Genomic DNA, 246692 nt, shown 5'->3' on the forward strand with positions numbered 1-246692 from the left:
TGAGTTGAACTGAATATCGTAAGCTTTTTTATATATATTTGGGGATGGTTGTCCATGGTAGACGGGTAAGGGCGCATCATATGTTTGTCGGGATTTATTGATTATGTCTTAGAATGATAGGGGCGGAATTAATATTTCATATGAAAATATACAATATTCAAACGTTTCTTATTTATACTGTTGAATAATTAAACTTATTCCTATATGAACTGAGAAAATATGATCGCGATCTAAAATACTTTGCCCTTGCGCGCACTCTGTTGTAACATTTTAGCGTGAGGATGATTGTAGTACGGTGAGTAGTGTGCCGTCGGCGGTAGTGTCGTGTTCGTTACAACCTATTAAATATGTATGCAGTTATTCCCTAAAAATAAGCAAAATATGCCCTTTGCCTAGAAAAAAAAAAGATATTTATATTTTTTTTTTTAATTAAATAGTTATTTTTATATATTATATACAGAAAATGATTTAAATAATTGATAAAAAAATGTGTGGTATTTCAGTATTTGAATTTATTTTCATCTGAAAACTAAACAAAAATATTTATTTTACAGACTGCTAATGCTGATATTCATAAATCTTGAATAATTATTTTGTGATTAATTCGTTGAGTTGAAACTTGAAAATGTCTTTAAAATCTACAAAATCTTAAATAAACTCTAAAATTGTACAAAATCCTAATGCATGCCCTAAAATTGCAAAAATATGCTATATAAAATGACGTACCTATATATAATCGTTGGGTTATGAAACAAATTTTGATATAGACCAGCTAATTTTTTTACCAACCAATAAAAATATGAAAATGCATGCAAATTTCAACAGTTCAGATATAGAATTTCGTTTATTCGTCATCATACTATAGCGCCTTTATCATGTCTGAAATGTAATGGTCCAATGAAAACAACTCCTCACTTTCAGGTTAATATTTAATTTAATATCGCTTGACCATTCGGTGATTTGCCAAAAGGGCAACTCTAGATCGAAGATCATGTAGTCGGCTGTCATTTTGGGCAAGGTCGTAAACCATTAGCCGAGACCTGAAACCAGAGTAGCCAGGAGCACTATGGATCTTAGAATACAATTAGGAACGTATGAAGATAAATAGCAGCAATAAAAATCAAATAATCGAATAACAGAATATTGTATTAGTATTAGAATAAAATTAAGTTGCTGCTGAGAATGCCAAACGGACGTTAAACTCGTACAGAAAAAATAAAAACTGTTGTGATTATTATTAATAATAATAATAATAATAGCAGTAGTATTTAGGGCGAGACGAAAAAAAACCACCCGTGACATTTACAATAATTTCATTATTATAAATTATAAAATTATAATTATATAATAATATATTAGGTATGCTAATATTCATAAAAAAAAAACAGCAATGGCTCCTCTAGAATCCGTCTGGTAAACATAATAATAATAATAATAATAATAATAATATATGTGTCGTTTACCAGCCCAATACTTAAAAATTATAATAGTTAAATAAAAACAGATATACAATGACACATAAATTATAAATTATAATATTTCAAGGGAGCAGATTCTAATCGATATTTGATAGTCTCCAAGCCATAATTTTTCCCCCACACATCGCCTGGTAAGACTTTAGCCGGTAGCTACTCCATGGTGATGATAAACAAAATAATATTAGTATGACAAATGTGTAGTATGTGTGGACGGTAGAATAAGACAAGACTAGACGAGATAAATAATTATTAAAACATTGAAGTGTTGGCAAAGGTGGTGACACTCTAAGTGTGAGGGTGGTGCCGTGAGACTTTCGCATTGTTTGATCATACGAAAAAATATATAATAGTACAAACAAATGAGCCCAACTTACACTGAACATTATAAAATATTATGTTGGCTTTTTTATAAGCATACGTAAATACTTTTTTCTTTTAAGCTTCACTAAATAAACCTGTGAATATAACTCATGAATAGATAAATAAATCAGTGACTTAAAATAAAGTGAACCGTTATTCAGCAATGTTTTAATAATCTCTACATGATTATTATTTTCGCTCTAAATTTCACTTACTTTAAATACTTATTCGACTTGAGTTTGGTGGCTGAATTATGTTTTGGTATTTCGTTGTTGAATTCTATAAATAAACGTCCATACCTATACAATTAAATAAATTCATAAAGTGAAAGAATGGATATTTTTTTAAATTAACAGTAAATAATAATAATTTAGTTTTTAGTAATAATTTAATAATAATGATGAATATATTATTATACATTACAACTTTGTGTTATAATAAATTTATTGATGTACATAAATTATTCAAACGGCGCATTGGGTATGCAATTTAGGTACATTATATAATCATACATTATAATACACGGTATTATTACTCCATCACATAATATAATATTATTTTGTACGTAATTATAAATAATTATTGTGAATGATATATATTACGTTCTTACGTTGATATGAGGTCATCACGATCTTTCCAATAGTTAAAGGGTATTTCAAATTTCACTGATTCAGGTTTTCGGACGATTAAAGGCTCCATCAAATTTTGGACTACAGCTATTTCAATGTCATCTGTATCACTGTCGTCACTGTCACAGCCAGCATATTTATCTGAACCTAAATTTTCAAATAAATTCTTACCGGATGAGTAAACAAATATTAACTAAACAACATACAATTATGTTGTTGACAACAATTTATAATAATAACTTATATAATTTAAAATTTAAAATCAATTATATTAGTTGGTAACAAATACAATCATCAACCATATAAATAATAGGTATGAATACTACGTAAGTAGAAAACTCTAATAAGATTTACATATTAAAACAAATAACAATTTATTTATAAATCTCAAAAGTTAGAACTCAAAACGTTAAGTGGCAATAATAACTAAATAGTTTTTTCTTATTGTCAGCTTTAAATATGTAAGTGGTTTTGCAAATATAATAAGCGTATGAAATAATATTGTTGCCAAATCTAGTGTGGTGAACACACTTCTAAAATAAATTGGACAGCAAACAATGTTTAACTAATCAAATGTTATCCATACATCACTAGGCACTAGAAATGTATTAAGTATTATGTTCATTAAGTAAATATATTATATATAATATACTTTTTTGTATATGTCTTTGAAGTAAAGAAGTCTAAGTGAAATTAATAATTTAGCAAAAACAATTTAAAATCTATTTATTGTGCATTTAATATTTTGGTTAACTTACTACTATCGTTGAGGTTTATATCTCCTAAACCAAAGGCGAGTGCTGATTGTGTTGTACTTAAAGGTAAAAGTAATAATTTTTCTTGACATACATTTATAACTGTACACAATTTTGACATAGTAGAATTATAAACCTGATCTTCCGGGCAGCGAACGCTAAATTGGTACAACACATTGAATTTGTTAGACTTTCTCAGTGCGGTTCGTCCATTATCTACAAACCCATTGACAAAATAAAAATTTACACCATTGAAAAATAAGTCAAAACTGTACATTGTAAACGTCTAAGTCTTAAACGTACTAGTGTTTGAGATATGAACGAGCACATCTAATGCGGATGAAAATATTTTAGGATGAGCTTTATTGGCAGTGTAAAGTTTTATATTGAACACGTCCAAGACGTATTGCATGAGGCCAGCACGTATAACTCTATCGCAATTCTCTTCTGTAACTAAAAACACATTATTAAATTAAATAAAAAATAATAATTATTTAATTATAATCTGGATACGGGCACAAATCAACTAACCTTTTTTTGTTATGTTTGCTAGAATTACAAGAATCACGTATTGTTTGTTTTTAATTAAATACTTATTATTTTCTCTTAGTAGTTTTTCGAGAGTTAACAAAAAACTATCCCTAAGAAGCACGCCAACAATGGCTTCTAAAAATCCGATGTGAATAAATATTATTTCAATAATACATGATTTTAAATAATTAAAAAATTAACGTACCGTTTTTCGTAATTGTTTTGAAACATTTCAATAACGGAGAGATAAATTTAACATTTTTAATGTTGTTTTTTAAATTTTGATGAAACATTTTTGCGGCATTCAACATTTCGGCGTGTTTTGAAAATTTACTATCTTAAAACAAATCAAATTTTAAGAAAATATATAATTTAACTTCATTTTTTTTAAATTACCTTTTTGTGAGAGTTGTCCAAGAATAAACACTAATTCATTAAGAAGTACATCAGGCGATCCTACAGACTTTGATTGCAAATCCATTATTGACTTAATAAATATTTTTGTTGCTTCTAATTCTACCAGTTGTTTCAAAAATGATTTTCTAGTTTGACCTGTATACATTTCATTACATTATACATTTTTCGTACAACTTTACTAAATGTATTCTTAGTTGTTATTTGTGTTTACCGGATTTTGGTGCAATGCAAGCATGTATTACAGCTGCTAAATTCGTACATGTAGATTTATCTCTAGTTTTCTGGAATATCAAAGTAAGTAAGTATTAAATAAAATAACAATAACATTTTAAAATAGCACATTATTTCAGTATCAATACTTCAAAAAAATGTAAATCAATATAAATGTCGTATTTAGAATCTATGGAGATCAGAGAAACTATACTAACTTATTCCAGTAACATATTTTATTAAATAAATATATAAATTAAAAATTGATATATTCTAAGCACAGAATCCCATTAAAGTCCCGAAAAATTTTAATTAGCTGAAAGCTGAACAGTACCTCCACACACCATTACAATATATTCTTCCCTTGAAAACATTTTTTTATAGCTAATGTCGAATTATTCAATATCATAATTCCTCAGAGAAAACTTTTTTTCGAAGTTCATTCAAAAGAACAATTTAAGACTTTCTCTCTATCTGAAGATATTTTTAAATATAAAAACAACTGATACATTGATAATAAAAATGGTTCCTTTTGTGTATTTTTGAAAAATCTGTGTTTTTAATTTTCTTGAAATATTATTAGACTGATATTGGTATTAAGAACTCCCGGAATTTATTCCTATAAAATACTAAAATAAATAAAAACAAAATATATTTATATTTTTTTAAACACAACTGTAAAAATGTAAAATTAGATTCAAATTATTTGTCTTATCAGTGTTATAATAACTGTTTAAGAATAATAAAATTAGTACATTTAACAATAATCTTGTAATATTATTTGAATATTTTAAACCAAATAACCAAAATTTGACATTTTTCCAAATGCTATAATTCAGATTCAAGTTTTAACCTACTGGAGTAGAGCCAAAGCTTACTAGTCAAAGAAAACCAATTGAATCTTATGGTTATTATTTATCCATGTTTTTCGTCACAGAAAAACTATTAATTATGAAGTCTTAGCTGTTAAAAATTACGTAAGACACTAATGCGTATGTGAGATGTATCTACTTAAACTTAATATGTACGTGTTTGGTATTAAATTAACCAGAACATATTTTGTAATAATTTTGATTTTAATTTTGTATCAGACTATTTTTAATAAAAACAAAATTAATTAATAAAACATTATTATTACTTTAAATTATTACTGGCGAATATAATAAATTTAACTATAGATTTATTTTCCATAAACAGTTTTTTTCGTTTGAAGTGACGCAAATGATAAATACAAAATGTAGAATTATATTACAAGATGCCAAAAACTCTCGTTACCCTATATTATTTCACTAGAAGTTCATTAAAAATAGAAACAGTGTAACCGTATATACAATTTCCTGGTTTTGTTGTTCAGACCTACTCTGATACAGAAACTTTTCATTTTAGGTATAGCTTACGCATGTATAAGGTCATTTGTCGTTATGTTTCAAAAATGATTGGTCGATATTTTAGTTATTGTATCGTGTGAATTGTGAAATATATTACAGTCATTGATAAAACACAAAAATATATGAACCTATCATTGAATGTTATTTATTAAATAGGCTCATTTCGAAACGTATACACAACATTAGGTTCTCAAAATGTATGATATTATATAGTACGTAAGTACCTACTTAATAAGTTATAAGTTATAACTAATAAGAAATATTATGTTCAAACTCCCTCGTCTACATCCGAGTTGAATACCTACACTCTTGTAATGAGCGCGCACCTATTGTAATTATAAACACTTTTTTCAATTTAATAAAACAGCCATAACGTGATAATGACGTGACAATGTTATTATTTTGTTTGTTTACTAAATGTCATTCTGCAAAGCGCTCACGGCACACGGTATAGTATAATTCGCATCATACTTAATGTAAACATCACATGTAACAGGTTCACTTAACGTCAACGTATCATAACATGTCTTATGTAAAATATGTACTATGAAGATAGGTATATAATATATATGCAGTATACACATATACATACCTATATATATTATATTTATGTATTATGATATGCGTGTTTGTGTGAGTGTTAAATTAACCTATACACGCACAAATTATACGTCTCCATGTACGAACCTCGGCATGACGTGATTCCGTCCCATTATGGGCGTTATTGATTTGGAAAACCAAATGTAATTTTGTTCATTAAGAACGGTGAAACATTTTCTTCAACCTATAACTGAATGCCGTCAAAAGGCCCATTTGGCCACTGACACGAAAATCGATTCCTATATAATATATACAATATACCTACCTAGTACCTACCTACCCCGTATACAGAACGCACATCAAATTGAATAGAACGTTAACAGCGCAAGTTGTAACTTTTATAGGATTTACCAGTAAATATATTACCTAGGTATAATATTATTACATCGGTAGGTAGTAAAACGAAATTAAATCAACTCCATAGTGTTATATAGGTTTATTCGATAGTTTACAATGTTTAATTCAGTAAACCAGTCAGTTTATAATAATTACACTGTGTCCTAGTGAATCACGATTAAAATAATTTTCCTTATAGAATAAGTTAATAAGTCGGGTTTTCCTTGATAAGTTTTTAAACTTATATTCATTAAGCTCGACGAAATAAGACTACAAGAATAATTAATTTTTATCTTATATCAACTCGACAATAAATTAGGTATCATACAATTATATGATATATATGAAACATGTATGAAATGTGTATCAAAATGTAAATAATCATACTTACCTAGATACATTTAAAATAAGTTTTCAAGCGATTTCAGTCAAATGTTACATAATTTACTTTGTATTCATATTAAAGATTTTCAACAAATAATAAAATATATAGGTTTGCCTGTTTATTTTATACAACCTGTACAACTAAAAAAGTTTTAATATTGAAATAAATGACTTAATAGTACCTATATATATTATGTTATTTTCAAACACATTTTCATATTTATTGCATGTATGATGTAGGCAAAGTAGACAATAATTAATAATTATAATTACAAATATACTGACTTTAGAGCCTAAAACTTCTGTAATATATTTTTTGACTAAAAGTTTATTTTGAAAAAGTAAAAAAAAATTAAACAAGTTTCATTCACATAAACAGTAAATTAAACATAAAATTCAATCACTTTTTCGATTATTTTCAAGTACGAGTACTTCTTAAGACACTGACTCCAGTCATGGCCTGGTGAACCATATCAGTAACTTCATCCTTTTTTAAGTTCTAAGTATCAAAACTCACAAGTCGCAATTACAGAAAGAGTGTTTCAAAACTTTTATTTATAATAAAAGTTAAAAGTACGCTACGTAACGTATCCAAAGAATAGGGGACTCTCCCAATGCTCTTTGTCATGCGAACCAGTACTGGCATTACTGCCAACCTTATGATATTATATATTTTATTTTAACCTTAGTGATACGTAGTACCAGTACAATATAAGTTCAAATTAAATTTTCACCAGATATCTGGATGAAACATTTTCATATTTTTTTCTAGGTGCGCGGAGCCCTCCCCACCAACACAGGCAGTTGCCCACACTGCTTTATAGATAATTCGGCCCTGGCTCCAGTGCCTATCATCGGTACATATATGCTATGTCAAACTCACAGATTTCAATACACCTATTACTAAATAGCGAACACGCGCCATTAGTTGAAACCTAGTTGTCTGATTGGCATTTTATAGTATTGTTTTGTATTGTATTTTTAGTATTGTATTTTGTTATTTCAATACCTGTCTTACATAAATTATTTCATTTTACCATTGAAAACAATGTTATTTCTAATACATTTTGTTTAGTTAACCGAAATGTTTTGCAAACTAGCAATATGGTGGACATGTGATAAGCGCTTGAAATCTGGCTTCACTATTTCCTATTTGTGCAACACCGTGAGTACTTTAACTAGTATAATATAGACATCTGTGATCAAACTATAACTTTTATATTCTTAGATCATTGTATATGATGTATATGATTAAGATTATATTAAATGAAATACAGGTTACAGAGAGGTACTTTAATGAAATATATTTTATTCATTATTACATACTATAATTTCAATTCAAAAACTTTTGGAAATGTTTTACAGTGTATTATATTTGTGTGCTACTAAAAAATACCATAGATCCACAAAAACAAGGGGCACTCTATAACTCAGTTACTTGTATTATTTAGAACCCTATACCATCTAGTTAGTAATTTAATGGTCTTACAAAATAGGTGGACTAGATAATAGATAGAAATATATGATATACATCGGAACTGATAATATACTTATGTAAAATCGCAAAATATTCCGATGAATAAATAGATACCGAAACGTTTGTTTGTTATCATAATTTGTTGTTTATGCATAATATCAACATTAATATAGAACACCCTTAACCTTTGCATGCTGAAAATAACGCAGACCGTGCTAAATCGAACTACAGTTAATTTATAATGCAACTGTTTAAAAGTACATGCAAAATATATGACCGAGACGCGTGCCAGGCAATATAGTTTTTTTTCCTCAAGCTTTTTACGCACGTACTTTTATAACACGACCGTCAAAAATCCCAAACGTTATCAAAATAGAATATTATTATTTTCTTTCTTTATCATTAATATTATTATTATTGCCACCCTAGGTGAAAAAAATCTCACACGGTCTGTGCACCACCAAGGCGTGCCTAACTGTTTGTTTTTATGCTAAATTTTCTTTTTTTTTATGATTCTTTTTCGTGCCCAGCCAATCACGCAGTAATTTACCATACGAAAAGCGTTTTAAATCTGGCCAAGGCTGTTCCGTTTTGGCGGATTCAGTGAGATTTCCTGTGTGATGGCTGTTCCGCGTAATATGTAATGAGAATGGACTGCAATTTATAAGTTTAATTTTAATGGTATACGTCCTTCTGCCTATATCACTGCAGAGACACCACTAAAAATACACAGTTATTATTTACTTGTATCGTCGTCCACTCACTTCCTTACCCTCGGGGCTCGGACGTTGCAAAACACGCGCACGTTATTATAGTGGTCAACACCAAAAGCCTCGGGCCATCGAACACGGACGCGCTCGAGTGTTTGTGTGGTCCCGAGCCAATAGCCGTGTCATTTAATTAGCGCGTTTAAAAAAATAAAATAAAAAACGTATCCGATGAACGTTTGCTCGGTCTGTATATATAACCGGGAATAAGCACCTGGTAAACTGACGTTTATCGTAATGGCCAACATTGGCAAACAGTATATATTACACAATAATATTAAAGGAACGAAACCGAAATCCCTCACTATATCATAATATTATTATGTTTTTCGAATAGTGCAACGTCCTGTACTAAATAAACATTTAACATGATCTACGCCAGCGGTTCTAAAACAGTAGTTGTTGAGCGTACCACTGGTGGTACGCATTAAATTACACGGTGGTACGCTATAAGCCTAAAATTTAATACTGTAAAATAATGTCTGTAACGGATCAAATATTTTTATTTGATTGTGTAAATAGACACTAAACACCTAAACATACTGTTAAATGTACCTTAATCATTACATTCATATACATGATTATTGATTATTATTAAAATAAAACTGTATTACAATTTTGAATAGTTCTATTCTTAGTCATTAATGGTACATGACCTATTCAAAATATAGATGAGTGGTAGGTAGGAACTTGAAAAAAATACTTTGAGAATTTCAGATCTACATTTTATTGGAGAAGTATATTGTTATGATTTATGACATTGCTCTCGTCTGCACCACTACTGTTGTAATCTATTAACCTGAATTGTTTTTACTATTCGATCGATGTTCGACACATTGTTTTTACTGGTTTTTTTTAGGAAGATTGATAAATTATGTTAAAACGAGAATCATCGTTTAATAACCTAACCAAAATATTTTAAACGTTCAAACTATATTTTGAATTGTATGCTGATAATAGTTTCCCCGGTACTTTATTAGTGATATAAAAATATTGTTGTTTGTCGCATAATATTTTGAATCAGTGGCGTAGTCAAGAGTTTTTTTCGAGGGGGGGCTGATCAATTTTTTACACAGCGGTGGTTTAGTTTTTGATCGAATACCATAGAACATTAAAACAATTTTTTAATTTTATTAACATTTAGGGGGGGCTGTTTGAATAGATAGTTAGAACAGAAGAAAAAATAAAGAATCAAGAAGTAAATAATAACTGAATCATAAGTCATAAATATATTTTGGTACCTATAATAAATAATGTTACAAAGTAATGTTGTACATTCATTATTTTTTGTTTTTGCTTAACTCTAGAAAGACTAAAATTTATAAATAAATTAAAAATCTACCTGAAATAATTATGTTTTAAATATTACAATGTTTTTATATTTACCGTATGATTGCCTTCTGGGATGAAATCATAAAAACATTTCAAGTGTAAAATTAACTAATTAAATTTTTTTTAAAAGATCACAACAATTTTTTATTAAATACTGGATATTTCGTTTCACTGATTCAATGAAGCTCGCAGCAGGACAATATATCCGTCTAAAATGTATACTTCCAACCTCTTCCTACTTATCAATACTTCAAACTAAGTTACTAACTATTTTAACACTAGGTAAATGAAAATACGTGTTTCAATTTTTTAAACACTCGTATTTACATATATGAGATGGGGATTGATTAAATAAGATTTTAAAGAAACATATAAATAAATATTTTAACATTTTAATGCTCAAATAATGTTTTTATTTTTCTATTAATATTGCACTACATTTTTGAAAATGTTTTTATTTAGAAATAAATAGCCTTAGGTATACAATTGATGCCTACGTTATCTTCTAGAAGTGATTAGTGTTAATGGATTAAATGTCATAATAATACAATAATTGTAAACACGACGGTTTTAATAGAGAACTAAGTCTTTTATAATGACAATTTTAAAAATAAAACATTTAATTGGTCATTTACCATAATTATACTGACACTTCAGAAATACAATTTATCACTTTGTTGGTTAAAAATATACAGGAAGAGTAATTTTTAAAAGCCCGAGCTCTATGATTCATTGATAAAATATTAAATTCACATACTAATTTATCAACAATTTAACTACATTACACTCATAACAAAATGTAATTTTGTCAAGATGATATAAAAAAGTTACTACTAAATTTTACTAGATTTAACTGGATATTAATGTTTAAGTATTTTCATGTACTTAAAAATTATAACTAATTAAACACTTAATTTACCAAACAAAGAAATTTATGTGCCAAGTATTAATACTGAAAGACTGCTACTATTGGATATTTTTCAAAAAGTAGAAAATACAAGTGTTTTTTCTAATAAAATGTTATATTATTACACAACGTACTAGTAAATACAAAATATAAATACATTTTATGGACTTTTATCATTTACAAAATTAAAATTATCAAATGGTTTTACATAAAGTAATGTCTAAACTGTTTAAAATACTTCAAACAAAAAAAATGACTTGTATTTTAAATTATTTTTCTCAGAAATCAAGTTAATACTTACTTCAAATAATTTCACGATATCCACCATTCGCTCTGATTTAGTTTTTCGAAGGATATTCAATGATTTAGCTTTGACATTTTTATCTAAAATGAAAAACATATTTATTCTTTCGATCAAAATTGTAATTCAATGTGTAACATAGAAAAAAATGTCAGATTATTTAAAAGTAAAATATATTGAAAGGCACCAACAAGTAAGTGTTTTCAATATATTATAGAGGGTGACTTTAAAGCAATGTATGAAATTCCTAATAATTTTCTAAATTATTGGAAAAATAAAATAAGAACTGCGAGAAAACAGAAATACTTAGACAACACCGATTTTGACAAAATCGATTTGTTTTTTGTTTTACCTAATTTGTCAAGAAAGAATAATCGTAGACAAAAAATGTCATGAAATTAATAAATACCTACTATGTATTAGCAAATTCCGAACATGATATAGTTTTTGAAATATAATTATTTTAGTACTTTTTGGTTGAAATTATCGTCTTAGGGATATGTATTTTTTTTTAATTTATAAAACCTACACATTTTTTTTCATGATCAAAAAGATTGATAGGTGCAAAGATCTTCATAGATTGTTTTTTAAATTTTGAAATATAATAGCACCATTTTTATATAAGCATTTTTTAAATGTTTGCATGGTTCTACGAAATCCCAAAAATGTTTTGTAGTCAAAGATCCATAATCATTTTCAACTGTAATGCTTAAGAATTGAACATTTATATAATATTTCTTTTAAGTTCTCACGGAAATTTAAAAATATTGAAAAACATAGGTACAAAAAATGTTTTTAAGCATTCTAAGTTCAAATTTTAGACAACATTTATAATTAAACAATAGATAACGAGTTAATTTGTTTCGATTAGAAAAAAAAACAGACTTAGTACCTTTCACCGTTTATTTTATAGTTAATTTTTGTATACAGTCTAATGATAATATGTTTAGACTAATCGTGTGGTATTTATACCATGAAACTATTCACACCCTTATACGATGAATAGTTAACAACAAATTATTTAGAAATATTTTTGACAACAATTAGTACTACTTAAATACTAATAATACAAAAATATATTCATACAAGATATACTACTCTTTTAAATGGATACTAATGCAACCGTTTAATTCACTCAGAATAATTTTTCGTTTACAGTGATTTTCCCATCTCAGAAACCTATACTACATAGCAAAAGTGGGTTTTCTTGTTAATTTAAACGAAATTGCATATACATTAAAATAAATTTATTATTAAATTATTAAAATAAATTTGTTATTAAATTATTAAATATATATTTATAATTATGGAAAGTTTTTATTTTTTTAGAAAGAAGATATAAACGATTATTCTTTATCAAATGTTAACTTTCAAGTAAACATTTAGGTATACTTTCAACAAAACTATGACATGAAAACTGGTGACATTTTTGTTATCGTCATTCCTCGTAGTATATTATAGTTATATAAAATAAGATTGAAATTAATTAATCTAGTTTTTTAATAATACGACCTACGTATTTATTTTAACTGTAACATCAAATTACGGGTACAAACAAAATATTTATTATATTCTACAATGATATTTAGTAGACATTCAAAAGCAATTGTAAACAAATAGTCGAATTATTAAATTAAATTAAAATCGTTCTTATCGCTTTATGAAAGTAAATTAAGTAAATAAAAATATAAATTTAAAATGATACCCACGAGTCCAAATAATATGGAATCCTGAATCTAATTTATACTGATTAACGTTGGTAAATAATAATTAGTATGTATATTAGATTATAGGTACGATACACATATGTTATGATTTATAAAACAACTATTTTTACATTGAGTTCGTTAAACTTTTGGACCACGTTGTTCATTATGATTAAGTATTCGTATTTAACGACGATCAAAATTAAATAAAAACTGTTTACTGAAAATTTCAGCAAAATGCATATTACGTTATAAACAATACTACTGATAATTAAAATTATAATTATTTATAACAATTATACCATCGTTTATTGAATATATACTTGTATTGTTTACATAGAGAGTGGTCAGACTTATAGCGGTGGACGGCCGCCAAAGGTGAAGGCATTTAAAATTTTGATTCATAAAATAAGACCTATTAAAAATTAATGATGGATAGGGAGTAAAATAACTAAGGGCGGAAAAGTTAACGTTTACACACAGTGCGTCTACTGATTTGAGACGTTCAAACGGTCTAGTCGGATTCGTGACTTGCAGTATGCACAGTGCATTATAATATTGTGATGCACCAGCTATATATGTTATACGTGAGAGTACAGATAAAAGAAAAAAAGTTTACCGGAATTGTTGACCCGGCCGTTTATCTTGTGTGCTATCCTCCGTATCTTCTCCAAGTTTTCGGTGGTGTGGGCCGTGAGAGGCGCCAGCCGGTCTAGTAGCACGTCCAACACGTGATCGTCGCCGGAGATGACCATGGTCTTGGAGTTCTTCGGTACGTCGAAGAAAAGAAAAACAAATCGTATAAACAATATACCTATATAATAATAATGCTGTGGATGCACCAACAACCGTCTAATACTGTTTCGGGAACGGCCGACGTGCAGACGACGGTGTTGTCGACAAGTCGCGACGACGAAAACGAAATATCGGCGGCGGCGGTGGGTGGTTGGTGGTGTGAGGAAAATTCGGAAAACCAAAATCGCCGATATGGAAAAGGGCGACGGACGAACAATTATAATAATAACGTCACTCGTCGAACGTGAAAATCGTGAATGACACGGACGCAGACGGCGACGATGACGGCCGCGACACGACGGTTTGGCAAACGGCACGACCGATTCGGCCAGACTGCCAAAATAACGAGGCAGCGTTTGTTCGTAGGTATATAGGTACTATATACGATGTCGTTGCGCGCGCGCGCCCGCGTGTATACAGGGTGATAAACGCCAAACACGATGCTCATTCCCTTTTCGTCGTTTGATAAGAGCTACCGTAGCTATGATGTCGCGCCACTTGTTCGAATTCTGATTTATAAAATTACTACTTACACTTTATTTTGAAATTCTTAGATTTTTTTTACTTAATGCTACTAATAAGAGAAGTATAGGCTTTGGCGATACCGATTTCTTGTGGTTTTTTTTCAAACGACAACCTCATTTTTTACGGTTATTGTCAATCAGAATATGCAGAAAGGGTTTATATATTGAACCATAATCGAAAAATCAAAATTACCAACTGAGAATAAAATTTATATAATTAATATTTATATAAAACACCTGATAAACTGCACCTGACCATATTATTATAAAACACTCGATTCGTGATAATTATCGAGACAAAACGAGGGTTGAGCACGATGGTCGGTGAATCACGCTGTATACTATCATATTATTACGTCGTATGCGCTGTACCCGTGACTTCTCACGACGAGTCACGTGTGCTTCTCACAGGGTCTGCTGCTGTTCCCGTCGGCGGTTGTGCATAATAATAATAATCACGATAATAATAATATTGTTATTATTACGCGATTACAATACGACTAATATAATACTAGACTGACTAGACCGGGGCCAAGTCCGTCCGGATAAGTTCATCACCGCGCGGCTTTAGAGCTATAAATCGACGACTGCAGCAACGACGATGACGGACGTTGGTCGGATTTTTTTTTTATTATTATCATTACTATTACTATTATTACTATATTGTTGTCGTTGTGCGAGTTGTTTTTTTTCTCATTTACAAATTATGTACAGCTGCAGTAAATAATATAACTGCCGCTTGTCAACAAGTACGTATATATAATATTAGAAGCTCGTCTAAGTTTTATCGACCGGCGCCGGCACCAGAGATTGAAATAACGTTTTAGAAAATTAATTCAGCGTGTGAATGCGCACTCGTAATATACTATACTATAATGTTTAATTTTTCTTTTTTACTCCCACAACAACAAAAACAATGTTAACACGTGGTGAATCGTCGTTTTCCCAATAATAATATCGATAGATTTGAACAACATGTTTTAACGACAAAACGATTTAAAAATAAAAAAAAACATAATATAAAGGCGATAAAGCTATCTCAAACATTTTCAATGAAAGTGAGATAAAGACGATAAAGCACCTATATCATTATGTTAGGTATTTATTGTGTGGAATCATTTAAGCTTCGGGTTTAAAATTATTACATATTTATGGTGTCCACACAAATACATAATATACCGTGACAACGCAAAAACAGAGTAAACAAAATTAAGCTGTTGTGCATACGTAAAATACAAAAGTAAAAAATTTGAAGTTATAGGAATTTATGATCCAACTGTTTAGTCTCATATCTCGCAAAAACAATTCAAAAATATGTATAGAGTACTGAGTAATATAAGTAACTTATTTATAGAGTGTACCCTATTTTTTGGGTTGTGTACATAGTTATTACCCGAAGTATATTCTATTTACGTATTTAAATGGGTTTTGTTACGGTATAGACTTTTTGATTGATAACTCATTCAATGAAAATTAGCTATATAATATGTATTATGTAACTATACAATACACTTATGTTAACTTTTAACAAAATACAAATACATTATCATAATTTTAAGTATCTTACAAATCGAGTAAAATAGTTTAAATATTCCTTTTAAAACACAGTCAATAGCATACAAAGAAGTAGGTATACACTATACATACGTCACAAATGTTGTACAAGATAGTATTAATCTGATTTGGCCACATGATGAACTATTGCTGGCCGTCATATTATGACTTCACATATTTTAATATATACTTATATCATTAGATTTTGTGTAAGTATAAAACAGAAGACACAAAACTAAAAATAAGAGTATACATGTCGTAAAAATTATAACATTTTATAGTACTCGAATCATTTCGTTTTTTCAGTCTCCAACAGCGTAACAAATCTTGGGACGAAATAAAGTTAAACACTATATATAAAACACTGTACGTAAAAATATCTTTGTACAACAAAAGTCACATTCAATTTTAATCTCACTACATTATGTTATATAATATACATTTGGTTCCTTATGGAATTTGAATTCATGTTTAAATACAATTTATTTAAATTAAATATAATATTTGTTCATAATCACTAAAAATAATTATAAACATAGTAATTAACCATAAAATATATAAATTAATAATTTTCTCTCTGGATTTTTTGTTTTTTTAGTTTTACTCGAATTACCGGTCGATTTCAAAGATTACAATTCTATTGAAATGCCTCTTATTATGAATTTTATCGCTTTAGATTGATATAATTAACCGATTTCTAGTTTGCATCCCAAACATTGATTTTTATTTTAATTAAAAAAAAATATGATTGGTTATTATAATTATTTTTTCGTAAATTTTAATGTACCTAAACCTAATTCAAAAATCAAACAAGTTGTTGATGGGTTCCTTAATTATCAAAATGCTGTTCCAAGGGTAATGGTCCTTAAAAATTAATTTAGACATATGTATAAACTAGATGTAGTAATAGATATAGTATTTTAATACTTGAACTATTTTTACAAATTATAAATGTCAATTCGTTGAAATATTAAAATTAATTACTAAAGTTCCACCAGAATCCACCCAAATTCCACCTAAAATCACCATATGTGTACAATATCCATTATTGTTGACCCAAAATAATATTACCCTCTACACAAAGTTATATAACTCAAATACTACTCGGTCAAATTTTGATTTTGATTCGTCAACATTTTCAAAAATATATATAATTTACACATGAAAAACAGAAATTTGTATCAACTACTCAATTAGTACAAAATTATCTCAAAAAATTGAAATATGGCCTTTAAGTTATTAAATCATTTAAAAATTCCAAAAACCAGAGTTTGAATAATTGCATTATTGAAAAAAAAATGGATGAGCACGAATTGGTAAATTACTCAGTACATACAAAAAAGAATAATGATTTAGTTCATTATTCGTAATCACTTTTTTTATTATTCAACGAAATAAAATAATATGAAATACAATTATGTATCATTATGCATTTGTGCTTACATAATGTACATCACATCATTGATTTTAATACCTATAAAAAACACTAAAACACTATAATTCAAAAATGAAACTAATGATATTTCTTAATTTCATAATCCAAAAAAACTACAACTATTTACAGTTTGAAGTAGGTACCTATAATAATTGATAGCACTCTAATCTTAAACCTTATTATCAAGAAATTGACGAATACAATATTTTTCTTTACTAATATTTAGGTTTATTACTAATTTCTTAAATTAAGAACTACACTTCAGTATTAATTAATTATTTAAAAAATGTTACACTGGCTCAAATTTACAAACATATATATTGGAAATAACCTAATAAAAAATAACTATGATAATCTTGACAAAAAAAAACAACAACAATGAAGTTAATCCGACAGCAAATAAAACTAAAAAGGTATTAATTTTGTCACTTACTTCTTTAGATTTAATTGGCTGTTGGAATTTCTCCATCTTTGCGACCACCCTATTACCAGATGCTACGGTTGAAGTTAAACGAAATTTTTTGTACGTTACGGACACTCTTGGCTGTTCGTTAACTCGTTTGCTTGTTGTCAATTTTTTCTTGTTTTTCCTACCTATGGTTTTCTTCTTGATGGCCATGACGTAAATGTCCGACCCTTATATTTCCGTACTTAGAATACCATTAATTTACTAATAACATAGATAATAAAATACTATAAATTACTTAACAGTGGTCTTGTAAACAACGTGCCTCGTTACTATGGTTGAAAAATACTGTAAAAAATAATGACTCGTGTGTATGTTATAGTTCTTGCATGATCCCCATCAAACATAAGACTACAATGACGACGCGTTTCCATAGTGAACAAACGTATGGAACACTTTCACACGAATGCACTGTGTAGCACAGTGTTGTGAGTATAATATTTCGATTTATTCAACACTTGCACGATTAACAAAGGTACCAATATATTATAATCTACTTCGATTGTTTTAAATAAATTATAAATTAGTTGGTAAATTCGTTGAAAAGGCAAGTCTTACATTTTTAATCAACGTCATATTTCATTATTTTCTAATCAGTTTACAGTTATATGGACTGATCATATAGATGGCATTGAAACCCTATGTTAATATATTATAATGATAATATAGTATTAAATTATCAATACAACGTGTATCAATTTTATTACAAAAAAAAACTCGCAAGTCGCAAGTAACTGGTTGGATGGCTGGTAGTTTGGATGATGATAAAATGTAATAAACATCGATTTGAAGTAAAATAAAAATGGTTATATACCACCGTAAAGATACCTACAACGAAATGGTCTGTATTATACATTTAAAAACGAGATAATTTCAAAATTGTTTATTATTCAACTAAAATAAACATTATTTGAAGGTCATGATATTAAATATTATTGAGATTAATAAGTTATAACTTATTACTAAATACTCATAGTTTTATAGTCGTGTTATACAACTTTAAACTTGTACTAACTATTTCTTCAAGCCATTAAATTTCAAATCATAACAATATATTGATAATATGTACAGTGTTAATCAATCCTAAACAAGTTAATGATAATTTTTTATTAAGTTAAGTTAAGTTGATAGAAATCATTTCAAAAAATTTAAAGTTTTGGTTGCTCTAATTTTTTTGTAAACTCAGTTAGGTTCAAAGTTGAATTGAAACTTACAATTAACTATTAAATTATTTACTATTTATTTTTATATACATAAATAGCCAGTAATTTATGGTTTACTGGTAAATGTGTAGCATCATCAATAATAACCGTATTATATTTATTATTTAAACACTTATTTAAACTAATGTAAATCGGATTTGGTTAAAATGGTTATGTATTAACCATTAAGTTAATTTCAATAAAATTAAGTTAAGTTAAAAATTAAGTTAAAGTAAATTAAAATAAACTTAACTTTAACTTTTATCTCGTCTTTAACCACTTCCCATGCTAAGTGTAGGTATATGGTATATGAAATATGCATAGATATTAAAATAAAATTTGGTATACAAATCTTTTTTTGGCTTTTTATTATTTATTATTACTATTTAATACTATTTAAATTAATATCAACGTAATACAACTATTATTAGGTAATAATTACCAATACGTAATGATAAAAAATCTAAAAAATAAAATATAATGTACAACGATCATTAAAGAATATACATAATATACAATTTTAATATAATTACAGTTATAATTAAATAATGAAATATATCGATATTAATAAAGTTACCAGTTGACATAATACATATTATTAGCTGATGAATGCAGAATCCAATTTATTATTATAATTGTTTAAATAAATTAAAACTATATAAGTGTCTTTATTTTTTGGATTTTTTTTTTATTAATTATAAATTAGGTTTTACTTTTATTTCTGAATAGTATTTTATAGTTTATTAATTTATGTAAAAAGGAGAGGTTTAGATAGTTTCTTCAATTTTTGAATGAATTTCCAAAAAAACTTTTAATGTCATTATAATTATGGATATCTGATTCTTTGGAATCTATACATATTGATGTATATAAGACAATGACAAAAAAAAGATTGGTTCTACCTATTCTAATTTAATGTAAAAAATAGTTGTCCTAAATAATACAGTATAATGTTTATGTTTTGTATTTAATTCTATAATAAAAGAAGAAATATTAGTCCAAGGACACAGCGAATGCGTGTTTATGATGTGCAGTACCAGTATCGAACTTGTATTATATCTCGTATGAATAATTTTATGTTGGATTCGGAACGTAAATAATTTCAAAAATATGTAGGTATACTGCAGTCATGCAAAATATTATGATATTGATGCTATATATTTATTTAAGTCCCCAGGTGAAATATATAGGCAGAAAAAACCGTTAACAAATGTCAAATACGTAGGTATAACTAACATTCTACTGTTTTTATAGTATAAACTTTATTTATGTGCATTCTATGTTGACGAATTCGTAAAAATTTAAAAGCTCCGTTAAGTCCTAACTCGAAAAATTACAAGTAAGACCACTCAAAATTCTGACTTAACTTATGAGTAGGCAATGGTAACTTATGAATAATTAGGCAAAAGAAAAATAAACCAGTTAACAGTATACTCCTAAACAATAATTGGAAATGAGTCATGGTGTCAGGATGGCAAAGTGCTCTGACGTTCGTAAAACCGGTGTATACAGAATTTTCTCAAGCCAAGGATAAAATGGCGTACGATATGTACCTACCTAATTTAACAATAAATTTCTCTGCGTCGGACGAAGCCGAAAAAAATATCGTATACACGAAAACCGGATTTTAATGAAACGTTAATGCAGTACGACATTTTCCAGTTCTCGTGAAAACGAAGACGACTTAGCAGTTGTCCTTACATAATGTTAATGCATCGCGTTTAAAAGTAAAATCTCAAAACAGCGAGACCACGAAATTACGAAATACTGATTGAATATAATATTATACTTTTTTTCGATGAAAAATTATATTTTCGGTGTACCTATTTTAAGTTTCGTGACGTCATGACCTTAACTTTTAGTTTAATGTATAACTATTAAATTGTATGCGTTCCGTAGCTATTGATGCTGCAATAGTGCAATTATTTGCTAATAAGCTAATATGTATGATCATTAATCATCAATCAGTGGTTTGGTTAAATTGCCAATTAATATCAAATAATAATTATTAGTATAGGTATCTACTTTAATAATATGATTTAAATAAAACTAAACATGATTCAATTTTTTAGTGTAATAATAATATAATAGTGAAATAAAATAAATAATTTAAATGAGCACTCAAATATAAAAAATTGGATTATTAATTTAGTACTTACGCTTAATTAATTATGTACGTATGCACGCAATCCATAAATCGAATCTCATGCAAAAATATAATAAACCTAATAACATTTTATTATAACAACAGATTCAGTTATTGGTGCATATTATCATTGTAATTCGTATTTTCAAATTGTGCTGAGGTATTATTCAAGTATAACGTTACAATTAAAATCTATTATAAAAGAATTGTTAAAGTGGCAAGTGTAAGTTGAGTTGCATACATTTTTGCGCCTTATTAATAGCCATATTGAATAGAAATAAATTACAGCTAGACAAGCAATATACTGAAGTAGGTAGTGAAATGTGTGTGCATTTGTCGTAAGCCATTTTTCTAAGGTTAGCCTAAAAGAAAATTACGATAAGATCGACAAAAAAAGGAATTGCCGACAGTCGTAAGTATGGATAATTATTTACTGCAGATTTAATTACATATTATTCCGATAATCTTTCGTAATACAACCCAATAACACGAATAAGTGCATTTATAACTGCATTAAAAAAAAAACGATCAAAAAATGTTTGATGCTGCAATTGCATAATAATTATTGTATGTAGCGTCACGCATTATACTCAATATTCATGTCGAAACGAATTAAAGTAACTCAATTTCACACACTCAGCTAGGTGAATATAATCGGGATAATGTATTATCGGGTTCGTGAAAGTACCTATTAAACAAATTTTCACTCACAAATAATGACATCTAGAGTAAAGTCAACCCCATGAACGATGATAATAAATTTAGCTCATAGGTTGGCGACTTAAAAACACTTGATTATAGTAACACACTATTTCATCGACGATAGTTGTAGACTTTAATATTATTACGTGCTCACCATGCTATAATTTTTCTAAATTTTTAACTTAAGTCACCAAGCTAAGTTCAATAATTATGATCAGACCATTTTAACATCAATTGTACAAAATAGGGTTATAATATCAACGATATCATGATATCAAAGATATTTTCACTTCACAAAAATAATACCTAGACTCTAAGGTATAAAATGTACCCCAACGATAAAAATGAAATCATCAGCCCACAACGCGTACTATTGCAACAGGCCTTTTATCATTGCACAAACCTTTACTAGTCACGAGATTGTGCTTACATGAACGAGTAACGACAAATGACAATACCATGATTTCGGTACATTTGTTTTCCATCTGTACGATAATATATCCTTTGGTAAGTTATTATTTCACAATTTTTGTGTCTGTCATTTAATAGTATAGTATTACATACCCCCACAGTCATTATTATATCAAACTTAGTAACTGTTGTTGCGCACTAAGCAGTGGGGTGCTCAGCTTTTTTGGAAAGGGGGGTATGCACTTTTTACTGTTCTCAGACCACGTCATGTAGAGGTAAATATATTTTTATTGCATTTTTCTCGGGTATATTATTTTATATGACAAATATAGTATAACCCAATGGGTGATGATATGAGTATGACACTCATCACCTCATATCCACCTCATGAGCACGCCCCTGCGTACCTACTAGTAATAATACAGTGCCTTTGTTGAGTAAAAAACCTCTCCGAACCGTAATGACTGTGATGAATGATGATTACTTACTATTGCAGACTGAAACTAAACAGTAATAATTATTATTCATTTAATATTCACGTCAACACTAAATGTCATGAAATATTGTTAAAATCACAATTGATTACACACATTCAGCTAGGCGAACAGGTTCGTGAAAGTGCCGACTAAAGATATTTTTGCTCAGAAATAATAATATCTCGAGTAAAATCAACCCCAACGTTAATATAATAAATTCGTCTGTACACAATATTATTGTGTGCGCCTCTGAGCTAGCCTTTTACCTTTACTGGTCGCAAGGTTGTATCTATAATATATTCCATTATTTTACTATTTCTTAAACTTTTTTATCTGTGGAACCCTTTTTATGAGAACTTTCATCATGGGACCCTAACTTTTTTTTAGCTTTTTAGCATTTTTTTTATTTAGCAATCAACGATAAGTTATTATTGCTCGAAAATTAGAATCACTAATTTGTTTCAATACATTTTTAATGCATCATTTTATGTAAGGATTATTTATTTGCAATAAAAGTAATAGTGTGTAAATGTGTAATATGTGTTAAAATTTAAAATTTAAAATTTTGAAAAAAGCACAAGTTCTGCGGAACCCTGCTTAAAAAACTCTGATATATTCTAATGACAATATACATTGATTTTTGAACATATTTTGTTTTCCGTCGGTGTAATAATAATATCCTTCAGTAAGTCATTATTTCACAATATTTTGCGTCTGTCATTTAATTGTATAGTGTTGTGTGACTCCCACCGTCATTATTTTAATATACTTAATAAGTATTACTTATAAAGGTACCTGAAAGCAAACGGTGAGTACCCGCACTCTTTGACACCATTGCTGCGGTCTCGAGTAATGTAGTTACCACTGCTGTTCAGTAAAAAAGCTCTCCAAATAATGATTGCTACGGACTGACACTAAACAGTAATAATTATTATTGCCGTTTAAAGTTAATATTAAGCCATTAAAAAAATATGTATTACACGCTCATTTATGCCCTCTATGATGTTATTTTATACAGGTTACAACCAACGTCTATAACATTATAGGTACCTATATTATTTCTCAAATCGATTAGGTACCTACAATACAACTTAAACCTATCAGCTGCAACAAATTCACTACGGATGATTTTTAATAATATATCTTAAGGATTTATAATAGTTTATCACATAAACGTCATCATGTTCTACACGAAATAAAAAAATAAAAAATCGACGCCTACCCGATTTATGACGGTGTTATTATTTTTTCTGTTCGATTTGTACTCGACTAAATATACGAAATATACGGACTTGTGTTTTTTAATCTTCATCATTTATTGTATGTATCGTATATCGGTTTTATGTTTACATTACTGATACATTACTAATCCACTAACAACACTTACTTACTCAGTACAACTTCATAATAATATGTGTTATTGTGTTATATTATGTATAATGTACTGGTAAATATTAAATCATGGCTTTTGTGGCCAATTACTTCATCATCATAATATTTCTTTTATACTAAACCACTACTAATATCTCTTAGAAGTTACTGTTATAGCTTTTTTGTATAGTTAGTAATTTTTATCAAGAGTTAAAAATTTAAAAATAGTTAAAATAAATTAAATAACTGAATATTATGAAAACAATAATGAATAATTTGAATACATTTAAAAGAAAAATAGTATAAGTAATTATCTCTATAGTTTAATTTTGCATTACATTGGGCTGTAGTCAATTTTTACCTCACGCTAAGGCCTAAGATTTTAGATTAATTTAATTTATACATTACTATAATTATTTATCATTTTTTTTTCTCAATGGAAAAATTAAAACCGACCCATAGGATTAAGTGATACTGCAAATCAGAAGCCAACTGAAATAATTTATTCTCACGAGCACTGAGACCTTAAATTAATACTTGTGTCATCCAAAACCGTAAATTTTACATGGTTCGATAACACACACTTTTCTTTTCTTTACCTATGATAAAAATATAACGATAAAATATGAAAAAACTACACATATTTAAATGTTTCTTTACAACAACAAAATGTTAGTTTAATTTATTTTAAAACAAATCAATTCCTCTTTATACCTATCAAACAGAAAATTAAATAATATTTCAGCACCATTTGACTGTAATATGAACAAAATATGTGAGTAAGTACAAATTTTGAAAATTATTTATGACAAAGAAATAAATTTACCATCTAAACAAATTTAAAATTTGCATTCTTTTTTTAAATTTCCCAATTTCACGGTACAAATAAAGAATTAAGTTATACTTGATTGTACGATTAAAATAATTAGTACATGAGCTCATATTATATAATATGTTTTAAGTCAATTGGATTTATACCAACTCTTAGATGATAGAGCGGTATTGACGTACTGTTTTCAATACTTGGTAGTTCGTATTTACTACATATGCCATATAGTAACCATTAAAGGGGGGTTCATACTACACCATGTCGTGTAGTATCGTGAAAATAATTTTCTCTTATTGGCTGAGCCACGTGATTCCATTATGGTATACCAAACGCTATATAGCATAGTTCAAATGTATTCAACTTTTGACCACGTGATTACTATTATGTGCCAAAAGTAAAAAATAATAATAAATTATAGCATCAGGTACAACATTCATATAATCGATGAGGATTTTGATATCGTACGTCAGTAAAGTATCTAGAATTTTGAACGGGGGGGGGGGGGTATAAAGATTTTAATATATATATATATTCAGTATACACATNTCCATTATGGTATACCAAACGCTATATAGCATAGTTCAAATGTATTCAACTTTTGACCACGTGATTACTATTATGTGCCAAAAGTAAAAAATAATTATAAATAAAAGCATCAGGTACATCAAAATTATAATGGAAAAGGATTTTAATATCGTGCGTAATGAAAGTATCTAGAATTTTGAGGGGGGGGGGGGGGGTATAAAGATTTTAATATATATATATATTCAGTATACACATAATACATTCATATTATTTTATACACATGACATGTTGTATTGTTGCATATCCTTCCTCCCTCTGTAGATAGATATGCCACTGCCATCAGTGCTTTTTCTATGAAAACGTACGAAACGAAGGCACACCGTCATTAAAAACATGACACGACGCGACAAGATGTGAACACCTAAAGTCTAACAAAAAAAATGTAAACAAAAACAGTATTAAGTATACTGCAAGATGAAAAATGAAAATGTGTCTATTTATATAATGTGTATAACTGTACAACTATAATATAAAATAAACATGAGGTTGTACTAAATGTTAAAGTAGTATATGGTCTCTATAGCACACTCGACAAATATGAATCATGGGTATTAATCTGAAACTACAATAGTGGTTTCCGGAGTAGTGATTTCAGATTTGACCTTAACGTCGAAAATAAGTAAACATACTGTTGGTACATGCTACCTAGGTACCTAATATTACAGTAAATATTTGAGTTCTGGAAAAATATGTAATTTGATTTAATTATTCATAATTTATTATATAGGTACGCATGAGAATAATAATTGTAACATCAAAACCGGTCTCTGCTGCCACCATAGATATTATTGAACATTAATTAAATAAACACATTCGTATTGAAATATTACAAAATATATAAGCTATTATAATTCGAGATAATTAATTGAAATCAAATGCCAGTTAAACTTAAAATTAAGACGACTTTCTGCTGTAAATAGATTATATTAGTTGGGTTAAATTAATATAAATTTATTGTCATTTTAGGAATAAGTTTGAGATTTTTCATGGGCTTAAAAAAAACATTTTTAGCGATCACCTAAAAAAATACAATTAGAAAATAACCAATGTGTGTAGATGGGTACGTTAATTAAAGTATTGAATGAAATACTGCAAATAACAATGACAACCAATGGAAATCAATTTCCTTTCTATGAGCTACCTACTGTAGATTCGTAGGTACGACTCTTATGAGTTATTACAGTGATTTTAGTTAGAACATACCATTAACAACCTTGAACTTGCATTGGGATTTTTAAACATGAATTATATATTTCATTTTGTATGTAAGTCTTACCAAATCGTGTGTAACATTATAATATATCTAAGGAAAATAATGTAAATATAATATGTAATATCGAGCAAGAAAATATTATATTAAATTACGAATTAATTAAAAAACTTGTTATTTTTCATCCAAAAAAAAAAATACTGGTTACAATAAATGTAATTATTTTTACCATCAACTTCAACTGCATTAGGTATTCGACGTGTTTTTTTAAAGAGCAAATTTGCAACATATATCTGGACTGCGGATGAAACATTTTCATTTGACTTCTTTTTTTAAAGTCGGTTATACCTCAGTGTTATAAATTATATAGGTAGTAGGTATTAATGGCAATAATAATATTTTTTTTTATAAACTAATTAATACTTAAGTTATTTTAAAACAGCCTAAAATACCAAAATACAATTTTAAATTATTTTTGTAACTTATACTAACACAATATTCACTAAAATATATAGCATTCTATATTATACTATAGTGATAAAATGTTAAATTATAATGTGTAAAGTATTTATTCATTAAGAATTATAGTAAGATATCATAAACCAATATAACCAATATTTTTTTATCCTCACAAAATTAAATTATAGATTATAATTAAAAAATAGTGATCATTTATGAATTATATGATGATAATGTATTTTTATTTTTCAGTAAGTCTGTTGAGTGTATTAATAAATCATAGCATAGGTATTCGTATTTTTAAAACATATTACAATTTTAATAATTTATTGATTTTATTGTATACTATAATAGTTGCAAGTTCGGGTATTAACGTTTCTTATTAACACCGGATAAAAACTAATATTTAGGTGTTGTGCAATTTATTTTTCTTAATTTGGGTGTTTAAGTTTATAACTAAAAAAAATAATAAAATGTTGGTGAATATTATTACAGGGAATGACGATAACATCTTTGGGTAAAACTGGTTTTTAAACATATATATATATATATATGTTCAAAATTTAAATCTATATGAGTTATTGTATGTAACAGCGTGTTCAACATAATATATATAATATGAATATGATCATCAATATTATTTTGTTTTCGTCGTAAGTACCTATACGAAATTAAGATAATAATATAATATATTATACTAAATTAAAATTACACGTATCCCATAAAAAGTACAAACTTGCACAAATTTGCCCGTGAAAGATGTTTATTGATCACTTCCAATGATAGAACACGCAATCCAAAAGTGTTGGCCATATCCGTCATTAGACAATTATTATTATTACTGTGTATGTTCGGAAAAATATAAATTTTATAAACCCATATGTGGTATAATAAATTAAAAACATATTTGATTTAAATCACTTTTGACATTTTCAAAAAAAAAAAATATTATAAATTGTATTGTATCGTAAAAATAGTTATAGATAAGTTGTCAAGGATTTACAGACAATATAATATATTTAAATGAAAAGGTTGACGACTATTTTAAATTATTACTAAAACTTTTATTTAGACATCCCTGTAAATACGAGTATATTGCTTTTAATTGTTCAAGTCCTTCGAATAAATTACAATACACATTATTGTTCTAAATATTTTTTAGAAATTTATATAACATACTGGAATAAACTTGAATAAACAATATTTGTATTCATATTACTCTCATTGAATCATTCATCAAAAATTAAATACATTTCTCCAGATATTATGATCAAACATCAATCAGATTTTAAAAAATACAAAGCAGGGACCGGAGTATAAAATTATTCCAATAATTATTGTTCGTCATTGTAATTTATTGTCAATCAACATCTATTGTTTTTGTAAAATAAAATTGAAAACTATAATAGCCTAGGTATGTAGGATTATCTTACTATTTCATTTAAATCTATAACTTCCTTCTATGCCACTATTAGTTCTATAAAATATATTATCAGTTTTGACCATGAAATTAAATTATCATTAAGTTCATATTAGAGAGTTAGAATATTTTCCATGAGTCAACTTGTTTCCACCTTTAGGGTATATGATTTCAATATTTTTATTTGATATACTTCAAGACATTGAATCGTTTATAACTTAAATGTTACAAATTGAACACTCATTGTTTTTCTTATAACCACACACAAATAACAATTTCAATGTCAACCAAATATTTAAAATATTTTTATATTTTAAATTTATTTTTATTTTTCTTGATTTATTAGTCTAAACACTCTAGACACAACAAATCTGATCCATCAAGAATGTGAAGGTTTTGTTTAGATGACACTACCTGCAAAAAAAAAAAAAATGGAAAAAGTAAATTCAATATTTACATACTTTAGTCGAATAATATTTGAACAATAATTTCATTGGGAAATATACCTCTACGCATTGCGATAATGGCTATGACGTATTATACTTTTCGAAAACTTAAAATATAATAGTGTGTTTAGTTTTTAAATGCGTTTGTGAGGCAAAATAAAATAAAATACTGACGATGATAGGCTACGGCTGGGGAACTTGTGAGATTTCGTACTTTTCTCCGACGGTGGACTTTATGGTAAAATTAAAAATAATATATAGGTAAGTATACGACGCAGGACGCGATTAAAGAACAATGATGACATGCAGCAGCGATCTCAATGGTCGGGTGAAAAAAGGCCAATCGCCTACGTCATAGGCACGAAATACCTAGGTAATAATTAATTAATTATCGATGCATAGAACAAATCGTACAGGTGTCGACTGGTATACAATACTACCGATATGCCTATAATGCTGCAGTCGTCGTTGCATATTGTCATCGTCGTCGATCGTCTTTTTCCTTCGCAGACATGATAATAATAATTATCATTATACCTGCTACTACTACTAATAGTATTGTAAAATAATGTACGATAATATGCCATATAAGTGTCCTTGTCTCGTCGAGACCGTTGCTGAGGAATAATATACATAATAGCTAGAACGCCACCACGATACACACACACACACACACACACACACACACACACACACACACAGCATCGCACAAAATCTCCCTACCGGTACGCCATCTCACTCTCGTCTGCACGAGTGCGCGTGTGCGTGTGTGCGTGTGTGTGTGTGTGTGTGTGTGTGTGTGTGCGTTGTGTATTTGCGTGAGCGAGTGTGTGAGTGAGTGAGCGAACGCGAGTTTTTTTACGATAACATTATATATATATGTTATTGTTTCCTTACCTGTTTACAGCCGTGCCTATATAAACAAAAACCGGTATTAAATAATTTTCAATTCCTATCCGGAGACAATTGCGTGTGGTGCTGAACGTGGACCGCGTTCGCATTTGTTTTTATTTATTTTCCGTCAAAGTCTCCAGTGGACTTCTTCGCGATGGCAGTAAGTATTTTCCTTTAACCGTCACCTGAATTATATATTAATAATAATAATATAATACTTATTATAATAAACATGACATTAAATAGGTGATACGAGTAGTACGTCTAAAATTATATAATATTATACTCAGACGATATTTTACTATTTTACTATGGATATACGAAACCGAAATAATGACAAAAAAAGAAAACTATTCTATTATTTTACCGAATCAATACATAGTTGATAGTATACACTACACTACTATACATAATATAATGTAAATTCGAATCGGAGTCTTTGAAAATGTATTGCAAAAAAAAAAAATATTATGTCTGAAAGTATTATATTATTATTATATTATATTATTACGTCTATTTGGACGAGATTAAAAAAAAAATTACTAAAACAATAATAATATAATACTCTACTTTGACATAATATTTTTTTCATTGCAATACATTTTCGAAGACTCCCATTCGAATTTACATTATATTATGTACAGTACTGTAATGTATACTATCAACCATGTATTGATTCGGTGTACATCAACACAATTTTAGACGGTACAGATTTTAACTTTACATTTGACAATGCACTTACCTATAATATAGGTACCTTCTACCATACAAAAATGCGGATAATAACCATAACATTTAATTGCGATTTCTTTTACTTAAAAATCGATGTCCTTAAGCAGTTGTCTTGAAAAATTGTGGATACTCATTGCGTAAAGTTCAGCTTTGACCGATTTCTTAGAGCTTACACAGCTATAATAACTTTAGAACGAGTTATTCATTTTAATCGCGATTATTTTTAATCTATTTACATGTATTTGCATAAAGTAAAAGGTAGTACATATCTAAACAATAAATCACCAAAGCCAATGTTATGTGGGTTATGGGTTAACTGTTGTTTATTTTTTTAAAAGTTTTTTGCAATATACATTACACCTTATGCTTACGGTTAAGGGCTAGAGAGAATGTATACATATGAAAAACATATTGCCATGGTTATCTATATATGTTTAATCTTTGAACAAAATGTCTACTTATAAATACAATATACATTGTAATACCCATAATATTTTTTCTACCACCACTAATAACACATAAATATCTACTAAAATAGGATAAAATAATAAGATTTGTGTTGGACAAAGGCGTAGTAAATCGATAGAACTCTGATTTCAAATACATCAATAACTATAACTTGACATTACGAATGTTTGAAATACTATATTTTTTCTTTATTTATTGTTTCTAAAGAAAATAGATAGGTACCACTTAAAATGAAATATAAATTTAAATTTAATATTTAATATAATATAAATATTAGCCAAAACTGATGTCTTAATAAATTGATTAAAAAATTAAGTCTTCCATGTTTTAATTAAACACTTTGATATTAATATTTATAATACGCATTTGTTAATATGTTTCGTAATGTTGAAAAAAAACTTAATTAACGAGTGTAACAATTATAAGTACATAACTTGTTATAATTGTATGATATTAAACTATTGTTTATTATTAGAAAAAAAAATAGGCATTGAAATGTGCTAGTTAGTGTTTAGAAAGTTCATAATTCAATATAATGAGTGCAATTCACCGATTATAATTATTTTAAGAATAATAAGTAATGCGCGACGAGTTTATATGTTTGATACGAACATATAATTTATAAAATAGGTATTACTATCAAACCTTACTAAATACATTTTGTTTTTATAAAAGTTTGGCAATATTATAGTTATAAATAGGTAGGCAATTCACACAATATTTTTTATTTTCTACTGTGTTATTTTTTAAACTAAACGTTATAGGTACTCAGATCTCCGTTTCGAAATAATGATTAAGTATTTTGTAAGTTAAGAACAATTTCAAACAACTAAAAAAGAATTTTAATTTGTTGATGTGTTATTAGATTATTATGAAAACCGTTCTATGGTAATCCAATAAATTTTCGATGGATGTTTTTTAATGCATATATTAAAATATTGGGAATTTGCCACATTTAATAATGTAAAAATTTAACATTTCGTATTATTATGTAAAATATTTTTAATTCATTAAATGTTTGGAACATATATGACCCACATAGTCGATATCATCAACTTTAGCAACGCACCTCATTATATATCTTGTATGGTCATCACGAAAGCGTTGGTGGATAATATTCATATAACTAAATATAATATCTTGTTATGAAACGATCATTCTCAGTTCAGCGAACCTCACAACGAGTAACAATAATGATAGTCAGACCTCTGAATGTAAGGTCAACAATATAAAAGAATCGAAAAAAGTCAAAATCTCAATCATTAGACTGCGCCCTGCGGTCTGCAGGAAAATAATTTCTCAAAGTAGGTCTCTGTCATTTTGAAATCCAACGTCCTTTGAATCAACATAATATTATAAGATCTTCAGAATCACTTTGAAAAAGATTATTTATTATTCTTACTAACTAGTCACAATCGATCAAGTCTAGTACCTGTATATTTAATAGATAATAACACGCTTAGTATTCAATGAGCAATTCGTATGTGGTTGGTTATCTAAATAAAACTGAATTCATTGTATGATCGACCATTATAATATGAACTAAATCGATGTGTTTTCAACAAGTATTTCTTGTTGGGCAACGCCTTATACATGTTAAGGCGTCACGGCAATGAATTATGATTACTCCTACGTGTATATAGTATAATATACATATTATTAGGTTCACGGTAAATGTGTGGGGAAGATCTAGGAAGTCCGACTAGAAAGATTATCATTTTCGTGGTTGTGTGCTATTTTACAGCTTCTAAAAAATAAAATAAATAAAATATATAAACAGCAGGTAGGTAGTTAGGTATCACCGAAATAATTTCAAATTTAAAAAATCTTTTAAAATAATCCTTGAAATTAACGATAAAACCAACTTAAAAAAAAATTATTATCAGCGAGTTATTTATATTTATATTTAAATATTTGTATACATTTCATAAAGATGCAATGAGCATGGCTACATATAACGGTCATATAATCCAGTGTAGAAATAGTTTATTATTAATTGTAAACTAAATAGTACATTATATCCAAACACTATAGATTTAAAAATCTATATTTATTTTATTTTCAAATTTGTATAAATATAAATAATTTTAAACTACCTAAGTGAAATAAGCCATTTAAGGTGACGCTTAATGGATTTAACGACCGATATAGTCAATTGTTTATTTGAATGAAAACATACATCAATCATACGAATCATAATATTAATCCTATGATATAGGTAACTCACTACATTGTTAAAAATTAAAATTTCTTAATACTGGATAGTTATAGATTTCAAAATAATTTAAACACAATATTCTTTTAATTATAATCATAAAATATGGTAATTACTCATTATGTAAGTTACCTATATGTATAATTATATATGAAATAGACACTTATTAAAACGGATAAAATGTTAGGTAACATAGTCTGCAATGTAGACTCGTTGTAATTAACAATATGGTTTTATTTATTGATCAATAACAATTGAATTTTTCAAAAGAAGAATGGAAGTGAAATGTAACCGAATGAAATGCGTCTAAAATGCGTGTATTAGTTACATTCCTACTTTTAACGTAATTCTATCCGCAAGGGGGAAATAAAGCAAATTTGTTACCTTTCTATCGTCAGAAGGTGAACATTTATTCGCAATAATTCTAAGACGATGAATGTGATGGATGAAAAGCTATGCCAAAAAAAAATCAGCGTACACGTCTATATAGTACTCTTCAACTCTTTGGACTTGATAGTCGATAAACGTTTTTGTTTGACATCGATGGACGATGACAGACAGTTTGAAAATAAAACGTTCGACAGTGTTGGCAAAACACCTGCCTCGACACTGGCAAAAAAGCGTGTCAAAAGCACCTTTGTGTATTATTATGTAGACGCGTCTCGTATGGTGGTCAGTGACGTGACATTTTTTAAACATTTAAAAAATATTGGCTCGCTGCATAAGAAGTATGTTAAAACACTTCGGTACTTAATTGTTTCCTATACACGAATGAAGGGACAAATGATAACATGTCTATTCTTATTGACATTATTATTTTTGGGGAGCTTAATACAATTATTATTCTGCACGTAAAACGGAATAATATCATGACTTCTTCGATGGTTGTTAGCGCATGTTTCAAATGAAATAGTATATCAAGCACTGTAATATGGAATTTTTATTCGGATTCATCCTAATTGTGTGAACAAAGTACCAATTAATTAATTCTGGTCGATGTATAAAATATGTTCAAACGCTCAACGTAAAATTGTTTTTTTTTCGCCTTTCTATCAACTGTGCTATATTGTAAAAACACTTTGGCACGCCGACAACGTTGTAGCGATTCAGTTGATTGAATAGAGTTTATGTATTTTTTTTCTATCTATTCACTTCCTAAACCAATTTGCTTTCGTTTAATTGCGATTTTAGGTTTACCCACACCAAGGACAAGGTTCTGTCTGATAACATTAAATTTAAAATATCATAATCACGCGACACCAACCCAGAAAAATACTACGAGAAAAACAGGCAGACTTCGTGTGTTTCCATAAAACGTGTCTGGACGGCCATTGTATTTATCCTTGTCCGAATTACATTTAACATAGTAACCTATGGACATAATGGATATTCTTCGCATAAAAATGTTGACATGATCTAAATTTACATACTAGTCGCGTAGAACTCGCGTAACATCTTCATTTTTTTTTTTGCTATCGATTTTTTATGTAATTTATATGAATACATTTTAATAATAAAAAAATATTAAAATAATATGTTCACTCCTTCTAAAACACACACTGTATACCTACTTTAAAATGTGTTTAGGTTACATCCAGTATCACGAGGAAACAAGGTATTATAATATTATGGTATTGATGTGAACAAATAATTTATGGAACAATTAATAATATATGCAAAAATAATGTTATGATGTAATAAGATACATATTATTGTGACGTCAATTTATAGAAAAAATGACTATAACATCGCAACGAGTTAACACCCTATGTGGGATCAAAATAATAAGATTGCCTTCAATTATACTTTACGTAATTGATACACATTTATATTGTTACTGTGATACAGCAGATATTCGAAATAATAATACATTTATAACTTACAAGTTCATATACATACTTACTATATTTTATGTAGATTGCACTTGAGAAATTAAGTTATAATAATCACTATTCCAATCGGCAATTATTGCTATTATGAAGTATACCTCATACATAATAATAACATACACCATGTTTGTATCCTGAATTATTTTAAACGAAATTACCTTGATAAAAATTAAAAATATATGAAGTTGATCAAATCTAGTTGCGTGTATCAATATATCAATATCATATTACTGTTCTAGACTTTTATTAGACTATCACAGGTCCATTGTTTGTATGGTAATTTGTTCACAACTCTCGCTTTGTTGTCCAATAACAAAAAATCTAATTAAATTATTTAATGACTTTGAAATTACCTGGGTAGGTACATATTATGTAAAACTAATCGAAAAATGATAACTAGGTAAATTATGTTGAAACTATGATATGTTTTTTATGACCTTTGCAATTAATATTTTTTAACGTTATAAAAGATACATTTACTACTTATTAAGTACATTGTTGATGAAATCGTGTAAATTGTGTAATATAGGTGTTATATGGTTTAGTGTGTCTATGAATTTATTTATGACCATCAATCGTTGTATTAAAAGTATATAATTAGTTACTTACTTATTTCAATAGTGTAACAAATTTAACATTTATCTTAAACATATTACAGAGTATACACTGTACTTGAGCCTCCACGGACGTTTATATTTTATAAATAATTATAAAAAAGTAACAGTTTTCTACGTATAAATGAATTTTATTTTCATGATTTGATTTAAGAGCAAATTATGCATATTTTTTTTTGAACAATTAAATTTGTATTTTTGTTTTAACTTTTGTAAAATTGGCTAAACCATCTGGCAGAATATCAAAATATTAGTCAGACCAGTTTCCGGTAAAACCGCTTATGCTCTTGTATAGTGCAGTAGGTACTGTCACTATTATCCTGGAATTATCCATACAGGTTATAAAAAAATGTTATTGTATCTGTACAAAAGATAATGTTTTCACCTTGAACATTCGAATTATTTAATATTATCTTCTTGGAACGCACCACTATTATAGGTGGTCAATTAAATTGAGTTTATGTATGCATGCATGTATGACGTAGGTACATAGCTAATAATTAAATAAAATTTAAATAAATATGTTAATTTATTTATTTTTAGACATACTGGTTGGCACTAGGTGGGGAGGTACATATTAAATTATTTAATTAAATATAACAGTATGCATATTTTAGTATTGAATTGATTAGAAGAACAAAAAATTCAATTTTTTCAAATTTCAAAAGTTATGATATAAAAAAAAAATACGTATTCAGTTATTTATAATATTCTGCATACTTCGTAATGTATAATATTTATGTTCGATTAATGAGTTCTATACATTTTACTTTCAACTTGCAACTTCCGTTTTTTTCCATTGTAGGTATCTAAATTCTAAAATAATATTTGGTTAAAAAATCTATTACTTGTATATTATAATAGGTAGATACTACCTAGTAACTATATCTATACTTAGTAAATCGAAAACATATGTACATTTGACGTATTATGTGTCTACTAAATAATTTAGTTTTTAAAATGAAACAAATATTAACACAATATATTAATGATTGTTATATTATATTTTTCAGTTGACCATTGTGTTGGGGTTAACTGTCTTAAGTGTAGCCAACTATGGTAGTACTTATGAGTTAGCTGGACAAATAAAGCCAACCATAAAACCATTTTCTACACTGACTAACCAAGTAAATTAAATGCTAATTATTTTATGTAAAAAAAATACTTACGTTTGTAATTGTAAATAGCATTATCAAGGAGACCAATTCAAGTCAGCGTTCGGATACAATAGTGTACCTCCAAAGCCCTTCGGAGCACCATTCGAACACTTTAAACAACCTTATCAGCCGTACCAACCATTTAGGGCCAATTATCAACCATTTGGACCTTATCCTGGTTACCCAGGGCCTGTTGTATACCCCGGTCACGGTGGTTATCAAGGACCAGAAGCTTACCGTTTTGATGAACCCCACCACAAGCCATTTGGATTCCAACCATTCCCAGCACCGGCACAGCCAGCCTTCAATCAATACAAATTTGGACCCGCGAAAAAATTCAACAAAAATTTCCCAGGACTCGCCGATTTCAACCAACCCGGCAAATACTTCCAAGAACACCAATTTGGAGCATACCACGGACCTGAATTCTCTTCTGCCATTGTGCCTGCAGAACACAACATTAAACAATCAAGACCTAAGGATACATTATTAGGCAAGCCATTTGAATTCGGATTACCTAAACAAACCAGCTTTGGATTCCCTTCTCCGCCATCATTCGGATACCCAGTACCAAACTTCCCACCAGTCCAGGTATGGCTAAAATAAATTATTAAAAATAAAATATAGAATATTACAGTGAGTAAATCCAAATATACAGGAGAGGACCCTCGAGTGTGCCTATTAACTCATAGTATAGGTACCTCTAGACCCATTGGGACTCTTAGGGGTTATGTAACTTAAAGGGTACAATTTTGCTTATACAAGCTTGCTCGTTATTATTACTTGCTTATATGGTGTAACACTGATAATATAACTGCCAAACAAGGCCGTTTTTTTCATTTATTCGACTTCGTTTTGGTTTTGTTTCTTCTTAGTTTCAACCATTAAATTATACGATTCAAATAAATGTTACGCCGTAGTGGGAGTACCTCGTTTTGAGTAGGTATAAATTTGTCTTTGTTCATATGAATTTCAATTCTCTATTACGATTCACATCCATAATGGATGCATAATGTTATTATGGTAGGATTATTAAGAAGTATGTCACACGAAAAACAAGTTTTTGTTGCAATTCACGTGATGTATCAGCTTGATATTTTTTTACTCGCCGAGGATAAACTGTGGTTTCAATTTTAATTTTCACATCACATTACATAGGAATCTTCCATGTCGACCTATACCGCCTCCTCACTGTCATGACTATGCCGATCCATTATAAATGATTTTTTTTACAATGCGTAATAGGTATAATGAGATTAATAACATTTAGCTGCAATGCTTATAAGTTATAACTATATAATATGTTTGTTTAGTACACTAGGACTGTAGCAGGACTATTTAACAAATGCAGAAACATTTGTAATGAAAATTTGATAAATAATCCTGTTATACGCCCTTGAACTATTTTGAGAAATGTAATTAACTTTTAACTTTTAATTTTTATTATTATTGATCTTAAACTTCAGCAGCTAAAGCTATTAGTTTTTCCAAATTTGTATACAGAATTTAAAACATAGGTATAAAATTAGATTACATTTATTTTTTTTTTTTTTATATATATATTTACGTATATGTATAATTTACATTGGAAAATGTAATTTATAAATTTGCTTGCTCAGCCCGGTTCTTAAGAAGAAAGGGATCAGATCACTTGATATGTCTGGTGCTAAAATAACTATTAGTTATTAGTGTATTATTAAGTATAAAGGTAGATTTTTTTGTTAAATAACTATAAAATATAAAAAGGTATTTTTATTATCATATAAAAATTAAAAATTTATTTATATTTATCAGTATAGGTATTTGAAAAGTTTAATACATTTATGAATGTTTAGAATGTCTCGATCGAAGTATTTTAAAAGGTTTTAAATCGTCACTGTGCTCTTTAATGTAGTTCAATTCAATTTTTATAATTTGATATCAACATTTAGGTATAAGTATACGGTATACTAGCTAGGTAGTATAAATAAAATAAAAATACAATTTTCATCATGGTGCTTATATTTAAATTATTACCTGTTTAAAATATAGTTCAATGACATTTTCAGTTGAATCATGTTACCTAACCCGCTGCTAGCTGCTTCATATCACCACATGTTATATCGCCCAATTAACAAAATATAAAAATAAGAAGGACATTGACGTAACTAAGGGAGGGGGGGGGGGGGTGCTCAAAATCTCCGAAGTTAAAAATTGACTATTCCCAATATTTAAATATCCGTAGACCGTTTGATTTATACATTTTAGCCTCCTTGGAAAATATTTTATTACAATAGTGTGAATGATTAAAAACAAAAGTATAAAGTCATCCAATAAGATATATACTTTAGATGAGACTTACGACACCCCCCCCCCCCTCCTCCTGCCGATTGGAAGGCTTAGTTACGGCTGTGGAGATAAACATGGGGCCTACATAGGTAGTTACAAGGGTCTGCATTTTTCGTTTTAAATAAACCACAAATACGCTTTTTAGTGGAATTGATTACTGACCGATGAAGTATTGTTTCTCATAATGCTTTAATATGTCTTCTACGGTTTGATTATTTAGCCTTTCGTCAGCACAGTGCCGTCGGTAAAAAGCGTACCCGCTACACTCATCCCTGTGAACGCCGTTAAGGTCGAACAAAAATTTGGAGGAGCTGAAGTCACTACCGCGGTCATCCCGTCGTCATCGGCTCAAGACGATTCGGCAACGGTGGAACAGCAATCCGTGGAAGTCACAGGCGAACCATTGGCAGTGACGCCCGCTGCTGCGGACGCCCAGCCCAGTCCCGCTCAGGAAGAAATCACTTCCGGTGGCTCCTCAGACGCCCAAGTGCCGAGTGCTGAAGTATCGATCAACAATGAAGTGCCCGCCGGCGAATTATCGTACAACTATGAAGTGCCCTCTGGCACAGTACCGGTCGACGATAGATTGGTCTCATCTTCTGAAGCACCGATCAACAATGAAGCACCCGCCGTCACAGTACAGGTTGACGATGGATTGGTCTCATCCTCTGAAGCACCGACCGACAATGAAGCACCCGCCGTCTCAATACCGATCGACGGTGAAGTGAACGCTGTTCAGGACTCCGCCGCCGTCGCCCCGGCCCAAGAACAAAGCGCCGCACCTTCGTCGGAGGGTAACGAACCTAGCAACGTCGGAAGCGAGCAGACCGGATCCGTCCCGGAAACACAAGACTCCGCAGTCGTCCAGGAACCCAGCCCAGTCGTCGTATCCGAGGAAGTCAAGGATACCTCCAGCGCCGCACCTGTCCAGGCTTCAAACGAACCCAGCGAATCGTCCACCGTCAGCGGACCGGCGAAATCCGAGGGAGTGGCGGCTGAGAACAAACCCGAGACTGGGTCTGCAGCTGGTAAGTCGGTTTTTTTTCATTCTACTCCACAATAACAACGTTTTGGCGACTTTGAACATTTTTCGAATAACTTAAAGATGAGACATAAAAACCAACCATACTATACGTAACTATACTATACTATAACAGACTGAGGTATTTTTAAGTATTCGAATACGTCTTGTATTTAAATATACTATTTTGGTATTTCAAATTAAATTTCTTAAATAAGTTTTGACAAATAACAAGTCTATTTTAAACATGTGTCTTTTCCTTTGTATTTATATTTTTCTAGAATACTAAATACCATTTTTCTTTTTACCGTTGAATTTCGCTGTGTTTACTATTTTAAAAATTACTCTTTAAAAAAAATTGTATAATGCTTCTAAAAATGTATGAGATTTCATCAAATGCACAGATGACACGGTAACTAAAATTTATATCCACCTACCTAGCTAATGTTTAACTTGACACAATACTATAGGTATATGTGAGATCTGACATTTTTTAACCAATTTAAAGAGTGTAAAGAATTAATTATTACATTTAAATATACATTCGTGATGAACGTACACGTCAACACTTTTGAAAGACAACATTCGTATTTTAAATACCTATGATACTAAGTACTTTTAAATACGTATTCTAAATGCATTTGAAAAGTATTCCTCAACAAGACTGAAGTAAAAGACTTACAGTTATGGAAAAGTGCATTTTATATAAAACTGAAATTTTCATTTTGAGTCATATGACGACAACCACTAGTCGCGTTACGCAAGACGTAGACTACATGATTAGATTACATTAAAAAGTTTAATTTAAAATAGTAATTTTATTATTTCACGGCCGTTGAAATGCCTCGTCATTTCGGAGCAATTCTCCACTGCAGTTGTCTCCGAATATTAAACATTTCATACGGTAATTTCAAATTCAATTAAAACCCAATCCCGTTCAGCATAATATATAATAATATATAAGACTCCTCGCATGTCTGTTTCATTATTATATTTTACTATAAAGTCAATTGAAACAGCGAGTTGACCGCTAGCGTTCAATGACTTACGAAATGCATTCGCAAATAATTAATACAAAGATGATCACCTCCAGTGCGTAATATTATTATCTAATGAGGCCAATGTACCGTTTTGGAATTATTGTTTATATTTTCTTATTAAATAATTGAATATTACTATATTGTTCAAATACAAACAAAAACAAAAAACTGGTAAGTTCGACATGCCAGTTCGTAAATACGCCGCGGTGAATTTGATTAATATTTGTTGGCACGGTTTTATGAGTCATAATAATATTTGTGCATAAGTTCATTAAAAATGTGATGAGTTGCAGCGATTGTTATCTTATTTACAATAGGTATCGATCATGAAAACTATACCGATGTTATGTCTAGTGGGAATTGTCGTAAAAAATATAATCCTTAATATATAATATTGAAAATGATTACATAAATAAATTAAGATTTCGTACGATAATAATTAGTCACTTTAGCTCCCAGCGGTATATTTTATTCATGTCCGCACTTTTTGTAAATTCGTATAAATTAATAATAAACCATCACGTCAGAACCCTCTAATCATGATGATTAACGAACAATCTATTCAGTATATTCACCAACAGATATATTATTAATATTATGGTTAAAATATATTATGTTCAAAGATCGTTGCCCAAAAATATTATTTTTATGACTATCGTTGTTAATTTCACATGATATTTTATAACTATCAAAACTATAAAAATAATGTTTACCTTGATCTTGTACAGTGAACTTGCCGGGTCTACCCGTCGAACTGCAGAACACTCAATTCGGGCCCGTTCCCATTTCGGACACGTCGTCTCTTGGTCAGTTCGGCTCTTCCGGATTCCCATACTTCGGACAGTCCGCCGGTGCCCAACAGCCGTCGTACTACCCCTACTTCGATGCTCCCGGTTTCTCGGAGGAAGAACTCAAGGCATTCGCGGCTAACTTCGCAACAAGCGTCCCATCACAGTCCGGACAGGTCTTAGGAACCAGTGCAACCCCGGCGGCAAACATCCCCCAGGGTATTTCCATCAGCAATCCTTCGGCTGAAATCGCCACCCTTATCGAAAGTGGAAACAACGCCAAAAGTCAAGACAAAGCCACCGCTAGCGACGAGAAACAAATAACTTCCGGTTCACCATCACCTGCAACGCCTTTGTCCGACGCCCCAAAAACACAGTCGAAATTCAACTCCGTCCAGATAGTCCAGAACGACCCGTTCAACGGACAGTTGCCTTTGTTGTAAGTATACTTACACATTTATGTATAATAAAAGGTGTCTACAGTGATGTAATTCGTGAGGTACTCCACCAGGTATTTATAATACCTATATCTATACGTTTTAGTTCGAGTCGAAACGTACACAGCGGTATTTAGGCCTCTGAACTGAACGCACATTGTATAAAATGCATGCAGTTATATCATCTTAAAGCATACAAAACTGGACGAATTTTATCAACCCTCATTGTTATTATGAAACTATTTTTCTCATAACATTAAAATTAAAAAAAAATTGTACATACACATCATTTAAAACTTTTTAATTTCGGTGTTCTGAATAGTTTCCAACACAGGAAATAGACGCGGGTTTCTATAAATAAAAAGACGTTGGTCTTGTTTTTATACATTCTGCGCACGGTACGAAAAAATAAAAACTTTTTTTTCAAATGTATTAAGTTGCTGTGAGTAATTATTAAATATGCATAAAAAAATCGTAAAACTAGAAAATATTATGCACTTTCGACAAACAATGAAATCACCTAATTTTAGTACAGTAAATGTTGTGACCTGAACGCTGTAATAGATTTATATAATTATATACATACATATTATTATTCAGCAATACATATTTTAATGATCCCATATAAAAAATATAAACAAATGCAATAACTTCCGAGCCATGTAAGTACAGTGGTATGATTATAATATTATAATTTATAATACCATTGAGTTTATTACATTGTACAATATATACATATACTAAAGTGATCGTGTAAGTCAGGGGTCACCAATATTAATATTTTTTAAAAGTCACATTAGAAATCTGGAAATTGTTCGAGAGCTATTAAGACTGATGACGTCGGTAAAAACCAACGAACAAAAACGATAATATCTACAACACTTTAAAAAGTAAAATGTTGTTGGTCTTTACCACATATAATATATAAAAATACTAGATTGCTGACTTCAATGGTCAGATACGTATAAAATAATGTCTCCAATAAAAGGGCTACTTACCAATCTTTATTGTAAGAGGTCACTGTTTACAAATTAAACTGATACGTTAGGTGATAAGATACGTATACATATCACGATTAAATATATATATGACCCCCAGACTTTCATACTATATAGAAGTATCAATATCATGCCTACAACATATAAATATTCACCTCATAAACAAGGATGGTAGCCATTTCAATGACAATGCTGAAGCATATCTAGTATTTTTATATATTAGCTGTGGTCATTACTTTTTGTTTTCGTCTGAGGGCCGGATCAAATTTGACCGCCGTTTTGCGACCCCTGGTTCACGTTTTCACGTTGTTGTGAATTATTTTCTTATTGTGCCTCCTCTGACGTCTGCAAATCGCACCTAACTTTTTCAGATATGACCCGTCCAGCGCCGCCGCGCCATTGGACACTTACAAGTTCTACAGCCACCCGTCCGTTTCCAAGTGGGCATCTCAAGCCTCACTGGCCTCGTACTCGCCCGAGTCCGCGTTCAGCAACTTCGGATCCCAATTCCAACAAGGCTACTTGGTCGAAGGGTCACCCACACTGACGCCGCTCACCAAGACGGTCGTGCAATCCAGCCAGATACCGCTTTCCATCTCGTCCCTAGACCATCCGCTCCACAGCCAGGTGTTCAAGTACTCGCAATCGTTCGTGCCATACCCAGGATTGGTGGCCGGCAACAACGCCGCCGCTTACCAACCCTTCGACGTGTCGTCATCCACTGCCACGCCAGCCGCTGCATCTGTCACCACAGCCGAAGCCGCCGCCGCCGACGTTTCCGTCCAGTCTACTTCCACCCCGGAAGTGGCAGTTGAGAGCAGCAGCAGCACCAGCGCTCCGGCCGAAGAGTCAGCTTAATGCGTCCGTGATATTCTTCCCGCCATTTCCTTACTCCCGGAAATGGTCACTTTACTTATTTTCCTCGTTCTTCCATTAACAATCCATCCAACGTTGCCTTTGTATAATCTATATTTGTGCCATGATGTTCGACGACGGCTGAACACCGCGGCGATCCGTTCGCAGTACCGATGATCGACAGGGTTGTCAGTCAATTTCAGAAAACTATAAATACATATACATATTGTAATTAATTATTGAACCATGATTGTTTTATTTGATTGTTTTTACACGAACGTATTGAATAAAAATTACTGCGTAAAGTAATAACAAGAAATAGTTTTCATATACCTACCTACGATTTCGGACAAATGCCTACGTGAAGACTTTTTGTTCTCGTGTTACCAGCACGTCTTGGAATCTAAGACTTAGACCATCGCCGACACCTGTTCTGACCTCTGTGTAGACGAACAAGTTCAAACCTATTGTCCCCCTATCCCAGTTAGCAATAATTTATTCTTGATATATTCCAAGAATATAGTTGTAGGATGGACAGCATATTCTGGGATTATCCGATTTCATACTATATATCACCAAAGGTGATTAAAAGAATAAATAAATGTTCCACCTATAAACATCCATTGTATATGTTTTCAGAAGTTTCATTATGCAATAAATGAATATTCATTGAATATATTTGCCGAATAAATGTATAATATTCAAAAATTATCCATAGTTAATACTTGTACATATTTAATTAGTACCTATACAATTGTATGTATATATATATTTCAGAATTTTCCATATTAACTTTGAGAATGATGTCTGAAAATTTCAAAAATTGTAAACCTTGCACAACATAACAATCTTGTACAATGTATATTTATTTTTGTGATTAATTTAAATTTAAATTAGATAGGTATAACAAAAATTGACCAAGTGCATAAAATAAGTTTGAATTATCCTTACGGATATGCATATATCCTTCTTGATATGCATATAATATATTACAATTAATAACAATTGCAAACTTGAAACTCATTTATTAAGTTTAACAACATAAATGTAATCAACTTAATGATAATTATAAATGTAATGTAATACAAACAGTGAAATAAAAAATAAAAAATGAATTAATATTATTAAACGAAAACTGTTTATAACTTATAAATTGAATGTAACCAACTTTGGAATAAAAATTATATAATATATATAAAGATGAATAATTAACAGTGTTCTTTACAAACTTATACAAATTAAAATATAAATTTAATATTATTAAACGAAAACTATTTATAACTTATAAATTTAATATAACCAACTTTGGAATAAAAATTATATAATATACATAAAGATGAATTAATAGTTTTCTCTACAAAGTTATAAAAATTGAAATATAAATTTAATGTAACCAGAAAATATAATATTTTACATATAATATAATAAAAAATTAAGTAGTACAGTCGTTATTAGCTTTAGCTGTGTTTTCTAGCATAAATTTCAACCTTTCTTTAGCTTTAGCTAACCAAACTCCTTGAATTCCTTCAATATTTTTGTCAGCTAAGTCGGGATACTTTAATCGTATAGCACCTTCAAAAAAAAAATAGTAGGTACTTCTAGGATTTAAGGTTTTTTAATTTTGTATGTTAATTGGTATTTGTTTAAATGTATCTATTTTATTTTAGTGTACCTATTCAATAATCAGTTATTAACTTGTTAAGTAGGTACATAATATGTAGATACAGCATAACGAAAACAACACTAATTATAATGAAATTAAAACTGAGTAATGACCAATAATGTTTTTAAAGGGTTCATAGTACCTTGTACCTATAAATATATTATACAAAATATTGAAATTAAATTTGTTCATAAATATAAGTTGTTCATAAATATAAGCAAATATACCTAATAAAAATTAATTAATAAATTCAATAAATATACAATCATAAACTTGTGTTGCCTAAGAATTAGATTATTATGTACCTCTGCTTACACCATAATTTCTAATTAAATTGCAAACATATTTTGGATTTTTGAAAGTTCCTCACAAGTTACACAAGTAAAATACTATCTGTATCTAATTATAAATTAATAGGACTAAATTTGCTGATGCACTTCTTTTAAAATATGCTTAATTAAAAAAATAGTTAATATAGTAGTTACTCACACCATTCATATTTTCCTAAGAGTATAATAGGTAGGTACATTAACAGAATCTTAGACAAATAAAAAAAACTAAGTTACTTGTCAACACTAATAATTATGCGTAATATGTATGAATACTTTTTTTTTTACATATGTGTGTATATTAACTTTATATTAGCTGCATAACAACTCTCACTTTCACAAAAGTGACCAACTACCTATTTAAATTATATTTTATAAATTGTAATCTATTTAAAAAAAAATAAAATAAAAAGATACATTGTCAGACAAGGGAACCCATCAATCAAAACCTAGGGATCTAACAATATCATTAAAAAAAGCTAGGAACTAACAAAATTGCTCTTATTAAATAACAGAAAATAAATATACAAGTATACAGCAAAGATAAACGATTTAGGTATCTATGTGAAAAGTCATGAAGTATAATACTTTCACATTTTTGTCTACGGGGTGACATGTGACCCTTGCACTCCTTAATAGGTGCCCTTGTTGTCAGACAAAAAAATTAAAAATTATTTAGATTGAGTACCCACATCAAAGTAAAATAAATAAAATAGATGCAATAAAATACTTACTATATAGGAAAGCTGTAATACGAACACCCGGCGCAGATGGCACTATAATACAGGAGATGCACTCGCAAGCTTGAATAAATAAATAATATCGAACACGTTACGAAACAAAAAAAAGTAGATTTTAGTATTTTACCCGCGCGTACTATAAAGAGTAATGACATAACCTAAAACAGGAATGACATTAACTTTAAATCATAACTAAGTATACAACTATTAATTAAATTAAATCGTTCATCAAACATTCTACATTCATTTAAACACGTTAAACGTACTGTAACACTGTAACAGTCAAAACTCATAAGTCTAAACACGACCTTATCACGTACTAATTGCTTAATCAACCTAACATAACCATGGTATGGGTAAGTATATTATTACAATAATTATGAATTATATATTCTTCTATTATTCCATGATTATTACAATTAAATATAAATGAGCATAAACTACGCATATATATAGAATAATTATATTATTGTACATATATATACTATTCATTAATATCTAAACTACTAGTGAGATAATTTTATAATATATTAAGAATATTTAATGAATTCGTTAAATAGATTAATTCGATTCTAATGTTCAATGGATATTCATATATACATCTGGATATCTAGAATGTATTTAGTATAAAAAAAGAATATCTAAATAATATATGGTGCTGACTGGGATAGTCTCATATTATCACTGCGTGTGGTGGAAGAGATAGATCTATAGGTATGGATGTGAGTCCGGCCACAGCTACTGAAAGAAACGTGCAAACAAAAATAATTATAATATTATATCATCGAGATGATGGACGAATACAATGTTATAATATAACTTCATATGTAAATGTATTTACTATTTAGGTGCAACGTGCAGCTGGTGAATTTTAGTGTGTCGTAATAGCACTAGTAAACAGTCTTGTAAAGTACGCCGTTGAGTAAAAGTATTCAAATACTCTATAGGTGCCACCTACTCAAATACGTATTTTAAATACTTTTGAAAATGGTACTTGGACTTTTCTGTTTCTATTTTTTGATTAACTAAACAATTTATTATAATATTGGTGCGTAATTATTAGTCTGAACCGATTTTCGAAGTATTCATTTTTAAGGAGTTAAATATAGGCAAAAAGAAGAGGCAATACGTCTGATTGTGTGCGTATAACCATAGAAAACAGGATGTTACAATATTTATAGGAACACCGTACATATAATAGGTATAATATTATAATTTACAATGCCTATCAGTTATCTTGGTCATCATACCATTATTAATACCAATTGATCGTTGACCTGTTCAGCTGATCAGCTGATAAGACTTTACACCACCCCCCAACCCAACCATTACCAAAATATTTTAATATTTTATTATTCCATCCTCCTCTATGTACCCTATGTCCCTATCTGTACGAATTTATACAAAGTGGTACTAGTACAGAATTCGTACGACTGAAGGCGCTCAGATATATCAAAAACCGTGACTCAACGCCAGCCCTTCGATGTGTTCCTTCGATGTATCCCTGAGAAACGAAAGACCTGTGAATGATAATATTGTGCATACAAATTGATCGCAAAAGGATAGGTAAACTTTGTTTTTAGACTTTGTAGTCAGGAGCTCAAGTAACCGCAATCGTTAGTGCCATATCCGGGACTTGTGGCCACGGACGCTTCCGTCCAGTACTAAAGTCTACTTCCGGAAGTTGCAGTCCAGAGCAGCAGCAACAACGCTCCAGACGGAGTCAGCAGCTTAAGGCGTCTGCGATATTTTTCCCGACATTCCAGGGCTTCCAAAAATGGACACTTTATACTAATTTTCCTCGTTCTCCAATTGAAAATTTATCCAACATTGCCTTTGTATAATATATAATATGTATTAAATGTGTTCGAATTAAATGTTCTAAGACAACCAGAGCCCTATTCATGTAGGTGCTAGAAGGACTGCAGCCCCGAGCCCTGACAGAATTAGGGGCTCTCATATAATGCTGTTATACAGTCATATACGGTTTATTTATACCAATCAACATTGAATAATTACTTATAGACTTATGGTATAATTTATTTACAATCTTAAAAATATATTGAATATAGAAAAAACGATACAGCAAAAACTAATAAATTCATAGTCTAGGTAGTTCATGGAGGGGCATCACCAAATAACTATCCTCGGGGCCCCAAAATTCCTAAGTAGGGCTCTGACGACAACTAAAGCGGCGATGGTCAGCCAATTTCATACACCTATTGTAATTAATTGTTAAACCATGATTGTTTTATTTTCTTACACACGGACGTATTTAAATAAAAATGACTGCGTATAATAACAACATAAAAGAATACGTTTTTTTTATGCAATTAACGTACCAGCCGGTTTTATCCGAAATAATTATTTCATAAGCACGTCATGAAACGCTCGTAACATGTAAGTAAGTATGTAATAAAATATATTATACTAGCCGTCTATTGGTTCTTGTTACAAAAATACAATATATATTAAATATATAACAAAATACAATATACTGCACTCGAATATCAAATATATATGTATAGTGAAAATGTGCGCACGATGTGCAGGTATATTATTATATTGTGATGAAGTCAAAGAAATAAATCATACCGAAGTATAATAGCTATATATAACTATAGATACTTGTTTGTCTGCATAATAGATAGACGCCATTTCGAGTAATTATACTATTAAGAGACTACACGTTAAATTTTGAAGGTCGTCGTGTCACGGTGGATGATGGAGTACTACTTATATTATATATAATATATATAAATTACGTATTGTGTCAAATTTATATCCCACTAGACGTTGGTGGTTCCAGAGTGTGTGATGTAACCCCATAATATTCTGGTTTGCAATGGTTATTATTTTTTTATCGAGAACAAAGTATAGGTACTTAAACAAGATACAGATTTTAACTGGACCATAATAATTATTGATATAAAGACATGAATTGGAAATTGTGAATAAATTCAATTAATCATGATACACTTATTATATTGAAACTTTAATATACAAAGCCCAAGTTTTATTATCAATTTATGATTGTACTTTTGCTTGCCAGCAGAAATAAAGGTTGATTTATCGTGATTATTCAAACGATTATCTAAGGTACATCGGTATTGATTTACAAGTTATAATAAGCGATGTTTTTTTGCAAAAATTTGTTCAACTAATCAAATTAAGATAATTACATAATATTTTTATTAACAAATATTTGTTTTATTTTTTTGTATTTTCAATATTTTTTCTTTTCTGCGGGCTGGGTAAAATTTGTCCGAGGGCCGCCATTTGGTGACTCCTGAGTGGAGAAAGTATAGACCTTTAGTATAACCATAACATAAACCATCCTTGGAAATAGATGATGATCGACTTGTCCCTTCGCTCAGTATCGTTTTTTCGTATACCTACTGTGCCTGAAAAACCGGGTGTGCACAGTGTGCGCTGCACACAGGAAAAAATCCTCATACTATATTGCAGGGCCTCAAAAGATCTAATGGCTTATATTAAGTAGTATTAAAATATCAAATATTTAGACGAGTTAATAGTGTTAGTGGAAGACGTGCCGGCCGAAGCCGAAGCAAAAGTGGATGAGTCGGGCGAACTGGAGCTTCCGCCATCAGACAAGAGATTGCTGCAAACCTCCTGGCGGGCGATCACGGAGGATCGTCGCCACCGACTGAAGGGGAGTGAGACGGGTAACCCATCTTCTGATGTGCGGTTGCCTCCGAGGGGAGTAACCCGGAGTTCACGGCTCCCTCCTCCCCGGCCGAGGAGTGCCACGCAAGACGGCGGCACACGTAGGGGATTGACGGGGGAAAGAGCGCGCGGTGAATGGCGGTATGTCGCCCGAACACGTGGCCCGGCCACTTGTGGCGCGAAGAGTTAGCCGTTGTTGTTGTCGGCGGGACCATCTGGCGACTCGGCGCGGGCCCGGCTGTCTCGGCCGCCCTTGCAGTGACGCACGACGACACGGCTCGGCGCCTAGTTGTACCGGCGTGGGCACCGATTCCGCCCCGACGGTACTTCGACGATGGCAGTGCGTGTACGAAGGCGAGTTGTGCAGTCGGCGGTGGAGACTTTAAAGCACGACAGGTGAGTGATAGAGCTCTGCAGCTAGGAATTGGAAGTCGCTCCGGACCCGCGGAAATTCGATTATGAATTCCGGGGTAAGGCGGCGCGAGACTTCCGGACGGCTACCGGCTTCCTGTGGCCGTCGATCCCGCAGCAATCACAGGTGTATTCGCTCGCCCAGTGCTTTTGTCTCCGTTGTCGACGCTGCGACAGTCGTCCAGTCGCTTGAGCGGCCGCTGTGGTCGAGCCCAAACCAGTCGTCTAGATGATCGTCTCTGCGAATTGCGATTGCGCTCGTCCACCCGCGGAAGACCGGTCGTATAGACGTATGGAAGTGACCAGTGGCCACTGAGTACAAACTCACCTCGCCATTTCGTGTCGATCCCATATAAAGCTTTTGGTGCCTTGCCTGATGTTTTTTTTTTTTTGTCGTTTAAGTTATTTATTACCTGCCGACTTTAGACATTTTGGCATTTTTTCACGGTTATAGATTATAATTTATTTTTTCTAAATAAATTTGAAAAAGACATTTTTTTGGTTGAATACTAACAATTTTTGTTTTTCAAAACAACCACATTGTGTCAAAAATTATTATACTAAATTATATAAAAAATGTTTTTTCAAAATGTACACTTTTATTGTGTTATTCATAACATTGTCAACACTCACGTTGTATATTTTTGGCTGTAAAATAAAAATACTGTTACTAAACAAGATATTGATTCTTTTTTTCGTGCTAAGAGTGGAAGTATTTGTATTTATTTTAACAAAATAATGGGCTTCGACGAATGTATCATGCTTGCCAGCTCGTGTGAAGATGTGTGATGAAAATTGTAATTCATATATGTACTTGCAAGTACCCAAGGATAATATTTTTAAATTACAATAAAATAACTAAAATTGTTATTTTTCATTCAAATGTATTAAATTTCGTTCAAATATGAATTTGAAATATCAGCAGTCAATATTTTTAAGCCCATGTATTGTAAACAATTTGCAAAAATATTGAACACAATAGTCAAAAGTACCGTACATGTACATTGTAATTATTAACGAACTTAAGAATTTGATATTTTCATCACACGAAAACATCGCAAAGCCATTTAATGGGTCATTTACCATTAAAAAGTTTTCATCTATAATTTTTTTAATCTCAATGGACCATAAAATTGTACAGATTTCATTCACGTGGCAATGTTGGATACCTATATAGAATTCTTTGCATGGTTCATATTATTTTTTATGTACCTAAGTTACGTCTGAGCGTGTTAATGTACTTACATTACAATTTTTCATCTCGTCAAGAAATAATTTTGCAGGTCGTTCAGATAGCTGTTCTAAAACTTTTCTTTTTAAATTGTTGCTGAGAATTTGTCTATTGTTTTTTTCCTCCGAGTCTTTCACACAATCGTGAATAAGTTTACTATTTTAGAACTGGATTTTGTTATTTTTATTAGTTTTTAAATAAGCTGAACATTTTTTTTTTTTACACGTCCATCACTTAACGCCATTGGCTAAATTTTTGTGGAATCCAAACTTAAAACCATCACAAATTTAAATTGTTTTGCCGTTTTCACTAATAACACTAATAATGTTCATTTTGATAAAACTGTAATACTGCAGTTGTTTACGAAACTGACTGTGTTGAACGGTGATGACGGACTAATCTTTAACAAATAATCACTGATCGACAAGATTGTTGCATTTGACAAATTAATCTGTCTGGGAAATACTGTATGTCTTAAAATAATATAATAACATAAAGGAAATTGATATTGAATTCGATAGTATTGGTACGTAAAACTATCGATAATCTTAGTATGCTTTGGGAGGCAATTCGAGTAGACTGTTTGGGTATACTCGAATTGCCTTCGAAAACACCTGGAGGAAATTCAAGTGAAAAAAGGTTACCTACCTAAATTTGGGAGGCAATTCGAGTGTCGCCATACTATTACTCCAATTTAGTAGGTGGAACACTTATTTGGAACATTTATTTGGGTGGAACATAAAGGGCGACACTCGAATGACGACACTCGAATTGCCTCCCAAATATAGGTAGGTAACCTTTTTCACTCGAATTGCCTCCGGGTGTTTTCGGAGGCAATTCGAGTATACCCACATAAAGACCTAATGACCTGCAGGTCCAAATGACATAAATGTTTACTATATAGACAATATGTGGTAAATTAAATCAATATTGTAATATGGCATGTATTTTGTAACATATCCATATTTAATATACTTGTAACTTTAGGATGAACTGACAACTGTAATAGGTACATATCATTTAATTTTGAAATAAAAAAAAGCATTGCAATGAGCCTGAAGTCATGTTTTTGGACGGTGGTCGGATTGAGTCCACCAGAATAGAGTGAATTCCCCACCGTGAAAAAGTGAGAATTTTTTTACTATACAGTGTTATTTATTATTATTAATACCATTTATATAATATAATAATAATTTATGTTTCATACTTAACTCATACAGCAATGCACACTATATGTCTATATGTAATAATTACATATTAACAGTTATGTACATAATATTATACGTATTATATAGATATTATGTCTGTGGTTGGGAAAACATTATATTTTCACACGCACCGGAAAGCCCTTCAACAGACTCTGCATAATGAGACACTGCCTATACGTAGTTTTAATCACCAAACAGTTGATAATTTATTCAGAGTTTGTATAAGAAATTAAAGTATATAATATATATCTAGTTCTTATTAATTTACTTAGTACCTATATAGGTACAAAATCGATAGTTGGATAGATAGATCATAGTTTGGTGTTTGGACGGATATATTAATTATTAAATAGTTATACTATAGAGTCGTTACTAGATATTTAAAGATATTTATAACCATAAAAATACCAAAAAATACCTTAAAACAATTAAATATTATACTATAAAACGGGTTAAAAGCCATAAACTTATTCGTTTAATAGTATACATAATTGTAATGGTTAAAATTGTACTAATCTCGAAACAATAATGACGAAGTACCTCCACTGGGAGACTGTCCACTCAGTTATTTCACGTCATATTTTATTTTTTTATTACTTTACCACCTAACTAGCATATTGTCCATCTATATAATACATGGTCAATACCTATAAGAATTTTGAGAACAAAAATATTTTTAAGCTTAACAGGTATAGCAGATAAAGTGAAAACCAAATTGTAATTATTTAATTTATAAAATAATATAATTTTTTTGTAGCACTATATACTTGAATTATCATTTGAGGATTGAAGTGAATATAATATTAATACTTCGATGTATACTTATAACCTCTTAAAGGATTGAAAATTAGTAAATAGTGAACATTTTTACAGCTATATTTTTGAACTCGAAAGTGCAAACTACAAAGTTGTTGAAGAAATATTTGTTGATTATACATCATAGCTGAATTGTAACCTACCTAACCATAAACAATAATTTGTTCTCTAATATTGGAGTATATATTATATTTTCATTATGTATAATATTATGGTAATCGTCTATAATTGATTCTATAACTATAATATAGATTGTTACGTTGTAAACACCTGAGGTGATCTGGTAAAAATCGTGTGTATTATTTTGTTTCATAAGGCTCAAAAATAGCACTGATTAATGATTTATCCTTTTGTAGTACCTAATATAGGCGCTAACAACTTAAAAATATTATGCTATAATTGTATAACCACTAAATCATAAAAGTTAGGTAAGCATAATCTATCGTATTTTACAAGTTAAAAAAATATTGAATAAAAATAATTTTTAATCAACTCGATAAATATGAATTTAACCACGTATCACAAATATAAAAAAAAATGCAACAAGATGATGGCGGAATACTCGGCAGGCAAAATGAGTCGATAAACAATCGATCGTAAACGTCAAACAATAGAAATTATTAACAGTATAGTAGGTAGGTATAATTTTATGAGAATCACTTACATTTATTGAGCAAAAACATTTATTTATATATATTTATGATATTATTTTGTAACCTGGTACCTAAGTATAATTAAGTAAATATGTACCTAATTCGAAAATATGAATTATACTAAATAATAATTGCAGTTATTAAATAAAAATTAAGATAGTTACTATACATTTATTGTTGAAAACATTAAATGTAAATGTTATAATTGTATCATTTGTATTACTGGATAAATACTTAATTAATGCCTAATGGTCTTAAAACTTAACACAGTCACGTAGTACTGAATACTGATGTCTGATATTATCCAGAATTAAAAATATTAACAATGATATTTTATGTATTACATGTACGTGTAATGTTACTGAATAAATTAAATAGGTATTACTAACCTATAAAATATTATAATGCATTATTATAATTAATTTTAAATATTAATTTTAATGTATACATTTTACACAATACCATGGTTTTGCAAGGTTACAGTATTAAATCTAAATAAGATGATTTCACAGTGTGTAAGACCGATCACAAAAATAACATACAGACCAGGTAAAAGTGACTAAAATAATTTTGATTATATTTTCCGACCACGCAAGTGAAAACATCAAAATAATAATTTTATTTTAAAATAATATTATGAGTTAAAAACTGTCGAATAACGTCGAATAACGACATAGGTATATAGGTACTATATGTACATATTATTATTACATAAATAGTTAAAACGAATTCGTAAAAATTGTAGACGCACTAAAACGATTAAAATTGGTGAAAGTTCGGGGGTGAGAGACGGTGAGTCATAACATCCCCGAACGGTATTATAACAATATTCAACCAAACCGAACGGAAAACCTAACGCAATAATAAATATTTTTAAAATATATCATCACACGGTTGTACAGCTATGATAGAAAATCGTTTGACGGGCGAGAGGGGCTGTGTCTCGTCTCGTCGACCTAAACCCTTTTATGGTGGTTGATTGGGGCGATTGTAGGAGTGAAGCGTTGGTGGTGTTCAAATGGCGAAACCACCCGGCATGGGCGGATACTCATCCGGTCTCTTCTTGACGGCGCCATTCTGGCCGCGCGTGACCGGAAGCGGCGGCGGCGGTACGTCCGGTACCGAAGATCCTGCCGGCCTGTTGTTCTTGACGACCTCACCGTCCACGGGCCTGTTGTTCTTGACGACCGCAGCGACGGGCCGCGACTCGTCGTGTCCCAACGATCCGTCGTCGGTACCAGCAGAAGCCTCCACATCCGACATCGGCGACGGGTACGACGGAGCGGCCGCGTACTTCACTTGGGGCCATTCGTAGAGGAACTGGAGCGGACGGAACACGGGCGTGACGATCGGTTCCGCTTGGCTGGGCAACAGACGCTGATCGGTGGTGATCAGGGCGTTGTAGACGCGTGGCAAGCGGCCCGTCTTCAACGCCACTTGTTGAGCTGCCGCAAGTTGAGCCGCAAACATAACTGCTGCGACGATGACCACGGCCCGCACGTTTCCGCAACCGCCCACGGTTGTGTGGCGGGATCCGGCCGACTCGACCACCTGTTTAACGGTAATCAAGATATTAGTATGAAGTTTATAGCTATTATGATTTTGTGGTCGTGCTTATAAAATAATCGGTGACGTTCCTCATCCATTTTTCCACAAGGGTGCGTTTTCGATATTATAACATGATTTAGGCATAGTTTAAAAATCATGCTTCGAGATCAATTTTCTGCTTTTAGATTTTAACCCTTCTGGAGTGATGAGAGTGAATACTTAATAATTGCGTGCAGTAAGTGATAAAACGTAATCGCCTTTCCGGATAAAAAAGTGTCTAAAGGATTATATAATTAATGTAAAAAAAAAAGGTAGGGAAGAGGAAAACCATTTCCCGTTTCCCAATCCCAGAGAAAGCCCTCTCTTTATACTACGTAAAGCTTACGTCTTGAACAAATGTAAGCAATTTATAATTTTTCTCTATAAATAGATTAGATCTCTACAATCTAAAAATCAACTTAATACAGAGTATTATATGGATTCTACGAGTATGTGCAGCATAGTTATGTACTTATGTGTATACATATTATACGTATATTAAAGTGATAAATGCGTTACCATAAAGCTAACCCTCATAAGGTAACATCTGTGTCCAATGTGAATGTGTAATGATCTATTACATATATCTATTTTTAAAGGATGAAATTATTTATATTGTAATAGTTTTAAAATGAGTTAATTTTTAACACAACAATAAGGGTTACGTTGTGTAATTATATAATAATGATTGACTATTGTTTCTGAATTCAGCTGAAAAATGTCATATACCTAACCCATATTATGGAAAACGGACGTCATGTTACGAGTTTTCTTGGTAGTCACCCCTGATCGTTATGAAGATTTGGGTTCATCGAGATAATGGATTCATTTGTGAAACTCGTTAATGACCTACTAATATTAATATTTGTATTGTTATTATTATGAGGCTGAATTTCGTACCATACTTGCAATAGATATAATTCGCAAACGGTATACCTTGCGGGCTGACGTTTCTCGCATACTACGAGGGCAGCACAACAATAACACACCACTCCTCATCAATGGTCATATTAAACATTCGAGGGTATTATAGTCACGTACAAGATTTAGTGATGACAAACACCCATTATATTATTATAATAACATATTTTTTCAAGTTTGCAACATTATATGTTCACTTTATCCTTTCTGATCAAACAACGCCGAACTTTATGGAAACGTATTTAGCTATTTTCATGGATATTGAGTGTATTAGTGTATAACGTAACAATTTAAAATAAATCCATACCAAAAAACGTATTTTATAGCACAATATTTACAGAACATATGTCTTATATAATGCTTGACAACATGTTTTTATTTTTATAATCCTGTTTTATCTATAATTAATATAATACACCTATACATACATTTTAAAAATATTTCCTGTTTAATCGTTATAGGTATTTGGGTGGATTATACAATGTACTATATTCGCATTTCACTTTTTACGAATATTTTTCCTACTCATCTAATATTTTATATTCAATAAATGCAATGTTTTTATCTTTTTTCACATAAAAAATAGGTGACAGTAGTAAGATAAAAAAAGTAGGGACCTACATGAACTTTACGCTTACAGAAGTTGATATATATATCGTTGGGTATGATAAAAATGATGTAAATAAGTGATAACTGATGAACTATACAAATTTAGTATTTTGTTTCATAAATTATTTCTTATTATAATATTTTTAATAATTTAAAAATAATCATAACTTAGTAAAAGAATTTTCAAAATAACATTTTTTAATTTATGCATTGTTGAATATTTGAGTGTTATAATTTTGGAGGAGGCAACTTTAACATTTTAATCAGTCTCAGATATTCAGCTTATTAATATTTGAAAATCAAAATTTTAAATATTTTCAAATTAAAAAATGCCCGACCCAACAGTAGGCAAATCGGAACATTTTCCAAATTCTTTGACTAAAAATTACTGAATTACAGCACTCGAAGTATTCTAATAAAATAAATATTAATTCGGTCTCATTCATAGTATTAAGCAACAAAATTATTGAACAATTATTTAATAGTCATCAAAGTATAGGTAAGTATTTATACATTTTTAAATTAAAACAGGTAAAATGAACTTTATGTTTTGAATTCCGACTTTGGACATAAATGTGACCTTAAGAATTAATATTAGTTTAAGAAATGTGCCGGAATCAATGCTAAAAATTTAATTACCTATTATTTAGATTGCATAATCAACTTGTGCTAATAAAATGTATGTATTTCAAATATTATTTAGGTTAACGCCAATTACTGTTAAATTTGCAGTGAATGTAAGACAGTATGTTGTTAAAACCCAATTTCATCACCAATACGATTTAAAAAACGGTTTGACATAGATTATTATTTTAAGCATGTCCGGCTTAGCCTTATTGATAACAGAGGTTATATTTTTAAATTAATATGTAACTACAAAATTATCATATGATTTGTGATTTTATGTGTTTTCCTTTAATCTGTTTTGGATAATCGTAACAACTCCATGAGAAATTTCGCTTATCTATACATCAACAATTAGATTACGCATTTCATTTAAGCAGCTTTTACTTTAAAACCATTAAGCCAAATCAATAACATATGTCAAAAGCAAGTAGCTATATAATACATATATATTGCAGTTTATATTATTCTACAATCAATTATTATAAAATAGTTAACTTAAATTAAAATGTACTCTATAGTTTAGCTAATGTCCATAAAAACAGATTTTTTTTTAATAAATGTATTATTTATTTGTACATATACCATTTAGAGTATTATTTAGATATTACATTAATTGCTAGTTATATTGGATTGTCTGGATGTTGATTAAATTGTCTAGATGCAATTCATTGAGAATCATCTCATAAATTAACAATTCAATTATAGATAAAAACTATTAAGTTACAAATATATCTTTTATTATGTTTATAAAATATTATATATAGCATGAACAATATTGCGTTAGAAGTTGTCTAACTAGTTTATTTAATTAATTCAAATTTGCCTTGAAGTTTTATTATACTGATGAAATAAAAATGTATCTGCAGAGAATTATTATATAAATGAATGTGTTTTATGGACTACAACAATACTTTATTTTAGCCAAACAGATTAATACCTACATCTTGTATAAATGTATAACATATAAGTAAAGGTAAGAACAAGTAAGATTAAAATAAAATGTAATCTTAAAATATATGTAATTTGTTCTACAACTAAAGTTAAACGAGTTAAAGCAGTTTAATTATTAATTAAACTAATAATTTTAAATATCATTGTTATATTATAGAAATTATAATTTAGTAATTGATAATCGCCCTCAAGAAATAATGACATAACAAGTGAACCATAGATACTGTTTAGTTTTAATTTTTAGAGGTCATGATAAAATTAAAATACTATAAATTATAAAAATGGACAAAATATATATATTTATTTAAATAGTCATAATTATATTATAAAGAAATTTGAATAAGTAATTTACAATCTCTAATTGTTTCAATTATAATTGTTTTTCTTTTCAAAGAAACAATTAGTTGAAAATGTATTTGCTTTTTATGTTCAATGTTTCATATTTTATCAAAGTTTATTGTCCAACTGCTCAAGAAAAAAATAAATTTTTCAAGTAATACCTTTAAAAAAAATCGTCACTGTCTCTAACAGTAACACGGACACTGTACTAATACTTAAGTATTGACATTTACTTAAATAACATTTAAGTATTTGAAAAGAAAATTTAATAACCTACCTACATAAATATCATAAAAATAGGTAATATATTAAACAGTGGGGACTGTTTTATTAAAGCTTTAATACATTTTTGATAAATCTCATGAATTTCTTTATGATATTTAATGACACAAGTAAAAGTACATAACTTTAAATTTACTTAAACAATAAAAAAATTAAGTACCTATACCTAGAAATTAGATAAAAAAATACTTCGTATTTGTTGTGCTCAGCTTCTAAATAATAAAGAATTATTAAAATTATTAGAGCTCGAGTTTTAATTTTTATAATAATAGGTGCATTCGTTGTTATTTTAAAATATACGAGTATATATGTAAAAGTACCTACAACGAAATTATTTTATTAAAACATAATAAAAATAACTTTTTACTTTATATTCAAATGGATTATACAAGATGTACATTTCGTGCTATAATTAGGTACTAATGTAATTTTGAACATTTAGATTAAAAATATAATCATAAAGAATACAAAAATAACCTTGTCATTCCGTTAAAACTATTCATTTAATTAATAACTACCTATATAATTTGTTGTATCTGTTGGGAAAATGTAATACTCACTATATATTATATATTATACTGCAACTACAAAACACTTTTGGACTGTCAAAATATAATATTTTACTCTAATTTAGCGTATAAAATAATAAAATTACTTGCAATTAAAATATTTGGCTGCGAATAAAACTCGGTGTAACTCAATGTGATTTTAAACAACACAAATATTCCAAAACTCAGTTATGTACGTCTACACTTGGTCAACAAAACTCGTGATATGGAACTACAATAAAAATTTAACACTATAACAAGAATGTTCTTATCGTAGTATTGCACTTCGGTCAATTTATGTAGAACGATTAAAGATTTTGTGTATAGGTAATAGACACAAGACAACCATAGATTACAGACGACTTAGAAACGACTGAATAATGTTCTATAATACAGATCAAAACAAACAAAGTGGTTCTTAACCTTCAGTTCTTATTTACTTACAATACCATATAAATAAATTATTTTCTTCGATAACCTGGTCTTTGTTGTTTATTTTCTCATGAAAACTTTTTTCTACCTTAAAGTTATATATATTTATGCATATATGGATATGTTAGTTAAAACTTGCATGACTGTATATTAAATTAGACTATTGTGTAAGTACTATGATTTATGACTATTCATGCACAAATATTTACATAAAATATTTAACTCACGAAAACAACCTATTTGTAATGCATTTTTTTTTAATGTGTAATATTAAACTATTTATCAACAAAAATTACAACTAAAGAAAAAAAATTAAAAATAAAGGAAAACTTAACGTTGCAACTTAAGTTTCATTCATTTAAATAATTTTTACAACCGACTAATTAAATTATAGGACTGTAAATTTCAATTATTTACGATTATTTTTAAATGTTCTGAGTTTGTTATTCGTGCATGTAATTATCAATGTGTATTAAGAAAAATATATTTTAAGTACATTTCCAAAGTATTCAAACAATGGTTTAAGATTAATATTAGACCACGAAATAATTCCATGTTTTCTTAGTGTATTATTGATATTTGTAATACTTAACATATTTATTATACCACAGGTTTCTTAAAAAAAAATGTAAATATAAATTCAATAACATACCGTTTTATACCGTGGATTAGCTGTACTTAAAGACGTAGTGAGACGTTCAATAGTCGGTCGGCAGTTTTGTACAAATGTACAATCCAATACCGTATTTGAGCATTCATTTATGAACACAAGAATAAGTATAGCATTTTACATTTTTACAATAACAGAAACATGAAATGCAAATTCATTAAGTTACTAGGTGTATAATATTACCTTCACATCGAAATGACAAAATGTCCGACAATGTAATAGCATTACCTACTAATAGGCTATAATAATAAATAGGCGTTCTTCGTATTTAATTTCCATTAATCATTATTATTTATCATTTATTTTGACACATGTGCAATGTGTGAATTAATTCCAAACTAGAAACAATTATAGGAACATATTTTTCGAATTAAAATGTTATGAAAATATAAATATAAATACATACAATATTTTAACGTCTACTAGACATATAAATATAAAACATTTAAGTTACCTATAAGTGTATTTACCTATATGCACGTATTTTTTTTTTTGAAAAAAGCCAATTGTTATTAAAACAAATAAATAAGTTATTATTTTGTATATTGTTTAAATTTAAATTAATTTAAATTTTACTTAAATTACTATCACTACCTAACTTATCACTTCATATTTAATTTTGTATTTGGATATGTACTTCATATTTATATCTTATAGCCGTTATAAATTATGTCTTTTACCACGGAAGTAAATTTAAATATTATGGATCCTTGAAATGTGTTCCCGCACATTGGTAATAGTGTAATACCTAATCGCTATAGAAGGTATACGTGCTCTATTTACCCTAAGTATGTAAGAATTAAGAAAACATAATATCTCCATCACAACATGCTATAGTGACTGTACACTGTACAGATTTTAAGTCCTTGAAGACAGACCATAAAGTCGTTTGTATTATCTTCACACTTAATAAATCTCACAATCCAGGAAGTTATTGGAAATATAATTGTCACTCCTGTAAATATTTTAATGCATTTGCAAATACTCACCATGATCAAGTGGTTTTATTTATTTTTAAATATGAACACAGTAGGTTATTGTTATACCACATATGTTATTCCCTTTTTATATTTAATATTTAAGTATTATTTGTCCTAAAATGTTTATGTTTACATTTTATTTCATGCATCTTCAATGGATTCTTAATGAGATCTTAAATTTACTGAAAAATACCTAAGAACCAATGTTTTTTTATTTGTTAGAGTTTGCATGACATTAAATTTAATTAAATATAAAATACCCCGAATAGTTTTCTATGAATTTTAGTACCTAGTATGTATGAGTAATATGGCTATTAACTAATTATACAAATAATTTAAACTTAAATCATTTTCTAAATAATACTGATTCTTTAACGTGTCATAAGCATATTTACTATTTAAAATTGTATTGTTGACATAGATCTATTGGTACATACTGGCTACTATTATATTTTATTAAATTTCAATCATAATTTAACTATAGGTATATAAATTTAGCAACTACCTATTATCATGATTATTAAAATAATAAAAAAATATTTGTGAAATAGGAACTTTCTTAATACAAATATTTTATTATTTATTAAAAATTATAAAGTATAAAAAAATTTGTAAGCACATTTTGTTTTTATCAATAATATGAATAATAAAAGGGCAATATTATGTAATATTACATGTGCACTATAATACTATATAATATGTACAATCTTATACTCGTAAGAGTTGTTACCAGTAAGAATATTAATAGGTATTGATATATTTTAATTTTATATAAACAAACAATATACATAGGTACACAATGTTCATCTATATTAGATAAATCAATTTTATGAGAATGTATGTGCACTTTTTATTTTCTCTATCTGACCAACTATCAACTTAGACAAATTGCATTCAGCATAACCCATATTTTGAGTTGTAGGTACCTATGGCTTTATTTTTAGTCTTTAAATTTTAAATATTTTTACATACCCACCAGCTACTCATATATACTTCAGAAAATTGTAAATATCATTAAAAATCAAACCTAAAAACACAGATATTGTTCTAAACTTTAAGTTTGATAATGAGTCAATGCACTTTAACATTATTTAACTAATACATAAAACTAATGACACATAATTGGTTCTACTGATCACAATTTTTCTGCTGCGCGTCGCCGGGTGCGACGATCAAAGAAAAATAAGAGCAGATATGATTTTATAAAATATAGAAGTTTATTTCTAGTAAATGTAAATATAATAGTGTGATATTTTTAAATTTTTTTTTTAAGAAAATTATGCTGTTATAATTTAACTAAACTTTTAACAGTTTTTTTTCGCAGTTATAAATAATAAAACGATTATGATAGTAGAATACTGAATAGTACCAATATACTTGTGCATAATACATTTCAAAGTAAAATAGACTATTGGAATTATGTGAACATTAAAATTGTACTTATTTCGTTGTGTGCTCTTATATGTTTTGGAAGGTAAAATATGTTAAGCTAACAAATATTTTTTTTTTTTAATTTTTTATTATAATAGGTATTATTAACACGATTGGGAATTCCTTTCTTGTAACAATGTAAAAGTAAATTAAACAACTGTCGAACAAAAGATATCACGTATACTAAAAAAATGATAAATAAATAAAAACCGGGTAAATTATACTTATAATAGTAGGTATTTAAATTGTATACTTTAGCATACCTGAATATTCATAATTGTATTCGGGCTGTGTTGGACGTCGATCGGACACTGTTCGGTTGGACTGTACTTCTCAACGGCACTGTCCGTACAGATGTAAACTAGTTAGAAGGCCGCCGGGTCAACTTCCAGCTGTCTCCGTTTATTTGTGCTGAACTCATGATTTCGGCGGAACTCCAAACAGGTGATTTGAGTTCCGTTAAATAGATTCATTAGGAATGGTACCTAAACGACGAATGATGAGCAATGGCAACTTGGGCAAAACCTCAAAGATTAAAGTTGGCATCAGAGGATTTGCTAGAACCATAATAACAGTGTACCACATTGCCGACCGCAATAGCCACCAGTAAGCCATCTTCCAGGACGAGTCTATAAAAAAAAAGGATACATAATAAAATAGTAATGTATAAATAATTGTAAATGGTAACATAGTAAGATTAATATAACAAAATCTGAAGAATAAACTTTACAGCGTATGTATGCACTAGACTAGGTAGGTACATACAAAAACTGTAAAAACTTCACATCACATTAGTAATAACAATTATCATCCATTCAAAAATATATACACAAATAATTCTTATTGTTATATTATTACACAAAATACATTTTCAGCACGATTGGTGGATTAAACCAACAATATGTTATGTGCGTGCTGGCTAATATAGACACTGTAATTTAAGTTGCATACATTATACTGTATATACATTCTTGTTTGGTCACATAACAATTTTAGCACACACAGAGCATTCGTAAGATAAAAACGAACATTTTACTTAATATTTGTCTAAAAAAAATAGAATATGATAAAAGATAAAGACAAGTAAATTATTTTACCTGTTTGATTTCATTTATACCATTATTTAGGTTTGTCTTTACGGCAAATTCACTCATAATAACTCACAAATCTAATAGGTACACAAAATTAAAAGTTAATCACGAGTTCAAATTTCAATCGTTACGCATTACATAAAATAATTCAAAGATAAGTAGATACTGCCATACTGGATAATATAGGTTTAGGTACTGTTTGGATATAGAAATACTTAAATGCGATTCAAAATTTTAAAAATATTTTATCAATTTGGAATACCTATATAACAAAATATAATTCATAACTAATTATAAGCATTAGCAATACATTATTATATAATATTTCCTAATTCCTATGCCATTTCAGTGGTTTTACGCTTATAACTAAGCAAATACATTTTTTTATTAAACACAGTGAATTCTGTACATAACGATATCGGACAGTCACGCGATCATCAAAAGTGTCCGGGATATTATCATATTGTTGTCTGTTAGAGAGAAATGTCCTCTACATATAGCCATACAGGCGTCCGTTATGACAGATTTCATTGAAGTTATTTAGTTATTTGTTTTCAATTTAAAATCAAAAATAATTATTTGATCTAATCGAAGTTTATGATAAGCATAATATGACCAGAGCGATTATCGCATTATGCCAATACCTGGACGTCCGGACAAAACCGAACCGTTGGTAATACTGTGTATGATGCTATGTATAAGTATGTTTTTTCAACCTTATGATGATGCGTCCTTAACCCGTTGAATATCATTATTCATTACAGATTCATTTCACGATGTATCATCATCATAGTGTATGATGTGTGTATAAGTAGTAGCCAGTAGGCACGTCTATTTGTCTAAATATTAAATGATTTCAACATATTATATGATGTGCAGGTAAGTTTAAAATACAGCCCTGTATAGCCTGTACAGCTATATATACTCCACAGTTTTAGCACATATAATAAATATAGCCCCTCTATCAATACTGGGCATTATATAGACTCGAAATACTGACATCAGTAATTATAAAGTAAACTCAACTTAAGAGATTTAAACGAAAACCGACTTCGATTACTCACAAAGTACGAGCAGCCGAGTAAGTACATATTTCAAGTAGTTTAGCATCGAAACTTTGTATGCATTCTAAAAGTCCAGGATTCACGATCGAACGTACACGTCACAATTTATTGAAATACTTGCTGTAGTGTGCAGTCATAGTATGATTCGCTCAAGCTAAATACAGCCAAGAAGTCGACAACCAAATAATGGTGATGAGCTGTCTGCGTAGTAATTTTCATCTTCATTCAGTTTGGGTAAGTATATTTATTCAGGGTCAAATTCGAAGGATTCAACAATCTCATGTTTCCATAGAGGTGATTTAAAAGGGATGACAAATTTTATAAGTAGTCGGGTATATTTCATTACCTATTTCAACTCACTAAGCTAAATTTCGAATTTTTGTCAGTATTGAAATAAAATAAATTATATGTACCTAGAGTTTTTTAAATTTATATTTTTAGCATATTACATAAAAAAAAATGTTTTGATAAGTTGGGTGACTCAATATTCTGCTTTGCCCGGCGGGTTGCAAAAGTCTAAATACAGGCCACTATATGCAGTATGCGTGGCCCAAGTGCATGGTCTAAAAACGACTAAAAGTTATGTCATCCACGTGCGTGTCGGTGACCTGGATTACACCAGACTGACGAGGTGTTAAGCAATGCAAGTGGTATACTATTATTATCAATCCGGTGGGACGTCGGCGGTCGTAAGTTAGTCGTGGCAAAAGTGAAAGACTGCGGCTCGGGCGGTCGGGTGCTTGTAATAATATAATACTATTATGCTATAATATAATAGCTACCTACAGCAGTTCAAGGACACACAAAACCAGTCCTTGCCACGGGAGGATTGCCTGCCTGTATGGACGTCATCGCGTTATCAGAAAAAATCCCCTCTATATTCGCGAAAGTCAAAAATTATAACGGACCTATAATACAAGGGGAGGCACAAGTTTCATTGTGTCGGTATACTCGTAAAACGCGGAAAATGTACTTTTTCTAAAATTAAATCTTGTGTGTGTGAATTTTCAATATGTACTTACGGTATACAGTAGGTTTAAGGTGTGATCGAACGTCGTGTAGTTAAGACGACGACGGCTGCGGCGATGGCGGCGGCGGCGGCGGCGACGGGAGAGCGCGCCCGGTGCGTTTGGGCCGAAGTCTGCGAAGAGACTGCGCGGGCCGCATGTACCACGCGATGTTACCTGCTATCCGACAAGTCTCGCCGGCTCCGACAGCGATGCGTGATGTTGCAATCGTTGAATAATATACCTAGGTACATATTTGTATTAGTGTTATATTAATATTATAATATAATAATAATCGTCATTACAGTCGCCGGAGACAAGCAGGCACATCGTCATATTTTTTAGCAATAATATAATAAATATGTGGATGCTAACCATGATGACATGTTACAAATTGTAACTCAAAGTTTAAGGTATTCGTTGTCACGGTACGCATATCGTCGAGAATAACGAAATTGTGTATTCACAATACATTTGCGAAATATTAGAATTAAAAATAAACATAAATAAATACATTTTGAGTAGGTTGTGTAAAGTGATGTTATAATTCTTTAAATCCTAAATAATTCGTGAAAAACACAATTGTTGTCTGTTGATTTCTAAATTCTAGATAATACATAATAGGTTACATAAGCAGTGCGATTTCCGAAATAGTTTAAGCTCGATATTAATTCGTTTGTGATTTGTTATTAAATATTTATCATATTTTATGCACAAATGATTGCTATATTAAAACTTTAAAAAATGAATGTGTCAAAGGTCATAGATTAGCAGATATTATGACTAATTATCTAAGACATAATGATGAATCGAAAATATTGTATTGAATTTGAATAATTGTGTAGAAAGCAGAGTGATTAGCTTTTGTTCTTTATTTGTCTGTTATATATAACCGACTTACATACAGAGTGATTTTTTTAAACAAGCTCACCTTATTTATATGATTAAATTATAATTATAATACGCAGTAAAAAGAAGTTTGTATCATCACAGGATACTTCTTAAGTATATAGTACAAAAGATATCGGGAATTTTAAAATATGGTCTTTAGCTATACTTACAAAATTCTAAAATTCAGAATTTGAATAGATGTACTATTAAAGGGAAACTGGGGGTGAGCATATTTGAAAAAATCCCCTTTCATTATAATACAAAGTGCATTTAGATGTATAATAATAAATAATAAAATACATAGTATATAAAACTATCGTAAGCTGAATAAATAGGTTAATATAATTATGTTCAGCTTAGAATCATTATAATTTAAAATTAACATTGACAAACACAAATTTGTTTAAGTTAAATGATTTAAATGTTATTTTAAATACAAAAGACTATAACAGTAAATGTTTAAGCAATTTTATATCTTTGAAGATTGAAGAACCGTAATAATAGAACTGAGTTACTTACCTATGTATGTCTTAGGTATCTAGTGTTGGATTCACGTGAACAGTAGGTAAGACAGGATCGTGCTGTATTAAGCAATAAAACCTCCGGTCTAAGTTTTATAATTTATATTACCTATTAAATAGAAAATAAAAAAATATGCATTTAAATTTGTACATTTGTTAAAGTATACTATAAAGTAAGTATGGAAGTATTTTAATAAACACAAATTAAAAATATTTTTATTTAACATTGTATTCATTTGGATTTTCTATTAGTATTTAATATTTATTAAGAAAATCGTATGTAACAACAATTTAACAATATGTAGATACCAGCATTCGAATAATTTTTGATTAATTCGTTACTTCGATCGTAAGTCGCAAATCGGAAATCGTAAGTAGTCATGTAGGAATCCATACTACTGTAAGTTATAACTTATAATTCTATAATTTAATTCAACACCATTAAAATATGATAAGATGAATGATAATTTCCAGTAGCGAGAAGCATGTCATCTCATGAAAGACAATGAGACCCACTTACTATACGAACAAAAAATATGATTTTATTATTCTGTAAAATATTTGTTTTTACAAATTTGAATGAAATAAATAATAATATATATTTGTCAAAAAATTATTTTCTTTTTCCTTTAAAGTGTTTTTCAGCGGTATAACTAGGACCTTTTTGGGGGGAGGAATGATATGGGTACCTATTTGTAAATAACAGCAAAAAAAACATATACAAATTTAATATAACCGAAATAACTAAGCATTAGTAAAAATATATCAAGTTTCCTTATTTTTTGGATATTAAGAACAAATGGTATCGTGCATGACTAAATCAAAAAAAAAAAAAAATACTAAAAAATGAAGAAGATTTCAAATATCTATAAATATTACAAAATGAGCAAAACTATTTTGAAAATTACCCCATATCTAGAAAATGCTGGTGTTTTTAATGAAAATTTCAAGTCGTAGCAGTTATTAGTTTTTGAATTACCTACAGGCTACAACAAAAAACAAATTCAATTTTACATAAAATTGTTAAATCGATATTCGTTGCTCCGTTCAGAATTTAAATCTGTAACTGAAAATCCATTACCTCGTTAAATAATAATAAGTCATACAAATGCGACATTGTACAAGACATAAGACAGTACAACCTACATATTATTTTATACAAAATTGCAAGTATAGTACCTATTACGATGCTGAGCAGCGAGCACTGGAGCAAGCCATAACATTGGCGCAACCAAGGGCAATAGCGTATCTGAAAATCGGCCTCGATAGAATGGGGCCATGGGGGAGGGGGGTGATTAAAATGTAATAATAAATAATTAATTGTCGTGCTATAATCGGCAAACGGCTAGCCTACATCCTTTTATCTTAAACGTTTATTTGAAATATACACTCTATGACAATTATATTCAATATAATTTTTATTTGAATTCGTAACTAAAATTTTATACTACGTACCAATATACCATTTATTCATTAATTTAAGAAAACACTAACATACTCTATACTCATCATATCAGTATTTATGTATCACCAATAGTTTTTTTTTTTTTTAATCTATAGTCCATAATTATTTGAAACGATCAATGATCATGACTGTATTATTACAATCTACACATATTTCCACACATTCTACAGGGGTTGCTGTAAATGCTGCATTAGAGGTGTACGGCGTTTACTCATTTGTATTGTTTATTTTTTATATTTTTATATTAAACTACTGTTTATGGGTAGGTTCTTTAAAATATGCACCAAGATACGAGGGTATACAGTCGTATGACCCCGTTTACCTATTAGAATTTTCAGTGACGAGAGCAAAATATTCTATAATTATTTCTAATTGTCATTTCTCAGATAGTATTTAGTAAAATATATCGAGTAATTATTATCAAAAATTAAGATTAAATATTGAGAACCTTTTATTTACCTATTGACTATTGTGTACATACCGTTTATCTTTTACGGGGATGAGGATACCTACATTACATTTGTGTCATTTTTTTTTTGAATTAAAGTTTCAAAAATATAAAATGTCATCATTTCATCAATATGTATGGATTCTTTTCTTTCACGTTTTTCATTGGGTTCTCGTGATTATTGTTTGGAAATGTACTATAGACTATAGTCAAATATATCCACAAGTCTCGTCTAAATCTGGCCCTGTTGGTGGAATATTTATTTTGGGGAGTGAAGGAGTGTCGTGTAAATTTCAAAACGCGGTTCGCAAATTCATGCGAATGACGTGCTTAATATTGACAAAAAAATTTCGAAAATGTTATTTTTTTTCTCTCGAGAAGGCTGGTTGCTGGCTATACGTGTGAACCATTCGTGTGTATAACATTCGACTTGCGGTTTAATATGGACGAGACGTCGAGAAATTCGTCGACCCCTTCGGGATACGATTTTAAACGGAAAACTTTAAAATACATTTTGAGATCGGAAAATTAGAACGAAAGACGAAATCGGCACTGTTTGTTTTCCATGAAAAGTGCACAATAGAATGTAGTATTGTAGTCGGTCTCCGACACCGTGGCACCTCCGAGTACGCTCACATTTTTGGTCTGATTACGACCCACGAGTCACGGCTGTCGTGTTCTCGTACTACTCGACGTGTATTTTAGTCGTGTGATGCGTGGCGGTGCAGATAGTGATAGACCGCGTTATCTGTGTTTTCTGTGAATATAATAACAATAATAATACGAGTATAGATAACAGAGAACTGATTTAATACACACATTATTATTATTCATAATATTAGATTGTTTTTAAAGTGCCGGAGTGGAAATTCGTTATTTCGTGGGACGTTCAGTCACCGAATAAGTTTCATTAACGGTAAACACTTGTCTACGTTGCACCTGGACTCGAGTGTCGAATGTCGACTACCTACTTGAGCGATGCGAGTCGTCATTGGACGAAGAATCACACTTAGACATAGTTTTCTACCATGTCAAAGTGCAACGTGACCACCAATGCGATTTAGTTGACAAATATTTTCACAATTATTACGATATTAAACATAATATATTCTTAAGACGCACGAAATGACCAGTTAACATTTGCTCGATTCCTTCTGGCTTCCACCATGTATTTGACCAATGTGAGAATACTGAAAGTATTCTCTTCGTATAAGTTTCGCTTTTGTATTGCATTTATTGTTGTACTCAGTTTTTGGCAGATATTCAGAGCCATAACAAACAGTAATAAACAGGTAAAATTAATAAATATGAATAAATATTATTTTAATAATTTTCTTTTTATATGCACATACGCAGTCAGTGTTTAATTTTTTTCTGCTGTTAGCACAACCAATTCTTCACGTTCTCTAACGGTTTAAATTGCAACTTTGCTACTATTATAGTTGCATTTAACTTAAAACAATGTTGGACCTTTTAATATTTTAATAACTATCTAAGTATTTGTTATTATATGATAATATTAAACCTACCTGTGTAATTTTCAGAAACTAATTCATTCTCCACGTGTTCTGAACCATGACAACTCTTTAATGGCTAACAGTGTAAAAGATATGACATATCTTCCAGTTGGTGTATACTATGAAGCATTGTGTCCAGATTCAAGAAATTTTATTCTTCAGCATTTAGTTCCGTCTTTTAATAAAGCACCAAATAGTTTTGATATTGAATTTGTTCCTTATGGAAAAGCCAAGGTAATCATTGAATAGTAATTCATTAATAGAGTTTGTATTTAGTGACAATATAAATTGTTAAAAACACTTAAAATGTGAAAAACCAACAAAGATACAGTATTTTTTTGTTAAGTGTTGTTGTTTATTACATAAAATAATATTCAACAAAATATGAATGATGACCTACAATGTACTGATGTAAAATCAACCTATCTCGAACACAGTTGTTTCTATAGATAGTATAGGCACTTTGATAAACTTTTAATTAATAAATTAATTCTGACAAGTACTTCATCGATACCATTTTCCACCAGCAATAATAAAGCATACTTCTCAGTTTTTAGTCATTATCGGTTATTTTAAACATGTTCAACAATCTTTACGAATTGTTATTTATTTGCACTGTGCTTAAGTACAAAATAATTGTGTTAAATTGATAATTTAACACAAAATATCAAAAAAAAAAAAAATTGTAAAAATTATGTTTATCCATTCGCATTTATATACTAAATAAAACATATTTGCTTTCAAGAGCCTAAACCCTATACATTAATAATAAAAATATAATACTGTGGTGTAAAATAGCTTAATATAAATTAATTGTGTTATAATAATATAATAGAGTTTGATTGTATATTTATTATTTAGACACATGAAAATGCTGATGGCTCAATAACATTTGCTTGTCAACACGGACCAATAGAATGCCAGGCAAATAAAATTCATTCGTGTGCTACTCAACATATAAAAGATAAAAATGTTTTGGTCAAATATGTATCATGCATGATTGATAATAACTATGATCCAGAAATGATTGGAATGTTTGTAAGTAAAAGTTATACTAAACTTAACTAAATGTAAATGTTTGATAAAAAAATAAAAATAAAATGTAAAAAAATGTCTTTTTTAGTGTGCCAAAAAATACAATGTTAACTGGAATAAAATTTATGCTTGTTCAGAAGGGAAAGAAGGTGAACTATTATTAAAAAAAAACGGTGAAGCAACAGACAAACTATGGCCCCAAGTTTCTTTTATCCCAACTATTTTGATTAACCATGTAATTATATTATTATTTTCTTAAGCAATTTTGTTAGCTGACAATAAAGATTTTTGTTATTTACCATTAGGAACAACCCAGACAAGCTTCTGTCTTGAAAGATTTTTGGGGTGTCGCTTGCAGTTATTTTCCTCCTGTAAGTTCTTTAAAATATATAATATTCACCTAATTATAATCGTAATTTTTATCATTTTTAAAATAAAATATTTAGATGATAACTTAGGTATTGTAGTTTAGCTCTATAAATTATAATATAACTATTTCTTTTTAGGAATCAAAACCTGCTGCTTGTTAAATATCGAAAACCATCACTTTTTTTTATTTACAATGAAGGTAAACAATATTTTATTAAAAGTTATGAACTTATTTTAAGAGAATTTTGTGATATTTAAATTAAACTTTATACTTTTTTATTGTTAATTTGTATTTGTTGTGACCTTAATGGAAAAATTCTATATAACATGTGTATAATATAATATAATAATTATAAACTAAGTATACTATACAAATTACAAATAAAACTACATTGTGTTGAACATTACAATTATAATTTGCTATTACTTTTTCACTACTTATTAACCATGGTAAATGGACATTTTCCCCCATACCTATTTTTAAAAGGTTATTATTAAAAATATGCAATGATTTTTATTGTCTTATGTAAATTTTATTTAAAGACAGAAATCCAAATATTTTTATTAATTTTTAGTTATATTTTATTTAGAAAATCTTTTAGCTATTATATCTATTTAAAATTATATATTTACTTAATATTTTTTTAAACATTACTTTTTACTGTGCCAAATAGATATTATGTATTATAATACATACCATTACTTGTTATTATTATTTTTTTTTTTAATAGCTATTCGTATTGTTAAAGTATATAGACAATGATCTAAAATATTTATCTATATTTTATTATATTTGTGAAAATATTTAGAAATTTATCCAGTACTTTGGCAAAATTAGACAATAGGCAAAAAACAATTATTTCATATTAAATATTATATAATATATTATGTGTAATGTGATTAAATCATAAATAGCACACTTTTTAAAAAAGTGAAGGGAAAATGTCCACATCAAAAAATGCATCGGGGAAAGATGTCCTACTACACCAAAAACAGCCCCGTGGGGAGAGGGGTGTTTGCAATTCATTAATTATATTATAACTTGTATTGTTTGTGTTACACTAATTTTCCGTGTAGTTTATTAAATAATATATTTGTTGTTTTCTTCTAATTCTACTATTTTTTTTTATTATAATTTTAAATAATTATATAAATAACATTATAAAACTTAACATAACAATATGTGTATAAAAAATTATAATTTCTAATTTTTTTAGATCTTATATTGTTTATACTGTATATCCCTATCCAAAAAAAATGATTTATAAATACAACATTTAGGATAAATGGTTAACTAGCTTATATGATTCAATTTTAAATATAAGTTTGTATTGAATTAAAAATATAAAACAAATTCACTGAAGAGTTTATTAGGTTAGATTATTTCTTATGGTCTTAGTACTTTTCATTAGTATTTTGTCAAAACTGGATAAAAGTGTATTTTTGAAATTAAGTATTTTTTTTTCCGCGTACATCCATTTGAAGCCTTAAAAGTTATAGGTTACTGTAATTGTGCTATACAACGAGATACATGTAGTTCATTCTCTATATAGGTTTTTTCAAAATGTTGAGCTTTATAATAATTTTTTTTTTTTGCTATAATGGTTGTGATATAATAATTTTTGATGATTTTTATAAGTTTTTATTTCAAACATTTTAATTCTTCTTGATTAAATGTCCATACTCACATAACAATAACATTCTTGAATACATATTTTACTGAGGTATAAAAATTTCAATACACTGATTACGAAATAAAATTATATAATTTTTGCTTAAATGAAAATTTTTATTAATTATAACCTTATTAATCTAAAAGCTTATTAGTCAAACATTTGACATAAACTGTCAATGCAAATTTCACTATTCCAGTGCATTTTATAAGTGCGACAGATATTTACACATAGTTTTTACTAGGTATATGATTTGCATATGAATAATAAATACTTATATTGGTACTTAATTGGATATTGGCCAATATTGTGTATTTTTATTATGGTGCTTTTGTGACTTATACACAAAAAATAAATAATAAATATTAACTGCAGATAATATTTTAAATGTATGTAATATATTATTATGATAGTTCCGAATCAAAGTTAATAATATACTTAAGTGCTGTGCTTGTATAGTGTGTACAATGTTGTGACTTTCGATGTACTTGAACAGGGTATTTAATACTTTTGTTATCATATTTTAATTTTAATATTTTATACTTAACTAATCATTATAATCGTTAAGTGCAATTTGAAGTATTAAATAAAAAAATATTATTGAACAATTAATTTTATGTGGTCAGCAAATATTTTATTATTTAAATTAAGATGCTTCTCTGTTAAATTAAGCAAACATGAATTTTCTAAACAATTTGATTATTATTTTTTTTGTCCGGCTTGTGAATATGTACCATTATTCTATAAGCACACATCCTGACTTGTATGTTTTCCTAATTTATTTGTAAATGGGATATGCATAAGCAATCAATTTAAATATAAACTAGCAATTTTAATTAATAATTATTCTCCCACAAATATGTTTATTATATGATACCTATACCATGGAATGGAATATTCTGTACTGATACTTTGTATTTCAATTAAAATTTTTTTTAGTTGGATAAAAATACCACTTCACTGTTAATTCTTGAAAGTCTGATTAAATTTAAATTCAAATTATTCACAGATTTAAATATTTTAATAACAATACATTGTATTATAATAATAATATAAACTGATTAAATGTTGACATTAAGTAGGTGGATGGTACTTAATAAGATTAGTATTATTAATATTTATTTTAATTCTAATCTATAGAAATATAAGTATAGTACAGTATAATAACTTTGTTCTTATGTAGATATATTCATCTATGTTGATACTAAAGTAGTTAAGTATAATTTTAATGATATAAGAAGAAAAATGAATAACATGTTTTTATGATACTTGTGCAACAGAAGCCACCCTATGTTTGGCAAACCCTTAAGCTGGGTGCAATACATATAATAACTTATTATAATTAACATAAAATTTTTTAATTCTTTTGAAAATAAACATATATAAACTAGGAAACAATGCAATAAAATAATAGTTAGCTCTGTTGTAATATATGTATGTATAGCACCCCTTATTTTAAATATTATTAACTATACATTTTTCAATAGAAAATATGTGTTTAAAAGTAATAAATAATATTTTTTGTGAAAACTTAAATAATAATACAATACAATTTCTAGTTTAGGTACTTATTTAAAATTTTTGGCAAGAACATATTATGAATATAATCAGAAACAAAAATAGTTGGTAATATGTTTATATATAATATTAGTATTTAAGTCTTGAAGTCTATAATTTGTGTACCATATAATTATATGATAATTGCAATTATATGAAATTAAATAATAAGTATTTACTATTTTCTAAAATATTTTTACATAGTATTATAGGTCCTCTACTTTGCACTCTGTTGCTATTATTTTTTTAAAGTATGAATTATGATAAATATTTAGTTATAGTAAATTGTTGTATGATTACATAAATCATACTAACATCGGTAAGATGAGGATTAGATATTAAAGTTATTTATGTATCAAGTTAATATATAGCTACCCTTAAAATTTTATTTTGATTAGATAACTTAAGTATAAATTGTACAATATTGTGATCAAGGGGTGTGCTTGAAATGCGACCACATAGGGTTTTTCACTTTTTTATTGGGATTGGGGGCAAGGGCTCCCTGAATCATAATGTCGGCACTGATTATAATACTATATTTAAAATAATATTATTACATGGGTAAGTAGTTTAATATTTATTATATTATAATCCTTTTAAATTTTAACATACTAATCCAGTGGCGCACCCAAGGGGGAAGGGGGCTTTGGGGCTTAATCCCTCCCCCCCCCAAAAAAAAAAAATTTTCATTAAATTACACATTATTATAGAAAATATAGTATAACAATGATAAATGATAATGTTTTATTTTAATTTCACAAAACAACAAACTAAGCGATGTAATACACCATCTGAAAATATTGAAGAATACTATAAACGTTCAATTTTATATTCCATGGGTCGATTCATTTCTTAATAGGTAGTCCTTCTGATCGATTTTTAAAACATAAAAATCTCCTAATAAGTTATAAATGTATTTTACCAACCGGACGTAATCCAACAGATGAACAAATTTCAAGCTTTAAAAATCTTTTTGACTTATAGGCTGAATTCGAATTGTGGTATGAAAAATTAAAAAACTGTGGTTATACTTTACCGCTAAACGCAATTGATGGTTTAAATTTATGTGATATTAAAATATTTGAATCAGTATTTATACTTTTGAAAATATTTGCAATGTTACCAGTAAGTACAAGTATGGCTAGGAGGTCGTGTTCCACACTACGGCAAATTAAAACCTATCTCCGGAACACAATAGGACAGTCACGTTTAAATGGTCTGGCAAATCTCTACATACATCGAGAAATACAAATTAAAGAATCCAAAGTATTAACAATTCTTTCTGAAAAGGGACCCAGGAAACTTAAATTTTAAATTCATTTGTCATAATATTTAGTTATAAATATAATTATATAAATATTAAATACATAATAATATAACATATGATAATAATAAACAAAAGTGGTTATTTAAAAATGAGTTTTAATTGTTCACTTGTGTGTAAGGGAAAAAGAAAAATTATTAAGCCCCCCCCCCTCCCAAGCAAAAATTCTGGGTGCGCGCCTGTACTAATCAATAAATAATTATTACATTTTTTAATTAAAAATAAATTTCTAATTTAAAACAATGTGGTTATAACTTATAACACTTTTTAGAAGTTAAACTTAACCACTGTGTGACAAGAAAGATTTGATACACAATATGTAGACACATAGCGATACATTAACTTTTTTAATAAGTAATTATTTACTATACTATGACAATTTATTAAATTAAACCACAATATTGTTGAGAATAAAAATCAGTTGAAATATTACTAATAGATAAATAGGTATATAAAACCATTTAGGTATGTACTATTTTTATAGGTAAGTATATTATTCTATGATATAATTTAAAATAATAAGTTTTAGATTTGTTATTTATTATTTAATTATTCAGATAAATATTTATAATGTTCTAGTTTTTATTTTTATTATTTATTATTATTAATAATAATTTGATAATAATAATAATAATAATAATAATATGTATGTAAAGGAACATTGAAATAGTTATAATAAAAAAATATTTTGTTTTACCTAACTCTAATATTGTTGAAGTTATTATTATTTTTATTTTTGTAAAATTAATAATTGATTACTTACAGTGTCAGTCCATTGCAACCCTTACGTTATAATCATTCATCACATTCCAAATATTTATAAACTATTAAGTGCAAATAAAAGTAAGTTTTAGATAGATACATAATTAAAAATTGGGCTGGTCGAATAGTAGAATGAGTAGCTTCAGTAAATTTAATTTTTACTTAATTTGATTCATTTAGGTTTTATTAACTTAACAAGCAAATACTTGAATAAAAAAACCTTTACTCCATGTGAACCTATCCCTAAACAGTTTTACTAAAAAATAAAACTGAATACAAAATTGGTTTTTGTTTATCAGATCCTAAATATTCTTCAGAAATGTATAGGTAATTATTGTATGATTTTTTATATGCATATTTTAAGGTTAGAATTTATGAACTCATTAAATAATGCATATTTTATACTTGTCCATCTTCAATAGGTTTAGTAAACAAGCATAGGGATAGAGTATTAGTCGTTCTGTTTTATGAATAAACTATTTGTAATTTTAATATAATTTATTTATTTAAAATCTTTTTTAAAAAACATTCTGAATAGGTTATGAAAATTAATTTTTTAGTTAAGTGGACGGAGAAACGTCTACGTAGATATTTTTGATTAATAGTACCTATTGAGTTGATACGTTTTGAACTCAAGTTTTGTATATTGTGTAAAATAAAACATAATATTATGATTGATTTTAAAATTAGGTATCATTCGCTTTAGTGTAATTCGTGTATGTTTAATCTTTATAGTAAAGGTACTTCATTTATCTGTATAATAATAAAATACTAAAATAATTTAATTAAACTTAAAAAATTGACTGGATAAAATTAGAGTGTTTTAATAATAAACATTAAGCAGTAGATATACTCAATAGCATGGTCAATATTCATAATTATTTATTCAAGACACCCTTTGTGCCATAGGTACTGCGGCACCACAATTAATATTCAAAACATTAATACTGATTATCCCATCTTTGGTCGATACTGTATATAATTTAATATATAATATTATAATATAATAGGTAACTCAATCGTAAAATAATAATAATAATTATGACAAACAACAATAAATTATTTAAAAAAAAAAAAGGAATATTGGTATTATCATTGTCATTAAGGACATGTAGGTATGTCGAATGGAGGGGGGAGGGTTAGATACTCATAAAATATAGAATACTACGAGACGTCTGACAACCAAAAAAAAAAAAAATAGAATCAATAATACACACAAACATTTTGTTCACTAGTGTCTTTTGTTTTTTTTTCATTTATAAGATCGACGCTTCTTCATCCGGTATGTTCGTCAGATACGGATCCGTGTCCCAATAATACCGTGGAGGTCCTTCCGACACGCAGAGCTGTTGTTCCAGAGGTTCGGTCCCCTCCACCCAGTACATCACGTAAAAATTGCACATTTCGTCGTCGCTCGTCGCGCTGTGAACGAATTAAATGCAAAACCACCATCGGAGGAAGATTAACCACAGTGACTTGGATAATATTATATTATTTAATGAGTCGTGTCGATCGTCTTACCCGATTCTTGTAACGGTGTTTCGCCTGCTCTCCATTGTGCACCTGGCAGCCTATAGACAATACAATATTATATGATGTACCGAAGTTTAAACTGTTTAAAGCATTTATATATATTATATATATATAATAGAGTAGGACTGTGTAGTGCTATTATAGCGCTTAGCGGTAATTGGTATCAAACGGTTCTTGCGCTGTGGTAATGTGGTGTGATATTATAAAATTTAAATCCTCTGACGATACGAAATTCTAGGTAAAACATTTACAAAACTAATATACGATTACCTATATAGGTCAGGTTTATATACACCTATATAAGTAATCGTTTATTCTTTTTCAGATTTTTAATAAAACAAAGAGTATGCGTAAACTAATATGTTTTATGCTACTAAAAAATGACAATACTTTTGCCGGGTTGAAAGAAAAATCGATTGATTGAATGAATAAATCACGTCTATGGGACCATTAATAGCTCACTATTGATTGGTAAGACATAGTAATTGTACATGCAGCCCGGTGTAAGTTTGTAAAATTATTCGAAATTGTATTATTTGATCGTATCAATTATATAGACACCCCATGGCGGTTAGGCATAACAAATCGTAAACTACATAGATAGGAAATCGACACTAGAAGATTACTAACCAGTATATCACCAGACTCGACGGTAATATTGTTCTCTATTGGGTAAAACATTTGTGGAGTCATAGGATCTCTTTTTCCAAGCAGATCCCATTTTTGTACTTCTTTGTTAATATTCTTTACTCTGTAACCGCTTACAACTTTACCTATTGAAAGCAAAAAGTCGACAATTATTGTTGTGATGTAAACATATAAGTTTATATTTTCAACATCAAAATAAAATGTGTACCAAGCACACGTCGTGCAACACATACCAAGTTCGTGGGTGTGGACCCTATACGCAAACGGATGTATGACTTTCCCAATCTCGAAGAGAGGACACGATGTTTCCATGTGTTCGATCGCATTCGGTGGAACTCGTCCGTTTGTAGCCAGTAGGTATACTCCAGCTTGTTTATCTAACCTGTAGGAACAAAATTTAGGTATTAGCCATTAGTAGCACTTAAAAAAAATAATTAAAAAGAAGAGGGGGGTAGGTTCTTACAGCTTAAGTAGATACTTTATTGTAATTACTAGTTGTATATGAGTGTAAATGTAATTTAGTATTATTTACAGTCATATAGATATAAGTCTTTAGCAATAAGCACCAAATGCAAAGTGGTACCTACTTGGTACTTAATCACTCATAAGTTGTATACCTAGGTAACGTATATTGTAGAAACCTATAGCGATTTTACAATTGTGTGTTTTTTCCATATGTAGGTATGATGTATGTACACGATTTAAAGTAGAAAAATTGCTTCGATATTCAACTTTAAAGGTGGTTTCTAGTATCAAATTGGTTATAATTGGTACTGTCGGGGACCAACACTATTGAAAATTCGTATTTCGTAGTCCTCGAAATATTTGGGAAAAACAAAAACAAACGGGAATTTTTGACAAAATCGATATTTTTATTTTGTTGTAAGTAATTCAAAAACGATTAACTCGCTCTGGATAGGCAGGTTTACCTACTTGAAATTTCAACCAAATATATATATTAGCATTTTTCGTATATCGAATAATTTTCAAAATTAATGTCTTTTGAACTATTTATAGACATTTTATTTTTTCAATTTTTTTTCCATAAATATGGGATAAAACAATTTCGCTATTCCGAATCAAGGGAGCAGGAAACAAATTTTTAGCTAAGATAGCATTTTATAGGTTCAAAGGGGAAAAAATACAATAGTCATCCAGTATCCTACATGCCATTATACCTATTGGCTATTGATTATAAAAACTTAGATGGACGTAAAAGAAAATATTATATTATCTTACTGTTGTTCCGTGTAATGCAGATATATCCCAGAGTTATCCGTTTCGTCATCTGTAAAGTAAATAAATTGTACACAAAAATTAGTTATAGTAACACGACTGACGTATCATTACAGTCATATTTCGGTCCTAATGTCTGAGATTTCAAACATTTAGGAAAAATTGTGAACTCATCAGTAGAGTGCTCAGCTTTTTTGTTAGAGGGGGAGGGGGATATTAATTTTTGACTAATCTCAGATTTAGTGGTAAATATGCCTTCATTGCTTTATTCTATATATTTAAAAAATGATCCAAGAGGGAAGATGACACCTTCATCACCTCTCCTCCTCCTCTCTCTCGCAGTCAGACTCATACTCAACTATAGTCGAGTAATATATAAAATAATTTGAAATATGATAACAATTCTGTTCTGTAAGTAGTCAATAGTCATATTTATAAATTTATAGTACTAACCTTCAAACATCCTGTGGTAGTGAACCTGTAAAACTAAATAGTTGATCTGCGAATCACCACCGACTTTAAACCCAACTCCATTTGGAAGTTTCAAAGTTGGCGCATCACGAGCCCAAGCGTACATTATCTGAGAAAATTATAAATTGTTTCATTGTTAAGTACATACGAAAAAATTCACCTAAAATAATGAACACGAACATTAGATCCTGATTTGCATGGGTTTGAATGCATGTACGTCTTATGTTTATTTGATGCCATTTGCATTTCTCCACAATTCCTTAAAAATGAACAATTATTATTGATAACAGCAATTTAAAACAAGCTCGGAGGACGTTGTTTACCAAACGGGATCTTCGCTTCCGGGCTCTGAACACCCATAAAGTAACATATGGTGTGATGTATGACCGTGTGCTTTTGGCTCGAAACCGACTGAAAAAAATTAATAAAATTCATTGTACAGCAGCATGTATGTGAAACAATAACGAATTTGAAATTTTTAAGTTACCAAACAATACTTTCTGAAATAGATTCATATAAAATATTACGTAGGTGCCTATGTATGGGTGTCATAGGTACAATAACACATTGACATCTGACATACCTACCTATATTATATACTATAATAGTAGTTTACAGATATACACGAATGAAGAATGGTTAATAATACCGATATTAACTAATAAAGAAATAGGTGTAGGTACTTCAATTCATGCGAACAAGTAAAATTAAATTTAAAATATTAAATATAACTATATAATTGTGTTGTTAAAATTGTTACACTTACCGATAAAGTAAGACTTGCTTGGGTCTATCCTAATAGGAGTGCACAAATACAAGTCCATCTAAAAAAAAAAAAAAATTGTTAGTTTGTCATATTTATTAAATCTAGAATAATGTATATGTTACAGCTAAAGTGTTAAATTCCGTTATTTTATGAAATAACTAGGTAGTTCATGAATTACTTACGAATGTTAGTTAAAGTATGAAATAATACATGAAAATTGTACTTTAACCAGTTATTCTATACAATTTCAGTTTGATATCCGTTAAAGCATAAAATACATTACAATTTAAAATATATTTTTAAATATTTTATTATTTACAATTTGACACATTAACGAAGTGATGTCAGGGAATGTATAAAATAACTAGTTTAAGTATAAATTATATACATGACCTACAAGCTTTAGTTGTTTCATAAATTACCTAGTTATTTCATAAACTAACTGATTCAACACTTTAACTGTAACATATACAATAATACCAACAACATTTACAAAATTAATAAATCAGTGTTATAGAACAATTACTGCAGAGATACTAAAAATAAACCTTGCTAAAATAGCAACGTCAGTGAACGTCATAATATACTCTCATAGATATGATTTTAAACTAACAAATTAATTTATTGTTAATTGTTAACCTTTTATTATATACCTACCTATTTATATTATATTGCCTAAATAAATACATATTATAATATTTTGCTTAGCTCCAATAATTGAAAATAAATTAATATTGTTTTTATATACAGAAGAATAAATTCTAGTTACTATAATTATTTTATCTGAATTATATTTAAAGTTATTAAGTTTAAAAATTCAACATAATATAACCGAAATAATTATTAGTGTACCTACATCAAGTTCTACTCATTTTTTACATGATATTATTAGGGAATAATTTTTTTGCCGTCTACCTACTTGTTAATACAATATTATGAGGGTTTAGTTCACCTAAGTAAAAAAAACAATATGTACAATATAATATAGTACATTATACCTATACGTCCATACATCATGGGGGTATATAACAAGGTAACATGTAAGGAATCATAAAAACAATGTTTTCTCGTTTACTGTAATTTATTATTTCAGCTTTTTATTAAATACAGAACATAAATATATATCGCTGAATATAATATTATAGGTTTCGTTTCTCAATTTTAACATATTTTATATTTATAAAGTTAAACAAATCTATCAGTTACTGCACTAAGTTTCACGGAAACAAATATTCCCTGAACTGGTGCACCAAGATAACAATAAAAAAACTCGAATAGGTAGTCCCGTTATGTTCTGGTCTTGAAGTATATTGGACGCGAAATTAGTCAAACAATCTATATTCAAGAATCTGTGACATTCGACGATCAGTCGTCACGCCCGGTACGACGAAATACTAACACTTCAAGTATAATATATCGTAGTAATCGTACATCTTTATAACGTTACTTGAAATTATATTTTTCAAGAGAGGTTCGTTTTTTTCAAATACTTATTTGAAAACGAATTCAATATTCAATAGTAGTGGTAAACGTCAATTTACAATAATATGTTATAAAAAAAATCGACAAAGAATAGTAATAATGAGGTAAATAACACTGTAAAACCTCATTTTAAAAATAGGTACTGCAAATATTGGTTCACTCTATACACTCGTATTTCATCTGGAAAAGAGTTTTAAACGTGATTTGGACAAAAAAGGTCAACATTCGGTTAAAATGAAGCTGGCATTAAATTAAATTTATCGTTGTTATTTTGCTGTTTTTTCGATTTTCACTGAGATAATATAACTGCAGAGCAATTTGAAATCGTTTGACTGTCGCTACAGTTTAGTTTGATATTTATTGAGTCCCAGAGGACGCAAAATAAACTTTCTGAACTTTTATGGTGATGATAAAAGCGAAAGTATTGACGTTTACAGTTGATAATTGTTTTTACTTTTACTATTGCAGTGTCCGACTACAGCAGCTGGTTGAGTGATCCATAGTGATCCATTATTCGTGTATAGAAAAAATTTAATTTACATAGTTTGATTAATCAGTCAGAGTAAATTATTGATAAATTGAGTATAATATTCACTAATTTATCCGGTTACATTAGCAGTGTCATATACGCCGAAGAATTCAGACGTACACAAATAAACGAACAAAATATAATGTAAGGAGCACTTAAAACGGAGTTTAATGTAGTTATCGTGTCACGCGAACATCGCCACACCTAAACCCCTTTTTCTTTCCTCACATATCCCATAAATATCATCACCAAATTTAAGTATTTAACGTATTTTTAAATATAGTACTTATTGACTGTGTGTAAAATTATATTAATTATTATTGCATTACGTAAATATTATCTTAACTTATAGATTTGACAAATGTATATTTTTATGCTGTTACTTAGCTTAGTGATGATAGCATGATTTGTTTTGAATTTTACTTATTACCCTATGATTATTTTCTTAACCCATTTCAGTTTTTAAATAATAATATTTTATTGCTACTTAATTTAATATATGCATATATCTTAATAGCTTAACCCACCATTAAGTATAATATAATATTATTATAATATAACTACAAAGGTAAGGTTTATGGTATAGGTATGGCAATATTATAAAGTAATAATACGTATATGAATTTTAGCGTTTGCGACTTTGCGTGCATATATTATAATAATATGGAAATTTCTTATAAAAACACAGTTTATATAATAAACCAATAATATATTATGCATGTAGGTTAAGTAAAAGTTAAGTTTAGAGAAGTACTCTTGGGATTTAATCGAAAATGTACCGCGGACAATATATTTAAGATAAGTCATCATTCGCAGGCTGCAAAGTGCAAACACCGAAACACTAACCCATCGAATCCAATATTATTTGAAGTTAAATGTCACTCGAGTGCTTTTCTGCAATATTATGCAGAGCCGTGTCAAGGGGGTAGGAAATAGGGCAAGTGCCCTTGACTGGGCAAAAGTGGTAACATTTGTAAGGGCGGAAAATGCATAAATATGTATGCCTAATAGAGGTGTCGAATAATATTGCCCTGAGGCGCCAATGAAACGGCACTGATATTATAATTTATAATATCATACGTGTTTAAAAACACAAACAACAATATCTTGTTATGCCAAACTCGAGGGGTTGCTGATTCTATCACCGGATGGTCTTCCTCCTCTGCACAAGACGTATAGCATTATCCATTTTTATTGTGCACATTAAAAATGTATCTTGTTTTCTTATTCTGCTCAAACACAGACTATATATGTATACCACGGGTTGTAAAATGTCATAAATATTTAAAACAATAACCAATTTATAAATTATAATGTAAGTATGCAATATGCATGTCTGACGAAATACGATCAATATAGTGCCGTACTGCCGTTCGTCGAATCGTCTGATATCGGTAAATAATGTATACATTACATGTAAACAGTAAATTCACGACAGTAAATAATAATATAATATAATATATACATCGGGTAGCGCTTCCATAAATGATAATCTCCTGTCACTAACCAGTAACCATTATTAACTTTCAAAGTCGCTCATTATAGTATTATACTAATAAATTATACTGTATACCTATAGAATGTAAATAACTTTAATATAATACAAATTATCAATATATATATATATATATACAGACACGCAGACCACCGTATATTTTATTAGATTGATAAATACTGTGAAATTGTGTATATTATTATCTTTGATGTGATATCAGAGCACAACATTTAAAACTTAACGTAGGTAGGTTAACAAGATATATATCTCACTATCTCAGAGAGTCCGAGAGGTGGTCACTAGTCGTACAACACATAGGTAATATAAAAATGTCGTTCGTATATATTGTAAGTACCTAACATGCTACTAGATATTTTTCCCATGCAAAAAAAATGTAGGAGTCGTAACAATATTTTGGTTGTAGTGCAGCGGGAAAGTATCTAATAGCATGCTAAATTTTGTTTGGAATTTAACTTAATTTTTTTTGTTGATTTGTGTTTCCACGGCAATAAACAAGGCACCATCACCAAAATCGGTTAAAAAAAAAGTTGTCCCCAGCTCAAAAACATATATCGAAGTTAATAAAAGTCTTAAATCATTTTTACTATCATTATGTATTTTGAAGTTGAACGATATCTTAGCATAGGTATTCATAATTGTTTATAAAATATAACATGTACTGACGTACAGTGTATCTGTGTGTATGATGTAGACGTGGATTATAAAAAGTTTATTGGATCGAAGTAACTTTTGTGAGAGATTTAAAACCGTAACACAGTATTATAGAATTATTATGTGAAATTTTGATTAGGTAACACAACAATTAAATAGCTTGAATGAAAAATAATTTACATACAAATTAATAAATTTGAAAAAGATATCAAATGCTCTCAAATAGGTTACTATACCGACGACGGTTTGACTATATGGTGACTTGTAAATGAGCATTTCGGACCCAAATTGGTGTATAATTTGGTAGGTACGTTAATAATTTGTTAAATTGAGTCGAGACAAAGTAAACAGACTAAAAATAGGGTTATCTTAGGCCAGGGGTTCCCAACCATTTTATCACTGAGTGCCACCAGACACTTTTATAATCAATACGCGTACCACCATTTATTCTAAAACCAAATTAGAAGTCAAATTGTTTTTAATGTATATTTCTATATTTGATATTTATGAAAGTAAAATAATCTTAATATTTAAATTACACTTTTAAAATTTAATATGATATTTTTTGTTGTTTACTTTGTACTAGAATATCAATATCAAGCTTAGACTAATAACTAGGACATTTTTAGTATTTTTAATAATATAAAATCACAAATCCAAAAACAATGGCATTTTTAAATACCACAAATATCATAAAAAAATTGTGACTTATAAAACTTTTAAATATTATGTAACAGTAACAACTAATCTTAAGAAAAATACCATGTAAAATGTTAATGTCAGACAAATAACCCAAGTTGTTGAAGCCATTTCTCTAAATAATAATAAAAAAAAGTCGCAAATCGATCGTTTGATTTCAATTAGGTACATTTTAAATACTTTATTCTAAATATACCTATCTAATTTAGAATCGTATTTTAATGCAATAAAATAGTATCAAATGTGACAATATAATATAGTGAAGTAATATTATTAATTTATAAATTTATGTCGAATATACGAGTCACCGCTAAAATACGGATGAGATTGGTCGTACTAAATTAACCTAGACACACTACAGCTGAATCGTACAGGTTCCCGGTCACACGCATCAGCTATATATAATAGTAATAGTACCTATACCTATTGTATTGTATAATATAAAAATATATTCGTACCGAAACGCATTGTGTTTATGTATCTATAATATATATAATATACAGGGTGTCCAGTGACTCATCGTGAAGATTTATCTATTGCGATATCTCCTGAAATTATAGAGTCATGGAGATATCGTAATTCTGTTTTGATGATAACTTTATTATGAGTCTTATAATTTATAACACTCATAGGGACAAAGACTCTTTGTTAATATATTTTCAAGTTTAAATTTGATTTTAAGTTTTGGTATGATAACAATTTTTTTAATTAATTATTTTCAAAAAGAAATTATATTGCCGTTTTTTAGAGTTTGTTTTTCTGAAAATGTTGATCTTTCTAAATTGTATTTTCATTAATCTCACGAATGTCGAAAATAAAAGATTTAATTACATTTTTTTCGGAAAAATTAAAAATAGCCAATTTGTAAATCTAATTTTTAGACAAAATTCGATGGTAAAAACGTTTATTCGAGTAAAATAATTAAATCTTCACAATTTTTTTAAATTTTAATATTTATTTGAAGTAAATTAATAATTTGAAAAGTAGTAGTTTTTAATCCAATATATCCTTTTTCTACATTTCTTGGCCACATAATAAGTACAAACATAATTTCTTAAATCATTTGCTATCCATATAATTTTTATCATACGTTTAACTGGTTTCAATTTCTTCAATTTTTTTTTCGTCAGTTCCTGTTACACTCGGTAAAATATATATTTTACATGAATTGTATAATATTATGATATATATTATGAATGGCAATGGAAGTGTGCGAAGCGATGGTCAGACTGCGTGCGGCGTGTCACGCGTACACCCGGAGCGCCTACAATGCAGGTCCCCCCACCTCCATGGAACCGCGTGACTGTCCATAGTTTAGAAGTCGTCGTCCCATTATAATTGACGTACAACGGTGAAAAATAATTAGGTAGGTACAAAGTTGACCGCAAAATAATTCGACGGTTCTGTGAAATGCTACAAAAACAAAACACGACGCAACTGGTTTTATTCTAATGCAAATGCAACGCCTTCGCCTATTTTATAACTTATGGCTTACGAGTTATGAGTACGCTACAAATTGAAAGTTACTCACATCGACTTTGTTGTTATATAATAATATTGTGACCCAGACGAATAAAATAAATTTGCGGTGTAATACAGAGCGAAGGGAGCTCCCCACATCATCCCCCTTAAGACCCACGGCACCAGCACCCACGCTATTTCTCTTTGCATACAAATTATATAGTGCAGCAGTGATCCTGCAATAATTATAACGAGTAGCGCGGTACAACATGTTCTAAGTGAATCTTGGGAAAAAAACCAAACCGAAAAACACGACAAATGTATTTTACATAAAAACCGCAAAATATATATGTTTTTCAGTCAATTATCAAATTATCAAATTAAATTATTGAAATATCAAAAATATAAATTGGTGAAAAATAATAATGAAACACAAATATTGTATAGTAAATACTACATTACTACAGCTGTTCAAAAATTTGTTGCATCTCTATCACCATTCAAATATTCTTTTACTTGAAAATCACAAATATCAGGTTTTTTCACAATAAAGTGAAAATAATAATCTTATGCATGCTGCTGCTGTTATTGGCAATAAAAGTATAAAACCAATTTGAAAAAATCAATATAATATTTGGTTATATAATATAATACAAATATGCTGAAATTAATTACAACTATACTGTTGTTCTTGAATATACTTTTAAAATTAAAATCTTGTCATTTTTCACCCTTGACCTTTTTTCCTTGTGGTTTTTTACCGATTACCTTTTAAGTGGCACATAATGTATTTCATTCTCCTAGAGAATATCCGAGTGTGGTTCTCAAAAAATGTGTAATCCAAGTACATCGAAAACGGAACGTCATAAATATAATATATTATATAGATCCATCGCCAGAAAACAGTCCTACATCCATACTTAACAGTATCACACACATTGATGTTATTAATTTGTGTTATGGATACATGTTAGATCATTATAATTCTACAACAGGTTACAGGTTGTACAATATTTAAGGTCAAGTCTTGCATTTAAAGGCGTCCGGGAAGGCGTCTTATTTTCGTCAACTGTCGTAACTGCATTATGACCGTGTCGATTGTGTGCAATGCGTCATATCAATACATTATTATTATGTATTTTAGAGGTTTGTCTCGTAATTCGTAAACATATATTTATGTATTAAAATTAAAAATTATATATCTAATGTTAATTTACTACCTTAAACATATTATATATTGTAAAACTAATTTAGCAGCTGGAACTTTTCTCCACTTTTTTTAACCTTATCTCTGGCTAACTCTGTGTGTACGGATGTTGTATATGTTTCGAGAGATCGATTTAGGAATTGTATTTTGTCAATTTTACGTTATTTTTTCCTAATTCATGAATTATGTTTTTTTTTTTTTTATCAGTAGGTACCTATTGCATTGTGTATTAATTTATTTTTATGTTGAAATTGTTTCTTTTAATAGTATTAATTTATGATCGTTTTTGCTAAAATCGTATCAATCGTAAATGCTCACTCGGCACTGTCGTATGCGTGCACCAGGTACTCACCTTTTTGGGCCGCACGTTGGGCATGAGCAGCGAGTACTTGTCCACGCTGTACGACTCGGCTGACGGCCATATGGTGGCGACGACTACGACCACAACCAGCGAGACCAAAGACCTCGAGTACGCGACCGACGACATGCTGCGACAGTGGCGTTGGCGCACGGGCGTCACTGCAAGCGTAAAACACAGCCGCGAAGACCGGTTGTCCGCGGACGACTGCGGACGACGGAACGCGCGATTCCTGTACTGACCGCCTTGCAACTGATCCGCCGCTCGCCTACGAGACGGTGACCGAGCGAATCGTCATGTGCGCACGGCAATCACCTTTATCACACCACATCACCGCCGCCAAGACGGACGCTGTAAACGGCGTGCGTGTCGCCCTACGCGACGCTGCTAATTATAATAGTATTATTATTCGAAGTGTATTTGATAATAATTTTATGGTGACGGTTTGCTATGATGTCGTGGTGCTATATAAAAACGGAGGTCACGACGAAACGGCACCGTGACAATAATTATTTTAAAACCTACTCTGTACGAACCGCTGTGTTGTGCAGGTGTAAAATAATAACTTTTCGTTATGTTTTGGCGCGCACTCCAGCTGCTGCACTACAACTCTCGGGGCCAACGCACCTGAACCGCGACGACCGGTGTACGGGCGAGGACTATGGAAACCTCTCTCTCGCGCGCGCGCGTATGTTTGCGAGTGTGTGTCTGTGTAATTGTTTCCTCGGTACACCCACCGCGCGCGCCGGCGGTCCCCACTCAACTCGTCGACCACCACCACCACCACCAACGCCGCCGCCGCCGCCGCCGCTACCGCATGAGCCTGTCCGTGTGAAGAGAAGACGCAACATGCTCCGTCCATCAGTGGCGGCCCCGCTGATGTAGCGACGTTAGTACGTAACCTCCCGCTATCGATTTTCCCGGTCCCGCGAATCCAACAGTTGTGCGTGGGCGCCACCACCCCGCCGACAGACACACCCCGTGCCCACGCAAACCGAAAGTGAGAGAGCGCCACCTCCGCAACGTCCACCCCCCACCCAACACCCTAGACCCACGAACGACCGGCCACCCACACCCCTCGGCCTTTTCTCCATCACTCGCGACGGGCGCGCTCTCTGCAGATCACCCCCACAGAGGCACCGACATTCCGGGTTGTTGTGATACACGCAAATGGGTATTACAGAGGAGTAGACTCGCTGCGTCTGAGTGCTGTCGAGACGCGTTCTATTATTGGTTTTCTGCTCAAACAGTGACGCGTACACGTGGTTGGTGCTTTCGTTGACGAGGAAAACGCGTGGTAAGTATTCGTCGGACGAATTTCAAATTTCTGTTGTTTTGAACGCATTGCACAAGGTGCGCATCATTATTCAATTTTTTTTCAAGTTAATTCCATAACACTACCTAGTATTATATCATTATATTAATGCGCTTATATATTGTATATTTTTGTGCGTCCATGTTGTTCGATCTTATTGTTTTCGAATACCGAATAATATTATGGTTTTAAAATTATAATTGTTCTCGTACTCGACAAACCTTCTGATATCATATTATTATTAATCCTAAATTTTATAATATTAATCTAAACGTCAATTGCTTTGCGCAATAATTATATTATTATAAATTATAATATGACAATGCAATATATAAATATTACTATAGGCATAAAAAAACAAATTCTGTATATTATTATGTAAAAACAGGAACGCTATACTTTCTATCATCCGTATAACCGTAATATACCTATATATTTTAACAGCGAGAATAATATTATACTTAATATGTTAGTATACATCGCACCCGTTATAAGCCGAAAACCAAAACCAAAATTCCTGCATTCCCACTACCTACTCACAACTCACCCTATCCACTCACGACCGGTATACTCTCCACTTAGATTCGATATTGTGCGTACGCACTCGCATGCACACTGCAATGACATACCAACGGTCGATGTGACTTGCCCACACTCTACTCCTTGAAAACTGTCAATAGCTATAATAGTTTCATCAGTCGTCTATAATACAATCATCGTTGAAATCAAATAAAATAATTTTTTACGCGTCTACTATAATGAAAAAAATTGTACGTATAATACATTTTGTATCCCATACGGTTCATTGCTTAGTTTTGGTCTCAGAATAATGCATTGCATGTAATAATTCATATTATAATGTGTAAGTTACAAAAGACATATTATTATCATAGAACAATATTATGTTAGCTCCTTGAGAGTGTCCAATCGATTATTGTATTCGGTGGTCCAACGTTCAAACATCTGTTTATCTGATATGCGATAAGAACCGCGATAACCTATATACAGCTCTAAGATGACGCAATGTACACCAGGAGTATAATCATAGAACAGTATAACTATCCCTATACAAATAAAATTTAATAAGCCTGTAGGACTCTAAATGATTTTTTTGAAAAAATGAATTAGGTACTTTCCATAATATAATATGCATTTATATTATATAAATTGTTTAGGACGCGACCTATCCAATGCATCAAATAGTGTGCTTCTCACGTATTCAAATGTAGGTAGTGCCACTCAAGTGCGAATACCGTAAATACTTGACATTTTTACCTTTTAATTTTTTTTATCTTATCATTTTCTCTAAACATGACAACATATTTTGACTCTTTTTGAGCTACTTGCAGACATTTTCAATTTTTGATTTGAATGAGTTTTTTTTCTATAAATATGGAAAAACAAATTTGGCTACTTCAAAAACCTTAAGCATCTACAAGATGCCAAATTTCCAATAGACATTATACAACTATTAAATGATAAACTTTTTAGGTAATACTTGGAAACCAAAACATTTTATAAAATGACTACACCAACGGAAGATATGGATTTGAGTCAGTACAAGCATAGTCGCCATGAATCATCATATGCAAAACTAGACGCATATCGCAAGTATAAGATAACGTGGAAGTAAAATATTAATTAGACTTTTATGACATGATGATTTGTTTGTTTAGAGATGGTACATTATATGATATTACTTTAAAGTCAACAGACGGAAACGAAATACGTGCTCACAAATGCGTGCTGGTATCCAATAGTGAATATTTTGAAAAAATGTTCATTGGGAGATTCCAAGAGACCACTCAAGATGTTATCCAAATTAAAGATATTAGCAGTGAAGTCTTGCAAAATTTAATTGATTTCATGTATACTGGTGTATTGGTGCAGATCAATCAGGATAACATTGATGTAATGATTTTTATTTATCTTATATCAATATGAATATAATTTATTCTAATACAGGGTAAATGCTTAATCCTATACATTTTATTTTTAAAGGAAATGTTGTTCGGAGCTGAATTGTTCCTAATGAACGATGTTCGAGATGAATGCATTTCATACTATAAGCGGTCGTTGAGTGACGAAAATTGTTTGACGATTAAAGAAATTGCTGATATAAGAGGAATGACTAAATTGTCGGAAGAATGTTTCAATTATGCTCTACAATACTTTAAGTCAGTTGGTGTATCATCTTTGTATTGTAAATTTAGGGCCTGGAATAATATTATCTCAAAAGTCGATTTAATATGAGTTGTAAATGCCAAAAATATTCAAAACGTGAGACTAAACAGAGTTTTAACAATAGATTTTTAATCACGAAATCATTTATCATGTTAAACATCAATGCAGGTAAGAAGAAAAATGTTTTGGTCCATCTTCATCTCGATTTGTAGGCATACCTAATATGTATTGAGATTATTACTTGTTCCTAAGTATTCGACGTAACAGCGAGAAAATCGATCATACAAGGATACGTTTTGAATGTCCTTGTCTATATGTATAGTTTGTACAATACATGAAATATCACTTAGGATAAATCTCAAAAATGCACTAAAATTCAGAAATCTTAAAAAATTCAAATTGATGAGATAAGTTACGAAAAAACAATGTTAAATTAATCAAATCAATTTATTACTGCATTTTATCCCTGCAGCCGTGCCTTAATTATTTTATTATATATTTCTATTGATATATACAATTTAAAAATAATAATTTAAATTTATTTCATAGCGATGTAGTCCAACATCAGTCTTTTTTGGATGCAGACGTCAAACATTTAACGGAATTGTTGAAGAACGATGATTTGAACTGTAAAGAAGAAGAAGCAGTTAGTAAACTTATATCGAAACAAAGCAGTATAATATTTCATAGGTGGCATATGTGGTACTGGTGTGGAGGTACTCCCCCCCCTTCCAATGATAACCTCTAGATGCAAAATCATCAATTTCGTCTATAACAATTAACATTTTCATTAGGTACTATTTTCTTAAAGCCGGGTATATTTACTATTGAAAATGTTATCAAATAAAAATAAAACATTTTTAACTCTCATAAAATTGTATAGAATAATATTTGAAGAGCGATAATCATATTTAGTACTTATCTTTATTGAAAAAATGTAAAGCTTGGAATAAAGAAAAAGTGTGTGGGTGATGGAGCTCAAAGCACATATGCCATGGTAAATGTATGACCCCTTAAATTTCCACCAAGTGCAGCCAATGACAATATTATTAAGCTTGTACACTATTATTACCATCATACATAAGCAATTTAATGGTGAGGAAAAACTAAAAAATGTTCAGGTGTACAGAGCTGTTATAAAATGGATAAAACATGATGAAGCTGAACGAAAACATTTATTGCCAGGATTGTTGAAACATGTTAGGCTAATATTCATGTTGGAAGATTGTCTCCTTAAAGAAACTAAAACAGAACCACTCATTTATACTAATCCTCATTGTGAGTTCAAGCTGATTTAAAACGATTTAAAAATATACAAACAATTATACTATTTATATTATATATAAAATTTAAAATGGTTATGTTGATTATTTAGGTATGCATTGTTTCAAGAAAGTATTCAATCATTTTCATTTTAAATACGGAGATTCATTGAAGAAGATAATAACAAATGTGAGACCAAGAAAACATACTACCAATCTGGTAATTTTATTAAAATACTGCATGCTACTACATACTACTATTGCCTGACTGGATATATGATACAGATTGATTAATATTAATTTTAATTTTACAAATGTGTATAAAATCACGCTATCCTCATTTTATTTGCTGAAAACTAACGAAAATAGTATAAAATAATATAATATATAATAGTATATGATATACAAAATAACTCGAACAAAATCATGAATTATTTTGTAGAAAACATAATAATATAAGCTAACAGAAAGGCCGTCTCCTCTCAAAATCGTCTTTTTCGTATATAATAATTTGACATTGAATTCAAATTTAACATATTCATTACAGCTATAGTCGGTGACATACTCAATGGCGAGATACACTCGACATCGGGGGTGCTCAGCTCGACTCCTACTATACGACAGAGCAAACTTAATTTAATTTTTTTTTTTTGTTACAGTTTCAACTACTTGTTGTATAACGTATAATTTTAGTTTATGTTAAAATTATTATGTACATAGAGAGATGTTTACAATGAACTAAAATTATATTTGTACATTAACATTTTTTTTTAAAGGTAATTATTTTTTCTGTGCCAGTTTGGAGTCTTGTAGCTTTGTAGTGATTATTTGGGAGGATTTTAAATTCTTCTCTGGCCTCTGTGAGAATATGACAATGGGTGGATTGAGTTGCTAGAAGGACATGTCGTCTGTTCGGTTTTTTCCACCAGGTATCCGCGAGTGATTATCGTGTGGCCAATTCGCTATAAGTCTGTTTAGTATGACCTCTTCTGATCGGCTTAAATGATTAGGTTTTAGCCAGAGTTGGAATGGGTGTCGCCCAATTGCGGCCCAAAGTAACCTTTTTACCTTTTCACCCATCCCAATTGCCGCCCGTACACATTAGGTAGGAAACTACCTATACAGTGGTTATCAAAACGAAATAAATATCCCGATTACGTCCGATACGTATTTTGACAAAAAATATGTAACTAATCGTATTCACGATTCCCGCGATCACCAATATTTGGTGTGATAATATCTGGTCCATTAAAGATAAAAAAAATCAGATAAAAGGTAAGATTGCAAGTGGTGGAAAATATTACACTTTAATTTAACACTAAAATTATTATACTATTTGACTATTTATTAATATATTATTAATTGTATTTCCTATTTTTTTTTTTTATCATAAACAATCATTTGAATATTTGATTAACATATACTATTTATAGTCTTGTAAAAAATATTTGTGTATTTATTCATATATTTATGATAATAATCATAAACGAGACATTGTATTTGAGTTGCATATACAAATATGTCTAATACAAAATGCTTAATTTTATTAATTATAAGCTATTTTGTGAACCAATGTGTGTTTGGACGAGCAGCAATCGGGATACTTATATTTGGGATAAAATACGACTAGGTACCTGTATTCGGGCCCCAATCGGGCAACTCCGGTTGGAATGAGGTTTAACTGCCCTTAATTTATTTTCAGTTGCTTGGAGCCATTTTGAGTCCCATAATTTCATACAGTATTTGTCAACATTTTTTTGTATATTAACTGGTGATATAAGGGAGAGTAGTTTGCTACTGGGACTATTTATTGCATTTCGAACTGCTTTTTGCTTGATTTCTCGTTTGTTTTTATATTGAAATTTACAACATTTTGATTTACCTCTATAAATATGGATTTCACAATATTAATTTATTTATCTCATACATTTTTGTTTTGTGAATTGAACAGTTCACTTTAGATAAGGTACTGCGCCTAAAATTTCATCAAAGTACGCCGCCACCAGAATGTTTAAAACGTAGAGGAAATGACCTTCTTGAATATATAAATGTATACAATTTCGATGGTAATTTACCACACGTCGAATGGTATCAATATTTGAAGGAAGAAAATTTTCTCGAAGACTGGGACGAAGAATGGAGAGGTAATAATGATAGTACTGATGATGAAAGTGACGAATAGTACGAACTTAATTTTCTTAGTACTCAATAAATAAAAACAAATATTTTATATTAAGATTAAGGCTGTAACTGAACAATTTTTACTGAACAATATAAAATGATAAAATATATAACTATAAAATGTGTGAACAATAAAAATAATAAGCATAGATATGGGCCTTATATCCTTATCTTATCTGTCCAAGTATCTGTCTAAGTGTAATCTATATTTTTTAATAAATTATATAATAGCTTTGAACAGGAGACAGATGTATCCTTTCTTACGTAGGTAATACGTTAATGAATTACCATTTATTTATGGACAGTTTAGGTATTTCAGAATACTTATCTTTAATTTATTATTATTTTTATACATTAAAATATATTATAATTTTTGAACCTTGATTGTTGGAGACATCAATCAGACATCACTGTTTACTTATAAGTAATTAAAAATATCTTGAGAAATTAATAAGAATAATAAAGACCTTTCGATGTAAAAATCGTACATATCTGACCAATGAATAATAAAAACACATTTACACACAAATTCAATGAAACTAAATGCTCATCCGGCATTTGTGTATTTTATAATATGTGCTATACATTTTTTCCAATATTTTCCAATCACACACAAGTATGTGATGTTATATTTAAAAATTTAAAAATTCTACAAAATTATCTACGCTATGATTCTATGAATTGTTAAAAAATGACCAATGGACTATATTGCATATTGTAAAACAAATTATTGTTGTTTGTTCAAATATTTCTTATAAATTGACACATCCAGGATCCTTCAATGGTTTTTATACTGTTTATAAATTAGTGTTTTAAGTTTAATATGTTCATATATATAAGCATAACATTTTTACGATTTATAAAATATACATTAAGTTGAATTATAATTTATAATATTTATGATCATTATATAACTAGTGTTGTTATTAAGTCTCAAACACATATGATAATATTATTAATCTACTTACATACATACATATATGTGTTATTATTATATTTTGAAATATTTTACTTTATAAAATGTATTGTTAATTTATATTTTACTTATGTAATTGTAAATAATGGTCATGCTCAATCTTCAAATTATTAATACATGACATTTTTTTAAATGTGTTAAGTCATCACTTAAGTATTTAAGTATAATTTATGGTGGCGTCGCGGAAGCAATTCGAAAGCAGTTCCCGCGGCGTCGTCGGTTCAAAACTGTAAAAAAAAGTCTAAAAAAATGTATTTTTTTTGTTGAAAAGTTTTACCTGTGCCATACTAATAAGGGAATACAAAGTATATCATATTACATTATTTACGTAAAGTGACGGTTATTTATATGAAAGTGTATTGCATTTACTATTATTAAAGTATATAAATATAAATATGATTATTATACATCTGTTTGTAAATATTGTTATTCTTCCGTATACTTACATTCTCTGTTAGTTTTATTACGATGTCGGAAATTGTGTACCTGCTTTGTAGAACTTAAGAAACATCAATCTATACTTATTTATGGTTCAATAGTTGATTGCACTACATTTTTTATGAAATATCCAATAATAACATCTGTTACAATAATAAACCTTTGGATTCGCCCACAAAGAGAATACACTAGGTATGTATACAGTGAAATTAAAAATGAATTCACCGTTATAAAGTCAACACAATATGCGGAGAGCAAAATTTAAATATCTAAATAATATCATTATTAAATCTTTTGTTAGGTACTGACATACATCGGGTATTCGTGCGTAAACCACTATAGGGTATAAATGCATATTATGTATTTTAAAGGATTAGGTAGCTACAATATAAAGTTATATTGGAACAGCTATCTGGTTTTTAATTTTCTGTGCAAAAAACAGACCACTAACGCAACTATGACAATCCCAAAAAGTAGAATTAAAAAACTGTTCTGCTGTAGGCTCGAATGTAATAGTCAACGAAGACGACGAAATTTGAACGGGTATTGCAAGATTTCGAAAATCAAGACTTGGCCGCTACTGTTTCAGGTTAGTTTTATTTATCAGTCCCCGAAATAATTAGATATTAAAACATTTGCCGTCACATTCATTTTATATACAATTTTCTGTTTTGTATCAAACTTTTACAAATTGAATTAATGTTACATAAGAGAACTTGTGGAATATTTTCATATACGATTTAGCATAGTTTAGATATCCCAAATAATAAATATAGAAAAAGACTTGACAAAATATTAATGTTTAAATGGAAGATACTATTAATACATTTGCAATCATTACATAAAATTAAATAAATCAATCCACAATAAAGCACAAGTACACAATATAAACAAGATTGAGCAAACTATTATAAATTAGGTCCAAAAATATCAATATATTATGAAGTACCTGTAAGGCTATACAATTACGACCACACTTACTAACGGCGACCACAATATATATTGTTTTCATATATGCCTATAGTTATGATTACAATAACAAACACTTATAAATTAACACTCGTATCAAAACTAACTATAATGGTTCATGTCAAAAATATCAACATAATATGAGCACATCAAATTTTGGTTTCATTCTAAATTTTTTTTAAATTTACTACAATTCCGCTATTGTATTTTAATTAAATATTTTAGGTATTATAGGTATAATAGATTATTAGAATCGTCGTATTTTAATTGTTTTATATAATACATACACCAGTAAATTGAATAAACAAGTGTTCTGTAAATAACAAATTTTTATTTTTCAAATTAACAGTGTGAAACATATTTTTACACAAAGAAATACTGAATACATAGTAATATATGTATGATATAATAAACAAAAAAATATTTTAAAAAATTATAAAAAAAAAAAATAATATTATATATATATATTGAATACATCTTAATGTATATAGGTACCCGCAGGAATGGTTAACGGGAAAACAAAAAAACCAAAATCCTGAGGGCCAACTGAAAGGTTGTCAGCGGAAAACGACGGACGTCGGTACAAAACTAAAAGAAAAATGTAAAAAAAAATGCGACGAGGCACAAGGGTGCTCGAAAAACCGGATGACCGGATGTGACTTAAGGTGGCTATCGAGGGCACACGGGATTGTAAAGGGCGGGAGTGGACTGGGTCGGACTTCGTGAAGGTTCGATGCCCGCAGCGACGTGAGCGAATGGCGGCAAGACGGTGCCCAAAAAACATCGTTGATCAATGTGTCACCAGACAGCATCTCTCAATTATTTAACGGCGCCACGCCACATCGCTGTACCAGAGTACCACTCTAATCATTATTATTCGGACGACAACAACAGCAGAACAACAATCTGCCGACCTTGAGTAGTCGGTTCCCCAGTGCTGACATGATGGGCGGCCTGCGACGATCTAGCAGCGGTTGTTCTGCTGCTACTGCTGCTGCTGCTGCTGACTTTACCGTGGCCGTGGTCATTGACGGTTCAAGCTCGTCGCCCTCACTTTTTACTACGTCTATAGCCGTGCTTTGAACTGTCTTCTCAATTTCATCTGACTGAGTCACGCTCTTGACCTCTAGGACGTCCGGCTCGCAATCTACGTCCGACGGCAGCTGGTTGTTCACCGTTGTTGTTTGTTGCACGCTATTGGCCAAAAGACTAGGTGCCGCGCAATCACCGTCACATTTTGCTTCGTCTATGGCCGTGCTTTGAACTGCCTCCTCATATTCTTCTGTCTGAATCACGCTCTTGACCTCCAGGACGTCCGGCTCGCAATCTACGTCCGACGGCAGCTGGTTGTTCACCGTTGTTGTTTGTTGCACGTTATTGCCCAAAAGACTAGGTGCCACACAATCACCGTCTTCAGAATGCCGTGCTATCGGTGGCAAGTGTTCGACTTCCGGCGCACTGCTAAAACACCGCGGTAACGGCGGAAGGTGCTTACCGTACTTCGTGTTGGCGTTTCGGATTTCTGACGCGACTTCGTCAAACTCCAGCAACTTGTCCAACACGCTCGGTACACAAATCCTCGGCGCCTCCGGTTGTTGTGATGCAACACTGCTATCACCGCTTGAAACAGACGACGGCCGCTCGTCACTCGGACCCAGAGAGATGGGTGGTAAGTTCAATGACCTCTGAACAGCGGCTTTCAGTAAGTCCTCGGCCACCTGGTCCAACACTTTTAAATCTGCCGAAGTCAACATCGTCGTTGGTTGTTGGCCACTGAGCTCACTGATATCACATACAATAGTAAACCTCGTGGCCAGTGTAGGGTCGTCCACCCTGTGCTCTTTGTCTTCCGACAAAATACTGCATCCGCTATGGCGGGAGCTATGCTCGCATTGCTGCAAACTCCCTGCAACAGCCGGAACATCCAATTGTTCAGGCGTTGTAATATGGTCTGCTTCTGTGAAACTTTCCATGATGGTTTTGTTTAAAAATTCAGAAATTGAATTTCAAGATATTATAATTGAGTTAAATTATTTAAATAATTTATGAGACAAAAAATAGTTTGGGTAATGCCTCGTAATAGACTGAAACAAAATTTGTTATAAGACGTATAAATAAACATTCAAACGAATGTACATATCCATGACAACGAAATATAATATTATAATATTGTTGAATATTGAAAATAAAATAGGTACATGGCTAATTAATTTTCAGCCACATTACATATGTGTATTTAAAATGACGATTGTAATATTCTTACACCTCAATATATGGTTCAATAATAATTCGTTTACATGTACGGTTAGCCAAAAGTGGCAATTTGAGTTGACAACTCTACAATATAAAATATAATATGATCTCCACTAGCGTCCACGATATTCGTGTACTGTGTAGATGTGTTATACGTGGTCCAAGTTGTGCAAAACGAGCCCACTCGTTTGACTTAGCGGACCCTTTGACTCTGCCCCATTTTTCGGGGGGTTTTGTACTTACGTCCGTCGCTTACCGTCGGCAACGTTATTTGGCTCTCCTCGCGACTTTTGTTTTGTTTAACCGCCAACCGTTCTTGTCAGTACATATTATATAAATTATGATGTATCAAGTTATTGTATGTATTCAGTATTTCATTGTGTAAAAATGTGTTTTATATTGTTATTTAAAAAAAATTAAAAATTAGTTATAAACAGAACACATGTTTATTCAATCCACTGTTGAATATATTATGTAAAACAATTAAAATGCGAAGATTCTAATAATCTATTCTATAATGCCTAATATATTTAATTAAAATGCAGATCGCGGCTATTTAAAATGCGGTAGTAGTAATTCAGTAAATGTGAAAAAGTTTAGAATGAAAACAAGATTTAATATGCTCATATTTTGTAAATATTTTGTCGAGATTCTCCACATGAACCATAGTTTGTCTTGGTGTTTGATATTATAGTCATAACTAAAGACATGTATTAAAATAATATATTGTGACCATCGTCAGTAAGTGCAGCCGTATTTGTATAGCCGTACATGTACCTACTGCATAGTATATTGATATTTTTGGACCTGATTTATAACAGTTTGCTCAATTTTGTTTCCATTGTGTACTAGTGCTTTATTGTGGATTGACTTTTTAATTGTATGTAATAATTGCAAAATTATCTATTTAACACAATATAGCAATTCTCGTATTGCAATTGTATAGACCTAAGTACTTATTTTCATAATAAAGTATTATATATAATATTTTAATGTACAAACGAAGTTATTACAGACTCGGGAGAGTTGACACAATTTATCCTGTAACTACGTATATGTTATATGCATATACAAATAGTTCAAAGTTAATCATTTTAGGTTTATTTTGATTAATGGATTTTGACACTTAAAATTTTTATAGAATAGGTAACATAAATAACACCAGTTTTAACATTTTTTAGGGTAAGAAAAAATAAACTATAAACGCATAATGCATAAACAGCATATTTTATGGTTCCAGTAGTATAGTAGGCGTGCCCAACTTTTTTCAACTTGAGGGCCACATTCGGAACTTATATTTATACTGCAGGCCGTACAATACACTAAACGGTTTTTTGGTGAATTCTGATGTATGCAATAAATATAATATTATCTTTATTCGCTCATCGAATTATTAATAAATTATAATTACTACTTTAATAGTATTATTTTTATTCATTAAGAGAGTTTGAACTGTTAAAAGTACTAATGATAAATATTGCCATGCTACTACGCTAGTTAACAATTTGTTTTGCCAATAGAAATTGCTAGTTAAAAATTGTGAGATATCTTGGAATTCTTAAAAGCTCATTAAAATATTTTTTTTTTTAAAATTGTAACTTTAATTTTTGTTTATACTACCTATACAAATGTCTGATTCTATAAAATTGTCACGGGCCAGTTTAAATACTTCAGCCGGCCGAGAGTTGAGCACACCTGCTTTAGGAACTCAGTTCTCAATGGTGGAAAAATGTATAATTTTTTCACCTAACTAATCTATAGATGTGCACACTATTGTTAAACTTTTTAAATGAATTAAATATTATGTATTTGAAATGCATAAAGAAATGGTATAAAATATTTAAAAAATAAAAATGTTAATAAATTCCTAATTGCTCCATGAACAAAAAATACTAAAAAATTACCTGTAACACGGATTGTTTCTGTTCCTCCTGTTTCGTAAATTTTTCGTTGAACTCCTCCATCAATTTCACTCCTCTTTCTGCACTATCATTGACAACTTTTAATGCAGCTATAATATCCTTTGCTTCTTTATATTCGGTGGTTATTTTCCATAAACTTAGATCCTTATGTAAAAAATCCGAAGAAATACGAAATCTTTGAAAAAAACTGTATCGATTTACCTTGATATTAATTCAAATGGAAGATTTTTACATACAAAATGTTGAAGGTCATCGAATTGTAGAGCAATTTTTTTTTCGAGAGTCAGCATTGATTTCTTCTTCATTTGTTTCCAATACCCGTTTATGGCCATTTTAGATTTAGTATTATAATCAATGCGATCATCAAATAAAGAATATACTGCACATTCATTATTTAAGTACCACAATTGGTTTGATACATTTTTTTATTGCTACTTCCCCTATTTTTTTTATTATGTTTTGTATAATCAACTAATTTAAAAAAAAAATTATATCATTGAGTGGAGCTATTATTGGATCGGGAGCATATATCCATGCCTCTAAATAACATTTTACAATGAAACAACATAATTCTTACCTCTTTTTTCATTTATCGAGAGCTTAAACTGCTGATAGAAAAACAACATTTTAAAACAATATATTTTCTTTTTGCCATCCATCGAGCTAAATGGTAAACAACAGCTAGGTGGTCGAAAATGTATACCTCGTGGAGGTGTTTTCCCCAAAAATATAACAATTTCTATAAATTCTTTATAGTCATCTCTTGGATTTATCTTCGATTGTTTTTGTACAAAATAATAAAACATCTTCTACTACATATTTTAATTCTACAAAATATATTTCTGGGTGCAATGTCCATGTATGAAAATTACGTAAATCTAAATTCACCCAGTTATTTTTAAATCGTTTTAACAATGTAATATCAGGTCCAGACATAACAGTTTCGATGTAACAAAAACAGCTTGTAAAACAATTTCAAAAATATGGTGACGACAAGCAGAAAATAGAATATTTCTGTTTAACTTCTTTTCGAGAAGAATGCATGCACCGTTTAGACGGCCACTATTTGATGCAGTAGTGTCATATACAAAAGCTTCTACTTGATCTAATAGACACCAATCGTTTAAAGTATTATATTATACAGCTGAACCCTGAACATATTTCGTTCCCTTTCCCAGATGATAATTGTGGAACTCCTAATAATTGTTCAACATTAGGAGCTGTAACAATCACAGGAGGACGATCTATTGCTGATCTTATTTGGGTAGTAATTTTGAATCCCAATGCACAACGCAGTATTGGTGATTTAAATTTAAAAAATTAGATTTTATAGCTTCGGATAATTGTTCACGACACTTTTCTCGAAACTATCCGTTTTTCTATTTTTATTTTTATTTTTATTTTTATTTAATTTCTCAATTCGTCATAGTTTTTTAATTTTTGTTACGCAATTTGATCGATCTTGAATACGTGGTATACGAGGTATACGTACTTTTATCCATAACATTTGACATTCATCAAACACAAGACTAGGGCTATCGTGTAATTAACATACTAATGTTTGACTGTACGCATATTGTAAAAAAGAAGGCTCAAAATATCTCTTTTTGATGGAAGCTATTATAACTACCGGTTATTTGATTTTTCATCACACCAACCAAGAAAATTAACTGTCTTGACATAATTAAATATGTAAATTAAAATTTATACTAAATGTAAAAATAATACTAAACAATATTTTAGAATAACACTACTACAATCACACCGCTGTACACTCAGTGAATAACAGACAATTAAACATTTTGGCTAATTTAATTTTACCTTCTATCCATTTTTTTCGCTAAGTACTATAGTTTTTGAGTTAAATTAAAAAAACTACAAAACTACCCTCTATAGCAAAATTTCAACCCGCTTGGGGAACGAGAAGGGGGTGAGTCATCATGACCAAATTTAGCCCAAATAACTTACTCATTGTAATGAACAAAATGGTGGGTACCTGACTCGAAATTTTGAAAGTTGAAAAATAAGGACCACCCTAATGCATATACAATATACATATAGCGAAATTATACGACTCACTACCAAATAGTAACCTAGTTATTGTATCTCCATAATAATATAGAAATAAATTTTAACTTGACAACAATAAAAAGGCAAATTTCTTAACGAGAAAAAAGTATTTAAATATTAAATTTTAAAATTGTTTGTTTAGTGAATAAAACATTCTATTTTCATACATCCTTAACCTCATGATTTTTAATTTTTTTTTTTAGTTTTAAGAACAATTTAGTATTAATCCATGATTAATATAAGCTTTATCAGAAAACGAGACAAGATTAGAGTTGACATCCGTCCCGATATATCGGTAATATCACCGATATTTAGATCACTGTTCCGATGTCCCGATAAAAGACTAAAATGTCCCAATTCATTAATAATGATCGAAAACAAAACATTTTTTTCCAACTTGTTACATGTTCTTCTAAGAATCTTGTAAGACTAAACGTATATAATTAAAATCCAATGAAATCGTTATTGCAATTGTTATTGTTGTCAATTCAGAAAAATTTTTAATAACGTAGGGCACGGGCACACGGCATAGGTAACTGGAATCTAGGAAAAAAAGACCAAGGAAAAAAAGAACACGGAAAAAAAGAACAATTTTTAGAAATTTTAAACAGTGTCCCACTAATCAATAAATATTTAGCCATGGGTAAAACTAAAAACTTTTATTATTTTTTTAGTAACCGGTTAAAATAGTTGTTGGTAGAACCTTTGGTGTTATGCCATATGTTGGTCACACTGTATTGCCCGCGTTTTCTATACCAACTGTTGTAATTATTTACTATACACAAAATATACTGTTGAGGAAAAAGGACCACAGAATTTCACAGTTCTGTGATACTGTGATAGGACGTATTCTGCCCACCGCTGATTAAAAGACAACTACTCTTCATTGACCACGTGCTTGAGCTTCTGTCTTGATAAAGGATCAAGTAGACATTAAACAAAACAAATTTCTGTGCTTTAGTATTTTTTTTACGGTAAAAAAATTGAAAATGCTTTTAAGATATTATCGCGGTGAAGATGGCACTCGGGTTTACACTTTAAAGGTAACGTAAACGTTTCTGTCACTTGTAATTGCTTGTATTTGTTTACATTTAAATGTTTAGTCTGACGACTGCATGTAATTGAAAATAATATGTTTAACTATTTTCTTCAAACCTTATGGTTACAAATAATTTAAATTATACTACCTACATTTTTCAATCGACAAATCTAAAGACTTTTAATTCTTATAAAACAAGGCCTGCTAATATTTGTTATAAATTAATCCTACAATTAATATTAATATGTTATGTTTCCATTTATGAATAGAAAATTGATCCTTCTGGCAACCAAACTTTAAGTGCTCATCCAGGTAAAACTACTATTATTAATTTTTTTCATTATTTTGAATCATATTTAATGAAGATTAAAATTATTTGTAGCTCGATTTACTCCAACTGATCAACATTCTAAAGAGAGGATTCGTATTAAGGAAAGATTTGGACTTCTGCCTACACAAAAACCAGCACCACAATACTAAAAACATGCATTGGCACACCAAAGAAAAAAGTAAAAAAAAAAAAAAAATGAACTGAAAATCCAATTTGTCAACTTTAATTCAATAAAATAAATAATTTTTTTATCATTTAACATTATCACAGAGTTTGTTATCAATTAAACCTATAACACACAAGAAATGTAAATTTTATGAATGTAACAAGTGCTTCAGAGTTATAAATTAACAATAATCAAAGTTTAGAATCACAATAGGTATACTAAATTGTATACTTACAGCTAGGACTGAAACAACTAAAAGTTATAAATTTCAGAAAATTTTTGCATTGATTTGGAATTTAGTTTATGAGTTACATCTAAAATGAGACTGAAAGCTTTTAAATACCTCAGTCTATTAAAGATAGGAGTTAATGTAATGTTTTTATTTTTTTCTCTGTAAACAAGACCTCTGCGGTATGATTGAAGTGTTTTTGATATGTTTGCATCGCAGTCAAGTTTAATATCTCGAAGACAATAATGTAGTTGTTTGTTGTAATCCTAAAAACATAAATTATATATTACGTATTGTATACATAAAAATTAATTACTTTAATACTACCTCAGAAGAATCCCATACTGTACATAGACCAACCATGGCTTGTAACCGAGTCTCCAGTTGTAGATTAGATAGAATGAACTGAGACAAATTATTGGACGTTAACTCAGTGATATATGGAAATACATAACTTTCAGCTTTCCTATATAAACCAAAAAGTAAAAGTACAATAAGTTAAATAGTTTTTTTTATAAAAATTATAATTACTTTCTAGCGGGAAAAATTATAATTGAAGGATATGTTTGTACAGTCAAATGCCAACTTAAATCATTGTCGCTAGCATTGAAGCGAAAAAATTTGAGATCTTTGACATTTCGCATTAAACGAGCAACACTTAACAGCACATGTGCAACAACTTGACAATACGCACAAAATGGAGTGTAAAAGTATACTACAACATTCTATAATAAAAAAAGACATTACAATTTATTTGAATATTTACAATTGGTAAACATTACGTTGGTGTTGTTAAAAACGGCTTCATTAAATGTTTCGGAATTTAATGTTTCAATGTAGACTGTTTCTTTGCCTTTTCCTTTCCCTCGATACAAATGAAAGTTAATATCAAGATCAGCTGATGATCGTAAATGTCGTTTTGCTCGATTTTCAAGAAAATCTATCAGTAATTTAGTCATTGTATCTTTTGTAACATGACTAGATTTTGGTAATGTATGAACCATTTCAGACTAGAAAAAAAACATAAACATTGGAAACTAGTAAAATTTAATGTATTTTAGTTAAAATAAAGAAGCATTTATGAGTGAAAAACAAGATATAAAGTATAACACATGTACGAGGATGTCAAACCCGCATGTCTTGTCTCAGTCTTACTATAAATGTAATTAAATTGCTTAGTTCAGAATATTGATTTGAAAGTAATAAACGTAATATTATTATAGGATTATAAACATAAAAATTATTACTTGAATTTTAATTTTTTAATTTATACTGAAATAAATTGATAAAGGTTTATTATACTTAATTTACAATTTCTAAGAAATGTCCTGCAGTTCTATTATTATAAAAAAAAACTGGTAAATATCAAGCTTATATCATAGCCTCTTTAAAAGATAAAAACTTAATGTTGATAGATACAAAGAAATATTAAAATCATTGTCAAATGATGCCTCCATATAGGAATACTATACAATTAATTTTGTAACTATATGCAATGGAAAAAATTCTTATCTGATAAGTATGTGTAAAAACTTCCAACCACACACTCACATAAATGACAACAAACATTCCCAATTAAAATAAAACTTAATAAATCAACCTATCCCAGTGTCTTTCATTATTTAAACATAATTTTTTTTATTATAAAAATTATTTAACAATAAAGCACTCCAGACATAACCAATCTTATAATAAAAAAACCTACTAGAAAGGACATATTATTTTAAATACACACTTATAAAGCTATTCTGAGGTTTAGTTCTCTTATTTGTCTCAATATGGGAGTAATCATAGTTCGAATTTTGAAGAAAAACAAACCTACGTCCCATACATCATATTGCTCCATAAGTTTTCTGTATATAGATCATTATTTTAATCTATTAAAGTCTTTGTGGTAAGGCATGGTCTGAAGTATCCCCACTGGATAACAGTCACATTAAAACAAAAAGAAAATCACTATACAGACTTCATCAACTATGTTCTTTATTAAAATCCAAACTACCACATGTTGTGAAGGAAGAAGAATACAATAAAAGTGGGACTTAATATATAAGACACTTGATAAATGATAAGTTTCAATCACATTCACACAATATTTGGGTATGTTGTAATACGAAATTTGAGAGAAATGCTGAATATAGAACCTAGCTTGCAAGACACAGTTGCTGAAATTAATTTTAAAATGGTTGACGATTTATTATTTTTTGGTCTTCCTCATTCCTAAAAGAAATTATTAATAAACCATACAAATTTCAATCTATAAAGGTATAAAAATTGTTATGGTTTCCAACCAAAAAAAGGCTCGCAAAGAAATAATAATAAAATGCTACTAAAAAACCAATACATCTCTCTTTTAAGCTTTTAATTATATTAACTTTTTTTTTATCTACACTAAACCTTCAATTAGTGGGTGTTTTTATAATTTTTTTCAAAAAAGAAACCTCCAAAAAGCATACACCTATATGGCTATAGTAATTATCTTAATTTAAAAACAATAACTATAATTTAACTATTCATAAAATAAATATAAAGAAGAAATCATTAAGCATATCATAAAATATTGAATCGCATTCCACATAAGAAAAAACATGAATTATCTTTTAATTATGAAAAACTTCGACGAAACCCTAACATTTAGTTCAACTGTAAATGAGATATAATCAATATAAGGGTATAGATTATATCGTTTAGAAAAATTGTACGTTGATGAACTGCAATGGTGAATCCTATTTTAAGCACAAACTAATAGTAAATATAATTATACTCAACAATACCTTCATATCATAAATCACAACTGCAGTTCTTTCTCGATAGTGGTTTAAGTTTATGCCAAAAACTTTTGCAGTATGATAATGATGATTTGAATCCAAAGCTAGAAATGTCATACTTTTGTTTGCTAAACAAGCTGATCTTAATGCGTCAGTAGTGTTATATGTAAAAGCTTCATCGGGTTTAGAAAATCTATAAATAAATGCATATAAAGTAAATTAAAACAGAAATGTATTTTAACAATTTAAAATTATAATCAAACACTCATATAAAAATGTATAATATTATCGTGAGCATTATACTTGCCTAAAATATTTGTTAGCAAGTAAACTTCTGTAACATTCAGTTTCTTTCAATTTTTCCACAAATTGTTCTGTACTCACATGATTTGATAAGTTAATTTTAATTCTAATCAAATATAAAGATTAAAGGTGATTGTCTATATTATAAAATAGAATATCTTACATTTTCTTACTAGACTTATCCAAATCATTTGAACAATAACTTATTTTGTGGTCAAAAAATATACTTTTAGACATTTTACATAGAGCTTTATTAAGATAATTAATTTCCATGTTTGTGTCTAAATCAAAACTATCTTGATTTTCTCCTTTTATTGTGGAATTATGTTTTTTAAGAATACTAGCCATCTTATCAGGATACTTATTCATTATTAATTCATGACATTGTTTTACATATTTTGGCCGCTCATCATAAAATGCTAAAAAATAAATAACATTGTTAACCTAAGATAATATTTTAAAGTTTAAGTAATAGGATTATTTACATACATTTTATTTCTTTTATCAAATATTTTGCAATATACTTTGCTGGAATAGAAACCGTTTGACAGTTGAAGTATTCAATACTTAGTAATTGAAGCTAAAACACAATATTTGTTTTAAAATTAAACACTATTAAATCAATATTAATTAGGGATTACCATTGCATAAATTGGGTTAAAATCCAAATAAGGATTGTGTGGTGTAAACAATAACATAGTAGGTCCATTTTTAAAACTATTATCCAGTATAAGAGATCTGCTACGTGCAATAGAAGGTGCCCATTGAGTTGTTAATCTGGTCTCTTGTAATACCCATTTTCCAAGTGTTTCATGATTAACAAATGATTCGTTAAAAGCCTTGACAAATTTGAAAACAATTTACATTTTATTTAAAACAATTTTATACATATTTTCTCTAAGTTTTAAATGTTATTTAGTATATTCACCAATGTGTGGTTCCATAGAAGTAACTTAATCAATGGTTCTTTACTACTTAATGGCCAAGTAGCAACACACCATTTGACATAAATTTGCAGTGGATCTGCTTTTAAATGATTAATTGCTGCATCCAAAACAATTTTGTATATATCCCATCCTTGAGTAATTTTAAAATCGACAGATGCTACTAAAACATTCTGATGAACAGACACCAAAATAATAAACGATGAACTACTTATATATTTTGATAATGTATACCTTTGATAAATACTTACATGATACTGCTGATGGACTTTTAACAGATCTAATTTGCTGTTTAATAATTTTACTGGGCGCTTCATAGTGTCTACAAAACGTGTTATATATGCTGCATCGTTTGGAGGTCCTGAATAATAAATTCCAACTTTGGTGTAATCGTAAGCAACTATCATAGGATATACTTTATTGCCTTTAAGTACTTTACTGCAAATACTTTCTGGTTGCCAACAATTAATAGCAGCAAAATATACCTAAAATTAATAATATGAATAAGCACACATTTAATAAAATGTTTTAATAAAATATTTTAATTACTTCGTCTTTGTTGTTTTCACATGCCTCGATAAATGCTTCTTGGGAATCAATAGAATCAGCATCCCATGGTGCATAGAACATAACAACTGCTATGTCAGCCAAGGTGGCTTTTTCTAATACAGATTTTAAATTACCCGTGTAGAAATCTTCAACACATGAATTAGCACGTAAAAATGGTTTTGGTTTTGGACCTTTGACATCGTAATCATTTTGTCTAAAATTATGAAAGTAAAAATTGATCAAACAATATATACAAATGGGTTTCAAAACTCTATCCAGCTTACATGTTTATTATAGTTGCGTATGTAGTGCACGTAACAAACAGTGCAAACAGCAACTCTTTCCCTAGCCGCCGGACGAACATCTTCAACTGCTTGTACCGATTGAACGGTTGTTGCGTAGCCTCATCCGGCTGCTCCTTGATGGCTTCTTCTTCCACTACGGTTTTCATTATTCAACCTCATTGGATCCGGTGGATTTCTAGACTGTCGATTAACACACCAAGAGACACCCGGTCCCTTGACTCGATAACTACGCTCACCACGAATATATGGATGGGTCTCAGCCGTAGGTTTATCCGGCAAACAACACAAAGTCAAACGACAAATTACCGAACTAATTACTATAAATCGTTCCAATGTTTATACACAGATTACGTATTACATAATACGTGTATCATAATATGATATTCGTAAGTTGCTGAGCGGCAGAGCAGAACACTGAATAACCGATAGACGATGATTTTATGCCGTACGGCGAATAACTGTGATAACACAGTGTGTTATGCTGATAACGATTAACGGGTAATTGATAAGCAGTGGTCGTTGACCGCCACGATTTACGATATTATTTTACCATTCACCGCCTAAATAAATTCGTCTATAAATATGACAGCCAAGCCATTCGCTGTGAAACCAGTGGCGAACGCCGGAGGAGTTAACCTCCCCAATTTGAAATATCAATAATTGAATAGTACCAAAAAACTAAATTAAGTAGCACTAACTAACCACAAATTAAAGATTATGACATTTTTTCAAACCTCATACCAGTTACCACCAGACATTATTCATGACGTGTTCGTTCCCCGATTAACAAGGTTTGGATTTTGATATTATGTCACTCGATTCAAATAAGATGCATTTTATCACCTTTTATAAATAAGTAAGTATATTTGTAAGCAAATGCAGCCACGCTATATTTTTACTAATTACAACAATAAAATAATATTATGTAACCAACGGCAATACCTATCATTTAAATAAACAATAATAGGTAATCTTTTTTTGTGGGCTGAAAAATTCACAGACAATCAGTGCAATAGTAATCCGACTACGTTACACGACGAAGAGAGACATTAAGTGCATTTAGGTGCACCAATAGGGGTGGATCATCTGACTGCGGCGGATCTTGAAAATATGCAAACAGTTCCTTTTTTATTTTTTTCGTGTTATCGACAGCCAGAGGAGGAACCGTGCTAACATTACTTCTCCTCTGGCTCCCATCGAAATAAACAATGGCATGTAAGTTTACAACAATATTATCCACAATGGCATGCCTCCGCGACCTGACAGGCTAAACTTGGCGAGCGCTAGTATGTAACTACTGTCTGTGAGAGGGTTGGGCCTACAATCAATTAATCACTACCAGAATAATGCGAACAAAAACGGTGGTGAGTGGGTTTGAGTTTGTGCCGTCTGGGTTCTCGACCCGGCCAGCTAACACTCTCTGGTCTAGAGTTCGCGTATTCCGTGTGCAAGCAGTACCTATATCAGATAGGAAGTCCATCTGGCCTTGAAAACTCTGAAAAAATATTTATTAAATCCAATCAGTAATCATGATGAGTAGATAATAATTATTTTATTTTCTGTAACCTGCGATATTGCAATACTCAGTTATATTATATAAATAAACAAAAAAATATTCGATTTTCGTTAAAATGCACGTGTGAGCTAACATTGCTAACATTTAAGGGTTGATTTTGAGACAAAAATAGTAGCCCATAGGTATGTAGCCTTATGAGTAACGATTAGTGATTACGAAGTATAAATAATATCATCAAGATGACAAGATCGGTTCAGTGGATGAGACTTGAAGAGTCCATAACTCTGCATAAGTCACGAACAGACAGACAGACGTTAATATTTGACTTTTAATTATTAGATAAATATTAAATATTGCCACTTCCTATACGTTATCGGCTTGTCGCTACACGGTAGATATGTCACAGATGTATAAAATAACCAGACATTATGTATGATTTCAAGTGCATATTATACTAATATAGTGATTAGTGATATACCTCTCTAGAAAATTAATTTTAACGAGTTGTTTTGCACAATATTTAATACCGGTAATCGGTTTTTTCAACAAAAATATATCGTTCATCATTAAAACAAAATATGTTAAATATTTTAAGGAAATTTTCTCATTTTGTTGTATTTATTTACTTCCGATTAATATTAAATATTAAAAATTACATTAAAATAATTAACATTACTTAAAAAACATTTTCCAGAATTGTACCTACTATAATAACAATCCTAGTCCTAATAATAACGATTAAAAAAATGTATAAACAAATATTGAACTATTTGGCGGCCCCCGAAAAATATTGCAAAAAAATGTGGAACGCTTCACGATTTTGCGTGTCATCCTTGCGCAGGGGCCATGCTAATCTTCTCTGTATCGTTCCAATTTTAGTATATGTACTGCCGAAGCAAGTACACAGGCTACTGTCGTTTCACCGGTATATATACTATGCACTCTCATAAGGTCGTCACTAGTGAGAACGAGTCACATTTGTTCGGTGAATACCGGATTAGCCCGATGAACGCACCGCGTTTACCGACTCTCGCCGGTAGATGGCAGCACTATGATATTTTCTTCACTCCGGTTTTAAGAGGACGCTAAACCAGCGAAAATACCGTACAAAAACATGCCAATTTTGTTCCAATAATACGGCTTACTGGATGGTTTTAGAGCAAAATACCTTGATTAAAAATTGTAGAGGAGAGTTATATCGGGTGACGTATAAGACTCGATTTTTTATATTTTGATTTTTATACCAATTATTCACAAGTAAAAAGTGAAAAAAAAGAGAAAACGCAAAACGATTTTATCGATATTGAGAATAAAATATCGAAAATCGAGTCTTATACGTCACCCGATATAGCTCTCCTCTACAACTTTTAATAAAGGTATTTTGCTCTAAAACCATTCTGTAAGCCGTATTATTGGAAGAAAATTGGTATGTTTTACTGTAAAAAAATTATAATTACGGCCGTCATGTGCTGCTCTCGTTTCTAGTGGCAAAGTTTGTCCCCTCCTAGCTCCGACAGTTTGCTCCTTCCTATGTAAGGAAATAATTATTTTACAAATAATTAAAAATTTTGAATCTTTTGAAAAATTCATAGACTATCTAGTATCTAGGTCCAACAACTACAACTTAATGCTTACCCAAAAATATAAAAAACATTTATTGTATACTGATGGAAATTGTATAACAACACTGCATCTGGAATAAAAATTAAATTAGATTTGGCTTTTTTCAGTACCTACTACCTACTCGAATGAAGAATTATATTCTTACAGTTGCATTTTTATGTATTTGTATTAGTAATAAATATGCTATATTCATATATAGATTGTCGTCTGTTGAATTAATTAATTATTCCTAATATTATGCTATTTTAAATCTCCACCTTCACAAAAAGCGTATATATTTTATACATTTTATTATAATATATCTTTTTTTCCATTCTAAACTTTCATCATCAAGTAAAAATGAATGTATTTCTCTGAACAATTAAAAAAAAGTGTATGTAGTTATGCCCTGATAATTACCAAAATATTCTTTAAAAAACAAAACAATAAGTTGATTCTAATAAATTAATTAAAATTAAAACGAGATTATTTATATTTAATATTTTAAACTTCAAATTTTTTAAATTATTGATAAACAAAGGGTATGGCATTTCAGTAGGTATTTGAATTTCTATTCATCTGAAAACCAAACAAAACTATTTGGTATTGGTAAACACTGCTTTACAGCTACCTATTAAATGTATTATTTTTTTTTTAAACGTCTTAGAAATGTACGAAATTCTAAATATTATAATAATATGATCTAAACCCGTAAAAAATTCTAAATTAATCCTTTAGAATTTCAAAAATATACAAATAGCTATTTTTATACAAACAATTTCTTGAATAACAGATAACAACAGTCAATATAATATTAGTTGTTGACATAATAATTATAAATATTATGTTGATTTTACTATTAGGTTATTCGTAACTATATGATTATTGTTCTGAAGTAGTGAAGTTACTGTAGTCTGTAGGTAAGAGTTAAAAAAAGAAAACGTACGTCGAATAACTGCGATATACTTACCTACTGCGTGTTTCTGCCAGTTCTATTTTATGCAAAAAAATACTAAATAAGTATACGACTTATACGAGTACACCAATACCTAATTAATCAAAAATAGAAAATTTCAAACTTCGGAAGGTACGATATAACTTCCAGCATAATGATTGTGGTAATTTTTTTTTGCGTCATCGACCTTTACAAAAAAAAGCTTGCCGAGTCAGATATCCGTACCTTTGTAAACTTTCTTCATTTTTAATTTTTAGAAATTTATTAACTGTACGTAGGTACCTATGTAATATGTACAGAGGCGGAGTGGCTCAACAATTCTCACCGGACAAACAGATATTTTCAGGCCACATAAATTTATTTCAGGCCATTTTTTTCAAATTTAATTTCTTACCATTTATTGTCTTATTGTTAGATGTGTGTTTACCATTTTTTGATTGGGTGAACTATAAAACAATTTAATAATATTGGTGGTTCACATATCACATTATTAATTTGTTTTCGTTGTTTTTACAGTCATTAAAAATAGCTAAATATTTTAAACATTAATTATTTTCATCACACCAGGACCAGGCCACTTCTTATATAAGCAAGCCATGCCACCGGGCATTTTCCCGGTTGCCCGGCTGGCCACTCCGCCCCTGAATATGTATGTATTTTATTACAATATGATTAAACCAAAATAATAAATTGTGCTTTAAGGAAATTATTAATTGCAAATTAATTTATTGAGAAGATATTAGATTACCTATAGTTATAGTAGAATATTGAAGGTTGAATTCTGTAAGTATATGACTGGTTAGAATTTAAGTGGTATTAAAGTCATTTCACTTGTTTTATTTATTAAACTTGATAACGAATGGTGTAACTAATCCTAATGGCAATATGAATATTTTCTGATATCACTCTACAAGGCCCCAAACAACATAATCGTTTCTCCGGTTTTCGGAAATCTACTCCGCTGAATGAAAAGGACTCTTTAACTCATTAAATGTGACCATTATTTTAAAAATATTTTATTTCACATTTTGTATCTACTTAAACTAGATAATCCTTTTTTAATAAGCTATCAACCAACTTTTCAGCCATCATAATTTAGGAGAAAAGTTAAAAAATAAAAATAAAATTTGGGACTTTTCACGTCGACGTTTTTGTGGATTCAAATCGTACTACTTGGGTGTGAGTGTGTGACAACGGATCTCTCTCATTGATATTTTGTAGCTATAGATATTCGTATATTATATTATCGTATGATCTGATCATTATTATTATTGCAAAAAATGTTTATATTTCTATCACTGTGTATTATTCATGGTATACTATAATATTATAGTGTATTGTATATTTGTATGTACATATAATATATTATATAATGTATATATATATATATATATTCTTATAAATCTTAAATCTTAATTCTTATTTCTTAATTATATAGCAACATAAATGTACCTATTTGCAATATACAATTGAACGCTACTCATTAAATGTAGAGTAAATTAATTAGGTATAAAATCCAATTAAGTATTAATGGTCAGTTATAAATATAGTTTAGGTAGGTAATTGTATTTGGCATGATAAACCAAAGATATTCCAATCATACGGTCATACGGATAGACGATAATATAAGTAACACCACTACTTTTGTAATTATTTCATAATGTAAGCACTACGAAGATTATAGCTTGATTACCAACTGGTTATTACTGAATACTGAGTTGCATTTTTTTATTATTCTGAAAGTTTTCAAAATTCGGACTTTTTTCATTTCAATTACCATACTTACTTGATTAAAGACCAAAACAGTAAGAATCTGAAAAACATATGACTATATGAGGTACCTAACTAAAAAGAACTCATTTCTATATTAAAAATACAAGTAGATATTATTTAATTCAAATAATGAAATTTTTTACCGTTTCCTCGCCAACGACCATACCACGTTGAGTACACCAGTTCTCGTCCGATCACTGAAGTTAAGCAACGTCGGGCGTAGTTAGTACTTGGATGGGTGACCGCTTGGGAACACTACGTGCCGTTGGCATTTTTTTTACTTTTTTGATTACATTATTGTTTTATAATTTTATATAGGTATCAACTATATCCCTATTCCCTACACTACACGGTTATAATCGTGATAGGTATTTATCAATTTATAATTTTTATTTTTAACACTGGACATCCTCCCCTTTTTTTGCCACCAATAAGAGGAAAATTTTATTAGTGGCCTGGGGTGCGAAATTTCTAATTACGGATTTGGTTGTCACAAGACGCATTAATTTTGCAGCTCAAATGATTAAAATGATTATTATTCTTATAAATATTTATTTTTTAAAGTTTCTGCTATACAAGTATACAATTTAAAAATAAAATTATAAAAATGTTCACTTTACCACTTTTTGAATGATGACGACTATTTGTTATTTGTAAGGTCCACACAATTGAGGTATTAATATATTTTGTTTTAGTATAACTTGATATTCCTATCACTGTTGACAAAGTTATAGATATTTTGTTAAAAAGAAAAATTGAGTTTTTTGATTTCATTATTTCTCAACATAGTGACACATTATAGTTTATTCTAATTTTATTTTGCACAACTACCTAAATAATTTTTTAACAATAAAGTCAACTATTGGTACATTATATTAAGTAGTTTACAATTGAGATAATAAAAAAATTCATATTAATAATAACTTAAATATTAAACATAATTAACCACTGAAGTATAGTATAAAAATAGGTACATATATTTAATATTATAAAATTCAAAAAGAAAATAATTCAACAAAAACATTATTTTTTATAAATTAACAAAATTCTATAAAATATGTGATTAATTACTACAAATTGAAATTTAACAGGCATTATTCAACTTTAAAGGTTAGACTGAGCAGTGAGCAGTTATATCAAAAATTAAGTTTGACAAATTTGGATACTCTTTTTTAATGCCTGAGTCGTTCAATACTTTGTTGACTCTGAAACAATTAACAAGTATAAAAAAATTATTAAAATTACCTTTTCATACTATTTACCCTAATTTAATTAAACGATTTGATAACAATCTTTTTTTATTGAGATGATCTAAAAGTTTTCCAGCATAATTTCTTATATTTTGATTTTCTTCAAGGGCTACAAGAATCAATGATACAACAAAAGATACTGGATCATAGCAAATCCAAGTATTTTTCATTTCTAATAACTGTATAACTTCCTGTGGGTATAGAAATGACATAGATACTTGACATAAAAAATTATTTTACAATAGGCGGTATCGATTGATACATACATTAGTTTTTTTCTTGTTGACAAAATCGAAAAGAACATCATAACATTCATCAAAAATCCATTCTGCCATTATCTTATATGATTTTAATCTATACACACTTTTCATTTGTAATGGTAATTTACTGAAGTCAAAATAATTGTTTTCTACAAACTCAACAGACTCTGCAAATACAATAACAAAATATTATAATCATTAAATTAATTAAGTGTTGATGGCTTAATAATTTTTAAACAACTAAATGTTTATACATACAAAATGTTAATCAGTAGATTTTATATTATAAATTATTATTTAAAAATGCAGTCATACATTTTCATATTATTTTTATTATTTGTGTCATAGTAAAATGTTATAACAGTTTGAATTTTTTTTTTTTGCTATTTATAGACATACAATTTTAAACTGTTGTATAATTTTTTTGAACTCAACTGTTTTTTCTTTGAAGGTGATACAATTTGTAAATTCAATACAAAGTTATTCTTACAATTATAAAATATTGAAAAATAATTAAGTATTCAAATTCATGAATTTATTGTATTAAATGTACACAATTCATTTTTGGAAATCACAAAAATGTGTAAATAATTTTTAGTTCAAAGTGGCCTTAAAATGTAATACTGGGTTACTATGCCTTTGTTTTACATAAATCTCTAAATTACATAAACATAAAGTGCACATGGTGTTTTCATAGACTTCAAGTTTGAATTTTGACATTTAATATACTAACTTACATTGTATCAAACATTAAAATTGTTATGAGAGTTATGACTTATGAGTGTATGAATGATACAATTTAAAAATGTAATTAAAATATTGTAGAGCACAGTTAATATTCTTAACTTTAAGTGTAAAAGGTCAATTCTCTTTAAAACTAAAGCTAACAATACAAGGTTGGTTCTGCTGAACTCTAATTTGCTGTTGCATGTGAGTCAGATACAAAAAAATAGTGTACTGACATCCTCTAAATAACAGGAAATATGGAAATACTACACAATATAATAATATTGTACTATTATGATAGTAAACTAGTTAATATTATAACATTTTAAAATATCCATACAAATTTAGGCAGACAGATTAACTATCTATTTCCACTAAGAATCATTTTTCATATGCAATGATTAATTACGTACCAATTAGGGACTAATGAAAAGGTACGCACAACACTTATATACCAAAGCAATTTTTAAAATCATTCTAAAACTAAAAATAATTACCCTCATTTATCCAACCCTTAGAATGCATTCTTTGTACTCGAAGTATTAAACATTTTAGTGCCGATGACATGTCATGGTTATCTAAAGACGTTACAAGCTTATTTATTGGTATGTTCAAATCATATGTCTAGAAAAAAAAATTAAACATATTAAGCAATTTTTTATAGCAATTTATTATAGTTACTTTTGATAATATTGGTCCTGCTAATTGTAGTATTATACATAAACAATACAATTGTATTTCATTTTTTTCATTACTTAATTGCTCGCATAATTGTGTAATGCATGACAATATAACTTTTTTTGGAAAAGCACCTTTTCTAAACAGTTCTCCCATAAATCTATCAAAAATAATACATTAAATCAAAAAATGAAAAGTTAATTAATTAATATTAATTCAAAACTCACCTACAATTGCACATAGATGTTTTATTAAAATCAAACTGAAAATGATTCAGAGAGGTTATAAACTTATTTGGTGCCTGGTAAACAAAAAAGGTATAATAAGTATTATTGAACTCAACCTTGAAAAATGAGTAAACCTATTTTGAATTCAAAATTACATTTAATTTCTTACAGAGATTAGGAATAAAACAAAACATATGAAGTTATTCAATCATGTTAAGAAACCATGGATAATAACTACAAGTAATTCATAATGATAACATAACTATTTACCACATTATTGTTCTTCATCTTCTCTATAAATTTATCTAACTCTTGTTGATAATTGGTCAAAGTATAAAATACATTTTCACATTTTTCTAATAGAACTTTTTGAAATGTAGTCTTAGTATTTGTAACCGGTTTATTAAACTTAGAGTCGTTAATCATAGCTGCACACATATGGGCATATATATGTGTACAATTTTGTCTCCGTAAAGCCTAGATGGACATAATGATAATCAAATAAATAAAATAAAAATAATGATATAAAAATTAAATTAGATTAGAATAGTTAATGATATTATTGTTATATACATACTCGATCAAATATTATATCTGATATTTCTTCGAGTAGTTTAACATTATTTATTCGCAAAGCAATCATTTTCTGTATCATATTAGCTAAGTTGACTTTATTTAAATGATGCACAATCGATCTTACAATATTTAACACTTCCTAAGATAATGCAAATTGTAAAATATATTATAGATTAAAATATATAAATATTATACATAGGGATTAAATAACACTTTATTGCATGAATAATAAATAAAAACTATTCTATCTCTATTAGTCTTCGTTAGTACAAGAAAAATGAACAATAACTATTTTTTCTATATGTTGTGTACATGATGTTTTTGTTCATCCAGACAGAATATAGTAGAAAAGAGAAATATTCCTATAATATAATTGTAGTGTTGATTATTGTTTCTGTAAGGTCAGAGTGTTAGATTGAATATATAAATATGTAATTAAAATAATGAACAATTTCACTCATTCAACATAATTACAACAAAGAAGCATTTAAGTCTTATACGTTATTTAACGTGTAACATCGAATATTTGAATACTTACAACAGAGTTATTTATTTGTTCCATAATGATTTATTCAATTGTATCAACTATACAAACAATCAACTGAAAATAAAATAAAATAAATCATAAGAAAAAAAAACAGATTTCAATTTAATGCAACATTTTATTTATAAGCTGATTAAAATAAAACTCAAATATGTTAAATAAAAAATGTAACTAAGGATACCTATTTAATTAATTACTATTTTGTCTATGTACTATCATAGTCCTAACTAGTTACTTGACTTTTCATAATGTCTTGGATTTTTATTATTATTATAATTATTATAACACTACCATCAAAGATATTACATTTTTCAAACATTGAATTGGACACACAAGTTACTTAGTTACAAGAACATATAACAAAACTAATAAAATACATTTTACACGCGTGATGGACTGCTGAAAAATAAATATTTATGTTAGCCATATGCATAATATTTTTTAAATGTTTTTAAAGAAAATCAAAATTTTTTTCATTAATTGAAGTATAAAGTATTTTTAAGGGAAATTTATCTTATTGTTCTATTAGTAAACAGAGTACAAAAAAATCAAGAATGCTTATCCATGAATATAGTTAGACATAGTTTGACTCCAGATAATTTTTTGGTAATATTATTAGCAATTTTAGGTTTGCAAGTGTTGTTTGAAACACTGACTGACAAGTGACAGGAATAAAGTGACGTAATTGGCCTTCATAGATCTAGAAAAGGCCTTTGACAAAATTAATTGAAATAAAATGCTTCTCACAATCCAAGAAATAGGTGTTGTACAATATGATCAAAGAATCATTCAGAGTCTTTATAAAAATCATATAGCTTGCATAATAAAAGCTCAAATTAAAAAAAGAGTTTGACTAGGGTGTACATTATACGTTATCATCCCCGCTTTTTAATTTCTACATCGAAAAAATTAGTGAAAGAAAAGCCAATACGATTTAACATTGGAATTAAAATTGGCAGAGAAACTGCTTCAATGATTCGGTTTGCAAATGATGATGTGGTGATGACAAAGAGTGAATGAGACATACAGTGTGCAGTTAATGAAATAAATTAAATGCTCGGAGCAGAAATAAAAATAAACAGAGTGAAATTGAAGATCCTAGTCTATGCCAGAGACCCAACAATTTTAGCTTATATATATATATTATATAGTTAAAAGCTATAGTAAGTAGAAGAAATGGTATGTCTAGGGAGCAAAATCACATCTTATGGCAAGAGCATTAGAGAGCTAGAACAAAGTATCAACAAAAATTGCCCCTTAGTAAAAAGCATAAATTGTTCACTTCAAAAAAATAACATCTCAATGTTGAGAAAAGACTTATTAAAACATATGTATGGAGTGTTGCAACACATGGATGTAAAATATGGATGATTAATGATGGCGTAAAGAAAAAAACCAGAATCCTATGAGATGTGGTGCTGGAAAGGAAAGTTGGATAGACAGAAAAACAAACAATTAGACTGATAAAAGGCACTTAGAACTGTGGAAGAAAAACATACATTTGTAGATGCGATTAGAGTAAGACCCTGGACAATAGCTGCATGCACTGAGACACCCAGAAGTGATGTACAATATAGTATTAGAGGGTAGGATTTAGGGGAAGAGAATTGCAGGAAGTCATAGATGACATATGATCCTTAAATAGGACAAATTAAATGTGATGCTAGAGTCAAAACTTTTAAAGAGCATAAAACAAAAGAGATCAATCGGTCAGATTGGAGGACTGGAACTGTAAACCAACCTCTGAGTTGAAAAAAAAATTGTCATCATAGGGTAAAATAAAGATGGTGCTTACCTTATTACTTCTGTGATAAATTACAAATTGTAGTCAAAAATAAGTATAATGTAATACAAGTTACCTACAGTGATACTATTTATAATTTAATTGATTTAAACTAGATAATATTATTATTAAGCCATAGTTAAAGTAACTGACTAAAAAATTTTAGATTCACAGATCCAATAAAATTATTTAACTAATTTAATCTATAGTAGCAATGTTCACAACTTACTACTTAGTAGTTAGTACAAATGTACAAATGTACAATAATTATTATAGTAGGTACAATTTAAAATATGTTAGGTAGATACATTGTAATTGTATGAAAATATAATAATATGCTAAAGTCCATTATTATTTATAACATAATTGGGCTAAAAAGGAATACATAACTTTATATTATCTATAAAATTTCAATTATTGTCACATAAAATAAATACATCTTACCTGTGGTTATTTATGTATAGAGTATTAATTGGTTCTTCAAAATGTAGTTTATAATCCTCAGTTGACATATATAAATCAATTAAAACAAACGTTACAGCTCAATATTGACAACTGAAAAATTTGTATTATGTATAATATATTTAGATATAATAGTAGTTGTTAATAACACACCAAGTAATCATTAAAATTACCTAGGTACCTACTACAATATACATAATACTAATGCAGGCCAAATGTTAAATTATAAAATATAAGTCATAACAATTTTTACAATAGCCAACAGCAGTACAGCACACTGGGTAGATGCACCATTTACGTCAACTATCTTCTATAGTTACCTACTAGGTATAGTTACTAGTTAGGAACTAACACTGAACAGTTAACTATAGTTAATATACTACTTTCTCCATCAATCTGGTACACTCGTGTATCGATGCAGTATTTTGTGTACTGTGTATACACTACAAGTCGACTGTTCGATAATTAATGAATAAGTACCTACTGTATCGAATTGTTATGAGTGCAATGTATACAATACGGTATAATACTAAAGAAAAAACATAAAATAATGATCGGTTAGCCTTAGCATGACAAAAAATTAAAAGAAATAAAAATCTGTAATCATGAATCATGATAGACTTTGTTTTGATATTAATTATATATTTATCAGTTGCCCATGGGATAAACCAATAACCATAAACATAATAGATTGTTCTATGATAATAGTAATATAATATATTATTATGTTTTTTACTTATACCTATAAATAAATAATATCTAATAATATTATTATGATGTCAATGGGGTAAACGCCGAAAATGTGATAACAAGTCTGTTAATGATAAAATAACAAACCATAGGTACTTCATACTATTTTATACATAGACGTATAATATTATATTATACGTCTATGATTTTATAATATTTACCATTATCACATAAGTAAATATTTATTATAAGTTTTTAAGAAACTTAGGGTTTAGCGGCATGAATTTGGATTTAAGACACGTATAGCTACCACGCCTACCAGCTACTAATTACATGGTAGGAGGTGGGAGGGGCTAAGCCTTCCAAAATATAAAATTAGCACATCAAAATTCACACAGTTGCACTGTACTTATTTTGAATATGAGCACGAAATACTATAAACATATTTTTTTTAGAATAACCATATTTTTATAATTTATCATAATATATATAATAAATAATCAAATCCAACCTATACGACTTTACAGGATGATTCACTAAGCATGCTAACCTCCAAGGCCGAATTTGACGGAGGTTTTTAAGGGCACTTTCCCCGGGCAACAGATGTTTGGGGGACATCCGGATGCCGGAATACTGTAAAAATTCTTTTAAATTTTTTGACCTCCGGCTTAGGAAATGTATGAAAAACATATCAACTTACTTCAAAAAATACTATAATTCAGTATACTATAGTCTATAATGATTCATACTACCAACTGTTCTGATTTTATATCTATATTACTATATCTATTAACTTTTGTCTTGAGCTCCATGCATATGTATAGAGTATAGACCTATAAAAGTATAATCTACTACACCCGCATGTGTTGTCTCCGTCTTACAAAATTTTAATGTACAACATGCCCAAAACTGTTTCGCGCGGGAATGAACCGAAAAGGCTATATTAATATAACTTATAACTAAGAAACCAAATTTTCACCATAGATAGAGGAGAATTTTAACTGTGTTGTAACCTTTTTATTTTTTCGATAACACCAATGTATCAAAAGTTATTTAAGTTTGGAAAACGTAAAAATAATAGGTTTTTTAAAGTATTATAACTTTTTTTCGATTAATGATATTAATCAAATAAAAAGACTACGATGCAGAAAATATTATCTTCTACTTTGTGTACATTTTTGGTGTTTCTTTCTACTAAAACTACAGATCGAGTGGTTCCATCCCGAGCAAAACAGTTTTTGCTATGTTGTACATTTGTAAGACAGAGAACACATGTGGGTGTAGCCGTTATTTTGAACTAACTTATATGTTTATGGCTCCGCGTATACACATAATAGTACCAACTGCATATTATGGCGTGTATGCCTACTAAAAAAGTTTACATTTTTATTAATACAAATATATCACTTATTTAAATAAGTTCATATCACTTGCATATAATTTTTTTAAGATTGGTACAAATCAGCGACAACAGGACTACATTAAAAATTGTTACAAAAACAATATTTTTCAAAACCATTAACAACTTTCATAATCTAAAATAATGAAAACTTTTTACATATATTTAAAACGATTTTGAAACAATGTTGAATGTATACATGTGTTTATGTTAGCATAATAATTTTCTCTACTTATTAATTATTATAGGTAACACATGGGCGTCCCCAGACATTTTTCTAGGTGGAGGGAAAGGTAATTTAAAATGGACAACGGACATAGTAATACCAGGAGGGGTAGTGCCAAGTCTTGCACCCTCCCCTGGGGACGCCTAAGCCTAGTTTTAACTATATGAACCGATCGTACTATCGTAGTATGGGATTATGTACAAATAATAGAAGGTACTACAAAAAGTTATCTTAGTAACTTAGGTTCTATTACAAATGTACACTATACAGTACGGTGACTGGTGGGCATGTAAACAGATTATCATTTATCTTAACTATCTATAGGTATCTTTTACCAGTGACAATACAACGATGACTACGATGTACCAGTTTACAACGAACATGCAGACTTAGACTTAATATTATCATACTTCTTTTGATCAAATCAACTTTTTTTTTATTTTACACTAACAAAAACTTACGACTTACGAGGAACCTTGTATTACATTTTCAAGTTTTTTGACCCAGTGAAAACTTCTATTATTACCATTTTACAATCCTCGTTGTTTCAAAATAAATTGACCACGTGATATCCTCTCCGTGTAATTAAAAAAAAATATATATCTCGAATTAATTTTGAAGTAGTTTCACTAGACCCTCTATATTCTGTCACACCGCCACGTCTTGTTATTTTTAACAGCACATTTGCTTATTACCTATATATTATTTTTATTTTTAATAAAAGTAAATTAAAACGTTATTGTAGTCTTACAAAATAAATAACATTTTCAGGTGTAGTGCTCGCAATTGCGGTTTAGAGTTCGAAAACGTATTGCTATTATTACAGCCTGTTTCGATTTGTTTGTGCTAAAGATGTTTCTAAATAGTTATTTAGGTAGCTGTCAGTTTCAGTCTTTAACTTAAACAGCACGACAATTAAATAAAATGTACATAATATAAGGGGATAATATTACATAATAACTTATAAATAAAGCTATATTTATAACATGATAGCAAGTATACAATAATAAGATTAAGATTGTTTGTACAATATCAAAATATATAAATAAAATAATGAATAATTGAATAATGAGGGAAATATTAGGTATAGAGATAAGCGTTTATGTAAATAATGTAATATCTCAGTTAAGAGGGAAATTCGGGGGGAAATTAGTTGATTACCAAATTTAGAAACTTGATGTTAAATTATAATTTCCAGTCAGCGCTAAGCATATCACTTAATAATATATTTGAGTAGAGATCTGTCGCCCTGTAGCTTACAAGAGCTATTTCTTTTTGTGTCCAACTTTTCATAAGCTTTAACACATGCTTGAAAATTTTTTTTTTATACTTCGTTGATCGTTTGTATAAGACACACTGATGCGCAAAAAAAAAAATGGTCAACAAATTTTGTTAGCAGACATCACGAATCCCGATGACATTTTTCAACTGTCAAATAGTCAATCACAAGTACCGACCCGTAACACCCTAAGACTGACGCCAATCATCATTTAATTCAGTTTGAACTAATATCTTTAAGCTGCTTAACAATGGTTGCAGTTAAGACACATAATGGCACCTGAATAATTTAACTTACAAAACTATTATTTCTAGACCAATTTATTTTAGGTTTCTCTGGTACCTAAATTAATCATTTAAATGTTAGTGTCAAAGCAAATTATGTGCTACCTACTATAAAATGGACATTTTTTTAGTATTGGGCCGTTTAATTTTCTAAATATTTATTTGATTCTTCAATAACAGTTATTAAATATTAGAATAAAACTAAATGGATTTTTTTGTGGGTTAAGCTGTTCTGGCAGTGCGCCTAGATTGTAGCGTAGTCAAAAGGGAATTTTGGATCGAAAGCCGTTCGTCTATAGGGGACGGGAAAGGCGTGGACTATAATAAATATATATTGTATAACGGTACGTCGCCCATTTTAGCTACAAGTGGTGGTGGACAAAATCCGTTTCTGCTGGTGAACAAATTAAAGTCACTAAACTTACAGAGACCAACACGTCATCACAACCACTTAAACATCATACATCGGGTACCTCTGGGAAAACTTCAAAGTCGACGTCATACACGTTTACAATATTATTATTATTCTCATCATCATCAACCCTTGCGGCGTTTCACCGCACGTCGTCGGACTACAGCTGAAAAACCCGCGAACTCCACGTGGGGAAATCCCTCCCCGACCGGCAGCCGCACATAACGTAAGTACAAAATAGGTATGTGTTGGTACGCGTCCAATTATCCCACGAGACCACGGTAAGCGGTAACGGCCGACCACGACCGCGACGACCACGCGCACCTACCCGGGACGTCAGCTGCCGCCTTGAAGGCGGGGGGAGGCAGGGACGCGAGCGACGGCGGCGGCGTGTGTGCGATCCGGGGGCCGGCCGGCCGGCCAACCGTCCGCGGTCTGCGAAGCGGTGCGCGCCAGACCTATCGTTCAGCGTTCAGTCGTCGACTTGCCGCCGCCGCCGACGATCGTGTAGGTAATTTTTGGCCGCGTGTCGCCGGCGTTTTCGCGTCGCACAGTTTCGTAACACGTTCGACGACAATATAACTCTCTGCTCGTTGAAAGCCGTCTGACAATTATATAAGGATCGATAGATCGTGTTGTGGTTGTGTTACCTGCTGCCGCCGCGTCATGTCGTCGTCGAAGCAACCACGCCGAAGATTCGTCATCGGTCTGTTTCTGATCGCCGCTGTCGTTCAGGTGCTGTACCGCCCCGCCCAGTGTTCGTCGCTGATCAAATATTTGTCAACCGAGTACAATTTGTCCACTGTGAGTATACTTACCTGAGTATTAAAGTGCTATTATAGCGTATTAGCATTACGCCGTCGATTCAACCATCAAGGCCCCCTTCCCCAATCATCCCCAATCATCACCAGCCCCATTTACACATAATTACAGTTGCACGTATGGTTACATACATCATGCATACTTATCTACATATTATTAATTAGAATATGCCAGGTGTTAATGACAATCACTACGATTATACATTATATTATATCATACGATTATGGTAGGTATACTCACAGACAATATGAAAATAGTCATATATTTCATATAATCTGTGGTATACTAGAAAGGCATTTTAAACTATTTATAATTCGTACACACTATTATCGGTTGAGACTTTTATTCGTGATAGTTGTCCTCTTAAAACTATATATATCTATAGGATTACAGTTAGTGGCTGGTACGAGTTCTGGCTTTCTGTGTATGTATTTTAGGGATGAATCGGCCAAAGCAACGTTGCAAAATGCGGAAAACAGTTTTAAACACGATTTATACGTGCATGTAAGTTGGTATTATAAGTGCCGTTTTATGGTATAGGCATACCCATACTTAGTGCATAATGTATGTACTTAAACAAGCCGATCCAATTATTAAATACTATATTCGCAGAGCCGGATTTATAGTTGAGTAATGAAGTTTTAACTAAATCGAAAATGAAGTGCACATACATCTACCTAAGACCTTACACTTTTCAGCAATGACGTTATACTCTCACCTCCCGATCAACCGGTAGTCAATTTTCACGTAATTATGTTCTATAATATTATTATTAAATATTTTCACACTCTGCCTATAGATATTTTATAGTAGTCGAAGGAAAAATTATGGTGTTTTACCTAAATTTCTAGGACAATTTTTATGTTTTATCGAAATACTAACACTGAATGAAACTTATTGAATAATCAAAATAAATATTAAAAACAGGATAAAATGTTAACATTATGAAGTGAACATAGGTGGGTGTGTTTAATTTGGATTGGTTTTATGATAAAAAAATTAGATTGAATTTAATTTACACTGTTTAGGTAGATAAATAATTAATGTCCATCTTAATACAACTTTGAATGAACTCCTTAAATAAAATGTGGCAAAATAGTTGAGAACTTGTGAGTTATTTAGACTTTCTTGGACCTCTTCCATAAATATTTGATAAAGTCCTTGACCCTGAAACTGTATTGATTGTTAGGTACTTAGGTACTTACTCGCGAACACAGGGATTAATGGATGATGAGCACTGATGATTTAAAATAACTGAATTTTCAATGAATGTGTATGATTGTATTATAGATTAATATAAATAGATATATTTATTTAAATTAAAGATCTATTCATACATATCAGTCACGAGATAGTGACGCATCCTATCAGAGACAGTTAATAGTTACCGACGATTTTGACTGATCAGTCTTCGAAAATTTTCGTTTTGTTGTTTTTATCGGAACATGAATTTTTTTGGTTTGTACCGGGGTGGGAGATGGCTGATTTTGTAAATCTTCTTCAGGTAGCTGTTCCTCTGAATCTGGCTTCAAATTTTCTTTTCGTCATTCATTTCGCCTACAATTGTCGTCTGTCAAAACAAAAAATATCGTTGGCGAGAATTCAAAAGTTCTCGGATCTGTGACTGAACGGATACTGACGGATCGGATTCGGATAGAAAACTGATATGTGTAGATGACGCGATATAAATTTATCAAAACATTATTTTCCATGATTGAGACTGACCCGAATTCTCGGAACTGAACCATATCGCGACTGGTTTGTGTGAATAGACCTTAAATAATTTGTATATTATTATGATAAATTTATAAAATTTTAAGTATGTATATTATGCTCTTCCAGATTGAATTGATATTTAGTCACCACTTATTTAAGTGGATTATTAATATTTAAAATAGGGCTTTGATTTTATGACGAAGATTTTTAATCTAGGTTATAAAAGTTTCATCATCAGTCATCACTAACCTAATTTATATACATCGAAAATTAAAACTACACAACTTATATAGTTGAATATTAAATTAATTTTCAGAAATAGTTAAAAAAAAGTGTTTTTATACATTTATAAAAATGAACTTATGAATTGTACATATGTGCAATTAAGACATATATTTAATTAATAGTTATTTAATAGTTAGCTAATAATTATTAAATAATTGGAAAATTTAGAAAAGTACAAAGATATCTAGTTTTTGTAAGAATTTTTTATCATGTATCTACTTGGAACTGTACATATTGTGTCGTACATTCCTATTACTTCCAAAAATTCTAATTTATATAATGAAAAATTTTAATTTTCGATATTATTCCTTAAAACATTTTTTTTTCAAATTAAATTAATTATCTATTAGTTAAATTAAATTATTATGTAATATTACCTCTATGATAATTCTTTTTCATTTTTAACTTAATTTAAGAGGTATACTCTAGTGACATTGTGACAAAGGATTGTGTTTTGTTAGGCTCCAACTAAAAAGTACCAAAACTATACTGCATCCAATTTAACTAATTTATCAACTCAGGAAATCATGAATTTGTATTAGGTACATTTGATGTAACACATCACGCGATGTAAAATTACTGTTGTTGGCTGCGGAAATGACACAAAATAGTATACCATATTCATAATGATATTTAGCTTGTACTTGTTCACTTGTGTTTTTCAATAATATGTGTATTCAATGGTGTATCCTAGGCATTTATTTTCTTATAAACTGTGTACATTTTACTCCCACAGATTATTCCATTCAGTTCGGTAGTTATAAACCTATTTAAAATTGTTAAATGTAAATAATAGTTATTGTTGTTGATATTATTATTCTGAATAATTTTTAAAACGTCTTTCATACTTTTTTTTTATTTATCAGGTTTGTACGATTATTTAGAAATAATTGGGATATAAGTATTGGAAATTTGAATGGAAATAATAATCGGAAATAATATTACTTTACTATTTATATCTAAACTACCCAATGAACCTAATGTCTATTGATTTAGAAATTAAGTTTTTAAGCCAGATACTTATAATATTAATGTATGTATATTGTATATGTGTTATTGCATAATTTAATAGAGTGTACACCTATGACCATCTAGAATATTATTATAATTTATATTAAGTATAATATAATGACTATTTCATAGTAATCCTTATGCATTGCTTTAAAGCTAAGTTTTATGGAATTAAATAATTTTCTTATTTTTGTTTGTGAATAATATATGCCTAGTGTATAAATTAATTTTTTTAGTAAAACTAAAGTACAATATTTGTATGAGAAATATAATTAAATACTTTTACAATGCATTTTTAAAATATTTTAACAATATGATAATGAACAATATTTGCGTGCGAAATGTAGATGTCGTGCGAATTCTATGCATAATTTTCCAATTGAAAGTAGACCTAGTAATAGTAATAAGTCATAAATCATAATAAAACAACACAGTTTTAAATGTGTGTGAATAAATATAATTACACGGTGAAGTAATAAGATAAAATTATTTGTTGTTTTTGTTTCAATAAAATTCTATATTGATTTGGTTATTTTTAACTTAAGTAATTTCCGTAACTAACTTTACCTACTATTATACTATTTTTAAACAAAATATAATATTCAATTACTAACCTAAAATATAAGGAATGTCGAATAAAATTTTTCGTTATAATAATAAATTATTTTAATTTTGAGTTTTGGAAAAATCATGTATTATGATGCAGCTGTTATTCAACGTCTGCCTACCTTTATATTTTAAGGCATACTAATACACTTGAAAACATGAAGTTTATTATTCTTTATTCATAGTATATATAATATAAAGACAGGATTCAACTAATGACATGGAAACAAATCAAAAATTTGGTTTATATTGTTTTATTAACTTTTAAAATTATTTAGTTAAAAGTAACGGCATCAGGAACAAGATAATTCGATACAATTATAAATTAAAAATTAATAAATAGCGTCTATGTTCTGAATTGAAAATTTGATTACTGTTTATCAACTACTCATTACAATGTTAAAAAAAAATAACAATTACCAAGAGGAAACAATCTACAAGATATACCTCCTTTAAAAATTTGTTCGGTTAGGTTTTGTATCATTCTCACTTATTATATTTTATGAGCATATCGAGTATGTATAATGTATCTGTATAATATTAAATTGTGATGTAAATAAAGTAAAATAAAAAGTTTGTATTTATAATATTTAATTGATTTTTATATGTGTACACATAAATATTAAATCATCACGGATTATGATTTATGGTTCATATGTTTATATTTTACCAAGGAATATTATAAGAATTTACAATATGCTCACATGGACATGATGTATACATTCTAGTTGATGAGTGACTAGACTTCGTATTTTTCCTTTTTGTTACGGATATTGTTATAAATTGAATATCCCTACTACAAATATGCATGTAATTTGGTTAGGTATAAGGTACGCTACAAAAAAGTACGTTTATTTCTAGTACAAAGTCATATTTTGTTTACATACTATAAAAGTATAAACACGCCTAGTTGAATATATTATATATATAGAATAGTTGGATTTTGTCCAAAATGTCAAAAAAAAAAAAATGAAAGTAATCATAATATTAACGACAATAATTATATACGTGGGTGAATGACAGTGGAACGAATCCGCGTTGATAGTTGTATATCAAGGTCAATAAAGTATAGATGGAATGATTTTTTTTTTCACTTTTTAATCATATTCTTTTTTCTTGTTGCCTAGATAGGAAAGAATGATATAATAAAAAACGAGTACAATTAATTTTCAGTTTACATCTCGTAAGTTGATGTTTTTCATCCAATTTTCATTTGTTGTGTGTTTACCTACTTTTTTAGTCGTTTGAAGAACATTTGAATAAGTATCTAATATGTAGTTCAGCTACAGTTCCTACTAGACTATGGGGTGTGAAGTATTCAAAAATAATATATTAACTGTTATAAACACTTATAGAATTTGATCAAAAGTTTTTATATTTTTTTTAGGAAAAATATTGTTATAATTAACCATTTCTTAAAAATAAAGAATTTACAAAACCTATATATTTTTTGTTTTTTGGTGTGAAAATATTGGATCAATATTTAATGCAAATATTTAATTTGTATCATAACATTTAATTACAATTAAACCAGAGTTCATCTAAAATTAAGCATGAATTGAAAGGTATTAAATTCTGTTTGAATCATAACTAATTACAATTTAAGGTGGCATGGATTTAATTAATTTTTATTAACTCAAAAAGCATTTAATTATTTTAATAATAGAATCGAATGCAATGAAGCATGGAATTGACCAACAAGAGTTTTTAACTAAACAGTAAATACTACACAGGGATTGATCAAAAGAGGGTGCAAGGGATCATGCCTCCCTCCCCCAGACATACAAACATACTTCTCCAGTTTTTTCAGAGAAACTTATATTAATTCAATGCCCAATCGAATTATATAATCATATTCAAATTGTCAAAAAATAAATGAAAAAATACAAATTGGAATAGGAGATAAAACTTCTAAAACAAAAATAAATGGCCGAGGAAAATAATTGTTTGGGATACAGCACGTTTTAAATGAATTGTAGGCCTCCCAAATCTTCTCTCTGAGCCTCTGGGTCTGTGCCTGAGACTCTGAGTATAGTATATATTAGTATATTATAATTTAATTATGTTTTATATTTTTGCTTAAAACTATTTCTTCAAAAGTCTGTTAACAATATATTTTACAATTACTCTACTGTTAGGTTTAAATTTTACATATTCCATAAAACCTTATGAATTCCGATGTGTAACTATACTGTGCAATATTATTTTGGACTAGATATATTGGTCAGATTCTGTATGTTTTGGACAACGGTTTTGTTTCCTTTTATTTTGCAAACACAACTCATAGGTATCACATATGATTATGTATTATTGTTATTCACGATGGATTTCTTTTCAAAGATACCAACTAACCTAATATTTTGTTGGGTAATAGGTACAAAATGTTTGTCGAACAACGTATACATTTTTCATAACGCTACTATTTATAACAGTCATACATACATACTATTTTTTAAGTACAGTTAATTATGTAAGAAAAACATCTGGGTAGATATATTATAAGGTGTCACCAGTGGTCGATACATATATGGTTTATTCAATAATGGATAAATTGTATAAATAGATTTGTAATCGGAACGTGCTAATCACTCAATAAAGCTTTTGAAATTCTATAAAATTATTTGACACATGAGACATTATTATTTATATATCATACATCATGCCTTGACTTAAAAAAAATATATTACCTATAACATTGCAGCCTATATCAAAGAGCTAACATTTATAATAATACACATATAACAATACATAGATAATATTTGTAAATTGTAGGTGTTTAGTTTTATATTTAGTTTAACTCGATAATATAAACCATTATATTTGTGGTTATCACGTTTGTTTAAAATTTACAAGATCACCCGCTATTGGCAGTGGTATTATTTAATGTTAGTAATTCAAAAGTTTGATAATTATTTATTAATTTCCAATAAGTGTATTCTCACGTGGTGTATTAGTATTATAAGTTATGTAAATTCTAAAGTTTTTTTAGGAAGTGAGTATTGAGTATTAAGCATATCGTATATTACACTGTAGTATTGGCAGACGGGCTGGCACGTAAGAGGAAAATAACGTCGAACCGCCCCACCCTGTACAATATTAATGTTCATATTATACGAAAACCCCTAGAGAACAGCCCCTCTGTATGTAATATATCTAACATTCTAACCGGACTACGACGACGACGACGCACGACAATTACCCTACATCATATTATACACTCCCGGTTTAGCACTCGCTGTTGCATACTATTAAAAGTCCGATTTTGTTATGCGATTGATACGTCACACAGAGTTCGTGTACAGACTCGTGAGGTGGGGATAAAAATGGAAAAAGGATTCATGGGTATCATTACGTTACGCACAATATATTATACATACGCGATTATAAATTTATAAAACATGCGTAATCCAGAGTGAGTGTGCAATTTCGTCGCGTGCACTGCTGCAGATTTAAGTACCCACGACACCCTCCTCAATCGGAGTATCGGACTACTCTCGCACACGGTATTATTATATTGTATATCTCTCACACACAATCCACCGGTGACGTTCGTATAAATCCTCCGATCGGATATCGTTGGCCAGACCCAGACGTTTACTATCGCGGAAAAAGGAGCGTTCCGCACCAGTGACGAGCGGGCGTTTCTCGAGTCCATACGCCCGTCGACCGTGACGAATGTTTCCTCTCTCGAGACGCTAAACTGTTGTCGTCGTCGGCGGCGACGCGCCGTAAAGGATTAGCTGGTATCCACCGATCCCTCCAACGTACTATTGGTTTTCTGCAAGACGACTGGCAATTGGGGTTTAAAATACACATGTGCAATACTGAAATATATTAAAATAAAAAACAATCTACGATATTTTTCATTGTTGTTTATAGATCTTAACGTTTTCTCACCGTTTGCGTGTTTCTGTATTTAAAAATCACGCGAACGTACCTATACGCGACTACGCGAGTCATGTTTCGACCGGCCACCGCTTATGTTTTCACTCTATTTCCGTCGTACTAAGCATTTGTTAAGTATTTCCGGCGCACTTACAGGTAGGTATATAATATTACGCTTACACAAATATAATATTTTTTATTATTACTAAGCGACGACGATGGCCGTGACCACGTTTGTGCGCCACCCACCCACACCTTGCACTCGTTGCATCCTCTTATACATTTTATTTTAAGAGCGTGCACAACAAGTGCATCGTTATTCGCTGCTCGTATTACGCGTGCATGAGTAATTATTTGCATGGCTGGGACGACTTACATTAATATAATAATATGTACAGCTCATGTTTTAATACGTTTATATATATCGTTCATATACAGAGTGATTCTTAGAGAAATTCTGATGTAGGATACTTAAAGGCTATATATTTTTAAATACATAGATTTGTAAATATCATTTAAGAAGTGTCATATTATACTACCGCAGTGATAAGAACTATTCCTTTTTTTTGTTCAAACGAGAACCTTTATTTTTTCTGTACATTTTTAAGAATGTGATTTATTTTGATAATCCTAATGTGCTTAAATTAAAATTTGATCTGCAGTTTTTGAGTGTGTTTAATATTATACGATCTAAGTACCTACCTAAGTATTCATAAAAATACAAAAAATCCGAATTTTAATAATATATGCACAGTTAATGAGGAAACGGTGGAGAGATACGTGAGCATTCTCTGTGGATCACCCTGTATATAGAGTTACTGTAAGAGTGTATAACTACAGAGTACCTAGTGTGTTTTATACGATCAATCGACAAAGTCGCGGTGTGTTGTGGGTGCGGGAGTCGTAGATTTTAATCATGCGCTCGCGCTTGGGTGCCTGATCGTTGATACACGCGTATAATATTATGGTTTTATAGTATATTATATTATTATATATTATGTTCACCGCACGACGACAAAAACCCCGACGTCGCGCCTATACCATAGAAATAAAATAAAACGCAACCAAGCAATACGCCGCTGACACGAGCTCCGGCATTAATATCCCTCCGGTTTTTTTGTTTTATGATTATTATTGTTTATTTGGTTTTTTTCAACGACTTTGCGTTTGTTTTATTATCGTGTGCCGCGTGAAACGAATAACGTGGCCATTTTCCCTCACCGATATTATTATGCCAAGAGGAGGATTCCCGATTATTTTTTTTCCTCATAATCCCGCGTTTTGCGCACCGTGAATAAAAACTCATCCACGGTCGATGGTTTTCAACAGAACGTATATTGTATCGTTTCTGACAAATTGGAATAAATTCGTATTTTTTGAACAATAAAAAATAAAAATATTCAACTGTGCGAATTCGTTTACCTATACGTTAAAGACGTATCTTTAAATTTGTAGGTACTAGAGACTGAAGAGTAGAGTTCTTGTGACATGAAAATAGTATTTTAACGTAAATGATCAATACATAGAACTGTTAGAAACACATACCAACAACCCTATCTTTGTTTACAGACTCTAGAATAACATTAACACATCATAATGATAGTTAAATCACAATAAGAAAATCAGTTTATTCATAATGAATAGAATTTCGAGGAAAATAATAAAAATACATTTAATCATAATACAGTGGTCGCCGCTTATTGGACTCACGGTTAATTGACTCATTCGCATATTAGACTCAAAACGGTTGGTCCCGATTCGCACGGTTAGGTTAGGTTAGGTTTTTGAGTCATTCGCCTTATTGACTCATTCGGTTAATTGACTCAAATTGTCGGGTCCCAAAGTGAGTCCAATAAGCGGCGACTACTGTAAATTGTTCACATTTTGAAAATTGTTGTTTTAGTTATATTATTACTTATCATTATCTACATGACTACATACCATTTTGTTGTATCATTTCTTATACCCTTTTTATACATTATTGATTAGTTCTATGGTTTATTGTATATAACATATTTAAACATTACATTTAAAAGATAAAATTCAGAATTGTATCAATCTTTAACTAGATAAGTCAGGTACATACAATGTTGGTATTGATTATGGTTCCTTTTATACTCTCATTTTTCTAAATTCCTACTGAAATATGAAACTATGTTCTGGAATTTCATGTTTTGATTCCTATACAATTATTTTAAGTGTTTTTCATAATTTATTATGATTTATGAACAAATATTTTTACTATTACGTACCAATATTAGTTATTTTTTGTACATAAGATATTTGCTAAAAAATGATTGATGTTGGAAATTTGATATAGTGGTATTGGATACTATTATTTTCCATAGAATTAGACACAACATCCAAGGTTAAAAAAGAAGACCACCAAATAGAACCCTTTAGTTGAGCATTGCATGTTAAAACCTTTAAAATCCTACAACTATTGTAAAAGTCAGCTATTTCTCGAAGACTTAAAACAATGACCTATTTTTAATTTTTCATTGAGTAAAAAACTTTACGTAGGTGCTAACATGATACAATACTTATAATTTATTTATTTCAAAAAAGTTGTAAAATATTTAGCTTGGTGGTGTAAAATGAGTATCAAGCATTTGGCTTGTAATTCGATTTTTATTTGGATACTTATACTGTCATATATTTTGTGCACATATTGATTTGTTATAATAAAATAATAAATGCCTATAGTATTAAAAATAATAATAACATATCATAATTTAGGTGTTTAGGTGAAAAATGTACAACTAATATGAGTTATGAAAAATTGACCCTTTGTCCCCTTTTAACATATTTATTACATGGATAGATTACAAGTAATCAGAACTCACGAGTCCCCAAAAAAAGAAAAATGTTACTGTAGTTCTTGATAATAGAAACGTTGATTGTTGATACTACTACAATGTAATAAAAATATTGGTAAAAGTTCTGAACAAATAATAATAGAACACAATTTTGCTGTAGGTAACTTATTTATTCAACATTTGACTTTTCATGTTTACTTTAATATATACAGCTAAAATTACTTACAAATTTTTTTAGAACTCCGTCAAAACATATCAATAACACAAGAATTATTATGGCTATTTGTATGTATCTGTTAAATATTTTATTTTGTGTTATAAAGAAAAATTATAATTTTGGTTATGTAATCTATACTACTTAGGTATACATTTATATGTAATGTGCAATTATAAAACCATAATAAATATAAGGCATGAGCTACACTTTGTTTAATATAGGACTTTTTTAATTACTAGAATCTTAAGAATATGCTGCTACGCAGCAATGTAAAATTTTCCTTATTTTACTCTGTTTTAATTTAAACGGGTATGGTAGTGTATTGTCTATTTGTCTACTGTTTATATACTACATTTTATATATAGTTACTACATTTGCGTAATTATAGTATTTTCTATTTATGTCGTATGTAAATTTATTATTTTTTAGTCTCGTTATAATTACTACTAACATGAAGATTATTTTTTTTGTGTTATCTACCACGCCACACCTTCATATTTTGTGCTTCCATATTTTTAAGTTTTTAAAATATCACAAAAAAAAGAGTTTTATCTCGTGGGATCCTTATGCAGATAGTAATAATATATTTTTTATCCTTTATTAATATACATACCTACACAATCTGTACCTCCGGCATAATACGAGTATGAGCTACAATAAATAAAGTAATAATATAACGTAATATAATATGTTATACAGTATTATCTATAGCTCGATATAAGTAATGCTCGTATCTATTTATTTTTAATAAAATGCTCTGCTTTTCATGCAATGACGTAAGAATTAAGAAATATTAGATTTTCACAATAAAAAGTATTTTTTAAGTTTAGGTACCCATATTTTACATATATATATATATATAAATAATATTTATATATAATATATATATTAACTAGCTGATTCAGTGAGCCTACTTCGTTGTCTGTTAAAAATACCAACCCTATATAATTCAAAATGTGTGTTTAATTCGTCATTTAACCCAGTGTAGCGATTTACCCCATCTTAATCTCCATCAAAGATTTTTAACATAGTCGTATAAAATACCTAAAGGTCTAAAATTATATTTAATTATAATAACTGCTTTTTTCTCTAATTTCTGGCTTTGTATCGGTGAAACAATTTTTAAAACCAGTTCCTAATAACAAATTGAATTATTTATTAATCCATACTATATTTTGTAATCAATAGCAACCCTCCCTATAGGGGTATTAAAAAAAAAATTATGATTTAGTGTAATCATTATTTCTATTATTTCTATAAAAATCAAAGGCCACTTTTCGAGATAAAATATAACCTATAGATACTTGGGATGGTGAAACTTTCTGAAGGTAAAAAAAAAGTAAAAATCTTTTTAAGTATTGTGCCAGAGGTTACCCCAAACAGACGAACAAAGTTTCTTCTTTTAACATTAGTAAAAATATACTATTTAAGTATACAGTATAGTGTTACCGGATACATCATTTCAACTAATAGTCTGATACTAAAACTGGTAAGTACTTATAAGTTATAACTATAAGTACGTACGTATTAGTTTTTAAACATTATTGGTAGTTATTCTAGCCTAGGTTACATATTTAAATGTTTAATAGTAATAATACTAGGATGTGTGTGGAAAAAAAAAAAAATATCTGTCGATATTTAAAAAAAAAATCAAAATTTTAATATTGATCTACTATTCTCAGTGCCGGATACTTTAAATTGGTTCCGAGTTTAAATATCCATATTTTTTTTACTATGTAGATATACAATTATAAAATAAGGAGGTGTTGATGGTACATATTTAAAATGTTTGCTTTAACTATTATGTAGTTATTATATCTATGTACATTCATTTTAAACAATAGATTGTAATATTGTATTAGAAGTTTAGAAGTAGACTATTTACGGTGAGGTATTCAAAGTACAATATACGTATAATATGACAATAGTGTGTGTTACAATATCGTAGTTCGTAGTTGTTTTTCGACATAATATTGAACATTATTTGGAATAGAAGTTGTTTTACGACCTGTGTCGCACAGGAAATGGTTCGTTCACATCTATAATAATAGTAACGCTCTTCCGTGAGCGGCCCTGCTGATAAAGTGACGGCAACTCAATTCACATTCATACAAAACAATGGATACCTATTACTCGGGACCCCGATCCTCAAACTCTTTTTATGTTATGAAATAATGTTGCGTATGAACTGTGTTTGTGTGCGTGAGAGATGATGTGAGTGACAAAGAAATAGTGTTAACTTTTAGAGGTTAAAAAATATATTTAAAATTATACTCTACTTACTAATTACTTACTTACTTACTTACTTACTTACTTACTTACTTACTTACTTACTTACTTACTTACTTACTTACTTACTTACTTACTTACTTACTTACTTACTTCCTTCCTTAAAACTACTTAATAAATACTGACTAATGTTTATTTAAGTATGCATTATGTCACATAAATTTCACCTGTAAAAAATATTTCGATCGATAAAAAGAGTTGATTACAAGGGGAAATACTACTAGTGTAGATCAATATTTAGATCGTTAATAATAGCATTGACTATATAAATTATATCATGATGTATATTATAATCAATGGTAATAGGTTTGGCCATTTGGTGAAATTAATACTTTATTAAATTTTTAGATTAGTAAGTAGAAAAATAAGACGAGTAGAAACACTAGAAACAAAATAATATTCAATTTTTCAAATATATTAGGAAGGTATATGTAATTGAACAAATATACATATATACATACTACACAGCCTGATTTGTCCGAGCATACCCACCTTTTTTTCTTACATAATGAATTTATTTGAAATGTGATTTTTGGAATTTTTAAATATAGGTACTTCAGACTTCAGAGTTATGGGCATTGTTTTCATGTTTTAATTTGTTGATAGGCATCTTATTTCAAATGAAAACCAATTTTTTTGCTGTAAATTATAAATTAGAAGATTTTTTTTGAAAACCTTGATGTTTTTAAATCAAAATTTGATAAAACAGTTTCTAAGTTATTAAAATGTCTATAGGTATTACGGAAAATATAGCCTTCAAAAATGATTTTACAAGATAATATAATACAAAATATTGTGTACATATATTATGTTATATTATATTATTTATTCTATCTAATATTTATTATTCCAGGAATAAAATCAAAAATGGATTAATATTAATTAGGTACTGACATTTTCAAATAATTATAATCTATCTTATCCGAGTATCCCCTTAGCAACTATATTACCATTTAAGTTTTAAACCTATTGTCCTTAGACTTTAATACACATGATGAATAGCTCAGACACAACTAGTTTGAATTTCGATTTATAGGTACGTTTTCAAAGAAGTCATCTAATTAATGATTTTGTATGAATAAGTTTGAGTCTCATTTGGAAAAAGCCATTGGTGTCTTAAGGAATAAGGACATTCCTTCAATAGTACCTTTACAAAATCGAAGTAGATATTTAAAAATATGATTAATAATTATTTATTATATTTAAAAATTTAAAAAGCAGAATTCGAATAAATTCATCATTAAAGGATAACAAGGTGGCAAGTGTTGTATAACAATAGAATAATTTAAAATCATTAGCTCGAATTACTATTATAGATTTTAAAGCATGGGATTAATTTGTTTTTAAATCGTTGTTCTTGTGACAAATAAAAAAAAAAGCTTTTTTATAAAATGCATATAATTTAATAACTTTTGGTGAATTTTTTTTGTTTTTATTTAGTTCTAAACATGTTTAGATAATGGCACTCTTAATTTTAGTTTTAATTTGAATAAATTATGGGTCACAACAATTGCTATATAATAAAAATGACATAATTATATTTAATTTTTTTTGTATGAAAAATATGGAAGTGCACAGTGAATTGTTTTGGGTATTTCTTTTATGAATTTATACACTATTATTTTGAAAGCTATATTAATTAATTTGTATTCATACAATAATATTGTTTAATAAACTAAGGGAGAATTTGAGCAAATTTTTAAAAACTCCAATACTGCGAATTTCAAGCAAAGTTTAAAGTTCAATTTTATATTGTATATTGATATGATAATAATGTATACGGTGTACCTTTTGTAAATATAAATAACGACAAAACCATTTTTAATTTTGTAAAGGATAATTTAAAGTCCATATTATATATATAAAATTATGGGAGTACATTGTGTGTTAAATTTCCCACCTTATCCACATTGAATTTAATCTCCCTTGTTGAATAGCATAACATAAGAATATGAAAACTGTATTTATTGATTATAGATTAAAAAAACAGTTTAGAAAAATGTGTAGGACGTTATGGAAATATTTAATCAAAACAGATAGTTTATAAATTACGGTTTCCTATTTTTTGCTATAGTAAAACACAAATGAAAAAGGTGATCAATTTTATTTTTATGACGTTTATGTTTTTACGACGTCAAACAATATTTTCAACCCTGTACTATTTTCAAAACATAGTGAATAAAATGAAAAACAAAAATAAAAACTTTCATTTATCGAAATATGCATCTATACTTTTAAAATCATCCATCCTTCTGAAAAACATTTTTATGAGAAACAAAATAAATATGAATTAAATTTCTTCAAATTTTTCACAAACCCTTCAACAAAAACTATTTATTTTTAGTTTCAGGCGTATAAAAACAAAAAAACAGAGCGTCAATACACACGCACACACAAAATAGATTTGTACTTATTTTCGTCGTGTTATTTATCTTCTATCAATCGAGGAGCGATTTATTCGTTTGATCGATTTTAGTGTGCTGCCGCGTGCATACAATAATAAATACAGTAACAACATACACAATATATCATCAAGAGAACAGATTATACGATCGTTTATTTTTCTTCGTCGTACACACTTGCACACAAATGCATAATACATTAATACATACATACAATATAGTATATAGTTCATGATGTTTGAACTACTTATATAGATTGTATAGATGAGGCCACATATGGATCTGTGGCGTTTTTAGACCAATTTAGAGGAAGAGGTGTTCTCTAGATATAATGTACATTATAGTGCAAGGAACAAATATAATAGATCACGGTAAGGCAAATGCCACTTCGCCGCTTCTCTCTAGCTACCACCGTCATTTGATAAGAATCCAAATCGTCAGTTTCGTATAACAGTCCAGAGTACCAGAGCGGTAGGTAAATTGTTTTGTTGTTATGGTGGTAGACGGTAGTATATAAATTATAGGTATAGGTATATAATGTCTTCGTCGTCGTCTCGGAACAGATTAGTATTTAATGATCCGGCTATGATGACCTAACCACGTAAAAGGATATTGAACACTGAAAATGAGGAATTACGGATTGGTGTGTCGGCAGCTCCAGCCGCGATTTAACCGGAACGCGGCATAATATAATATTATTTTACACCCGTCCGTTCTCGGCGAGGTCTTCTTACGCGTGCAGTGGCACAGAGCACTTCACTAGATTTATCGTCTATAAAGTCTCGTAGAGAGTGATCAGCGTCAAAATAATGCACTCACCGTAACCGTGTGACGCGGCAGCACACAACAACTGAACAACGAATGATCGTCCATCCACTTTACATTACGTCATAATAGTAATAATAATAATAATACTGTTATGGTATTATGTAAACGCAATATCGACAAGTGCTCGGATACTTTACGTTTTTCATTCTGAACGTGGCGTAGAAACCTTAAACGGTCGTGAACTCATATAATATATGGAACGCGACGACCGTCGACTGAGGCGATCGTTTGAAAATTCGACGGAAAATTCCGGTTGTATTTTATGTGTGAGAAGTTCGAATTGCATTTGACATTTTACAAGGAGGGGAAAAACTATTCTTGGGTCGTATCACATAAACCCGATGATGTGGTGTGTATTGTTCACCCTATTGACGACTCGTCAGTGGGACGATATATTATGCCGTCGAGGAGTTTACAAATGACGCACGCGCAACGAAGCGGAACGACCCAGTAAACCCAGAGCCGGATCAAGACGAAATATCACTCTAGGCAAACAGTCCTATGAGCTTTTGTTAATGGAGACATGCCTTTGAACAATATATTTTACATATTTTACAAAGTGTAACAGAATGTTATACTGTTTGGACCAATTTATAAATAATTTAAATAGTATTTTCGTTTCCCAGTTTCCAGTCTTAGGCTGACAAACAGTGTGGACAATACTAGACTTGGATAAATTGTTTTAGTCAAAATGTATTCATTTTTTTATTTTTCATTAAAAGTTTTGCACTATCGTAGTTATCATAATGTTGGGGGTCAAGCTACTCTAAATACACCTAGAAGCGCCTATGAAAGAAGAGTTTGCCAAAACGTATGTGAATAATTTAAATTGTGTTTCTAGGTGTTTATAATTTGGTTCAAACGTATTCCACTAATGTTGTCTCTTTTACACCGAATGAAAACTCTAAGCTTTTGCTATTTTCGGCGATGTTGGCCAGTGCGCCATTATTTAAAGCTCAGTTAAGTTTTGTTCATTACTCTACAGTCTATAATAAAGTAAAATCTTCACTGGGCGATTCTTTTAAAAGTAAAATTAAATATTATCTCAAAAAGCACCTATTAACGTTTATGAAATATGTATAATATAATTAAAGTCAAAACCACGTCTTAGAAAATTAATTATATTTTTTTATCGTTATCACTCTATGAGTTTTAAATTTTTAATTTAATTTTCATAATTTATAATATGAAGAATATTTTTCTTTCGAAGAAGAACAATTGGATTTTGAATGAGTATATAGGCAATTAATTATTGAATACAAGTATTTAAAGTTTTGTTAACCGGCGTAGTAAACCGACATTACGAAGGATTAAAACTTGAAAATACTAAAATTAAAACTTAAAATAATTATAACTACTTATATTACATTATTATGATATAAAACAAAACAATCAACATAATGTTATTTTTTTAAAATACATTTTGTTTAATAATGACTTCAAATTATATAAAATAAAAATGTTAATGATAATGGGTGCTTTCTGTTAAAAGAATCACTCTGTACATAGTGTTAGTGTGTTTTATAAATTATAAGTATTCATTCTGGACACATTCGAGAAATGAAAAACTGTCAGTTATCCATAAATAGAAGTTGCTCTGTGTTACGAATTGTTTCCTTGACCCTTCGTCGTATATGCTTGCACGGACGTTTACTGTGTTGCGTTAATATAACTAATTAAAAATCGTTTTGTTTTATAACTAATGAAAAATTACATTATTATGGCATTTATAACGACACTTATAAGTAATTTTTGTTGTTGTAAGATTTTCTAAGAATAGTAAATAGAACATGACGTGTATACTATAAGTAAATGATACTTCATTAAATTAACGATTCATTTATTATTATATTATAATGCGTGGACGCCACCGCAATCGTTTAAATATAATTACATCTTGGTTTTTTTTTAAAATTATATCTCAAATCTTAATACAATCTATCATAATTTATGCCTTGGTAGTTAATAAAGATAATATTTAACTTAGCATAATTATTGATATTTAAATTAATTATATGATAAGTAAATTTACAACACGCGATATTGCATAGGTAGGTAGGTACATAGTAATAATAATTATTTCTTGTTAATTTAAGTGCATCTTTTTTTTTACTGAATAATCATCTTAATTTATATTATTAAATGTTTGTTCTTGTATGACCTAAGTAAAAGTGAAGATCTTATAGTATACAGTTATAAGGATAGTTATTAGTTATTACATACCTATTCCAATTACAAATTTATTCTATATTCATTTTTTTGGTGTGAGAATAACGCAAAACATTTCATACAAGGGAAGCACTTACCAAATATATAGTGTTATATTACAAAATAGTAAAATACATATTATAATAGTACATTGTGAGAATTAGAACATAGCAGTTCTCTAGTAGAAAAAAATGTTAATTGTATCCAGTGATAAATAACATACATTTTGATTCATCAAGCATGCCTGCCTATATCTAATCATTTGATGATGAGGTTATACAAATTCTGGTTTTGGAATTTGTTGTTTGATTTAAGATATTTATATCATTTAAGGTGTGTTTTGCAACGAATCAGCCTTTTCCCTATAAATTGTTACGCGGTTAATTTTTTTGAAACTGTGTATGTATTTAAATTAAAACTCCAGCTGGTAGTTTCTAGGTTACTAAAATGTATATATGTATTAACAACATTACATAAGTCAATTATAATAGGTTTGGAAGATTTGATGGTCTGAAAATTATAGTAATCAATATTAATCTATTAACATTTTATAATTTGCACAAATTATCCTTGAATAATGAATACTAGATTTAATATTTCATGATCTATACTGTTGTAAAACCATTTTTAAGGACTATTATTCATACGTATATTTTAAGAACCCAAAAACTACTTCTTCAACATTTTTAGAGGGCAATTTTCAAGGATTCGTTAAAATCGAAAAAAAATCATCTTGAATGTGTACAGTAAAAAAGATTGATTCTCATTTGACAAATAGTTTGGATCGCTATATGATACTTTTTAAATGGTATACAATGTTTGTGCACATTGTGTTTAATATTACAAATAAATAATTGATCTAAAAGCTTCTTTTAAAAAAAAACATAAAAAACAAATGTAATTTGAATAGTATCTACCTAGTACCTACATAAACCATTTAAGAAACCTTACATTACTTTTAACCATGCACATTGGCACTAATGCGCGACGTGCTATTATATTAAATACTCACGGATTGTCAGACACTTCAGCAGTTTAGTATACAGGGTGTAACAGAATGAACTGACTAAATGACTAATGCGATAACTTTTGTTATTATCAATAATATTAAATAAATGTACTAAGCATTTAAAAATAATTTATAAACACTTGCGCTATATTTATAGTTCATTTTTTTTTCATTTTTATTCCTTGAAAATAAAATCATTCAAATTTGGTTCAAATTTTTTTCGAAAATTTTAAAATAGCCAATTTGTAAATCTGATTATTATAAGAACTTTTGATGGTATAATAACACTTATCAAAGTCCAGAAGCTTATTTTTTAGAATTGTTTGACAATATCAATATTTTTTTAGAGTAAATTAATTTAGAACGTAATAATTCTTTTAATACAATTTTTGGTAATTTTCTGCCTTGAGTATATTTCTTAAATTATTTATTATCCATATCATTTTTACAATTTTTGCCTCACGTTTAACTATCATCATTCTTTTTTGTCAGGTATTTCTGTTACTCCCTGTATGGGCATAGACACAGCAGAGTACAAAGTATTTTGAATACCTATGTAATCAATATCTGCATATTAATGTCGTGTACGGAAAATCAAAGTGTGGAGAAGTCTTATTGAAACAAAATAAACTACTACTACTATAGGTTTATCGATCAACGTCATTATTATTTTCTATACGTGTATACGATTAATAAATCCAATTAGTTATACCTAATATCCCGTGTCTAATACATAATAATACGCGTGGGTGTGTATTTCCCTCATATTTTTATTTCCACGTGTAATAACTAAACCAAACAGAAATGTCTCTTAAATAGAAAAAATGTACTACTTGTTCGTAGGTACATATAATATTGAGCATTAAAAAATTGAATTAGGTACATTTGTATTTGATGGTTAAAACAAGTTGAAATTCAAATCCATAATAAATAATGATGGGTTAGTTTTTTGGTAAACATGTATTTCTAAATTATGGAAAAGTTAAATGTAGGGTGTTTTATATTCCTAACATCCTATTAATACCGCTATCTATTGGTGCTGTACGGAAATATTATAATAGAGCTATAGGACATGTATAGGTGTACCTACAATATACTCCCACTTCATTAATTATCAGATGACTGATAGCACAAAATCAAAAATGTATCATAAGTGGTGTTGATTTCGGTATACTCACTATACTTCTATGGATAATGCATACAATCATATTATAAATTGATCCATACAAATATTTGAAAAGTGTTTGAAAATAACAGTTATTTATGGAAGATTCTAAGACACAAAATTTCAAATTTTAAATTTTCTTTCTCTTGCTTTTCATGTAGGTTTCATAATGGTATTAATGTGTCATTATATGAAATACAATCTATTATCTTTAAAAAAATACATTTTAGCTGTCAATGAACACTTTTGTAAATTCTCAAATAAAATTTTAATAAAGAATATTAAAATTTAAAATGTTAGCAAAAATTATTCTTGTGTATGATATGAAATATTATTGTTTGAAGTCTTGAACGAAATGTTTTAAATTAAAAACGGTTTTTCTAGAGTCACCGTCCGTATATTTGTGTCTTGAAAGTTCAAATATATAATAATATAAGTGATTCAATCTTTACTTTTTAATCAGGTAAAATAATATTTTAAATAACTTATCTTTGTATAAATTATGGATATCTGACTTGGGTTTGCGTTATTTGTTTAATGTTTTAAAATAAATGTCCTTTGATGTCTCTGTCAACTGACAAGGTATTTATTTTAGTATAGGTAATAGCTAGTAGTAAAATTTTTATTCAATTAAAGTTTAAAGTTTATCCGACAACTGCAGTTGTCACTAGGAAAGTAGTAGGTACCTATAATTATTAATTAAATGTGTTTGTAATTAGAAAATGAATACATAAATGAATACATAATAATATAATATTATCACTAACTCTAAATTGCACAATATAAACTGAAGTATATTATTCATGTTCATTGTTTGGCTAAGCAGTCTTAAGCTAGTAATTATATTTTTTATTTTGTTTGAAGTTGTTTATGTTATGCAATCTTTTGACGGCCGTTAAAACTGAAATGCCACTCTTCGAAAATAAATGTTATTCTTTACATAAGTTAAAACAATTTTAGAGATTTGATAATATTGAAATTGGAAATTGTCCGAAAAGAAAATGAATTACGAAAACTTTTCGTAGAAAAGGTCTTATGTAAATATTACCTCGGATTGAAGTTAACTAAGTTTGATTAATTATAAATTATATTAAATGTGTTTCAACGAAATCCATTATATTTAGAGCGTCTACTTAACTTTCTAGAGCTAGGCATAGGTACATATTTCGTTGAATTAAAAATCGAGGTTACTGAACTCGGGGGATGTCTCATCCCGACGAATGACGACCAGACCACACAAAATGGCGATAATAATCGTGGTATAATTATTATGTACAATCGTTATATTATTACCTACGAATATTATTTATTACTATCACTGGACGATTTAAATACGAAATATATTTTACGTTTGACAAAACGTGTATTAAACATTTTACGTTATTATTATTATTATTATTATTTTATGACCTTTATTTTCGCCTAATGTTCACGAGGGCGTTGGTCGCGGTATGCCTACCCGGCCGGAACATTGCTTCCTTCTGATACTACGTATACCGTGACGCCGCTACTGGGTCCGATGAGTGTACACGAAAAAAATATATTATACACATTTAATAATTTATATTAAACAATAGGCTATGACAAGGAACATATTGACCCATCTTCTGGTAAGCTATTGTTGGTTAAACTACTCTATTGTTAATGATAATTATGTAATTAAAAATGCGTAGCTATATCGTTTGCCAATAAACATCTAATTTCTTGACAGAGATTTTCATATTATTACACCTTAAATTGATAAAATAATACATTTCAAGGGATAATTTTTTCAACGACTGTATGTCAACATCGTCCCTAAATAAATTTGAAGGCAAGACGGAAAACGTTGTTATCGCTTCTTTAATATATATTTTAAAGTGGATATAAGTTATTTATATTAGATAATTTAACTGGTGGAATAATAGTTATTTATTTAAATACAATTTTAATGGCTTATATTTTTGATAACGTATGACATCTGAATAAATATACCGATTTAAAGTGAAATATAATAATTATATTATAAATAAAAATCATAAACCTATGTTTTAAATTAAAAAAACCCAAGCTTATATCATAAGACTTAAGTTCTTATAACTTAAAAACATTTTTGGATTACTGTGTATACCTATCATAATATATATCTATAAACACAAAACTAAAACGAATAAGCAGAACATTTAAAATTATAGATATTTTGCAATTTTAGAAAAACACTTTCTATTTGGTCTATATGTCATATTTTAAACAGTGTTCAAAGCATGAAATAGTTTATGTATATTTTTATGTATTTTGTATCTTTAAATACGATTAAGTCTCGTGAAGTTTTGTACTTTTTAAAAAATTTTTTTATCCTTACCAAAATCACAACATAATATAAAGTAAAGTGTAATTTGCCTTTTATATTTTCAAATAATATATCTCTGATGTAAATATGTAAATATGTAACATAATTATTGAACCTGTTGTATTCTGTATACTATTTCACTCAAATAAACAGAAAAATAGATACACACTGCTGCAGTATCAAAAAACCCATTTCTTTTTTCAAACCAAAATAGTATAGATGTAGATATTATACATTCTTTTATTGTAAAAATAAAAGTATAATATAAATTGTTTCTTAAGTTTTTTAAAAAATAATAACTACTTCCTATACTTATATAGCAGAAAAGTATTATTTTAAATTAAGAAGTTAGGTATAATATAATATAGTAATTCAAAAAGAGTTTATTTTAATGTTGTATGATGTAATAGAAAATTGTATTCATTGAGTTTCCGAATGAATGATTAATCATTGTATACAACAAATACAATATACATCAATGCATTAATTATTGATATCAAACGTCCACATGAATGATGCATGTTCTGTATGTACCTATAATTTTTACTGTATATATTGGTATTAACGGTTTTTGGTGACGTCACTCTATAACTACTTCTATTTGAACTGTTAACACGTTTTTAGATAGTTGGTTGAACCCAAATTTAACAGTTTATTAAATTTATTGTATAAATTAATTATAAATTATAATATTATCTGAGTTTCGTTGTATCCTTAGTATTTATTTTTCAAATCATAAATTACTTAATATTAAAGTGGAGCATTGGGTATAAGTCTTTTATTTAACGCACTGCTATATTTAATGGTTTTTTAAACTTCTTTATACGAAAACCTTTAGGAACCATCAAATATGATTCAACATTAGCAACTAGCAAGCATGTCTTAAAATCTATTATCATTCTATTAGTGACGGCTGGATTTTATTTGGTGAATAATTCAAATAATTCAATCACGAACAATGCGTTAAAAGGGGCAACACGCTTTGTCCATATTAATATACCGTGATAAAAAGTGCCGGTATTTCACACAAAACTATCTATGGCATATCTAACAACAGCAATAAATATAATAATAATATTTTATTAAATGTGTGCGCATTTACTATAAGAATAAGATATTATTGAATGAACAAATTTATAACGTTAGACATAATATTAATTTATACCTAGGTACTTATTATTTTTCGTTGTTATTATAAAACACGACCAAATATTTTTTTACTGAAGAAGTATGTGTACTTATCTACTTTTGTTTTTCTTTCTTCCACTCTTTTTTTTATCTACCCAAAAAACATAAGACATATTTAAAATGTATCTCGTGTAATTGAATATGAATAATATATACTTTTTGATATATATAATATATATTATATAGGATGACATTCAGGATATGATCTTTCTAAATCCACCTTTGGTTGCCATGGAGATGCCATGTTTCTCTGTTTGCTCGAGACTTCAGAGTTCTTCTTAAAAAGAGTAAAAATTAATGAGAGAAATGCAGCAATTTCACAATGAGAGAAAGATATATCAGCAAAAACGTTTACAAATTGTTGGTACAGTGTATAGAATTTATCTGATCGATATGCAGACAACGAAATTACTATGTATATCATCGTTATTATTAATAGGCACCTATATTGTTTTAAGATTGTCAATGGGTTGAGTTCGGAATTATACTAGCACAATATAAATAGATTTTAATGTTTCCCGAAGATTGCAGAGTCTAAGATAGAAAAACAAGGGTCTAATTTAAAAATGCTCAGTACCAATATTATTTATGATTTATGAGTTTAAATTATAATTTTACATACTTTTTGTTTATTAATACTAAAATTATTTTAATAAACTATCTGAAATCGTAGAATTTTTAGTTGTGAATAATAATTATAATATATTAAGTATCTACCTATCTGCCTAATAAACTAGATAATAATATGCAAACTGTAATTGTTTTGTTAAACGTGTCTATTTTGTATCATGCGCATACCTATGTATAATTAAAATTAAGTTACACGAGTTTAATTGTTTATTATATTATTATTATACACAGTTTGAGTGGTTTAAAATTTAAATAGTCATCCACGTAAGTGTATAACTAGATGCATATCCTTAAATATACAAGGCGTGTATAATATTGTGTGAACATGAAACCATTCGGTTGTGTACTTGTGTAATATGTGTAGAATGATGGTATAATATGTATAACATAATGTACTCGTATTATATATTAATATATGCGGTTAGTAAAAAAAATAGCTAATACTGTATTTTTCATGGTTAATTTGTGTTCATTCATAGTGAATAACTATGTCAGGAAATTATAATTTTAATAATACACTTTATGTAATATACATGACTACGTAAGTATACAGTTCAAGATGATTTTGCGTTTTACTTTGAGGGTATAGTAAAAACAAAAATAAAAAAGGGATAAGTTTTTTCGATCTTATATTGTTATAATGTATAGAAGTATAGCACTAAAGAGTGCTTCAAGTCCCTTCATATAGTCAGTATGTGCAAACTGTAAAGGTTAGATAAGTGGTAATATTTTCTAAGTGTCTCAACTGAAATAAATTTCCTTTCGAAAGAACAATGTGTGTTTTACTATTCTTTTCTTCTGCATTACATTTTATTACACCGCAATATTTTCGTAAAGAAAATACAACATTGGTTAATCATTATAAAAATGTGTTTTACTTTTGGATTCGATGAAATTAGCACAATGATAACATTTAAGATTATAACATTATGCTAATATAGAAGTGTGTAGAACAATATTATCATCAAATAAAGTATACCCAAATTTAATTTAATAATATTTATGTTTAAATTAGGCTGTGTTGTATTAATTTGGGAATAAGAAAATACTGTATAGGTTTAAGTATGGTATATTGGTATGGTAAACACTTTAACACTATACTGTATGTTATTTATAGCATATACGGATAAATGAATATTGTTAAACGTATTACTGAATATTAATCTCAATAAGAAATTTTTAAAGCATCTAATTAAATGATATAAAACAATAAAAGTAAATGTTATTATTTTAAAAATTCGAACTTATATATGTAAGTCATGAAAGATTATTATAACTATGAGCATTTATAGAGAAAAAATAAATAAAACAAGTTAAAATTGTTAAGTAATTAAGTTAAACAGTAGGCACATGAGCAATATTGGTTGAATATAATATTTGTTATTGTATTATGAAAATTAATTCAATTTTTCTCCTATAGCTACCGTTACCATCACTTGCCCTGAAACTGTATTGCTATAGGTAAACGTGTGATCACAGCTTTAAATATTTTTATATGTAAATATCTCATGCCTGTGCCTTTATAATATATTTCGTTCGTTGTAAACAATTTTTTTTTATTGCTCATCGTTTCTCAATGTACGTAATGTACAAAATTACGATGTCGGAGACGATTTTACACTATATCACTCTCTTGAAAACGAAATGGCATTGAATTTTTTTTCTTAAAAAATATTAATTGAAAACCGTAAAATCCTGTTGAACACATAATATTATATTCGTAGGAATAAAATAATAATATTGCCGTCGTCACTCGTCGTTATTGTATTTACCGCGGGATGCCTATTATATAATTTATAATATACGATACATATATTTGTACACTATATAAAGAATGCAATAAGAAGACCTGATACATGAAATAATTTCTGTTCTAACCAATATTTTGTTTTCCATATCATTTATTGAATCGTGCTCCATACTCATCCAGTAACATCTTTTACCGTTAATTTTTAATACTTACTGAAAATAAAAAAATTCCAAAATAGCCAATTTGCTATTCTAATTTTTAGAAAACTTTTGATTTATCTAATTCAAGTTGTTTATTTTTATGACTTTTAAACTGTCATATTTGTTTTGAAGTAAAACTCATTAGTTTGAAAAGTATAATAACTTTAAAAAATATATATTTAAATTTTAACAGGTACTTATTAAAAATTTCTCATAAAACATTTAATAAAAGTGTATACTTTTTTACGGCTGGATCAACTTTACTTGATAGAAATAATGAGATTTCAAAATATTGTTAGAAGTAAACTACACGACTTGAATAAATGTATTTCCAATCAAAAATTTCTAAAAACAAGAATTACAAATTGTCTGAATTGAATTTTTCAAAAAAATGTATTTCATAGATAAGTTTTAAAAATAAAAAATAAAAATATGGTATATAACGCAATGGCTTGTAAATGATAAAAAAAAAATTTTAAAATATTGATTTAAAAAAAGTTATTTCCTTTGTCAGGCCTTCCACATTATATTATTTTACGTTGTCAGTTATAAAGATATATCTTATTATAGTGTTACATATACCACATTTAACATGTTACATTCTTACATGTCGTATGAGGTATAACGATGACGTAATAATATATTGTCCCTACATGGATTAGATTAGATTTTAGGAAATAGAAAACCATTTGCCTTCCCCTGCATAATATAAACATAATATGTATGAAAGACTGGAGGTAGGTACGGTTTCCTTGCTCTGCCTCCCTGTGGCACACTTAGGCACCTCCTTACGTGCAGATTACGTGTGACTACCGCCGCGTTGTCGGGCCCCAGAGACAATCGATAATCTCGGCGTCTCAATCAAAACACGACCTCCAATCACACCGGCGGCGGACACACGATACGCCGGGCTGGCGGACGCGGTAAATTCGAAATAATAAAATCCGACGACGACGACGCCGCCATAACGACCGCCGTCGCCTCAAACGTTGCCGCCACAACGACGACGACCATCATCGCCATCGCTACCACCCCACCGCCCGCGACCGGTCATCAACCGTGGTGGGTAGGTGAGCGGCGCGTGGAACCGTTGCAGTGCGCCGCGTCGGTGGCGGGAAATATTGATCCGGACGGACTGGCCCGACTGCCGCGCGTAGTTTCGCCGGGCGCCGTCAGCAGACGCGGCTGTACCGATCTCGCGGCAACAGCACCGGCACCGGCATCGTACCATCCCGCGGTTTTGTTTCCCCGTTTCAACCAGTCTGTCCGTTACCGCCTTACCGGTACCACTCATCGTTCTCGTCGTCGCCCGGTGGTGCCCGCGCGCTGTAGTTCCGTCCCCCGTTTGTCCTCGAGTATGTTCTTCGACGGAAATTAGTTTCGGTTTTTTAAAAAAAAAAATTAATTTTCTCACCTATCGTTTTTTTATCGTTGTCAAACTATTATTATTACGGTAGTATTAGTATAATATAGTGGCAGTAGCGTTCTCCGTAGAATAGAGTTTTAAAGATTTTCCAGTGTTGTTCCGTTTTTTTTCCAAGTGACCGTTTTTTTTTATTTTAAAAATGAAATCTTCCACCACCATGGGTTTTGCGTCCGCGGTCCTAGTGTTGCTGTGCGGCTCGACCATCGCGTTGAGCTTCAACGGCAACGACAAGACGGTCATCGACACTCTGGCGTGGACCAGCGATCTCTCTGAGGTAAAAAATAAATAAATCATCTCTGTAACAGACTACCTACTTATTCGCCGTATCTACCTATTCCTTGTGGGATAGCAAAAGTTTTATAATTGTTTGGCATTAATAATATTGTGCGCGTAAAACGGTTTTTATTATTACTATTAACCGGTGTAGAATTCGTTGGCGCGCGCAAATCTCCTCACAGATCTGCAAAAACAGGTTTGCAATCGGAAAATTAAATCACTCGTTGGTATATGCGTAGCGTAGGTACCTACTACCTATTATTATTAAACGCCAAATGAGAAATCTAATTTATAATATTATGCGGATACGTGTGTCGTATAATATAGTAGGTACCTGGTATAGAATCTGATTCCATCCGATGATGGAAACGGTTCTTTCGGTTTCGCGAGTCCAGCAGCCTCATTTCGTGAGATCCCCTCCCCTCCCCCCCGTTCCACCTCTTCCGTTCGAGCTGTTGTGGTCATATATTATTATCATTACATTCTTGTTCGTTCGACGACGGTTACCTGTCCAATCGTACAAGTCGTCGTCGTCGTGCCGGAAATATAATTTATTTTTTCTCAGGAGTCTACGCGATGTCTATATAATAATATTATGTTATGTAGGCAAAACTATTACGTTATATTTTTTGAAGTCGATATCTAATAATAATATTGTTATACCGTGTTTCGGGCACGTGGTCCGGGGGTCCGACTACCAGGTATGTGTGAACGACGGTACCGCCGGACCGGCGAAGGAAAGTTCTCGCGTAACCCATTTTTCCCAGGCGCCTAATTATAATATTATGTACGTGTCTTAGTTGTATAATATCATGATCGTTGTGTGGCTGGTTCTCGAGATTTCCCGCCGCACGAATAAGTGCCGAACCGCGGGAACCTAATACCAACAGCCGAAAATCTCGCGGCGGATTGTTACATAGGCTCCTATTTCATTTAGCCATTTAGGTATAGAGTCGTTATGCCAACACTCGCCGCGCAGCATCGGAAAAATCGCCGTGTAGGTTACTCACTGAAAACGGTCGACGGAGACGCAATAAACCGGTATTCGCCATTACTACAATGCCCTCCCCTCCCAACGATGGACCGTGACCAGGCACATAATATTATATTGTATTTTTATATATACGACGTCGTCGAATCTGTTGTTGCACTGCAGCAGCAGCAGCAGCAGCAGTGTCTCTCGTCCGCGCCAGGTGTTTTCGGAGAGAACGAACAAACAAAAAAAAAAAAAATCAAATTTCAAGTCCGTGTTTGTAGGTAGGTAGGTAGGTAGGTAGGTAGGTAGGTAGGTAGTGGTCGTGTGGTGCGCGTATGCTGTGTATAATATAACATATATAATAATATGATGTGTATGCCGTGCCCGGTGGACGGACAAAAGATCTTCGCCAAATCGTCACCGCCCCTAAGCACGGTAACCTGATAATCTTAAATACGCTCCAAAAAAGAAAACGAGAAGAAAAAAAAACTCACCCCATTGTGCGTGTATTACCTATATATACCAGCGATATTGGTATTGTAATACAGAGATGTCGGCATGCATGAGGTTAATGCACATCTCCGTTTTCATCCAATCCAACGCACGCCATATTATATAAGATCAGTTGTAGGCATAATATGTATTAACTCCACTATTATTTACCTACCTATGTATTAAAATGCTGTAGGTTTCAACAGTGGTCCAAAATAAACGAGGGGGATATTAAAATTTCGTAAACACTCTTCAATGTCACATGTTTCGTCCTCCTCTATATAGTTTTAAATTATAGATATAGGTTCGTGGAACGAGGGGAAGGAGGTTTTTTTAAACATAGACACTCTTTATTTCGAAAACTTAATGGTTTTCAAGATATTTATTTTACATACCTAATTTGTAGTCATTATAAAATACAAACGTGCAATTACGCACATCATTGAATGTCCAGCTCATATTATACACTATACAGGTTTGGAATTTTTTATTTTCCAGCTGATTTGTTTTTATTCATCTTCGTACCTAACCTACACGGACTATATAGCTTATTTTGTGACCTACCCGTGCCGTCACTGAATAATAATTATTGGCCAACATCTAGTCGTGCACTTGTTCCTCATAGCCCATAGGGTGGCTATGGTCTTTGTATTAGGTCATATTTTTATCAAAATAATGAAAGTTTTTCATTTACATATTTACCTACTTAGTTAATATTTCCACTTTGATTGGTCGTTTGTATGTTAGATTCTAAGGAAACAATTATTTTTGCACGTTTAATAATAATATTATGTAGGTATTATAGATTCAATGGAAACTTGGAAGTATAATATGTTATTCTTCATGAAAAAAAAACTGTTTTCAATAAAAAAACTGCTGATTAATTGTTTTTTTTTTTAGATACATATTTTTCTGAACATGTAATATCCAGAGTTCAGTGTTCTATGATTTATGTAGATGATGTCAATCGTTTTGTAGATATTAATTTTCCTTGTACGACGTACGGGTAAATATATCAACCGAACCTAACATCAACTTAACCTAACCTCATATCTCTAATAGGTATCTAATTAGTGGTTTATACTCTTGATCGTTATTTAATTTTTCTTTGACTTTCCATAGTAAACTGCCAATAAACAATGTACCACTGTATATATTATTGTTCGATATATTTTGTTGTATTAATACAAATATTGCTCTAAATTGGCAAAGTATCCGAACTCATTGTACACCCTGTTAATCTGGGCCTATTGTTATTATATTTAGGCAGGTGTTGCCAGGTGACCACCTGGCAATATTATATCCTGCAATTCAACTCTTCTAAAACTTCTGTATGCGTGACATTAACCTTGAGTTGAGAACATCCATACCGGTTTTTTGGGGGGCGTCCTACACGCCCACGTGAGTTAATATTATATAGGTGGTACCTATTTAGATCAAAATATTATCGACATTTTAAAATAAGCCCTTTATAATTTTTCTTTCGATTTGGTGCATCTACTTAAAATTATACTTCTCATATAGAGAAACGTTCTTACATTTTAAACCTTATTAATTATTATTATAAAGCAATGACCTAAGATAAAATATTTTAATATTATAGATTCATAAATCGTGTTTGTTGTAATGGCGGTATCTATCATTTAAGTTACTGTTCAGCAGATATTTATATATACTTATTATAAATAAATATTTATGGCGTTTAAAATGTTTTTTTATAAAAACTGATTGTGATTAATGGCAGTGTAGTGCAATCGTTATATATTTTTAAACAAATATAAAACTAAGATCATGATTTTGTTGTTGTCCTCATGACAGCCAAAAAGTCTCCACTTGTGGTATAAATTAACCTACTAAAAACCATATTATTATACTTAAGCGCAACACCAAAGTAGAATAATTCTACAACAATTATTATTGAATGTTATAATACTATATAAACTGAAAAAGATATTGATTTTTTGAGATTGAATAATTAAACATAACTATATTTTGTATATGTATATTGTATAAGCTCTAAGCATTGTGTGTGTTTGGCACTTGATCGCTAACGAACTTATAGTATATCCGCTTAAAGGGTGGCATAGTATGATATTCAGTAGCTTTAAATGTAGAGGCAGAAATCTGGTACTATTTTTGATAGGAAGGGGGTGAGGGAGGTAAAATACTTAAAATGCATGATAATAATATTCATTTTCCCCTCAAAGCATATTGTATCGTATTTAACATAATAAGTAACGAAATAAAAAGTATACGTTTTATAAGTATATTCACAAAAGCTATATTCACTGCAGGTATCCAAACGCATGGCTTTTATACTCAATAAAACAATGATTTTATGCAATATTAAAAAAAAAAAATTAGTAATATGAATATCGGGAGTTTTGTTTAAAGTAAATATAAATCATGATTAAATAATTTTCAACGACAGACATGTAGGCTACAAAATAAGACAAATTTAGGTACCTACCTTCTATAGTCTATACTTCTATAGTTGTCAGTTGATACCTTTGATTATATAAATACTTATGTATAATATGATATAAGGTTGATAAAATAATGGTCACTATTGTATTAAGTAGGTATTCATCGGAATAATTATTATTTATTTACGTGTAGTCAAGGGGAATTTCATTGGTGGATAGTACACAGTACAAAATTATTTTTATAAAATATGTGGAACTGCCCTGCTAAGCAAAAGCGTAAAAACTAATTTATTAGTTTTGAGAAAAATGCAGTTTTGTGCTTTTCATTTTATTATACCGTTATTATTTGTAAGTCTATTTGATTTAGTATAAAACATATGTAGTACAGTACTATGTTTTTCTTTATTCAAAATCAATAGAACAAGTATTGGTAATTTTTTTACAGAAGAGTAGTAATATTTTTATATTTTTCCCGATGAAATACGAGGCATGATTCTGCAGATTATAAACTTTTAAGTTAGAGTTATAGTTCACTAATATTTATTTTTCGTCTACCTTATGTTATTTCATTTCAGGCTAACAAAATATTAATATTATCATTGCCCATCGGGGTATTCCTGTGACATCTGAATGTAACTTGTTGGAACATTAGCTCGGAGCGTTATATAGGTTATAATACAGCACTGGTCCAATTATTGCTGTCATCGGTTGTATACTTTCTGAATGTTCGTCGCCATTGGGCAAACCATATTCGAAAATGTTTTTAGGTTACATAACAAATCGTGAATCTCTACTCTTGAGTCTAGATTTATATCTTTGTTTTCATTCAGATGTCTTAGTGTTTGTATTTAATAATTTACATAATACATGCCCGGGAATTTAAGTTGAATATTCATTATTAAATTTAAAATAAACGGTAACAAACTGGGAATGTGGCTGCTCAATGGTGCGTGAGTTTTGTGGTTATTTGTGAGTGCATTGGCCGGAATACCACCGACGATTCGGTAGTTTTTGAGCGATATTTAGACTGTACGATTAAATTATGGGATAGAAAGTTGAAAGAAAAAAAAGAATAGAAGATATAGATCCAGGCTATTCAAACCTCATTGGTATAACCATAAAATATTCGAATAAAATAAAATATCGCATTTTTATTTGAACATCTTGATTATAAACTTCTATAAAATGCAATATCCTATTTGAAACAAAACGTTGAGTCATCGATGTTCTTGTTGAACAAGAAAATCGATGAATAATTATCACACATTAGAGAGATTAACAAATAACAATTGCACCATAAAAAAAAATGTTTAATTTTAATTCTTGGAATATATATAATATATATGTGTAACAAAGATGTGAGTAATACACAATATAATTTACATAATAATTTAACAACCTTAGTAAAACTTGAAAGTTAGTTGATAAAAAAAAATTAAATTTATTTAATAAAAAATTATATTTATTAAAATCCATAGAATTGATGAAAGAGACTTCAATAAGTACCCAATGGAAACGATTAAATTCAAGCGTGACACATAAAATATCAGTTATAAAACGCGTAGTTTTTATTTAACGAACCATCTCGTCTATAACGTAAGCGTGGTAAATCGCATTTTTATCGAGACGTATACCACGAGCGATGAGCCTATGAGTGAAATACAATAGCTTTGTTTTGCATTAAAACTACTTAAAATCGCGCAATCAGTGGATCGGTAGGCGAGCTTTTGCGATCACCAAGGATTTGTAATAATAGCAGTAATAGGTAATAAATAAAACTGTGACGTGTCCAAAAAGTGCACGTCTAGCCAAGTGCATATCCGGTAGATCAGTATCATTGCAGTTGTGTATTTTAAGTGTGTCGTCACGCATACATGTGTGTATTCGTCATTGTGCGCATGTATATTATGTTACTAACGAGACCAACTGCACTATTTATTATAATATTTATAAAATGTATGTATATATACCATATATTTGTGTGTGTGTGCGGGTGCGTCAGGTGTGTATGTCTACAATTCTACATATTATAGGACTGGCCATAAGGCGAGCAAGGTCGTCTAAATAAAATGTGTTATTTCCGGATCTACATAACGTATACATTAACGTAAACAAGTATTTTATAAGTTCAGTATTTTTTATTTTACATTATTTATGTTATTTATCATAACTTATTACGAGCGATTTTCAATTTTCATCTGGTCGATAATCTACATTATTCGATAACAGCAACATGTATAGGTACTTATAGGTTTAACTGGTTTAAGTACAATATTATCGTAGATGCCAAAAGCTGCAGCTAAGACCATAATAATATTATATATTTTGTATTCAAGTTTACAATAATTGTATATTTTATCCAAAACTGAAAGTATACAGCTCACCTGTCACACAATTAAACTACTGTTCTAATTTCTTTGCAATTGCCCCCCAATAGCTGATCGAATAATCCAAATTTAGGTTTTCTAAGAACGTTATTCTCAGGTAAAATAGACTCTCCAAATGTTATTAGTTACATTAATTTCAAAGTCTTTTCGTCTCTCAATTTCTATCCTTTCTATGTTCCTATATATGTACCACACGCTGTGCTGCTAATGAGTCTCTTACAAGGATGATGTGGATTGCCTATGTAGAGCCACCTTTCTCATCTATTTAACACTTTATGCATAACTAGGTACTATACCTTGTGCAATTTTTTTCGTCATTAATTGATTATTCAAAACTATATATATTATGTAAATGTTATTATTGTAATGTAACCGTTGGGCTACAATCCCTTATTATTAATATAAAAAAAATAAAAAAAATACACTTATGTACATTGTACATAATATTATAATGTACGTACACAAGTAAAATGTATACATAAGTATACACTATAATATATTCGCGCGATTCACTTTATCTGGGGGTGCTGCCATCGTCGCCGAGTGTTGTGTGTGCGTGTGTCGTTATACAGTATTGTAAAAATATTGATCACGCGCGCGCGCACCCCGAAAACACGACGTCGGTGGTGGAATTGGGCCGTGGACGGCGGCGGCTTCGGCGTGCTGATGTAGGGTGGTAGGGTTCAAGAACCCCCAGGGGAAGGGCTCGACAGCACCATAGGGGTAGAAATCCGGCGCCACGGCCGACTTTTATTACGTTCGGCGGCCGCGAGGCGTATCGCTCCGCGTGCGGAAAACCGATTCCCTCCGCCGCCGCCGGATGATAGCTATATTTATAATGGTAAGCCACTGCGTGCTACGTATATATATGCGTGGACACCGACGTTTGCCCGTTGTAATTATTCTACGTGCGTATTATTTTACCGCCCCTTCCGACTACCACCAACGATCAACCCTGCTGCCCTACACAGACTTCCCCGCCCGGGCCACCCAAAGTGCCGCTGGCGTATATACAGAAACCATTATCCCCGCGGAAAATTAATTTTACCTTTGTGGCTTTGCGCACTTATATATTAAACGCATGCATATAGTCATTGTCAAGTAATATCGTTATTTCTATTTTCATCTCTTAAAACGAACTTCTTTTATATATTACATGCTCATATTAAAACATATTTGTTACTATATTAAATTTGTTACAATATTATATACTCGACTATACGCTTGTATCTATTGATGTATTAATAAATTCTTACGTGTAACTATTTGTCCTCCTCGATTTTTCTCTAGCGAATGCACGTGCACCACAAATCTTGGAGACATTTTTAATCGACGAATCGTGTTGGTATTTTGCAATTCATGTATATGTTAAAAAAAAACTGTGATTTTGAAATCGATTAATTAATTCTATGCAACATAACTCATGTGACACATGCTGTATATTTCACATTTAGTTCCTAGTGAAATGTATTTTAGTGCTAACAATGGAAAATATTATTGGGCCAAAGCTATTCAAGTTTTATTTTTAAATTATATTTCAATAACAAAAAGCTCCAACCAAGTTAATTTTATGAATATAATCATATTATTAAAATTTATTTTTTAGTTATATTTATAAGGAAAAAATGTTTAAAAACAATTTTATTTTAATAGTGATATTTGTCTTATAAACGTATGGCACATCATGATTATATAATATAACATACTTTTCCTAATATTATAATGCCACTATAATGCCAATTTATTTGCTTACACATTTATTTTTAAATATTTAATTTCGTCATATTTTAGGAAATATTTATATTAATATTTTATTATTTTTAAGGAAAACGAGCTTTCGTTTATATATATATAGTACATATTACAATATTTTTAACTGTTGGACTAATAGTAGATATTAACTTAAGAATTGACTTCGATACTTTTTACCGACATTATAAATTAAATCTGAATTTAAACGAATAAGTACGTAGATATAATGTATAAGTTTTACAAGTTAAAAACATAATAAATTATCTAGGTTTAATAAAATGTTGTTTACAAAAACTAAAATAAAATTTATTATAAAACATTGAAAGTTAGTTTTTTATATTAGGCATACAACTAAAAAATAGTTTCTTGTTTTGAAATAAAAAAGGACTTACGCATTATGTGATAAAAACTTTTGTTTTAATTTACATTCATTAAATGATGACATATTTTAAAATTATAAAAAAAAATATTTTAGCTACTGTCTATAAATTATTTTCATAAAAATAAAATATTTTTAATTTTATAATATTATTATTATTTGCATAATGATTTATTTAAACTTAAATGTAATATAATTATGCAATTATTTGTAACGGACACTAAATAGTAAGTAATATAGCTTGTGTCAAATATTGATTACTTAATAACAAATATAGAGTAGGTACTAAATAAATAAATTGTAAAAAGTGTTCAGTTTTAAAATTTTAAATTAGGTACGACAAAAGTTCTGGTGTATGTGTTAAACATTTATCGTGACTTTTTATAACTTATACATAAATAATTTATTAAATGATCTATATAATTCGCCACTAAAAACGACGAGTGGCTTATCTACATAAAAACACAAGGTTTAGTGTTGAATTAACCAAAACTTTTTGTATTTTTGTCTTTTTGTATAAAATTACTGATTTGTGATTTCAATACTTTAGTTTTCTATGTAAACATGAATTATATAATTCAAAATGAAACACAATATAAAGTCGTGAAATTCGGCACATTATATTAAGTTACTAAAAACTACTTTCAATACATTTTGAAATTTGAAATTCACTGAATGGATGGGGGAGCATTTGGAGATGGTCAAGTTACAATTTACTTATAATACTACAATATTACTTATTTATTTCTCACGCCACTAAATAATAAATAATTTGTCTTACGCTTCCCAAATGACTTAAAACAATAATAATACTTAAAAAAACCTCTAAAATATCATTACTTTGGAAATCACTATGTCACGGTCGTTGATATTATCCACGAGTTCCCACGAATGTTTTGCGGAACAGAACGCAGTTACTGGTAATTTTGTACGTAAAAAATCATAGGCATGTGATAACGTGAATCGCTCTTTTCTGTATCCTTGTCGCTTAGGCTACGTCTCCCTTGATACGTGCATAAAAATGTAGTTCATTTTTTCAATAGACATCCCAATGCGACAGCTCAGCAGCAAGTAGAACACGAATCGCTGCTGCCTGCTATTGTTGTGTACAGCATAATATATAATATTATAGTACGTACATGTATTAATTTAGACCCGTATTTCATTTCTTTTGTGTGGATAAGTTTGATAAGTCACCGTGTAATTTTTCATCGTTTTTATTTAAAAAAAAACAGACACGTGTTGATGGGGAGAGAGCAAAAATGGGCTGTGTTGGTTTACGTGGCCGAAATGTAACAGGGTTAAACGATTTTACATCAGGTTGAAGTTATCGTTTATGTAATTGAGTTTATTATATGTAATTGACATTTAATGATACATCGTAGTAGTTAGTATAATAGCCGTCGTTTGGATTCTATTGTTCCTTTCAACACAACCGATTTGACGAGAATTCGGAAAATAAATTTTCACCTTTTCTTATTGACTGGACAAGTACACTTGAAATATTTCTACAGCCTGAAACTGTTTTCGAAAATCACTTGGTATGCGTGTATAAATAATATAGTGTTTTACATTTGAATAAAATATAAAAATAAATTACCTAAAAATATTCTTTGAAAAAGTTTACTTCAAATATTTCATATCTTATATTATTATTATTATATTCTTATGCATAATTTGCATACATTTATTGTAGTCCTCTGTTCAGGAATATTAAATATTTATTTAAAAAATCTACTAGAATACATCATATCTAATATTGTTTTGATTGAATTAAATTAAATATTTTTATTCCTGTTTTTATTTTTAAATCGACTATTATAATCAAATATCTCTTTTTTGGTCTTATGTGCAATGCTTCTGAGACCGGATTAGGATCATCCTATTAAAATGCATTGTAAAAAAAAAAGAAATATAATAATAGTGAACAGAATCATAAACTTGATTTGACGCTACGTTCAATTCAAAAGATACGGGTCTTTTTTGTGCCCTTTAACAAACGAATAAAGAATATTAGTCGGTGTCCCACGGTATATAAAAATCCAATAAATATAATTATACAATGATGTCTTAGTGTAGACTGTAGAGCTTATGAGTCAGAAATACAAAAATCGTACCTATTAAATATTATTACTTAATTTCATTTTGTTAATTTAAGCTTTTAAATCTGATGGTGACTCATTCTTGATTTATGTAGATATGTATCAATATGTATTATATTTATTTGTTAATTTTAATTTTTTGTTATTGAAAATTCTATGATGATATGATCTCGTTATTATTTATTTTGACATTTATTAAATAGGTAGGATCTTTTCAGTTATTAGGTATACCTATAGAAAAACCAAATATTTTTTTAAAAGCAACCTATTTTATTATGTATTCTCGTACGTATTTATTGACTATCTCACAATGCGTACAAATATTATATACCCTTTCTGAAATTACCATTTGAATACATTGGATATCTTTTGTTAAATTGCATGAAGGTTACACGTTCACTTGTATGTGCAAGTACTTAATGTCCGTTTAGCTGTGCTGCTTAGTCATTATATTATACGCTATTATTATATGTATATTCATTATTTGATATGGTTTTTATACTAAAACCAAAATTGTGGCGTTTGAAATTTATTTTGAATTTTTACTATGTGTTAAATGTAACAATTATTTCATTTAATTCAATTGCATCGAACTGATTAACTTTTAACAATGTCATAATTGTATTTAAGCCATAATAGTGGTTGAATCGATTACATTTTTAATTGCACTTATTATTTGATAATTTATGTACGGTAATGCACTCTAAAAACAGTTATTATTATTCTATTAAAAATCAATAGATAATTATACTTATATATTCTAATCATATTAAAAAGTGTTTAAAAAGGTATTTAAAAAGGTCAAAATTTAATAATTACCTATACTTTAGTATAGGGTATTTAAAATAGTAAATAATACTCTAGGTAATAGTGATAATTAGCTTAATTAACTATTATATGTGAATAATATAAGTGAAAAATAAAAATCATAAATACATATATTTAAAAATAATTATTTTTTTAATATTAGTAATAACTAATAAGTAATAAGTATAGGGAGTTATGATATAATGAGTTAAATGATTTCGTTAAAAAAAATCACTGCATTATTTTTTGAAGGGACATCACGTATTGATACGGTTTAACAGAGTGTAAATGTTTGATGAGTAATTAAAAGTAAAATATGTACGGAAGGTTTAAAATAGAAGGGGAATATTTGAACCTGTGATTCTGATTCAGATGATTAATTGTGCATCGAAAATCGTCTTTTAATTGCAGGATGATCACACTGAGGCAATGACAAAGGATTTTCAACCGTGGTAAAATGAGTTCAACGAGCCACTGTCGTTCCGTTTGATGTAATTTCATGGTGTACCTATTCCTTTAAGCCTCTTGGATAAAAAAAAATGTATACGATTCAAAGTATTTTTGTTTATATCCTATTAGTGAAGTGGTTATCCATGTCTAGCCACTATTGTAAATTTTAACTTACTTCTGGAATACGTTTAAGTTGAATATTTAAATTGAGATAATCATGAAAAAGTATGAATGTATCCTGTATTAATAAAATAATATTATTTTTTTTATTTTTAAAATTACTAAAATAGTATAGTCCTCTGATTTGATTTTAAATATTTTAATAGATAATTTCTAGGCTTTTATATATATATTTTAAAGTACCTCAGTAACATGATAGGTAATTTAATAGAATTAATTTATAAGTTGATTGTGTGATTTTAGAAACTTCGAGATTGCGCAAAATATAAACATATTTCTCAAAAGCATTAGTCTAAAAATGTAAGAATAAACATTTGATACGGATGATTAACATAGAGCTTAAATGAGAAAAATTGACCTACGTGTCTCTATAATTTGTTGATACTTATTAATCACATATTGTATTGTATAACTGTAAATAATCAAACGTTGAACATTTTTCTTCAAATTAGTGTCGGATAAAATGTTGTCATTATATGGTGAACACTGAAAGTTTTTAAATCAATATAAAATAAATTGATATAAAAGTCGATAACTCTGTATCATACTCCATATGTTTATAATTTATCATTGACATGTGTGGTGGTAGTGGTATTTATATATTGAACGAATAAAAAACAATAGTTGTCAGTAGAAAATTGTATCTTATATCTATTAAATTATTCATTATACAGTATGGTGGCAATTTTCCATAAAAACTTACTTAGAAGTATTCTCATCATATTGGTGATAATATCTTAATAGGCCACATAATATTATATAATACTCCGATATTCGTGTGACACTGTGTAAAGAATAATTTAGTTCAATTGACCATCGGTATGTGAAAAGGGTATTCTCTAGAAGTATTTATGCAGGACTAGTACATTTATGTTTGCTTCTATTGAAATTTAAAATTGTATAATAATTAGTAGATACACATAATGTAATATTTAAAGGTCAATTTAATTTGTTACGGATGCAATTCTTCATTTTCGTTGAACAAATATCAGTTAACAATATTTTGTTATTATATTTTTACCTCACATATAGTTGTAATTATCTACATTTTTTGATTTATTAAGATACCTACATAAATTCTATTTTACCAGGTATTTTTTTTCCTTACATTTAGGGGAATTTTCTTTAAATTTTACCAAGAACCTTTAATGTTTTACTACCTTTTTTTGGGGAACTCTTTAACTTAAAAATTCTAAATATATTTGAAACGTTTTTAGTGTGAGTACATTTTGTTTATGTATTGTACTTGGGCTTTGGAATTTATATAACTGACTAGTGACTGGTAATGTAAAACTTTTGGTATTCGGATGTCATTTATGTACAATAGCTCTATACTTTATTAAATGTATGACCACTCTGTGCATATTAATAATCTTGTGGTGGACCATTATTTATTTCGTTGGTTATCTAGGTATAACTACGAGGACTGCAGAGCCCTCAGATGTATGGTATATCATTTTACTCTTTGTGTCTCTTGTGGTACTGGTGCAGTAAACCAATTTTTAATGCAATTAAATTACTGTTCCATTTTGTTACTCCATCAATGTTTTTAATAATATTACAATTTATTATAAATATTATAGTGAATTTGTTATTTTTTTTTCTAAAATTAAGTAGGTTCTTTAGTTTCTTCTGTCTAAGTTATTTATTATTATAATAATAATGCAATTTACACTGGTTATTATAAGTATAATATAAAATAAAAGGTTTATTCAAAAAAATATTATAAAAACTATGTTGATAGGTACCTCTGATTTATTAGCAAATATCTACTAAAATGCTAAATTATAAGCAAAAACAACATTTGCCATTCGTATTAATAGTAACTATATAATATGGATGGACGAACCAGAGGTATACTAAAAAAACAACAGGGCACAGGCTGACGTCATTTTGTAGATTCGAATTTCATTAATCATCCATCATCACAAGCAACTTTAACGCAATTACTATGTCCGTCCGACCAACGGTTTCCGTATTTAGGTCGGTAAACGGTTTTTTATAAACGATAGTAATAATATATATTGATGTATTGTTTCTTTTTATTTAAATACAAACAATATGTATATATTTTATTATTATGTACATTGTATATACACATATACTATGTATGGTCGTCATGGTAACACTCGGTGCCCCTAACGTTCACATGATTCCTATTAGAAGGGTCATTTGAATGTGTTGTTGGCGCCCTCTTTAATTTCTCCCCAGCTTGGCTAACGAAATATACACGTGGACATTTAAATTATAAATCATGTCAATTATACAAAACATATTATACATATTATTTTTACACATATTATCACGGAGTACCGAAATTGCTTTGATTTTATTCGCTGACTATTCTTCCTTATTTTTAATCGATAGAAGAAGATGAGTTGTGTACATTATAGTGAAGTTTTACTTTGTCGTTTAACTATTCCGTTATGGTAATAAAGAGTAGAAATTATCGCAACACAATAAAATGGTGTGAGTTTAATGAGTCGCAAGCGAACGAAATTAACATAATGTTTATTTGTTTTCTGTGTTTTTAATACGTCACTCCTAATATAGTGTATATTTAAACGTATTTAAATATGGATATATTTTTTTCTAGATAAATATACAATTATTTAAAATTATTTATTTAAATATCAGTTAAAGTAAATTCAAATTAATGATAATATCTATTTGAAATATATAATAAGTATGTACTATGTATGTTAAATATTAAAGTAAACATAAAATATAAGAGATGCATTTTATCCTTGCATTGTCATAAACATTTAAAAATATATTAAAAGTGTGTTTACAATTATTGAATTTATATAACCTTTTGTTTTAATTATCACAATGGAATTTTTATAATTATCATTGCTGTATGCATTTACAGATGTAGAGATATTTGCAGCCATAGTACTGATACTAGAACTAGGTTAATTATTTATTGAAAAATAATTACCTTTTTAACAATATTTTGTTGATTTCAATATGTATATCCATATAATATAATATTTATCAAAAGAAAATAGGTTTGATTTGTCAAGGTTTTTTTGTTGGTATTTTTAAACTAATAAAGTTATGTTTTCTTGTTGAAATTGGGTCATTGTTGTAATCTGCGTCATGAATATATATCATGAATACGACAATTAATTTTATTTATATTCTAAAAGGTTTGGGTACAATCATTTAAACTAACATTTAAAAGCTATACTTTTCATGTTATCATATACCTATATTTATATGGAACAATATTATTGTCCCTTAAAATTAGTTTGTGAAACATTTCTGTTTAATATGTTTTTATAGTTTAATAAAACCAATAAAACATTATCTTTTGAGCACCTATGTATGTTGTATACAGTATATATAACATAAATATTTAAGTATAATAATTATCTTTATCAATGCTTAAAGTATCTGAATAAATGTCATACAAAACTCTTGAGCTCTGATTTTAGAAAAAAAACATTCATATATATATATATTAATATTATATTATTAAGTGACTAGTGAGTAGGTATGCCTCACTTATGGTAGCGCGTTTGGCGCCGTTTCCTGCTTTGTATTGTGGAACTGGAACACATACGAGTACGCTAGCCAACCGGTTCGAAGGTTTATCGTTGAGAAAAGCAATCGATTATTATTAACCACGAAGCAAGGTCAAGTTTATATGTTTTTTTCAAACGAGATGTTTTAATGTTACTTTTGTTTTTATGGAATAAATAACGAACAGAACAATTTATTCGCTAGTGGGTCTCTGGCAATTTAATCACTTTCACCACGAAAGTCGTGACCCACCAGGCATAGTATAAAACAGTCACTATTGCGTCCATTAATAACTATTATGAAAATAATATAATGATATTATACTCTCGTCTCTCACGCGAACCGGAGGGAAATTAATGTACTGCGCAATTTTTCAATGTAGATAATATTATAATAATATTTTGTGTGCCGTTTTATAATTTTGTGGTTGTTTATTTATGATAAAAACTTTAAAATGTCGAAACCGGTCCCTATGCTAATACGTGATAATAGATAAAGTATTAACATCCTTTTATATTTATCAGTTTCATTACATAAATTCTTGTATTTGTCGTTTTTATCTATGTGTAAAACGTTTAACTTATCAAATAATAATGATTTATTGTGTGTTATTTTATTAATAAGCGACCTTTTAGTAATGGCACCATTTTGCGAAGCTTGAGCTTTGTTATTAACACTTTGTGAAGATTGTAAATAGATAGCTAGGTAGTTATAATATTACTCTGTCAATGGCTTTTATATAAAACGTCTTCATTGTTTCTCCATGAAAAAAAAAAACTATAAAATACCATCAATGTATGTGCTCAGCTGTGATGACACCCTTGTTATACACTGAGGGGGTGCTATGATCTTGATTACTCCTGAATCCTCTGACCTTTTGTTACGTGGCATTTTACATACATTTTATTATGTGTTATGAGTAAATTTTTGTTGGTTATATTTTGTTGTTGAAAATAATATATGCATTTACTTCGTTTATGTATCCAAGTGATATATTTTTGAAATATTGTTTGCAACTAAGAAAATCCTAAGCCAATTTTTTTAAATTAAAATAAAAATAGAAAAATTGTATTAAATACTACTCGTTAATCGATTAAATATATTATAAAGAACTCCATTAAGAGAAAATGTCCGAACTTTCGATTAATGGTACCTATTTATTGAAAAAACATTTATTTACCTATTTATATTAAATAGTATAATATTCTGTTTATGTTATATTTTTATTAAACAATAATTTATTATCATATTTCATATTTAGGAAAACTATTGTTTAAAATTATCGTCCAACATATGAAATTGGATTATTTGATTTCCGATTTAAATAAGAGAATATAAGAAAACGTACCTTTTTAAAATTCATATACGGTATGCTAGTACTATTTAGTTCAAAAATCTTTATTGTAATATATATATTGTTTAGATATCATTTTCTTTTCTTATTACTCTACTGTACGATTTTTATTTGTATGTAATAATGTGTGCTGAATGTGTAACTAGAAGAGATGATTACACATATGTAATTAGTAGTTATTAATTGGTTAGTTTTATAATGTAAACAAAATATTATCTTTCTAATAACTAAATATTTGGTTAAGCATGCATAGTTAATTAATCAATGGGCCTACATAAATTGTTTTCTTACTGAATTTTATTAACTATAAAGTATTTTATTAATGTGAGTAATTCTAATAATACGATTTATTAGAATTTAAAAACAACAAGAAGTTATACATGGATATGTTTTTATTAAATTTGGATCTACCTTGGAAAATATGCATATATATATATTATATATATATAATATATAATATATTTTATACACCTAGCAGTTATAGCCGTTTGAAATATGTTAGTCCTAAGTTCTAACAATATTCAAAATGTAGTATGTATGTGATTGATTAAATGTGATGGTTTTTAAAAAGCAATATTGTTTGCTTTTTAAGTGATGTTTGTTTAGTGTACAACACTGTTTAGTGTAACAGTCACAACTTTCAGATCGGCTCTTGATTCAAGTGTTTAAATACATTGATAATTTGCTTCCAAACAACGTTGAAAAGTTGTGGATATCCATGACAATATAAACACAAATAAATGCATGCCATATCAAACTATATTTATACGTACATTTTACAAATTTACTTTTAATTGATCTCGTCACTTTGCGAGGTTTATGCTGTATACATTATAACCATTTGGGACCTTGTCGCACGGTTGTTACAACTAGCAAAGTTTTTTCCATACACATGCACAACAAAATGTATATTATTCTTAACGTGTTACACGCAAACCCACAGTATACACATACACATATTATAATGCACGGAGGTCGTACCGAAGCCCCCTAAACGTTTCCCAACTAAATCGATAGCTAACCCGGAAACTTAGGGATCTATGTTGGAACAAAAAAAAAAAAATACATAATAATAATAAAAACCGGGAGGGTCGGTTTTATTACCCAATAGGGCAATAGTAACGACTACTGGCGTAGAATTATCAACGGCACAATAATATAGACGATCTAGAGTTAGAACAGCGTAAAAAAAAAGTAATAATAAATAATAACAGTGAGTGTAGGGGAGAATATACTTGGAAAAATAAGCAATGTAAATTCAAGCCGAATATTATATTCCGAGCTGCTCGCTGGCCACAGCCAAACGCGTATCTAAAAGAAGTATTGCATTGCGTTAATATTATTCCTCACTCGTTTCTCAGTGCTTGACTATAATTTAATTTTAAACGATAAAAGTGGTGGAGTTATACTGCTATTATATTCTGTATTCTATGTGTATTATATTATAACGTAACTGCAGTTTTGATTATGCAATAAATATCTTACTTTTAATAGATGTCACGGATTAACGTATACAATTGGATGAAAGTCGTGAATGAAATTACCCTCTTATGTGGGACTACATTTTTCTAGACTTATCCTTTATATTTTCAATTGTTACAAAAATGATGTCACGCAACATTTTATCAATTACCAAATTATCTGTGTATAGTTATTCGTTTAGTACAAATTGTTCATGTAATTACGGAAATTATATTGTTACTTATTTATAAATTTGACTTATTTTAGATCACTGTGTTACTGTATTTTGTTTGAAATTAAGTTCGATATATAGTACTGGAACTATGCGACTTAATTTTTTTCAACTGAAGGAATCTCTTAATAATTTCTGAAAAAGTTGTAAGCTCTTCTCGTTACGTGATCGTACTGTAAGAGTAAAATACTGGAGCGTCTTTGATTTTTTTATCTAAAAATTGTAAAATGTTAAAAATTAAATTATACATTATATATGAGCCATACATAATTGAAAAAGTTATTTTCCTATATTTCTTTAAAATGTCTGAAGAACTAACACGTCCCACACATAGAATTTACAAACCCCTCTGAGTATGACACATGTGTAGTTGTAAATTGATGATTCACCACAAATTAATGAATAATAATTTTTTTTGACCTTGCTAGTTTGATGGATTTGAAAAAAAAATACCAATTAAGTGTATCTGTTAACTTAGTTTAATATTCATAGTTAATAGTTCAATGCTTTACAAAAAACAAAATGTTATAAGTACTACATTTAAGTAATATTAAATAAATTTAAGGTCTCTAGATTTTTAAAATTTTTTTTTCCGTAGTGCATTTATTGTTCATTAATTTAATAGTTTATTTTTTTTTTAATTTAAACGTGCATTGAATGTTTTTGCAGTTCTTAAGTTTTTGTATTGTTTGGCAGATTTTCAATTATAACGGCAACATTCCATCCCATTTATGTACTTAATAATAATTGTTAACAAACGCATGTGACCTCGACGAGTCAAAATCTACCACGCCTTTCAGATATTCTCATTCGCTACCGGTATTTAAAATCAATTTCCTATTCAAAATTGTATGTGTCTTACTCTTAGATACACACTTCATTGACAGTTTACTGTATGAGATCTTTCTTTATAGCGTATTGTATTTTTAAAACCTTTAATCACATATCACAATTTTTTTTATGAAATGTATGTTTTTGTTGACAACTAAATATAAATAATTCTATTGGTCTTCTAAGCTTATCTGCTAATTATTGTTTGAAATCTAATCAAATGTTTTTTATTTTGCTATTTCTCAGAATAAATATTCCTTTTATGCCATTCAAAAATGTCAAACGTGTTAAAACAATAAGTATCTTAAATGGTATGAAATTTGTTTATTTATCTAATTGTTATTTCTAATAACCGAATAGAGTAAAAAAATAAACATAATAATGCTTGACAAATATTCACAAGCTTTTAACAACAATACACGATAAATACAAACATTTGAAATAAAAGCATTTATTTGTCCGTCTTTAATATTGCGATGTCTCTTTGTATGGTCGAACCTAAGCAAAACCATATTTGTTCGTACAATTCGTTAGGTTGTTTATAATATATTATGCACACAACACAAAATATTAAAGGTGGACTCCCATGAGTATTTATTGTTTCGGATACATTGTCTTTAGTCCTTTGACGACGAAATAGTAGGTGTCTTATTGTAATCATGAATAATAATAGTTATGCTGAAAAGTATTTTTCCGAAATTGGCGGTATTCAACGAAGGATTGTAAAGTTAACTATCAAAGTCAATGTTTTTTTATGCTAATATCGGTACAAATTTTAAAATTGTATCCAGATGTACTTAGAATCATAATGTGTTCAGTGATTTTCCCAAAATTAAGAGAGCTATTAATGAAACTCTCGAGATTGCACGTTACACTTTCGTTCTCTGCGGCGTTATCGATTTAACGCGAGGGTTAGGGTTTTCTACTTGTTCGCCCGTTTGTCCTACAAGGGGTTCCCAGCTCGTTGTTAATACTGTCGGGCAGGGGGTATAGATATGAAATCACTTTCATAATATTTTTAATACCCGCGGCTAATAGACTCGAGATTAAAAGCTATTTACACGATTATTTCTTAAACAATGGTGACGATAAAAATAGGTATTATATTATAGTGAATAAAAGACGGGTCACGGATGTAATCTATGATTTCTGAACTGCGAACAGTATAGGTAAAATCCAAAATCTGATGCTTATATTTTGTACCATAACTAGGTATGGTATTTTAATAAACAAATATCTATTTGCACAGGACAATGTTGAGTGATATATTGTTTATTTGTATCTTACATACTAACATACTGAGTCGAGTTTTTACAATATCAAGTATTGTAAATCTATGCTTTATAAGGTTAACAGAAGGCATGGCTTGAAGAATATCATCTTAAAGTTTATCGGCGCTAATAAATATATATTATAATAATAACAATAGACAATTTTGAGATTCCATACAATTGACTTGACTGACTGACATCTAAGGCGTTGTTTCGTTTGGTTTTGTTTTATTATGGTAGAGTATACCTGCACTTCGAACCCATCTTGAAAAATTGGCCTGTCAACACTAAAAGCTATAGGTGGTGCAAGGCTACTGGAGCATTAGTCATATTTTTACTCGCTTCGCTTGTTAGGCTATGAAAAAAAGCAATCCAGATAATGGTCCCTAGCTGTTTAATTATCATTATTTATCCTGTTTTTGTATATGCACGCAACAACCGAATTTGGGTTGCGTGCCTATTAACAATCAACTTTTTGGTTCGGCGTTATTTAATAAAGGTACCAGATATGCCTTAAAACACAATTAACTGTTGTAAATTATTTTGTGTATGGTGGTTTAAATTAAATATTTATTTCGTATTTTAAAATTGTTTGAAAACTGATCACAATAATGGATCAGAAGTGTGAACAAAAAAAAAGAAGAATAAATAATGAAATAAATATTAATGCTAAATGTAGTGTTATTTAAGTATTCAAGTATTAAAAACTGCTTTTAGTGTGTAGTTTGTTGAATAATACATATTAATTCTGTAAAGTTTTGAATTGTGTTAACATTTTTTTTCGACCTCTAACGAGTTACATATATTTTATACTCAGGAATAACCTGGAGTATATTTTTCGTTCGTTTAGTGAATTATCAATTTAAGCATCAATATCAATGAATTCAATCAATTTTATTGAAATGTTATAGATTTTATTTCTATATTATTAATTGTATTAGACATTTCAAAAACCATACATCATCATCATGAAATTTATTCGATCTTAACCGTTTTGTGTTTATGACAATTAATAGGTATACAATTTTTAACTGAATATGCTTACTTAAACAAATATCATAGTATTTTTCATTATAAATAAAAAATATATGTATACTTGATGTGTACGTTTTTGACTGTGTTCTAATTTAATTTGACACATTGAAGACACCCTTATGAACTATAAATGAATAATTCATAATACTTTATAAAGAAAAATGATTTGTAATTTGTTTTTCTCGTTTTTGTAAACGACAAACGTGCAATGATTCATCATAATACAAACTATTTTACATTTTAATTATTCGGATGTCACTACAGTATCACTATAATATCACTGACTGTTATTATTACACTATTTTATTCTTTTATTAAATATAATATACAAATATTTTACTATACAAATTATAGTAGGTAGGTATTTTTAAAATTTTTTTTGCCATAATATGAAAAAAATAAAACCATAAAAAAAATGGTGGGTATGAATCATTATATTTTTGTTCTTTGTTCATGTGCAATGTGCCAATGTGTATTCTGTATGCAGATTGTAGAGTACCCTGCTCTGCTCCTCTTCCGCAGTTCACGTGTCTTATGTAGTTATATGTGTATAATTCATATTATAATGACTAATGAGGATTGCGTTAACGCTCGCGATCTACCGGCCAGATTCGTTTCATATTTCGGTGCACATCCTAGGAACTATCAAGGCTACATCGATTGTTTAATTTTTCAAAATCAGAATCACCCTACTAGGTTAGATCGTCAAATAATGTTACATATAAGCTCTCAGATATTCCAAAAATGTAACAAGGTCTCTTATTTCAGCCATACATGTTTTAAGAAAAATATCAAATTATGCCGAAGGAACCAAAATAACACTATACGAAGTCGGTTTTCATGTATTTCTAATATATTATCGCAATTAATTTCAATATTAAACCGTGTCTTTAGCCTGCTAATTTCTTTCATATCATTACCTACAACGGCTTATCTTACCAAAGGTTATCTCTCATTAATTTATCCATTATCACATTAATTTACTATTTACTTGTAATCGTAATAGGTATTTATTTATTATTATATATTATGTGCTGATACTATAGTATGTAGGTTCAGAAAGAACAAAAAATAATTTTTACAAATCTGTTTAATTATCGTATTATTATATTTTTTATACAATATCGGTAGGTATGTATGTAAATGTGTCCTTGTTTTTACGATCTTGCATAAACTCAAATGGTATAAGACTGGCATTTTGTATTTCATTTATAAACGGTTTGTGTCAGTAAAATATTAATCATTCAATTATGCAATTATAAGTATTTAAAAAGTGATCGTATGAATGTGATTGAATTCGTTTGTTATTACTCATTAGATATAATAAATAATTCGCTGTTTGCTGTGCACTACAGTTTTTGACCGCGATTCAATGTTAGATAATAAATAATACATGGGAACTATTTTGATACATTTAACAAAAACGTTTTCTTTATTTTCCTTATTGGCACTTAATATTCCAATAACTAATGAGGCTACCTAGTTATAACTAATAATACAAGGCACTTCGTGAATTTATACCTGCAGTGATTAGATGTCACACCCTCCTCATTGTCATTGTCATAATTTTAAATCGTATAATAATCATAATATATTCAAGTACCCATATCGTAATTGTATTTTCTTGTCTACTAACATTTATTTTATGTATCGTTTCAGATCTATAGTATAATCGAGAGGAATCAAATTGCCAACTCGACGATACATTTAAGAAGTGTTACAGTGTTCGCTCCTCACAACGAAGCGTTTTTGAAGATAATTAAACAAGATAACGACGATGAATATTTACCATGCTACCATATAAGTGAGTAACAGTGGTTTTTTTTAGCGATTTCCTACTACAATTTAGGATGTGTAAATAATATATGAAATTCGTCGTATATAAACACTCCCAAAGGATATTGTTGGTTGAGTAGTACTCGGTAATAGGGCTCAGATAAACATATTTAATCCCCACGGGGCATTGAAATAAAAAAATAATGTATTTTACGCTTTATTTTCTTTTGTGTAAAATTTATTTATTTGTAGAAGTAGCTATTATTATTTTTATGGAAGAAAATGTGACAGTTCTTACATTGTTATTCATTAGGTACTATCTATATTGAATTTATTTTTGATTCTAATCATTGAAGGTTATTTAAACTGATTTAAGTTTTTTTACAGCAAATATTTTTTGATTAGTACTTGTCAATTTAAAATTACTCCTTTTATTATGTATAACTTTTGCGATCAAATATTAAAAAATAATATTTTAATAAACTATAATATACTATACCTGATACAAATGAACATTATATTATTTAAAGTGAGACCAATTATGAGTTAACTCGAGGGTGGTACATATAAACAATGGGAAGGAAATAATATATTTTATTTTCATATAAATTATAAACAATGATACTCAGTTTTCACAAAATGGGGGGTAGATGCAGATGAAAGGAAGTGTATTAGGATGTTACGGTGCATTAACTTACCAGAGTGTCACGGGCTTTGGGCTTAATAACGACAGTACACCGAAGTTCAGACCACCTTGACCGGTGGTTTTAAACGCGTTTGTCCGTTAAAACCGCGACAGCCGGATCACATCGTCCACAGAATTTTCTTTTTTAAGTACCGTTGTATGGAGCACATGGTATAATGTAATTGTATATTATTATTAATGTCTACCCGACACCATCGTTACATGTTACGAGCAGAGTCAATCACTAGTTGACCACAAGTATACGTACGTATATAACTTCCCTATTTTGTACTGGCATGTCAACAACTAACAAGTACAGTCAGTTAAATAGATATAATACAAAAATATTCGAATGCAATTTAGTATTTTTTAAAGCATTAAAAAAAAATATAGGTGGATACTTCATCTACGTGGTATGTGAATAAATGACCATATCGATAAAAATATAAGTGTATTTATAGTTTTACGACTCTTTGGTTTTTTTGTCCGAATGTATAGCTTCATAATAATAGGTTACTAAAATATGATGTTATACTTTTTTTATTTTAATAAAATTATTTTGACTATTTAGAGATTTTCATAACATAATATATTAATTTTGCTTTTCAATAAACCATTTCTCAAATGTTTTTAATTTTTTGGTATGTATTTTCTGAATGTTTTGGCTTAGATTAGAAAAATGTGTATACGAAAACATTATTTTTTGTTTTTATGTTAAATGTTTGTATCTCATTTATTTACATATATAACATATATACATCGCGATTGAAATGCTAAATTTATCCTCCAGTACCGACGTCTAAAAGTATTCGTTGTTTTGTAATGTAATTTATTCCGTACGTGTTTTTTTTTTTCATAAAACAGTGTTGTGCTCTACCTATTTATTTTACGGGGCCTAACGCATAGTATTGTTATAGTACAATAATAATTATTTTTAGTTTTTTTTTTACCTCCATTCTTTGCGTCTGTTTTTTCAAGGAACTTCAGCATTTCTTATTTGACACGGTGCGAGTACGCTTATTAGAAATTAAAATCTCCCATGTGGATACTGCACATGCAAGTTATTTTGTACCGGTATGAATATACGCTGTTAGTATTTTCTATTCTAAGGTCATTGAGCGTTTGGCCTGGGGATGGAACACGCGTCCTGCTTGACACATTTGTTTGGGCCACACCGTGGTGTCACCTTGAACATTGTTTACGTGATTTAAAATTGTACATCTTCATCGTTTTGTAAAATAAAAACTCTTGTTCACTTAAACGTTCAACATATGGATGAAATTATACTGGGATTCATATAGAATATACTCAGAGTTATAAAATGTTTTTGCTCATACAGAAATCGGAAATAAAAATTAGATTAAACATCGATTCATTCATACTTGAAGTCTAACAAAGCATATATTTTATGCAGATAATATATATTAGACCTACTTCAAAGTAAAATTCAATATACAATAGAATATAAGCAGTAGGAAGCAAAGAAAAGCGACGAACCCCTGGTTTACCTACCTATATATTATCATTTATTTTATAATATATAATATTATAAAATCAATGCCTATATTTTGTATACTTTATTGATGAGTCCAAAATAAAATACAACTAACAGTAATGCAATATTGGATATGTAGTATTTAGAATATTAATTCAATTAATAAAACAATATAATATTATAAAGAAAATAATATAAATAGTTATCAAATATTGTTATTATTAATCCATATTAACTACAATAAAAAAGCTCATGGATTTACAGAAGCTAACTAAAAAATATTGAAAATAATCAAAATGCATTCTCGGGACTTGATAATATCTGTCCAGCAGTAAAAAAGTAAAAATTAGATTGAAAAAAAAAATGCTTTTATACATCATATTTGAAGATAAAATGTGAATTAAATTATACATAAATAGTTTTTTGTTATTTAATGAATCGCGGATACAAGAAAAAGATTTATTTATAACAAGAGTTTCCTTCTAGTCGTTATAAAACACTTTTTGGTATAATAAATGCATTGTTATACACTATATACATTATATTTGTTATACTTTAAATAAAAAAATGTAAGTAATGGCTTTTAAAGCACCAGGATCAGCATCACTTAAATTTAAAATCTTACGAGGATAATTTTCATTTTTTATCCTAGGTTTTAAAAATCATAATTTTATATCTCATGGTTTTTCAACTTTTCATAATAACAGTTACCTATAATATTTTTATTCAAATATATTATATCTTTATCACTGCATGATATATAGTTTAATCTATATTTTCCTTCATTATTGGGGTGGTCCAGCTGTTTATTTTACAAAATCATTTTTGTAGCTCTTGAGAATTTTTGCTTTAGAAAAATATGTAAATAGCTGAAATGTTAATTTAAATTTACAGCAAATGTACCAATGAAATTGGAACAATTGGGAAAGTCGGTATTTTCTGAACTAGATGGTAATCCGCCCATGTGGATTACAAAGAAAAGTCCAGAAGAGATTTACGTTAACCAGGCTAAAGTCGTCTATCATTTGGCTAATTATGAACACAATAATACAAATGGAAAACCTCAAGTAAGAACGCGTTAGCTAACCAAAGTTCTTCAATTTCAAAAAATGTATTTTATTAACTTTTGCTTTTTAACAGGTTTTGCACGTCATTGACCAAGTTTTACAACCTTTGCGAATGAAGAAAAATAGTCCTCAAAATGTTTACAATCCTAATGCATGGGAATTCATGGAAAATGCTGAATACCTGGATTTAGATAGTTACCACACTAAGTAATTATATTATATACTTTTCACGTTATTCAAAAGTTTGAGCTCTTATTTAAGCTAATGTGTTAAAACTTTAAAGGAAATTATTTACCTTTAAATATTTTTGTTAATTGTGCAAGTCTTACAGTAGCCATAAGTGAGATGTGTGTAGAGAAGTACCCAAATATAATATTGTGCGAGGATAAAAACGTTGAAACACTGTTAGCACTGTATATACATTTAATGTATAGATAAATGGCCTGCAACTAAAATCAAAAAACTATTTTTAATCATCATGACCATAACATAATCTCAATGTTGAACTTTGAAGACATTATGTTAATTACAAATCCATATTGATATATTGCTAATATTTTCTTTTACAAATGCATTTAATTGTATTCACGTAATACAACTGTACTGGACATATGCGATATAACAGTTTTGCTATGTTATATTTTTGTAAGATAAATGTGTGCAGTGTTTTAACAACTAAAGGTAAAGGGTTAAAATTTTAAAATTAAAGGCGTATACATGAAATATTGATTATTGTGCACCTTCGGTATGTACGTATAGTATGTTCGCGCCATTCGTCTAATTTAAATTTTGTCTCCTTTAGTTAATATTTTACATAGGTCTTAAAATTAAATAAGTGTACCTATTATACCTAATTATTTTAACATTCAACTTCAAAATTTCTATTTCCGACTACCTAATTTCAAGTTTCTTTTTTTCTGACCATGATTGTCACAATAAATTAAACCCTATAATAAACACAGACCTGTGTAGAGGTTTTTTAAATTATATTTTGTGGTTGAAATCATCTACAGTTATGTGCACATATATTCTAGTGTAACTCCAAAACAGATTACAAAACAATTGTTATCATTTGTAAGTTATTTAAAACAAAATATTTTTTATTTCTTATAAAAACAATTTTACCATACAATAGTAAATAGATTTTTGGTGTTGATTTTATATTCATTTATGTATTTTCTAAATATTTAATAACCGAAACTAAAAATACTATCTTAATATTACCTTTTTAGTAAATTATTATCTAGTTGTTTTACGCATGTATTTTTGTGTTATTTTTTTAAAATATTCTTGCTACCAAGGTAACTTGTTTTGTTTTTATTAGAATTCGTATATTTTTAAAAACGACTCTATGAATTCAAATAACAAATCTTAAGTATGGTTATTCTAGGATATTAACAAAACAAGTCTTGTGCAACATTAATATTTAGAAATCGCAGTGCATTTTATTTAGATATATTTACGTACGGGCGTCGTCCGAAAATTGTCTCCGAACTGAAGAGCAGATTGCTTTGTCTTGTACAACTCATTTCCTTTTGTACTGTTTCTTTTAATTACATTTAATCGTTTTCGCTTCAGTCCTTTACACCCACTTTCATAGTTTGTTTAATTACCTCATTGAGGGGACTCCATACCACCTCGGTCAGGGGCATACCACGCATTTTTACCCGTACATCCTGTTTATCGTTGGCAAATCGTTAAATACAGATCATACCCGTTCCTTTATATTTATCAGAATAATTGTGTATCTAATTTAACTTTTAAGTACTAAACTAAATTACGGAAATAAATTATCAAATTCAAGCGGCATTTTATAACTGTTTAATATTTTACAAATTAAGTATAAAAATGAAAATATCAATATTAATTTTTTTCTCGTAACTAATACTTATCAAATAAGAATTAATTCGTCATCAAATTGGCTATTTTCTTAATTTTATATAAAAATAATATTGGTTAGTTGGAGTGTTGAAAGCTGGTACATTTAATTAGATATTAAAATGTAATGTTGTATTTGCTCTGTTCAGTTTTTCTTTACCTTAAAAAAAAAAAAATAAATATGTTTTCAAGTCTATTCAAAATAATTTAAATGTTTTAGAATAATGAAAAAAGTTTTTCTTGAACCTAATTTTACCATAATATTAACCATCGCGGTTATGGGTTTTTGCAAAAAGCAAACAATTTTTGCAAAATATATTTTCGCATACAGCAATGTAAAGTGAAGCGTATAATTAATTTACGTAAAAACGTAAAATAGTACCGTAATATATGTATACTGATATTTATATTGAAGTATTTAAAAGAACAACAGATAAAATGACCATGAGATAATGTGATGATAATAGTGTCTAAAATTAAAAAAAAAAACACTTTTAGGATAAATATAGGTGGATACTTTATCTAATTAATATTTATATAGATATTTCAAGTTGATGTATTCATTTAATTTAATTATTTTCTAGTACTTTTTTACAACGAGTACAAAATTTGGATAAGAAGAGCGTATTCTCCAATCAAGGCGGACATACATTTTTCATACCCGTGGACGAAGTGGCTAATGTAAGTTTATAGACGTTATGTAGTTAATAATTTATTTTATATTGTGTTGTTGGTTGGAAAAATAATATTATCATTCGTAAAAATGGAAGTCTGTGTTAGGTTGATAAATAGTTCCAAAAGATGGACTGAAATGTAATAATATCTATTTCACACATGGCCATTATACTATTTTTGAGTGTTCCATAAAATAAACATCGCCTTTGACATTATAATGTATAGGTAACATGATCACGAAGTATCATTTTAAAAGTTATTTCATATCTGAGTATTTGTAAATAATGAAGGTAAAATATTATAATATTCATCATGACTGTCTCTTTTAGTTTTATATTTGTATGCTACATTTCAAAATTAAAAATAGATGTTTTTTTTAATATGAATTTCATTGATATTACTAACACTCTACAACTGTTATTTTTAATCAATTCAATATTATATTCAGTTGATAATATTATAATTATATATTATTCATATAAATTCGTAATAATAGTTTGGAGAGTTTTCATTGTCTAAAATCGTGTAGGTTTTAGCTTTCACCATTGGTAAACATTGTTATAATATAGGAGTATATAAGCTTTATTTTTTGTAGATAATATGCTTCTAAAATATCAATATTACGTTAATCTCTGTGTATATCGTGACCGAACTATGATTTCAAGAGTGAATTGTTATCATCAGTATTTTTAATGATTCTAATGATCTACTTAATTTTTGGAGAGAACCTGTTTCTAAATCTAAATGCCAAATGACATCGTAATAGTGAAGTTATATTAGATTTTATGTTTTCAATGTCGGGAATAATAAAATGTTAGTATCCTTCAAAATTAGAATAGGTGTATATTTTTTATGTTAATTATTTATAACTTATAGACAATTAACATAAAGATGCAATATAATTCAAATACATAAGTTATAAAATCTAAAATGTATATAGTATATAATATATGTACACAATGTCATTCTATTTCATGACGATCGAGGGTGTTAAGGATTATTTCACTAAGTAGTTAATCTAAATTAATTAATTAATCTGTTTGATTTATGTTTTAATTGTATTTAGTATCCAAAAGTAAGACCTGAAAAAATCGATGTGAAAGTGATTGACGCCCACATTGTTCCCGATAATGTATTGTTTTTGGGACCGACCAACGAAGACGAGCAATTTAAAACTTTAGCGTTTACTGACATGCTTAAGGTATTTGCGTCTTTATCTAAAGCTGAAGAAGGAGATAAAACTAAATGTAAGTCATGCCATATAGAACTGAAAATGAATTTGAAAGTTATAAATTAAAAATGTAATTATATTATTCGAGTGTTTCGTATTATGTTTTTTAAATATATATCTTATTTTAACAGAACATAATATAAAATTCGTAATTGGTTGCATAATTTATTGTAATTAGTAAAAAAATTTTAATTGAATTTTTACTATGTAAATGGTTTTATTTTTAAAACTTATTACCATTTTGTTTTTTTTTTGTTTAGATTACGTAAGCAGTGACACTGTAGTTGGTGATGGTGTCCACCCGACTGGAGCTGTAGTAGCAGAAATTGTTAAAGCCAATATACCTGTCAGAAATGGCGTGGTCCATTTAATTAGTAGGCCATTGATGATTGTGGATAACACTGTAAAACAATTCATTGAGGTCAGTTAATATTCATATTTTATTTAAAAGTACGTTGAAATTATAAAATTTTAATTTTGTTGTGTTTCATATTTGATGCTGCCGGATATAATAAAAGCAGTCGTATAAGGTAAGCATATTTTACTATTGGTTTATTTTATGTTTGACTTATATAGATGTACACAATCATATTAACACTTAATTATTTACAATATAATTGTGTTATTTATTAATTATAATTTAACGACATTAGTAACTTACCAATCTTAAATATCTAATTTATTTTTGAGAATGAAAAATAATAGTTTTGAATAATAGCTTGTTTTTAAAATTTAAATTAAATGGCCAAAAGTAGGATTGATGGAAGTAGGATTGACAGTTCAATCATAAGTTATAATAAATTATAAAATTTTAATGGATTTCTATTACACAATGTGTTTCACTGTTAACTAAAAAAAAAAAATAGTTAAACTAATAAATAATTTGAATAAAGATTTGTGCTAAGATAAACATTAAAACATTAAATAAAACAAAAATGGGTAGGAATGCATTTTGTTTTTTCTGATAGATTTAGAGTATTCAGCATTATATAGAATTAACCTAATTTACGGTATATTTACTTAATACTCAATTGTGTGTTTATATATCCACGTACGGCAAACTCTAACTGTATATGTATATATTTGTCATACAAACGTGTGTAAACAAACTTTTATTTTTTTTTGTAGGGAAGTAATATCATTGTTGTTATTTCTTTATATATGTATTCAAATATGTGTCTTAAAAACAACTATTACAATATGTACTTACCTACTTACAATGTTTTTTTTGCATTAATATTGAATAAAGTTTCAGTATATTTTGCAAACTTTTGTGAGCTACTAAATTGTATTAGCTTAATGCACATGTTACCTTTGTAATAGTTTAATTGTTATACATTAAGGACGTTGGAGCCTATTTGATTTTCATATAAAAATCTTCGCAGGCAGGAAATAGTCTCATGCTTCCTGAAATTGTAATATTTTGCCATTTCGATATTTTTTTTTTATTCAAAAGATAAAAATTTGACTAATTTACGAGCCGTGATTATCGTTTTTTCCTATAAAGTTGTTTTTTATCGTTAAAATTGTTTTATTTTATTTGTCCTTATGGCCTATCGTATGGCTGCCACTCCACGAACTAGGATATTTTTTATCCTTAATAAATATACAGCTCTGGCACTATTGCTGGGTTGCATAAACAATCCCAAACATTTAACGAATCAATAGTGAGCTCATAAACCCTTAAACATGATTTGGTGGTCCATGGTTGGTCCATTAAATTGTATTAAACCGCATTAAATGAATAAAAATCATTAATAATTTTCATGCAACCCATAATTAATATAATATTATTATAAAATAAAAAAATGATATACTCCCATAGCCAACTTACAAAAATTCAAATTAAATTTACGAGAATACGCAATATGCATTTTATATATTCATTGATGGGGTTATATTTTCATTGAAATCACAGTCAGTTAAGACTCAGTTCGTTTATCTTAATAGAAAATAATATCTAAACGGCAGTTTTTTGCAACTTAATTAATGGATTATCAAGACCATCGAGTTCGACCAAATGTAATAATTTATAATATTTTAATTCATTTATCAGGACAGAGAAGACAGCGTCTTACACCGATTCTACGAGGAGATTATGAATTCCGGTGGCGATTTCTTGGAAAAACTCACCGCCATGCCAAATGTTACGCTTTTCGCACCTTCCAATGCAGCGTTCAACGACCAATCCATTCAATTGTATTTGACAAATCGCACATACATCAGGTCTTTACTTGACTTGCATATTGTCAATAGACGTCTCTCTATCGACGATATTGTTGCTGAATCCATTGATAAGGTATGTGATTTACAGTAGAAAAGTTGTTGGTTTATGTTTACATTTTTATTTTCCCGAAAGTTTTTTTTACTCGTTTTCTATCTTGTTTTTTTTATACTTATTAAATAATACTTTGCAGCGTAGATTATTTATCTATCTAATTTAGTGTAATTCGTAATTTTAGTAAAATATAATTATCATTATATTTTAAGTTATTTAGTATTAAATTTTTACTTGTATTTGATAAAATGTATTCCATATACCATCCTAATATTTTCGAAAAACATGTTGATAAACTCCAATTAAAAAATATTTATATTGTGCCATGAACATATTATTAGGGTTATACACAGTTACAAGAATTATAGAGCTCACTGTTCCTATATTTTATACTACGAAGGCTGGTCCACCAAGCATGATTAGAACTCACTCCCTATTTATGCATTCATAATACATAATATTGTATTGAAATATTATGATTTTAGGAATTTTTAAGTTAACACGAAGACCACATTTTCTGGTGTCTATTCCAATTTTTTGAACCATTTTAGAAGTATCTTGTAGTCATTTCACAAACCTTTTTATTTCAAATAAAAACCTGCTTTTTACTGTTAGTTGTAAGTCAATCAAATGCATCTAAATCAAAGTTCTAATGAATACTTTCTGAGTTGTTAAACTTTATGTGGGTGCTTAAGTTTAAAGGTGATAATCCTTAATAATTGTTTTACGTCAATTTTAAAATAAACTTAATATTTTGTCCAGTAAGTACTTATATTATACTAAAACCTGATTTACCAACACATATTTATATTAATTTCCAAACCATTTAAGCAAATCTTTAAAATCTTTATGGTTATGTATTACTTTCAGTTTAATTGAAAATAATAATTCAGGAACATCTTTTTTTAACAAATTAACATAGATAAGTTTTTGGGCTGGATACATTTGCTTTTTTTCTATCTTAATCGTGATTGATTTTTCGTTATAACGTTAATTAATAATTTTGAGTACAGTTCCTATAGATTGCCAATGCAACACCTAGTTGATAAATTTTTAATCGTAATTTTAAAAACATATTTATGATTCTTTTTTTTCCATACAGCGGAGTAAATATTAAGTAGTGTGCTGCATCGTACTTAATTCCTAAGGCTTCAGATGATTTCCAAATTTCAAAAAATTTTGGTTTGAATACCCACCTACTTTAAATTAAAAAAAAGTTTGTGTTGTCACAAATACTCCTTAAATAGCGTACAAATAAAATAGTCTTAGTATATTTTAAACTTCTAAAAATCATAATTATTTGAAGAAATGTATTATTAAAGGAATAAATAGGGGTGCCTATCATAAGTGATGAGTCTATATAGGTTGTAGCTTGAGTCACACAACGTTTCATCGTAATAATTAATATGAAAAACATGTATGCATTTAGTAATTACTATTAAAATAATTAATCTTTTATAAGGAATAGATACAAATATGGAGTGGAGCAATATTGTACAAACCAATAATCTTAAATCTATCTTAGAATTTATCCATCTTTGAATTCATCCATCTTGTCATTTATTATTTGAACTTTCCTGAAATGTAAATGATATTCTTAATATCTAGGTATTATATATTAACGAAATTAAAAACAATGCACTGTAGAAAATATGATATGGATGGCGTATTTTAATTTATACGTTTGGTAATTTTCTCTTTGTAGACATTCGTTTACAAGTATATGTTAAAGTATACTGTGGATAGGATCAAATACTATAAAATACTTTCACATTAGATCTCATAATTTCGAATTACCCTTATTAAACGTTAACGTTTTTAACACGTGATTTAAAAACATTTTCTTGTAGTTTAAACTGATATGCATTAGTAGTCACTAATCCTGCAGTTCTAACTCTTAATACTATAACTTATTTCATTAATTTAAGAAATTTTTCTTTAAAATTGATTCCATATTAGATATGTTCCCGTTCTGCTCGTATAATCTAAATGTTTATTGTTTTATCCATAACACGTTCATTCAAAAAGTGTGATACATTTTAATCAACTTATTGGAATTACTAATTGTACGTAGAATGCCGTTCGTTCCTAACATTACAGTTATTGACTTATTAGTTATTACCTACTTACTAGTTATATTACTCACTTATATAATTATATAGGATATTAGTTTGTAAACAAGTTTTATTTTAAACAGTTTTTTTTTATTTTTATTTTTTTATCTTTTTAAATATATTTTTTTTTATTTTGTACATTTTATAATTACTTACTTAGTACCTCATTTTGGTAATTAAAAAAGTAGGTACGTAGTTACATTTTAAGAGGCCGTATACTGTCTGTAAACTTTATTTAAAATTGATCAAAATCCACCTCACACTTATATTTACTGAGTTTAGATTCTATATCATTCGTATTTCTACAAATGTTATTGACATTTATTAAAACAAATAATAATTGTACCTCTAATTGTCTTAAATTTATAATTATATATACGTATAACAGTAGGTGATTATGTTGTGTTTATTTTATTGTGTAATAGCATGAGTGTGCATGATTTTCATTTTTGTTTTGTTTGGTTTTTTTCCTGTCTACAATGGATCAGCGCTTTCAGGTTCCCACCGAAGTGCCCCGCAAGGATCTGTTCTTCAACGTGGTCACCAGCGGTAAGAACCGCACGTTGACCCTGGAGGGTGGCGGAGTGAACGCTACCGTGGTCCAGGCTAACTTAGCAGCTACAAACGGCATTATACACATCATTGACCACGTACTGGGCATTCCATCATCGACTGTCGACCGCAAACTGGCCACTGACCCCACGCTCAAGTAAGTTACCTACCTTGATAACTGCCGTGTGACGCGTCTCGTGTACAGGAAAATCTTTGATACTTTTGTATGATATTTTTGATTGAATGTTTAAGAAAAAAATTAATTTTTTTCTATGTGCGTTAATTAGTATTATTGGCTATCTACTATTAATTATTATGGTCTACAAGTGATGTAGTTACCGAAATGATGATTAATGTATTCGATATTGTTCTATTATAGTGAAACCAACTATCTCGGCCAAGTGTCCTCGCTTAACGATCAACTAGGCGACGTCCAAAAGAGATTCACTTATTTTGTACCCAGAGACTTTGCTTGGAAGAGGTTGGCAATCGATAACCCGTCAGTATACAAAAAATTATTCATGCCCGAATATTCAAACATTGTAAGTATATAATATATATAAGTAGTAGTAGATAATCACATTTTTTGTGAAATATACAATAGTGAATGTTTGCTGTACCGTATGGTGATTTTTGTTTAACTTTCATATGTGTAATTTTCTTTTGTAGGCTCGTCAGATTTTGGAACGCCATTTGATCATTGCGGATAAAGTATTTACAATGGACGATTTAAAGAAAGACGCCAATAATAATTACAATTTGTCAGTCAGACTTCCAACTGTACGCGACGTTTCCATGTATATCAAAGTCAAAGACTCTGTTGAAGGTACTTACTCTTGATTCGTCGAAAACTGAATATTATTTAAAAATGGATAATTGTTTATTACTTTTTGATTATATGTATATATTATTTTTATTGAAATTGCTCAACCATTAGTTATTTTTTAACAATTGTATAGGTAGCACATAATTATACTTTTTTGCAATCACGATTTCTCTCTCCCTTACAAAACAATTATAATTTTTTTTATTAATTTCTTACATCCAATACTTTTTGTTGAAAATATATTATTTATTCTTATTCGAAATGTTATTGTTCATAATGATAAATGACTCATTAAATTAGCACCTCGAATTTCATAATTAATTGTTTAAAGTTAAATTTCATTGAAATTGATTTATTAGACACAAGAAAAAATGTAAAATATTAGAAAGTTCGAAAAATCGTTTTTTCCGCACAGCGAGAAACTATTCTAGGATGATTCAATAATGTTGTTTATCTCCATTACAGTAGTTATATTTTATTATAATTTGGAAAATCTGTACAACCAGCTAGGCAACCCTAACAATAAACATTAATGATAAATCTGTTTCTATCTATTTTTTTTAAGTATTGGAACAACTTAAAATCATGTAAAAAAATATTTTCAAAAAAATAGTTTTAAAATAATGAGTGTATTGATAAAAAAAATCATTCTGTAATGGCTCTTCACACCATTATGATACTAATTAATTTCTCTTCTGAACCTCATAATTCCTTATTTATTGAAAGATAGATATACCTATTGTATTTTGTTGGGGTTTAGATGTTTAGCTTGTAAATAAAATGTAGGTATCTTTATAATTTTAAATTATCCTGTTAAAAATATTGTTTCTATTTTTGAGCTTTGAACAACTGTTTAAATAATAATTATTTTTTTAGGTTACTCAATTGAATGGCGTAATGAATGGATACATGTCCACCGTTCTGATGTCCGTTGCACCAATGGTATCATACATGTAATCGATAAAGTTTTGATTGATGAAAACGACATTGAAGTGAATGGTGCTATTGCTACCAAGTCAATAACTGCATTGGTGTTGGTCATGGCCCAATGTCTTGTGTTCTATTATTTCAACTAGTCAATTCTACTCAGCAGGCGTGTCTTGTATGTGGAACACCCTAAGATGCGTTTAACAGTTGGTCATAAGGTTCCCACCCTGTTGTTTCCACTAAATACGTAGGACCTACTGATAACATTAACATTTTCAAATATTATCCTTTTTCCTCATGAGACACGTTTGATTTTTATAAAGTGAAAATTAGTTCCCATTTGAATTGTATCCAATTCTCAAAAGGACAATGTATTTTTATTTCCTATAACGTTTAAGTTTTTACTAAAGAATTTCCCTTCAAGATTTTTTTTTATTGTAAGCTTGTGCCTGATTAGTTTTATATACATAAATATATAATATATATCTCGTGTATATATAGTTTATACATTTATGCGTTTGTGTAACTTATTTTATTCTTCGCATTTGGTAAAATCTTATTATTTCAATATTTTCTCTTTGATCTGGATAGTAGTGTAGTTCTGATGGTCTAAGAAAGAGGAAAAATGTTAATTATAATTTAAACAAAATTTGCTTTTAAAGCTGCACATAAACGCATTTCAGCAAATGCATCAATTTGACAATACCATATTACCAAAAAACCCTTAAATGTTTTCCCTATGACATCCTATCCCTGCCTTTAAAAATATTATTACATTTTACGTGAAAATTTTAGTATAAAAATTGGAAACGGGTAAAAGTCAATGTGGCTTATTAAAATCAAAAGGATAACGCATAAATGAGTCTGACAAAACAAGATATCGAGTATTTCACATGCTAGGAATATAATTTTTTTTTAGATCAAAATATTGATTTGTAAATACTGAACATGGTATAACTATAGGACTTAATAGTATTTTAAAAAAAATTATATATTATTATGTATGCCTTACGATAGTTCAAAGTAAATAATTTGTTATTCGTTAAATATTATTTAAAAAAAAAGACAAAACTAGAATTAATAATAATAATAATAATAATAATAATAAACCCATAGGTTCATCTTAATCATATTCTATTAATATATATATATTATAAGTTATATATTTATACATATGTAAATTGTAATTTGAGAATCATTTAATAGGAGAATTAATATATAATAGAAAATAATCTTGTTGAATTTATACAAAAATTTTACGAAAATATATTAATCTCGTCCTTTCATTGATTAACTATGATATTATAATAATAAATAATGATATAATATAATATTATATTATACTATAATACTCAGTGAAAACTGATAATTAGTGCATTCATGCTTGGTGTCTATTTCAATTTTCTACTACTGTTCAAGTGGAAAATAAAAACCAAAATTGTAGTTTTTTTTTTATTTAGAAAAACGATTATTCATAATATATTTAATGGCTAAGAAACGAAATTAAGAGTAAAGACAATTAATTGGTAATTTTGATATTGTATAGAGACAAAAAAAAAAATTGTGACTGCTTCATCTAAATAAGATTGTAAATGGACAAAATTTTCGATGAAAAAAACAACCGTCTTTGTTTATATTTTATTAACAATTTAATAAATGTATATATTAGGTTTATGTGTTAAACAATTTTTTTTTTGTAATTACGGTTGAAGTCCCACTGCTATTATTTTTCTGTGTACAATAATTTTATTATTTTTTATTTATTCCTTATTAATTTATATTAAACATAATTTCAACGACCTGCACCAACTAATAATTATTCCATATTATATAATATATATATATGTTTATATATATATATATTACATACATTATGATGTAATATGTATACTTTTTTTTAGTCGCATTATCCATTTAATAAGTGTATACAGTGTTTTGGCACCAAGGCTTGTGGCCTTTGAATGAATTTTGGTCAGTTATATTATGTGTTTGCGCCAAGTTTCTAATATTACACTCTTAAATCATAATACCTAATGTATGTTTTTTTCAAGTGCTCGCAAATGTTATCATTATAATTATCTACTGCGTACATAATATAATATGTAATCATGTTTTTTTTTTTGAAACAAATAAAGTATCAATATTACAATAATAACCAATTTGAAATGTTTCATGGGTAAACCTAATTCAATATTTTAGTTCTTCAGTTTGTTCGGTCTTACTGCCGAATGACTGTCTAAATATTCCTTCATACTATTGAATTTCCTTGTTAAATCCAATTTCATCTAGAGAACCATAAATTAAATATGTTAACTTCAATAACTATGTTCAGAAAAATGTAAAATATTTTGTATGAATGCATACTAAATTTTATAACTCGAAATCTAATTTAAGAGGATGTCAGAGCAATATTTATTTTCTCCTTCATACCCACACTCAAGTTACAACTTAAATCATTTTTATGACTCTTTAGTTATCTTAGAGTTTTTTGTGAGCTGTTTACACAATACTTACCCCTAAAATACTTACTTCCAAAATCCCCGAAATAAATTTAACCTATTACAAAAATTATAGAGTATTTTCGAAGGTATGAGATTGGTTCTTTATTTTATTATTACTTTACTTTGAAGGTATTCGACTTTCAAAATAATAAAATTATTTTGTACAATTTAAATGGTGTTAAGATTGTTTTGAAATAATATTTAAACAAAGTGATATGATGTCATACCCTCAAAATAGTATTATCTCTCTAATGAGTAAATATAGTAATAAGGCTAATAGTCCTTTTTAGGGCACTTGTAGGATAATATACTAAAAGTCCCAATTTTATAAGGGAATCTAATAGTACACTTGATGGACTCCTTTTAAAGAAGCCGTTTTGGGACATTGGTAGGATAATATCCTAAAAGTTCCAGTGCTATAAGGGAATCCAGGAGTACTGCTGTAGGCCTCCCTTATAGTAGTCTTTTACAGGACAATGATAGGATAATCCCTCTAGAGTCCTGGTGTGAAAAGGGAATCCAGCAGCACTCCTGGTGGGCTCTCTTTTAGGAGTCCTTAGAAGGACAACAGTAGGATAATCCCACTGGAGTCCTGGTGCTGTTAGGGTAAATGATTCTGCATAAATGCGTTTAATCTATGTTGCGGGTGAGCCAGACAACAAACAGTGCGCTGACATCCTCGTAAGTAGATTGCCAGTTTTGTGTAGTTCATGCTAGAAGTGTTGAAAATTATATAGTGTAAATAAATATTTTTTCAACAGACATTCAATGCACTTAATATTATATGTGACCATACCTAATATTTTGTGTGATAAAAGCTTAAGAAAACAAAAAATTGTAATTTTAGATCAAAAGTGTTTAGGTAGGTTAGGTATATATAGAATTTAAGTACCTATAGTTAAATTATTTTACTTTGAATTTATATGAATCAAAAATTACTTAAAATTTAAAAACACAATAAATGTGGCTCTTTGATACATTGATAATTTTCAAGTATGTCAATTTTAGTAAAACAATTATTGGTAGTGACAAACATGGTGCGGTACACTTTGTTTATACACTGTATAGTGCCCACTGTCGAACAAAAATCAAGATTATGAAAATGTTCAAATTATTTTGTAGTTACAAATGTATAAAATGTTCAATTTTTCTAGCTTATGATTAAAAATTAAAAATAATGTTTCTCATAAGTAGTACACACTACTGTGATCAAAAAATCTAAAAATATATAAATAGCTTTTTTTGTAGATATTTTAAGTTCAAGTTTAAACGAAATTAGATATTTAAACAAAGAATAACAGTTTAAGTAATTTTGTTGTCCTAAAACTATTGTTCGAGTGTACTTGAAACTTTAAAGTACCTATATTATTATTATATTACATACACAACGTCATCCTCAAAAGGTGGGGGGGGGGTGCTTATATGGCAGGGGTGACAAACCTTTTTCTGGTCAAGTGCCAAAATTAAAAAACAAAATTTTTAAAATATAATTTTGTGCCCCCCCCCCAAAAAAAATGTACTTTTATTGAGAAAAAAAAAGTAAGCAAGAAATACTAAAAATATTTTAATTAGTTTTGATGTGCCATTGAAATTTGGCCAACGTGCCTTCTCTGGCACGCTTTCCATAGGTCAGCTTACCCTGTTATATGGTATACCCATTTACCATTTGATGAATTGGCTATTAGCGTCTAAAAATGATACAAGTACGCTCATTACCTTAACATTTTAAAAAATTGTGCGATCTGTATTTTATATTATACTTGACTATTTATTATCATATCAAATTTTATCAATTATCTATAATGTATTTGTATAGTAACTATAATTAATCATTGTTCGTGACCCTGGCTATTGGAATTTTTTTTTAATTATACCACAGAGTAAAGATAATTGTTAAGTCAAATATTATAAAATATTAAATCTGAGTGACTGACCTGGGAAATAGTTTTTAATACATATAATATGTATATTATAAAAAGAAAAAAAAATAGGTGATATATAACATCGCTAAGTAGGTATAGAGTGTACCTCGTTATCAAGTACTTAAGTCACTGCAATGAATGAGTATTAAATTTGAATTTAATGATAAATCATTGTACGTACAGGAAATTAATTTTGAAGATGGTTTTAGTCTAAATAACTAAATTATGTCAAAAATCGATATTCACTGTAAAATAACGATTTTAATTATTTTTTTGTAGGTTCGTACCTAAATCTAAAAGTGTTAACTGTTAATCATACAGAAACTTGATTTCACTTTTACATAAATCGTCAATTTATATATTCAATATAGTTTTCAAAATATTTTGACTGTACCTATATTTAAGCTATTTATGGACATTTTGAATGTTTGTAAAATTACTAATTAGGATGTCAACATATTATCTAATAATTTAAGAAAATTTAAAAATATAAACGTAGCACTAATATCCTAGTTATCAAAGCCAAAATATTGTTTTCATGGCCAATAAAAACAAAGCTATTTTAACTTAAAATGTTGCCTGAATTGGATTATCAAATGAAGAATAATGATTTTAGTTATTTCGTTGTAATAAATTCAAAAATATTGTACTTAAAACTTGTATGCGTGTAACTACCTAAGTACCTATGGCTATATTATTATATTTAACTATACACAATGAAATATTCATAATTTTTAGATTGGTTTTAAGCTATCTAGATATTACTTATTTATACCACGATCCTATTAACACCGTTCTACGATAAGACGGTATTGACCAGGGAATCGTATTTCTAGTAAACAATTTTGTACACCAGCCGAATCTAAATAATATATTAATATGGCTTCGATAGCTTTTGTGGTTTTCGAGATTGCAGAAAGTACTAATAGATGATATTATTATTATTATACTAATAATCGTTTATACATAGAACTATAAATGATATCTATAACTCCACTTAATCGTTTGAGAATTGAACATACCAGGCTAACTCATGGATATGCCACGACAAAAGACAAACCTTCTAGCTGCGAAGTTAGTGGCCAACGACTCGCTGCCAAACATAACCTGACAGAAGGCCAGCTGTATGAACAGGAGCGAATGGACCTCAACATTTTCGAAACTCTCGACGCAACCCTCGGACCTCGGACCAGATAAAAACAAAAAATCCTGAAATTTCTAAAATGAACTAATCTAATAGACCAAATTTAATCGTATTTTTAAACTAAGAATATAATGTATGCTAATTATAAATAGTTATAAGAAATGTTAACTAATGGCCTATGCTGTCGAGTTGTAATGGAGATCAATAAAATATAAATAAATAATTATAATATATACCTATTACCTACTAATATACTATTTTAATAATTAATTATACATTATATTACTATAGCTGTCCCGTACGACATTGCCAGTGCTAAAGTGCCAGTTTTTGTTTTTATAAATATATTTTTGAAAAACAATTGTAATATTTTTCCTTCAACTAATTTGTTATAATAGTAGTATAATATGTATGACCAATGGCAGTCATAAATAAATAAACAAAAAAAAATTCGATTTGCAGGAGCTAAAATAAAATGTGTGTGTGAGCGCTACTCTTGAGCCAGTGGTGTCCATTAGGTGGTGCAAGGGGACGACATGTCACCCCCCTATAGACAGAGGTGAGATGATAGAATTTTTTTAAACTGTAAATAATAAACTATTTCTACTGATGACATTATACTGCATAACATTTTACTTAGGTACATCGTTTATTTATGTTATAAATCTATTTTCTGTTCTTTAATAAAATCAACTTTGTTGGTTCTTAGTTTTTTTTATGATATTGTCACCCTTCCCCTCTGATTGATGGGCTTAGCTTCCTTCAGCTACATTAGGGGTTGAAAGAATAAGCTATAAATACATTCCAGATCTCAAAGAATTTATTGATATAGCTTTTATTGAAAACGGTCCAGTAGTTTAAAGGTCCCTAGCTAACAGACAAACGTCATTTTTTATACATTACTATACAGATGCGATGTTTTGGGCAAATATTAACTCAACGGCGAGGTACACTCCATACCATAATCTGTTCAGCAGAGCGGTTATTTAATTGTCCGCTTTTTTTCTTTAATGCATAACTATTCAAATTAACCTACCAATGAAGTCTCCGCTCGCCTATAGGTAAGCCAAAAATACATTATGATAATGAATCATTAATGATAAATATACAAAAGAATTTTAGTCTCGTTATCGTATAATAGTGATGAGTTGCATAATTCGTGGAATTGAATTTCATTAAATGTCTATTTACTAAAATGTAATAAAATAAATGTTTGTTGCTATACAAATGAAGTGTGAAGGATTAATTATTTTAGCTGCATAATTTTTTAACAAATCTTTGTTCGACAGGTATTGCACATATACATTACGTTGAAAATGATCGTATAAATACATCATTCTAACTAACAAACATTAAAAATTGTGAGTTTGAACAAGGTACCTACATCGTCAGTGATTTCAAGATTCCGAAAGTGAGTATGATAATAGACTTTTTACCAAAAGGAAATTTCATATGATATTTAAATTTAAATCGATTGGTTTAGTGAAGTGAAAGTTAATGTTTTAGTTTTAAATTTAGATTTCATAAATTGAAGAGATTTATTGATGATTTCTTTATTGAGTTTATTTTAAATCATCACCCATAAAATTGAATTCAAGGATAATCATTTCAAAGTTCAATTAACTGAAATTGGAAATGTAATTTGTTTTAATCAAAAGTAATATTCATATTCAAGTTGCAGGTATCTATTAAGTAAAAATAAAGAATGCGGGTCTGTAAAACTGAGTTTTGCGAAAATAATTTGTATTTGATTTCCAAGCTGGGAGATCACAAATAATGTACTAGTATTATGTATCTACCTACAGGATGTAATGAGTAAACATAAAAATAAAAAATATAGTAAAGATGATAATATTTTATTAACTAATAAACACAGACGGTACCTACCTGAGCATACAGGTCTCCGATTTCATTAATTTGTGTCCTTCAAGAACGTTTGAACAGCTCTGCCTAGAGGCTAGGGTTACTCCTTTATTAATTTTTGGTTTGTGCATAAAAATGGTATAAGATAAACAGAAAATTCAAACTACTCTCATTTTCATGAACATGATTTTCAATATTTTGTAAATAAATATAATTGAGTTTGAATTTGTTAAATAGGTACTTATTTATATTGCAAAATAACATTATTATGCTAGATATTAATTATAATGCTTTTATGTCTTAGAATAACTCAACAGAATAATTCAAGTCATTATACTTAGGAGTAGTAGTGTTCACACAGATCCTCCTCTGCTGTCGGTTCAAACGGAAAAAAAAAAGTCATTATACTTAAAAGCTATAGAATGGACGAAATGTAATATTTTAATTAACATTTCAAGAGACTAAAATAAATTAATACACAAAAAAAGATATTTTTAGTTTTTGCCCCGTACTAATACCTACCAGTATTTATGTTTAAATATTTTGTGTATTAAAACAAATTTAACGAAATGCCAGGTTTGAAGAACCTACGGCTCTCAAAAGAATTTAAAAGTTGAAAGGTTTAAATTAAATCCTGTTTTAATTAAAGCAATTCATTTAACTACATAATAGACAATTATCGATATAATAAATACCAAGATAAATTAACAATTTATTGAACTTTTAGATTGTATTAATAGTGTTCATTTATTATTTGTTTTTACCAACGCTTAATAATATCATACTTAAAATGTTCAATTTTAATAGTTGTTGTTTTGTATAATATTATCATTTTATAAGTAGGTATACATAAAATATAAATACATAATCTAAAAAAGTACACCTTAACAACAACTATGATAAGGTATTATAAAAAGTAAAAAAGCTATAAGTATATAGTATAAAAAATTGATAACAGTTAATATTAATGCACGTAATAGCCTTATTAAAAATTAAAACTTTAATGTCTAGTTCCCAAAACATACCAAGTAAGTAATAATATTTAATAATATAATATCAAGGATTTTCCTCTCGATTTCTGTTTATGATATTTACACTGCCGTTGTGCTGTATGATTTGAATAGGTATAAAATATAAAATATTCTAAAATATTTATTAGACTGTAGCTGTTTTCAAAAAACTTTCCAATTTCTTCAAATAAGGAATTAAGAATAAAAAAAAATGCTTATGTTTAACACAAATATAATAATTATAAAAATAGTTATAACAAATAAACATAAAAAAAAAAAATTAACCTATGAATTATTTTAAGAATTATATAAGTGACTATAATTTTTTTTAATAATTTTACGACATTTCAACAATAAATGACTACCTGTCTAAAGAAAAGAAATATTAGACAAGTGAAGAATTATTTTAATTTTTGTATTACTTTGAAATTTCTTCGTTATGAAATTAAATAATTCCATTGTCCATTGCTTTACGCCCTTTGTTTGTTCGGTAGTCTTTAGATTATTTGGAATATGAATACTTCTTATTTAACATTAAATATGTGTTTGAATTTAAATTCCATTGAATATCTGTTTCACAAAATCACAATATGGAGCCATATAAATATATTTGGTTTTTCTTTATAACAATTTCGGCGTGGCATTTTAATGTTTAGAAGAAAATGGATCAAACCATTTATCTAAGTACAGTGTTAATAAAAATAAGTTAAAATGTAAGATGGATGAGAGTATTTAAACACTTAACATTTGCATGATTTATTTGACTCCTTGCAGTGGATGATTTTGTAGTAATTATATTATGTACATGTTGATCGTGTTGCAGTGGGGTTGATAATTTGCATTCCACTTGACCGATTATGGTCGCGTGCGATTTTTCGGGTGCCAATTGAAATGTACGAACGTCGTACGATTCAAATACCTGAGCATACTTCCGGTGCGTCGAGAATTGCGTCCGGTTCCCAATGATTCCGCCAGCGGTACGTCCGCCATACAGTGTTGCAGTGTCCGGTGTATTCGAAATGGGATAGCAGGTCAACTGAAATCCATTGATATTTCACTGCAATTTTCTGTTAGGAAATTCGTTTTAAAACAACAGCAGACGAATCGATGCGGACGTAACAGGTAGGCGAGATATATAAAGAAAATATTATTTCAAAACGGATTGTTCAATGGATGGAAAACAAAATAGCTTTTGAATAATATGCAATGTGACGTATATTTTTTTCCCCTTATATTTTTATACCTATATGTCCTATATGCATATGTGTATTATGCGTTGTTGTGTACGCGATTCAGAAGTTCTCAAACTGTGGTACAGCACATATACATTTAAATTCAAATATAATAAAAATAATTATAGCAGGGTATATTTTTATTTTTCGTATTGAACGGTATTTTTTTAAATTTTAAGTCGCCAGTGGTTGTGACTTGCAAATTTGCAATTATGAGATCCTCAGTACTATAGGAACATAATCGTATAATTCGACGTCAGGATAATAGATTTTATATTTTAATAGTATAGGTTAGGTTAGTCCCAAGGTCCCTAAATAAGGTATAAGTCGAAAATTGATTATATATTTATAATATTGACTGCATATACCTATTATAATATGTACCCTATACATCTCACTTTTTATTATTTGTCGATAGGTACCTGAGAAGTGAGAAGTAATAAGTACGCGATAAGTAATTTTATATTTTTATGTATTTTATTCATTCTTTCTTTCTTGGTACGTGTAAGAAATAATTTGTATTTACAGTAACTGTTTTGTTTTGATGACTATATGTCTGTATGAATATCGTCTGTTATGATTATTAGAGTTACTTACTTTAAACAGGCCAAGGGGAGGGTGGTCAAAACCCTTCTTAAAACCACGTTTGATAACAGGTCTTACATAAATGAGCCAATAATAGTTTTACAATTGCCATTAGATTAAAATATTTTTCATGTGTGTTACTCATAATGCGCTTATATTTTGTTCATATTAATCATTTTTAAGCTTTTTTTCCTCATGTTTCTCTGTGATATATTTTATAAACTCACATAAAATACAACTGCTTTGGTCAATAAAAATTCAGCTATAGGTACAGCAATTTTCAGTGGATCAATGAAAAACATAATTTGTATTAAATACACACAGCAATTTTTCTAACAGTATTATGATATAAAATGTGTTTTTAGTACCTATTCTCTTACTTCCTCAAAAATTCTCATTCAAATCTGATGTCACCAGCTGGAAAGTACCTGCAGAACCACTGGCTATTATTAAAAATTAATCTCAAAACCGGGTAGAAGAGAATTGAAAACAGGTAATTGATGTATGGTAATTTAAGTTATGTAGGTAAATAGTTATATACATTACTCAGTAGTAAACATATTTATTCAAATATTTATTGCATCTAATAATAAGTGTTCGATTTCAATAATTCATACATAGTTAGATACAGGCTTATAGAGAATCAATGGACATCAAAATGAAATATTAATTGTAAAATATTTTAATGAAAATTAAAAAAAAAAATTCCAAATGTACCGGCTGCTAGTATAATATGAAAACAATGATAATATTGATTAAAATACAATTGGTCAAGGTGATAAACGGTAAATATATTAATAACAATGATATAGGTAGGAGAAATCTCTGATTGAAAATTGAAATACCCAACTGTTTCCTAATTATTGTTTTTATTCAAGGTCGGTCATGGTCAAAAATAATCTTTATGGTTGCTTTAGTGATACATATTATATATATGTGCATACAATTTATTTTTTGCATTTAACAAAAATACACAATACCAGTCGAGGCTAATAATTGTCATTTGATGTTTTGAATCTTTGTAGGTAGGTACCTACCTATCATCGTATTATTATATAGAGAAGGTCGTTTTGAGTAATCAGTGTCGGGATAATCCATTCACACTTTTTGATTTAAAACATAAAAATACATAATAGTTTAAAGTTAAAAAGCATTTGAAGGTTAATGGCATGGTCTTTATTTTGCAATACGAAATAACGTGGCTTGTTTGGCTTCGCATTACAAATATTAGGGAATTTCCGAGTCATTTTTATAGAACGAGTAACGAAGGATACAATTCATTATTCATTATGCCGTGTATTTATAAATCTGTATGCTTGCCAGATATTTGTGACGGCATTCATACTGCAGTTATTGGAGATTACAGCACGATAAACCTCTGCGTCGTCACGCGTCCTTGCTCCTAGTTATAGTGGACATTAACACTGACTTTTATTTTAGATTTTGAGCCACTGTAGACAAGTTCAAACGATAAACTTTGATTTTGCATTTTATAAAATATTTAATGTTGACCAGATAGTGATCAAAATCCTGTTTGAAATCAAAATGTAAATTCTTGTAATATCTATTCGAAAATATGACAATACGATAACACTGCGAATGTTTATGTCAACTCCAGAGAAATGTATACACTTTGACCTTTGTGCTTTTCAGCTTTTCTGTTGCTATTTCAATTTATCAGTAAAAAATTTAGATTCAGAGATAAGTGAAAAATATATTACCATTCGGCATTCTTAACGATAGTGTATTGTTCTTAATTTTTCAGTATTTTAGTGACCACTTTTTTCTAATACAACAATTTTTTCCAAAAATTTCCCGTTATTATGTGACTATTATACTTTATAAACATTTTTTTCTCTTTACACTATTTTTTGTAATCAGCAGTTAAATGTTCATTTAGGCTGAACGACGAATAAATTGGTTTGACATTAGTAGGTATAAACTATAAATGTATAATAATCAATAATAATGATAGTATTATAATATATTTTTGTAAATAAACGATAACAACAATGAAATGTTTATTTCGTAGCGGTCATCATGTTTGAAGCAAACGATTTTCTGATTCGAGGGTGATTTCTTAGATTTTGTTGTAACCTACTTCGAGGGGTCAACATTTTTTTTTAAGAAAAACAAACAAAATGTGTATTTCTGAGGTATTAAAATGTTTGTTGTTTGGCTAAACAATGTAATACAATTCTCCTCATAAATTGTACATATACAACAGTTTAAAAATATTTAAAATACGTAGTCACAATGGTTTTTATGAGAGATTAAAGTTAAAATTTTAACGAAACAAACAGTAATTGTTCCTTAATCAATTACTGTGATTCAAAAAATATTAATTTTAGGCGTATTAAGACTTAAACATTTTATTATAGGTAGATAACGTATCTTATTATTTCATAAACATAATTCAATTTTCGAAATATTTTGACTAATTTTAACCTATTTGTATCATTGACTTATTCACACCATCATAGAACATGTTTATCCATGGATTGATGTTAGCATACAATTTATATTATACGATGTTTATTGAAATAATTAGTTCAACCAACCTCATTAGGAAAATACCAATAATAATATAATTATAAGTTATAACCCGGGCTGTGAACTTAATTTTTGCATATTTATAAGTATAATCCATCTATGTATGTTTTTATGATTTCTTCGTATTATTGATTTTTTCCGTATACCTATTTGGCTCTTTAAATTTTGTACTTATGTTTGAGTTTAAAATATGACTCTTATAGCTTCTGCGAAACTACTCTAATTTTAGCCGATGTATCTTTTTTTTATGTAGGCGTTGTCAAAAATCAATACTAGCCCAAGATTCATATTAATATTAAAACTAAAATTGCAATAATTATAATAAAAAAAAAAAATGTATTTTATTTCTGGTGCATTTTTTTAAATATTTTTGAAAAACGAGTGAATTTTTTAAGAATTTGAAGAGCATATTGTTATGTGAAATATCGTCAGATTTCAGTGCATATTTAATAGATTTTTAGTTGGTAGGTACATTTAATTCACAACCCTTGTCATAATACATACACTTGAACTAAAACAGATGCTGGTCCACCCGTCTCCTTCGTTCGGAATCGTTTATTATTGAATGTACAAATTAACATAAATACATATTACGGTGACCTACTCAACAGCGAATTGCAGTCAAAACATTGTTATTATACAGCAAAACTAGTTTCTTTATTTTATATTTATCATATATATTTTTATGAATGAATTAAAATTTTTTAAATAAATAGTCATGACTCGTAAAAATATTATTTTAAGCAGACATGTTCCCAGAATCACATCTGTGTTAGGCTGGCAATATAAGTTTTTAGTAAGTACCTACGTAATAATCGTTCTCCCGGATCTTACGTTCAAGGTCATAAGTACCGCACTAAATTGACACGACATCATATTATGCACTATGATGATTGTGTGGTAGACAGCGTGAATTAGCTATATATGTTACGATGACTCATTTTGGTAGTATTTGTCAATAAATCAGTCTAAACGCCACGCACGTACAGTTATTATTTGTAATCGGCTCATTATTAATTAAGGCTTGAAGTCTCCCAGACCAAAAATTAAAACCATTTTAACTAATTATTAGCCCTCGGATAAGTTATATTTTGATCAAAGCGTTCGAATTCGTTTAGTAGTATTCACTTGCATTTGTCCGTGTTCGGATTCTAATGTGAACCCCCTTTTAAACAGTTCATCAAGTCTTGACTTCTGCGCAAGTCATAAAATACGTGATGAATGTGACACTTGTTTCAGACGATTGTTAAATCACCTCCCCACCACCGGAGTTGGTATAATATGTAACTCCTTGAGTTATTTAAGGCTACTTGATGGTTTTGAAATTAAGCGTGTAATAAATACTTGAATGAAATATATGCGTTCAATAATAATAATAATAATAATAATAATAATAATAATAATAATGTAAAACAACAACTTCAATGAATTGTTTTGTTTGGTGCAATCTGATTTTGTTGAAAGTTCGAGGGTGTTACCCACTGTTACCAATAAGCGTTTTGTAAATCCGATGTGTCAATGTCACCTATGCCGTGTAATAAATTTAATATGGAATACCTCCTTATAGTATAATTATTATTTATTATACATTTATACCCATGATTTATTGGCATTTAGTCAACGTGCCAATTTAAATGTAATACATTTATTCTTGGCCGCATGTTTACATTGTGTTTCTGATAAGAATGCACTCTGAAATTACTAATACGAATGGGTAATAAATTACACGGTGACTAGTGACTACAGTAACTATAGTGAGTTAATTTATATGAACACACTTTATGTTTATCGCAATACATAATATTATATTACAATATTATAAACTTGTGAACGCCATATCATCACAATATGAACATTTTAGTATTTACATGCCCAATAAAACCTAAATTCAATTTATTTCTTGAATTTATTAAAAATAAATAGGTGCCCATTGAAAGTGTATTGTTTGAAAAGTACAAGGCAACGCAATATGATGTTTGAGGGGTACAGCCATGAATAACAATATTACGTGGTCTATTACGGTAGCAACTCGGTTCAATATCAATGGAACACATATTGTTTTTTGTCATTTGCATATTCTAACACATAATAACATAACATATCATATTATATAATATTCAATACGACGTGACATATTATAATAAATACTATATAGGATTTGCGAGACACTTGATTGGTTGAAATCGAAATGATCAATTGACATCGGATATTGGCATATTGAAGATGGAAAGTACATTTTCACTGACTAATGCGGTTAGGTATGCATAATGTATACGGTATACCTACACCAAAAATAATGATGAGTCGATATTATTAGCTTAAAAATAACGATTCCTTGCTTTCGACGGTGGTCGGTTGAAATCGCAATAAATAACGATATTCGAGACTCTTAAAATCAATGTTCATCGGTTTATATTTTCGACTCTCGACAGTTGACGACTTGGTGGTTTTGATCTGCACATTTTGGACGTTTTCCGTGGCCACGACATTACCGTTACGATTTCACTTGGGCGACAATGTACTTTCGGTTAAAACACCACCTGTACGGGCAAAAAGATGCTTCATATTAGTAATAACAGCTTTTTTTTTTACTAATGATGAGTGTGGGTACTTATGCTCTAAAGTTTATTGATATTCTCTAAAATGATTTTAATATTTAAGTGACAAGACTAAATCCTACACTAAAATTATTTAGAAGATTTAACCCCTCCTAAAATGCTCTCTAAATTGCTGTTAAGTTTAACCTTCCGCCGTGAAGATTGTCGAAATGAAATAATAACACTTAATGAAAAAAAGATAAAATTACGTACATCAACCTAAAATGAATAAATTATGCAAGTAAATTCAACCTTTTTTTTTTAAACTGAATAATGGTTGTCATTTTTATTCACCTTTATTTAATGAGCCAAGTATTATGAGTCAAATCGACTTGATAAAATGCGTTCAATCTAAATTATGTGCTAAAAATAATTGTAAACATACAGAAAAATAAATTTTGTAGTGGACATGCGCGCGCCATAATAAGTGTTAAGATTTGAAAATTTCACAAAATATGTATTTCAGTACCTCCTAGGTTAACCCCAAAATAAGTTTCAATAAAAATTCATCAGGACGAAATACTTAGTGTCATAACTCATAATAGATGTTTTTAAATCAAAAAAACTTTTGTATTATATAGTTTTCAATATTTTGAATATTCATGTGGTAAAATGGATGTAACATAAATTTTGAATCACCCTGCATAGATAAGTATTAGCATTTAAGGATTTATATATATACATATAAAATATATGCCACATAGGTAGATGTATATATGTAATATGGAAATCAAAATACTAAGCCGTATTATGACTTAAAAGTATTATATATTATGTATAACTATTGTAGTTTGAAAAAAATTGCTTTTTTGTAACTGGGTTAAGTTAATTTTATTTACCATCTTAACTTTAAACTTATCGAGTTCAGTATTTTTTTTGTTAACTTTTGACTTTAACTTAAGGCAATTTAGTTGAATTAACTTAACTTGTAACAGTTAATTATTTTCATTCATCAAAATTTAATTCAGAATTTAGGCAAGTAATAAATAAAATCACAGATTGGAGCTCCCTCGAGTATCTACTCTGAAAATATTTTGAAAACCATAATACGACAGTGTTATTATTATGTATTGTATTGCCTGATGGAAATACAATATGGAAACGACGATAATTTTTATGTATATTTTTTTACGTAATTCTAAGTCTACTAAAATATATTATTATTATAGCCAGCGAGTGACTACGGTTGTCTCCCGCAGTTATTAAAACTCGCTGATTTCGGAACACTAACCCTGCCAAAATATATGGTGTGCAGGTATTGACGTTCACGGTCTATTAACCATAATATACTCGCATATTCCTCGTGCATATGGTATAGATAACGTCCAAGATTACCTACACGCGTTACGGCCATTTAGGACTGTTCGTCATGACGTGTTTTAATCGATTATTCGGTGCGTTTGATTCGCCGTTAACGCACAAAATATAATATTATAAAATAATTTGCAATGCATAATAAATAATAATACACGTCACACATATAATACTTGTATACACATTTTATGATATCCATTCACACACACACACCCGCGCGCGCGCGCGAGCATATGGCGAACTTTTTGCCAGCGAGACAAGAACATTTCAGTTGCACCGCATCCTCATCATATTTGATTTCGCCCAGAACCACGGGGGGGGGGGGGCACTGTCCGTGCCCCACAGTACAGAAAATAAAATGATTTCATGGCTGATTTACCGTACTTCAATAAAAATACCTACTGCCATTATTAAAGTCTCAATCGTTGTATAAACGAGTGATTCAAATAATGGATATTTTTTGAAATGTTAGAACAAAGATACGTCATAATACGTCATGTAATAAACGCATAATGGTTGAAACCGAAGTAATTATACCTGTTGACAATAATATATCTGAATAAACAAAACTGTAATGATATAAGAGTCCGTACTTAACCCAACATTACGCACAAAACATAACTATTGCAATATGCAGTCCCAACTGCTGTTGCTTTCTGTCTTTTACATAATAATTGACCTTTATGAAATATACAATGATCAAGCGGCTTATTCTTCGCATATATTTTCCAACATTTATAGGTATATATTATTAAAAATGATTTTGTGCTGGACGGTGTGATCGATAAAATATTTATTTCTTCAACAGATATTGTTAAAGCTCTTAATTATTATCATTCTGTCATTCATTCATTAAAAATATATATAATATTTTTTTTTTATTCAATGGAAGATTAAACATTGAAATATAAATACAGTTTCGAGTGCCGTTAAAATTTGGCCAAAGTGCCATAGATCCGCCATCCCCGGTTTGTATGACGAATGTTAATCTTTTTAAACGTTTATTATTTACAACATGATTATATTTATTACAATTTTTTTTAAATTTTAAAGCACATTTTCTTGCCAGTGCCCCTCTATAGACATACTATTGATAAATTGATACTTAATTTAATTGCTCATACAATATACCTAATAGTAAAATGTTTATTAAGTCCCTAAATATTTACACATACTTACGAATGTATGAATGTACAAGCTATACAATTTATTATTATTCATGTTCAAAGATAGTCTATAATATATTTTATAAAAAAAGTATGAATAATTCATTTCATATAATATATTATACGCACGCGTTAAAGAAACAATTGATGTGACTACTGCGCGAACGTTTAATCAGGCGGCTATTTTCTTGACGTTTTTACAAGTGGAGTTGTATTCTAGACTTTTCGTAGCCCTTCTGGGTCTTTAACCATGAGCTTTGATGATAACAAACTGAACATACGTCGATATCGATGTTATCATTTGTATTATCTGTACCACATTTGAGAACCACGAGTATACGATTTACTTGGCTGTGGATCGCTTATACACACACACACACACGCACACGCACACACACACACACACACACACACACACACACACACACACACACACACACACACAAACAAGCATTGCATTTTATTAATATAGATGGATAAATACAAAGCACTAAAATATACCCAATACTTGCTGATTACCCACTACTCACTGTGTGCCTAACCCAACACCACATTGAAGCTGCCAGACAATATAATTGTACCGACTGTACAAATAACCCTTTTGCGACTCTACTGCACTCACACACGCGAACAACGGCCATTCTGCACGCAAGTCGTACAATATTCCATACGAATATATTATTATAAAATCGGATTTGCGTGTGATGGGTTGAATATTTACAGGTGTCAAGTGCGACTATCGCTGTACAGTGATGTGCTCAAACCATAATATGGTGTTTACTTCGGTGGAGGGGTGACATGGACATCCACTGTATAGGTTAGAATATATATTAGTTAAAGGTACTTCAAGTATACTCATAAAATGCGTCCAAGTACCGTACTTGGAAATTTTTTAGAAGCACTTCCTCCCCTCTTGTACTATTTTACCATATCCCACGCACAACAAGGAACACTCTTAATTTCAATATATTATTATCCGTTCATTGAATTATCCTTTTTTTTGCGAATTTAAGTTGGGCACTGCACGCAATTCCAATATTTAATGCTTCCTATATTTTGATCTTTATTACTTATTAGGTAATTGTTTTTGGAAAAACGAAAGTTTATTAGCGTTTAATTTTTAAACCCAATCTTTATTTTCGATTTCGTGAAAAAATTATTCTTAAAATATCAAATATTGCACGAAGTTTTTTTTTTATAGAGATTTAAAATTTAGGTAAAAGGGTTGGGTTGTCTTATCGTACCGGTAGTTACGACAACATGTGATATAAAGAGGTCCATAGGCGTAATCTGGGAGAATTTCATAGTGGGGAGGGGGGCAATTTTTGGTTAAACTAAAGTTCTTAAAGACACTTTTCTCTACTCAGTTAAATATATCTGAAGGGGCAGTTGCTCCCCTCCCCCAGATTATTGCGCCTATGATGTGCTCTACTGAGACTAAGTTTAAAGTTATTTATAATTGTAGATATGTAAACAGCACTGCCTATATTATGCTGTATTTTATCATATAATAATTTGGTTTATCAAATGTATCATTAAATTTGATATTTTGATCAGATATAGTAAATTTATGAGTTGGTTGTACCTTATTGAAACTTGGTGTAAAGGATTTAACAAAACTGATACATTCAATACGTTTTCAAGAGATCCGAATGACGTTAGTTTTTAAAAATTCAAAACATTATTATTATTCGCGGTAGCTCTTATTATTCAAAATTAACTTTTTGTCGATGCCAATATCATACGAAATGTACACTGAAGTACTTAATTGTTATTTGTTAACAATATTATTATTAATGTGATCAATCTTCGTCATATTGGTATCGAGATGTAGGTATTTTAACCATGGATAATAGAAGAATTGTAAAATATAAGTAGTTATCCAGTATACATTATTATAAATATAAATAATGTAGATTGAGAACGTTATATAATATTGTCGGTAGAACGCTTATGACAAGAATACAAGATATGTTAGGAATGAAGTGACTGCATGTGACCTTTGGGAAGTTTGTGAGCTGATACGTGAAAACTCCGTTTTAACAAATATAATCTTGCCGATGACGCGTCAAAATATCTCCAGTAAAAATATCTCCGATAAAATTGCATATTAAAAATTTTAAAATTAGGTGACTGACATAGAAAATATTACAGACGGGCATTGATAGTACATAATATTTCTATCTATCACGGCTGACCTACCAAGACCAATGTATTCTTAAATCAGCAACAAGAGATATCTATTAATGTAAATCAAAAAAAAAATTTAAAAAAAATTAATACATTGACATGTGAGCTTAAAAAAATTAATTTTAGGGGAGCCTAGTCCAAAAAAAAAAAATATATTTTTATATAATATAATTATGACAAAATGATATACCTATGGAACGTATAGTGAAGAAATTCAATGAAACTTCATTATACTAAATTTGGAATAGTGAGTCCTAAAAAATATTTTCTATTTATTTTAATTTTAGTATTTATTAATCATACATTTTAATATTATCATAATAGAACCTCTCTGATTCGCATTATGGAAATATTTTGACGTAAGTATAACCATTTTGCCAAGCTGCGAATATTGTGTTTGGTAAATATTCGAAGGAAGAAGTCATATCGTTTTCGTTTCCTGAGAGCCCATTAACTAGACTGCGAGTTTTCACCGAACTCAGCCACCGAATTGGGCATTTGCAGCTAAAAGGTACAAACAACTATCAAGGTTTTTACATAATCGAATATTATTAATTGTAATTTTTCTAACGGATCCGTAAGACAGATTATGAGTGACGACGAAAAATTAAATATAAATAATTTTTTTTTAAATTAGAAGTCCTTGGAGAAAGCTTTAAATTGTGCTTATATTTTTTTTAAATTTAATAATAAATATTGTTTTGTTTAAAACTTATAAAAAAATAAAAATTATTTAAAAATTTAGTTATTCCCTGCCTTAAATTATATTACGTGATCTTAAGGTCACGGTTTCACCCCCGATATTTATACAATTAAGTGCCCTGGGCGAGTAAGTTTGATAGTAAACCGATCGTCATCTATAGTAAAAATGGCTCAGCAGGATCCGAATATTCGGATTTCTGCAGCGGCGGCGGCCGAAACCGTTACAAGGTTTGACGAAGACGGCGGCAAAATAAATCAAGATGACTCTCACTTTCTTCGGGAAGTGTATGGAGGTGTGTAGGTATATACGTAATAATAATATTTACGTTTCCATACCATTACATATTTTATCGGCACGTCGGCCGCGATAATAATTTTTTTTATACGTTATATTTTTGGATATCAACGACGAGGTGATTAGACGATACAATTATTATTCGCCTACAGTCCTACATTATCTAAAAGTACTTAAAATTGGTTCTATATAAATTCAGAGAGATCAGTTTCATTTACCTATACACTTGATCAGCGAGTGTCGGTGGTCAACAACTGTTCGACTGTTTTTGCCGGGGATGCGAGAATTTCAACTAACCTAACCTGTAGAGGTTCTGGAAGTTGGAGTGTTTGGATTCCGTAGTTCTGTACCTTATATTATGTGTATTATATTATAGTTTTCAAAACTATAAATAATTATAATTAATAACTAACAATTACAATTATTTTTATGTTATTAAATTCCATTTATTGTGAAGTCTAATTTTTGTTATAAAGGGGGAGGGGTGATACATTAGTCGCCTCACCAACAAAATACTACCAAAACCGGCACTGTAGTCTTGTCAGATGTCCGTTCCCGTCTGTTGGAAGGTGTACGTGTGTTTGACCTATGACTGATCATAATATTATCGTTGCGTCGTGTTCGACTTATTCGGCCGCTGCGTGCGGGAATACCCCACGCTGGAGTGACGTCATTCGGATCTGTGTAGGTGGCTGCGATGTTCACAATATAATACAGGTATATACCTATACGTAGGTATCCGCGGTATGGCGACGGTTCATCAATCCTACGACATGTCTTATGCCCGTGTGTCATTTCGGCATCCATCTATACCACGTCCTGCCCGTGTATATGCCTACACATGCCTATATATACCTACTAATACAACACATGTCCGCCACTCCGACCGACTGCAATATTATTATCAGTTCCGGCGGTTCGCGGATTGGTGGGAACGCAATGACGTTCCCGGTGAAAGTGTTTCGTGAAGGTTTTGTAATATTGCACGCCACCGCCGCGTGCGTCCAGTCGGCCATGGGATTTACCAGACGGACACCGCATTCCCGTACTATTACTACTGCTACAACTACTACCACGGTTGCTACTATTACCATTGCCGCTGCTACTGCTATTACTACTGCTGTCACTATCACTGTGCTACCACAAGACCGACCGACCGGCACCGAACCGGACGCGTTTTGAAACGAATTTCGCTTAAGACGCACATCCGCTGCAGTGACAAAACTTGTGAACCGATCGTACACGTGCTCTGCCGACGTTTTTTTTTTATTTTGTTACACACATTCGATCGACACTGCACCGAAGTATATTTTCTGAGATCTGGGCATACGCACAATCTGTTCCGGAGACCACCCATAGGTAAGTCACATGATTATTTATTATTATAATTATACGATACATCTGCAGGGTGATGCGTTTTTAACGTTCTACACAAGTCATCAAAAGTTTAAATGTTTTTGGAAATTAATTTTTTTTCTTTCAATTATTTGACATTTTGAACTTAATACAAAACAACATTTTTACCATTTTTGTATAAGTAGTATCTTTTTTTGAACGACATCGTGCACATAATATTCAATTTAATATTCGAATACAGAATATTTTTCTGAGTATTAAATTCTTGTATTTAATATCCAACGAGTAGTTTATCAGTACAATTTTAAAACTTATAAGTTTTATATGTATTTAATGTTTAGAGTGAAGTATTGTAGGATACTACCCCGCTCAATTAAACTTTAAATAAGTACTTATATACCTAAGTTGTAATTATAATTAAAAACTCGTTTGAAATTCTTAGAAAGATATTCTGCTTGAGAATATGAAATTCAAAGGTATGCTGTCATTTGAAAACGTAAAAAACTTAAAGATAAAAAATAGTAAGTATTAAAAAAATAATAACGATAAAAACAGCAATACATCATTTTTTCTCTAAAATGTTGTTTTGTAATGAACTAAAAGAATGTATGTAAAAAAAAATGTTTAAAATACATTATTACTATTCAAGATAACGACTAAAAAAAAAACCAGTTATTGGATAATTTTTTCCGACTACCGAGTTAATCCATTACATGTTACATGTGAGCACGTTTGTATCGCGGTTTTCCGATACGAATCAATAGTATATTTAATATGTTTTTTAACTGTCCGAAAATATTACCTATGCGATTACTGATTAGATTGCATCATGGTAAACGTGTACTGGTTACTTATTGATTTGCCGGTCTGTATTGAACCCGTCAAGTGCTAATTGAAATACTAAAATATATATTACTTATAACCGATACCTTTTCGCCAGGAAAAAATATATATATTAGGCAGGTAATTTTATTGTAAACAAATGTTAAGCTTTTACTAGTTCTAACTCTAGTTCCGACTAAATCGATGAACTGTGTAATAATATTATAATAATAAACATTATACTATGTATGTTAAAATATTATGAAATAATAATACTTAATGTATATGTAATAATTATTATGCATAATATGTAAATATTTCTCAAACCAATGATACCTAGGTAAATGTTTTTTAATACCTAACAATGAGCTCAGCTGTGAAGGTATAATACACCTATTCATATATAGATCTATTCAGTTATGTGTTCACGGCTTTATGTAAAAGTTGCACTAAACATTAAAATATTTTTATTTGAGTAAACATATAAATTAACAGATTATAATATATTCAATGCAAATAAATTATGCACTTTCTAAAATATATTAAATCAAACAAAATTATATCATCGTATACGTGGGCAGTGGGTACTTTTGATAATGTATTTATGAGATTAACAATTTCTAATACAAACGATAATTTAGTTCAATAATACCTATACCTATACTCTATAGAAAACAAACAATTAATATTTATTATTGGTTACGTTAAAATATACATTTTTGAAATTATTTTTTACTTGAAGGATTGTTTTACCTATATTTCTAAATATAAAATATTTGCATAATATCATTTGCACTTTAAAGTTATCTTCTCAGTTCTCACAATAGTTCTACGAATTCTAATTATACTCTTGTGCATAAATAAATTGAGGAAAATTTAAATGTTATAAGCAAATTAAATTTGTGCATCGTTTTCTTGCTGGCGAGTTAATTAAATGTGTATCGATTGGTATTCATGCGAAATGGTTGTATTTTTGATGTCGTAATTATAAGTATTTTCTTTGAAAATTACACTGTGCCACCCTGAATAGTAGCTTTATTTGAGTGGGAAAAGTGGGTATTTGCCCTGTCTGTATTAAAAGTAGACCAATGATTGGGCAAGTTGTCGGTGAAAACATAACTATAATATTAATAACCTGATAAAATATAATTTTGTGTAGGTAGGTACTAGAAAATTAATGTCACGATAATGATTAATACTTATAGTTTTTTAGTTTGAATAAATATAAAAGGCAGAAACGTTGGTCTTCAGGTACAGTAGAAATTGTACAAACAAAACAATTAATTTTTAAATGTATCCATGATTTCTAAAAAAACTTTTATATTAGAAGTTAGGTATTACAAAAGTTTTGATTTTTCAATTACGTTTTATTGATCTGTGTTTTATACTATAAGTTAATTTGTTTGTATCATCTAGAAAAATCTAAAATTACGCCACTTAAGTAGGTAGTATAAGTACCATAATTATTCAACGCCTCGTGTCTTTTTTGCTATAAAATGAGGCTATTTTAGCCTTAAACACTGATACACGTATAAAATTATGTTGGATGGGAATTACATCGAGATAAAAATGTAAGTAGAGATCAGTTTGCGAGTGAAGCGAGATGTTTTTTGTTCAGTTATATGCGGGCTGGTCAAAACGTTTTTCCCTCTTTAAAAAACTGAACTGACCCTGAATATAACTACAGACCATTAATTATATATAAACAAATCATATTTTTAAAATGTGCTAATCGTATAGATAATGGATGTTTTTATTGCAAATAAATGTATTCCTCATTACGAGGAAGCTTATCTAGCATTTACGTTTCAAAATAATATAATTTATTAGAATTACACAATGTTTATACATTAGGTATTGGTTATATTATAATAATTATTTTCATGCTTTACACAAAATATCATTATTTCAAGTAATAAGTAGGTAGCTGCCATATATTATTTTGAATGTACTACCATGTACTGAAAAAAAGAATTTTGTTCAAAAAGTACATTTAAAATTTAGATGTGAACACTGCATATAGTACCTTAATATACCAGATTTCTATAATACGCTCATCTCACTGCTGTGCATCATGCGCTATAGATCCATGTTAGTGGAACTCGTTGTATTAGTGTTTTTATATTTAGTATCATAATAAAAATAATAATATGTCGGTATCAACATTTCAGTATAAATACTTAACACAAATATGACAACGGAATAGCCAGGAGAATAATTTATTGTATATTATGTGCGTTCTGGTAGGTAAAAGTTTTCAACCCAATATATTTTGATCTGGACGTTTTGCCCCTATTTTTACCCGGTCTATAGCAAAGTCGTAAAAAATAAAATAAGATGAGACCACGTTTTTTTTTTCTCCTATAAACCGTTTGTTTCCGGAGTGATCCATCAGACTAAAAAGGTTTTTGAAGTTTTCTGCGCGCCAGAGAAAAATTACGCAGTAAAGTACCGATTACTTACAAAGTTTTGTAGATATATATATATTAAATATTTTTACGATATAGCCGTTTAAATCGAAAAACATATAACTTTCAATTATTGTCAGAACTTTATTATTTACGCCATTTTACGGTTACTCGAACACGACGCATATTACGTTATATCAATACAATACATTATATTATTATGTGTGTATGTGTGTGTTCTTATACGTCGTCCTTTCGCTGTGATATTTCTAAACTATACTACAAGTAATATTATAAAAGTTGTGTTTGACATTTGAGATTCAAAAATATAGTCTTATTAACTCTTGCATAAGTCGCACGCCGACTGTTACCTACTGAATTTTCGATTTGTTAAATCAATACAATTAATCACTGCGATATTAAACCAAGATCCGAAAGAAGAATACAACTAAAACGTGAACGCGGTTCGTATGAATTAGGATCGTCATTCGTCTGTGGAAAACAGAAATTGAACTAAGAACTGTCGGCTGCAGAGTGTAGAATATTATCGCTGTCCGTTGTGTGATATAATAATATATTATATGCCCATGTATGATATACATATTATACATAAATATTCGTAAAACAGAAAAGTTTAGAAGCAGTTTTCGGTGACGTGTCGATATAAAAATAAATACATCGTGTTGGAATGGCGCTTTCTCTAGAAAAATAACGGCAACAAAATAATAACAAATAATAACACACTATAAAATAATAATAATATGTAGGATGTATTACAAGAACGGAACCCAACCTGTCATGTGCACACACACACACACACACTCACACTCACAATATATATGGATCGCGAACAGACACTTTTGATTTAACGTCGTTACGCATCACTATACCTAAGTAAAAGGTATGTGTTTACATGTAATATTATATATACCTACTACGCCGATATCGTAAGACGAAAAACTGCAGGACAACATTTTGACGGTGAACAGACACAGTGTATATTATTATAATTATTATTATTATTATTATGTTATGTACACAAAATTACACTATAAGTACACATCCATTATAACATATTATTATTATACATGCAGGTACTTACGACGTGGTACGCCTCCTACTGCCGCTTTTTTTTATATTGTTATTTGTAGAATATGAAATATAATTAGATGCACCGTGAGCGTAATAATGGCTGATGATGACCACTGACCAGCGATGTCGTAAACGTATACTGTTGATTATCGGCGCGACAAAACTGTTTCGGAGTCGAGAGCTTAATAATGTTATTTTTTTACTATACATCAACATTATCCGATTTCATTGATATAATAATTTGATATACCTGCACACTAACTGCTGCTATTTTAATATGGACCGGACGGGTGTGAAAGCGATCTCCGCTGTTGTAGACATCGACGGCGCCGGAGATCACAACCAGAAAACGTCAGATGTGCGCACGTAACGATTTGGACAGTTGCTGTTGCTGCAGGCGTTATAATAATATTATTATGATATATTATGGACTATTTATATAAAACGACACCGCAAGTACGTAACGTCAGTCGCGAAAAACAAACCTATGGTTGACGGAATCAAGTACCTGTATAGGTACACAACAATATAATATAATAACAATATAAAGTATTATAGGTGTTATTATTATGGCCGTTGTTGCATATTATGATCTATTACCACGCCGAGTCCCCCGCCGCACCGCAAGTGTGTTCGGCTGCTTTCTCTCCGATTTTTCGGCAACCGATAGCTGTCATAATGGCTAATAGTGTCGCCATCATAATATTATTAGGTTTGTTATTATATTATGCGCATAACAATAATGTTATGTCGACTGTCGTCGGTGTGTCGTCTTCTCCCGCAGACATATTATTATGTGTGGGTATAACATAATAATATTATTATCGACATCGGTTCTGCGATGACGACTGCGACGACTGCGACCAGTGAATCATTCTGACAGCGATTACGAAATACGCGACCAGAACTCCGTGATATCAAAACAGCCCTGCAGTTATGCGGACGCAAAAAGAGTGGACGAGAAATGAGCGATTGCGAATATTGACTGTTGGCAAAAAAATGCAAACTTTTTTTAACTTATCGCGCGATACAAGTCGCATACTACTCGTACAACTCGTTGTAATATCGAACGTGTTTGATGGCGTATTGCATATCACCCGAAGCTTGCTGCTTACGACCACTTTTATTTTGTTTCATTGTGCCGTACACGAAAGACACAATAACAATTATTTTATTATTTCGACTATAGTTACGTGTTTAATCAAGAAATGCGCCGCTCCGGTATTATATTTTCGGGAAATTCAACAATTAAATATTTTAACCTAATTTCGTATACGATTGTTTGAACATTTCTGACTAAGCTGTGTTTTGCAAACGAAACGAATGACTATATTATTATATATTTTACTGAAAATTCCACGTTCATAACTACTAATTATATACATAATAATATTATATTGTTTAGCAGCCGAATAATTTAGGTATTTCTGTTATTTAATTAAACATTATTTGATTTTTGTTTGATATATTTCCTGACAATGTTATTATAACTGATTTAAATTCCGAGCGATTCTCCGTACTCAGTGTTATGAAAATGGGCCCATTAACGTTTCGGCACAAATAAGCTTTGAGTCGCAAGATTTTTAAACCCTTTCGTTTGTACTAACCGGTAGATTCAACGAGTTTCTGATGCAGCAGATACGAAAGTTATATATTGTATGTACATCATCGAGTTAAATATTTAACTACGACCTTAAATATTTAGTGGAGACCATGGAAAATGGCATTTAAGTTCATCTGAGCTTTTAATAATTCATTCACTATAATCTCCGAGTACCCATCATACGAAAAAGCCTCTACGAATACATAAACGTGTAGCTAAGTATATTATATTGAGTGAGAGTTAGAATGAGGGAGAGAGGGAGAGGGAGAGGGAGAGAAAGAAATATTATGTTATTCGTCTGCATAACGCTGCAGGGTTTGCTCATTAAAACGTTTCAAAATCGATCTTTATTTGCCAGCGGCAAAAACAATACAAGAAAAATGTTCAAAAGACGTTGTTATTTTTGCTTTAAACGTAAATGAAAAAGTTATTTTTGTTTTTTAGTTATGCTACAAAAGAGAATCGTCAATATTATTGAAATACGTACAACGTATGTACATCAAACTATTGGAGTATTAACGATAAATATTGTTGAGTGGAGTATCAATATAAATTATATATTTTATTTATACACCATTATCATTTATCAGTATTAATAACAATAAGTTAATACACACACTATCATAAAATGTAGAACTGTTTGCAGCTGCTGGGAGTTAGTTTTGAGTATGAAATACTATAGGAAACAACTTTAACGTATATTATTATATCAAATGTGAGTAAATCGATATAATATGCATTATTATTAGTTTGGCGTCTGTACCAATGTTTTTGCAGAGTTGAACGAGTTTAATATTATAATAAATTCAATAATATTTATCATTGAGATTAAAATGTACGCAACTCGTAGACCAACCCTGTTCCCGAAATTTGGAATAGATCAACATTATACATCCATATAATATGTTGCTATTATAAATCAGTTTAATTTGTAGCTGCTGCTCCAATGTGACGTCGTTGAAACGCTGTAAAAAATTCTTTTTAAATCGATTGCATAATAATATTATCGGGTATAAATATTTTATATGTATTATTATGTTTTTGTTTCAACAAATACTTACGAAACATTCCGTTCGTATTTTCTTTCTGACTGCGGTCTATTAAACCATACCTCAATTGTGCAAGAAATGATTCATCGATGCGCAATGTATTAATCCAATTTAATTAAAAATTAATTAAATTTTAAATCGGTTTGATGTCAGGAGGTTGTTGCACACTAATATCCTCGCATCGAACACGTCGTGTACAATATAATAAATAATAATATTATTATTAAGACTTTGAGATTGATCTACTTTAGACGACTCCGAAACTCATCAGGTCTGATAGGTACTCGGAACTCGATACACGTCTCAGGTCCGCAACAGTATGTGCGTCGTATACTTAAATATTTATAATATGATTTTATCAAGTTTTCAATCGACTGTAATTATCTAAAAGTATGCGTTAATTATTATTATATTACAACATGTGACGGGTGTTGCAGATGATTATAATAATAAAATAATAATACCTAATAATTGTGTTACTCTATAAGAGGCGGAAGTCTCTTTGTGATTCTCCGGGAAACGTGTAAAATAATATGATAGGTGCACTTAATAATAATATGTAATCATCGTATCGATTTCATCTTGAATTTCTCGCGCCGATCTATGAATTGTCGCTTGTTAATATTATTACGAGTAAAAACTCGAGCTAAACTACCGAATAACAATATTATAATATATTATATGATAATTTATAATGTGTTGTCGGTCGATCGTGAATCATACTCAATTACCCACGATATTATTATTATACTTACACGTAGGTGTCGACTGTATAGTTTCATTATAATAATGTTGAACACAATATATTTTGTCAAAAAGTTACCATGATTTTCACACCTTGCCTTTCAATGTTTGCACCAATCGTGTATACCAGGTTATGAGTTCTAAAACGTTGTCATTAAATGTCTAAACGAGCATCTATATATGCATATTTTTTAGGATTAGGTATATTATACATACGCTTTTTTTTATTTGGAACCCCGCAACAATATACGCATGTTTCTGTTTTTTTCGGAGCAGGAGATATGGTAAATTGAGAACCTCCTCAAAAAAATAACGAGTCGTGTTAGATATAAATTAAGTCGCGTTAGTTCCTTAATTATATTCAACAATGGACAACTTAGTTATATTATTTAGTCCATATATACATATATATATTATTACGCTCATATCCGATTGCAGGTGACTTCGATTGAGCACTGAAATATTAAACATATTATTATTTTACTGTTTACATCATACACGCAAATAATATCACGTTATATCATAGGTAGGTATCTCGTGCCTAGGTCGTCTCGTCGACGGACCACGGTAATAATAATAATAATAATAATAATAATAATAATAATAATAATAATAATAATAATAATAATAGGTAATGCACTAATGGTAAAAACTATGTTGTGTCTTCGTCAATGCGCAACCATCGTTGCACGCCACACCTGGTATACCTAGGTAAATGGGCCACGCGTCAACTGCGTGGTTATGGATTTTGATGTCGCGGTCATACATAATATGTTATACAACAACTATAGATAATCGTCTTTATACTACATTGTGACTACGATTTAAGATACTCTATAGGTGGGTTTCCACTATACCCATGTGCCGTGTATACACGAAAAATGTCCAGCTCTGTACAACAATACGGTAACGTAGTGGTTAATCGTGTGGTAACCACATCCAACAAACCAATCACAGAAAAGGATTCGAGTCTTAAGCGTTTCTAGTGGAAACCCGCCTTCATCTTAAATCATGGTCGAGACCGATGTTGAACTATTTATAAAACAGGCGATATGTACATTTGTTCATATACATAATATTATGTAGTATTGTGTTAATATTGTTTTGTAAACATTGCCTACTTTGTAAATGGCAACCGACTTCAATGATGGTCAGAAGGAGTTGGCTATCTAGTAAAAAATCTGTGCCGGGACTTGGATAATACTCGTAATATTATTTGTTTGTGATTTTAATCGAATTACAAAACACGAGCTCGCATCGATTTTTCTTCCACGCGTGGCGGCAAGTGGTTCGATAATGCAATAATTTATTTCGCTATGGACATTGTACTCACATTGTATAACGAAAAACGATAAGCGATTAATGTGTTTTATGCGTATACATGGTGTACAAATTGCAGTGTGGTACGTCGTCGGTCTACAGGCTCATGTGGGTTTTCCGGTCGCTCTCGCTCGAGGTCGTGGCGATGGCGGGCGCCGTGTTATCGGAAACGACACAAAAACATCGGAACGCTGGAATCGGGGAAAACAAATGGAAAAAAAATAATAATGTGAAAATGCGGGAAACCCGAGTTTGTCACGTCTCGACGATTTCCTATCGCCAGCAGGTTCGGCCGTGAATAACCTACCTACGACTGCAACATATATATAGGTTCACACGACGTATGATTTTTTTATTTTTCGTGTTATTTACGCACACGGCGCGATCGGCATAAAATTATAATAACATAACATATCCACACAGAGGTACGGTATGCGGTATATAGGTATCTAGAGGTATATGCTTGCTACCGTCCCGCCAAGCACCGCCGTATCTTCCCGCCCTTTTCGCACGGCTACAGTCTAATTTCATTGGCACGGGACCGCACTCACACACGCAGTATACCATGTTATATATACATCACTTACCACGTTCACGGACCATAACATTTTTATTGTCGTATAGGTCGTACAGGTCGCATATATAGTGCGCGTCCTTGTCACTCTATGACGTGAAGCCCGCAGACTAGCTACTATATCGTCTATCTCCTCGCCCGCGATAGCTCCGCACCGATCACATTGTGTTCGCATTGTGGGCCACGTGTTGCGATTTCCTTTATTGTACTCCTATATTGTTTAATTGTGTAATTGTATAATTGCATAATAGTGTAATGTGATTGTAAGTGCACGTTTTCGGCGCAGATGGCTTATTTTCACACAATTTAATAACAATTAACAATACACCATTGCTACCCACCCGGCGCATCGTAAAGGGATAATAAAGTACGGGTACACCAAAACTGAGTTTCTACAGTAATAAGTCCAATAATATTTTTTTTATTCCTTTTTTTAAAAGGGGTCAACCTGGCCAACCTCTTTCAAGCCCGTTTTTCAAAGTACTTCCTAGAAACTGTAATTTACCCAAACATACCACCTGTGACCATACGGTAAGAGCATTAGACTAAAAGTCCGAAGAAAAAATTGGCCGCTTACATCGATAAACACCTATCATTTTCTAGATCAAAATTATTACTGTTGTTATTTTTTCTCCCCAAATTGACCAAAAACTACCTAATATTTTATAGAATATTGGGTACGTCGCTGACTGCGTGCGTTACAGTATTCAGTCTTGCTGTGAAATTGTCTGAATTAAAGGTCGTTAGAAAAATAGGTCAGTTTTTTACGTCTCTGTTGCTGTTGCATAAAAAAAAAGATTCAGTGACATGTTTTTATTCTAATTATTTTAATACCATCAATTAGCCGTTCTGTTTTTTCCTCAAAAAAAAGTGATTAATGTTTATGAGTGCATTTTTTATACTCGATTTACGTATAATATATTTTTGGAAAATGTTTATTGTGAGCGAATGGATTTAATGACACGAGTCTTACATAATATGCCTGCATACGTTATGTTATACAGCACGTCATTCAAGCAATATTTTGCTTTCACTTGATGTTTTTGTTTTAATCGGTTCAACGAGAACCTACATATTAATTAATATTTAATATACATTTATTTATTGTGTTTTAGTTATTAATATTTAAAGAAATAACGCCGTACGGCTTTCGATAAAAAAATTATGATCATAATATGGATAATTATTAATACAAGAAACAAACTACGTTGTTCATGAGATTATAATTTTTTAATTTAATAATCCGTTTTACTCATAACAAGGATTTTTTTTTTAGCTTTTATTTAAAATCTAGCTCAACAAGGACTTATTGTCATTCATAAATTTAATCATAATACCGGCCATGTTGATGATGTCTATTTGTCAGTGATGTCATTTATGTTTTTAATAAGAGGGGAAAACGTTTTGACCAGCCCATAAAACTAAATAAAAAAAAACAGCTCGCTTCACTCGCAAGCTAATTTACACTTATATTTTTATCCAGATTATTTCCATCTTACATAGCTTTATATGTGTCTCAATATATGAGGCAAAAGTAGCCTTATTTTATAGCAAAAAAGACTTAGGGAGCTAAATAATAATCATGTGACTCACCCCAGTGGCGTCATTTTAGATTTTCCTAGAGGGACCGTAAAAATTAAATGACAATATGAACACAAATGCTAAATTGAAAAATTGTAGATACTTTCGTTATTATAGATGTGTTTTTTAGAAATCATCATTGATAGACACATTTAAAAATGATCGTTTTGTTCTTAAAATTTCTATTGTATCTGAAGTCCAACTCTTCTATGTACATTATAACTAAAAATCTATAAATATAAATTATTATCGTGACAGTAATTTTCTGGTGCTTACATAAAATAATATTTCCTCAAGATAAGAAAATTATAGTTGTTTTTTCACCAAAGACTGTCTCAACTATTGAGCTGCTTCGAAAATCAGAAAGCGGAAAATGCACACTTTGACCCAAGCAAATGACCCACTGCTACTTGTACGTTATAAAATCAGTTATAGTTAAAAGGTAACTTATAATATTACTTTACACACACTTACATATATATGGTTATATATTTGTCATTTTTTCATAGTATTTTGTAGCACTTTGCCACACAGGCATGATGTACAGTCGAATATGTAAATACCTAACAATATCAACTCGATAATCATTCATTTAATATGCTTAACTTAAAACTGTATTATTTTGAAAACAAATAAACTGTTGGGCGGTTATCTAAGTTAAAATAATAAAATATAAATACACTTGTCACGTGGATTGAAATTAATTTAATTTATGGTAGTCTATATTATAAAATTGTTATAAGTACTAGCTAATCCTGTACGGTTGTTGCCCGTAATAAATTAAATATATCTCTCGAATTTACTTCTTCTTATTTCTTAAACACCGTTAAATGTAAACTGCACAGATATTTAATCCAATTTATTATTTGATTGGTTTTAACCAATTAATATAAAATACAAATCTAAAATTACATCCAATTATAATTATTATTTTATTTCATGTAGCCAATGGTGATTCTAAATGTATAAAAACAATGTTGGTTTTTCGTGAGCTAACAAAGAGAACCCATTTTTAAAATACAAAACTAAAAAGAATTGGCATCTTCGGCTTTATGATTAGTACCTAATCATTGATTACCTATTACCAATGTGGCTATGTATAAATAATTTCAGAACCATTAGTGTGATAGACTTGGGGCTGTGATAGATCGCTTACATACGCACTAACACACATCACCTTTGTTGGTACAGGTGGGTGGTATTATTGTACATCCGAATTATTATATTAAACTTGAATATTTTACCTTATGTCTTTATATTTTTATTATAATATGATATTAACATATTAATTTAAACAATTACTAGATAAATTGTTTACTCTACTGATGCGCGTGGGTGAGGTTTGCCTTCATACAATTTTATTTTTACCAACGTAATAATTAAATAAAATGTAATAATATTAAACAACATTTATGATGGTGGTGACATACGAATTACGAAATGCATTTGAAATATAATATATATTATATTTTAATTTACGTTAATTACACCTCTGAAATTATTATTACACGTGTACAAGTTGTAATTTTAATGATTGTGTTTTTAAGAAAAACTTTGAATAAGTCATATTTATAATTATTACCACTTTACAATGTTGAGAGGAAAAATAATGATTTGAAATGCTGTTTTATACAACTTTTTTCTGAGTTATAAAAATTTATGATTTTTATTTTTTTGAACCAATTATAATATATTTTTATTACTGATAAAATAGGTATACCTTTATTGACTTTTATTTGTACTTAGTCAATTTGATTGTTCTTGAAGATTTAAAATAATTGATGTTGTAAAGCAATTACTACAAATTAGTTTAGGAACTTAAAAGACTAAATAAATCTAAAATCGTATTACCAAAACGTGAACCTAAATCAAATCCTATTTTCAACATTGATTTCAATATCACTTATTGTGGAACAGTAGTTGTGTTATGGCACGTCTCGTAACGGATTAAATGGCATTTCACTTACAATTAAATTTCACCAGATCTTAAAGTTTTATAAATCTAATTTAGTTATAATAAATAATTTAAAATGGTTTCCAGTCAGCTTGAAAACAAACAGTAAAATAAAAGCTCATTTTATCAATTCATCATTTTACTCTTATACTTTATTTCTACTTAAACAAATAAATAATTAATACTATTGTTTTGAACAGTATTACAATTTACAATAATTAAAACCCCTATCGACCCCAAATGTCGTGACTTGTTTTCATCAATAATTAAAGAAAATGTTTTTCCTCGGGACTTGGTATAATAAAGGTTTAGATTTTGGAATACTTTCAATAAAAAAATAGCAAAATTATCAAATTATCATCATACCAAAGTCAGACTACGTAATAAAATTCCACAGGAAATTTTTTCTTTTTTGGAAGAGGGACTCAGATAATAATACTCGAGTGTAATTCAATACTCCCCTCTGCAAACTTAACAATTTTATTCACCCATTGTTAGGGCACTTGTGTTGTACAAGTATAGTTCGTCAAAATCAATCGCAAATTCTAATAAGAGATGTTTAATATTGAGATTTAATATCAATAATATTTAACGTAGTTAATAGGAAAACATGTTTCATCATAACTTTACCTATTCAAAAGGCATAGGCGCATAGCCAATGCATTTTAGATATTTAATGATTTCCAATGAAAATAGCATTAAGAACTGCCCGTCTATAACAATTGAAAAAAAATTATATTCTTGTTGATAAATTAAAGAAGGTCATTAATCAGTATATACCTATACCTACACATTATACAGTTTATAATCAATACTGACTATACTCAAAATTACGTTTTATGATAGCGGACCACGGATATTATTTACTATTTTGGACTCACGATAAGTAACAGAATAAATGATTAGGTATAGTAAAATAAATTGTACCTACGCACTATTCAAGTTTATCATATAATGATTCATATGCATATTTTCAACTATACAACATAATAATAGATTTATGCCCATTCTGTTTGACAATAAGAACGTCTAAGCAAATACAATGCACGCGCCTTAAGTTCTATAATATAATATGTTCAAAATCAAAATATTCACAATGGTCACATAATACCTTAACTAGAGTTATTTTTTAGAGCCTTTTTATTATTATGCACGCATTATATAGCTGCAGCAGGTACCGCGGAATAATATATTATGCATTTATCATAACAAAACGTGTACAATATACGACTTAACTACATAACAGCAGTCTTGTAACAACGATATAAAATTTTTTCGGTTAAAAATACTTCAAATCATTGTCGGGTACATGAATGGGTAGACAATATATTTTATTTGTCTCAATATCATTCACTCGAGGTTCGTTCAGATTATATTTTTATCGTTTGACGTTCATATTTTTCACGAAAATCTGGACGACCTTATTGCAGTATCACAAAGTATAATAATAATAATAATAATAATAATAATAATAATAAACAAATAATATTCACTGGCTCACTATATTTTCGCTCACGTACCTATTCACACGGCGGTTATAAAAAAAGATATATTATATAAGGAGTATTATATGCAGTCACCTACTCCATACATTATTATTATTATACGAAATTCGGGCACAGATATATACGTAGGTATAGTAAATTATACATTTTATAGTATTATTTACAGCTCTTGTCATGCGAGCTATAACTTATAAGGCACGGGCTCATTTTGACATGTATACACGAAGTCTGATTCATTGTTATTACCTTATTCAACTGTAAAAATAAAAACTTCACTGTTGATTGGTTTTCGCACTCATATAAGAGTGTGTAAAAGTTCCACCACGAGCCACGCATGATAAGTTGTTAGAAAAGTACCTACGTCTCGTGGTCCACAATATTATATATTATTATTATATGCGTTGCGATGTTATAATTTTTACATCATATCGATTACAGTTCCTTGAATTTGTTTTTAATACTGCATATTTGTTATAAACAATTTCTTTCAATTTCTTTTCAAACAATGAAGTTAAACATAATATATTATAAGCAGAACACAAAATTGGGTACATAATAGTATAACTGATAAACAGCGCCCTTGAATAGTACACACGGCCGCTTCCTGCATAAACAAAACTTACACATCCTGGTATAATATGACAACTGATAAGTGATATCCATTTGACACGAGCAACTCAACTTTTAAAATGTTTACATGAATATTGGCTCTATACAGTACAAGACGGAGGTAGGGTATACTTGCCACATTTTATATAATATATATCAGATGTTAGAAATGGTAAGACACTTATAACTTTTTCTATTTTGATTTCGAATCGACTGAACGAATTCCAATATTCTGTGAAACATAAAATAACTATGGCTGTATATTATTGTAACCATTAAAGTAGAAGTTTTTAAAACTCAATTAAAAAAAAATATTAAATTAGACAAACAACAAAATGTATCTTTGCACACCCTGTATACGTTAATTTAGTCAGAGTACGCGTAGCTGACCGGCCGCGTGATCTTGGCGACGTAATTTGATCGTGTGCTAAAATATTTGAAGTCTAAAACCAAAAATATTTGAAGTCTAAGCTAAAAATATGTTATCACATCACGTATAGGTATTTGATAAGGATACCGCAAGCACCCATATACATGGTCATATATGGATGCAGGCGCGCGTACTTATGTGCTTGAAGCGGTCTAATGAATTGTTCGTTGACTGTATAAGAAACAATCTTGTTTGAGTGTTTACTGCTGAGTACGAACATTTCAGAAATTGCACTTTAAATAATGTGACAATCACACAAAAAGAACCATCTGATTTTGGTCCCATTAATTTTTTCGTTTCTAGTATGGCGCATTTTCGTTTGACTGTCAGCCCCGATGGTTAAAATAATTTTAAATATTCCATCAAAACAGAGTCGGTACGTTTGCATCAAATTGTTACAGTAGTTAACCCATATATTATTATATGGATGAGGTGAACAACGTACGTATGCAGTTAAAACTGTCAAAACCTAAGTATTTACGCTTAAAATCAGCCACGCTTGGAACCTTGATAATTTTTTCGGGCTCGGTTTCTAGAAGAAACGAAAACGTTCCTGTTCCGGTTTCGGTACGATTCTGAGAATGAAACAATAATAATTTCTGTTCGCTAAAGTGGAAAAATTATTTTAGTAAAGTATATTATACTGAATACCTGTTCCGTGATTTCTAAAATATTTAAATAAGGGTTCAGACTTTCAGAGTATCCGACAGGTTTCGGTACCTTATTCATATTATTGATTATAATCTTTTTTGATTAGATGCAACGTTTATTTGATTTTTTGTAACCTACTTCATAGTATAATAATAATCATACGCTGAACAAACAAACCGTTATTATTTGTCATTCATTAATTATTAGTTGTTTGAGAACCCCCGATTTAAATACAACACCAATTGCGTCCCGGATATTTTTTGACGCAATTCGTGTATATTACGCCTACAAATGGGTAGCACATAAATGCAAATAATAATATAATAGGTGATGTATGTATTATATTAGTTGACACATTGCGGAGCAACGTTCGTTTTTTTTCCACAAGCGTTGTAAATAATAGTAGAAATAATATATAACATGTGCAATAATGTATCCGTCTGATAAGTAAAGCATTTCCAATATTTGCGTTTTCCAACACTGGTAACAGTAGGCAGGTATACACGAAACGACATATTACAATAGTATTAGTCCAGGTATAAGTAGGTACTTATATTGTATTGAAATCTCGAGACGCTTTTTAATAACATATTATAATGTAATATATTAATATATTATATTGTGTGTGTGTCCATTATATTGTATTGCACAAGTCTATTCTTCGGGGGGATAATACGCATTTTGTCGATACGAAATTCGCTGAAAACTATTATGCACACCTATTTTATTATTCATATAAATAAATTATAATATTTAATATTCAGACGAACGCGCGGGGGGTTTTTGCGTAGAAAATAATTTCTTTAGAAACGATCTGATCGATTTCCGTTTTACGATAACTGGCGTTGTGCAATCGTAGTTTGCACAGACGACAGTTTCCATAAAATATCAGTGCTCGCATAGTAGTAATAATAATAATTTAGATGTATAATACTATATCGTAGGTAGGCAGTATAGGTAATCATGAGGTATTAACAATTGACTATATCATATCGACGTCGGAAGTTGATGCGAATAAGACGCCATCGAGCATAATTATATTGTAATATATACCTATGGCTGGGTAAAGTTTTGTTTTGAGTAGTTTACCTTCGAGGTGTTGTTATAGTATATTAATCATTTCTAAATATTATCATCAAACGTAACGTGAAGACCATATTTCTATCGTAGTTCTTAGATGCTAGCTTACACGACCTGCAGAATATAATATGCGATTGCAATAACAATATTATTATAGATGGGGTAACTAAAAAGGGCGCCCATATAAGGTAATTTTTAGGGGAGGGATGAAGTTTAACAAGGTTCCTTAATCTGTTTATAGCGTATATATAAAGTCGGGTTTTCTTGAAAAAGAACGAGGTTGAAAGGGGATGTAATAATTTAAACATAAACTTCGAAAAAACTGAATCAAGAATAATTGAAAAGCTTATTTTATATTTAATTTTTGGTGAGCATATTAAATTATTATTTTCCAGGGGAGGCATATCCTTCTCTTGCCACCCCTAACCTATGGTACTTAAATACGTGTGTCACATGTGCTTAAAATTCGAGAAATATGAAGGGAAAATTCAATGAAATCTTCAATAATTGACTTTAATACCGACGTCATTGGCCGCGGAATTTGATGCGAAGACGCCGTCAAGAATAATATATAAAAATTTATATCAACAAATGTAGTTATATGCAGGCAGATAAAGAAAATTATTGGTATCGTAGATGCTCGCTAACATGAATAGAATATAATATGATAATATAATATATTATTATATAGTTGGTACCACCAAAACATGCGCGATTTATGCGCGGAAATTTTAAAAAAAGCGTCGTGAAAATATTATAATGAAATCGTCCGGGTCGTTATTTGAATTGATAATATTCTGTGACGGTAGAATTAATTCGGCACATCACGAGTGATTTATTTCTTTGCAAAAACAAAATTCAAATAAAGGTTTCTCTCCAGCTCCTCCTCCGGAATACTCGTCGACGCATCTAGACCGAAATGTTTCAGCTCTTTTTTGTTTTATTTTTTTCATTGACTTGCATTTACACGACAGTATTATTATTAATGCCAATGAACATTTCACCGAAATCAATTATACTCACCATGTTTGGCAGTTTTTTACTTCAGCGCTGTATATTCATATATTATACGGTCGTATTGTTATAATAAACAACTATTATGTGCTTATTTTGAAACTAGACTCGTCGACTATCAAGGTGTTTACCCATACTCGATATTTTTGGATTTTTCTTTTGATTAAATATACACTACTACACGAAGGGTTTAAAATATCGTAGAAACTAATCAAGCAGAATTTGAACTGTTTATATTTGCGACTTAGCGGGTCGCTACGAGTTTTTTCACGAGCAATGGGCCTCACTGATCAAAATGCACGCATAGTGCATAATATTATAACGGACAAAAAATAGTTATTTATCTAAATATAAAATAAAAATTGTTTTGTGCGGTGATTAAATACTTGGATAAGAAAAAGTAAAATCTTAGTAAATACGACAATTATACTATACAGCGCATCGCGTGCTGCAATTTATTATAATAATGTCCATTAAAACGTAATAATTATAACTGCAATATAATAGTTATGCAATTGCACAGTTTCTACGGTAAAAGTTTTTTGAACTATTCACAGAGTACAACAACTAGTTAGGTCATTGTTGTCGTTTTTTAATTACACATCTCACTGCATGCGTATATAATTATATGCATTTAGACGTGTGGACGATTTGACAATGTATCACTAATTTAAATTTGCCAAAGAATCCACAGGTACCTAAAACACTGTACTGTGCTGTAATAATGTGCTACTCGCGATAATGAGCTTTTTAATCACACGTTCATCCATGTTGAACTACCTAACTATGTTTCGACTTTATTTCGTTGTTGTTGTTTATCGTATTAATTAAAGTCAAACAGGTAAATTGCTTCGAATTAAAGAGAGCCCGGCTGGTTCGAGTCTTGTAAAAACTACGGTGTCGGGAATGTATAATATATATTATGTTTGAATGTAAGTAGGTACCTTTATACACAATCGAGCGTGCTGTATTTAACAGATAAGAAGGTCTCGTCGTGCATAAATGCGTACAATGGACACTATTATAAACAGAGGGTTACCAAGTTGGTTTTAAATTACCTGCGTCGGGTTTTTAGCGGAAAATTTACGTTAAACGATTTCGGCCGTTGCCATTAAATTATGTTTTAATAATTATTTGACTCCGCAGAAAAATGTAGAACATACCGGCCGTGATGGAAAGTTCGAGGAGGAGAAGAGTAAACAAAAAGTTGTTACGATATGATAGTATATAAAAAAATAAAATGTAATAAAGTAGGTACCGTGTTGTAACAACATTATAATGAAACGTTATTACGCGTATTATACAGGGTGTCCCACAAGGGTTTAAATACTAATTTTAAGTGACAGCGTAATGGAGTTTGCTTATATCTACTATTCCAATAACTTTAAAAAGCGGTAAATGTCCTTGTACTTACACGGTTACATATTATCTATACACACGTAACACGAAATTAGACTATAATTGCAGTTATTTAGTCGTTACTGAAGTCTGAAACCAAATGACGTACTCATAAAAATACGATATCGTTATAAAATATAAATTATTATGGTGGAAATAAGGCTGACGATGTTATTTCAGTGTAGATAATGAAAAAAACAAATACATTTTTTTGTAATAATTTTTTTCTTCTTCTTTAAATGCGATATTTTTTTCGCACCAATATTACACCACGCCGTTTTATCGTACGACATTTACACGGTAATCAACGTTCTGTTCCAGGAACCAATAATCGAAGATCGACGTGCCGGAAATGCATTGGCTGTGCAAGTGTGTCGTCGCCTTGGCGGTGCTGGCCACAACCACCTGGTCAGCGACGTTGCCGAGCGTAGCGCAGAAATGCGTGCCCCCCGGACCGGGGCTGTCGCTCAACGACTTCCTCTCCGGCAAGTTTTACCTGTTTGAGAGGCAGCAGGAGTTCAGCATCAAGCTTCTGCAAGCCGCCGTGACCGCTTCGCCCAAGCAGAACTTGATATTCTCACCGCACAGCATATACACGGCTCTTTTGATCACTTACTTCCTGAGTAACAACGAAACGGAAGAGACGTTAAAGCGTTTCCTCAATCTGCCACCAGAACAGGTATGCATCGCTATATCGCAATAATTGAAAGTTTCGCTAGACCAAATCCTCCGCTATCGTTTGTTAGGTACCTACCCTATTGTAATAAAGCCAAAGCAGTATTGATTAATTTGTTTAGAAATACTTAACACTAGGGTATTAAGAATAGTAAATAGTAAAATATGGGTAAGATATATGATATGCTTAAACGTATTGAACATATTGACTTCTTATACCCATTTTATTAATATACACATTATTTTCATCGAGTTCTTTAACTATTTTATTGTTCGCCCTTTTTTTAATTGATATTTTATCAATTAAATCATTTGTGTTATTAGGTTGACTTTTACGTAAACTCTTTATCATACTTTTTACTTTGTTATTCAAATTATTTAATATAGTTTCCCCTGTATAATTTGGGGAGGGGGGGGGGGGAGAAAGTTTCTTGAACTTGTTCCACATATGTAGTATATATCAACTATTTTACGACTAACCTGTATGATTTAAAATATCATAGCGCCCATGATAATGTGATTCAAAAGTATAGTTAAGGGTAGCACACTTAAATATAATAAGAGTATGACAAATTCCTGGTTTAAAAATATATTTAGGTAGGTATATTTATAAGTTACAACCCCTCAATAATTATTTATAATATATGGATTATATAGTAACAATTTTGAACCATAAAAATGTGTTGTAGTATATATACTATATAGTATTATAAATCACGTAAGAATATAAGGCGTACGTCATTACAATAAACGTATAAAATGCTTTTTCCAGCATTTTTTTTTTTAGATAGGTTTTTATACTTCTTATTAAAAAAATAACCATGCATAATATATAAAAACACGATCAGTTTTTACAACATGGTTATGACTTTTATACCTACTATAATATTATAATTCCACATGAATAATTATTTATTATAATACAGTACAGATTTCAAGGTTTTTTCGTAACTCTATGTCAAATATAAATATTGCAACTACTGTAACAAATTATTTATTATATAAGCATACACAGTAGGTCTATAAATATACAATATATTTTGTTGTAAAGTGCGTGAATAACCCCAAAAGTAAAAACTAACCTTTGAAATTTTGAGTAACGGTAGTATACGTTAACTCGTGTATTATTCATTGAAATTGTATATTATGCTTCTTTGATTTTCCCTTTTCCTTTTACTAGTTTTCAACTTTAAATCAGATTAATTTTGTTTCGGTGTAGAACTTTTAGTAAGTTTTTAGAATTTTGCAATGACTTGAGAATCTTTGCGACACACTCCAGCAAGTTGCGGAAATTCGACAAACTCTTTAAAATCGTTTACAAACTTTGTTGAATTTCGTAAAATATAATATATAAAATACTTTAACTTATTGTAACTGGCTGATTTTATCGTCGACTAACCTAATTCATCTCTGGTGCAGGGAAAACTGAGCGTGATGCAAGCGTACCGTATGGAGAAACTGTTCCACTCGATGAGGTCGTTGAACACCAGCGGAGATTACGAGTTCAGCTCGGTGGACCGTCTGTTCGTTTCCAAAAGACTTCCGATACAAAAGTGCATAGCCGACGTGTTCAAGGACGAGGTGCACAAAATGGATTTCGTCGTCGATCCTGAACTGGCCCGCATGTACATCAATAACTGGGTGACCAACCAGACCAACCAGCAAATCAAGGACCTGTTGCCTGAAGGGAAGATCACTTACGAGACGAGACTTGTGCTGGTGAGCATCATCGCATCATAATACATTAGATCCTTATTAGGTCCAACGTATATTATAAATCTTAAATTGTTCGTAATCTCGATCTCGATTAAAATTCCTTAATGGTTATTGAAGTACTTACATATATAATTACCATTACAATAAAAAACTTAATATCTCGAACTTTTTCTGTTTCGACATATCGAGTGTTAACTGTACAAATCATTATTATATTTTATGATCTAATCCGTTTGAAAACAACTTTGAAGTCACGCGTATAGTACTTCCTACAACAAGTAATAACGTTTTGTTTGTTTTTCTTCAGGCAAACGCGGCGTACTTCAAGGGCTTTTGGAGCTCGAGGTTTTCCTCGGAGAGCACAAAAGATGAGGTGTTTTACACATCACCCACCGAAAACGCCTATGTTCCGATGATGTGGCAATCCGGCGTTTTCAACCTACGTAAGCATATACCATATTTTTTTTAATGAAAAAATTATCTTAAACGTGACATATTATGTTTTAATATTATATTGTTGGAATACCTATGACTCGTAATTGCCAGCTATTTGATATTTTACTTTGTCACGAAATGCATATAAGTGGGTAGTGCTAAACATAATATACTTGACAGAAGAGGTGGTTTTAAATATTTATATAATTTAATTGTGCAAGGTATTCAAGCACCTACTTATCCAATTATTTAAACTGTATATTAAATAATTTTTAGTTATTATTTAAAAATTAGTACCTATATACATAATCTCACCGCTAGAACAGTCACAATTTAAAATGTATGGTTTTCAGAAAAAGCGAATCGAGGTTTGAACCTTCAAACATTTAAAAAAGTTTTTTACCTACGCGTTTGAAACTTAAAACTTATAAACTTGCAAATATATCCTTTACAATATAGCTTTGAAATACTCTCTTAAACTCAAAAAGTTAGACTTTTGAACTTTTACAATTTTTAAGTAAATGCAAGACTGCCATATTTTGAGATGTGGCTGTGTAAATTGGTTTTAAGATAGCAATATTATAAGTACCTACTAAAATATGACAGTATTGAATTGCATATTGTGGCTGCAGCAATATCCCAAATTATGAAATGCAATACCACCACAACTCAAATATTGTTGTTTTGAACTCAATATATCACGCGATAAATTAGTTATTTCAAATACCATTTATTATTTATGATTTGATCTTGATTTAGACATGTACATTAGCAGAACCATATTTTAGCCAACAAAATATTTTCACTAATAATAATATTTAGACAACATTATTTTAGCAAAGAAATATTTCAGCTGACTATATTTTAGCCTACTTTTAGACTACATTATTCGGTTGAAATACTGTAGGCGAAATTATTTTATGTATTATCATTTCAATCATTAAATTATAATCAACTATATTCAATAATTTTTAACAACTGTAAATATACAAGAAAAACCACATCTCCCAATGAGACCCATCTATATATTAATATTTACCAATATTTATGTTCTATCCTAGTAAAATAATAAAATTGCTGTCAAGCGTTTGAATAAATAAACAAATAAAAACTACCACCCATCTCAAATCCATCATTGCACAACGATATTGTAAACTGCGCATTATAATACCTGTAACCTGGTTTGTGTAGTGAGCTCCGACGAGTTGGGTGCGCACGTTCTGGAACTTCCGTACAAAGGAGGTGACATCAGTCTGTTCGTGATCCTGCCACCTTTCAACAAACAGCGTGGAATTAGTCAGCTTAGTAAGAGGCTCAATACGAACATTTTGCAAAATATTGTTTCGTCAGGCGAATGGACGTCACGACCCGTCGAAGTGTCTCTGCCCAAGTTTAACGTCGAACAGAGCATGGACAACCTCGTGCCGGTAAGTGAAGTTTATAAATTTAATTATGTCATTTAGATTTTATATTCGTTTTTCAAACCAATAACTTATTAAGATCCTACATACAATTAACACAGTTTATATTTTTATTTGAAATAGGTAGGAAAACTTTTGTTGCATTGGATTCTGATTTTAAAATTATATTTTCAATATTTCTTATAAACGTACATATGCTATGTAACAAATGTTTGAGTATTTTTAAATTATACGATGTTATTTAAAGCTGATTATAAAAAATGGAGTTCAATGCAACCTGATAAAAGTATATAAAAAAAAAATATATATATAATAAATATATAATAAATATATCGTAATTTGATAGTTTTACAAGGCGCGTTATCGTTTTTCCTGTCAATTTATATTTGATCGTTGAAATGGTTTGATTTAATTTTTCCGATTCGATAGCTGTCAAGTAACGTAACTAATAATTTCTTGAATAATCGTTGTGCTTTGTTGCTTCTTAACCTAATCTGCTCAGACACCTCTAAGATAAAATAGTTTTAACTAAGGTTTTGTGATTGGCTGTTGGAATACAAAAATACTTCAGCTGAAACAATATATTCACAATACAATCATTTTAATTATGACATCTTCACAACTGTCAACTGTCTACTGTGTCTATGACATACATTATAGTAGCTACGTCGATAAATTGTTTATTTAGTTTATTACGATATATGTCAACGATAATATTTTCCACCCCATTGACAAAATATTTTAGTCATGACGGAAAGTACAAAGTTGTAATTAGATAACACTTTTTTAATACCACCTACAAAACAAAGAATAATAATATGATAGAGAGAACTATTTTTGTTAGAACCAAATCTAAGAAACGTACTAAAAAATTTTAGTATATTTATCGATTTTTGCAAAATATTTGCATATTTTATTTGATATTAACACGTAGAATCTTAATCTTATACATGGGATTGAATGTAATTGTTTTATGAAATACATATTTGGCGGGTAGGTATCAAAAGAGTTTCTTTGAGAAAATGAACTTTTTTGTATGTCTAGAACCTTAAAATAAAATCTCTGTGCCGAAAAATTTAAAAAAAAAATCAAGAAACCTACCATTTTATTTTGTTCTAATTCCTCGATATATCATCACGATTACTGAACGCTGGACATTTCTTTCAGCTACTGGAGCAAATGGGAATCGGGAACGTGTTCAAAGGCAACGTTGACCTGTCAGCGTTGACCGGTAACGCGAACGACGTGACCATCGACGACGCTGTGCACAAAGCGAAAATCTCCGTAGACGAAGAGGGCACAATTGCCGCGGCGGCCACGTCCTTCCTGATGTCCCGGTCATCCAGGCCTGTCGAGCCCTTCAAGTTCCGGTGCAACCATCCTTTCATCTACTTCATGTTCGACAAGGTCACCGGATCGGTGCTGTTTATGGGCGTTTACAATTCGCCGAAATCCAATTAGATTTTAGGCGCCACCGCGCGTCGTACACCAAAGGATACGAGACACTGTGGTGCGGAACTGGAGTTTAGAGACGACCTATATATATATATTTAGTAGGATTATGACCGATCGCTTGTTGCAACGTAATTCTAAGATGTAAATATTCGTACACGTTTAAGGTCATTATTATTATTATATTATTATTATTTGTATGTATATATTATTAATGTTATATTCTAGTTTTACGCCAATCGTTTCTAATCGCGTGAGGTCATTATAATACGTATATACCTTAAAACTAAAAACATAGGCCCAATCGCGACTGTACCTATACACCAGCAAACGCTTACAATTCAGTCACAAGTGTCGCTCGAAAGTAGTTTCTGAGTTTTGTGGGTTGGCTTCCACAGGAGCATATTGTTATCGTATTCTTTTCATACATTTATATTTTGAAATTTCCTTCACATTATTTATATATCAATAATATGTACTATGATAAAAAAATATTTTTTTTCTGTGATATAAGCACCGTAGTGTGACGAAAAAGTTTGATAGTCAAACCTTCTGTCAATTTAATAAAAATATTACAATACACCGATGTCACATTTCTCTCATTTTTACGGAGTTTGTTGGAAGACGGTGCAAGTGTAGGCATAATTTATACGTGTATATTTATATAATTATATGCATTGATATTATGTGTGAATAAATATATGTATAATATTATACACGGTAATGTATAGTCGTTAGACAATAATATTATTGTGTTTTGTACTCTTGTTAACCGTTTTATAAGTGAAATAAATTACGTGATGATATACAACATAATAATAATATGTATTATTAACAGTTAACACTAGTAGAGTGAGAATAAGTGAGAGAGAGAGAGAGAGAGAGAGAGAGAGAGAGAGAGACAGACTAACAGGCAAACTGACTTACAGACAGACAGAGAGAGAGAGGGAGGGGGGTAGAATCGGTTTCAAAACTCGAATGTCTGAATTTAATTGAAAACGCTGCTGCTGCCACAATAATTATAATAATATACATATATTGTGTATAGACGGAAAGACGTGTGGGCAGCAGACGCACAAACGGTACGGCTTCCTTATATCGGTAAAGTATAATACACATTATGATTATATACGTTGTGCTGGTGCTTCGAGTAGAATATTATTATACGTCGCATAAAAGTTGTAATTAGATAACACTTTTTTAATACCACCTAC

At 29.5% G+C, this 246692-nt stretch overlaps 11 protein-coding genes and 1 pseudogene across 31 annotated transcripts in view; 6 read left to right on the forward strand and 6 right to left on the reverse strand.

Moving 5' to 3' along the window:
- Positions 1-18698, reverse strand: part of LOC111038134 (cytosolic carboxypeptidase 1-like) — a 51602-nt gene extending 32904 nt beyond the window's left edge. For 2 of the 4 annotated variants that reach the window (XM_022321089.1, XM_022321088.1), the window contains exons 1-11: positions 18320-18694; positions 14198-14345; positions 11873-11955; positions 4382-4451; positions 4150-4305; positions 3959-4090; positions 3754-3888; positions 3526-3675; positions 3226-3438; positions 2449-2614; positions 2054-2137 (exon numbers count right to left, since the gene is read on the reverse strand). In XM_022321089.1, the coding sequence (XP_022176781.1) occupies positions 2054-2137; positions 2449-2614; positions 3226-3438; positions 3526-3675; positions 3754-3888; positions 3959-4090; positions 4150-4305; positions 4382-4451; positions 11873-11955; positions 14198-14345; positions 18320-18505 (1523 nt within the window). In that variant the 5' untranslated portion in view covers positions 18506-18694. Of the gene's footprint in view, positions 1-2053; positions 2138-2448; positions 2615-3225; positions 3439-3525; positions 3676-3753; positions 3889-3958; positions 4091-4149; positions 4306-4381; positions 4452-11872; positions 11956-14197; positions 14346-18319 lie in introns of all 4 variants that reach the window. The other 2 variants (XM_022321090.1, XM_022321091.1) reach the window with 2 other exon arrangements.
- Positions 18699-30532: 11834 nt separating this feature from the next.
- On the forward strand, positions 30533-45289 carry LOC111038136 (signaling mucin HKR1-like). Its single transcript, XM_022321093.1, has 6 exons — positions 30533-30663; positions 37435-37548; positions 37609-38169; positions 40127-40934; positions 42696-43194; positions 44562-45289. The coding sequence occupies exons 1-6, from the start codon at positions 30658-30660 to the stop codon at positions 45046-45048; spliced, it is 2475 nt and encodes an 824-aa protein (XP_022176785.1). The 5' UTR covers positions 30533-30657; the 3' UTR covers positions 45049-45289.
- A 10645-nt stretch (positions 45290-55934) lies between these two features.
- LOC111038132 lies at positions 55935-68531 on the reverse strand. Of its 5 annotated transcripts, none has more exons than XM_022321082.1 (3): positions 68338-68531; positions 65424-65789; positions 55935-57334 (listed from the first exon to the last, which is right to left on the reverse strand). In XM_022321082.1, the coding sequence occupies exons 2-3, from the start codon at positions 65433-65435 to the stop codon at positions 56798-56800; spliced, it is 549 nt and encodes a 182-aa protein (XP_022176774.1). In that variant the 5' UTR covers positions 65436-65789; positions 68338-68531; the 3' UTR covers positions 55935-56797. The 5 variants fall into 5 exon arrangements, with proteins under 5 accessions (XP_022176774.1, XP_022176775.1, XP_022176777.1 ...); XM_022321083.1 differs by lacking the exon at positions 68338-68531 and adding an exon at positions 65891-65909; XM_022321085.1 differs by lacking the exons at positions 65424-65789; positions 68338-68531 and adding an exon at positions 61759-62227.
- Positions 68532-72369: 3838 nt separating this feature from the next.
- On the forward strand, positions 72370-75011 carry LOC111038131 (GILT-like protein 1). The gene is made up of 6 exons (XM_022321081.1): positions 72370-72939; positions 73192-73398; positions 74026-74202; positions 74288-74434; positions 74505-74570; positions 74706-75011. Exons 1-6 carry the CDS (start codon positions 72814-72816, stop codon positions 74727-74729), a joined length of 747 nt encoding a protein of 248 aa, XP_022176773.1. The 5' UTR covers positions 72370-72813; the 3' UTR covers positions 74730-75011.
- A 5723-nt stretch (positions 75012-80734) lies between these two features.
- LOC111038163 (peptidylglycine alpha-hydroxylating monooxygenase) lies at positions 80735-93113 on the reverse strand. Of its 4 annotated transcripts, none has more exons than XM_022321142.1 (11): positions 92978-93113; positions 92436-92828; positions 84539-84596; positions 84096-84183; positions 83953-84031; positions 83755-83881; positions 83305-83353; positions 82299-82447; positions 82048-82190; positions 81406-81455; positions 80735-81306 (listed from the first exon to the last, which is right to left on the reverse strand). In XM_022321142.1, the coding sequence occupies exons 2-11, from the start codon at positions 92568-92570 to the stop codon at positions 81141-81143; spliced, it is 1044 nt and encodes a 347-aa protein (XP_022176834.1). In that variant the 5' UTR covers positions 92571-92828; positions 92978-93113; the 3' UTR covers positions 80735-81140. The 4 variants fall into 4 exon arrangements, with proteins under 4 accessions (XP_022176834.1, XP_022176833.1, XP_022176832.1 ...); XM_022321141.1 differs by having other exon boundaries at positions 92436-92825; positions 92967-93113; XM_022321140.1 differs by having other exon boundaries at positions 92967-93113.
- Positions 93114-93296: 183 nt separating this feature from the next.
- On the forward strand, positions 93297-99987 carry LOC111038146 (kelch-like protein 17). Of its 4 annotated transcripts, none has more exons than XM_022321118.1 (8): positions 93297-93738; positions 95248-95367; positions 95433-95667; positions 95758-95933; positions 96490-96586; positions 97062-97218; positions 97316-97422; positions 97862-98554. In XM_022321118.1, the coding sequence occupies exons 2-8, from the start codon at positions 95279-95281 to the stop codon at positions 97880-97882; spliced, it is 882 nt and encodes a 293-aa protein (XP_022176810.1). In that variant the 5' UTR covers positions 93297-93738; positions 95248-95278; the 3' UTR covers positions 97883-98554. The 4 variants fall into 4 exon arrangements, with proteins under 4 accessions (XP_022176810.1, XP_022176807.1, XP_022176808.1 ...); XM_022321115.1 differs by lacking the exon at positions 97862-98554 and adding an exon at positions 99154-99987 and having other exon boundaries at positions 93298-93738; XM_022321116.1 differs by lacking the exons at positions 93297-93738; positions 97862-98554 and adding exons at positions 94417-94618; positions 99154-99987.
- Positions 99988-105911: 5924 nt separating this feature from the next.
- On the reverse strand, positions 105912-106274 carry LOC111038129 (annotated as a pseudogene).
- A 2533-nt stretch (positions 106275-108807) lies between these two features.
- On the forward strand, positions 108808-109577 carry LOC111038148 (H/ACA ribonucleoprotein complex subunit 3). The gene is made up of 3 exons (XM_022321121.1): positions 108808-109054; positions 109320-109362; positions 109433-109577. The coding sequence occupies exons 1-3, from the start codon at positions 109001-109003 to the stop codon at positions 109528-109530; spliced, it is 195 nt and encodes a 64-aa protein (XP_022176813.1). The 5' UTR covers positions 108808-109000; the 3' UTR covers positions 109531-109577.
- A 5-nt stretch (positions 109578-109582) lies between these two features.
- On the reverse strand, positions 109583-115096 carry LOC111038147 (thioredoxin domain-containing protein 11). The gene is made up of 13 exons (XM_022321120.1): positions 114625-115096; positions 114341-114554; positions 114043-114276; positions 113776-113964; positions 113489-113686; positions 113337-113427; positions 113011-113266; positions 112852-112953; positions 112551-112737; positions 110559-110786; positions 110308-110501; positions 110104-110242; positions 109583-110042 (listed from the first exon to the last, which is right to left on the reverse strand). The coding sequence occupies exons 1-13, from the start codon at positions 114789-114791 to the stop codon at positions 109800-109802; spliced, it is 2442 nt and encodes an 813-aa protein (XP_022176812.1). The 5' UTR covers positions 114792-115096; the 3' UTR covers positions 109583-109799.
- Positions 115097-121494: 6398 nt separating this feature from the next.
- On the reverse strand, positions 121495-127606 carry LOC111038185 (eukaryotic translation initiation factor 4 gamma 1-like). Of its 4 annotated transcripts, none has more exons than XM_022321181.1 (11): positions 127350-127606; positions 126980-127090; positions 124747-124809; positions 124210-124347; positions 123903-124109; positions 123633-123706; positions 123409-123565; positions 123225-123351; positions 122008-122168; positions 121754-121932; positions 121495-121696 (listed from the first exon to the last, which is right to left on the reverse strand). In XM_022321181.1, the coding sequence occupies exons 3-11, from the start codon at positions 124768-124770 to the stop codon at positions 121603-121605; spliced, it is 1161 nt and encodes a 386-aa protein (XP_022176873.1). In that variant the 5' UTR covers positions 124771-124809; positions 126980-127090; positions 127350-127606; the 3' UTR covers positions 121495-121602. The 4 variants fall into 4 exon arrangements, with proteins under 4 accessions (XP_022176873.1, XP_022176872.1, XP_022176870.1 ...); XM_022321180.1 differs by having other exon boundaries at positions 127318-127606; XM_022321178.1 differs by having other exon boundaries at positions 127171-127606.
- Positions 127607-131763: 4157 nt separating this feature from the next.
- On the forward strand, positions 131764-199201 carry LOC111038178 (fasciclin-1). Of its 4 annotated transcripts, none has more exons than XM_022321166.1 (13): positions 131764-132091; positions 183671-183815; positions 186862-187034; positions 187108-187241; positions 189497-189593; positions 190654-190834; positions 191079-191239; positions 191337-191348; positions 192875-193117; positions 195699-195919; positions 196142-196304; positions 196432-196588; positions 197465-199201. In XM_022321166.1, exons 1-13 carry the CDS (start codon positions 131954-131956, stop codon positions 197662-197664), a joined length of 2025 nt encoding a protein of 674 aa, XP_022176858.1. In that variant the 5' UTR covers positions 131764-131953; the 3' UTR covers positions 197665-199201. The 4 variants fall into 4 exon arrangements, with proteins under 4 accessions (XP_022176858.1, XP_022176861.1, XP_022176859.1 ...); XM_022321169.1 differs by having other exon boundaries at positions 195708-195919; XM_022321167.1 differs by having other exon boundaries at positions 131765-132091; positions 191340-191348.
- Positions 199202-219659: 20458 nt separating this feature from the next.
- Positions 219660-246294, forward strand: LOC111038142 (serine protease inhibitor 88Ea-like). Of its 2 annotated transcripts, XM_022321105.1 has the most exons (6): positions 219660-219948; positions 240101-240458; positions 241874-242173; positions 242478-242613; positions 243797-244032; positions 245194-245487. In XM_022321105.1, exons 2-6 carry the CDS (start codon positions 240132-240134, stop codon positions 245485-245487), a joined length of 1293 nt encoding a protein of 430 aa, XP_022176797.1. In that variant the 5' UTR covers positions 219660-219948; positions 240101-240131. The 2 variants fall into 2 exon arrangements, with proteins under 2 accessions (XP_022176797.1, XP_022176798.1); XM_022321106.1 differs by lacking the exon at positions 219660-219948 and having other exon boundaries at positions 240132-240458; positions 245194-246294.
- Positions 246295-246692: the final 398 nt, after the last annotated feature.

The sequence above is a fragment of the Myzus persicae genome, unplaced genomic scaffold (genome assembly GCF_001856785.1).
Source record: "Myzus persicae strain clone G006 unplaced genomic scaffold, MPER_G0061.0, whole genome shotgun sequence".
NCBI classification, from domain to species: Eukaryota; Metazoa; Arthropoda; class Insecta; order Hemiptera; family Aphididae; genus Myzus; species Myzus persicae.

Excerpts from the sequence above, each read along its gene's own strand:
- LOC111038163 (XM_022321142.1), bottom strand. The coding sequence starts at position 92,570 with ATGTCGTCGGTCGCGTACTCGAGGTCTTTGGTCTCGCTGGTTGTGGTC. Across the intron at positions 84,184-84,538 it reads AAGCAAGTCTTACTTTATCG|TCGGTTTCGAGCCAAAAGCA; the intron begins GTAAGTGTAACA and ends AATTTTTTTCAG. Across the intron at positions 82,191-82,298 it reads GGTCCACACCCACGAACTTG|GTAAAGTTGTAAGCGGTTAC; the intron begins GTATGTGTTGCA and ends TGCTTTCAATAG.
- LOC111038148 (XM_022321121.1), top strand. The coding sequence starts at position 109,001 with ATGCTTTTAAGATATTATCGCGGTGAAGATGGCACTCGGGTTTACACT. Across the intron at positions 109,055-109,319 it reads CTCGGGTTTACACTTTAAAG|AAAATTGATCCTTCTGGCAA; the intron begins GTAACGTAAACG and ends ATTTATGAATAG. Across the intron at positions 109,363-109,432 it reads AACTTTAAGTGCTCATCCAG|CTCGATTTACTCCAACTGAT; the intron begins GTAAAACTACTA and ends AATTATTTGTAG.
- LOC111038136 (XM_022321093.1), top strand. Across the intron at positions 37,549-37,608 it reads TTTCTACACTGACTAACCAA|CATTATCAAGGAGACCAATT; the intron begins GTAAATTAAATG and ends AATTGTAAATAG. Across the intron at positions 40,935-42,695 it reads CGAGACTGGGTCTGCAGCTG|TGAACTTGCCGGGTCTACCC; the intron begins GTAAGTCGGTTT and ends GATCTTGTACAG.
- LOC111038185 (XM_022321181.1), bottom strand. The coding sequence starts at position 124,770 with ATGGAACAAATAAATAACTCTGTT. Across the intron at positions 123,566-123,632 it reads ACATCTATGTGCAATTGTAG|ATTTATGGGAGAACTGTTTA; the intron begins GTGAGTTTTGAA and ends TATTTTTGATAG. Across the intron at positions 123,352-123,408 it reads CAGGACCAATATTATCAAAA|ACATATGATTTGAACATACC; the intron begins GTAACTATAATA and ends TTTTTTTTCTAG.
- LOC111038178 (XM_022321166.1), top strand. The coding sequence starts at position 131,954 with ATGTCGTCGTCGAAGCAACCACGCCGAAGATTCGTCATCGGTCTGTTT. Across the intron at positions 187,035-187,107 it reads ATACAAATGGAAAACCTCAA|GTTTTGCACGTCATTGACCA; the intron begins GTAAGAACGCGT and ends GCTTTTTAACAG. Across the intron at positions 187,242-189,496 it reads TTAGATAGTTACCACACTAA|TACTTTTTTACAACGAGTAC; the intron begins GTAATTATATTA and ends ATTATTTTCTAG.
- LOC111038147 (XM_022321120.1), bottom strand. The coding sequence starts at position 114,791 with ATGAAAACCGTAGTGGAAGAAGAAGCCATCAAGGAGCAGCCGGATGAG. Across the intron at positions 114,555-114,624 it reads TACGCAACTATAATAAACAT|ACAAAATGATTACGATGTCA; the intron begins GTAAGCTGGATA and ends TCATAATTTTAG. Across the intron at positions 110,043-110,103 it reads CAGTATGGGATTCTTCTGAG|GATTACAACAAACAACTACA; the intron begins GTAGTATTAAAG and ends TTATGTTTTTAG.
- LOC111038142 (XM_022321105.1), top strand. The coding sequence starts at position 240,132 with ATGCATTGGCTGTGCAAGTGTGTCGTCGCCTTGGCGGTGCTGGCCACA. Across the intron at positions 242,174-242,477 it reads ACGAGACGAGACTTGTGCTG|GCAAACGCGGCGTACTTCAA; the intron begins GTGAGCATCATC and ends GTTTTTCTTCAG. Across the intron at positions 242,614-243,796 it reads ATCCGGCGTTTTCAACCTAC|TGAGCTCCGACGAGTTGGGT; the intron begins GTAAGCATATAC and ends TGGTTTGTGTAG.
- LOC111038131 (XM_022321081.1), top strand. The coding sequence starts at position 72,814 with ATGTATTTGACCAATGTGAGAATACTGAAAGTATTCTCTTCGTATAAG. Across the intron at positions 73,399-74,025 it reads TTCCTTATGGAAAAGCCAAG|ACACATGAAAATGCTGATGG; the intron begins GTAATCATTGAA and ends TTTATTATTTAG. Across the intron at positions 74,435-74,504 it reads CAACTATTTTGATTAACCAT|GAACAACCCAGACAAGCTTC; the intron begins GTAATTATATTA and ends ATTTACCATTAG.
- LOC111038146 (XM_022321115.1), top strand. The coding sequence starts at position 95,279 with ATGACTACACCAACGGAAGATATGGATTTGAGTCAGTACAAGCATAGT. Across the intron at positions 95,368-95,432 it reads AAACTAGACGCATATCGCAA|AGATGGTACATTATATGATA; the intron begins GTATAAGATAAC and ends TTGTTTGTTTAG. Across the intron at positions 97,219-97,315 it reads CATTTATACTAATCCTCATT|GTATGCATTGTTTCAAGAAA; the intron begins GTGAGTTCAAGC and ends TTGATTATTTAG.